Raw genomic sequence first — 278,796 nt, 5'->3', positions numbered from 1 at the left:
AAACTTCTCAGAGATTGGTCGGGCAACAACAATACCTGAAACAACAGCGTGCGTATTTGGTTGCAGAATTGTTGCTGGGAGTATACGAGAGTTTAGTAGCTGTTTGTTGCCCGGAAAGAAGCGAGTTTCTCAGTTTCAAGGTATCCCGATTTCCATAAATATGACGTATACAAGTCCGGTCTAATTTCGTTAATACCGACCGACCCGTAACAGACCTATACCACTGATACGCACCCTTCGCTTCTTCGTTTCGCGGCAGAGGATGACATAGAATATTCATGCTAGTTAAAAATTACTGGCTTTTCTTCAAGATTTTTCAGATTTATTCAACTTTGATCGCAATCTACGTATCAATAGTGAGTGGTATGCATTCCTTAAAGAAGCGTCTTTAGAATGTCACTAATTATAAAATAAACCTTTTTAGTTCCTCGAATAGGAGAATGAAAGTTTGCTGACACAGTTTCCTTACAGTACAAGATAAATACCCGAAAGTGCATTGTAGTCTGACCAATGACCGAGCTACACTACTGATCCGTTTCAGTCGGCGTATTCATTTGACGGCAAAGGGCGACGTCTCTATAAAATCCATTCTCGCCGCAGGAATCCGGTATCCCGGAAGACCGTGCGCGCCGAGAAAACACTCCTATGGCAAAGCGGTGAAAAATAACAAGCCCGATAACACCGTAGCAACGGCAGACGCGGCGGTGCGCGAGCAGAAAGCATTATTCAAGAATGCTTCGGCCTAAAGGGCGGCCAGGGCACCAAGGAAAACAGTGCACATTGAAAAGTTGAAAGCTCTCGGCGCGCACGAGACTCTCTCTTCCTCTCCCCAGCTCTCTCTCTCTCTCTCTCTCTCTCTCTCTCTCTCTCTCTCTCTCTCTCTCTCTCTCTCTCTTTCTCTCTCTCTCTGCGGGAGCATGTGTCCCCGTCGCAGCTTCCGGTGCTATCCGACGGGTTCACAACCCCCCGCGGCACACAACAAGCACGAATCGACGTTCGCGGCGTTTCCACGTAAACAGGAGACCTCTCGAAGTGGCTTTGAGGCCGCGCCCGGGGAGCGGTCGAGCGCGTATCTGCATAAAGGGGCGCGTACATAGGCGCATACCCGCCCGACCTCTAGAAGGTTTGAAATGTATCCGTGTATCCACGTTTGTGTACGTTTATACTGGGTGTGTCTGCTCGATTCTTCGCCCCGCGTCACTTTTCGATTGTGTTTTGTTCGCTGTGGTCGTCGAGAAGAATCTATTAGGTTCTCCCGAAAGTTCGATTCGTTTCCAATTACTGCACACAATGCAAATTCAACCGTATTCTTCGTATATCCTCGTGTTAATTAGCAACATTAACACCTTGACTACCACGTTGAGCGTATGTGGCTGACACAATTCTTCGTCTACCTTTACAAATTAATTTTGTTCACATTACAGTTACTTGAACCGAACTTTATTAGGATTTATACGATCCAGAAGAGTTCAAGAAGTAATGTCCTAACGGGTCATACAACATTTTGGATCGACGAGAAGCTTAACAGTACTATAATAAATCTTTAGGGAACTCTTAAAAAGATCCTATTCGAGTTTCTAAGGTTCAAGAAAAATTCTCTGGGGTATTTTTTTGCGGGATTTTGAGGGTAGTTTGAGCGACGAGCCACCCAGTATGCGCACGCACAGAATAGAACGTCGTCGGCTATGTATCACGAAGTTACGTGTCTCGGTTTTCGCGGAATCGAGTTTGTGTACATGTCAACGTAATAATACATTTTCGTGTACGGCAGCCACGACGTACGACGCTGGGGGCTGAATGGAAAAGGGGTGGTCGAGGGATGAAGAAGGGAGAGTGGAACCTAGTCGTACCGAAACAAGCAGAGAGAGAAAGAAAGAACGAAAGAAAGAAAGAGAGAAAGAAAGAAAGAAAGAGTGAACGAAAGAGAAGCGGAGGAGGACGAGACGCGCGGTCGAAGTGACTACTTGTAGCAGTCAAAGCGAGGTAAACTATCGGTTTGTATCAGCGCATGAACCGGCCCCCATAACTTTATTTTATCCTCCGGGGTTATATCTAGATTTATTGGGCGGACGTTGGACACGCTATTTCGGCGTTATTTATGGCCACGTCACGCCGCTGCGCGGCGCAGTAAAGTTGCAGCGTTGGACCGCGCCGAATCGCGCCGAATCGCGGTGAATCGCGTCGAATCGCGAGCCGCGCGCATAGACCAACCATCGCGAAAGGTTCGCCGATTTATCTGGCCTGGTTCGCTCGATTGCTGACTCGCGAGCCATCCCTTGCGTCCTCCTGCACCCTCCTCTCCTCACTTCCCCCAAAAAGCCCTCTCATCTCGCGATCATGGCCACACACCGGCGGAAATAAGCATCCACCCGCGCCGATAAACGTGGTCGATCGAGACGACCAGATTCCCATTCGTTTTTCGACCATCTACTGCTTTGTTCTCCATCGTCCTTCCGGCTCTCCCGTTTTCGTACATTCACTAGATATTTCTAGGTAATTCTTCTCATGGGAATATTGGGGGAAAGGTACTATTAACTTGGGAATTTTCATTTGTACGATTCAGACAAAGTCTATGACACAAATTTTTGCGTTTATGTATCAATTGCATAGAAAAATTAAAATTGATAAGAATATTCAAGGTACACAATGATTTTAGCACAGGCTATTGTCCATGAGTTATTAGGTAGATCAAGGAAACTCGCATTTCGTCAGAAAAGTCCACTTTGTAGAAGAAAAATTTATTGAACCATACCGGCCCATTATGTTGAACAACTTTTCCCTACCATATTTCAAGTAGTTTCATTGTTCCGCCCTTGAAAAAGTTCCCATTGTTTTTAGCGAAAAGCTTTCTTCACACCTCGAAGAAAAATGGGGGAAGTTTTCGATCAGACCGATACCTGCATTCGCTTGTTCAACGAGGAAATTCGATCATCGCCTGATGTTGCACAATGTTCGAGAAAATATTCTGACACATTCTCCAGCAGTTCTTGATTCTAAAATTCATTAAACCCCCTTTGTGAAACGCGAGAAAAATGTAACAAAGGAAATTCATAAATCCCTGGCTATACTGCTACACGTTATGAATTTAAACGACAACGTGCGTAGAGTTAATTGGACTCTCGTGGTCGTCAAATAGTGGCAGTGGTTGGTGCTCATTTATAAATATTAATATCTCCTTCCAGACAAAAGAATATGTTACGTGAACGACATAACACTCGAGGTTGATACATTAATTTGCACCATACAGACTCGCAGAAAAATTCACGTTTAATAATTGCTATACCCTGGTATAATACATTATGCTGTCCCAAAAATTTATTTCATTTTTGGGGAAGCAAATTTATCTTGTGCGGTCTAAGAGATATTAAACTTGCACATTGCGAAAGGAATTTTTGGAACAACCTGATATTTTGATAATCAGGATGACGGAATCTATAAATCTTTGAACAAAATGACCCTAAGGCTGTGGTGAGCTTACCTAATCTGTGGTGATGCGTAATTTAAACCAGCATAATCCGCAGCAAAGAAGTCAAGATCGAAATAATTATACCAGCCACTTGAATTCATGAATTTAAAAAGCTGGTGGGGTCCTAGAGGGTAAGAGCGCTATCAAGTGTACCGCTGCATATTCTTAATTAAGTGTAACGGTGTGGGACAGATCCGGGGCCCCGGGGTTAGATAAATTTTCCACGGAACGCGGATACCTCTAACCTCGCATTAACGTATCACCCGAGGATTAGCTGTGTCCTCTTAATTCGAGGGAGCAGCTTTAAGCTCGCCAGTTTGCGGTTAATAATAAACCTCCTGGCATTATGCCAACTGTTACGATACCGTGGGATGCACGCACCTCCGTCGTAAAGTGCGCCGTTACACGTTCACCCGGCGACTTTACGAGTTTCCGGGATGTTTGTTATTAAATACGACCGCGTAAACGACGGGAACCGAGCGGATCCTTACCTCGGTTGCTTTCTTTGCCGATCTGGGCCGATTTGTCTCTCAAATTGGGTCCTGCGACCACTGGTACGAAGGATTCAACCCCTAGAAATTTTTTGACGAGCCCTAGAACAATGGAGAAATTTATTTTGTTCATTAAGGAAATCCCCGTGGTAACATTGAACCAAAAATTTCATTAATGCTTGTAGAAATTATTTTACAAACATCACGCTGATGGGAACACTACTTTGAGATATTATTTTGACTTCCTGTGTGGTAAAATTAAATTACAAAAGAAAGTAAATGACTTTTTCGTTAAGAAACATTGAGATTGAAATTTTCCATCTATGTCTGGCCATAGCTTGACCATTTCTATTTGCAAAAATGTTTACCAGCACTCTCTACGTCTTTCGGTGTGGTTCACAGGAAGTCTATGGCATAGGGATGATAAGGTCAATGGGAAATAGCCGATACCGTATCGACGGATACATCAATTCCAAGTAGAAACGGTCTGCAGTGGTCAGACATGTCGGCCAGTTATAGAGCAAAGCATTCCTCCATCCTCTCTAACTTTGTTATCTGTTGCTAATCCATTTTGGGCCGATCTATTCCTATATACACAGTTAATTAGTCGATCCGCTTCTCTATACCATCCCCTATACGTCCAAAGTTACGGTTGATATTAATGCTCCTGATCCGTTGCCAAATCTGGTAACTTTGCGTTACTATTTAGATCCTGCGTAACTAGTTCAGCCGGCTCGCAAACTGATTTGTGGCTGTGCTCGAGAAACGATACAGTGACTCAGAGAAAATCTTCTTACATTCCTTATTAATCGCAGAATGTATAAAGTGCCTAATTCCACAAAGTTTTGCATTTCGTTTCGCAATTTTTAAAGAAATCCCTTCGTTGTTCTATGTCGTCATTTTTTAGTACTGAACTCTTCTTCGACTCTTTTGAATAATTTCTGTAGATTTTTCTGTATCGTTCCGTGATTTTTTAAAACATTCCTTTTTTATTTTTTTTTGCGATTTTTTGGAAAATTCTCCGTGATGATCTTTTTTTCCGCCGTTAAATTTCCAATGAAGTTGCACCGCTACGTTCGTTTACATTTCCTAAAGAAACGTGTGGATGCAAATTCCGTGGGGAGAACAAAGCGATAGACCGATGCAACGTGTGCATCGCCACCGCGAACGGTGATTAAGAGGAAGTCGCTCGCGCATCGGCTGGTACTTCGCAATCGTTCGATGTTGATTTTGGCAAACACCTAGAGACTGAATCAACGCCCTTTGTGGGCTCTATTCATGGAAAGCACGCGGGTCCTCTAATTATAATGCCGATCGATACACGCGATATTACGCGGCCGTCCTATTCACTGCGCGATGTATTAATTGCGTCGCGTCGCAAAAGTTTCGTTAATAATCCACCCCTCCGACGAGCTCCCACTGTAACCGTCCTCATAATTCACCGCACAATACATCTTTGTCTTCTCCCCGAAATAAATTTCATCGATCACAAAATGAAAACATTTGACACCCTTCTAACCATCAATAACGGAACAATACTGCCCGAATGTATCTGCGATGCATCGGTCCGTCAATCGGCTTTGAAAAAAGAGCAACAATTTATCCGAGCTTCGTTGGGTTCTATAAGATGCAGCGCTATGAAAAATATGGACTATTCACTTCATCTCGCAGAAGGTGGAAATCATTGTAAAAAAAAACTGGACTGTTTATCAACCTCCATTCGAATGGATAAAAATATTTTTCTGCCAAAAACTGAGGAAATAGATAGTAACAAAATTATTACCGGGAATTTACCTATGTATAGGAGAACGTCAAATCGTTGCAGTATGCTTTGGAGAATGTTTACAAGACTGTATATCAACCAGCGCTTCAACGGAAAAAAATATATTTATACAGGAAATTGACAGGATATTAAACATCCAAAAGAAATTGTTTACAGAAGTCTATGCAGATCCTGTTTATCCTAATTGTTGACCGTTCTGCGTAACGGTATTCCCTTCGTCGTAAGTGCACTTCCAAACAAACGCGGTCTCGGTATCCATTGAGTGTTCTTCTCTTGGGTCCTTTTTGATTTCCCTCCGATTGCATCGATCACCGGTTTGTTTATTCAGACCAAACACTCGTCGCGACCAGATATACTCCGGGCTCGTGGTTCGAACATCCGTGCTCTCCGTGTTCTCTCTCTCTCTCTCTCTCTCTCTCTCTCTCTCTCTCTCTCTCTCTCTCTCTCTCACTCACTCTCTCTTTCCGAATAATTCTCGGGCCCGGGCGTTCGTTAGTTACACCATCCCCTAACGACCTTCGTTTGTTCCGTTTCATTGGCGAAAGAGCAAGAGAAAGAGAGAGAGAGAGAGAGAGAGAGAGAGAGAGCGGGAAGAGTGCGGGGAGAGAAAGTTGACTAGAAACGGTAGACTGTTTCCGTGAAGTGACGGCCTAAGAGGTAGCCGACGGCGTTACGGCCGCCACTAATTATGCTGGCTGGCGTGGCCGCGCGCGCGTTCACCTGGCCAGATGAAGGGAAAAGTGGAGGACGAAGTAGGGCCGGGCAAAAATTTAATTACAACGACCTTGTTTAGTGCTCCGGGGAACTCGGTCGTCGGAAAGTGAAACGACCGACGTCGACGTCGCGCGGGTCTTGGAATTCTTCCGGTACGAATGCGACTAATTTTTTTGAAACTTTCCTTAACCTAGGAACAACCCCCGTGGCTCGTAGTGCGAAAATATTACCGCGGCTCCTTCATCGTTTCAATCGCACGTATTTTAAACGTAAACACACCTTCGTAGCTCTTTCAAGGGATAAGAATCATTTAGAATACTGTGCGGCTGATTTACACTACTTGGCTGATCGATGGCTGATTCGTACTACTTCTTTGATCAGAAGTAGATTTGTACTGCTAGTCCAACTAACGACGTATCGTATTCTGGTCTGGCCAAGTATTCTGTTCTACTTGCATCGGTAGTAGGTATCCTATTTCACTTGTCTGACCAGCAATCCTGTCATTCCACTGGTCTCGCGACTCACAAGGTCCTAACGTGCAATTTCTATGGTCCCTACTGGATATAAATCATTGCTAACAAATTAATTAATTAACGAGCTTAATGAAACGTATCATATAAAATGGAAGGACAACTTTTGAGAGAGTTTGTCCTAAAAAATGTTTAAGAAATTAATAGATAGTTTCTTTCGTATTCATCGAAACCGATGCTGATTCCATTGTCGAATAGAAAATTGTTTAGGAGCCGATATTTGCAAGCACTGTTTCGAACGAGGTTCGTTTGAGAAGTCCCTGGTTGAATTCGTTGTCCTCCGGGCGAGCAAAGTCGGTCGGCTGCTTAAAATTCTGTTACGAGCCTCGGGTAAAAAGGGTGGGAACTGGGTTGGCGTGCGAGAAAGTCGAATACAAAATAATGAACTTTCCGGCGCTATTAAAATTAAACAGGGGCTCGATTCTGAATAACCACGGGGCCCTGAAGTTACGAGAGGGGTTCAGGAACGCGTGAAGTTTTCCTCGGTGTTATTCCGGCTCGCGAGAGATCGGAGAATCTGGTAATTAAAAATAGCCGAGGAACAGAAGAGAAAGAGAGGCAAGGCGAGAGTGAGAGACGGGGGTGGAAAGGTGAAGAGAGAAGGGGTGATAGAAGGAGTGCAGAGCCACAAGAATTACTTTATCCTTGACGCGAGAACGGCGTTGTTTACGGAGAGCTCGGAACAATGAACAGCGTGGCTAACAAGGCGGGTAACTTGATAACTGCACCGGAGAAACCGCGTTGTTCCTCGTGACCCACAACTGTCGAATACATACAGACAAACCGTGCGTTTCACTGACGTCAGCGGACTCAAGAAATCATTTTTGCAACTCGCCAAGTGGATCGCTCTTCCGTTAGGTTTAACTTAAATCCTGTTGATTGCGAAGATTTCTCCGCAGGAAGTTGTCTCGCGAGAGGAGAAGTCTCGGAGAAGTTTTAATTCGCCCAGGATACTTGATTAGGCGAGTTAGCGCCTCCGTGATGTTGTCAGGTGTACAATTTCGTGCACTCGTTTGTTCGCTTGTCTTAGATTCGATGATAACTAAACGCAGATTTAATTTGTAGGTACGATAGATCTATAATTCAGTAGTAAAAATCAATGATTAGAGAAACCTGTCTCGATAAGTGTGTATACATGGAAACGTTTTCAATTAGCACTGTATCTTGCTTAGACTTGACTGTACAAGGAATATATTTTTCAGTAGTGGAGATCAATGATTAGGGAAACCTTTCAGCACAGATTGGTATTCTAACCGAGTCCCATTTCCCAGTGGCAGATACCAACGACAAAGAAAACATTCAATGTCGATACCGCGTCTGGTTTCCCAACAGCTTCGGTCGAAATCGATTTCCCAGTAGTAAGAGTCAATCATTGAGCTCATCGCTTTCAAATAAATGGAATCTACAAACGGTCCGGGGTTCGGTTTTGAAAAATACTGACACTTATCGACGTATTTCCAAGTAGAGGCGGGAACTGTCGCGGAAATACAGTCCCATGAAAGAAATTTCGATCATCCGTAGTCCTTTCTGATGGCCATCAACTGGGACAAGAACTGCGGACTCCCGGGACTCGCCACCGACAGATTGTTCAACCAGAAAGACCGAGTGGAACTCTGTCCGATAATTTGACGTTTTACGGCCACGCTCTCCCGAAGGAAGAGGAGCTCGTACTCCTCCCACCACCACCTTCTTTCCAGGAATTCCCGGTTACTCGAAATCGCTCGGCAGAAACGAATATGTAGCAAAGGATTCCTTCTCCACGTTTCCGGTATTCTTTCCCGTTCCCGCCGCGATCTATCCTCGAGTGGCCGGGTCACACGTAATCGACGTTATCGCGGTTTTATCGACGACGGAAATGATTCCCCGTACAAGCAAATATCCCGCTCGCTGTGTTTTATCGTCGCGGATACTTACGACCCTGTTCGAACGACGGGGGGAACATGATCGTCGTGAAAAATTGCAGGGTAGGCGCCGCTATCCGCAGAAACGAAGAGGATAGAGATTAGAATAGTAGACTGGGAATTATCGACTTGTTCCTACTCCATCTTCCACGTTAAATGCAACGGCCCTTCAAGGGGGAGGGAGGAACCGAGTAGTCCTGCAATCTTCCTTCTCGCAGGATTAACTTCGAATATCGAATCACGTTTCTTAAATATCTGAAAGAAATTGGTTGGAAATTGTGTCGCGCTGGGTTGCGAAGACTTTAAAACTTGTTTTTCAATAGTACAAGTCAATCATTAATAAGGCGGACATATTATTGGCATCCGACACTTAAAACCATAGACCATCTTTTTCTGTTACACGATTTCGAATAGTGCAGGTCAATCATATCTGCGACATGCCACAAAAAGCATCTGAAACGAACAAATACCTGCACAGTATCCATCAGAAACATTCTCCACGTAAATATTAAATTAATTCAAAAGTAAATATTAATTTAAGTCTTATGAATCATGAAGAAATAAGGATCTCACAGTTTAAGTGAAATTACCCATAGAATTGACGAAATAGAACGCGTATTTTTGATGCTACTTTTTATCAGAAATCTGAAAATATTTTTTTACTATCCCGATACCACAAACACGACGAAACGGTGGCTTTCCTTATGGTACGCTTGTTGACAGGATAGCGGAAAAACGTGTCGGTGTACACGAGAGAGCCGCCTATGAATCCCGTGCAAATCGGATCGCATAAACTGTCGCGTTCGCGAGTACTGTTTACGGGTCGTGCTGCGTGGAAACTCGGGAACGCGGCCCGAGTCCATTCGCGTTCAAAAGGACACGGCGGAACGGATGCGTTGTAGATGTTTCGTAACTAATTAAGGGCCACTCGTTACTTTGCGACGCGTTCCCCGTGTTCTCCGGAAATAACGGACGACAGGAACCATTCCCGATGAAAAATAAAATCGCGAGCTGCGCCGCGAAAAATGGGGACTACGAATATTAGAATCACTGTAACACAATTTCAAGTAGTACAAGTCAACCATACATGAGTCAGACCACTAAATGCATCTGAAACGAACAAATTAATGCATAGCATCGATCAGAAACTTTTTCTATATGAATATTAAATTAAGTAAGAACAGTATCGTCAATCTTTAGCTGTGTTAAAATAAAATTGTTTCCTATCTCACGGACGGAATGAAATCATAGGAAGAACTGATACAATATAAGTTTCTTTGGTGCTGCTGAAAATCAGAAATCTGAAAATTAAATTTTCAGAGCCCGAAGCAGTTGTCCATTAATCCGTCAGCTGTTCGACTGAAATACACCAGTTTTTCGCTGTCTATTCAGCGGAGAAGTCGAGCAAAGCGAGCGTTCGCCTCGATAATGCGAGGGTGAGGTTATTTCGCGAGCGGAAACGAGGCCGTGCGGCATCGCCGCCAAACAGGGTCGCGTCAACGACGCACCGTCAAAGTGTATGCCGCGGCGAAACCGTCGGAGAAGAGCGGGGATCCACGAATTTATCTTTTCTGTCGCAATGGAACGAGCACGGGCTCTCTCGCGACAACGTTTTCACGAAAACTCCGGGCGCCGATGGGGTCCGCGCTTGAAACCCGGCAATTAACACCGTTTTCGACGAAGCCGGGTTCGCAACCGGCTCAATGGAACCGGGAGGGGACGAGGCTGCGGCATTGAGCAACATTGAAGCACGACGGGGCTGACAGTCTCGCTCGTCGCTTAAGATACGCGTTAAATCGACGTGTACCAGCCTTCCGGCGTTCCTTCCCATCCCCTCGGCCTCTTTCAGGTGACTAACACTGGCCGGGCTGCATCGTTAGCAGCCGACACAGAAAACCCCGTCGAAAGACGCGGCCGGATCCCGCGAACAATCGCGTCGAAAATGCAATTGTTTTAACCCGGGAAATACGTCTTTCGCGTTGCGCTGACGTTGTACTGCTTAGCGTTGGTCTGCCCCCTGGTGACAAAAATTATAATGTTACACATACGAATGAAGTTGGTGTGTATTGCAGGAACAAAAGTTACGAAAATTAAACAATACCAAAAAATTCGAACTCGTTGGAATCAGTAGTGATTCATTGAGTGTAGACGTAGAACAGCCCGTTCCCGAGTGATCGATAGCTATTGGTTCCATCGAGCAAGCAAACAGTCGATCGAACATTATCAGCCAGTAGTATAAGTAAATATCATGTCGGGCTCCAATCACAACGTTCCAACGTTTACTGGTGTACTGAATATTTGAATGGATCGTGACTAGGGCGCACGTGAACCACCGTGGTGTAAATCAAGTCTTGAGCAAAACCGACACCACCAGGAACAAGTACATATCTCGGGCAAACTGGTCGACGAGCGCCAGTAGTATAAGTCATTAGTGGTCGGACGCAGCTCGCGATCACTGCCGGACCCTTAGATCGCGGATTTCGGATCGATAGCTGGAGTGTTTGGCTGATGGGTTTCGGATCTGGGTCGGTCTAACCGCGACTGACCTAATCCAAACCCCTTGGGGAACTCTATAAGATTAATCTCGAAGAACAAAAACCAAGCAATCTATTTCTAAACAATTTCTTTTTTAGAGAGATGGATTGAGGAAACTTCCTGAAACTTTTAGCAGGTGTTTTCTAATCTTGAATTAAATTGTTAGTTTGTATTACCGATTAAAAATAACTGATTCGAATTGCCTTATGAAAATGACAAGAACGACATGTCTCGCGTGTAATAATTTTTAAATAAAATTGAAATGCACCAGACTAATTTTGTATGCGGTCTGGTGCTGAACGCGTGTGTACGATTCGATTCATTTGAATGAGCTGCGTCGCGAGCCTTGCAAGGTGGCGCGGCGAAACATCGGTCCCGTCGACGCTTACAAAGGGTAGAACGTTGCCAGTGGGGTTGGAAAAAGCACGGTGTTACGAGGTGAAGTTTCCGGGTCGGAAGGAGCGCAAGCATCGAGTCGACTTTATCGAGTCTGTCGTAAGCAAATTTATAACGAGATTCCAGGTGGCCATTAACGAGCTCCAAAGTCGCCGGGGCGAATGCGGAATAATCGTGTTCCGCGGGACAACTTTCGTAACGAGAGGGACTATTTATAAACGATTCCCCGGCTCGCAACGATTCTTTTGAGCAACGACGAATTTCTGGCTATGTTTCGGTACACTTCAAACCGGTCGATCGGTGTAAGTTCTGTTTGCAACCGGCCGCATACGAGAGACTTTCCTTTCGCGTGACTTCTGCTCGCGAGCCTTTTGTTGACCCCGGCTCTGAGCAGGTCTGCATGCAATTAATTGCACTCGCGCAGCGAACGCTGTCCTCGGCCAGACAGATAATTGTGCCCTTTGATCAGCGTTTCTTATGTTTTAGATTAAATTCTGAATAAACTCCCCGGACACGAGGACCCCGCCTTTCATACTTGACATAGGGGACGGCGACAACACGAATCACCAGCAGGAAATTGTTTGCAAAATCACAGCGAAACACAAGAACATATGTATTTGTAATTTTTAAAAACGCACTTACAGTGCCAGCTTTCGCATTAAAAAACATATTGTTACGTTTTCAATGGCGTACCACAGCGAATCTAAATTATTCGCGATTTTTAAGAGCAGTATACTCTGCTCTGCATAATTAAAGGATCATTAAATTGTATATTAGCGACGCACTTTTCGCTTAAAATGCCATAAAACCGCGAAGAAATGTCGCGGATATACTTTGAAGTGATCATCGCAAAAGGAAGAGCTCCTGTAAGTGAATAAAGATTAACATAATCCTCCACCTAAATACTCTGCTACCAAAAATCACAGATAAGCTTTTGAAAGGTCCTCGTGAAGCAGAGACTTTTCTTTACAAGATCACGTTGAAATGGCACTGGACAAATTTTTCTAGAGGTGCCTCTTCATTAATTAGCCGCATTGTTATAATCCCCTAGCTAAATGACGTCAAGAGATTGGAGTCGTTTATACGAGACAGACCTGGGCAACAGGACAAGCAGAACATTGTGGAGACGAGAGGGATTTGTTTAAAATGTGCAAGGATAGTGGGGTAGAAGATGGCGGTATAATTGAAGACCGGAGCAATTAAACGAAAATGGCGAATCCGGCAATAAGTCCTGGCCGGTAGCAATCGCTTTACGATCCGGCATTGATGAACAGACGCGAGCACTCGACGAGATGACCGGATTGGCCGGTCGAGATAAATTGCCAGGGCATCGCTAAGGGAATTAAAGAGGAGCTAACGTCGGTCCCGAGGAGGAACGGACGCGGAAAAGACAAGGAGACGGATGTCCAGATGGGAACCAGCCTCAGGGAAAAATAAGCCCGGAACCCCCACGGGGAGGACACGCGAATTACAAAGGCACCCCCCACCCCTTAGTCCCATCTCCTTTCTATTCCTGTTCCCCGCCCCACCCCCAAGTGCCTTTCCGCCGTTTCGAGCACCGCTTCGTTGTTCTTCATAGATAAAGAAACGACGAAAGGAATTTTCTGCTGGTCGAACACGGCCGCGATTTACAAGGCCCGGGAAACAAAGGGCGGGAAGATCGAGTACGTGGATTGGGGACGATTCGAGATATCGAGGGACACGGATTTACCATGCTATTTCCCCGTTCCCGGACAAAAAATTTATAGGACCGATCCGTTCGCGTTTGAATGCCCGCTCGATATTTAACGTCGGGAACGGTCGAAATGAGGATTTCTCGTTTCGTGATTCTGCTGGTGTCCCTTTATTACGTTGATTCATTTATACACACGCGCTACAGCAACAGTTATTCTATTCAACTGTATTTATATCTATGCGAAGTAGTAATAGCCTGACATAGGTCAGACGACTGCCCTATCAGAACAAGATCGATCCAGATTGCAGCTGTAGCGGATTTGATGCACTTATGCCACAAATGACTAGGTCAAATACAAATCAGTAAAATCATCTAGACAATCAGAAATTTCTGTTTCATTATTTTCAACCGATGTTAAATGATTGAAACAGGGAACTAACGTCCAGGTAGCTCCTGTATCCTTGTAAGTTATACAGAAAATGTTTATCTTCCTCAAAAATCCGCAGTCTAGTGATAGCATTACTAACATTTCTATTGTTAATTCAATAAACCGTCGGAATCTGAGCATCGAGTGCTCAGACAGAGATCGCGGGGTAGTATAAAAGCTTGACTGATAGGGCTAGGTGAATGGGTGCTCGCGCGACGAATGATCACAGGCAGCCCGGGCGAGGAGAGGGTGTTTGCGTTACTGCGATGGCGACGACGACGACGATGGTGGTGGTTTTCTGGACAAAACCGGGACGAGGACGCACACGCGTTAACGAGCGTCGACGAGGATTCGAGCGGAGAGGAGAGGAGAGCGTGGCACGTCGCGAGACAGTCGTGTCTCGCACGCATCGAGGTTCGCTTTTCAACGCAGCGCCGATGATAGAAGGACGAGAGACCGGGGTCTCCCAGTTTGCATTCTACGGCCGACGTCGACGTCGGCGTCGGCGTCGGCGTCGACGGAGCAGCCTAGGCTCGCCTTTCTACGCGGAGGAGCAGAAAACAGAACGGTAGCTCATTAGCGGTAACAGGCAGCCGAGCAAGAGAGGAAGCTCGTTATCCATGGATACACAAACCCCTATCCTCCGCCCCTCCCTCTCCACCCTCCCCCTACAACGCAGAGCGGACCTCCTTCGTGGATACGTGTGGTATACACGGGCTGTCTGCATCGTTCCCCGGCTTCCTGTTAGTTCTCTTTCTCTTTCTCTCTCCTGTCTCTCTCCTCTCCCCTCCCCTTCATCCGCGGCCTCTTCATTCGCCCTCGCGATCTTTTCGACACGCCGCTACTCATAATCCCTCGATCCGTCGCACCACCATTTGATCCGCGAAATATTCTCCCTTGCCCTTCGACGCGCGCATCGCTGAAATCGCTGCGCGATTCTTCCGCTTGAACGGTTTCGGCTGCGGACGCGGTTCAACCCCTTGAACTGTGATTTCTTTTGTGGACGGAGTGAGCATAATTTCTTTGTCACTTTCGATAACCGGGAACCTACCAAGTACCGTGTTTACGTAGTCACGTTGATCTTTTCATTGGTGCTAATGGAATAGCTGCTCGTTTCGTTGACATTGAAACTACCGAGCCCGAAACGAGACTGAAGGAAAACTGAAAGTTCAACGCACTTCAATTGCAATTCAATGAGGATTTTAATACCCTGGGTCAAAGTGGACCCGGCCTCCGGCGTGGGAAGCTTAACTAGGGATGCTAAGAAGTCTACGAGCGTCAGTACAGGTCAGCTCCTCGGCCCCTAACGAAGTTAGGCGGGTCCCGTCTAGCAAGCTCGATGCAGCATGAACGTTTTCCACTGAAACCACTGCACCGGCCGGATCGGTTGCAGCCGTCCACCGACGTCGCGTGAAGCAACTCCAACCCGAGGAATGCTCGTTCCCAGTAATGCAATAACTGTGGCATCACAACGCCAGGATACCGCGAACGGCTGGCATTCAGATTGGTCGCCAACTCCGACCATCAAGCTTGGAAGCGTTTCGCGTCAATCGATGGCGATTCATTGGCAGAAAAACCGGGCATCAATTAGAAATACTTCGTTATCCACTTACCCATCGGCCGGTGTGTTCGAGGGAAAAAGGAGAACCGCGAGAACGTAATGGGAAACGCGAACCTGGTAACGAAGTGTCGGTTCTCCGAGGCTCAGAGTAGAATCGTGTTTCCTTTGTTAATTGCTTGTTTACTCTGGCTGGTGCAAGTATGCGAATCCTGTGGGATCGTTCCGCTGGACGGATACCTTTTTTGTGTATATTTTACTTCACTCGTCTGACTATACGCTGACCGCTACTACTTACATACTGTGCACACTGGCTTGCATTCCCTGCATTTACTTTGGAGATGCTTTTAAAAGAAGTTCTGCAAAAATAACGCGCTGCTGTGAGAACATGTGGAATATTTTTATTTCTTTCCACCATACCACGATTCCTCTAAAGCAAACAAAACAATTATTAAATATCTCTTAAACAACTCTTCATAGTAGACTGTATATAAGATTGTAGAAACGAGAAAACATTGAAAATCAAGTTCGAGGAAGAATAATACACTAGAACCAGCTGTGTGACTGCTTCCGTTTGTCCGGGAGAATTAAAATCGTTCGAAAGCGTCGAAATGTTTCGCAAAATTCGCGCTGCCGTGATTCTGAAATATTGAACGTGCCGGATAGAAAACTGTTCCACGGGAATTCGAGCGGTCCTGAAACTTTTCCTGTCTGAATAATCGCGAGCTCATTCCACTGGCAGGAAGAACGGTTCGGTTCGACGGTGGGAAGAGGGGACGAACGCGTTCATCGGCGGAGAGGCTCCAATTATTTATCGAGTGGACCGCGACCGATTTTAATGGCCCATTGCGGGACAAATCGAACGACCTGCACTTCGACCCACATTCTTTTTAACCTTGTTACCCCGACACCGGGACTAACTACGGTAAAAGCGAATTGGAGGGCCGAAAGTGCTCCCGAGGACTTCGTTAGGCTCCCAGGTATGCGGCACCGGTGAATAAAATTTAACGAAACCCTCCAATGTTAGAAAAGAAATTGGATTCCGTTTGCGTTTCGTTCTGATCCGTGTTAATGCCAACTCGAACTCGCTGCGGATTTTATTCATCCGTCAGAAAAAAGTGGATGAAATCGAACATGCGACACTTCTCGCTGCCCAAAATCAAGGATAGTAAGTACTGTCAACTTATTCAAATTGATAAACGAAGAAAAACATTTTTATTTAGTTTCTATTTCTTACAACTAATGCAAACAATTTTTATATTTCATAAAGGTCCGCAGTCCAATCTCGTGATGAATTTGGATCAGGAATTTTGGCTTAAACGCAATGTGTGACTAAGCTAACTGATGGTTAGGTGCGGATTTGAATAATCGAGCGGTCATCAACTTAATTTAAATGGCCATTCATCGCAGCATCGTCGAGTTTGCTCGAATGTAGTGTTCAACGATACGTGGCGTGTTCACGACGATTTCACGGTATTCAGTCGAAGGCCGAATCGTTTCACTCGCCGCTGAACCTCTTAACTCTGCCTCGCGACATTTCTTTATCGTCGGCACGCAGGATTTAACTCGGTCGAATCATGACCGGCGAAACAACTCGGGCGTGTGATCGTTGATGTAGAGGCTGGCTCGCTGCACGGAATACTTTGTTTCAATGCCCGGATGCGCACGGAGACGAAAATATAAATGGAGCCGCGATAAATTAATTTATCTGCGCCAAGTATGAAAGAAAATGAAACACCGAGAGACGAGAAATGAGACACCGGGAAAGACTGAGACTGTTTTAAAATACAGCTCGCTGCCGACGACTCTTAAATCATTTTTACTGTATTTAAAAAATTAATTCCGACAGCTAAGGGGACACAGAGAACTGCCAATTTTTATGCATTTATAATAAAAATGAGTAGATCACATTTAAAACAGTGTAAAGATTAAGTTTATTTAAGGATATACATACGTTATAAATTTTTTTAAATTTACAAATTTTGATTTTGCTCGAAGAATTCAGTCTAACAATAAATGCATAAAACCTAGTGATAAACTGTGACTCCGCAGTTTCGATAACAACAACTGAATTATGTACTTGATTTTGCAGGCTCCGTTTGGAGGGATCGTTCGGCAGTCAACGGGTTAATCTCTCTATTCGATTTTACCATAATATGGAACGTGAAATATCCATGTCACAGAGCATAATCAATGCGTTACGGTTCAACGCTGCGACCAACGTCTACAGGGGAAAGTGTTCCATCCGATCCATAAATAATTCTAAGAGCACCTGGTCCGAACACGTTAATTAAGAACCGGTAACCGATAGAATCGATTAATGCAGAAGTAACGGTCCAGGTGAAATATTTACGAAGCAGTATCGGAGATCTAATTCCCCAACGGGTTGGTGTTGATTTTTACCGCGGAAAGTTGGTACTCGCGTTAATCCTCGCGGGTCAAACCGTCTCGCACTGTCTTCGCCTTCGAACCGGAAGTTGTGCCGGACTTCCGTTGACCTTGCACAAGCGTAACACGTAAATGGTCGCCGTCCCGTTCTCACGGAGTTTACCTGCGAGCAGATTTTATATCAAGGTATTCGACGAATTAATTCCCTTCTCTCCCGGAATAAAGCGGCTCTCGTGACGGCCGCTGTCAAAGAGCGTCGCGTTGCAGCATTCGGGGTGGTGTCGGGTAATCTCGTTGACAAAAGAACACGATAGAAACACCAAGTCGATAATCACGATGCGAAATACAAACCGAATTCATTGGGGAAATTTCTAGTGTTTCAATTATTTCGAAAAGTTACTATTATTTTCGCAAATTCGACACTAACGGAAAGCCAGTCTGAAAATCGACAACATACAAGCTTCCAGCAATATTTTCTGGTTATTTCTGTTTGGAAACAGAGCTGGGCGTACAGACAGAGTCAGAGAGTATATCGGCAGTCCGAAAAAAAATAGATCCAGCTCAGTATTGCGATTTCGATTGTGTCGTATCGCGAAGGATCGACCCATAACTTTTTATTCGAAATTTTATTCGGCCGGCTTTTACGAGAAATATGCTGCTTTATTGAGAATCGTTTCTCCTCCGATAGAAACTGCGATCTGGACGATCTGTGTCCTTCCCTTCCGTCGACGATCGAGAGATCAGCGTGAAGTTTAACACGCGTTTAAAGCCGGTCCTCGATGTGCGAATCGTAAAGGGCACCGACCGCCGGAGCAACAACCGCGTTTATTATTGGCAAATAAATTCTCGGGGCCAGTGGAACCTCGGATAGTATCCGATGGTTAAGGGAATCGATTGAATTACGTTGGCTTGGACCACGATGGTCTCCACTTAACGGCCCCAGAGCTATCCTTCAGCGATCTTGCGCGTATTGACGTGCGGTTAATCAAAGCTGGCCAGTCGCCATTGTACCAGTAGACACCAGGATTACGTCGCGATTCGATAATTGCTGTCTTAGGTTATATCGCTACTAATTATCCTAATACCACGTTATATTGGCCCGGCGCTCGACGGGCCACTTCCGTCGGCGCATGACTAATAAGTCCGACAATTAACCGAGCCATGGCGACTAGGTTAACTGGATGACAGTGTCAGGGACTTGTTACGGGGTCCATGATTGTATCCACCGTGTCGAAGAATCAACGTAATTAATTCTCCTAGTTTCAATTTTTTGGGAAATATTTTTCAATTCCTGAAGATGAATTTTCCTGAATCATTTTCCTTTACGCTAACTTATTTTGTGGATCGTCGTTGGATACTCTAAATATGCTTAAACACAGTGAAATTTATCTTATAAATTGTGTAGGTTGATTTTTGTGCAGTCCTAGGGAAGATCGAACACGGCGTCTGATAATTGCATGACCTATACTACTTGCAAACTCTGTTTCTCGTCTGGTATTCTATATTCCGGTTTGGAAATGGTATTAAAGGCTTTCTAAATAATTAATTCTGAATACCTGCGTTCCTTTTTACCCACTCGCGTGCTCGTTTAATTCTCACAATATTTTTTAACGCAATCAAGTGCTTGTCTCATTAAAAATGATTCTATGCCTCAGAAAGGGCAGTATCAATGTTCACGTAGAATCGTCGATAATCTACTTAATGTTTTCTGTTCGATACACAAGTGAACTAATTACAAAAAATGTATAGAGACGTACCACATAAAAGCTAGAAACAGCACACGAAGGTACGAAAACGAGAGAGAAACGGAAAGCTATTTCGAAAAGGTAGGAAGAGATCGGAATTAGTTTCCACCGGTGGAATCCCAGCGATTTGTCGAAGGACTGAGCAGCTTTGTCGTGTGTATTTGTAGGGAGAGATGTAGCAGGACTGCAGGATCGACTGTTTCGACCGTGCAACGCCCTCGATGGCGATCAAAAACCGTCGAGGCGATGACTCGGACGCTTGTAAACCGAGTGCCGACGAATGGGAAAATATATGCGCCATTGACGGATCGATCGGTCGGGGTTGATCGTAATCTGTTTGCGAACGGTGTATATCGAATTACCGGTCCCCCGATCCGGTTACCGTTGCGCTTGTAATCGGCATAATGGTGAGTTTACGTCGATCAAGTATTGTTCGGGAGCATTGTTCGCCGTTGGTAACGTGATCCGGCAGATTCGCGCGGTCTTCGTTCCCCTGGTCTGATATTAACGTCGCCGTACGCAAACGGGAGAACTCGCCGATGATGTTCGACCCTGTTACGCCCAGATGATTCCCGTTGAATGCACCTACTAATTTCACGATCGATCGGAACAGCGAAATCATGTACACCGATCGTCCACGTGGTTATTCGATCAATGGAAATATTATTTCGACACTTGTGAGCTCTCGTGTAGCCTCTACAATCCGAATCATTTATATTAATGTTCCTATGCATAGTGGTTCACCAGATATTATCATTTCTAGTTTATATTGAATTTGTAGCGATACTGGAATTGTGACACCTAAATTATTGACTTTTGAAGGTAGGTTGATTGTCTCTCTCTCTCTCTCTATTGTAAATAATGTCAGAATGCAGCAACTGGAATAATAAAATAACCATATACTCCTGTTTGTATGTCCTCTACCCATTCACCTACGAAAGAACCTCTCCCGGAACCATTAAACTGTACGTGAGACATTTTTCATCGTTCAACAGTTAATAACAGTCTCGTAAATCGAAGTGGTAATGTCTGGTGAACCTGAAGACCATTTACCATTGATTTTTGTCAAGTTATATTTTTATGTGCCGAGCGAGAAGGTACGAAATGTTTCTAGCTCGAGAAAAGTTGAAGCCAAGGGGACACACAGCAACTATAAATCCGTTTGGACAGATCCGATTATTGGTACGCGAAACAGGCGATATTTGCGAGATGACGCGCCGACTCCTTCCCGAGGATTTATGAAGCAATACTAAGTCTGGCGCTGACCCAACCGGCCAACAAGTCCTCGACACGTCGAATAAACAAATGCGGAAGGAACGTGCGCCACCGGTGAATTCCGTTCCCCGCCGCGTCGAAACGAGTAATTTCCGCTGCGCCTGTCGTCCCTGGGATAATCTATGCGGGCTGCCTCGCGAGCTGCGGAGCCCTGCGCTATAAGCACCTTCCTCCATTCTTTTATACCCCCTTGGACTTGGTCTATGTGATCGGAAAGGTAAATAATAGTCGTCTTGTTGGCGTGCTGGTGCAGACGATGAATTCATCAGCCAAGAATTTCTTGGCGTTTGGTATCCCTTCTCTTGGAAGGGGCCCAAGTCCTTTAAAAGGATCTCACTGTTTCCATTTTCTTTTTCAGGACACGTCGTTTTTTTTTTTCTTCGAGGACTTTCCATTCTTCAGATACGTTGTTGAAGCGTGTTCACTTTTTGGAGAATCTTTGCTTGCAGCACCCTTCTCTTCACAGGGTGAACCCTATTCTTGAGGGGCCTATTCGGAACCCTTTCTTCTGGAAAGAACTCGCTCTATCATATCTTCAAGATTTAATCACTTTAGAACTTTAGATCTTTGTACTGACTGGCCTGTCAAGTTGTTTCAGGCTAAATTGCGAATATCCTAGACCATGTGATGGACCCCATAAACTCTTCTTAAAAAATGTCTACAAATCGTCTAAACTCCATACATACCACTGACAGAAGAACCACGCAATTCTCCCGCAAGAACCCCCACTGTTTCTTTATTCCAACTCCCAATTGGAGCCAGCAGAAGCGAACTTCCCGAGCGGAAACCGGAACACAGAGGAACTTCTCAGAGGAACACTCGTGTCCCACACACTCGGCCAGATAATTGCGGCAGAATAAAACGCAGCGAGAAACAGCCTTTAATCAGGGGTAAGTGGCGCGGTATTAGTGGCGGCTGTTTACCGGGGACCAAGTTCCGGCGTTAATTAGACTTGATTAAATTCGGGATCAGTGGATCTAATTTGTAAGAAAAATACGGCGCTCGGCCCTCTCTCGCCGGTGGGTTAATTAACTGACATAACGCAGCCGAGCGCCGAATTACACGCGTCCAACCCCGCGTGTCAGCTCGGGAAACGTTCACAGAAGGCTCGGGAAAGATTTCAATTTTTTAATTACCCACCCTTTAACTGGCTAGCTGGACGTGCGCCGTTGAAAGTCGCTCGAAACTGTTTCCCCGACGATTTTTTACCCATCAAGAAGGCCTTTGCGCTATGTTTTTCGCGAGGCTCGCGAATCGGAACAATACGGAAGGGTGCGTACGTTTTTAGGAGTGGCTCCATCTTTCGCAGAAATCGCTCGGCTTAATTTTATCGCAGCCCGGCCGCGAGGGAGGGAGTTTCGACCCTCTAAAAGGGCCGGGCTAAATTAAAAGAAAGGATCCGAATGAGACCGCGGCCGCAGAAAGTAATCACTTTATCTGCGCCCGCCACTCCGGCACGCTCGCTAATCTCAGAACCCCGCTTTAAGGGTGAATTGTCTGCTCGGACCAACCCCCATCCCCACAACCCCGGACACCTCATTTCCATACACGCTTTTCGACCGTTCCCAGACGTCTCGACCCTGCGACCCATGGACCCTGCAACGGGTGGCTGCATCTGATAAGACTACGGCCATTATTTGCTCCAATAATGAGCATTTCGTCAGGAGCAGCACTGAAATTCCAGTTCAAAGAGGACTGAGAATGACTGAAAAATCTGGACGTATTCGTGCCATTTAGATTAAGTCATTCAGATTCACCGTACTGTAACGTACTATTTGTTAACAAATATATTTACTGGCGCAATCGTTAACATGCTAATCCGCTGCACTGTAATATCGAGTCAGACACCAGGAGGTTTCAGGAGGTTTCCTTAAGCCATCATTCCAAAAGAAATTCTAAGAAATTACGCGTTACTTTTACTGGCTTGCGTGAGCGTCCCTCCTTAAAGGGCTCGTTCGCAAGCCTTCCAGAACGGCGGAAGTGTTTCCATGACTGGAGCGCCCGTGAAAAGAATGTAAAATTATCTGCACACCGGTGCTTTTTGAAATCGCGGCACAAAGGTGAAAAAAGCAAATGGCGAACGTTATGGAAAATGCTTTCTACTAGGATTCCGTTCCCTTGAAAATTTACTTTAGAGAATTATCTGCGAGTTACTCTGCACGCTTATGAAATACCATAAGTTTAAAAAAATTGTACTGAAGCTTTAGTTTCGTTTGATTGGGTTCCAGCGTGTTTGATTGCTTCTACTCTTATAAACAATATTTGGGCTCTCTCTCTCTCTCTCTCTCTCGCTGAAAAAGCGACTGTACGGGGGGATGAATTATTAGTTGGACCACGATCCGCCGGTAGTAGAATGAATCAGCTCGGACGAGGAAGTTTCGAATAAATTTTCGATCGGGCGCGCCTTCGCCTATTCATCGTGCGCTAAACTAGGCCCGGCGTGTCGCTATTACGTGTTCGGTGGTCCTCCCCACCACCCTAACATGTGCGTCGCCACTAACCCCCGGGATAATAATGTTAGAGGCACGCCGGGGATCACCGTTAAAATTTCAAGCATTATAACCGGTTTATCGATCGTTACCGTCGCGGCGCGGCTCGGCGCGGCGCGCGGCGTGCCGTTCGCGAAATTTACTGGAAATTTATCCTGTCGCGTATCGAAGTCACGTAATATTTGCTTAGAATACGCTTCCCCAAGTATCGACGCATTCGCCGAGCCAATCCGCCGTCCAATATTGCCCAATTAAACTTTCAGATCGTCGATTTTACCGGCATAAAAGCAAATTGCTCGGGGAAATATGACGGCGAGCTGCTCGAAAGTTTAAAGGGCGATCGCGATACCGGCAACGAATATTATTCGACAACAATACAAACCGAATGCCGTTTTGTATTTCGATGCCGTGAACAGTCGGCTGCGTTCGGCTACCATTTCCAATTATTAGCCCGCCGATTTTTCTGCGAATTTAACTCGCACGAGTTGCTTCTCGCGAATCGGAATCGAAGAACAATTTTGCGTCTTCCTATTAACACGTTGAGTGGCTATTCGTAATCCTAAAAGTTTTCCACAAAATCAGGAGAACTGAATTAATAAAACCAAAACTGGGAAGAAATAATTTATCATACTGGTTACTCCTTTAACCCTTCCACATCCTTCATATCCTCATCCAAATTAATCTACTCGACTATTCCACAATAAATACTGATTTGTTAAACTTGGTTAAAGAATAGTCTCACACATATATCACCGACGTGGCATTCAACGTGTTAATGGGTCAAATACAAAACTGAAACGACACTACACGAATTGAAGGAAACTATTGTGTTCGCCTTTCTCAGATGATCACAAGAGATTTCGGTTACCTACAATTGCTTCCTTCCTCTATAAGCACGATAAATATTGAAATTTCCTTACCACCGTTCAGCATTCTAAAAACTTCCTAACAAACCGAGGAAAATTCTCTCGCAGACAAATAAAACTTCGAAAGTTTCCCGGCATTTCAAGAATCAACCTCCACGGGACCAATAAAGAAGAATTTCTTAACGGACTCGCAAATGAAAATGACTAAAGAACTTTCCTCCCTTGAAAAGTGAAAATACACCACGGAACAAAGAACCGCCTAACGCGATCTGGTGAAACTGTCAACGTCACTTACAGAGACTTCCTTTCTGTTCAAAAAAAAAAGGGAAAAAAGGGAACAAAGGTCTGCTCATTTATCTCATGGCCCGTTGATCGTCGATTCCGTTCGTCCGGCGGCGAAACAAAACGGCCGCCCGTTCTCGCCCGACAAATCGACACACAAGGAATTCCAATTACTCTTTAAACGGGGCAGCGGCATCGTTCCATAAAATCCTAAATTGCTGATTCACGATGCTCCACGATCGGATCCCGTTTCGATAGCTGCTAGCCAAGCCGGGGGCCGGCTGACTTTACGAGCGCCCCGTACAAAGGATGGATCAATAGGTAACACGCAATCGCGACCGGAAGGAACGAACTAAGAATTACGGCGAAAGAGGGAGAGAGAGACCTGCAGCCGGTGTGTTATGAATGGGCCCGGGCCACCGACTTTCCGGAAACATAAAGAAATTTTTCCGATACTCGTAGGAACTGGCCGGTGCCGCCTTGAATCACGCCCCGGGGCTAATTCGTATGTGAAATTAGAGCCCCGCGCTGTTGCACCTCATTTTTCACCGAACTTCCTAATCCCTTCACCGAGAATTACCACCCACCCCTGTTCCACTGTTTCTTCTATTCCCTTTTTTATCTTCTATTGTGTCTGGGAACCTCGAGTACATCGGATTTATAGTTAAAATCGTTGGACGAATAAATACATTCTCATCGAGTTTCCGCTTCCGACGACTGACTTTGCAAATTAGTATTTCGCATAAAAATCCACAGTCTACTTATAAAAGAACAAACCTATTCCCTGGTGCAGTAATACTCTTCGCAAGAGATAAAAGTACAATTTAAAAATTGTTTCCGGCGAGACATACTTTCTCAGATCGATTTTCCCTTAAAAGGAATTCCACATTGCGGATGTGCCTTCTCAAGCAAATTCGCCACAACCTTCCAACCTTTTATTAAATCGAAAACGTGTAGAATAAAAAAATGATGTTTGCACTTACTTTCACAGTTAGTCAGAGTATTTCTTACGTTTTTTGTCAGTGCTTCATCAAGTTCGAAGGACGGGGGTTCGAGTGAAGTTCAGATTTCGAAACGAAGGGCCAAGAACGTAACGAAGCGGTTCCGACGACGAACGTCTGCCGGTGCCCGGTAATTAGGATTCTTCTAAAAAGCACCGCTTTCCCGTCGGCCCTCGCGACCGTTCCCACCGTGTCCCGATACTTCCCCGGCAATTATTAAATTACTTTTCAGCCGGGTATCTCGCGAGAGGTTAGCTCGAGGAGCACGCCGAAGACTCGGAGCCCGGCGTTAATTGGAGTTTTAAGTTGTTCGAGAACTATTGACAGTTGGCGACGTCATATCGCGACGACGAGGAGCCGAGCTGTTTACTGGGTCGCCTGGACGAGAATAGACGGTAATAATAGGCTCGGATTAATGTTGCTGTGATTAAACACGCCGGAACGCCGCGCCGCGAGGGACTCCGCGTAATTAAAACTCGAAACGCGCTAGACGCAAAGCTTTACGAGCCCGCTGGGATCGCGCTTTTATTTTTCTCGGGAATTCCTTTCTGCGTACGTCTCAAAACGTTGTTCAACCTTTCGCTGCGCTTCGTAAACAATGATTAGAATTTCAAAACAATTCTTGCCATTGTGCTTGTTTGAAGAAATATTTTAGTCGGAGGAAGAGATATTTCGGTTGTCCTAGAGTCTGCAAATCCCACAAAGTTCTTTTTATGTTTCGTGAAGAAGGAGTCATTACGATGCAGCCGTGCGACTGGTAAGTCTCTTAATGAAGCTGAAGACGATGGCAAATGAATTAACAATAAATTCGTTCCTTCAATCTCCATCTTAGAAGAGACAGAAATGTTTCCTAAGATACTAAACAAAATAATAGAAACATACAAATTAATACAATACTTTCTTAACAGATTTTCAAAGTGCAAGAGGATTGAAAAAAGCACTTGGTGTCATACGACTTAACTTTTTAGAATTTTTGCTTTTATAGAATTTTGGAGGTTGATAAACTGGCGCACAAAGTGTCAATACAACAAACGATGACTTTTTCTATCAAATACATTCCGAATTCTCTTGGGAACGAATTTACCCAGCATCTGCTAATCTTTGGAATGAAATGGACATTTTATGACTATCGTTTATATTGCTTGGTTCAATCCAAATGCTTTTGGTTCCCGCTTAAATTAGTTTCGTTCCCGGGCTTTAAGTATTTCACTCGATGGACGATACACATCGAGCCTCGTTGATAGATGGGTAAAGTGTGCTAAGACCGTGTTAACTCCGCGAGGAATTAAGCTATCCCGCAAGGAGAGAACGCGAGGAACCATTTATATGCGTTAAGACGTCTTAGCTTTCTTAGGGGAAGTTTTAACGACCGCGGACAGGGAGTTTCGCCAACCGTGGGGAGACCGTCGTGAAAGTTTTAATCTTAGCCAACCGCAGCCACGATTGAGCCTGCCGCCGTTTTCGCCCACGCACATCCGCACCCCTAACTCCTTGGAAAATCACGTGTCGACGACTGCGGAGTACCAATGAATTACCGTGCATTAGAAAGTGAGCTGTCGCCCCTGTTCGCACTCTCGCTATTTATTGGAACCACTGACGAGAGAAATTAAATTGTACTTCTTGTTAAATATTTAGATACGATCAGAAGCCTGTCGGAGAATCGCAGTGAACAGTGCAGAAAGTTTTCGATCCCCCGATGCGAATTCAACCTGTTCCATCGTGGTGATTCAGTGGCGCTGCTCTAATTCTCCTAATGAGTTTAGAGGGAGTCCGCGTAGATCAATCTCGCTTCATTACGCAGGATCTTGCCCCGTGCATCGGCAAACAGCGACGAGCCGGTGCGATCAAGCTCGCCTCTCGCGATTGTGTTAATTAATACGCGTGTAAACGGAAAAACGGCCCAGTGTTGGAGCATATCGTGCCACCCAGGAATGGAAGTGGGTTACATTATTCATCGATGTGGAATTATAGTGGTATTTGACGGGGGAACGAGCGGAAACAAGACCTACATACGTTGAATTCGGATAAATCTTTGTTTTAAATCTTTCTGCAAATCTTCGCGGGCTGTACTGTTTATTTATCCATCGGGAAAATTGTTAGAGTTCACAATATGTTGTAACAGATGATACGTAATAGTAAATGTTCATAGCTTGCGATAGAGAACTGTCAGTGGGACATCGGAGCTCTTATTATCCGAATTACTGTTTTAGTCAGACCATGCATTGACTTGTTCTACGGAACAACATATTTATTCGGAATTCTTCTCGCATTTATTTTTAATTGTCCGTGAGACAGTATTATTTTAATTCATGGTTTCAAGTCGTTCTTTTTCTCGCCCCTTGACAAACGGAACAATTTTTTAGAGCGGCTTTCACCGAAGACAAGCCCACAGAAGGATTTCGAACCCCCAGCAATGTTCAACCGGGAGAAATTTGTTTAACATTCATCGTCGAACGTGGACCGTGAAAGAGGCTCAACAACCTCAAAGGTCTTATTTCCAGCAGCTCGAAGAAAAATCCCCGACGGGAAAAAATGTGTTCCCGCGCACAGGATGCCGTTTGAAATAATCACGCTGAGTTGTAACTACAGTTCGCTCCCATTCACCGGGCCGAGGAAATTCGTTGCTCCGGCCGCTCTCGTTGCATAAATTCCTCTGCCTTCGCGTAAAGAATATTCTCTGCTTCTTGTCGGCGAAATCCGATCTGTCCGAAATTTTTTCTGGCAGCGAAAAGCGATCGAAAAACTCATCTGATCGTTTCGTGCCTTCAAATGCGATTGAAAAGGTGTCTTGCTCTATTGGAATATTTTTTAAACAAATTGAAACATTGATAGTATCATTAAAAAAATACATCGCTGTGTTTGGGAAAGTCTATGGAATAGTTCTACGTGGAGAATTGTTTCTGTAGATTTTATGATTCAAGCAGGAAAAATTCTTAAAGTCGAAAAGTTTGATGAAAGATGCGATCGAGATCAGGATAGGGAGAAATTACTTTCGGATTCGCGTTTCGGGTCAGAAACGAATAAGAATCGGTTTAAATGTTCTTTCCGATAAAATTCAGGTTATCCGGTGTTATTTTCGTTTCGACCGATCAGCAATTTTAGGTTTTCGTTCGAGCGGAACGAGCTCTCTGGAGCGAATATTCCGCGACAAAGAAGTTAGAGTAGTCGAGGATATCCAGCGTCCGTTCGGCGATTCCCGTTGCTTGTTAAAAAATTCCGTTTGCGAACACAGGCAGAGGCCATTTGCGTAGGGCAAGCGGCGGAGAACGCACGGGTGAAATCGAAATAATCTAGATTAATCAGGAAGTCACGGTGAATCGAAACAAGCGTCCGGTCCAGGCCACGTTTTAATATCGCCGATATAAAATGTACCCGGGGCTACGGGGGGGGGTATTAATACCAGGGACCGAGCCTCGACGTTTCATTAGCCGTGAAAGGATCATTTCCAAACAGGCCGGTGTATTTCATCTGGAAAAATATTCGACGCTTTAATCAAGGGTGATCGTTCGTTCCTCGATGGATTTCAACCCCTGTCCTCTTGTTGTTATTTTCCGATCGAGGAGAAAGATCCCGCGCGCGTGTATCTCTTTCCCTTAACGCAACAATCGATAATTAGCTATCTCTCTCTCACTCACTCTGTTCTCTCGCCCGGTATCTCTAATTGGCCTGCGCTGTTCCGACACGTCACACGTCAAGAACCATTAAAGAACGTTCGGGGGCCGAGGGTATCATGAAAATTTCTCCGGCAACGCGAAAAGTCGTTTAAAAACTAATCTCCCGTCCATTAAAAAGTTGTAACGACTCGTCCAACTTTCCTTCGCGCTGCCCATCCGCGCTTGCCGGCCAAAAAATATCTCTCCGCCCTCTTTCAACGTCAAACGTACGCGAAATTTTCACCCTTCATCCGTCGCCCTTCCCGGCCCCCGCTATCCCCCTGCGACGAAGATTCACGCTCATCCTTCGCGAGCGCACGAAAAACGAACGCGACGAGATATTTACGGGCAAAGCGGTTTTTAATACACTTTCGCCAGGAGAGGACGAGTCGTACGCTCGCGCTCCGCGAGCCCGGAAAGCTCTTGTTTCGGAAAACCCAACCCCGCGGGTTTACAAGCGTTCACCTGAAAAGTTTGCAAAGGCGGATTATTCCGGAATCTATTAGTTTTTTCGCGCGTCTGTTCTTTACTCTGCCTGTCAACGCGAGCGCGGAAAACGACGGTGCAACATTTATCGAACAACCAACGCCGCTACGAGATGGTCCGACCATCGGCAAACTCGTTTCACTTGCTTTTTGCGTTCGACTTTGCGTATTTGGCTTTCAGCTGATGTCCGGGTTCGATTGTAGGCTTTGGAGTTAATGGACAGCTATGTGGTGTCTGCTTCCACTCACTGGCTTCGTCTGACTGTGTAGTGACATGTGCTACTGATTTTTTTTGTTCCTTCATTGGTCGCTTCGTACACTCTCGTAGGATGTTTGTAAGTCTGATCAAATATCGAGCTTCTTCACTCGAGTTCTTTCTGGGTAATGTTCTTTGGAGTTCGTGGCTGACTATGGACGATTTATTTCTACTTGATAATATCGTCTGGCTATACATTGTCTTACACTAGTGAATTCTCTCCTCCTCTTTTCTCCAATGATTTACGATGTCTAAGTAAATTAAATTAGATATACATGCCTATCACTTGAACACTTTTCCTCGAGACTATCTGGCTCTCGTTTTTAGGCCTTGTCGGACTTAAGACGAGCTGTTTCTACTTGCTGACTTGACCCAACTCCGCAGACTGTCCTATTCGACTAATTTTTCTTACTCGCGCGGCTCCGTTAATTAATAGAAAGTCCGCGGGAACCGTATCTTCGCGAGAACGTTGAATTATGACGGGAATAAAGTTTCGTTTATGAAGATCCCAGGATTTATCTCGCGCGGACGAGTCGTAGCACTGGGTAAATAAACGAATACGCACTCCGTCGACGCCGTTCTTCCCACTCGCTAATAAAATTCTGCGGTCATTGTTCCCGGGCTCTCGAACCCGCCGGCTCTAACTGCTCCCGGCGATAGAACAAAACGCCGTCGGACGTATCCGGGTGGCATTGTTGCGTCCGGGCGACGCGTAATCTCGATTCGACTGCCATTAAGTCGAAAATGTCGCGGGATCCCGACGATGACAACTACAAGAACGACGACGACGACGACGGTAGGAAAGACGAGTCAATAAAGTAACGGGAGACAAAAGAGCGCGAATAACAAAAGAGTTGCCTGCAGGACAAATAAGTTCGGTTATAAAGCAGCTGCTCTCGCGGTATAAAAGACGACAGTTAAGGCGATGCCGATGGGCTTGTGTGCGTGTACACGACGACAGAGGTACACAGAGGCAAAAGTGGGTTGGAAAACAGAAGGGCAGAGAGAACGAGAGAGAGAGACAGAGAGAGAGAGAGGGAGTCCACGTGGTACAACGGAGCTATCGAAGTCGCGAAAAGCGAAGAGTTAAAACGGAACAAGGGAAAACACCATTGTGGAATATTACATTTCTACCCTTTGCCCGGCCGTTTGTCGCGGCAGCTTCGCCGGGGTTAGTCGTTGAACAAACTCATCTTCTGCAGAATGGGAATAAATGAAGCGGAACACCGGAGACCCGGAGACCCGCTGGAAACGTATAAATGTTTCACGAATTTTTTACAGCGACCCGGCTGCCGGACTTGAAGCGGGATAATCTTGGGATACTGTAATTCCTCTAATATCGAAAGCCGTGATAGTATTTGCACTACTAGAAAAGAATCTCCTTTCGCCTGATTCTTCATAAAAAGTTTTTCTTCGTAAAGCGTTGCACATAGTCAAGAAAAATAAGCAGGTCGTCCCTTGCTGCTTACAGTAAATTTTAATTGAATGCGACTGCTGAATTGACCATGATTCCCTCAACATATTCCCACGCGTCCGATAACAGGCATACCTTGATCACTAGATTGTGGATTTTAAAAGGGATTTAAATGTGTGATGTATTATTTTCAACGTATTGAAGTCGTCAAAGTGGGATAGGAATTTGTGCTAGCTTCCAATTTCGTGCAGTTAATGCAGACAATTTTGAGTTTGTATAAAGTTCCGCCGTCTACTGATCACTTAGAAGCTCGTTAAATGATTCTTTGATGTCCCGTTAGTGGTTCATTTCGACACGAGCGCAACCACAACAATCACAATAACGAATGATGATTGGGCAGAATGATCCGCAAATTTTGCACGGGAACAGCTTAGTTAATGGAACGAGTTAGTGTGCGAAGCTGTTACGATGGCGAGTAACGCTCTATCTGTAGATTGTAACGAGCGTCGTGAACATTTCTCTTATTATTTTCCCGGTATTGTGTCCATTGAGGAGCAAATGGCGGGGAGACGACGGCGAAATCCAAATAATTGCGCGTGCTAGGTCTAACGACACAGCAATTGCACCGATAATACAGTGGCCGGCAATCTCGCGGGCAAGTGGTCGCGAGCCCCGCTGCATGATTTATCGGTCAGGAAATTGACAATTAGCCGGGCCGGATCGATGCGGCCAGAGCTTTTGGCAAGAAGCGTGTGTTGGACGGTGACTGTAATTTAATACCGCGCCGAGTAGAACCAGATTGAGACTGACAACTGAGAAACACCGGGACAAATCGGAGTGTACCTCCGAATCTGTCTGTTGTCCGAATCAATTTGTTTTGCCCGCGAACAGGTCCGGCACTGAATAAAACAGGACACAAATGTACAATTAGCATGACATTAAATTAGAGCCACGGATAATAACGTACCAGTAAAAACGTTCATAAAAAATTCATCGAGCCAGTAGTACAGCTCCGTGATTGGGCCGACAAGTAGTACAGGTCTGTAATTGCACCGACAAGTGGCACAAGTTTACTGTAGATTGTCAAACAAGTAGTACAGACCATCTGGCCTGCATCTACAATGTATCAGGCGAGCAGTACAATTTTACAATTTATCAAACTAATAGTACAGGTCTACATGATTGTACATAGTACCTACAGGTTTAAATTTATTAAGCCAGACAAATGTGAATATGCTAAAAAGAAAACTAGATAGCACAGGGACTAGAATATGAATGAAAATTTTGACAAAATGTACACATATAAAGTAGTGTTGTTCGTCTGCAATGTTAATTAGATATGTCGAGCGTGCGTGGTTTGTTTCAGCCCGTTTTCTAAATTCTTTCGGCTGCAGCCTCGTTTAAAAACCATAACGCAGAATCCTCGTCAGCTGTCCCCACCTAACGATAATTCCGCTAACGATGGCGATCTCCGCGGGAAATAAGGAAACACCGGGGCCTCCCCTAATCGCAAGATTGAAGCCGGCCTAATGAACACTTCCGGTCCCGCTTGGCTGCGGAAAACTCGCCTCGGAAAAAGACGTTCCCCGTGGGCTCCGCGTGTGTCTTACCGCCTCGTGGCGATTACCGTCGTTATCCTCGCGCGCTCGGTTTACGGTCTCTCCGCGCGAACAATGCCATGCCCCGGCTTAAGTGCAGATGTATATCATGGTATCTCGGCCCCATTAGAACGATCCGCGCGTGTGCTTCGAATGTGCGTTAAATATTCCCCGCCCGCAACTGCTCCGAATTACTCCGGCGTTTTGCTATCGCGATGTAACAATAATAGTTCGCCGCCTAATCGCGTCTAATAGCTCGGCGAACAAACAAAGTAATTAGCCGAAACGGAGAATCCAAGCTGAGGGCAATTCTTGGACGAAAGAACCGAGATTTTCGTACCTTTTACGATGGTGGTCGACCTATTCCACTGCTGCCGCAAGATAACTGGCTATGCTCTATCGTATCGTAGCGTGATTATACTGGTTTGACCCGTGGTTGGGCTATACTCTTAGCCTGATCAGCGCTTGACCTATACTACTCGCTTGAGCACTGTATGGTTTGCACTACTTGCTTGAACATGGAGGAGTATATTTTTACGACGTATGCCTGGCTAATGGTTGATTTTGTATGTATCAAGATCCTAGCAGTAAGTATTTTAATGATTACACTCTTCTTTCAATAACAATGCCCAAATTGTATTATGAAAAATTGATCCAATTTATTCTCACGTTCGAAAGTCTGTCTTATTTAGTCTTACACAAAAGGATGTAGGATACTTTCGGTGTCTTTTGTCGAAAGGACACAAACAAAGCGGAGAGAGCTCGAATCTGTGTAACCGACGTTACATCTGTCGAAGGATCCGAGCTTACGAGCTGATCCCGGCGCTCGGTAAAGTGATTTTCGACTGTCTCGTCTGGAATAAAACACAACGGCGGGATCCAGGCTAGACGAGAAATCCCGAAGAAAAAGAAGAAGAGGAGGAGAAGGAGGTTGTCCATCATTCTCGTTATTACAGAAACGAACCTCGTAAAACTCGGTATTTCATCGGTGGCCCCGTAGAATTTTTAGTGCGTCCGGACGGAGCCTGGTTCGCCGAGAGGGAGAGCGAGAGATTGGACAGAAATTCGCAAAGTATGCGTCGGAGGACGAAACGGGAACGCGATGGACAAGGGGTCCTCGTGTCCGAGACAAAGGCCGAAAAAGGGGAGCGGGAAGACGGAACCGGGTTTTCGTAGATGCAGTAAGTGGCGACTCTATTATTCCACTTACATTCCATTACGAAGGAGTGCTCGAGAGCAGGGACGGTCTGGTCTCGCAGCTCCTCGTGCACGGACGCGGCCACCCTATTCCAAAGTTAAACTCCACCTCCCGCCATTACGAGTCGAGTAAAGCTGTTTATAGCGTTTAGCAGCAGATGCTACACTCGTAACAGCTTGCAAATGAAAACGATCCTGCCCTCCCCCGCCTCTCCTCTCTCGGCCGAGTGCGAGCCCCGAAACCCTAGCCCTCCCTCCCCGGCCACCCCGGAAACTGCGCGAAAGAGAACACCGAAAGAGCGCCACGCCTTTTCACCGAATCCAGAATAATTCCTTCTGTTTACCATAACCGGCTACGCCACCCTCGGACGGGGACCGGCTCTGCCTTACTTTCGAAGCCGAACCTTCGGCAATTAACTCGTTCCGTAGTGTTAGCCGGGTGATTATCTGCTGCCGTCTTCGCAACCCCGCGGGAGCTCGTTTACACGCTCCCCTGCGGCGACATCGTTGTAAAAGCGGCTCGAAGAACCTGAAAATTACTGGCCTTTTAAGTGGAGTTTCATTGCCCTCTCGTGCAGCCTAAAATCGAACGAGTCGTTGTTTCAATATTGATCTAATAATACAGCGAATGTACCACCCCATTAAAATTTTAACACTTCGGTCGTTTAGGTAAAGAGTTTTTGTTGCTTGTATTAGAGAAAAATTAGAAACTGGTTGCAACGCCCTCTTCTCATGGACTATAACCTTGTAAAAAGACTAGTGGACCGATTGTAGTAATTTTAGGTAGTTACAAACCCTTTTCGTTCTAGATCCCATCCTCTCCTCTTCTACCATTCTATGGATCCCCTCGTCTACCCTTCCTGACCCTTACCCTAAATCCTCTTCTCCTTTCTACCTTAGATCCTCTCCAAATTTCCCCTACCCTACGTTCCCTACTCTTCTGTCCTTTCTTAGTTTCTATTCTTCACTTCTTCCTCTCCCTTCTTTAGATCCTCGACCTCCCTGAATGTCAAAAAATCGATAAAATCGTAATCGCCAGTTCCCATAAAATTTGTTGACAATCGTAGACTGTATTCCCTAAGAATAACCGAGAAAATAGACAAACTAATTAATCTCCAAACACGCAACGACGACGAAGAGCCATAGAACAGTCTGTAAATGCAAATGTTATCAGAGACACAGTAGATTCCAAGTAGTGCAAATCCAGTGTAGTCGGGCCCGAATAATTAAACGCGCAACCGAATATTCTCTCTCTAGAAAATATTTCAAGTAAAAATACTCGACGCTAACTCGGTTCATAGTTCAAACAATCACAGTGTCTATCAAGTCCCAAGCAAAAAATGTCCCGCTTTAATTGCAATTAGTCTAATGAAAGAATGGTGGACGATTTTCGAGCAAGTTCCAGCAGGAACGTCGGCGCAACTATGAAGCGCTCGACTCCTCGCAATTATAAATAACCGCAACGCGAACCCTGTGTAGAAAAGAAACGTACGAGCTCGCGGCTGGACACGTGATGAACAAACGACGTCTATAAAAATAATTTATTGGCTCGCAGCGAGCGCGGTTTTCGCGGACAGTAATTCATCACGCAGGAGCTCGGCTTACATCTGCCTCGCGTATAGTTCGTTGGATCGCTGCGAGCTCGAACGCTGTCCTCGAACATTCGTTTCCCATGTAAAGAGTAGAACGTCATTGCAGGGAGACAGTATTTTCGAAGGGGCGTATAAATGCCTGGCCGTTAACCTGGCACCCGAAGCCGAGAGCACATTTTCCCCGGCAATGTGAAATGGCGCTCGTGAGAACCGAGCAGATGACGCGAACACACCATTTTGCAAGGGGAAAGTGATAACGTTTGCTTTTTGCTAACGCGACGGCCGGAACTGACACGGCCAAGTTCAGCCGCGCCGAATAACGTCATTAAACTCGCGATCAGTCGTGACGAATCGCATTTGTCGGCTCTCCTTGATTCCCACGGTAGAATCAATATTATCCTGTCTGACCAGCGGTCGGGCTATTCTACTGCTTATGCAGCGCCCGACGTTTGATTACGGGACGACCTAATTTGCTGACCTTCTCGAAACAACGCGCGTTCTACCTGTCTGACTAATAACGATGCTGTTCTACTTACACGATGAAGCTGAACAACGGAAATAAACCTTTCAGGAATATGTTCGCCAGGAGAATTTAATTGTTGCGGTTTCTTTGAACATTGACTGAGGCGTCACCGCTGTTTTCGAAATTAATATTTTTTAATGTTTTCGAAATAATATTAATATTTCAATGTATAGTTTTATGCCTCAAACATAAATTAATCTGTGATCACCCAGAAAAATTTACAAAAATGTTAAAGAGATTAAAAGAGGGTACCCGATTATTAACATAACTCATCAGTTCTAATATAGTTTGATTGACGCCATGGTTAAATTGGTACAATACTAAAATGTCGGTATGATCGAAAGACATGCAATTATACTTGTAAATTTCTTTTTCAAAATTAAAGAATCAGAATTAAAGAAAAAATTAAAGATTACGTGTCGAATTGAGATGGGAGAGGCTAATGAAAAAGCATTGTGTAGATACCGAACGAAATGGACACAGTAAAACGCGATGCATCACCAATATCAGGGTAAAAACCGTTCCGAACGCAGCTTAGCAAGAAACGGCAACGGCAACATGATTTCCAATATGAATGCGCGGGTCTATCGGGGCAAAAAACGAGGCGCTGTTCTGCGTTTATCGTCCTGCCAATACCATTCTTCCCTGGAGGTTGGTCGTAAATAAGGAGACTGTCTTCCGGGGAACGGGAGAATTCGACGGTTCGTCTCGCAAGCGTCCTCTCCTCGTGCGTGGCTGGGGAAAATTACGCGTTTAATTCCGCAAAGTGGTTCCGCAGACTATAAATAGCGCGAGGGAAGACCGAATCGAAACTCCGGTAAGATCTTTAACGAGTGTCGGCGCGAAGTTTCAACACGAAGTCACAGGAAGAAAAGATTAAAGCGATTAACCCCTTAACTTGTTAGAAATATAACGTCTCCGAAACTTTGTGAACTTCTCGAAGCTGTTCGTCATGTTTTTAAAAGTAAAATACGAAATATATCTGGTCCACAGTATCGTATCTACGATGACTTTAAGCGAATCGTTGATGGTAGCGAAAAGAACGGATCGTAGGGCAAGGGGTTAATCGAGATTGACACTGTCGTTTTCGCGAAGGTCGCGGAGAGGCGACAGGCGTCGAAAGGCGAGCCGCGAGAATTTCCCCGGGACAAGTGAAACAAATTTTTCGCAGGACAATCAAGGCGAAGGGGGTCCGCGAACGAGATCGGTTGTTGCAGGTCCGCAATTTCCAGCCGGGCGGAGAAAAAATGACAATGGCTCAATCACACCGAGACGAGCAGGAAAGAAGGAGAGAGGAGGAGGACGACAGAGAGAGAGAGAGAGAGAGAGAGAGTTATCGCGCCGTCCGCGCCCGGGCAGGAACAGGAAATTAACCGTGATTTAATACCGAGAATTTTCGGATCCGCGGCAACCCCCGGTGTAACTGCCGACCGAGCCAGCGCTTTCCCTATCAAATTCAACGTGTCGCCAGCGCTCGCCGAGTGAAACGCCGGCGTAGCTTGATTCTCCTGATGAGTTCAGACGCCGTAACGGTGGAATTAATTTCGCTTCATTTCGCGCCGCCTCGAAATTCGACGAGTGACGAGCCGAGAGAGGGACGGGAAAAAAACCCGAGAAATTCCGAGACAGGAGAACCGGGGACGACTCTCCGCCAATCAGTTATTCCGGGGCTTTTTCTTCCGATGCTTTTGTACGTGGAAACGACGCGGGAAATCGTTGGAACGTAATTTCTATCGATTCCAGCGAATTTTTCGTTCCTGGCGAGTGGTGCAGGTCCGTCATTCGTCAGGCAGCCACAATAAAGAGTCATTGGACAGTAGACTACGGTCCTTTATGTAAACTGAAAACTTTCTACCGGGATAAAAACAACCTAGAATGAAATCATCTTTAAATTCTTATAATATTTTGACTATTTAAAATTACAACTACTGCTTTTTGTCATGAGTGCCTAAAATCCGCAGTCTATTGATCAGACATACAAAATAAAGTGGTCAGGCAAGAAGTGTAGCTGTATAATACAAATAGGAGATTAATCAAATAAGTAGTATAGGTCTACAATTGGTCGGACAAGTAGCACAGGTGTACCGTAACTTGTCAAACAAATGGTGCGAGCCTGCTACAATTTATCCGACAAGTGGTACGGATGTACAATTTACCAGACACATAGTGCAGGTCTACAATTTACAAGACAGTAGTACAGATTTACAATTCGTCAGAAAAGTAGAACAGTTTCACAATTTAGTGGACATGTAATCCAGATTTACACTTTTTCAGACGAGTAGAATACGTTGGCCACAGTCCAGGAAAGTAGAACACGTCAACCATGAACCAGACTAGTATAATATATACCTGATCCATAAACCAAGTACAGTTCAATCACTGAGAAATTTTGTGAATCAGACTTGTGGTAAGAAGACTATTGATCAAAGAATTAGAATCAGTCCATCAACGTTCAGACAAAGGAAAGTAACATAGTTTTTTCCAGGTTGGACGTGTATATCGCTGACTATGGGAACAAACTTCTCCCAGAATTAACCTAGATAGGAACAGCCATGCAAGTAGTTGCTAAGCAGATAAGTGGATTAGAACTCTCACTGATTGGACACACAAAATGGTGTTTTTGCAAACGTCCATCTGGCTGGCGCCTGTAGATGATCGAATAAGTAAAACATGAGTCACCGCCGTCACGTAAATTGATTACCAACCATTTATGACACGATCAAACGTCAGAAGCAAAGGAAATGAATAAAACCTCGGAAACAGACACTAAATAAGACCGAACTGTCCGATCAAAAATACCGGTTCATTCTTCTGTTACGCATCGACTCGAAGGTTTGTTCGAATGTTCGCGAAAAATTCTTCTTTTGGAGAACGTCTTCGCCAAACGAATGATCCAACGTCACCGGTGCAGAGTTATTGTATTCGGCAGAGTAACCGTGAGTGCAGGAATTGATCCAGTCAGTTTGGCAAGTCGACCGGCATAGATCTCGAGCGGCAAAGTACCGAGCGACAGAGCACTTTCGTTACCGCCTATTTCTTATCGGCGAAGCATAAATCCATCGGGTAGAGGGGGCAGGAGGGTTAGGATAATAGAAGTCTGTTGGTCGCGTCACCATTTCCCGCAGACGCTCTAAACAGATTCGTATCCGCCGCTAAAAACGCAAACAGTCATCCCTCATCCGAAAAAGTATTCCGCGGGGCAGGCTTCTTGTTCGCAGTTCCGCTCGGAGTACACCGTTACAATCTTTGCCGTCGTATATTTTCACTGCGACGTCGTCGTCGGAGTCGTCGTCGTCGTCGTCGGAGTCGTCGTCGTCTGGAATCGATGATCCAGTTCCACGGTACAAGCCGGTTCGGCGCTTTCATTTAAATCTTATTTGCTTTTCTGATTCCCGAGTAGATGCCGAAATCCACCCTCCAACCCCGCGACCGTCGCCGGATTAACAAAGTCGAAGGATTAACGTCCGACCAGCTGCCGAACGATCATCTTTCTTTCATGCTGAACTTACCATGGTCAAACGATCGGTTTTTCGATGTACAATTATTGGAAACTTAAAAATACATGTGTGGAAACTGATGGAACACTTTTCCTTGTATTTTTGAAAGTTCATTGTAAAGGGGAGACTTTATTTTACATGATCACATCAAGACAAATGTGGGAAAAAATTTTTTGTAAAATTTGTAAAATTCCGAATAAAGGAAGGCGATCTCTTACGATACAGTTTTCTACTCTATTTTGTAATAAAGAGGAGACTTCGAAAAATTGAGTTCATGGATGTGAAAGCAGAAGATTCGCCCTTTAAAATAACCGCAGGTAGAATATCTTACTACTTTTTGACTCGAAGTTAGGCGAGTTCAAAGATCGACAATTTTGTCGATCATAATTTCCGGGTTCATTTATTTTGTGGGGCAGCGTATTTTTATTTTTCGTTTGAAATACTCTTTTACCATTTTGCTGGATGCGGCCCATCGATACCCTCGTTTCCACGACTGTATCGATTCTGTCCTAAGGATGAGCCGCCTTCAGCGGAATTCCCAATGAGCCTCGCGAACGCCTCACGGGATTTAGCTATGCGACTAAGTAGTTGCTTAAGAAAACAGCCTTCCTCCCCCGTTCCTGGATCCTTCCACGACTGAGAAGAATGTAATCGGGAGCGCTACACGACTCGTGGATTAACGGCGGAAAGAAGTATCGAGGCTCGATACTAAAATCGCGAGATTAACCCTGCAATGGTGCTCCAGGCTGTAGCAGAATCCAGACAAATTTTTCTCTGCACCGACTTCCAGTATTCTACGGCGAAACAATTGCAAATACTAAATCCTTCCATACTCTTCTGGGCAATTAAACTCCGTAGACTTAAACTGTATCGGTAGAACTACCGTGGAAAATTTTTGGCAAGCGTTTTTGCCCTGTTCATGCTACGTTGAAAATAAATTTTGTTAGCACTCAATCTTTCACTCTTGTTCGAATAGAAAATATCTAAATTATTCGAGGCACGACTTAAATCGGGAAAATTGCCATTCATGTAACTGCACGAGTGAAGAAAGAAACGGCTCAACTAACGCGACGACCTAATACATGTGAAGGCACTCGAACGGCAATCGGTTTTTCGTATACGAGAGGTTAATAGAGGTCTTAAACACCTCCGTTTACGGATTGATAGCCCATTACAGTTCTCGAACGACGTCCAATACTTTTTTTACGAGGGTATCGACATATCGGAACGTCGGCCGTCTTGGATCGTAGCTCTCTCTCTCTTATTTTTGTATCGTCGTAAAATCGTCGAACGAACCGGGCGCAAGGTTTTATGCGTTACCGACGTTGTACGTATTCAATGATCACCGTGCAATCTCGGCGGAACACGTGGATCGCCGAGCGGAACAGCTTGAACCGTTGGAGGAGCAAGTTTCCCTCTTCCTCGCTCTCGTCGTGCGAGCCGAAGCGAGGCGGAGCGAGGCAGCGCGAGGCAGAGCGGAGCGGAAATTTTATGCGGGTTCGTTCGCGAGGCGCAGCGTGCTTCATGACTTAAATCGCGTGCAACCCCGCCGAGACAACGAAAGCAGGCGCGTTTGTAAACAGAAGTTCGTACGCCGGAACATCGGCGTAGCGCAGAACCCGAGACCCAGCGAGAGACAGAGAGAGAGAGAGAGAGAGAGAGAGAGAGAGAGAGAGAGAGAGAGAGAGAAGGGAGAGCTTCGAGGGCCGGGAAATTTATTTCCGAGCAACCGCGTCGTTTCCCATCCCCCGACCTTGTTCCCAAGCAGAAAGCATTCGTTAGAATACGGCAGGGTCCCTGAATAGAGCGCCACATTCAGAAACTATTGAATTAACATTAGGAAAATGTTTCTCGAAACCGAAAGGGAGACAACAACGAAGCAAGAAGCGATCAGTGGAGGCGGTTTGCCTTTGGTCAGACGGCGAAACAGTCCTTGTTATTTGTCAGAACGTTGGAATAGGTTGGCCTTTGATATTGGTTTTTAAACAGATAAGTGAATTTTCGGTGGATGAGTGGTGTAGGTCAGTATACGGTCAAACAATGATAAAATATATTTTAGGAACACTTGAATCTGTAGATTTTTAATCAGTTTAGTGAGAACAGATGGTTCTTGTGGTATTGGTTTCCCAAAAACTAGTGGTGCGACTCAATATATGATCAAATAGCTTTAAAGCTTATTTAAGTCGTATCGTGATAAGTAGAGTAGATTTTACTTGATACGGCCAGGTCTCAGAATGAAGCTCCACATTCCCAAAAGTATTGAATTAAGATAAGGAAAATATTTCTCGAAACCGAGAGAGGCAGCCGTGCAAGCTGCGATCAGTAGATTCGGTCTGTTTTGGTCAGACGCTGAAATTGTCCGTGTCCTTTGCCAGGAGATTGAAGTAGGACGGTTTTTGAGATTGGTTTCCGGTTGGACAAGTGGAGATGATTTTACTTGTGGAACAAATGGTGTAGGTCAGTATGTAGTCGGACAGGTTTGAAAAATGTTTGACTGAAACCAGTGAGAATAGATTATTCTAGGTACGAGATATACAGGGTAAATAAGTTCTTTACATTTACCATAGTTATGAATCATCGACTTTCGGCACGCCCACAATGGACGCATTGGATCATTCTGTAGAACAGTGCGTGCGTGTGAGTGAAACGAAGATAAAGTTTAACGTCAGAAGTAGAATTTCATCTGTCTCGTATGGAAGAAATAAAATACGACTCGTTTCTGGTCAGACGAAATAAAAGTAAAAGATAGACGTCTCCATCATCGTATATATCCAAGCCACAGGGCGCTCCCCTAATGGTATAAAAACGAAGGGAGGCGCGCGTTTCGCTTGAATGGAGGCAAACATCAATTCGCGCTGACAGTGACGGGACGAGGCGAGTCATAGTCGATGTCGGGAATAGAATTGTCTGCCTGGTTAGAAGCTTACATCATCCCCCTTGCACCCTCTGCTCTGCCCTTCGTTCGACTTTAACACAGAATGGGTAAAACATCTCTAAAATACCATTCATCGGGGTTAATACAAATCGTTGCAATTTGAGCATACGCAATTTAAAGTAATGGAAAGATTAAAAGAATCTAAGATTATTAACGTAGTAGTTTTAGCTTTTTGAAATTATTAAAAGAAGAAATATATTTCTACTTGCTCCCTATTTCCCATAGTTAATGTAGACTATTTTTGTTGTGTATAAAAATCTGCAGTCTACTAATAATAAGCTGAGGAATTTTGTTAATCATAATTGTGAGATTCGGTCAATGTTCTCTCCTGAAACTTTAGCCATACACACTACCCCTCGCACGAACATTAGCTAGCAACAGACTTCTTCCATGACTTTTTCCCTGCCTCATCGCGTCTTGGATATTCCGTTGATCGAAACAGGCGTGGCTCCCTTTTTTGGTCGTTTATGCTCTTTCAGAACTTGGTATTGCTTCACGCTCCGTATAACGATTCTCATCTCGTTCCTTGGATCCCAAATGATAGCTTGTCTCGAGTTTTGCCCTCCCCTGGGCTGGGGATAGAAATTGACACAGACAAAACTCTGCAGACGCTATCAGTGACAAATTTCTGAAACGTTGCGAGAACGGGAACCGACCAAACATTTATCAAATTCACCGGATCATAGACTAACTACACTACTTAGGTTAAAAAATAACTATGGGACAATAATTGAATTCTAATTAATATACGTCCAACAGCAAGAACGAACTACTCTAACTTGTCTCACAAAAAATTAAATAAAAATCCACCCCGTCCAAGTGGTACAAACCGACCACAATCCATCCAAGTAGTTCAAGTCAACGATTTGTCGAACATATCGAAATACTGCTGTACGTAATTAATCCTAAGAACTCCACCTTTCTCAAGCATTATAACAAACGTTGCTAAGGGTCATGAGGAAGGGCTGGGCACCTCATCCCCAACGAAATAATCCGCTTCGGAGATTCAGCGTCGAAGTCAGCCGCCGCCTAGCGATTTCTCGCCCTTCATGGCAGCCGGGAATATAAATTCCTGACGGTTGCCAGTCCCAACGGCGGTCTAGTCGTCCGTAGAAAATTCGAAGGCAAGCCACTGTTGGCTTCGTCACTCGGTCGTTCGAACGCGATTTTAAAAGCGGCGCTGTCGGGGCACGCGGGCTTCGAGCGCCGACGGTTCTCGCGCGCCCGTGATTTCTGCGGGGAAATCATGAATATATTCAAGAGGCGCAAAATTTTCTAGCGAAAACTGGAGGGGACGCGAGGAAGGAGAGGGGAATGGGGAAGGGGGCACGGAGCCCGGGGGCGGCAGCCCGCCGCGGTAAACAATTTACGTTCGCCCGCTCGGAAACGCTCGTTTAATGTCGTCACCAGCCTAGCTCTCTCTCTCTCTCTCGCCCTCTCTCTGTCTCTCCGCCCCCGAGAACTGAATCTTTAAACTTCATTCCGGCTGTTTGTCGCCCGGTGATTTGTCGACTTTTTGCAACGGCGCGGCGACCGGCCGTTCATTTGCGAACGACAACACTAAAATATTCAGATTAATTAAAATTACTATTCTGATCGCTGGCCGACGGCCGATCGTATTGGTTTTGACGGATCAATAATTCCCGGATCGCGACACACGAGAAATTCAGGATCGTATTTTTTTTCCCGACGAAATACCGCCGCGCCGATTCTGGGCCGAGCGTTCTATTGATCCGTACGTTATACGTTGATGTATTATCATTTTTAATGGGTGAAGTACTAGCTCGAATGCGATGGAACCTACTCGATATTTTAGTCCAATGTGTTTTCCTAGCGTGTAAGAGGTAGAATTTTTTCAATTTTCGCCGAAAATGCCTTCGGTAAGTCTAGGACGTCTGAATCGAATAAATCTAAACCTATCTGACTACATACATTGACCTAGATCACTGAATAGACCAGATCAACACTATTTTAGAAAACAAATAGCTGAGACGAAGGGATATAAGATTAACGATGTTCGCGCCGAATAAAACAATGTATGGACCACACAATTAATTCCGAATAAATACAGACTGCGTCAAATTGAGATGAGAGAGGGTTAAAAGCGACGTTCGTCGAGGAGTAGTTCATCGCGCTTGCGAGAATGTTTGCACAGCTCGACAGTATCTAGCGCGACATAATAATCATCGGCTTGGTGTGTAGAGCGTCATACTCGCGGCAGGCAAAGAAACCACCTGGAACAATATTCCCAAGGAGGCTCGTGTACGCGTGTTCGACTAACCCGGCATTAATCACCGAGTAGTTCGCGGAGAAACCGCATTAATTACACACAATACGCAGCTACGCGGGAATTTGCATGGGACGTGCTAGCCCTCTAATTAATAGTATGTAAATTCCGGTCTCTTCGCGCGTGCCTTCCACCAGTCCCGCGATTCCTGAGCGTTCTCGTCGTTCGAAGCGATTAATCGGCTCCTCTCCGCTTCGTTCTGCTTCGCGCTGCTCCGCTCTGCTCCGCTTCGAAAATAAGCGTCGAAACCGAGCGGAAACCCTCGCGGATCCGCGGGCCCTTTGTGGCGGCCGCGCGCCACGCGATCCGCCGTCGCGACGTTAATTAATCGGCCGTGTGAAATGTTAATTAAAACGGAAATTAGTGTCGCGAGCGAGCGTGTGCCAGCGCACGCGCGCTCGCGTTCTTGCGGTGCTCCACCGATGCGAGCGCGTTCCCACCGAATTTATGCCATCCTGCGAAGCACACCGCTGAAAGCGTATTACAGCGTGCAGTTGCGCGGCATTTTACCGTTAAACATAACACCGACTGCCGGGGCGTGCTCCTTCAACCCTGTGATCGCCAATATTTTCGCAACGATGAGAAACACTGCCTCGTTCACCGTAAAATCATTTTTATTTCGCCAACATATACAATAAAAATCGATAGTACTAGTTTCGCACAAAATTTACTTAACCAGGTATTTTCTCTTCGAATTAAGAACGTCGAGTGTTCGACCGTTGCTTTCGATCAACTCTTTTCACAATCCTTTTACAGTAGGATTGATTATGGCTGACTTGTATCACTTGAGTGACTTGTGGTTTGTCTGGTTGGGCTAGATTTTAATTCAAAACACGTCAGAGTTGATTGTTTTGAATATCGACTGTATAGGATTAATCAGAATTCAATTTTTGCCCTGAACGTATTTAGACACCAGTGGTGCAGGTCACTATATAGTCAAGCGATATTATGAATTGCTGGGGCAAGTATTGGAGACGTGGAATTTTACGTGAGATATGTAAGAGTAGAGCGTTCTTCACATTGGATCTACAGGATTGATTAGAACTCGAACATTATCCTGTAGGTATGTAATGAACAAGTGGTGTAACTCAATGTACAATCAGACAAGTCTAAAAAATATTTCAGCGATTCTGTCGAAGGTGTGCATTTTTACTGAGACAAATGGAGATTGTTAGTGCTATTGAATGTATAGAATTATCCAGAATTCAGTCATTGCACTATTACGGAACAAGTGGTATAGGTCTATATAAGGTCAGACAAATTTGAAGAATGTCATGAAAAATGAAAGAAAAAGAAATAAAATCAAATAAAATGAAATGAAATAAAACACAAGATTCGAACCCGATTACTTGACCGACGCGACGGCTCTATGTGTACCGTTAACAAAAAGCATGTTCCCGTCGAAGAGCTGCGGACGTTTCATCGATTTCTGTAGAACAGTGGAGCACATCTCGTCAGACGATGGCTGGCGCAGATATCGTCGAAGTCGCGACAGAAATTAGCTGGCTTCTTGTTATTTCGGTGGTGGATGCGTCGGGAGCCGTGCGGCAGTCGAAATGCAAGGGGGTTGCTTTGCGACGGGGAATCGAGTTTCGCCGGAATTGCGTGTCGACAATCCGTAATACCGTCGACGACGTCGACGTATCCTTGTCGGCTTCCAGAGCGCCGGGTACACTCGACGTCTGACGTCGTCGTCCACGAGCGGGACACGCCGCGGCGTTCCTCTACTACTACTCGACCCCGGCAAGTTTTCACCCTTTAGAAAGCGCGACGGAGGTGAAAACAGCCGTATTGACGTGCGCTTTCGAATTTGCTCGCGCGATAATGGCTCGCGCGATAATGGCTCGCGCGCTGAGACGAGATCTCCAGTGGCGTGGCGGCCACCCTCTTTTCCATTACGCGGGCGCGTTCTTGAACGGCATTGTCGCGGCCAGCCGGCTACCCTCTTCTAGATAAATGAGTTTTGAGACAATAGGTTCGACGTTTAAGCCTGACAATGCGAGCCGCGACTCGCACCCCTCCCGAACCAAGATTTACCTATTCGGAATTCGTTCGAGTTACGCTTTTTCGTAATCGCAACTTCGAAGGGAATTTTTGGATGTCTATATACGACTTGAACATGATGTATAAGGTATTAAGAACCATTTGCCTGGTTCTCGTGTACAAATGAAACTCCTGAACAGGGCTCGGATAGCAACGAATTGCCCCAATCAGCGAGTTCTCTGTAACGGTTTCACGATTTCACCGTTCGAAGCTTTTCTTTGCCAGGCAACTTCCTAAATTGGGAATAGTTTCGACGTTGTTCCACTACGACCAGGATATCGCGCTTTTAAAGCCGAGGCGCTGAGTAATTTGTCGATTAATTAACCCGCGTGCCTTTCTTTCCGACGTAGTCATCCAACTTGCGTCCAACCTCGAACTATACAACCAACCCTAACCGAGAAGCACATTCAAGCACACAACTTTGCCTATACCAAAATTTCGATGAAATTTCTAACGTCTAGAACAGTTACACAAGCAACTGTCGCGATCGTTCCAACAGAAAAAACGTTAAAAATCTAATTCTCCTAATGTACAAAGCCATTTTTCTTGCGATCCTCGGGAGTCGTTCAATTCGTCGTATTCTTGCTATAATATCAGCATAAACTATCTAAATTTAAGAAAATTATTCGTCTCTACGTTCGCAAAATGCAACATGACTACATACAACTGTAACAGGTGCTACAACAAAATAAATAAACAAATGCAACTTGGAAAAATGTGTTCTCTAAGATCAAGGATGCACCTATCCATCCCACAAAATTGACTTCCCATATCATCGATAATTTTTTAGGAAAAAATACCTATATATCACGTTCGCGTCTTCGCGCGAGATTTCAGCGAATACTCGTCACTTCTTTCTCGCGATTTTTTTTTTTAATATATCCTCGAAATATTCTCGGGCCCCTATTACACAGGCGAAGATTAAAACCAGCGATGATTCATTCGGCGAAACGAGGAGGGGAAAGTTCAGGGGCTCATTACGATTCAACGCCTACCGTTCTCTCCGCGCGCGCGTTAAGTCGCCCGAACGATCCATAAACTCTTCCGGGCCAAGATACTCCGGCGTACACTTGCCGGTTCCTTAATTAACTGGTAACGGATATTGCGACGAAACCACCCCCTCTGAAGCTGGTCGCCTCTTCTTTCCACCGATATCGTCGAATTAACAGCTGCCACTTGCGCGTCGTAGAATTTCTGACGACCCCGATCCCTGCCAACAAGCGTGGAACTAGTTTTTCGACTGCTGATTTTTCAACTTTAGTAGCGCCCAGCCAATTTTGAAGTGCTGTGACGTCGGCGAGGTTTTTAGGTTACTTACGCAGCCATTTTCTACGTCAACGAATTGTCAAGACAATTCATGAAAATTGATATGTGACTTGAGATCTGCAACCTATTCGTTTCGCCTTTGTTATTCTTTCACTCTTCAATTTCTTTCTTTGGATTTTTATTTCTTGCTTGATTGAAAATATTCCGAAATGTCAAAAAATTACAAATTCGTAAGTGATTCGTTTTATCCCTTGATGAGCATATACTCGTCATTCACATCCACGAGGTTTATTGATTAATACTTCGTTAATAAGCAAGAGACAATCTCGGCGATCTAGAACGTCGACTACAGGACCCTCATTAAACCTTGTCCTTCCTCGTTCATAGAGAACGTTCGGCAGCGTCGACGCCGGTGGTTTTCTGCAGCGTATTCTCCGCGGATAATATCCGTCGAAGAATCCGAAAAACGCGCCGCTAGAACGTCTCGCGGGCTCCGTCGGGAACGGGAGGCACGCGCCCAGCAACGAGGGAACAAAAAGGCCAATAAAAACTTCGGAGAATGTTTAATGACGCGCGGCCGGGAGACCCAGGCATTCGTTTAATTTGTTCGGAAGTTCGGCTAAGTGTTTAATTAGTTAACTTCACATACTGCGAACTGCAACCCCCTCTCTCTCTCTCTCTTTCTGCTCTCCAACCCTTCGCCGTCGCCCACCGACCAGGTACGCAAACACTTAGTAGGTAAATTACAGGGCCCAGCCATTCCATAACTTTCCAGCATCCGCGGAAGCAAGTGTGTACTGCATAGCAATATCACCGTCTACCGACGAACCTCCTAATAATACCGGGGAAGCTCCGACCCCGTAGACACTTCGAGTTTCCACGGCGAACTTTCGCGTTTGTGCTCTCGCCTGTTTTTAACACCCTCGCGACGACAGTTCGAACCGAATGTTCCGCGAAAATCCACTTTTTCAACCTCTAAATCTACACTGAACTAATCGAGCAAAACGATCCAGAAAGAAATTATTCCGGGCATCCCGGCCATAGAATAAACACGTTTGCAAACACTTCATTTTTTACGTCTGCTCAGGCAGAACCGCGCTTTAAACCAATGTTCGCTTCCAGCATCATTTGTCAGTTAGATCGAGCGTGAACGGGGGGGTTGGGCGAAAATCGACGCTGACCCACCCCTCTCTGCAACCCATCCCCTGCGACGCCTTTCATCCCAGGATAAAGAGAAAAACAAGACAAAGGAATCGCTTGAATAATAATTTGACGGCACAGCGAGCCCGGAGAAAGAGCGAGAGGCTGGAAAAATTAATCTCCGTTGAATTTTCGGCAGTGTCGACGAGACGGAGGGGGCTGGGGGTTGAAACAGGAGCGGAACACGGGTGGAGAGGGGGCGAGTGACATCGTTTATGAAGGATAGAGTCACATTGTAGGGTCGGGGGTTCCATAGAAACGCTCGGCGAACGAGCGGAGCTGTTGACACGCCGGCCTATTATGGCCTGGCAGCTTTTATCCGACGAAAGAGGGCATTTAGGGGGTGAAATTGTAAATTCAATTTCCTGGGAAGATCTACCCCTTTCCCACCCGAGGCTCGGCCTCTTCGTTTTCCATTAGCAACCCCTAGGCTTTTGTGCCACCCACGAGGCCGGCACTTCAAAAAGAAATTTGTCGATTTTTGTCGGCGGACACCGGCCTGCTGCGTCATTTATTAAACGCATTTAAATAATCGTAAATAAATGGCATCCTTCTGCTATACGACAGTCACCCCTCAGCTCGTTCGTTCGCGAAACCCTCGCTCTATGGTTGGATAGATCGAGTTAGACATATTTTAACAACATTGAATAAATTCGAGCACGTTCAATTTAATTTCTTGGACATTAAAAGTTACGATACAAGGACGTACAATCGCTAAATCAATAGAATAATCGTCCTAGAAAATTCGCAATTTTTTATTCCGAAATTCCATACATTTTTAATCTCGACGCCCTTCGTTTCAGCTATCTGTTTTCTAAAACAATGTTCATCCGGTCCATTCAGTGGTCTAGATCACAATATAGTCGGACAGATCTAGAGTGCTTGTATTAAATCGTTAAAAAATACCATTCCATTTCATTAATCGTAAATCTCAGGACACAAGCTTTTGACAAGTGTCCACTAATCTGCAAGCTCAGATGACCTACGCCCTGACGTTCTAAGCTCTGGCGATTCAAGCTCTTACACAGAATCTCAACTAAATCTGCCATCTTCGAAGCTAAACTGGATATTCTGCGAGGTATACTGTATCATATGAAAACATATCTCTAGCTATCTCTATTATGGCATAATAGACACATATTTGTTTACAGTACCGCGGGGAATTTGTACAGGAGCCTGTTCCAAATTTTGCTACAGTTAAACGACCGTTAACTTCCATAATTCACTAGTTTACACTAACCAGGTTGTTGAGCACAGTGCATATCCTGATTTAATCAATTCTAAACAAAAGAATGGTAACATCTAAACACGACAGGTTAATTGTAACTCACCGCGATGGTATGTACGTATACAATTCACAACCACATTTGCAGAGAGAGAAAGAGAGAGAGAGAGTGGATCCATTTCTGGACGTTGTGTCACGCGTGGACCGCAAGAATCCGAAGAATTCTTCATTTCGGGAGAGGTATGAAGGTCGGTGGTGATTGTGGAACCACGGGTCAGCGCGTTCGATTCGAATGAAATGTTAATTAAAAGAGGAATCAACGTTGGCCGGTTCAGTCTCCCGCGTTCTCGTCGCATCGGAGCTGATGCACGCGGTCCGCGAGCGGATTTATGAGGCGGTAGAACCGCCGGCAATTTCGTCGGGGTCATTTTTAACAATCAAACTCGGTGCTCGGATCTCGCTAGAAGCCAGGATAATGCGAGCGATGTGTTCTCTCGCGTGCGAACACTCTCCCTCTCTCCCTCTCTCTCTCTGTCTCTCGCGAGCTGCTCTGTGGAACGATTGAAATGATCCGCCAGTACTGCTATGGCTATGGCGGACTCGATATCGCGTGACCGGCGAAAACATCGAATATTTTATTCGAAATCAGCAACGCGATATTTCCGGGCCCGTTCACCGACACCGAATTCGCATGATGCACACTTATCAGCGGGCGGACACGCGCGCGTAACAAGCGCTCGCGTATAATCCGCTGCCGTGTAACGCGATGCTTCGCAGAGAAAGAGAGAGAAAGAGAGACAGAAGACCCGGAAATTGTTAAAATTAGAGCGTTGTTTTAATAACCGGCCTGGATCACTGAATCCTACTGCGATTCGCGGGGGTAATGATTAGACTGCCGATTTTGATGCGAAATAAAAATTTGATCCCATTTAGACGCCTGTTGATTAATTATTTTTCGACTGAATTCAATCGAAATTCATCGCCAGGAGTTGATTAGCCAGGTGTTACCTTTAAATTACTGGATCAATCCAATCCAAATGTTGATAAATTAAGAAGTTCGAAAGTGGTGTATCGATAGTCTTCGATTCGTTCGAACTTGCTGTTTGGAATTACAGCTACCCCTCTTCCTCGTAAATGCATAACCTAATTACTTTCTCTAATTCCAGAAATGAATTTTTTTACTTAAACAATGGCGAACCCAACTGTGGATGACAGAAGATTAAGTTCTATTTCGACCCATAAGCATAAAATTGGCTTTGTTCTTGTTTAAAGTGGTTCGTTCCTGATAATCTCGTATGGTTAATCGTTTATCGTTTTCTAGAGGACCGCGTTAAAATCTCTCGGGGTATCGTGACCCATATATGCACGGGGGCGGGGGGCACGATGAAAAGTAAACGGACGAAAGCGCGGATGAGCCGTGTCGAGAGGGCGCACTGACGCAGAAGAACGACCGGCGAAGTATGTTAAGTGATGCTCTCGACAGGTGTGGATAACGGCCGGCGAGGCCTCGCGCATTCAGAACCGTAACCGCGAAACTACAATTGATGCGCGACTCTCGGGCGCAAGTTCTGCGGGATGGCTGAGAGAAAGAGAGAAAGAGAGAAAGGGAGAACGGGGGTTGCCGAGTGTGCGAGTTGAACGGACGGAGATAGAGACAGTGAAAAAGCGAGAGAGAGTGTGAGAGTTACAGAATACGAGAGTTGAAGAGATAGAGATAGAGATAGGAAGAGACTGCGGGGGTGGCTGAGTGCGGGGGTTGAGGAGATAGAGATAGAAGTACTGTGTAGGTTACAGAATTTAGAGTTGAAGAGATAGAAATAGAAAGGCTGCGGGGGTTGCAGGATAAGGGGGTTGAAGAGATAGAGATAGAAAGAAACTATGGGGGTTGAAAAGATAGAGATAGAAAGAGACTACGGGGGTTGCTGAGTGCGAGGGTTGAAGAGATAGGGGTAGAAGGGCTGCGGCGGTTCCAGAATACGAGTGTTGAAGAGGTAGAGATAGAAAGAGACTACGGGGGTTGCTGAGTGCGGGGGTTGAAGAGATAGAGATAGAAAGAGACTACGGGGGTTAGTGAGTGCGGCGGTTGAAGAGATAGAGATAGAAATACTGTGGAGGTTACAGAATAAGGGGGTTGAAGAGATAGAGATAGAAATACTGCGGGGGTTACAGAATGTGGGGGTTGAAAATTTAGGGATAGAGAAAGTGCGACAGAGAGACTGTGGGGTTTACAGAAAGCGGGAATTGAAGAAATAGAGATAAAGAGAGAAATAGAGAAAGAGAATGAGAGAAACTCGCCCCGTGCCTATTGCGGACGCTCTCTTCCCACGGCACGTAAATAAAGTCTGTTTCCGCCCTCGCGTAAATATGTATACGTTCGAGAAAGGGGTATCAGCGGCGAATTCAACGAAAGATACGGAAACCCGAACCATAGCGGTGGGTTAACAATCATTTCGATTCGAAATTTGTCTATTTTCGCGATTTTCCTAACGGAAGGTCTGTGGACAGACCGTTGTGTTTTATTTCGGATTTCACGTACGCGTATAGATTTAACGTATATTTATCGAAGAATGTTCTAAATATTTGACGTTACTATTAGCCACCCATAAAAAATGGATGAAATAATGCACATATAAATATTGTATTGTGCAATACGTATCCTGTATAATTCCAACAAAGCGAAGAGCACGCTGTCTACCGTTTCGCGTTACACTTATATAAAATGTGGAACGTTCTATCGCTGATAAAGGAGCAATGGGAAAGCTAAATGGCTTCTTCGATAGAAACCCACGTCAGACACTGTACAATTGTCGGCACGATTGTGGCTTCCTTAACGCGTTACGCGCGTGTTCAATTCCCTCGCGATATCTGACCACGTTTCCTCGAATGCGCCCTTAATTTTCAACCGTACCCCACAAATGATGTATGCTCGATAATGTCGATGTACGTTCCCACACTGACACGAACGCGGGAACGTGCGCGGACTGACTACGTGGCGCGAAGGTTCGCATTAACCTTTGAATATTTACGAATCTTCTTTGTCTCGGAATTCCTACCTGTATTCAGAGTGGGGATTTACGTGGCCCCGCGCGAACGACCCCTCTCCCAAATAATAATACAGCAGCGCAGTTGTCCTTTGACCGTCAACTGACATGTTTCGTGTCTCGTTCCGTAGTGGCAGTGGAAGTGAAATTGTTATTGGAATGTTCCGAGTTCTTGTTCAACAGAGACGTGTTGTGTTCATTTCTAACGTCAATATTTATTTCTTTTTAATATTAACCCTTAACCTGCCAAGGGGGATCACGGAGCCGTAAAAACATTTACAATCTAAAGATTACATCGAAATATCTATTTCGATACAGTTGAACCTCTTATCAACATTTTGAGTATTTTTTGACGTTATCGGTAACTATAATATTGCAAACTGTTAAGAGGCTGAAATCTGTAGAGGAAATAAAATATTCAACAGCTGAACTCGAAGCGAGGGGGTTGAAATCCATTCTCCGCGACAGTCTACACACTTTTAAATTTTGAAAAGTAACCAGAAGATTTAGTAAGCAATAAAGAATATTCCTGACCCCATCCCCAAGTATCAAATTAGAACGCTACCCTTTCCGCACAAAAAACCGCAGCATCGAGTTCCAAAAAGGAAAAAGAATAAAGACAAAGTCGAGGAACAGGCACCAGAGGAAACACGGTCGAGACAAAACATCGCGACGGTAAAAGAATACGAAATATTCGATTATGAAACTTTCATGGGGCGGACGTGACACACGGTGTACGTCCGGGACGTCCCCTTTAAACGCTGATACGTCAGTCGGGCGGTTTCCGGCGTGACGCGTGCTGCCCCCGGAACTACGGCTGGCCCCGGGAGGGTGTTTTAATTAACCTCTGAGCAAATATTTATTTGTTTACCGAGGTTAGAAGCCAGAACGTCGGGTAACACGACAAGTTACAAAAGTTACATGGGGAGTGGTGGAGGTGGAAATCCTGTCGTCAGAGAGAACCGTGGGGTGGAAAGACGAAAAAGAAAAATACAGAATAAAGGGTGGAGGGGAAAAAAAAACAATGCGGTCGCGATAATCCTTCCGACGTTCAATTATCTCGGACGACAGTTTAATTAATCGACATTCAGCAACGCGTGCCGGCGAGTTAGCCAGAGTTTATGAGTCCGTCGAAAGGAGGACGCAGGGGATGGGGGTGTGTCTGGTTAAGCGACCGAGAGCAAGGGCTCTGCGCTCAACTATCGGCAAATCGCTCGTTGACTTAACCCCTTTGACCAGTAAACCGATTACTCGACAAAACACCGAGTATTTAACTTGGCCCGCCGGCCCCGACAATTAGACTGGAAACGTATCAAATTTGTGCCCGGTTAATTGAATCGTACCAACGACGCATTACCGCGCTGCTCTCATGTGGGTGAGAATGTATTTCACACTGACCAATCTTTTGAACATTATTCAGACGTGTTTAGCACATCTTTCAGCACAGAGGATTGCCTAATATAATTATAAAATTACAAAGATTATAATTTTCCGAAGGCGTTAGAAACTACGATTTTTGGATAATGTTCTCTATCGTTGACCCGAGTTAGGTCCGTGTTTCATTTTGACGGCTCTAGTAGTTTCCTTGCATGAAATTGCAAAAGAACAGCCACTTTTTCCGGATTTAAGGAAGGGAGGTCCCCTTGGAGAAACGGCGATAATAATAATTCTTGGAGAAGTGTTTATACACTTGTGGTACGTGCAAATTTATGAAACGCAAGGAAACAAGAATGCCCGCAAGAGTAACTAATGTATCTATTTCATTTTTCATCCACGGGGGATCTAGTCGATGATCTAGTTGATAATAATCTCACCATTCGATATTAAGAGGCGAACGGTTAAATGGAAAGATTGGCGATCAATCGCATTGGCAGTAAAATGTATTAAGAAACTTAGAAAGTGATTAATCGAGCAGGTCTACACATGACTCATTCAAGGAAATAACATTGACTAATTCGCCGTAAATGCCAGTTACTCTATTGATGGCTTCCAAATGAATTACAAATTCAACGCAATAGAACGGTGAATGGAAGCGAGGGAGTATCATTAGTCTGTTATCGAACGGTGCTTTTCATTCGCGGAATAAAAGATGCCAATCAAAGTCTCGCATCGAGGAGTACGAGAGAGCGAGTGGTATAAGACGTCGCCGGTCAGACACAGCGCGGATCGAACACGGTGAACGATTGTCCCGAAGGATATTTTAAGTAGAGGCGGCAAGCAATTGGTCGGACAGCCGTGGATACAAACAGCCGGCAGCCCGGTCTCTTTCTCTCTCACACTCTCTCTAACTCACTCACTCACTCATTCACTGACTCGGTTATTCACTCACTCACTAACTCATTCACTGACTCGGTTACTCACTCACTCACTCACTCACCATTTCTTTCATTTCACTGATTCACTTTCTCTGCCTCTTTCCTGCTCTCTCAAACACTCGCTCACTTAGTCTCTCTTTATCTTGCTCTCTCACCCTCTCACTCTCTCTCTCTTTCTCTCTTTCTCTCTCTCTCTCTCTCTCTCTCTCTCTCTCTCTCTCTGCCCGCTCTCTCGTTCTCTCTCGAAAGCAATACCATTAGATCCGGGTAATTTCGCGACCGGACGACGACGGCGGAACGTTTAACGACGTAGCTAACAGTTGTTCGATAGTCTCCTGGACGGAATCAATTTTTTATTTTTAAGTACGTCCTTCCCGGATGGGGCTGTGTCTTCCAGTCAGGATAAATGGATCCGACGACATGAAAAATCTACGGGCACAGAATGGAACGAGCCTGGCGGGGAAATAGGGCGCACAGAAGAGAACGAGAGGGAGGAAGAAAGACAGAGAGAGGAGCACAGAGAGAAACATGCTTAGGTAACGCAAATATTTGGTCCTGTTACTTCGGTAATCCCGGGGGTCGGACGGATCGGTATCGATCGGTCCTCGAGCAACGTTTTAAAACCTGCCCTGTCCCGTCGCGGTTGTTTCGCCCGGGGGGCGGACGAGCCCGCGGCGAAAATTTGCACTTCAATTGCATACCGTCTTTTATTCATCGGCTACCCGGGCCTGCCGCCCGCGAACTCGAAAAAGAATTATTCCGCTCGGAGAATTTTTTAAAATCATTGCTTCACCGTAGAAAAGTCACCCATTATGCGGACTTGCTGATGAAAGTGAATGGATTCTACGGGAAAATTAATTGCAGTGGAATTTTTATGTGCTCGATCGATTCGGTAGACTCCCTGCTTTGAAATGATATTAGGATCACGAGGCTGTGATCACTGTTATCCGAGATATAGCATGTTTATGCGAAAATGGTGTCTGTGCCATTTCGGAGCGACCATTCTTTGAAAAATTTTTCAAAAAACGATCATCTACTATTATAATAATTCCTACACCTAATTACAGCTTTAAAAATGTGTTATTGAAAACAGTAAGCATTGTTTGTCATCGGTAGAAAATAATACAACGCGATCAAGCGCGATTAATTCATTATGGGGAAGTCACGGGGATTTCGCAGAAACCCCGAGGACCCCTTAATCCACCGAATCTCCAATCCTGAATCGAAAACTGCAGATTTCAGTTTCGTCGGACAAAAAATCCGCGCTTTTCCCAACCGGACCTGCGCACGCCGCGATTTTTGCGCGTGGCCCAGCTGCGTCCTGTCAAGGTGGATCATGTCGGATAATATTGGATTATCCTAAACGGCTATATTGCGCGGCCTGAAATCCTTGCCAAGGCAACCTTCAACGGTCCGGCTGAAATAGTTCGAAGTGTGTGCTGCCCACCGTTTCAACCCCCGACCGCGCTTGCCAACGGTTTAAATACTGTGTGCTGGGGAAACCAGAGGAAAAAACAGTATGGAGGATAACAAAGGCGGATAAACTTGCGATCTATCAAAACTCTCGTGTCATTGGTTAGGAACAGAAGGAAATTGTTTTGGAAAAGATTGCGTCGGGATTGGACACGATCCTTTCATGTTCTTCGTGGACTCTTTGTGATCAGACACGATTCTTTTGATGTTTTTGATGTTCTTTTGCGGACGCTTTGTGGTTGGACACGATTCCTTTATTGTTCCTCTGTTCTTTATGGTTAGACATGATTCTCTTGTTGTTTCTGTGTTCTCTATAAATTGTTGTTGATTGGACACGTTTCCTTTGTGGTCTTTACAGATTTTTCATAAAGTTACATATGATTATCTTGTAGTAGCTTTATAAATTGTCGTGAGACACGATTCTTTTGTAGTGTCAGACTTCATTGATAAATTGTTTATGATTTTCAAGGACTCTCCATCGTGTCAATGTGTTCTAATAAAATTCTAGATCGTAAACTAAGATGTCGTTGAACTCTTTAGAAGTCGGGATTTCTCTGAGGATGTGTAACGTTGGCGGATGGTGTAGGAATCTTTTGACAATTTTTCTCATCGGGCCAATTGAATTTGCGATTTTTCGATTTTTTTGGTTGTTAAACTCTCGCGCTACAGACCGGGGTTGAAATGTGTTCCACTGTAAAAGCATCCACGATTCCCGGTTGCGGGAAGTTCCATGCATTTCCCCGTTGTAATGCGAAAACGATTTCGGCCGCGTGCGCGCCGCCGAGTTCCTCGCGTTCCAGCTCATTCCGTTCGGGCTCGTGTCGGCATGCGACAGAAGGGTCCCTCGTCTTTTTAACTCTCGCCAGAAGCACAATATTAACTTTCCCCCGGGGGGGGGGACACGGATGACGCTCCCGAGTGAACGACCATTGCGACGGTACAATGATTTTCAAACTACCCCATCCTGGAACGAGAACCTTTTGTTATGCTGCAAACCTCTGGCAAGAAAAATAAAATCACCCCTTTAAAATTACCACCCAATTTTTAAACTGCTCGAAATAGTTGCTAATCTTCACAAATAATCCGGAATTTTGCCAAATTTTACAACCCCCCAGGTGAAAGAGAAAATCCTCGGTTGTGAATGATCTTCCTTGTTTTCTAAGTTGCTTCTGGTACACGTTCCTTCAAGTTCACGTCAAGAACACAGTCTCATTCTGCCTGAAACGGTGTCCTTCTAACACCTCTGAAGCACAGTAACGCCCGTCCGAATAAACCAGTATAACGCGTACAGGATTTCGGTTCGTTAAAAATGGCTCGCGGAATAAATCGCGAGGACAGGGCGTAAAGCAGCTTTAAAGAGGCGGGACGTCGCGTTCCGTTGAAACTTGCAATAAAATAGAGGCTCTGGCCGGCCTTATATAATCCCGGGGGGGGGGCGGTAATATAAAACACAGGGAAGATATCAACGGTCTAAAGAGTTGATCAAACAGAAAAATCGAGCGCGCGCGCGAGTTTTGCAGTTTTCCGTGGGTGGGGGTAGCAAAGGGGGAGCAGAGCGTCCTCGATCGCGTTAACAGTAGTTTATCGGGGGAGGGAAAAAGTATTCACTGATTTCAGTGAACTGCGGACTTCAAGTCGTGAATCACATTCCGCGTCTGGGCCCGACGTACGCGCGACGTTTCCACATTTTATGACGATCGATCGCGTGCCGGAGGGAGAGAGCTCGGGCGAAACTCCGCGTCCGAGCCCCTAGCCGAGGTCTTATTTCATCCCCGAGGATGCAGTTAACTTTTAACGGTCGGTTAATGCGACGTCGCATCCCGCAGAAGGTCGACGAGCGTGCCGCGATCACGCTGCCAACGACGATCGACCGTTCACGCACGCGGGAACGGGTCCTCGATATCCTTGACGCCTCGATCCATCAACCAGGATGAGGCGTTCCTTCCAGAACGGACCAATTAGAACTGCTTACTATGCTTCGGTAAGCGATAAGCCTCCTGCCGAGTCTGTTGACATTAGTTTGTTAGATCTCTCTAACTTAGATTTTTAATTTATTTTTTGAAGCATATTTTTATGTGCACGATTGTTCGGAATTTTTTTAAAGAAATGTGTTGGGTATTGAAATTTCGAATTCGGGGGATTTATTAAGTGACATTGGAAGGGTGCACTCGATTTTTTTGGGCGACGATGATCATTTTTTAAGGACAGTAACGTCAGCTCGAAATTGAAACGAGAAGCATAAGAGAAAAATGAGAAAATTCGAAGACCTGTATTTTGTAAACAAATTTGGTGCCGATGAAATTATGAAAGCTAGTAACAGTCCCAGAATTTCTCTCTCGATTTCGTGCATCCCGCGGATCCCGCGGATCCCATTCCCATAAAAACATCGATCTAATTCACTCGCTGTCCCTCCCATGGGAATCGCAAAACGCGTGCCTCGCAATTAGCAGTTTAATCCCTGGTAAGACGAGGGGCGCGGGCGCGAGCGAGCGAGCAAGCGAGCAAGCGCGTTCCGCATGAATAAATCCGCCGGCGAATTACGCGGTGCTGCTGACACACCTAACAATTCCCATTGTGCCGGACGCCCTCCAATAATCATAAAGAACAGCATTACGTCGGCGGGAATCGTGCAACTACATTCTCTCTCTGTGAAAGTAGCGAAATATCGTTTCGCCCCTATTTTTAGTTAGCGTAAATCGCGCGAGCTCGAATTTCAGAGGATTTCTGCAATGATCGATCCATCCTGAGTTCCTGAGCACATACAGAGGGAATATGCAGAGAAGCGAGGTAAAGGGAACGGGGGGACACGAGGTCAAAGCTAGGGGTAAAAGTTTTATTCGGCCCTTTGACACCTGCGAATCCCTATTTTCGCGAATCTCCGCACCGCTCCGCTCCGCTCTGCTCTGCTCTGCTCTGCTCGCGAACGCAGGCGCTCTTTAACGCGGTTATTGTTTCCCCGGCCGCATTTTCGCCCGGCAATTAATTTCCTTCGCGGGTCGGCCACCGTTAGCTTTGAGAACTGAAATTAACCGGCGGACAAAAGGGCGCGCATAATTAGAGTACTAGTTTCACTCGCGTGCTCGTCCCGGCAGAATGGAGAGCCGCCCTTCTCCCGCGGTGCTCTAACCGTGCTCCATATAGAACCGCCATATTTTCGACGGTTTTTAAACTTGACACCGTTCGCGAGCGTTTCTCACCAGGAATCGACGGAGCCGTTTATCGTCCGGGCATTTATTAAAACCGGCAAAACGTTTGCTCGAAGTGTTGCGATTTCCCGACAGGCTCGTTCGCTGTTGGTCCTGCTTTTTATGCTGAGAGTCCGCGTAATTTCCGGTTGGACGTAATCGACAAAATACGCGCGGCTCGGCCAAATAACCGGAAAAATCGCCGCTTGTTCGGCTCTGCCGGACTTGTTATTTTTTTTTTTTTTCGACAAATTTTAAGAGTACCCATCAAATCACCGGGGAAAAACGGTTCAGGGGAATTTAGTGGACAGCAAATATTTGTGTGTCGAGTTGAATCGTGCAGGAATATGTTGCAGTAGGATTTTTAGCTGTATATTGTATGGTTGTCTGTAATAAACTTTTGGAACGTCGAACCTTTAATGGGAAAAAATAAAATAAGATTTCGCTGCGGACAGGAGACACTGGTTACCCACGGAGGGTTAAACTGTGAATCAAATTTTAAGGAGAAGTATAAAACTGGAGGGTTACATTACCACCCCTCCCATTGTTTATTGCACTGCGTTCTCCGTTGGCGGGAGACCGTAACGAGGAGAAATTATCTCGAGCAATGATCCGGCGCATCGATAACGCGGCGTTTAGAGCCGTTCCCTCGTTATTTTTACATTCCGATGGGTACCATCTGACGCCAGAATTGATACCGGCCTCTGTTCTCCATAACGAACTCACTAAGAAACTCCGTGGCGATTCCCTCTTCCACGGTTCGCCGGCAGTCGAACTTTTTATCGACGCCGAGCAGAATAGAAAGGTAACCATCCTCCCCCCTGCCCCCCCCCCCCCCGATGCGTACTTTTTCTTATGATTAATTAACGCTTATCTATCGTCGCGCCGGGAATTCTGGATGAAACGGAAGGAATAACAGATTTCTGATTAAAGCCGCCGAGGAAAACGCTTTTTCGCGCTGCATTCTCCGAGTCTTTTGCGGTCCGTTGACGGAAAAGAACGTCCGAGGTGACTACCGAAGAATTCAATTTGACGTTCATTTGTTGATGGTACTGTTGGCGAAGCGATTCTCAATTATAAATTGTTATAATTTCATAAAAATAAATCGTAGGATCAGAATCCTTGACTCATTTTACAGCTTAAAGCATCTACTTTCACGGTCCATCGTTCATTTTGCTCTATCATGATCTTGCATAACATAACAGGTAGGAAACTAGGGACACGATTTCTATCGAAAATGTCTACACATTCTGTACAAATTCAAACGCCTTTGGAACCATTGGAAAATTTTTCTCGAGACTGAGTCTACCACGGATTCGAAGATTGAAGCTTTCTCTTTCCAACGAGACCTCAAAACTTGATGTACGATTTTTTTTAGCTGTTCTATGGATCAAAATCGGAGATCAGGTATGCTTCGATTCAACGGTGAATAAACCGAGAAGAAAACACGGTACAGCAATTTTTAGGGTGTCGTTGGAAAGAGGAGACTTCAATCTTCAAATCCGTACAAGATTCATTCCCAAAGGAAATTTTCTGACGTTTTTACGGACGTTTCATTTCCACAAGCATGTGCCGCATTTTTCTAGATCAAGTCATCCATAAGATCTTCTGCGGAGCGACAGCTTGTGTCCAGATTTAAGGACGATACGAGGGTTAAACAAATAATCCTGAATGAACGGAAACCTGGTGCGAGAGCTTCCCATAGAACGGATTCGAAGAACTGGAATTTTCGCGAAGAGATCGTCGGCGTAAATATCGCGCGACGAGGCAGGAATTTCGATGAACCGCGGGGCGCGAGGACTTTGGGTCGGCAAGCGCGCCCTTTGGCAGGGAGCGCGAGCGGGGTATCGTGCCAATTATCCCGTAGGAAGAGGGAAGAGGTTGGCATAGAGGGTGTACGAGAGGGTGCACACCCCCTTCGTCACGAGACACGCGTGGCGCGACGGAAATTTCTGGCACGCGGTTTACCTTTCGAAGATTAGCCAGCTTTCGGGGTGGCTCGGGCCCTCGGTGAACCGGCGTACGACTGCGAGCCCGCAATTGCGCCATAGGCTGCTGATGAAATAGGGCGTCGGGAGTGGATGTGGGTGACAACTGTGCTGTTCGCGGTTTGATGAAGCATCACCGTTCATCCGCGCTCGTTACTCCGCTTCTATTACCGTTACCCTTGCCGCGTCACCGTTTACACGATACACTCCAACATTTACATAATGTTACAAAGCGTTCCGTCTGCGACGCGTAAAACGCGAATTCTCTGTCCACTCGCTTTGATAACGATCGACGTCTTCCTCCACTCTCGATCCCTTACATCGATTCATTTTCACTCGATCGCAGTTTTATCAACGCCACCCTCAACACTGTTCTTCGATCGAGAACAACATAAAATTGCATGAGAAGAGATACAGAGGACCTAATCTACGAGTGGCTAAAAGTATCCTGAATTCTTCGGCTCTCGTTTATTTACCGAGTCCTAAATTGGCTCGGTCGAGAATTGCTCGGGCATTCCGAAGGACCGCCGCCATCTTGGTACCAGAACGGAGATCGTAGACAAGAACACCGGAGATAAAAGATCGCGTAGAACTCGCGGAGCAATGACGCGACGTTATGGAGCGGGAAAGGAGGCTCGGAAAAAATTTGATGGAGCAAAAAGATAGAAAACCGGGAGAGAGAAAGAGAGAGAGAAAGGGAGAGAAAGAGAGAATGGCGCACCGACCACGACGAGGGGGTTTCGCCGCGGCTGAAGTGGCATTAAGTTGACACACAAAGAGGGACGAGCTTAACGTCTGATAAAGCTGACGAGCAAACACGCTTTTTGTCCTCGCGTGCACGCCCCGGTATAATATGTTAATGTGTCGTGAAATATGTCGGCTGTAATAAACGGCAGCGTGCGCCGTGTTGGGCGCAATTGTCGTCGGAAGACGACGGTGAACCTTAAAAATAGAGGAGACGCTCGGGTTCCTCGACGTCTGTGGACGTCGGCCACGATGACGAAGAGATGGGACGGCGAGAATAACGCTTCCGAACAAGCCCGACAAATTTCAAGACGCGTTCCGTTGCGCAACGATTCCGTTCTTGCTTTCATTTATTCGTGGATAATTTTGGAAGACCAGTGTCTGGATCGCGGGTAGGATCTAGGATGTTATTACTGATTTCTATGAGTGTATTTTTTTTTTAACTTAGGTGTATATATGCTTAGGTAGATGCGCGGTTTATTAGTGTTGAATATTGATTATATAATGGATAAAATAAGGTGAAAGGAATATATTGCACATGTATTTACATTTATAATATATAAGTAATTAGATTTACAATAATATGTAAGGACCGTTTTTTGTATTGGGTAGATAGAGCTCAGGCTCTCCAACGCCATCTTTGTACGATATATATAAAGGGAAGAATAAACCATAAACCATAACTTAGGTGTACGGGACCCGTCAAAATGACGGGTTCAAATATTTTACATTTACGATCATTGAGATTGTGAAGATCCATCTACGTAGAATTACTCAAGAAATTTATTTATTTAGGTATATATTATTTTAAGAAATGGCTAAAAACTTGGATAAACACACTCTTTTTATTTGCATAAAGTAATGTAAAATACTCACTTCTAGCGCTCCGTGAACCTAGTGTTAATAGATCCTTTACAGTAATAGCGATTAACTGTAACAAAATAATTTCATTTTTTCAAAGTATCGGTGCTGTAACCAACAGTGTTTGGCGTGTTTGACAGTGTTTGAAGGAACGAGAGGCCATCGTCTCGAAACTGTCGACGATAAAAACAACATCGACTGTTTCGTCTACGCTATAACGCCCGTTGAAACACAGTCGGGGCATATCATTATCCTTCATCAATGGAGCAGCACGCGTTCACCGGAACGGAATAGGGCCACATTAAGCTCTAGCACCGTTCTCTATACGGTTGCGCTGGTCTGTTTCGGAATCAATGTGCGAAACCTACAGATATAGTGTAACCTAGGCCTGGGAAACATGCACCGTTGCATACTGCAATTGAATTTGAGCACCTCTACTTTCGCGAGTTGATTAGCTGCGCCGAACATTCCTCTTGGCACCCTATAACGATATAATAGCGTACGTCGGGTCGAAATTGACTCGAAATTAACTCCGAATTAGCCCCGAATTAACCCCGACTCGGTCTACTAGTTAAGCTACTGTCAAGTTAGTCGGTAGACCATGATCGAATCATTTTCAGGTTTAATTGTGAGCAGAACATCTAACTATGACGGGCTAGTTGCGAGTTAGGGCTTGATCGAATCCTGGTTCAGTCACTGAACTTCTTTTTCGATTGCAATTTTTATAAAACAACCTATAAAATTCTTCGTTCGAGTAGCGTAATGAAATTCTAGCAATCGTTTCACAGCCATTCGCTCGATGCGATCCTCGGCCCGATCGAAGATAACATCGATTGCCCGGGTCTCACCGCGTGGAGGTCGGCTGTCTCGAGACCCAACTTGAATTAAGTCTAGACCTAAATCAAACCATATTAGCCTGCAAATAAATCAAGAATGATATTCGAGTTCGACTTGAATGTAGATGAAGCAAGGATCGGGTTTAGATAAACATTTTATCTTTAATCGGCAGAAAAAGGAGGCAAAGTGATCAGTGTACTTGAACCTAACATTAGCCTAGAGCAAGGGAACGTCAGATCACGATAAATCCTGGCTCCCAAGGATCCAGTTTCGAGATCGTCGCGAGCAGCTACGAAGGGCCACGGAAGAATATTAAAAGCTGCACGTTCCCCCCGAACAACAGAAGCGATGTAAGCCGTTGTTTCGAGCATAACCGCGGGAATATTCAACGTTATCCTAGCCGTGCTCATGGGCCCCGGGGTATAAACTGCTTTCATTATTTTTAAACTGACGCCTCGCGGCCGTTTCTGCCGGCTTCATCAGGCTCCGGGGGGCAGGAACGCGTCGCCGACTAAGCTGATACTGACACCGTGGCGTCAATGTTAGACCGAGACTCGTAAATAATGAAGCTTTCGCTGGGCGAGCGCTTCGCTCGCGGAGGCCAACGATTTCTCATACTTAAACGGATATTTATGGGGTCCTTTAGAGCATTACAAACGCCCGGAGGACGCGCTGAAAAAGAGCAGCAAGCGCGAAGATAACTCGAAATTATGGAACGTTAGTCTGCCCGGGAAAAATTATTTTCCGCGAGTGTACACGGAAAATGTCTCGCGAGCGGGCAACGAGAACGAAATCGCAAATGAATCTACCGTGCGATCGTTCAGTGCTTAACGTCGAGTTCAAACTCGTCGAGGAACCATAACTACGCTCCTCTACAATTGTGCTGGAGGTCCAAAAGACTGTACTTACAGAAAGGTAGCGTTAGAAGATGAATCTGAAACAACAACACACTAATTCATGTCTTCATCGATGAAACAATCGTTGAATCGTATCCATTGCCGGCTATACAATTTAACGTCAGGCTAGAAATTAATTTAGCAAGACGACTGAAGGGTTAACGGAATGTAGGGCGAGCGGTTGAGACAGTCTCCAAGGGTCTCGGGGCAAGATTGGCCTCTTCAGGACGCGTTTTACGCCCAAAGAATATTCTCTCTCTCTCTTTCTCTCTCTCTCTGTCTTTGTTGCAGCGTCTCCAACTACCGACGATGAATCGCGTCCCCGCCTTTATTTGAAACGCCTCTTTCCGAGCGTCGAATTGGTCACCTTCAACGGGTGGAATCGTTCCATTAACCCATCCCACTGTATCCCGGATGCTGCCGTCCAATTTCATCGGTTTTTTTCTCCCGTTATCTGGGCCCAGGAATTTGTCCTGCCTCCCCCCCCCCCCCCCCCCGTTGTTTCCGTTCGCGAGGCTCGCGAATAAAACGGGCGCGCGTGAATCGCGCCCGTTTGAAATACGGCCGCGACAAGACGCGAAGAAATTCCGGCCCCGCGGTAAATCAGACGTCTCTTGTTTACGACAATGAGCCATAAAGCCGTTTCTCGTTTCTTTTTTTCCTCTCTGCAACCACGTGGCCGCATATTTGTCGTTCAAGAAACGGGACTGTCTGTCCGACCGTCGGCGACGACGGCGGCGGCTTCGCGAATAACTCCGTCGATTCGACGTTCAGACGTAAAACACCGCCAATAAAACCGTCGAGCATCGAGCACGGCCTTCGAAAGGGGGGGGGGGGGCAGGAATGGTCACGGCGATAGTCGTCGGCTTTAGTACGCAAACTTCATCATTGACAATGCTTTTTATTGCGACGCGGAACGGGTTGCCGCGAGCCAGGCGTCTTTCGCCATTTCAAGTATCTGGCAGGCTTTGTTTTCGGGCGAAAGGAAGACTCTCGGCGGCTTGGTAACGAAAATAAAGAGGAAAATTTGCGACGAAACTGGTCCGAGTGCTTGCGTCTCCGTAAGAACGCTGTTTGGGATGACAGAGATCTGTGCAGGCAATTTAGCGATTGCGGATTTTATGCGTTTTTAACCGAAACGGGTGAAGCTTGAAAGAGTAAAATGATTAAAACGAAAACACTGCGATTTGAGTTGTGTACGAATTAGTCGCGTTCTAGTACATTATTCTCGGCAGATTAGAATAATTTATGGAAGAAGTAAATGTGTTTATCCGGCTCCCGCTTCCTGCGATGGATGAAGACAATTTTTCTTTTGCATCAAGATCCGCAGTGTAGTGGTTACGCGTTATTATGCATGGACAATTGAAAAAGACAACCTTCCGCATAGATACGACAGATTCTGTTGGATGTCCTAACAGTTATGGACGTGACCCAGGTTGTTTTCGCGATAAATTGGATTCCATGGACGCCGGAGGTGCTCGAAAAACGTGGCCAACCATACCGTCGACTACCATAATGGCGGGCAGCACGCGTTATTCCGAATGCGGCCCTTGGAACGCGCGATTCCCGTGCGGATTCTTGTTTCTTGTTGGCCCACGGCGTCCATTAGTTTGCCGGCGGGCGCTACTTTCGACTGTTTTGCGCGTCGGTGGCGCATAGTTTCGCGGCCGCGTTTATGCAAATATCCGTGTTTCGGACCTGAAAATAAAGTCCGGTTAGCGGTTGGCGGTAGAAATTCGCGGTGCCGGATAGATCGAGAGGAATCGCGCCATTTCCACGAGAGTCGGGACGCCATTTTGCGGGATCGAAAGTATCACGATTCCGTCCCCGCCTCCTTCGCGGATTTATTGTTATGGTAACGCAAGCTGGAAGCCGCTTGGCATCAGGCTTCCGGGCCGGGCTTCCGATTTCCGTAACAAACTGCGAATTCTTTCCCGCGAGTTGTCCCGGGAATTTACCGTTGCCCCCGGGGGCCCCGATGGCTCGCAAATTCATCCTGATTTAGACGCGTTTTACCGAATGAAGGCTCCCGTCGCATTACTCTTCCGTCGCAGAACTGATTCTCCCGTGCAACCCACCCAAGACACCGGAAACCATTGCCTCGATTTTGTCAAAAATTAAATTGTTACGTCTCCTCGCACTCGCAGATTTTTCCTCGAACAGTATATTTTTTACGGAATTAATTGTTCTATTTAAGCCCCGCAAGGCGAATGCTTTTGACGATTTTGTGTTAGCTAGGACCAGATCCATTCGAATCCTTTCGCATCAACTTTTGTTACATACAGAGTGATTCTAGAAGACTATACACATCCAGAAGAAAGATACCATCACAGTTAACTAAAGCTTTAAAAGCGTTCAACGTCCGGACCATTACTTCCTGGACAGGCAACACAGGGACCCTAGCATTCAGCAACGCACCGAATCGCTCTACTAATTAACGTCGGAGTATACACACATGTACGTATTATAGTAATGTATTTCCGAAAAGACTCCGGCCCGTTTGAAGCGTAAATTTAAAAGGGTTTTTCATTTGACCGGTCGAATCGAGCTGAAAAATTCGCTGGCTGGGCCAAAGGAGATGGACCGGGGTCACGCGCGGGACCCAACAACCTTTTATCCGCGAGGGTGGGGGGGGGCGCGGTGGTTGGGTTCTTAAATCAGGCTATCCCGATTTCTGGAAAACTGGATGCTACCTAAATTACTACCACCCCCTGCCGCGTCGGTTAATCTCGGGCCACTTCGTATGCGGGACGAGTGTACGGCCCCTTCTCCGCGCCACTGGCCAGCTACCCAATTAGCGTTGTCTGCAGAAAAAAGTTACAAGCGAGCCCCTTTTTTCTGCAGTTCGCCTTGCAAATTTTCGCGGTAGAAATGGCCGGGAATAAGCCCCGCACCGAGATAAAGGGCCGACCCCGTGTTTGTCAACGGTCGAGTTGTTTCCGTGATAATCATCGGAGAAACTGCTGAAGTCGAGCATCACGACTCCGAAACGTTTCAGAACGTGTATCGAACCGTTCGACGTCCAGCGTAACGGTGACACATTATTCATAAAATAGTTATGCTCTTTCGTTCGCAATGATTTTTCTCGTGAAACTTTCGCCAACATATTCGTGACACTTTTCCGATTAAAATGACACCGAACACGACACCATTTGGACCGTATTTACTCGTATAATCAACGATATAGTGTAACCTCCATTAACCGAACTGATCGGTGAAACTTGAGTGTTTGGATTATAGACCTACAGTACTGGAATCGTGTTGTATACGAATCGATTTAAATCGTCTGAACATTCGGGAAATGAAGAATTCGCGTGTATCATCGGTTCGGATAATCGAGGTTCTATTAAATCGTCAATTAAACAAACAAATGTGAAGGAAATTGCATCGTGTTTGGACTCGTTTTAATCGGAAAAATGTCTGGAATATGCTGATAAAAGTCTGCGTATTGAATCACGAAACGACATGAATACGTGATTCAACGTGAACGAACTTACAGGACTTATTTGATACTTTCTCGGCTGACTGCGATGAAATTCACGCTCGCATAAGAATATGCCCTGAAAGTAGAAGGTCTAACGACTGCGACGTCGTCGAACGTCGTCGGAAAGGATCGCGGACTTGTCGATTAAAAATGGGGAGGGATCGAGGAGGCTTGGCACGAGAAAAGTCTCGGTGAGACAGTTCTCCAGCCGGTCGAAGACACCGAAGTGGCTGTTTCTTTGCAGTAACTTTCGAACGATAGGTATTGTGTGCGAGAGAGGAGCACTGGCAAGGAGAGACCGGTATAAGAGGGGTTGTTGCGCGACTTCATTCGTCTCGCATACGTAAGTTTGCCCCGGTGATTTATAGCGAGCATTGCTGCCCCGCTGGAGAAGATAAGACTCCGAGGCGAGCATCGAACGAAGAAAGGAGGGACCGTCTGAGGGAGCGTGTAGCCAACGGGTACCGGATTACCCGGTTTATTTACCCGGGATGTTTGTTGCGAGAAACTTGAAACCTGTTTGACGATCGACGGGAACTTTTCAATTCGCCGATGTAGGACACACCTAGAGAGCCGGGAGCGTGGCTTCCACCGAGATCGGCTGGCCTCGAAAAATTGCCTAGCAACCCCAACGATGAGCACGGTGACCTGCGATTGCACCGGTGACACGGTAATGGACCAAAAGTTAAAACCTTTCGACCCACTTTGGAAATGAAGTTTTCGTTCTGTGACTTGTCTTGATCGTTTGGACGTGGGGCTGTCCTACTGGACACTCCAGGCACTGTAGTCGGGATCCATGGACATTTTAAGGGATAGTGGATTTATTGGATCTTTTATAGAAATTTTGTAATGAAGGGAAGGGGAAGAAAAGGAAATTTATAAAGCTCTTTTATAAGACTGTCGCGTAGGGCTGTCTCATAGACCTGTCTCATAGGGCTGTCGCGAGGACTGTCTCATAAGGCTGTCTCATGGGGCTGTCACGTAGGACTGTCTTATAGGGCTTTCTTATAGGCCTCTCTCATAGGGCTGTCACGTAGGACTGTCTTATAGGGTTTTCTTATAGGGCTATCTTATAGGTCTGTCGCGTAAGACTATCCTATAGGGTTGTCTCGTAGGGTGCATTGCGGAATGACTTGTTTTAATTCAGCAGGACTTATCTAATTTCTCAAATGAAGTGAAACAGTTAAAGAGTATGATTCTGGTAGAACTGCAATGAAGAGAATTATGTTTTCAGAATCTTGGCCAGTAGTGACAAGAAGTTTCATTTGAATTTGAACGCCTCTGTGACACAGAACACGCAATTTCATCCGATACGTTTAATTAGCTGGCAACTTGGCAGAGTTACCCCGGGATCGGTTAATCACGACTGTTCAACCCGGTTTGAAAATCAATTAATTCGCAGCGCGGCAATTATGGAGGGTGAATGCTGGCGATTAGCGAGTTCGAAGAGTCGGGGTTCGTTCGCCGGTGACTTCTTTAACTCGATAAAAAGCTGTTGGAGTTTGTTGTCGGCGAACAAGGTTAGCTGCGGAGACAAAAGAGGCGAAAGCGGTTAATCTCCGAGAAGATACAGCGAAACACGAGTTTTACACCATTGAATCGACACTTCGAGCAGTCCGTCCCTCCCCTCCTCTCAAAAAATTGTACTTTTCCGGAACAAAAATAGACGGGGAAAGAGAGAGAGAGAGGTAAAAGGAAAAAATGTAATAAAATTAAAAGGTGGGGAGAAATAGAAAGATTTTGGGAAACTGGAGGAACGGAGAATATCGTTTTCAGAGAGAGAGAGAGAGAGGGAGAGAGAGAGAGAAAGGACAGTCGTCGCTTCTAAATATTAGGAGACGAAACTTGTAAACGATACTCCGACAGCGTCGTAATTCTCTCGACGGGCAGCAAAACCCCTGGCGCCGTCGGTGCGAAATTACATTAACCCTGTTACTCCGTGCTACCCCTGTATTACGTCCCGGCGTGCCTTGACCAGGCGGCCATGAAAAAATTAAATTAGACCCGCCTTAAAGAACGGATTCCCCGTAGAATCGCCCGACTCCCATGATCTTCCTGGCGGACAAACGGGAAACAAAGGCAACCCGACGATTATTATATGAACTTTCCTCCGCTTGCGGCTCGAGGAAGACGCACGCGTAACACCTGCGCGTTACAACTTAAATTGTACGTTTACGTTAGACACAATCCTCAATGCTTTTTAAATGCTTATAAGTCGTTCTTGTGACAAAGTGTTCGACCAGAGATATATAGACGGCTTGAGTGCATTGGTGTCCTCGTTCAATCATCTTAATAAGTCGAAGATAATTGTAGAAAGTACAAAAATGACAGAAAATGGGACTGCGGGTTTTCTGCATTTATGACAAAACTGAATAAGTGTAAATGAATAGCTGCTCTATTATTTTCAGTCTATTACACATATTCGAAGAGAAGGTAACTTTCTATTTCACTCCAGCTCGTGGTAATTCCGGTAGAAAATTTTTGCATAAAGATCCGCGGTCTAATGGCGACTCTTCATGGACGCACATGACCATTGCTTTACATTGATTGCAGCATTGAAGCGTGCATCAAGCGCCATTTCGACGCGTCGCGTATAGCAGGCCTCAGACGATCAAAAATTGTGAAAATTGTCAAAATGCAATTGGCAACTGAAATGCGAATAGCGATCAACCCGAAAGTCGCAACGGTACCCTAATTCGTTACTAAAATCGTGCAGTGAGGAAGCAGCATCTACAAACACTCAGCGAGAGGAAGTGAATTTCCACATCGGTGGGAAGATATAAAGTTTCTCCGAAACGGTTCCACGCACGAGACAGCGGAACGGATCAGAGGAGGGGTTGCAAGGGGATGAGGTAGAGAGGGAGACATACAGGCATGGAGAGAGGAAGGCAGAATCTCAGAGAGAGGATGGCAGAAATAGAGGGAGAGAAAATGAGAATCACGGAGAGAGAGAGAGTGAGAAGAGAGAGAGAGGAAGGGTCAAGAGAAGTCCGGAGCGCGGGAGGAAGGGCGCAGGGACGGTGGATGCGTCTGTGAAATTCAACCAAGCTGTTCCGTTGGTAATAATGGACGAGAGGCAAGCGTTGAAATGCAAATTAGAGAGCGGGTCGCGGACAGCTTGATACATGTGCGGGGATTGTGGTTTCGCGCGGCGCGGCGCGGCCCGCCGCCTATATTCGCGGAATAAAGGAGTTTGTTTTGGAGTTTTGCGCGGCACGGGGCCATTATATAACGTCACGCAACGCCCGTTACCGTCACACGTCCCGTGCCCCGGTCGACCCGCGCCCCCTTTTCCGGCTCGCAGTCTCACCTGAGCCGCGCGTGGCCGCGAACCGCGCGCCCCACAGACCGGCGTCATCCTCTTTCGTTGCCCCGCGGCTTTTCTGGAAATGACCGTTGATCGCGGGCTCCGCAAACCATCCTTTATATCCACCCACGCTCTCCCCAGAGCTGACAAAATGCGCGCAATTTCCACGGGACGCTTGATAACGCGACGGTATCGCGGAAATGAAACGCGCGTTTCTCTGGCGAGTTGTCTCGCGATTCGTCGAAGCCCCCTGTTCAAGATCCTTAGCGCATTACTTACCGCTGATTATTTCCTAGTTTAATAGACTATCTTTAATAGATCCTCCAATTTCAATCGTGAACCAACAAGCGATAAGATAATATATAATAATTTCGTTTAGGAAAATCCTTTTACTGGATTCCGGTAGGTAATGCGTTAATCGTGACCCGTTATATTAATTATTATTTACTGTTAACTCCAGCTGCTAGATTTTTATCTAACATAAAAATCCGCATCCTACACGCTGTCGCACAACTCTTCACAAATACAGGTAACCCTCCTATAACACGGTAGATAGGCTCCTAAGAAAATGCCGTGTTGTATGAGACCCAGAGCCAGTACAAAAAGGGGGATTACGTACAGGTAGCGAAACCGTGTTGTTAGATGCCGTGGTTGTAGGAGGGTTACCTGTACTATAAAAAGAAACCGGATATACTATCTCTTCCTCATCTCCATCCTAAGAAAGAAATCGTCATTCCATCTTGCACAGAATCGTTCACGAATACACACCTTCACACAAAGATCCCTCTCCATTCGTTGCTTCCTAGACACAGGGTACATTCAACGTAAGATCTCCATGCCGGTTTATCAATGGCCCGAACAGCAATTCGCGGAGCACGATCAGTTAAAAATCCTGCCGGTCTGTTTCAAAAGACCGTAACGGTCCCGCGATCTTATCCGTGGAGAAGCACACTTTCAATTTCCGCGAAAAGGAAGCCAACCCCTCCCCCCCCCCAGCCCGCACCGATAAAGAAAAAAGAAAAATAAAACGAGAAAAAGTCCGGTTTTCGGAGATAGCAGAAAATGGTGGTACGGGACACAAACGCCGACAACGTCGAACGGTAACGAGCTAAGGAGAGAAAAAAAAGCTTGCCGGATCCGCATCAGCAGCAGTCGTGTCCGGGACCCGGGTCTTTTTCACCTGGCCGTTCGTTATCAATCACAAAAGGTCCCATAGAAACCGTGGGGAAGAGAAAAAGAGAGAGAGAGAGAGAGAGAGAGAGAGGGTGAGCAAGTCCGGCGGAACCGAATGAATGCGTTAGCCTCTATCGCGGCGGAATCTCGCGGGTAGCGTCCCCATTCAGCCCGGGCTGCCATATAAACCACCCCATCACCGATATCCAAAGTTTCGATGCGGCAACCGGGCACATCGGATCATTTTCCTCGACGCGTACGCATCGTGCCGATGTTCTATCACCGGTCTTCATCCCCCTCGACCCTCTCTTCCACGCCATCTAGGTGCAATATCAGGTGGCCGAGGAGGGTGGGAGCACAGGGTGCCGTGGGAAAACGTTTGCCTCTTGCGCGTTTACACCTAGGCTGTTCATTTAATGCATGCACGCCGGCGGGAGCTCGAATATATCCCGCTAATGGTCCGCATCGTGGACACTGCTCCCATTGTGCTCCCTTTTCCACCCCCTCTACTTCACCCTCTGTTTCCCTGTCTTTCTCTCTTCCGCCCCCGTCGATCTTTCGTTCTCGCTTACACACCCTCCCTCTCTCCATCTTCCTCTATTTCACCCCCTGTCTCTTTCTGTCCTTCTCCCTTTTACCCTCTGTATCTCTATTTTCCTCCCTTTCATCCCCCGTCCCTCTATCTTCGTCTCTTCTCCCGCGTTCTTTTCTTGGATAGCTACCCCGCTGGAAGCAACCGCCAAGACAACCCTGAATACACCCTTTGACGACTGTTGCCCTTCCGACGACAAAAGCCAACACCCCCAGCCTCCCTGTAGGCGACACAGGCTTGCGGACCCGTCTTATGTCTGGTTGACCCCCCTCGGATGAACCTCCGGCCACAGATATATGAGAGATGAGAACGAGGGTGGAGCTCGAGGATTGCGTTTCAGAAGATCGTGGGGATGAGCCATGTCTTTTCTTTGATTACGATGCTGGGGAGGTTGAGGCTTTTGTTGGTGGGACAACTGTTTGGACGGTTCGAGAAAGCTGTCCAAAAATAGTGGTGTAAATGGTTCTATCTATACTGCGCACCTTTATGCAAAAAGACGCGGGAGCTACGTGGAAAGCTGTGTGAAAGTTGCTAAAACTGTGTGTAATACCGGCTCGTGTCTCACACATGTAATCGAGATACTAGAACTTGTAAGAATTCTAATACCTTATGAAGGGGATAGGGGCTCGTAAACGTAGCTATTTCGCACGCAACCCATAAACGCCCCGGTATAAAATCTTTCCGCGTGATCCTCGATGTCTCCATTCCGGGGGCCAGGTATCGAAGTCGATCTTTTTATCGGCGTCGGTGTGAAATAAACGCGATAGAGGGTGGTTGCGAGGGGATAGGTGCGCGTAACGAGCTTCCCTCGATGCTTCGCCGAATGCAAATCGCCGTCGGGGGAAGCTCGTTTTATCGGTCGTCGTGGCGCGCAGCGCGCCCCTAAAAATTGCATTAACCGTTCCCCTTCTGCGCCCTCGGCGCCCTCGCTTGCACCCTTGCGCACCCCGTCGGGCACGCGTTCCGGCTACAAGGGCGCCGACTAATCTGATTAGAATCCGATCTCCCGGCGACGGACGACGAAATCAGTAGGCGGCTCGTGTCACCTCCATCCACAGGTGGCCAATTAATTTACAAGCGCACACACTTTACGTGACATCGATTGATATCCTCGGCATGAAGTCAAGCCGCACCCAGTTACACCCCCGCGCACCGCTTTCGCTCTTGTCTGGCCTGCTACGACGATAGGCCCTCCAACCCTTTGCCCGGTGTACCTACAAGGGTACAAGCCGCCCAGATCGACGGGGCTGATGAGTGTTCTCGGGCGGACTTACCGGCCTATCGGTCCCTCGTGTTCGACTAATTACTAATCCATCCCCAATCACTTCGCACACCTTTCGTTCAAATGGTTGTACGAATTTTTCGGGTTTCTTCGTGTTCAACAAACTTTTAGAGGCCTTCTGCGTTCAATGAATTCTCTATAGCCTCTCGCTGAAATGCTTGTGCTAATGCTGCTACATTTATGCAAAACGATAATCAATTTTCCGACACGCTGCATCAGGCTTCGCTCCTTAAGGGGGCCGGCAGGGTTTGAAATCCATATACGTATGCATGGGTCAAAACCTTTTCAAACTATCGCTTCAATATTGCAATGAGCAGTTTAGAAGTGGTCAATTGTGTTTCCTAAAAGTCCAATTTATGTCTGTATAGAGCCCAAATTGCGAATTTCTACCTCATCGTGGAGTAATTTGTAATATTCGGCAGAAAATTCGAATTCTGAAGCAAGTGAGACGTCACGAGATGGCTGCCGCTGAGAGATTCTCTTATTTTCGAGAGATTTAGTGTTCGTATCGAAAAAAAGGCTGTATACAGACGTAGCAAAGACATGTACAAACACGGTGGTATGCATTTTTAATTAATTACTTACTTATTTAAGACGTAAAATGTCTAGAAAAAAGGCATAGCGTAACATAGCGTGACAGTCAAGGCCAAATGCCTGCCGGCCCCCGTCAGTCGAGTATCTCGGATTGAAGAAGTTGATTTTAGAGCTACGATGCAAGTGGGTTCGGTGTAATGAAAAGATGAGAAGGGAAATTCCAAGGGAATTTCTAGGGAAGTTTTACGCGGAGAACCGTTCGGAATAGGATCGAATTAGACTTCGAGGGTTAATAAAGCAGAGACCGAACGACATTTGCGAGTTCCTTGGTTCACGGCTGCGCGCTCGGCTCGATACGCTTCTTTTCATTCGAGCGGAGGCCTCGTCGGGATTATTGTGTTGTCCGGCTTCGGGGACGCAATTTCGGTCGAATTCTCGGCGACCTCGCAGGGCCAACGATCACGTAACTCGACCGAGAGATAATCCCGAAAAAGCGGAAACGGCCTCGGTTGTTCGGAAGTTCGAGATCGCGGTCCGGTTTCGGTGGAAAAGAGAAAGACAGGAGGGTACAGTATTGTCCGTAACGAAGCGACGGCAGAGAGTTCTGGGAAATCGTTGCCGGAACCCCTTGTCTCTGGATATCGGCCCCACCGAAATCGATTTCACGCCCACGATGCCGCGCAACAAGTGTTCAACGGTTCGGCAAAAAAAGAATCCCGCGTAGGAGCTTGTAAAACGTCCTCGCCACCCTAGACGGCCCTGCTTGTCCGACTAGACGGTCGTTAGACGATATTTCTACTTGATCCTGCAACGACAGGACTCGAAGCACACTCGCCGCGAAGGTCCCGCGCGAAAGTCCACTGAATCGCTCGTTTCGGTTCAACTGAAACAAAATTCCGCTTCGCTGTTCAGTCAATTTAATCGCCAGAAACATATCAATTAAATGAGTTTCACGTTGGGTCGAAAGAGACCCGGTGGATCTAACCGTTGGCGGAAACATAAGAACACAATATACTGTAACGTAAGTTTCTTCTAAAACTTGTTCGCGATAGAAATGACTATTGTTGTTGAAAATAAAGAAAACGTAGCCACTTTGATCCCACGATCTCCTATCCAACGAAACAATCCTTATTCCCAACGTCGATCTTCGCCCCGCATGAATTTCTACGAAACGTTCTAAAACTTTGTAGGCGGTACAGCAAGGAATTTATTCGGTGGCCGGGGTGCAACTATGGCATAGTGTATGCAGGACGAGCGAACACGTCGCCTGGTGTGTGCACGGCCGGGGGGTACGTGGCCGCGCGCGTCTCAACAGGAGCATACCGGGGACAATAATCGTCCCGGCGAGGACGGGCAAACATCGTGCATGTATGCGCCGCATCACAATGCAGAGGCCGCAAGCATCACCAGCACCAGACCGATGCAGACAGAACAGGCAGCAGACAGGCAACAGAGTAGCAGCGGGGCAGTAGTAGGAAGAGAGTAGGACGCGACGGCCACGTTTCTCGCGCCAGCAGGAAAATCGTCACGGTGGACCGACAGCGAGCTACGATCCGTCAAAGCAAATCTCCCCTGCGGCCCGTGGGGGATCTAAATAGTTAAGCCAGTCGGCTGCCGGCCCGAATCAGAACCGGATCCCCCGCTCGATTGGATCAAAGTTCGAAACCCGCGCGGCCATCCCCATTCGATAACCGGTAAACGAAGGGGGTGGAGCAGCGAATAGGTTATGGGACGGGGTGGGGTTCGAGGTGATTTCAGGGATGGTTTCAGGGATGAAGGGGACCGCTCGCAGAGATTATGCCCAGCGCCCCGGGATCGAATGGCTCCGGGTAAATAGATCGCCGACGGACAATCGCGGGCCGAGCGTAAACGGCTGTTGTATCCTCTGCGCTGTTGATTCTGGACGACTTTAATCCCCGGGAACCGTACAAAGTTCGCCGATTGTGTTTGACCGGCGAGTTAAAAGTGCTCGCCACCCGAAAGACCTCTTATGATTGCACAACTTCGGGTTCGTTGAGATTTTCCACGGTGATGGCGCGGGAATGCTTCAACGCGAGAGATGTGCGCGATATTTGTGGAAAATTTATACCCGGTACTGCAAGGTCCCTCGAGGGACCCAGGAGCGTAATCGCTAGACTGCGGATTTGTATGGAAAATAAAAATTGTCTGCATTCACTGCAAGATACGGGGAAGCTGCATAGACATTTATTTCTTCTTTCAAGAATTTTAATGGGTCGAAAATAGTACAACAGTGTTTTTAAATTCTTCGGATGCTTCTCTGTTTCCGTTCGCACTACTCATGTTCAGCATGAATGCATAAAATCCGCAGTCGTATACTTTCTTTGTGACACTTTCGTTAAAATATTCCTGACATTTTTCTGATCAAAATGAGCCCGCATGCGATACTATTCGGATCACATATACGTCATTGAACACGGATCGCGTGTATTAAGCAAGCAAATACGACGCAAATTATGTCGAGTTTGGTGTCATTTTGATCAGAAAAACGTCACGGATATGATGGTGTAAAAGCTTTCTAAAGAGTACAGGAGTTGGTCCGCAAAAATGAATCCTGCCGCCACCTGAAATGTCGAACAGCTTCTTAAGAATGTCGCAAAGTTTTGTCCCGCCTAGTGACCGAAATGCGACCGTATTTCCCGGCTCATTCTTCCCGCGATTTACCGGAAATATACACGGCAGAACAGTTCCGTGATAATAATCCTCGGCTCGTAGACGGTCGTTTAGTTGCGTTAGGGGAAAGTTTACGCGACTCGGGGTCTGGAAGTGGATACGGCAAGTTACCCTGGGAAAGAAACCACGGCCCGGTGAACCGTCCAATGATGGAAACCAGTGGGGAAAGTTTTCCTGGACACTTATATATCCCCGGCGAGATAACAAATGCCAAGCGGAGACTCTCGACTCGGTCTTTCTCGCTTCGGCCTGCGTAGCGTCGCGGTGATGTCCCCGCTACCCTCTCCGTAGCGTCTCTTGCTTTTTCCGATACCGTTCTTCTGACCGATGCTGACCCACAGCACGCCTTCTACCCCAACTTCGATACGGATATTCCCGGAGCTAGAGCCGCATAAATCAGAAAACGTCCGCCGCGTACTTTCTGCCGGCGGATCTGATAAATCGGTTAGAAGTTGAAAATGGTACCAGCGACGGCTCCGAAGGATGGCTGCGAAACCGACGACGACGGCACTCGTTACGCCGTCGCGAAATGGTAAATTTTTCATCGGGAAGTGATAAATTTTTTGACCCCTCTAACCCCCGGAAAGAAGAGGGAAGAGGCTCTTCGCCTTCGCATCTATCGTTTTAACACGTTAGCGACCGACAATTTACTTTACAGGACGTCCTAACAATTGCATACTCAAATGAAGATCTACTTTCAATTTATTCTTTTATTTCTCGTTGACAAATAGCAAAAGGCCTGTGCTGTCTTGGATAATCATAAACTGATTTAGATTCGAAGTATAAACATTTTTGTATCGAATGTAAGTGAATTTGGTGCTTAGTCAGTTTTAAAAAATTAGATCGCATAGCTTAAAGGAACACAGAAGAATTTAGACAAATTGGTGTTGCTGAAGGACACCTTTATTCTTTAATTATTGCCTATGCGATAGGCTTCGTCACAGGCGAAAGATTAGAACAATTCGATTGGTGTGTTTACGTAAGTTGAAATTTGCTGGAGCGCGGTATTCGATAATGAATCGCCGAAGAAACAAACAGAGTAACGAGGATTACAGGATCGAGCGATTTAATTGATTCAAAACACGACGGGGTGCGGGGCACGCGCGTGAGGATCTATTGGCCGTTGGCATAATCTGCATGGAGCAACCATTCCCGACGCGGATTTCAACGTGTTGCCATTCAATTTCGAGTCCGCCTACAGGTCCTGCTTACATGAAGACTAATTTGAAAATCACCGTCGTCGTCTTAGGCTAACGCCGCTATAGCTCGTCCGTTATTGCTAACGACGACAATACACCGTCGCGGTCCTAAGCCAGGATTACGGACACCGTTTCCGCGACACAATATCAATCATGTTCAGTTAGTTAAAGTTCCTTCACGGTCGCCCCGGAGGCGTTGCGCAGAAACGAGGAGAACCGTCCCCGAGCTAAGTGAAATTAATATTCCGCGCGACGAGACCGACGACAGTTCTTGTCGACTGCGATTCCTATCAAATATAATTTATACGCGCGTCGACCCTGTTTAATAAGAGGTGACACGATACAGGAACTGTGGCAGTGTTGTGCACGTGTCTGCAGATAGACAGGGGGGACGCACATGTGACGCCATGCTGGAAACTGTAAATCCTTCACTTTTCGACCAGACGAAGAACGTCCTATGGAACACGTCGATATTGTAACGCGGTGGGATGGAAATGTGCTCCACGTTCGTCACAGTGCCTTACAAAAAAAACATGCCGGAGGCTCGAAACCAAAGATTTATGGACCCCGAGATACAAAGAGAACGAAGTAAGCTGGAGATTCAAGGAGGCAGAAAGGACTCAAAAGTTCGGTGAATCGGGGTCTCAAGGATTCTAAGATTTCTGGCTTCGAGGATTCTGAGATTCGAGGACCCGAAGCTCTAAAGATTTCTAGCTTAAAAGATCCGAAGATTCGGAGACTCAAAGGTCCAAAACTTCAGAGATTTAGGACTTTAGGGTCCTAAAGTTTTCCGTCCTAGTTCCGTCCCTTTAAAATGATTAAGAAAAGAAAAAAATGTCTGTGTAGCTCGTGCGTCTTTACAACTAATACAGAAATTTATTTCGCATAAAAAAATCCGCAGTCCAATTCAAAAAGTGCAACAAGCTCAGAGGTTAAATGCAGCCGAGTAATCCTCCTTCCTCGAGAGCCCAACGCGGAAGTTGTTGGGTTACTGGTTCTTACAACGCGATCAATTTCCGGTCGAAAGTACCAGGGGTTGGCTGAAGATCGATACGCCGTGTGCACACAACAGCAAGATATTTTAGGCAACAAAAGCAATTCGGACAATTCCCCGTGGCAAATGAGGCGGTCCCTGATTAACACACATTGGCTCAATTACACGGGTTATCCGAGGGAACACGAAATTGCCTGCTATTAACGGAGGCGCGAGGGTGGATAGAGAGGAGAGAACGTATCGAGCGAATAACGCGAGGATACACGGAAAACCGTTGACCGCAATCACTTTCTCGTAGAGAATAAAAGAGTATCCCCCAATTAACGCCATTTATTCGCGCAATTCTGCCGCGCGCGGAAATGTTCGAATTTAAATGACTACAGTAGAGTGCATTCTAAAATATCGCTGCTCGATACCAATTCAACGTTTCAATATCCCATGGGCGGTTCTTATAGAATTTTATACGCTGAATTCGAATTCGAAAATCGTTTTTTTTTTCATTACCCTCAGATTTTAAAAAATTTAATTTTTAACTTTAATTTCTCCTGCTCTAACCGTAAAAGATGAATTATTCGTGCACAGAATTATTCTGTAGACTCTCCCCAATACGGCGATATATTTTTTCATATCGTTATGAACATTTGAACTTGTTTAGACGATGTTTAAGCGGACCTTTCTCCTCCGGAGACTATCAAAGAAAGGTGGAACACGAATTTGAAATTTGTATAGCCGTGCGTGAATTGTGAATGCACTTGATATTGGAAAGGACAGTATGATGCAAAAAAGTGTAGTGTACAAGTAAGAGCAACGCGAGAAACTTGGAATTAGCTTATTAATTCGCCGCAAAACTACTTGCTACTTTGCCGCGGCGAAGTATCCGCTGCAACTGCAAATTACGATGAGGATAGTAATCATCTTTTACATCGTCGCCGTAAATATGAACGCAAGTACCATTTCTCGCGTCTCTTCATCCTCATCTCGCAGATATTTACGCTCCTTTTTTCGCTGAAACTTAATCAACCATAAATTCGCGAAACACCCGCCGAAATATAATACGGGAGCGCAAAACTCGAGGAAACCAATAGTGACGGGGCGTGGTTTTCCCAGCCGTTTAAAATAACGAACATTTGTTTCGTTCATCGACTAAAAAATTTGTTCTCGACTCTAATTGTCTGGAAATGTTTTTAAATAACCCGATAAAAATCTATTAATTACATAGTAACTTTAAAAAGAAACTGCTAGCGCCATCCGTGGAAGTTTGCAGAATCCGAAGCAGAATACGATGCTTTGATGGTAATGATGATTTCCAGTACCGACTGAAGCTTGAACAGTTGCCTAATATATCAACTGAAAATGGTCAGTTACCTCTCTTGTCAACTGACAGTGTTTTAACTACCTAGCTTGCCAACTGAAACATTCTTTATCGGTATAAACAGAAAACTTACTTACCAGTTGGTTATAAAACATTTCAAATAGTTCATTCAATGAAACACAACTTGAATGAGAATTTGAATATTTTTCATTCATGATTTGCAACTATTTAATGTCACACAATAAAGCGGCGCCACGTAGAACCCAAAATTCAGGAGGTCTGATCGTCTGCAGCCATAAGGGTGTAATTAATTGGATGTAGGTCCTCTGTGGCTTCTTGTAAACTGGACACTAACATTAACAATATTATTAGGTTTTTGTAATATATCATGAAATTAAAACTATTTATTATGTTCTTTTACTTACTTGATACAACTTAGGATCTTTGTCAGGTATATTGTAAAGAGCATAGATATGAATTACAGGCATTAATACAAACAGTACTTTGTTTGCCGATTCGCAAAGCCTGTTGTTCCTCTTGTCCCAGCCTGCTCCTTCTAAGAATAATCCATACACGTACACTCCTTCCTGATAATACAAAGATATTAGTTAAAAATTAAACTATTTTTTATATATAATATATTGCTAAATTAACGTACTGGAGGAGGAACTTTAATTTCGTCGACTGTGTATTTCAGAACTTCGTTGTGAAGTGTAACATTGTCCAGAGCCCATCCCTTGTGAGCTCTGGTTACTTCTTGCCTCATAGCAGTTAAAAATCCTGAAAGATTAAGATATTAGTGTCACGCAAAAGAAATTGATAATATTTATTTCTATGTATATATTATAAATAAATAACGTGCCTTGAGGATTAAAGAACCCAGTCATCCAAAATTTAGCTGGTCTACCAGTGTACAACCAGGTTGAAAACTGCTTATTTCTATCCAGCAATTCCGTGAACCAAAATCCAAGGGATGAAGACTCCCATGATCTTGCCTTCCACATCTTCGGTATCCTAGCATCGTATATACTATCGAGAGCATCCCTCAATTCCTAAATAAATTCACATACATTAATTGTGCTGTAATGCAAATCAAATTGGAGTGGAGATGTAAATAAAATTACTTCGCTCATTATAATGACACCCTCTATAGCAAGAAGAAGGTCCTTGAGAATAACGTTGACTAGTTTAATGACTACTTGTATCCTGTCGATTTCCTGCTTCAGGAAAATACTCATTGGTGCTGTTGTGCCCAGTACCTGTAACCTGCGGAATTTTGCATTTTATTGAAGAAAATCATTTATTGTATCGAAATATTTTTGGTACTCACTTTTGTTTCACTTCGAAGGGGTCGTACATGGGAGGCACTTTTTTTAACATATCTTTTGCTTGTCTCGTTACAAGTACTTCCCTAGATTCTCCACCGCCTGCTCCTGCTTCTTTTGGCTGCACAGACATGATTGTGTCTAATACTGTTTGCGTAGTATTACTCTGATACCTGAAATTAAACGTTGCATACTGTTGACAGTTAAGACATGATATAATCAAAATTTCTGGGAATATAATTACGTGATGTCTGCGTTACGATGTAAGCCATAGACTTGAGGAGGATCCACAGTAGGCATTTCATCTATCACTTTCAAGTAATCTGTAACTTGTTTATGTACAAGCACAGGATACCCCTTAAAAAATACAAAATCTTCTGTAAAAAGAGCCTCCGAAAACCAAAGTTTAGCGAACGTATTCAACAGTCTTTTATCATAATCGTCAGTCACGCGTCCGCCATATTGGACTTCGCCTATCATGTACCTAAGAATCAAATTATTGTATTTATTAAAAAATACATTAAATCTAGTAAAAAGTTATTCGATTAAAAAAAACATTAGTTATCCATGTACCGAACGGTAGACCAGCTAATCCCTTGCTTCACATCAATGTCATTTAGATGATTGTTAATGAACATGCAAGACGCCAGCCAGTCAGCCATGTTGAATTCGTATGGGATGTTCCATCCAAGGGGACCAAACTTTCGTCGTTCTTGAACAACAGTATGCAGAAACGATACTGTATAAATAATTGGTATGTATTGTGCAGCGTCACACTGATCTAGCATTTCTTGATTCATTCCGCTGTATGTGGCAAGCAAACCAGCTCTCACTCCTATAATAAATTAATTCAAAATTGTTCAGAAAAATGTGAAAGGGAATTCAGATTACTTATACGACAGTCTAATAAAATATTAGGTCAGTGCAAAAGTTCGTGCCCAATTTCATATAAAAATATAACAAGGAATCGGGCAAAAACTTTTGCACTGACCTAATATAAAAATGTGGAATTGCACGTGTATACCTTGCGGGGGTTCATAGGTATATTTTATAGACATTTGCAGAAGAGAGATAGGGAAATCTTTATGAGGTTCAGTGGTGATCCATATACGGAAATCAGGATGGGGTGCTTCCATCTCCAAGAGGAAGCTGACTAATTCTACCATATACTCTAATCCCAGATGACAGTTCTGGCACAAGGCCCAGAAACCCTTTGAATCAATTATACATTATTACAATTCCAGTATACACTTTATAATCTAATTTCATTTGAACACACTTCAGTCTTTGCGCTCTGAAGCAATCTCCTAGCATGAACTTCTTGTCCCTGTCCCATAGAAATGCTTTTGCAAATAACTTCCTTTCTTCTCGAAAGTTGTTGGATGCTCGTTGTAGGATCAGACCCCATACTTAAGAAGCATATCATTGGAGTGTTTGGCCTTGATTCACCATGCATCGCATCCAACAGAGTGATCACAGGTTCTGCATATCTTTCGCCTAACGCACTCGCTATATACTTTCTTGACTGGGACAGTGTTCTGTCCATGCACCATGCCCTAAATTTTAATCAATTGTATTAGGTTGCACTTACCTAATATTTGGGGGGAGTTTACAGAATCATTCGTGTAGTTGTTATATTTAATTGCCAACCTTATTAACAACAAACGTCGGAAGCTGTCCAAACTGTTGTATCCATTAGGTACAACTTCCTCCTCGGGAGCTTCTTTATCGAACCACTGTTTCCACTGTTTCTCGGAATTTGTCACTTGAGAAATAATGTACTGGTACTGTCTTAACGATGATATGGCAACTAAATTGAGCCAAGTAACATCAGATATCCATTTACAGGGCTTCGGTTGAACAGTGTTCAAGTCCAGAGCCGCGCCTCCTTTAATGAAGTACTGGAACTCATCGTGGCTGATGGCCTCGCGTTGAAGATCAATCTTCAAAGTCATCAACAAACTGAACATGTATTTGTGGATCTCGTAAAGTCCACGTGCTTTGTACCTAAATATTTCATAGGTGAGATACTCGATGATGAAGTGTATTCTTCGTTGATTGACTGGGCTCTTTTCAGATCTGAAAGAATTAATCATCTTTGGGTTTTATAACCGAAAAGAATGTGTGTATCATGCATACCTCTCCATGGAAATGTCGAAACGCTCCAAAAATTGAACAAGCGAGGTCTGGTACATGCAGTTTACCAGAGCCATATCGCAGATTAAGAAATAAAGGACACTGCCTCGAGTCGCAACTGGCCTAAATTCTTCACGAGCTGTGTCGATTCTTAATTCTGTATCTTTCGCGATGCTCAGCTTCTCGGTTATCTCAGCTGCAGTTTGTTTCGTAGTGTTCAGTACAGACATTAGTTCTACGTCTTCTATCAAAGGACCCTGTACACCAACAAATTAGGATATGTATTAATAAAGCAGTATGGCTTTGCAGGATTAAATTATGTACCTCTACGGTAGTTAATTTATGTAACAGATTCGCTTCTAATTCTTTGATTTTCCTATTGTTTGCAGACACATCTGCAATTAACTGTGTCTTCTCTGTCTCAAGTTCATGCCTTTCTGTTAAAATAACTCTTCCCAAAAGCTGGTCTTCTAAACCTAATAATTTAATAATAAATTAGAGGTGCGGATACAGTTGATATAATTAGAACTAGCTTAATTACCTTTTATGGTAACGGTAAAATCAATTATTGCGGTGCGAGCAAACACTTCTGGAGTATAAGATGGATTGGGCAATTTTGTGGTGATATATAGTCTGAAATCTGGATGGATATCTACTTCTTTATCGCCTAGCTTGACCTGTAAAATTATTTAAAAATGAAGATATAATTAATTGATTGCTTGTACAATATAAAGACATTCACCTTCAACGAAGTTCCGATTTTGATAAAATTTTTCTCCAACAAATTATCCAGAACAGGATCCAGTTCTTCTCCCACGTCCTCGATCAGCAAAGGCCGACCAAGAGAAACACAATCCTCCAAATGATTTCGGAAGTACTTGTGCATGAGCAGCGTCGGCTGTAAATTGAACTGCTCTTCTTTTTTTTTTATCCATGCTTTCCCTTGTAACTGAGGATCAATTAAAAGCGGGTATCTGGCTGCCTTGGTGACTATAATACCATTTTGAATGGACAGATCGTCCGTCGGTAGTCCTTGCAAACTCCACTCTCCAATCTAATAAATATAAATATAACAATTTATTGGAAGAAGTTACAAATTTCATTTCAACATCTTACTCACGGTAGCAGTGTCGGTCAACGAGGCCGAAATATTGATCACAACAGAAATCGGGATTTTTCTGCCTTGGACAAAATCGAACCATTTACGCTGCAAAAGATTCCTGAATTCCTGATTAAATGGTCCACAGTAGGACAAAAACCCTATTAAAATTAACACATCTCCGACAAGACGGTCTGTTTCTGATTTAAAAGTAGCTAATTGTTCCGTCCATCTGATCCTCTCTCCAGAGAGTCCGTCGATCATCGCTGTTGCCGTGTCTGTCTTCGCCTGGCAGGCTTCAGCTAGATCGACTATTCCCTAACATAACATTTCATTCTCGTTTAATTACAGTACCAGTAGAACTAACGTCATAACACGTTTCGGAAATTACTTGACGCTCTGCCATGACGGCGTCGAACTCCTTTTGCACCACTTTCAAATCCTCGTCTTTGGCTCTGAGGAGACTCTCGGCTGCATTCAAGTTCGCGTTCGCTTTCTGATACTTGCTCTCTTGCACTGCCAAATTTGCCTGTGAATCAGAGTACGCTAAGTACGATGTATAACCCAGCGAAAAATGTTATTAGGTCATCTGATGAGTAATGTTAGTTTATGCATTTTTCAATGAGAATGTACGTAACGTTTATTTTTAATTGTCGAAGCAGTGACCATCATTTTATGACCTTTTCCCCATCTTTCAACTAACTTTGTTATGCCATTCTCGAAAAATACATTAAATTTCTCGTTGTTTTAATCAGAATGGAACCAACTTTCAGTGGAAGAACGTCTTTATTTATCTCGTAGAACGTGACCATAGAAATGGTCCATTGAATGAGACCAGCAACGTTGCCGCAAGCTTGCTTAGCAGCCTCGTAGGTGTACAAATGGTACGACAGATAAGGTTGCATCAAATCAACAGTCTCCGCGTTAATGTTGTCCTTTGGGAAGTTTTGCAGGTTAAAGAGGAACCTGGTGTCAGCCATCATCTGTAAGAACAGTGCTATTCATTTCTGATAAGTAGGTGAGTAATAAGTTGCTGCTTATAATAAACTTTATAATAAACCTTCAGTGCTTCGGCCCAGGATGGTGTCAAAAACTGTCGTTCAAAATCAGGTTTAACCGGGTCCAATCGCCTTCCGAAGAGTATCAGTACACAATCCATGATAAGCGTGATGAGATATGGTGGTTTACCTAGCTTGCGGACTGTGGCAATGTCAGCGGCTTTGATAGTCTAACAGCAGGATTGAAATAAATTATAATAATTAATTCGCAATCGTTATATTCGGTCGGTGAAGTGTAACTTGTAAAGCAGCTTCAGCAGCCAACAGAGCTGGCTCCGCAACTTTCAGTTTCTTTTCTGCCACCCCTTTCTCCTTCGCTATCACTTTCAAAAGGGCTTCTGCCTCGTCTTTGGAAACTTGCACTTGAGCTTTGACTGTCTCTGCCTCTCGTTTCTTTTGGTTAACAGTGACCAAGATCTAAAAAACAAGGTAATCAATGCATCTCTGATCTTTGAACAATAATGAACTCTCTGACAGGGTGAATACTAACAGCCTCCACTTGCACGTTCATCGCAGCAATCTCCTGCTGATTCTTCTCTAATACTTTTCGCAATTCATCGACCTGACCTGCGGCATCCACTAATTTGTTCAAACCATTGCTCATGCGAAAAGCTAGAGTATTGATATTATCCAAACGTTGCTTGTAAAGAGTCTTGTAACCGCTCAAGAAAGTTAAAAATGATTTTGGAGTGACGTATACTTGTCTCCTGAACCTATTAAAAAGAAGAAGTAATATGCAAATCCTACTCTCAAGAAGTATGCAAGTCTTGCTACCAAAAACTAAGAGTATGCAAATCTTACCTATCAAAGTAGTCAACGCAAACATTGTTAACATCATCCTGAATGTCTCCCATCACTTCTATCAAGCTTTGCTTCACCTCTGGCGTGCAAATTACTTTGAACTTCTGCAAGAAGTGATCGCTTACCTCGTATAAGGCATCTCGAGGCCACCTCCAGAACCAGTTGATAGTGCAACCGGAAATGAGACCAGGGAACTTCAGTGACCGGGATCTAAATTTCTCACCGACCTAAGGTAAAATTAAATATTACATCATCAAGTAATTTGATGAAGCAGTAGGATTGTTTACCGGTGAGAAACACAAAGCTACGTGCAGATTGTTTCTAGCACGCGAGATGAAGAAATCATAAAGATTGTCCGGCGTGGGTGGACGTCTCGGTTCCTCGGCTTTCATTATAGGCGTGACTGTTGACAGAATATCATCAAGCTCATCGGCTGGAAAAAGATTCGCGACTTCTCCTACACTGAGAATATTATTAATGTATTCTAAAAATCCTTCTTCTTTTATCTCGTTGTCAGTGAAGATGAAAGTGTGCCCCTTGCTGCCTGTACCGGAAGTACGATAGAGCAGCCGGAGATCCTCCATTAAAGTCCCAACATTATAACTCCTATAAATCGTTACAATAAATAAAAAAACATGCACTACATTCATGATTAATAGACTACGGATTTTATACATTTAAATTTAGAAAAAAAAAACAATTTAAGTTTAGAATAAGACATTTTAAGGATGTCGATTATTTTTAGCTTTATCAAATTTTTAAGGAAAAGAAGAAATGTACTCGGCTCCTGTGACTTACAATTGTCGGAGAAAATGTTTATTTTGCATAAAAATCCGCAGTCTAGTAATTAATTTAGCATCATCACCTAGTCAGCGTTATTTGGAAGAAGCTGAAGCCCGCAATGAAAGATGCCAGTCGTGTCAAGCTTTGTTTTCCTGAACCTCCGACTCCCACCAACATAGCGTTGCTCCTGGGAACTCCCAGAATCCTTGATATGCGGATCAAATGCACCAGAGCGTCTTGGAAGAATACTAAATCAAGATATATGCCTCGAATATATTCATTAAATTGCTCCATGTTCTGTAGGACTTTCGCTATCACAGCTTCATAACTGAGAGACAAAATACTCAATGTATTATGATTCTAAATTAAAATATGCTTAACAACTGAGCAACTTCTTCCCTGTCTGACCTTGGCATCTCTTCATATATCTTCGGCGCCTCGAATACAAAGTCCTCTGGCTCATCTCCAGTGGGTTCAGGAGGTTCACGTAAGAAGTTCACAAAGTATGTTTCTTTTGAGACGTAGTACTTGAAATCAGAACCTAACATTTTCTCAGCAGTGCGTCTGATGGTACTCTCGAACCACTTGGTGTCGTCCTCAGTAGTAAATCTAACAAAAGCAAGTCCTCAGTACATATTAATTATTTGATCATTTTTTTTTATTAAAGATTGCAAACCTGTCCGCGATGACGCGAAGGCACTCGTGTTGCCAGAGCTTCAGCAGAACAGTTACGGACTTGCATTCGTCCCTCTCTATCCTGAGTATTCCTTGCCAAATCCGGGACAAGTCCCTCAGATTGAAAATATAATGAAACTTTGCTGGTGTTGGCAACATCTTCAGCTTCGTTTGCTGCCAGAGGACTCTGGTCAGAGGTATTAACTTAGGCAGGAATTGAACTATAGCATCGTCGAACCTGGTATCGCAAAAGTAGCCTTGACCGATGGTTCCTGCGAGCAGCATATGTACATGCTTACTAGACACCCATTCGATTATGAATCTAACATATGTAAAGTTGATCCTACTAAATATAGTATCCATGGATTTGTTCGATGGCAGAGTGCAATTGAAAATGTTGAACTGCCTCTTCAGCCTCGGCGGAATGTCATTTCTACCTCCGCCTGGATGAATCATTGCAGCAAGCAGCTGAATGTCCTGTATGAAGGAGAAGTCACCTGGCTTATCCAGGGAATAGAAGCCTTTATACTCCATCAGTTGACGAACAATCTCATTGGTAATCTGATCGCCCCATTCGTTTATCGTTGGCATATTTATATCGTCGATAAATATGGACATTTGTCGACCTCCGGGTGGCCCGTAGGTTGTACCAACTCTTTTTTCCACGTAGCTTTCGAATATGGCCTGCAATTTGATCTCACAGTTTATTAGTAGCTCGTGATCATCATTAGACTACGGATTTTACGCATATATGACAAAAATGAGTAGGTGCAATTTAAGACAGTAAAAACGCTAGAAAAATTTAAAAATAATATTATTTTCAGCCTATTAAACATATTAAGAAAGAAAATAAATTTCCATTTCACTCCAGTTTGTTGCCACTTAGATAAAAAGATGTTATTTTGCATAAAGATCCGCTGTCTACTAATTATCATTTAGAAACATGTGAGGACAATTACCTGAACCATGTTAGGCGTCGACGCCGATGAGAAACTGAAAGACTTATGGAGATGTCTTTCAGGATCGTATTGATTCATGTAGCTTTTGATCATTACAGTCTTTGCGGTACCCTGTTCTCCTACAAAAAGAAAATTCTAATTTTTATCTCCTTAAAAAATTTAAAGATCATTATCTGAAGTCTTCTACCTATCAGCAATACTGCCTTCCTTTGCTTTGCAATAGTATCAATCAAGAACATCGTTCTCGTATTATCTATATTGGGAACTAAAATCGAATAATATGGTAAAACTTCGTCAGGAGGGTAAATGAACTCTGGTACCATCTCAGACCAATGCAGCCAGTCTCCATGGTTGGACACCAAGTACTCAAATATGGTTTCATCTTCCTAATAGAAGTAGACTGCAATAAATATTTTTCTTCTACTATTGAACACATTAACACGTTCGCTGCCACCTTTTATTTCACCACCATCCTCCATAGTTACAATATTCTGTTAAATGCAATCTACCCTCTTGTAAAATATGAAAAATGATATTGTCACAAAGAATCTGTAAATTTTTCGATTCGCGCTTCGAATTATAATTTTGAATAATGATATGCACGAGGTTAATTTGATTTTATCTACGTAGTGTACAAAATCATGATCGTCACATATGACGCTGTAAGCGAACGTGTTAATTATTCACCTGGATACGTGGCCAATTGCATTTCGATTCATGACTAAGCAGGAAATCCTGCAAAGCACTGCGCTCTCCGAGCTCCAACACAGCTCCTAGACTCCACATCACGGAAAACAGGAATATCTTCTCAATATGATGTGCTGATAATATATCTGCATAGTATATGATACATTCAATAATATGTGATCTATAAGCCCCAAAGTAAAAAGAACGTCACCTTGTCCAAGTAAACCTTCCAACAAATCAATGCACTGTCTTATGTAAATGGCTTCCAAGAGCTTCATCTTCACTGGAAGCTTTGTCTGAACAAAAGTGTGAGCATCGTTGTATATTTTAGTGAACAAATTACGCAGTATTGATGCTTCTGTGGACGATCGTTTCCTGAACCATCCCTGAACACAAAGAAATTAATTTAATTAATATTAATTGCTATGGTATCGGTAGACTGCGGATTTGATGCATTCACAACAAAGTTGAATACAGTTTTAACCAGAGGAAGGATTAAAACAATTAAAGGGTGAGGACATATGTTACTTTTAATCTACTAAAATAGTTAAAGAAAGATAGAAATTTCAAAGTGGTTTCTTATAATAGATGCAGACAATTTTTATTTTGCATAAAAATCCGCAGTTATCAGTAACTACTCGGTGTCTGTGAAGAAACCTCTAGGATAGGACGCCATTTTAGTACAGAAGCGCTCATGAACACCATCCCCATTCTTGATACCGTTGCTGGAGATGCATTGTCGACATTATCTGGTTCAAAAACCAGCTTCGAATTTGGTACCATTATTATACGATCGCCATTAGCTAGAGTCAAAGTTTTATTATCATCTAAAACAGAATTCAGATTCTCAATCCAAACTGCATCCACAGGACCGTCCAAAACGATCCATAAATTATCTGTCTTCTTTATTTGCGTTGATCTCCTCCATAGGATAGAGAAGATTCCATCTGTCCAATCATTTGTTGCAACATCCAGTTTTCCAAACATTTGGGAAGCAGTGATAGCCTGCAACGAAATTCCAGTTGGAATGCACAACAGTTAGATGCACTAAAAAAATGTTGAAGACCGGGATAGATTACTTTTGGATTCATTCTGACTTCTTTGTGTGGCATGCCCATCTCTGTTAGGGCCCTCATTAGCACCCACATGCATTGAGTCTTCCCAGCACCAGTCGGCCCAAGAACCATAAGACCATGACGCACGAGAGAGGTTTCATACAACTAAAAATATATACAGTCAGTCACAATTGATGGCACACATTTTAAATCAGAATTTCTTTTTTATAATTTATCAGAAATCGGTAATACAAATTTATACAAAAATCGTACTTGAACTACTTTTAAATTCCACTCGGGATGATTCATGATACCAAACGCGTCAGTTGCATTTGCTATAGCCTTCTGCAAGTCCTTGTACGTTTGAACCCTAAGTTTAATTCCTGGGAACATGTCCTCGATAAGAGACATGAACAACGGTTCGTCCTCGTCCACCAGTTTTGATAAATTCATATCTCTGCAAGTTTACAATAATATTTTGAATATTTCTTCCTTGGGAAGAAAACTTCCTTTACCTTAGCACTCTCATAAGAGTAGTTTCTTCCGAGTCGGTAGGATTAGCTCGCTTTTGTGCACCAAGAGTCCTCAAACAGGATAATATATTTCTTAAACCGAAGTCATAGTGCACCTGCTTGCTGAGTTGTTCCTCGCACAATTTATACAACGTGAAAAACTTTCGTGATAACATAACGTTTTCTTTGAAACCGCAGGCTGCCAGTTTTACACGCATGATGATCTAAATAAGAAGTTTAAAAAATGAAGAGTGACAATGAAATAATTAAGTAAATTCTATGATTCCAGATTTTATGCATTTATGATAAAATTGTGAATGTGCAACTTAAAGCGGTAGACAGTTCACAAAAATTTATAATGGATGCAAACAATTTTTATTTTGCATTCACGATTAATTTTACTTGTCTATCGGGAACCATCATAGCCACGCTTCGGAACTGTATTTTCAGATTCTCTGGCAACTCCTGACGACCCGCGTAGCCAGGATTCATCGTGATGAACAGACCAAATTCATAATTTATTTTGTATGTCTCGCCATCGCTGAAGATTGTATATTTTTTCAATTCAAGAATACTCAGGATCTAGTAAATCTGTGTACCTAAATACGAAAGATGTTTTCCTTTCCTTTCGCGCAGTGAGCACGATGGCTATTTGCTGAGCAGCCACGGATAGAACGGGCAAGTCAATGCGATTAAATTCGTCAAAGCATCCCCATGAACCCGACATAGCTAAACCCTTGAATATTCTACCGAGACCACGGAAATCCATCTGGTCGGAGCAATTGAACACGACAACGTACTTTCCAAGTGCTTTTCCCATGTCTTTTGTGGTCTCTGTTTTTCCTGTGCCGGCGGGACCAGCGGGTGCACCGCCGAAATTCATGCCTAGAAATACAATCACAGAAATCTGTCAACGCGTTGACTGCCGAGCAATCATCCCCCAAAAATTCCACAAAATTAAAGTAATCAAAATTGTAGAGTTAAAGCTCATCACTGGGATTACTTTGAATGGGGTTCAGTTAAAATAACTGTATTATGATCAAAATTAATTTTTAAAGATACACGAATAATTGTGTCGCCCATATTTGACCGACGTGGCAACATATGAAAACAATAATTATAATTGTCTTACCCACAGCTTGGGCTAACGTTATGTAACATCTGTCTGTAAGTGGTGTAATAGCAAGGCGATCGTTGCAGCCCAGGAACTCATTCTGATACATGAAATCAATATCAGTAATTTTTATCGGTATATCTTCGGTCTCAGCGTTGTAATAAAATCTTATCTGCTTCAGCCATTCGAAATCTTGCGAATTGCGAACTCTGGACCGGCATAGTTCATCGAATATGTCTCTAAAAAATTAAGAACATTATGTCCTGCATCGTTACTCGACTGCAGATCTTAATGCAAATATAAATGTTTAGGACCTTTGATGCACGTGTATAGTGATTAAAGCCTCATATTTGGCTCTCGCATATTTGGACAGATCTTTCACGGTTACTTCGATAAGAAGGTTCAGTAGATCAAGAAACCATTGATTCGTCTTCTTCATCACTGCTCTGTCTCGTTTCGCTGTGTTCAAAGCTATTTCAGAATCGCGAGTCCACAGAACTTGCATGCCCACCAATCCCACCTACGCCGTAACAATTTTATATACATTTCCATACAGAAGAAAGGAAAAATGTATAATTACTTGTAAGACAGAATTGTCTATCAGATTTATCAGATCAAATTCTTCGCTGTTCATAGTTTGTAGTCCTTGGGAGATCACGTAGCCCACAGACTGTTGATGAACTATCAACAAAGTGTTCAACCAAGTCTCAACTCCTCCTGTGCAAATGACTTCCTTCTCTAATTCTATACGCTCATTTTCACGGGAATGTATAGCCACAATTTTCTCGTATTCCTTTTCATGAAATGTTAACTGTAAAAAGAAGAAATCTGAACTGTAAAAAGAAGGTCTCTCATGAGAACACTGAGGATACACTGAGGATCACCTTTCCTATGTTGTCGAAGAAACCATCGAGGTATTTCTGTATAGTGTGGCAATCAGCTGCCTGCCCTAATATCTCTAGCAATGTAGGATCAGATATGAAGCAAAACCTTGGGAATATACTTCGTTTCGTCTCCAAGTATCTATGGAAATTTAACATTAAATTTGATTGTCACTAGCTAAACTTCAACGCTATTCAACGCTCTATCAATTTTGTTACCCGCTGAGAGACTTCTGACAAGATTCCAGCTGTTCCAACAGATGAGGTAAAAATTGGCCCATTGTTTCATCTCCGGTACATGTTTCCACAGCGTTCTGTTTCTCGCGAGCCCTGTACATGATCTTGACCCAAGCTTTATCAATGTTCTAAAATAATTAAACGTAAATATAGAGCAACGTAAACATGTAGAACATAATCGCAACTATCAAGTTCCATTGCTTTCTTACATTAAAACGTTTTGCTTCAGCTGGAAGTTGTTTAGATATATCACCGCCAATGAACACAGCCTCCAAATAAGCCCATAAGTTCTGCACAGTTAACCACTTTGCTAATATCTCAGAGGTATTGCTTAGTTTGTATTGCCATAGTTGTATATCTTTTTTAAACGGTGCATTGTACCTTAGAAAAATATTCAGAAGCAGTAAATAATCAGCGAATAATCCTGAATTGATGATTAATGATTAGTATATTTGATACCGATTAGCCAAGAGCGAACTGATCACCATCATACTGTCTTCCAACTGAGATATTATCTCAGCTGTCTCTAAGCCTTTTAGAAGCAGTTCTCCTCTCTGCTTGAATGTAGAGAATTGCAAATCCACAGTGGCCCATTCGGCGACAATTTGCTTTAACTTGCTGTCTATGTCCTGCTCCTTTCCAGCACTGATGCATATATCCTGCCAAGAAACGAAAGTTTAATTCTCATAGTGCAGAACTAGCATGTGTTCTGCTCGAATCGTACCTCAACATCGTCCTTGTATTTTAACAAGGGTGCCTGCATCACGTTTGCCAGTGTAAAGTTCTCAGACTCGACGTCGAAATGATATTTACACAACTTGGACATCCTGGCCCAGTGTCTTTCCTGCATCGCCTTATTCGCCATCAGCTCTAACAGAGGACAAGTCTCGTTGAAGTCGTCAATCTTCTTCTTCAAGTCAATGTAAGCTGGCCAGTCCCTCATGGCAATTGGCAGCCTTCGACATCTGAAGACAAACGCAAAATTTATTATTTTTAATATAAAAGAAGCAGAGATTTTCATTACTTATTTTGGAAGTCGGCTAATTCCGTGACTATGGCCTCAATATCAATCTCCGACCAAGGGATCTCGTAGTAACTATCAATAGTCCGATTGACTTGTAAGTAAAGGGAATACAATTTCTGTAACAAGTTTATTTCTCTTTTGCGTTGATGAAGAGCTGGATACTCCGTCAGTTCCAAACCAAATAAGCTTTCACCGCTGCTGTAAGTTAAGTACTTTTCCCACAGTTCGTCGAAACGTCCTTGAAATAGGAGAAGCCTAGAAGAATTATTATTAATAGACAACGGATTTTATGCATTTATAACCAAAATGAGCAGATGTAATTTAAAACAATAAAAACAGTAGAAGAATTTAAAAATACTGTTATATTAATTTCAACCTATTAAACTTATTATAATAATATCAATGAACATTAGCCATTAATTAATGATTAATTTATTTGTACCGATCACTGGCTTCTTTAGCTGGTAAGCCCTCTACCATCGGACCATTCACCTCAAAATCGTGATCAAAGATTAAAACATCCTCCTTAAAAGCTGCAACACCATCAGTCAGTTCTTTTTTCAGTGGCTCCTGCATCTCGCATATTTTTGCTTGCACTTGCTTCGCCTTAAATAAATCGATACTCCATTGAAGACATTATAAAAATAAGTTAGAATTTAATGGAATGTAATCTTTACCATGTTTAACATATTGGTAAAATTGTATCGAAGACTGTCGACAATGTCTTGTTCCTCTTTCGAAACAGGGATTTCGAATTTTCCCATCAATGTATACGTTTCTTCTATCAATATCAACTCCATATCCAAGGATATAAAATCATCTCGTATCTCGCTCAAGCATTTCATAGCAACTCTGACGTCTTCCAAATCCTTTATCTCTCTCGTTAAAGTTTTATTCTTCTCATTAATGTACTCTGTGATTTTTCGAAGCTTCTCTTTGTACAGAGTGGACAACGTTTGTCCTAAAACTGCCTTCCATGTACGAGCTTCGACTAGCAGTGCTAATTTCAATTTATCTGAAAATATTGTGTCGATTAGAAAACTTGTTCATCAACGGAACATGCCATTTTAATACCCATTCTAATTTCTATAGGTCCAACAACATGTACACCCGGCAGATTCTCTATTTCTCTGACTAAATCATCATACTCTACAAACTTCTCTTTGATCTCTTGAGTAATGGGCTCAGAATCAACAAAATACTGAATGATTTTGTTCCTATCTTCTGACCATATGTAAGAATACTTTAAATACATCTAAAAGATATTGAGCTCATTAAAATATGCAGAACACTGGTTTAAGAAAAGAAGAAATTAAGAATATAAACGTGCATTCCCAAGTTGTACAATATCGTCTTTATAGGCAGAAATTGCACCCTGCAAGCTCATCACACTGCGCACTATCTCCTTGTGATCGGATATTATTTGATAATAGTTCTTCATTGATGTTTTAGGACTTTCTTCGCGAATAGAAAATTTTTTAATAATTTACGGTTTCTATTGCTGCTGAAAAATACTAACTTGTGCCACTGTCGCTACCACCAGACATTCTTATCTCCATATAACGATGGCCCCACATAAAAATGTGCTTATGAGTTTCTAGTATACTGATAATTAGCTTCCCGAAGTATTGTTGTAAATCTTCTATCGGCGGCACTATTATGATATTTGGAATTTGCAGCACGAATGTAGTGATCATTGTGGGGGTCACTTGCTGCTCCTGATTGTTATCTCTAACTAGAGGACTGTGGTAATCGAAATGAAGAAATTGAAGATTATTTTTAAGGGGTGTCACTTATGTAACCACGCGATTTTTAATCCTAATTTTATAATTTGGGGAGGGGGGGGGGGGGGAATAAATTTATTATACATATCTCGAAGTATTCCCTCGACAAATTCTAATATCTGGGTTCAAAATCGGGTGGCTACATTAGGTGCTACCTCTTAATCAGTGCATTCAAATTCAAAAAATTAGGAAAACCTTATATCGGCGACCTGTTTCTTTAATAAATCCAGAGAGTTTTTTGTACACTTTACTAAAGCTTCCACGAGTTTATTATTAAAGAATGCAAACAGTTCCATGCAATCGTTATGCACTTTATTTATCTGAACTTTATGGGTCCTTTCAATGGGAGCAAAACCTACAATCATAGAAAAATGCGTATTATAAGAAGACTATGGAAACAACAAGGCCAATATACCAGGTTCATATTTCTCTTTCGTTAATTTCGTTTGCGAAACGTGTTTGTTCACTTTATCCAAATCCATCCAATTATACTTGATGTCTCCAACAGACTCGTCGATTATGAAATCCATGAATTTGTTGATGATCGTTACCACAGCTTTTTCCGCTGACAACGACTTTATTTCGAGTTCGTCGCCCACCACATTTACATGGGCCACATTGTCATCCAAAAGTTCATGAGGCTTTTTAGGGTAATTGTCTAGCTTGCATAAGACAGCTTCCGAAATAGATTCGAACACTTCGTCAACTCTCGCTTCCTTCATATCTGTTATCTCTTTAACAAAAATGTGCATTTTAGTGAGAGCCTCTTGTATCTGATCGCATACTTCGTTGATGTTCAACGACGTCCATGTTATCACTGATAAGCAGGGTTGAAAGGCGATTTCAAGATCAGCGAGAACAATTTTTATCAAATTCAGAAACAATACCGGTATTCTCCGCCTGCAATTTATAATAGGATCTATAGTCTTTTTACAGTATTTTTCCCATTAATTATTTACCTCAAAGCATCGTTCTCGTCTACCAATTTCTTCACACTCTCGTAAGATGAGAAAATTCTGTTTTTACAAAATGTAATTATTTGTATAAAATCTGGCACATCTAGATCGAATCTGGCCATGTGTTCAGATTCGCGTATCACTTCTATAATGTACGAATCAAAGTTTAAGTGATACTTGTTGGTCGTCAGGTGTCGTATGAGTAATGGTGAAGCTAATGCCAATCGAACCTTCAAGTTAAAACGATTAATGAAGCGAATAATTAATTAATGTTCAAATAATCATTAATATTTCTGCGAGTACAATAATTATACTAGACGTACAATTTCCGAGGAATCATACCATGCTCTATGGTATATTAATTCGTAGTGTATGAAGACGCTGATTAGAGCATTATAAATTTTAATAGTCCTTTGCATGTAGTCGTGGTTGAGCACTCTTATGCATAGTTTATATATTTCCATGGGGCTTTCAATGCGTCTATAGAGTTGCCTGATCCACATAATGCGACCAGAAATGGGTGGAACATTTCTGGGTATCGGTGGATCCGATCTATCTTCATTGTATCGATCTCGCACATCTTCAATTTCTTTTTGAAACAGTGTTGTGAGCTCTAGGTACTTCCTATCGATTCTCAGATGTTTGAACTTCAATTTCTGAAACCTATAAACAATAAATTATCGATCTATTCTTTATAATAAGTCTGATCGCGCACTGATCTAATATTATATAATTTAATATAAAACAATCACCTTGCCACTAGTCTCAACGCCTCAGTTATAGTCGGAGCCTCAGAAACGCACTTGTAAAAGAAATTTCGTAGCTCTGTTTCTGTCTGTGCAACATTTTTCTTGAACGTATCATAGTCACCGTCGAAATACGGTTTTCTATGATCCAGAGGATCATAATTCTGAGACGAGATATCCTGGAAGAAGCTTGTAAATTTATTTGCAAACACATCTATTCCTTGTATAGCTGAACTATGAAGAATTGAATAAGTTAATGTTGTCTGAAGAACATCCATAATCTGCAATACAAGTTATATTTATATTTATTATCTTTAACATCTCTTCTCGTCTGTTACAATATATAGTTGCTAACTTTTATTATTCTGTTTTTGAAGGTATTGAACTTTCCGAAAACGTACATCTCAGATACTTCGAACGGCTTTTCGTCGGCGGATTCCCTTACTTGCTTACACATTAAAATGTAGTACTCATAATACTGTTCACACAATTTTTTACAGTCCTGTAACCAAATAATTATGTAACAAAAATTGTCATATAAATAGTGCACATATACTGTTGAAGATTGGTACCATTATTTTAGGTATCATAACGCATTTAGCTTCATTCCAAACTGTTACTTTGCCATCGTCAGTGAGATAAGCTTTGCATGCTAAGATCATTTGATTTGTCATCTGAAAATTCAATAAATCTATCAAATTGTTCAAACTGGAGCTGAAGACTACAATTTACAGTACTTTTACAAAAACTGCCGTGACCATTCGCCTTGTATTGAAGAATCGCGAAGTAGCATATATCATTCTTATAGCATACATGAGCGGCGGTAAGTATTCTCCGATTTTTGTTGGATCAAACCTGTACAAGGGCTGAGTGAATTTTTCCAATGCATATAAATATTTTACATTGTCTTGCGCGAGAATCTGTATGGTTTTAACGTGATCCTCTAGGATATTCCATTTCTAAATATAAATGCAAAATATATATTCTCTTGTACGCATTCTTACGTAATAAATTAATGAAGAATACAATACTTATGTTTAAGTCTACCTTTATATGTTTCGATTTTACTCGCGTTAAAAACTGTATGTGTTTCTGAGTAACGGGAGACTTAATGTGTTCAATTATCGATGAAAATCGGACCAGAAGCCGTCTCCAATAAAACAGTTCTACGTTTGGCCCCATTTCTTCAGTCTCCCTACGCAATTGTTGACTTTCTACAACAGCCTGAGAGCATCAATTAACTTAGCAATTAACGCATTCATCGGTAACGACATAATTGAATGAGTGTCTAGTAAAAGGGCGGATGTTGCATTTTGGAAAACAAGAAATCGTGAATTTCAATTTCAGAAAATTTGTAACACATGCCTTTCTTCCGGATATTCATTTAATTATTAATTTTACCCTTTCAATACTCTTCATCCATTTCCTGACAACGTTTTCTACTGCGTGGATAGCTGATAGATTAGTAGCATTCTTTTCTATATCATCTGGCATTGATAAATACAGATCATATACATGTTGATCAATATCGAACTTCACTGTACTCTCCAAGTCTATCTTGGTCACTTGATATAAAACAGATAATTTAATTATACAGAATTGAAGAGAGTAATATCAAGCTTTGAGTTTGAAAAACCTACTGCTCAGGAATTCACAGAAGTCTCTGAAATCGCAGATGAAGTTGTTCTTCACTTTTTCACCAGCCTCATTCTTTGACAATTCACCCCATACTGTGTTAGCAGCGATTGCTGGCAAATTTAATCGTAGAATTAACTCAGATATAGCTGCCAGTGCACTCTGGGATACAGGATCGACTTCTGCATAGGCATAGAATGTGTCCTAATAAAATATTTCAAATTTAGTAAAGATTAAACTATGTCCACACTGAAGCAACATCAAGCAACTTTATATCGCCCTTTATTGTCTTCTTTTTTTACCGAATAAAAGAGGCGACAAAAAATTAAGAGAGGTGAGTTCAAAATTACAGAGAAACATACTTCATTCAACTGTTTAGTCTCAAACTCAACATCTGCCTTCAATCTATAGACTATTACGCATTTCCCAGAAAGCTCTTCGGTGGAACCATCGGTCACACAACAGCGTATCATTCTCTTAATCTCTTCATACTGTGGAATCCACCTCCCAGACTCTATTGCAACATATTTTATTAATTAAATAAGTATAGAACATTGATAAAACCAGTCTAACTGCAATAATATCATTTATAATACCGTATGTGGGTGGTTCCATTGACTGGAAATGTATAAGTATCGCACGTTTGCCATCCTTAGCAAGGAAGCTATCGAAAACAGCAATGTATTCATCTTTATCAATAATCCCTTCTTCCAAAACATCCGGATCAACATTCAAAATGAAGGCTACGACTTCCACGAGCTGACGATGCGTTGCTTTCAGCAACCCCTGTCTAGCTTGTCGTTGTTCCTTAAATTTTGCCTATAAAAACGCAGAAACAGAATGTAAATTAAACAAAGAACATAATTTATAAAGGAAAGATTAATAAGTCGTGTACACGGTTCACATACAAGACGATCTTTCAGCGATTCTGTGGGCACAGATTCTAAAGCAACTCTTCTTTTCAATAATTCTTCAATCCGGCGATCGATCGCAGGTTTCGTGTAATCTCGAGCTGCAAAATATGCAGTTATGTGTGCCATTATGCTAAAACATGACTGACAAAAAAATCACATTCGCATTCTATTCAAAGTGAACATCAATAGACGCGCGAAAGTGTAAAGGGAAGAACGCGAACAAGTCTTATAGGGTGGGTCGAGAATTGTACGCATTTGCTATGATTATGAAATACTAATTCATACATATATTGTTTTATTTATGATTGAATAAATCTTACAGGTTTTGAGACGATGCAATAGCACGTGGTGCATCCAAGCACGTGTTCCCGCGATTTGAAATTTCATTCATAAATTTATCAGCGCGCCGCGCATGCGAAGTGAAGGGGTCTTGCACATGCAGCTGAAGTGCACGTCAAATTGCGAAGGTTAAGACAGACAGCACAAAATAACATTACATACATACATTTACAACAAGCAAAACCATAATCGAAAGAAAAGTTTCTACTAAATCAATCAAAGTGATACCGATCCTTTTCTTTGATTTCATGTCCCGTTGTGAAGCATACAAAAATCGCATTTTTTAAATATGTTTTTACAGCCCGTCTCAATACGTAATTGCCGCTCGATGCCTCGTTTAAGGTTAATATATGTTTTTTAAATCTTTTCTAGCCGATTGTATGAGACTACGTTATTATAACTATAAGGATAATAAATATTATTGACCCTACACGAAAATAGAACCGAAATAAAATAGATTTGTGAAGTGCCCGACGATTCTGTTTATCCCTATTTCACTTTCCTTTTAACAATATTGAACGTATTTATTTACAAAATTAATAAACCAAAGAATTATTTCTTATTTTTATACGTATTATGATTTAAATACTTCCCGTATTTAGTTCCTGATTTTTTTTATTGCAATTTTTTCCTATTTCATGAAAGTCAGTTGTGCCAGATTCAGTAGCAATGTTTAAACAATTTGATCATTTTCAGATAAAGGTGAGCATTTTTTATTTTATATTTACATTCACCATTTTTGCAACAAATACGTTTGGAACATGTACTCTATGAATCAAAACTGATAATTAAATTGTCAAGAAAGTTTTGAACAGTTACGCACATTTATTAAACCCGTAAGAGCATGTGGAATGCATTGAATTACCAGACATCATGTTCAAATTGGAATCATACATAACACCTGTGATTCTTAGTTACGTGGAAAAGTATGTGAAGAATTTTAAACCAGAACAATCTCAGGTATGTCCTTCTATAGCTGTTGCATTTAATTAAACAAAAAAGATATTCAATAATTAGTTTTCCAGTAAATATTATGGTTTCTGCATCTCAGGTTTCTTTATGGGGCGGTGATGCATCATTTCAAAATCTTGATTTACGACTAGAAGTTCTGGAAGAGCAACTTAATCTTCCTTTTGTCTTCGTTAGTGGCCATATACATGAACTACTCATTCATGTTCCTTGGGTAAAAATTACTTCAGAACCAATTGTTATTACAATAAATACAATAGGTAAGCAAAACAATGTGAGGTGAAATTATGGTGTCAGTAAACATGTAAAAATCTCTTCCTTTCTTGCAGAGTGTATCTTAAAATTAAAAGATGATACTAAAGTGGAAACCAGCCCTGCGGGACTACAGAAAAGAGAAGAAATACCACAGTAAGGAAGACAATTGTTCTTCAATCATAATTATACTGCCAATTTTTATGCAAAATATAAATGGTCTGTGTCAATTGTAAGAAACAGACATTAAACAAAAATGTACTTTTTGTTTTAATAATTTTAATAAGTTGAAAATAATATAATAGTGCTCTTAAATTCTAATATAACTCACAGTTTTGATGTAAATGCATAAAATCCGCAGTACAATTATAATTCTGTGCAATAGCGCAATTTAAATATTAATCTCTTCACAGAGAAGAAGCCCCGCCTGGGTACATGAGAAGTATAGTAACAAAAGTTGTAAATAATATAACAATAAATTGTAATAATTTAATTCTAAAGTACGTTGAAGAAGATATTGTCCTTAGCGTAAATGTTCGATTTTTAAGTATGCAGACTGTTGATAATAAATGGGAACCAGCATTTACTGGTAAGCATTTTATATATCATTAACTGATTACATATGTTGTAATCATACTTGCTTTCAGATGTTAATGGGTATGAAGTTATGCTTAGGAAAGTCATTACAATCCAAGACCTAACATTATGCTTAGACAAAATGGACGCTTCTGGAAAGATAGAAATATATCAGGTACTTTTATTCTTCGGTAGTCTGAGCTCCAAACTTTTTATTAAAGAGCATACGATTTCTTGATTCAGGATCCGGTTCTATATCGATGTTCTGTTATAATACGCTTGATCATAAACTATCATAGCAACACCGCAAGAAGAGCGTCGGTCACACGTCTGGACCTTCATTGTCAGAAAATGGAGTTTAGTATAACAGAACAGCAAGTACCAATGCTTTTGAGGCTAGCTGCACTGATAATGGTACTGCAGACAAAACAGTTCCCGATAAATAAAGAGAAGTCTTTAATTTCTGCTGAAGAGAGAGAAAACAACATACAAGGTCTCGTGTCCTTTCACAAAATATAGTTTACATAATTTATAATTAGTAGAATTTAAGAATGTCAATATATTGTTTTCAGCTTACTAAGATCATTAAAGAAAGAAAGGAACTTTCTGACTACTGTTTCTTGCAACAGAGGCAGACAATTTTCATTTTGTATAAAAATCTGCAGTCTAGTAATTATAATCACGCTTATTGTTACTGAATGTTGTAGATGACATTATCGATCATGTAAGCGGAGCTGCTAATGACACCACAGGCTGGGGTGGATGGGCTTGGAACATGGTATCATCTGTGCTACCAATTGACTGGGACAATGACTGGTCCATGGAACAGCAAATGGCTTACTCTGGACACACTATTCATCTTGGTGTATACATACAGGATGCCACCTTGACTTTTAAAGTACAGGCTTCATACATACTCAAGGATAATTTAAATATTGACAATTATAAAACCATGTAACGAAAAATTAATTTTTTTAGACGGTAGAAAATATTAAGGAACATTTATTTTATAAGTCACGGAAGCTCAGGTATAAATCATTCCTGACCCTAAGATTGAACGGTGTGGTGGTAGACACGTTACTTCAAGGAATTGCTATGACCACCTTTCAAATTGGAATGGGTTGTATACGTATATACCCCAGGGGAACCTGTAAATGTGGATTTATGGAAGTAGTTGACGGAGCTCAAGTAATATTCTCTAAAATTCGTTTACTACTTTATTTATTGAATACTGTGTCTAACTTAAAAATTCTCTGTAGCCACCCCTGTATTTGGTAGCAGGGAAGTTTTATACTGATTACTTGAAAGATTCATTGTTTGATGATGATTCTATAGAGAATAAAGGAAAGAAGAGAGACTACAAACAAGGGATTTACTATCATCTGAATACTGTTTCAGGTAGTCATAGTTTAATGTACTATTTCATTATTGGGTTTATTGTGAATAGACTGCGAATTTTATGCAATTATATAAGATCCGCAATCTAATTAAAAATAATGATTTCAATGAACTTTTAGAGGAAAGATTAATAGAACGGTGTCCAGCATTCGCTATGGATTATGTGCACTGCATTGAGCTACCAGACGACATTACCCCTGAGAAACTGGCAGAATTTGGGTCTAATTTTGAATATAGGTAGCTTTGAGTAATTTCAAAACTTTTCAGAAGAAGAAAAAGCACAAAAATTAAATGTATACATTTTTATAGTAACTTTCACGAGCACAGAGTTATGAGATACATCATAGGCGATTTAACTATCCGATTATGTTCCGGCGTTTTCCATCGGATTGAAACGATAAAGCAAGCTGCCGCAAATTATGATTACAACCCTTATCTCGTTTCGAAGCCAGGTATTTTTATACTTGTTATTCATATGCAAATATAATATTCTCGCACTAATAGTATATTATTATTGATAGATCCATTGGTGGACGAGCTTCCACCAGTTACCCTAGAAGAGTATGAATCTTTACGAGAGAACGTCTCCATGGTTGAAACAAAGGTAATGATAACGAAGGCGTCTCTTCAATTGCAATTGGCCGATCATTCGATAACCGGATTACCACGGCAAAGAAAAATAGTTGAAAATAGAGTATGTATCAGATCATATATAGGCTGTGGATTTTATGCATTCATAAAAAAAAATTAATACGTAAAATTTAAAATAGCAGAGAGATAAAAAGTGATCAGTGAGAGAAATAAAATTCTATTTAACTCTCGTGTCTTGCAATCGATGCACAACATTTTTATTTTGCATAAAGATCCGCGGTCTAATTATGTATTATACACGTGTACAATTAATTCACTCGTTATTGACGCTTTTATTCTTTTGTTAGACGACACCGTTAACGCCTGCTCTTACAGACGACCCTTTCGTGAGCGTCGAATGCGATGAAGTAATATTAACTATGCTGCAACCGTTGTATCCATTTAGGCTTGCTGCGTGTGCATCGAAACAGACTGACGTCTCCACGGAAATGTTCGATCAGTGCCATAAAGTTATTACGCTTCAGGTAATACAAGAAAGAAGAATATCATACGTGTACAAAGTATTATGGATTTCTGCTTAATTAGGTGAACGGAGCAAGAAGTCAACTTTACTTAATGAAGAGTTGCCATACGTCGATAATAATGCCTTATTCAGTCGAATGTAAAGTGAAGCAATTATTATACCCTCAGTATTGGAGAAACATTGATCTGATACATGAAACATATTCGGTGCACATAGACAGTATTACAGTTACTGGAACGAAAGCAAAATTAATGATTGCTATATCTATATTAAATTCTATTTACGATCCAACTGATACAACAAATCCTATCGTCTGTTCTTCGTTGTTCAACGATGCTTGCCAAGAAATAGGTATATACAATAATAATGCTGAATAGACTGCAGATCTTTATGCAAAATGAAAATTGTCCAAATCAATTGTAGGAAACAAACGCTCAATGAAAATGCGTTTTCTCTTTTAATAATTTTAATAGTCGATTTTAACATAGAAAATAATGTGACAACATCATACAATTCTTCGAATGTCTTTTACAGTTTTATATTGGACATAAATGCATGAAATCCGCAGTCTAGTCATAAATCAAATTTAATAGATTAATGATTTATTTCAGATCCAGTCTACCTGGAGTTGTTAATGGAAAATGTGAACTGCAAACAATATTCATCCCTGGTCACAGTCTCCAATGAAATAAGTATTAGTTCAATGAAAATGTTTGCTCTCAATGAATCTCAGCAGGCCTTCATTTTCTCGGGTCCAGAAAGCAATGTTCATGGGTTAGTACATATAAATCATAAATAGACTGCGGATTTTATAAAATTTTTATTTTGCATAAAGATCCGCAATCTAATCATGAAGTATATGACGAAACTATTCACTATGTGGTAAATAATAATTTTAGCGAAGCAGAAAGTAAATTGCTGTTAACGGCTGTGATTCAGTTCCCAAAGGATGTCGATAAACAAACACATCCACCGCTTCTATCGGTTCAAATGGCAGACATCAGAGCCTCTCTTGATCCATTGTTATTTAAATGGCTAGAGTATCGTGTAACGTATTATAATTTAGGTACCTTGTGCACCACAAAGGCTGAAACGCAACAGCATTTCGAAGGTGCATCCTCTGACACGGGCACCAAGAAAAAGACATTCCCGAGTTTGCACGAGAGCGTGCACAGTTCTTCCGATAAGGAGAAGAGAAAGTCAGTCGTTACGACTGAGAAATCAAAGACTGTACAGAATGATGGTACTAAGAGGAAGCACGATTCCAAAGCTGATAGCGAGAGACAGGTATCTTCTTCATATGTTCATACAATCTTGGATATATTAACACTTTCGCTATCATTAAAATTTGGATGGACACATTCTCGTTATTTTTATAAAGTAATCTAAAAGAGTCACTTTTAGTAATAAACGATTTTAACATTGACTGTAAACAGCGAAGCAGATGATGGTAGCGAATGTATTAAAACATTTTTTTAGTAGCTTCGGTATGGAGTTATTAATTATAAAGAAGTAATGTATGGTAGAACTTACAGAATTTGGGAATATTGGCCAGATTATCAGAACTGTATCCATGGTGGTGTGGACTTGTGCTAAGTGGGTGTGTTGGACATATTGTTATATACATACCATCCAGTACAATGAATGGTATTGGTGCATTTGGTAGGTTGATACGTTGAATTAACAATATATTTATTTTTAACACCATACAATATACTTAAAAATGTTTCAGGCATCGAAGAGGCAAAAGATAGAGCACTGAATGCCGACCATAACTTACAAATGTTGATAGTAAAATTACCCACTCTTATTGTTCACTCTTCTAACATAAGCATCGAGATGCTGACACCACATCTTCAAGAGTTACCGGTTAAACTACCAAAATCTATGTGGACAAACAGTAAGTTACCAAGGAGCAGATGATACTTACTGTAGTATTAAATACTTATACTACATACTTACGATACTTACTGTAATATTAAAATTAATATTATTCACATCATAATGTCTTCCAGAATTGGAAAGTTTCCCATGGACGTTGAGTCTCGTCGAATTCCATTGCTACATGTTGCAACAACACACGCAAAAGAATTTCATTAAAAAGGTATCGTTGAATGCTACAGTTGCTCTCACAACGAAATTTACAACAGTTTCAGCTGGAGGAAGTGCATTGTCTTCTTTAGGCATCTGTGTTCACATAGACAATTCCCCTATCATTATTTCAGTCTCCGAGGAACAGGTATTGCAGTAAAAATATTTTTGTAACGTGTAAGCAATGTTCACTGAACAATTGGATAATTGTATAATTTTTTGCCATAGATAATTTTCATGAACAAAATCATTTCGAGTATTTTGTGCGTACTACGAGTATCAGGTGCCACTGACAAAAGCGTTGTACCTAGCACTCTGATGAATACTGAAACACAAGTGGTTCTTCCTATCATTCCACAAACTCCCTCAACACCAACGCAATTGCTATACCCTGAAGACGCTTCGACGAATTCGACTGTTTCTACATCAAAGGACGATATCACGCAAGGTGCATTAAGATATGTTTATAATTAATGATTGAAACGAATGGATCAAATGAAAAATAGTAAAGACATTTAAAGAATTTCAAAACACCTTTGCAATATTTTCAACTCCTTAAAATTATTAAAAAGGGAACTAACTATAGCTTGCAATTAATCCAAACAATTTTTATTTTGCATAAAAATCTGAGGTCTGCATACAACTGTGTTAACACTATATGAAATTTATTATTCCCAGAATCGGATGAACTGGTTTTAACTGCATGGATTCAGTGGACTATAACAAAGATTGCATTCAAGCTGTACGTGACAGAGACAGAAAGTACATCTTCGTTGAAATTGGTCCTCGAATTGGAAGACATTATCACCTCCTTAGATCTGCAACCAGTTTACTTGAAATTAAAGAGCAAAATTACTACCGCTACTATATTTCATTACACCAGGTATAGAACTACATACATTAGTGAATGATTTCAATACTAGTCTAGAAGAAGGTTGCATTTTATGAAATGTACAGGAATATATAAAAATAATTCGTTGCTCAATGCAATAAGAGAGAATCGGTTAGTGTAGTAAATGAAGTTTTCACTTTGTAAGGTGGAAGGAGGGCGCATGCTACACTAATCGAGTCTTTCAGAGCTACAGTGAACTGTGAATTTAAGTTTTCTCATAAATTTCACGTAATGTAACATGCTAGTCATTCGTTTATTTATGAAATTACACTTTGAGAGACAGTAGAAATATTTTGTTTAGAGCCCCGAATTCTCCAACTTGGGACATCGGTGAGTATGTAGGTGCAATACTCTGTGGCAGAGAAGACAGTTTAGAAAAAGGCGACGACTCCGGATTTTTGAGTTTCACTCTGACCAGAGCAAAGTCTGGGAACGTCCACACCCGATGGGGCACCAACAAACGCTATAGAACTCAGAAGGTACTTGAATTAGTTCCCATAAGAGATGCACTGCTCTTCAAATGACTAATTACAATTTTAGAAAGATATAACGGAGGATCCGTTATCCTCGAATGTATATATCTCCGAAGTAGTTATAAAAATGCAAATGGTGGACATCATTTTGCCACTTACTACAGTTAGCAAGTATATACAGCTGTTGAAACCGTTCACCTCCGTATATCAAACCATTGAGAAAGATTATGCCGAAACCTTCGAGCAAACCGCAACAACAGGCTTGAGTATTATTAATCTTGACAACGAATTTTTGCCATTGATATACTTGGACTTCAAGGGGCTTAGGCTGATGCTTCCAGCCTCGAACATAATTAAACTGAAGCCGCAGCATGATTTGTTAATGCTCCAGGTAGTAATGTCTTGCAATTTGTATAGTTTTTAGATAATATACACTTAAAGAAATAAATTTGTTGAATAATTCCTCATGGATATATCTTTGCAATCTTAAAGATTACATTTTTTTTAATTTTTACAGTTAGATGGAATTCGCATCACCCCACACGCAGAGAATCCGATTTGCAGAACGCCTTTGCGAATGGACATATATCAACTTGCGGCTCAGGCGAATATTTTAAGTATACCCGGCTCGATTGTAGAGGATCGGCAATACCAGATTAATATAAAGGGCATCTGTGCTCATACAACCACCTGGAAAAATTATCAAATGAGTATAAACAAGAAAATGTCTCAGTCATATCTTTACACGATGAACGAAAATCCTGCGTTAGAGTGGAACAAACTGGGACATGGAAGCAGCTTAGAGCAACAATTTTCAACACTACCCTTAGTATCAAAGTTCGATTTGTGCTTGATTATTGCACCGCCGGTATTCTTCAAGCCGGATGTACTAGTTTGTGGCAGTGCAGTTGAAGTTAATTGTATCACGGACATCGAAGTGACCATAAATTTAGACCAAATTCAGCTGATTTCCATACTAAATAATGAATTAAATAATTTATTAATGGGAAACTTTAAACTACATAGAACAGAGACTGTGACTAATAACATGTCTCAGAAAATTTCAACTGTGGGAGGCATTAAACAAATTACTTGGACAAAACAGTCCTCGGACGATGTGGACGTTGATTTTACTAAAGACAGTGGAATAGACTTCGAAACTTCGAGCGTAAATTCAACGATTGTTGGTAAACCACCGCTCCCAGGGACTCCTATACTATTACCATTTGAATTTTTGGTAAATTGTGGTAAAATAACACTTGTGCTTTATGATATTCAAAAAGCCAGTTCAGAGTATCAGGTCGACATAAATGAAATCGAAGAAGACGACGGTGAAAGTCAGAAGCGACCACTGTTCTACGTTATGGTCAACCAGCCGAATATTTATTTTTCACGGCAACACCCATCGGAGAAAATACAGATATCCTGTTTCGACATGACTATGGCGTTAGGAGAAAAGGAGTATGAATTAAATTCAATACCGACAGAGAAAGATTTCATGATGTTCATGATCGAAACGAAAAATGGCGATTTGCATCCTGATACGGGCATTCCGCCATCTTTTGTGACAATGAAGTATGAGAAAACAATAGGAAAAAATCCACAGTTTTCTGTAGACATGGGTAGACCAACAAAAATTTATTTCTCTTTGTCGAGGCTGAATCAGATACATGTTATGCAAAATAAGATACTACCGTATTTTGTAAATCAGTATGAAACAGCATCGACAGATCAGTTCGACGATATAAAAATGATATCACCAATGAAACCAAGGAAATTAAATTGGCCTGATTTGAGCGTGAGCACCAAGCAGGTTGTACTGTCCTTGAAAACAGATTCCGGCGCTGAGATAATAATCAGTTTAGCTTCATTGTCTGGGAGCATCACGTCTCTCCTTCGGCCTGATAGAATATACTCGAACACGTCCATAGATTCATTCATTGTATCAGCAATTCTTAACAAGAATATCAAAGTACTGTTGAATCCATGGTGTTGCAACGTCACCGTCTGTTTGCTCTGGGAGTCATGGCAGAACGCTGACTCCATTCCCCAAATACAAGTACAAGCGGACAGTGACAGTCTTTACTTAGATTTCGGGCCGGAACAGATAAAAATTATAAAGAATGTTATAGAAGATTGTCTGTTGTTGTTGAACGAACTAACAAAGACTTCTTCAGAGGGCACGAGTAGCGATAAACAAATTGTACTCTCTACTGAACAGCATTATAAGGATGATCTCAAAGCAGGCGCATTCCAGTTTGTCAATGGCAATGCTGACGAACTCCCATTCTCGTACCAAGTGAGTTTATCGACTCAAATATATTTATGTTGGCATGAACGTGGAGTCTAACGTATTGTTAATCGCAGGTTGTATTTTTCGCCTATCCCCAACAATCAATGGCTTGGAGATACCCGCAGCCTAGAACGCTGACTAGAATCCACGTGTCGCCAGTCCCATTTGAAGTTAGTACAACATATTAGTTATAATAACACTGTCCAACACCAATTTATCGAACCTTACTATTTTATATTAAAAATAATTTGTCTTTTTAGACTCTGGATTCCGATAGCGGTTATATCGACAAAGTACCCTGCGTTCTCGAATATTGGAGCGACTGTCACATGTCCTACCAACGCTACGTTGACTTCTACCTATCAGAGACAGACTCGTACCGTTTAGAACTGCCAGAGAAGGCTCCTGCCCGAGCAGTGGCGTGCATATGGCGAGTAGTACTACTGTCAAGCAACAACAAACTACTATCCAAAACAATAATCTCTGCGCGCGTCCTTGCTGCCTGTTTACGCATCGATTCCTACTTCAATTCCTCCATTATACCTAACATACAAGCCGCTTTGAACATCGGCGCTGTACACGTATCAATGTACAATCATGTGAACTCAAATATGTACAGTAATTTGCAGCCACCATTGAAAAATTACACCCTGAAAGGCACCGTACCTGAAACCCAATGTTTCATGACGTTAGAGCACAAGGAAGCCATATTGGTGCTCAACAGGTGGATAGATGGCTCAACGTTGATCGATGTCAGCGGTACATTCAGCGTGCACATTTTAGACTACACTCATTTGACTATGCAAGAGATGTTGGATCCTTTAGAAGCCAGATTCCAATTATCATTGTCGGATAAAACAGATATATCGTTAACGTGCAGTCCATTCTCGCTAAAGCTGGGACCGACGATAGCTCACACGCTCGCAGTCTCCGCGCATTTGTGGTTCGCGTTCCTGGAAGAAGAGAACCGGAACATGATCCTGTTCACTCGTTACGTGGTAGCGAACGACACTAATGTCCCTATCCTCTTCGGTCAAAGCGGAACCGGGGACAACACTCTACTCGAAAGCAGACAGTGTATTTTCTACTCGTGGAAGAACTTCGGCAACAAGACGCTAAGGATAGCGATAGAGGAAAATATCTGGCTGTGGAGCAAACCGTTCTCCGTAGCCACCGACGGTGTCCAAGCGATTGAGTTCAACAATTCCTTAACCAAAGCAGCTACTTTCATCAGCGTCACGTCTCTCTCTGCTACTCAGAAATTAGTCACCTTCTCTGGTCAATTGGTAATCTCTAATCAATTGGTCGATAACTTCGAGATGAAATTGGTCAAGTACGAAGCCGACATTGGTTCGAAAGTGACTGTATTAAAGGACGTACACCCTGTTCCTGGTAAAAGCAGTCCACCGTCGGTCATTCTCGACGGAAATAAGAAAATGGCTATACGATTACGCTTCACCACCATGCCGAACTTGTCCTGGACAGGGGACATTCCTCTCCAGCCAAATGCTAAATGGGGCCAGCCCTGGCTAGTCAAAGTACCCTTACAGGAACGCGGACAGTTCCTAAGTATCTGGGTACGAGTGGTCACTCAGGTGATCCAAGAGAAAACCAAAATTCTAGCCGTGCTCAGTCCACTGTACATGATCAAATCGCATTTACCAGTCCCGGTCAGGGTGCAAATGGACACGCCTTCGTTAAAGATCTCGCTGAGCACCATGGTGAACGGCCGTGGCGAGCGGCAGCAATTATACTGCCCTGGGACCTTCGAGCATTTCCATCAACTAACATTCCAACTAGAATCTGGTGTATCCACCTCCAATCCCTATGTCCCACTGTCTTATAGCTCCGTCGACCAACGGAAATTCTTCCGAAGGCCGGATTTTGAAGATATAGACGGTATTATAAAAGATCTAGATAGCAGAAGGGAAGAAGAAGAATGGCCCTTCCAAGGAGACATGACAGAAGAATGGCTGTCCGCTGAACAGCCTCAGACACACGTACAGGTCAAATACCAGGATGCAGGTCTGGTTTCCAGTACTTTGTTGCTGGAGCTGCAACCGTGGTGTTTCATGCTAAATTCCATGGGATGTCACCTATCTCTTGTATCGGAGGATACAGAGCTGTGTCAGATACCTCATTATGGTATTGTGACTCCTCCTAAGCTGGAGGGTACGTTTCATTTATGCGTTGGAGTCGGTGACACGTTTTACACATCCCAAGCTCTCCAACTGGCTCGGCCCGATTGGAGTCAGAGCTTCTATATGCCAAGAATCGGGGGATTGATCCCGGTCGATGGGAATATCAAAACGTGCGTGGACTGTTGCTCTAGCGTATCCATCATGAGCATCAACTCGAGCATGCACGAGGACATGCGGCTGATTCGCGTAACAAGTAGTCATGTCATCAGTAACTTAACTTCTCAAGAGTTGTGCATTGCCACGTTGGCAGTGCACGAAGAGGAGACAGGTCTGGAGTTGCCTAACGATCTCACTTTGTACAGTCTCAATATCTCGCCTACTGAGGATCAGAAACAGGGTATACCTATTACACAATGGTACACGTTGTACATGGAGGACATTATGGAGCCCCTGGTGCTTTATATATCGTTGAGCTTGGGGCACAAGTGGTCTTGTCCAGTGAGAGTCGACCAAGGCATGAGTCGCAAATGCGTTGCCATTCCGAATGGCTCTGCGACTATGCCAGTAGTCATCTCGACTCAGGAAGACAAGGGCACGACGTACATAATGATTCACGTTGATTACCATCCTCAGCTGTTGATCGAAAACACCTGTGCTTTTAAAATACTACTGGGTCAATCGAATGAATCTGGCGAAGCTACACTGTCAGACACTGCTCACTTTACGTGGACCTGCGAAGTGGACAGTGGCGCATCGTGTCACTATTCTACCCCATCGGTCAGTAATAGATTGCCTGATGCACCGGTCTCAACTGCATCCAACGTACTATTGTTCTCTGCTGTGACAAACCATGGTGATCAAACAGCACAGAACAAGGAACTACGGTGGTCGAGAGGTATAAATCTATCATCGATATCAAGTGTACTGGTAGATCAGTATGTGAGATTACCATTTTATGGAGACGTGAAGCTGATAATGCAAAACCGTTGTTACACTACGTACATTAGTATTGTACCAATCTCGCAGGAGGAGGTGTCTGCGAGGGATATTAGAAGTCGTCTTCTGCGCAAAGAAGCTGATATCAAAGAGGTTGAAACGCTGCATACCAAGTACACTGATACGACAGAGGATGATAAATTAATAAACGTGCAGAGCTCCGATAGCTCCACGTCGGTGACAACGTTCTTCTCTGCTCAGGATGAAACTTTGAACACGGAAGCTGCGCCGCAAATAAATTTTCAACACTCGATTACAAGTTTGAATAATAGTAAAAACAGCGACGATGCGAAGGTCGCTGAAGAGAGTGCGTCAAAAGAAGGATCTGCCACTATCTGTCTCCGCGGAATTACTATCATCATCATGCACGACATGAATGAAAATGCGCAGAGGATCGAAGTCGCTAGTTTGTCCATGACTGATATTATAGTCACTGTTGCCGCAAGATCCAGAATGGTCAATCTGAGTGCTTTCATTGGCGACTTGCAATTAGATAATCAACTGTTCGATCAAGGAGGTTTCGATTTTCCTGTGGTATTAATTAGTCAAAGTCCTCTTGTTACGAAAGGGGTAGGGTATTACACGCAGAATTGCTTGATGAATAAAATAGAACAAATCAGGGAGAATTCTCTGATAACTATCGATTACGTCATGGAGAATCAGGGACATATTGCAGGTTGGTAATAATTAGCGGATTTTTTGCATTTATGATAAGAATGAGTAGCTGCAATTTGAAGCAGTAGAAAGATTAAAAGAATTGAAGAGTATACATTAATTTTGACTACCTAGTATTATTAAACAAACAAAGAAATTCCTAAGTGGCTCCTGTTTCTTGCAACAGATACAATTTTTATTATACATAAAGATCTGTAGTTTAGTAATTCTGTAACTTAGTCTTTTATGTTTTCGAAATTGTACTAATTTATATTCATTGATTCCAGCGCTAAAGGAGCTTTATTTGAAGATTGCACCCATTAGTGCCTACATCGAAGACACATACATAACACAGTTATTGAATTATGCATCTTCAATGGTCCCTCCTAGATTTTTCGTACCGGATGATGCAAAGAAGATGAGGCCACTGGTTGCAACTACTGGAGTATGCATGTCCGATTACATAATCGTAGATGCAAAAATACTAAGCGATCCTTTGAGGCTGCATAATTTTAAAATTGAGCCTCTGTCAATCCTGCTGAGTGTCCACACTTCTGTGCGATTATATGTAGCTCTGGATCATTCTCCCTTGTACTTTGGTATTTTTGAGAAGAAAAATGTTTTGACCACACCGTACAGACTCGGCAATGCACTTACGATGCATTACTTGTCTGGAGCTATATTTGGAGCAGGTGCAGACATTACTTGCTTTCTGCTTGCATTATCAATACGATACTTATTCGATTAAAATCATTAAAATTTCAGGATGGATGGTTGGATCTTTGGAAATACTTGGTTCACCTGGAAGCTTAGCGCAAGCTCTCGGTTCGGGGCTCAGAGACTTTATATCTCTTCCGTTCCAAGGCTTGCTACAAGGGCCATGGGGTTTCATTGTGGGAATCACGCATGGTTCAGCAAGCTTGATGAGACACGTCACCGCGGGTAATTTCTTTAATTCATACTAAGACATTTTCTTAGCATTTTATTGACACTAGGTTCGAATGCATTTCAATATTTTTAATTTACAATTATTGAGATTGTAAAGATGCATCCATGAGAAATTATTTAACAAATTTATTTTTTTGGATTACATATTATAAATGCCTACAAATATTGATAAACACATTCTCGCCATTTTTAGTGCTCCATAAACCTAGTTTTAATAATGTTAAAGAATTGAAAATAATGCAAAGGTGTTTTTAAATTCTTCAATTGTCCTTACTGTTTTGCATTTGAAAATTCGGACAGGTACCCTGAATTCTGTGACGAAGCTGGCATCCAGCGTAGCACGAAATCTAGATCGTCTAACCCTAGATGAAGAGCATCTGCAAAGGCAAGAAGAATCTAGAAGGATGAGGCCTCAAGGCATGGCTCAAGGGCTCTACCAAGGCTTAACTGGATTAGGCATGAGTGTCCTAGGTACGTCATCAAATAGGCTGCAGAGCTGTGTGAATTCGAGCTGTGTGCTTCGAATATTTTTACTATTTTGTGTTTTACTTACTCATTTTTGCGAAAATCATTTTATCGAACCAACAACTTTCATTTCAATTTCAATTATTTAGCCGCGGTTGCTGGTCTCGCTCATCATCCTCTGCAACAAGTTCTGTCGGGTGAAATAACAACTAAAAGTCTCGTGACTGGTGTTGGTCTGGGACTCGTTGGAGTAGTCACAAAACCTCTGAGTGGAGCTGCAGAGTTAGTTGCTCTGACAGGGCAGGGGCTACTTCAGGGTGCAGGCTGGAATTCTTTGCCCTCTGTAAATAGTCGATAATTTATACTGTTCTTAAGCATTGTTGGCAAGATGGGATAATACTAGATTTTCCTTCACAGCCTCGACAACGACCAGTGGTTCAATATACAACAGGAAATAATAATACATCCATTAGGTATGCTTGGTGGTTGCTACCTCTGCTGGAGCACAATCATGGCAACATTCTACACGTTACCAATGCGGACCATGTGATCCAACAAGGCAGCAATCGTGCTGTGACCTTGGTTCTGACAAGGCATGCACTGTTACTGGTTAACGCAATCGAAGACACTGTGGAAAGGATACTTTTGTTGAAAGAGTTAACCAGTGCTGATCATCATCTTGATTCTACTATAAGCTTATACTGTGTTCCCGAAACGACACAGAACAATAGGCCTGTGTCACCTACTCCATACGAGGTATGATATACAAGGTTGTAAGCTTACTATACCATTGTCAAATGTTATTATTATTAATAAAATATTTTACAGATGGATCAAGAAATGAGAGCACGCGTAGCAGAATACGTGAGAACCAGCAGCACTGGTTTGGCCAGTGTTTCAACAAACAGTGACGGTCAGTCCGACATTTTTGAGAATGTTACCCCTAATTCTGACCGTACTTTGACCTTTTACGTTTCTCCTGATTCGCGCAATTATTTATTATCATTGTTCAACATCGCCAAACGCCAAAGTCAGGGCAGCGGATTCAGAGTATTATGAAGGATAGATAGATCGTACTATATTATTTTTATCAGACCACGAACAGAGTGGATAAATAATATTTTTGAAAAATGGAAAGTGATAAGTCAGTATTACGCTTCAGGATTAAAAATTCTTTGCTAACTGCAATACGTGTAAAACACGTATCAAGATTACACGAGATCCATATGTACATATCCGCCACAAGATTTGTGATTTTATTTTCGGAGAATATCCTGATATGTAGCAATTCATGGGATTAACGACAATATACGCAATTCGGGACTCTTTCGTATAGAGGAAATGTTTTTGCAATATTTATAGAAAAATGATTGTAAAGTAAAAAAATTCCCCATGCCTTTCATTGACTAAGCTACGATAATAATATAATGTACATATCCTCTAGCAATCAGATTGTCTTTATATAAATCGAAACGCGACGAATATGATTCTGTAATTCGATTTCAAGCAATTTTGTGCATATTTTTCATATATGTGATTATAAATATTTGCAACATGCGATTTGTTGGTAACAGGGAAATTCTTGTGACTTGAAAATATAATGTAACATTATCCGATTGTTATGTGTTATTTACACCACGACTGAAAGTAGACGAGTAGAGTGCAATGAAGTGTAAAAAAATTTTATACATTTATTAAAAATTATTACATTTTATTTACAATAATCGGCGTAACAGATCTATGGAAAATATAAGGACGTGATCGATGCGAGAAACTACTGTTCTTGTTTCTTGCGTTTGCGCGAGTTGTTTATTCGAAAATGCGGTTTATTTCACTATTCTTATAAGCTGCGCCGCATAGTGTACATCGATTGTCTTGGATGGATAACAATAATTTCCTGCAGAGAACATGTTTGCATGGAAGATTATAAAAAGTTCTATTAGTGCAGCAGGTACAATTGAACTTGGAACTTGCATTATTTTTCTCCGACCTATTGCCAAAGTGTGGTGCCACTGAATCAACATCGTAGCTTGCACTGTTAGTGGCATTATTCTTTAGCTCAGGAGGTTCGATAGTCTTTCTTTTCTTCGGTGGCTTAGGAAAAGTGATAGCAGTTCTTTTGTGAGGCATTATAACGACTGGCAGTTTATGGCAGAACTTCTTGTTCGCTTGCGTGTCTGTTGAAGAACACTGCAACTTCGGCTTAGGATCGTTTGAACATTTATTGAACACATCCTCTCCTAATAAATAGTTTGGAATTTCGGCTGTTTTAGTCTCTGGTGCATTTGAGGATACTGCACGACCTAAAACTCTTGGCAATCTCTTAATCTCCTCTGCATTACTATTCTCAAGCAGAAATCTATCTATTCTTATCTTCAGTGCAGTTGCTATTACAGGTTTACGATCTTCGCTAAAGGGTATGCCTGTGAAGGGATCAGTCAGTCTTCTTCCCCATAATGCCTCTGTTTCCTCGTGCTTTTGCAAGGTACTTTGATCAATTATTTTTCCACTGGGCAACAGGATAGGCTGTGTCATGATTTCCCATGTGATTGCGTCTAAGAAAGCTTCTGGCACTTCTAAGGATGATTCTAATACTTCCTTCAAACTACAATATGTTTACAAAACAAATAATTTTATTTTAGAGGACTATAAGTAAAATACCTGTTTCTTTTGCATATAGTCCGTTGATGATATTTACCTGCTACTTGGAATAGTAATTTTAGATTGATCTACAGATTCTAGCGCACTAAACTGCTCTTTGCACTGTTCCTTTTCTGTAGACTCATGCAATTCAGTTTTATACCACAAAGTAGAGATACTGGCTGCAGTATCCTTCCCGCATCGTGACGCAACGCTTCCCCACACCTCGATCTTCCCTAATGCAGGTACAGAGTTGTCTGTCTTGCATATGCATATCCTTAAATTGTTTACATATGTTGCCAAATGTCCCAGAGACGGTTTTATGTACCGTTTCAGAAAATTTGCAGGGACTGGGAGCGTTTCATGATTAATATTAAAAGGATAGAGTACCAGTCCAGCGTTCGAGCTGTTTAAATATCCACTGGCCAGTGGAGTGTACGGTATGCTGTGATCACTGCTTGTTTTAGCGTATATTTGAAAGCCCGACGACTTTTGCGAGCCGACGAACGGCCAAATAACAATGTAACTGACGGATACATTACAAAGAAAAGTGATGTCAATGTTAACAGGAGGTTTGATACTTGCGTACGCTAGGAAACCTTTATCGGAGTCATTTATCAAGTTCGAAACTTCATATCCTTCCGTGCTGACAGTGCTGCACTCGATTTCTGGCCTCAATCGTGGGTCGCAGAAATTAAAAAGCATTTCTTCGCTGTGAAGAGACGAGCAACAACATTCTCAGATGGAAGGTTGTAATTTCGAATTGGTTTTTGTTATCAATGTAGGTCCGAATCAGCTGTCAGATCAGGTTAGATCCCGTTGAGGTTAGGTCTACTGTTCTTTAAATTTGCATTCAGCGCCATTCTTGGCAGAGGCAAAATGCTGAAACTGGTAATAAAATATTACCGACAGTTATCGACCTATGGTAATGTTGATTTAATAATTTGCAGAGATTATTTTTATAGTAATAAATTAATTAATAAATGGAAAATATGTTAAGTATTACTATTCTCTGGTGTCACTTTTAATGTAAATGAATTTACTTAGTTTTCTGTAATAGGACTTTAACGATTTCAGCATAGGACTTTAACGATGGCAAAATTGATCTAGCGTTAAAACAATAATAATAGAAAAGCTCTTATACATATTCGTTTTGAGCCGTAAAAAATGAATTTCTGGCATCTGCGAACAATAGATTCGCGTTATCTATAGAGCCAGTCTGATAGGCGCCAATGGAAATTAAAAATCTATATATCAAACCGTCCGGGGGTGACGGTTCTCCATGACGTCATCGGTCGGGACAACATCCCCCGTTCCAAGGATGCAAGTTCGTCCCGAGATATCATTTATTGTTTAACAGCTTCGCGAAGTAGTTCAGTTTCGCGGCAGTAGTCACGGCGATTTAGAATAATATTGGCATCAAATAAAATGGGGTTCGCGCTATAACCGTTCCGAGTCGGTGGAGTGAAATCGATTGAAAGATATAAAGCACACACATATCTCATGGAAACGCAACAAGCGTCGATGCACGAGGCACGCATCGATTTCACCGGGAAAACATGAGTGGCAGAAATAACAGACAGAGCGACGCGAGCCCCGTGGCTAATAACGAGTTTCAAGTGCAATGCGAATATTTTACTGGAACGGGTGAGTGACAAAATTATCGTCGTTTCGTTTCGTGAACAACTTTTCTCGGGCTCGAAACGCGAACACGCAACCGCGTTCGCGAGAACCGCACGAAAACTGTTTCTCTCTTCCGATAATCATACTCCCGCTAACGAAATTATATTTTCTTTTCGACTCCAGAGTAAGTAAACGATTCTTTCACGTTTTTTCGTTCTTTTGCATTAGTTTTTCCCGTGCTGTTTGTAGTGGGTAAACGGTGATATATTTCTGTATATACAGGGTGTTCGACGACAGGTGGGAGAAAATTTAAGGGGTGGTTCTCCAAGACGATATAAGACGATAATGAAGAATAAAAAAATTGCGATTTCGGCTTCATTTTTTAGTTATTATCAATTAAAAATCCGCCTAACAGGACCAACAGAGGTGTACGTTGCTTACATCATAAAGGCACACGATAGTCACGTATCAAAGGAGGTCTATTCGGCTAGAAAATGCGTGTGGAATGACCCAATCGGACGGTTTACACGCCGAATTCTTGCCAGGTGACTTCTTGCGTGGAACACGGAGTATTAGTCACTTGATACGTGACTGTCGCGCGCCTCTATGACGTATGCAACGTACACCTCTGTTGGCCGGGTTGCCGCATTTTAGGCGGACTTTTAATTGTTAATAACTAAAAAATCAAGCCGAAATTAAAATTTTTTTATTCTTCATTTTCGTCTTATATTCTCATGGAGAACCACCCCTTAAATTTTCTCCCACCTGTAGTCGAACACCCTGTATACATATTCAAGTTCATATAACACCTGAAGCTCGCCACCTGTTAACCATTCTGTAATATAATTTCCTACATGATGGTCATAGCATTTATTCATCCAGACCCGACAGAAACGATCGCGAATCTCGATTCATAGTTACCGTGCTTTGTATAATAAAACCATGCTAAATTAGTAGCTTTGAAAGTATAAGTATGTAATACTAGGCCATGTCCTTTTCCATTGTCTGACCAATTCGTGCGTATACTACTTACGCATATTATCGTTGTTACGATTTCGACATGAAATACACGAAAATTTCAGCAAACTTTTTTTCAAGTATTTTCGTTACCACATTAGTTACACAATCCCTATCCTATTACCATATACAATTAGAAATTACGTGCCATTCAATATAAATGGTATTATCATTGCAAAGATGTACGTCGGAAAGCAAAGGACATGGCACACCTGTAGATACGAAATGCCGGACTAGTGGAAGTTGAAGAGTAGAGAATAATAAGCAGAGAGCTGTAGTGCAGAAGATAGAGAAAAGAATCGATTTGGTACGTAGTGACAGAACCTCCTGTGGGAGCAAGTAAGGATAATGAGTCACGCTCAGCAGCATGTACTTGCCAGTGCAATAGTTCTTGCTCTGATAGTGGTTTTCTGCATCCATGTCTTCCTGTTTCCCATGTACACATCCAACCCACCAGCTCGTCACATTAAGATTTCCACGTACGAACAAGCTCTTTGTCGTACTACATTAAAGAATATCAGAATACCACCGGAGTGGAGAAATCCATGTCCAAAGTATGGAATAGTTTCTGTGGTCCAAGGTGGCAGGCTTGGCAATCAAATTTGGGAGTATGCCTCGGTATGGGCAACTGCTAGACGGACTGGACTCGAACCGTTCATGCCACGCTGCATACTGAAGACTCTGGAGGAATACTTTGAAAATCTCAGCATTCCTCCACTCAGTTACATTGGAAGATGCAGTCTAGATGTTGGGCAGGTCGTTAATTCTCTTGCACAATGGAACAGCACAGAGCAGAACATTATAATACCAAGGTAAATCACTGAAGTCTATTTGCAATACAGTAGTGAACCTCGTTCGTTGCACTTTCTTCGCTCAAGGTGGGGAATGTAGCTTATTGTTACATGTACACATTGATTGCGGCTTAATGCAATATTGGTAAAGTTATAGGTGGGAAATCTTATGTTATTGGTTAGACATTGTTCATTTTGGTTCATTGCTAAAAACTCGGACGTTGTCTGAAATTCTGGTCCCGTTTTCGTGCAACGAGCGAGTACTTACTGTAATCAATTGTTTCACATTTTAACGCTTTTAATGCAATTGTAGACACGCAGCTTACTGGTCTCTCATTCTGGTGTGGTTGGATGATGTACGAAGAGAGTTTACATTTAAGCTGAATTTGAGAATGTACGCAGACAGGGTACTGAAAGAGATAGCCGAGGAATACAAGATGCTCGAACCGACGTTTGTGAGCGTACACGTAAGAAGGACAGATTACATAAATTATCTGTGGCATAAATTAAAAATTAGACCCGCTCCCGTTAGCTATTACTTCGCGGCAATGGATTACTTTGCTGACAAGTATAGTAACGTAGTTTTCGTAGTGACTAGCGATAGCATAGATTGGTGCAAGAAGAATTTGCATAGTAAACGACATAGAATCAAATTCGTGTCCGAACTGGACGCGAGAGGTCCCGGCAAAGACCTGGCAGTTTTATCAGCATGCAATCACAGTATTATAGATTACGGTACGTACGGTTCTTTTGGCGCAATTTTGGCTGCCGGCGAAACCGTAGTGTACAATGTAACAACATACTTTTCTACCCTGATTGCCGAAGTTTTGCCAAACTGGAAGATAATGAGTTGAACAAAAATCAAAAGTATACTTTCCACGGATCTCATGTTAGAAATAACGCGTGTACAAACACTTTGTTAAGAATACTTTTTATACGGAGTATTAACTGTTCGTTTTGTTCAACGTTATAATATAACGGAGAACAGTTTCTCTGTTGTTCACATCAAAATTTTAAATGCTCAAAAACGAGATTTTCTAGACAATATGTTACTTGTTTATAATTTCTGCATTTAACATTTCAAATTCGTGAGTAGTAGCATTTGTTTTCAATAGTAATACATATATGCAAGGCAGCATGCAATTATTTATACTGAACATTAAAATTTAAAGGATTTTTAATTCAATAGAATTGTTGTTATGTTTGCTGTAAGAATTTAAAACTCTGTTTTCATAATTCCTAATGAAGCAACCAAATGAAAGTGTATCGTTATATTTCAAAAAGTTTTTATCAAAATGATATACAGGGTGTTCGCGATAACTTGTATCAGCGTTTTTTTCGTTAATGATAAACATTAGAATGCTTACCTTTCACGAAAAATTGCTAGTACAAATTATCGCGAACACCATGTATATATACATATATGTATCTATGATGCTGATATAAATTGCTTAGAGGTAATGTGCATAGTTTTTCACTTCATTATGGCACTATTAGGTAAATATTATAGAACTGTGCACCCTTAATGGTAGTAATGAAACTTACATATTTTAAAGAATTTGTAAAAAATCTAACATAGAAGAGGGATACAACGGAACAATGGACCACTAATGTCTAAAATTAAAACAGATACTTATTTTTTTTACTACTGAGATTATTCATACTCTCGCGGCCCTGAACAATTAAATAGACTCGATATTCTTTTGACATGATGTACCAATCAACTGAGCCTAATCGAAAAATCTACAGAGCAAAAAAAAATGAAGCTAAGCAAGCTTTAAAGTGGTCGAAAATTAGGTGCAGTGATTTTTTAATATATTTATATTATTTTTTTCGGAATCAGAAGCTTTTGGCTAGTGTAGAGTTGTTTCGTGATATGATGTAACAATCGGAGATGAGGAGAAGGCATAGTTAAATGTACTTGCATTATGCGTTAAGTCTATCATACAAAGACAAACTTGCAGATATAGATAAAAAGAAAAGTATTGATGATCTATGACTCTTATAATGTACAATGATTTCAACTGTGATTCTATTTCTTATTGTGCCAAAATTCATAATATACATACACATATATAAAGAAATATAAGTATATACATGTATATCTATATGGATATATAAAATATAAGTTCATATGTGTGTACAAAATAACATATGCGTTCGCTGGTGCACATTTGTACATGTACACACATATACAATGGAGTTATATCTATACAAGGTATTATATAATGTTTACAAATGTGTAAAAACAAAAAAATGATAAATTATTTCTTCACTTGACAATTAAATATTTCTGAAACGGACAAAAAAATCAATAGATCGAAGGACGAGGTATTTTACATAAGCCGAGTATATAAGTGTTTGAAATTTATTAACCACGTGACCTGATATATTCGATTTATAATATTTTATAAATTAGTCTAGTCGATGTGTCTATGTCTATATATGTTAATATATATATATATATATATATATATATATATATCTATATCTATACAAATATATAGATAAATATATGTATACTTACATAAAGCGTCTTCAATGTATTCAATGCCTGTTAGTTGTTGATTAGGGAGAAAAGAAGAAGATATGGTTGAAAAAGTTGATACAAGGAATTGTATCACAATATAGAATTTATAAAAGTGTTAAAACAGGCATAATTTCAAATGTTTACAACTTTCAGGCACTGATATGATCTGCTCTGTACATTCTCTGTGATAACTTTACGTAATTTATAAAAAACAAAAGTAAGATGAATGTGTTGAAACGTATTTGTTTTGCAAAATAAAAATAGTATACTTCGAAAATCATTTATACTCTCTTTTCATCGATGTTCTTTTCTGCCTCGTAAGCTTCACTAACTAATGATGATGATCGTTCTAATGATCAGTTCCGAAGAGATATTGCAAAATAAATTATAGCTAATTTATTGGCATAGACTAGCGGTTCACGGTAACAAGTCCAGCAGGGCCAAGACCTAATTTCGAACTTACAGATTTTATTTTTAAAGGCTGAAAACCAAGCTCGCTTTTTGGGATGCCATACTCTTGTAACTTCGCTTCGTAGGTTTTCAATAAATCATCGTGCGCCTTACAGACTTTTGCTAATTCATACTGAAGATCTTGTATTGCAGTGTTCTTTCTAGTCAGCATGTTCTGTAAAAGAGAAACTGCGTCGTGCTACCGCCAAAATGATGGCAATCAATTAATATACAGACCTCTAATTTCTTATTAGCATGGATAACAGTCTCCGGGTCTAATTGAGCGGCAGCAAGCACCTCGCTGATCTGTGCTTCTCGTTGTTCTAACAAGTCAGATAATTTTTCAAGTTTCTTTTCCAAAAGTACGTTCTTCAGGCCTGTCTTCTGCTGAAGTTCAAGTATAGACGAAACAAATCTCGAGTGTAACTCGTCTCTTTCGGACTGGCACTGATAAATAAAACATACTCATAAAACAAAGTAAAAGCAATTTTGATCAAATTAAAAATAATGTTATACCTTCTCGAATCGTAACTCCAATATTTCGTTTTCCCATTTCAGATTTTCGAAATCTTTCTGAATAATTGCCAGCCTCTTCTTGGTAGACTGAAGCAAATGGAATTAAAATATAATATACAATTAGGTCGTGCAAATAGAAAGTTATTAAAACACTAACAATTAATGCTTGTCTATCTTTCTCATAGTTTTGGAGTTGATGAGTGAATTGTGCTACAGACTCTTCAAGCGTTTTCAAGTCGGCAGAATATTTCTTGTTTTCTGTGGTCAATTCCCGTACTTGTTTCTTCATCCGCTCTTCGTTATTTCTCATTACTTCCATTTGATCCTGTAGCGTTAATAATAAAGTAATATTGGTAGCTCTATATTTTGTGTTAATCATACCTTCATGCTTTTAATTAAGGACAAATTGTTTAGGTTAATGTCGTTGAAGTAAGTTTTCATTTCTGAGAATGCTGTCTCGTGATTTTTTATTAAATTATTGATTTGTATGTTCTTCCGCTCTTCTACTTCGGTTATTTCCATACGATGTTTCAGAGTAAGGGACTCATACTGATTCGCTAACTTCTGCTCATACTTTTGCTCTATTTCCGCAGCTTCGATTTCAAATTGTTTCGTTATCTTATCTATTTCCTCTGCATTTTGCTAAACAATAAAGATCAGTTGCTGTAAGTCCATTGAATAACGCGAGAAAATTCTTCCAATCTCCCTCTACCTCTTTGTCATACCAATTTTAATGCACGTATCTCGTTCAAATGTGCTGAATCTTGCTCTCTTATCGTCTTCTTCAGATCCTTTTTGTCTTTGTACAATTCATTCTCTTGGGCTATGTGATCGTCTTGGGCTAATTTTAATGCAACCATGTGTTCAGCTTTGGTTTCAGATAGATTTGTTTGATGTTCATACATCAAGTGTTTCACTTTCTGCTTGTACAATTTAAGTTCCGTCTCGTGCTTCTCAGTTACTTCTTCCTTCTCACGTTCTTTATTTCTTCGCAGACAATATCAGTTAAACATGAGATCAAATATTCAAGTTAAAGGAGACATACCGGATGGCTGCTCGAGCCTCTTCCAATTGATGTCTTGTGATTTCCCAAAAAGTCCTAAGCTTATCCCTTTCGAGCTGGAAATAATTTCTTTCTTCCCTCTCTCGTTCCAATTCTTCAAGTATTTTGTGAGCATACACCTCCAGCTGTTCTCTATTCATTTTTGATGTATCTGCTCCATCAACATTGTCCGGTGCCTTTGCCTTCTTTGGTCCCTGAAAGATGTTCGCAGAAAAATGAGAAATCATGCAACTCAGGAATAAATATAATTACTACTTTGTCTGTTTGTCTCTTATAATAAAAAGATTACGAAACTAATATATTTATATTTTATTTATTACGATTATTGAGATTGTGAAGATGCATCCATGAGGAATTATTCAACAAATTCATTTCTTTAAGTACATATTATTAAAAAATGGCTAAAAATTTGGAGATACGTTCTCGTTATTTTTAGTGTAGTGTTAAGAACTTACCATTTTGGATAAAAAATTTCTATGAGAAAAAAAGGCAATCAGAAAACGCGATATAAATCACAGATTTAGGATGAATGTATAAATAATGTTCTAATGAAATAAATTGTAGACAAGCACAAACATGTTAGCTTTCAAAAAACATTTATAGTGGCATTGACAGTTACAAATGGGATGAGAACGTCACTGCTTGACTTCCAAGCATGAATGACCATCTGTTGTGACTCAATAGTTGCTAGGCAACTGAAACTCAAAGGATATGTAAAACACGCTAAATGATAACACTCTGTTTTTCATTATCTGCATAGTTTTATTGAAAATCATGTCTGTACAAAATGCGATGAGGAATTAAACGATGCATGCAGATCTAATGATTTGTACAATTAAAAAAATACTTTTAGTTTTAACGATGTCAAGCCGTTTTAACATTTCATGCCAAATGTTGAATTATTTATTAATATAAGACAGTTACATTTGTTCTTGTTTCGTAAAAAGAAACACAGTAACAAATCTAGTTTTGTTATATTTTTAAATTCATACAAATATTAGCTATAACGTCGAACATATCATAAAATACGTATATAAAAAACATTTTTTTTTGCTTTTTATAGTGCTATAGTACAAATATTCGTGTGACATTTCTTCGTTCTAAATAATAATTTAATAAAGTAAATAATAATTTACCGTGTTGTAAATTAATCTATAAAAAATGCCTAACAATATATTATGCGTCTACATCTTGAGGCACCAGATGCATAATATGTTAAGAGTTCTGTAATAATAAATATCTCGTAGAGTACCCCTTACAGTATCTTTTGAGACGGCAAAGAATGCATAGAAATAACTTCTAAATGTGGCCACCGACCATTACATACGTACTTTCTATTATTTGTAACAATTGCTATAACATAACGTTGATCTTGCTATTTCACAAACTTAAGTTTAAAAAAAGGTATTAATATAACAATAATTATAATAGTAACGGATAGTTAAGTAGATAGTTTTCAAATTATTGCTTGTCCTGTGCAATTGTAAATGATAAAAAAATTTATAAAAATGACGAATCACGAAGAATCGAAGAATGTATTTATAAAAAATGTTTGGAAAGTAAAGTATGAGGTAGACCCATGTTACTCGTACAAAGAATGTTCTGCTGAGTTTTATGCGTTCGACTTTTTGGTCCATTATATAATTTCTTATGTAAACTCGTGCAAAGTTTGTGCCCACATTAGGTCTCTTTACAAATGATCATATAATACGTTTCGAAACAATAACTTATCATACTGTGCTTACTCGTTAAAATTGTAATAAATATAATGATAATACAATCCTGACCTCAGGCCTCCGCCATTGTTAAAATTTCATGTAACATTATTAACTGCATATACAACATATACGATAATTCCTGAGAAATTAAATAATATATATAATATATAATCAAAATAAATAATCGTATTAAATAATTGGACAACTGCCTTCTTTAAAAAAGCTTCACTTGAACTGGAGTATCAAATGGAATGCTATATATTATGCAATTTTTCTATAACTTTAACTTGTGTCGCCATTGAATTGGAGCAAACATCCTACTGCACCAAAATAGCCCTGTAATCGGAAGTAAAGGGTAAAAATGTAACATCATGTTTTGTAATACAGAATCTTTTTACGATTAAAGGGGTCTCTGGTTTTTCATCTTCCACAAATCGATTTCAGCACATACCTTGTATCGCCCGAACTAAAATTTTTAAATCCGACAATTTTTTCTTATTTTTTTTTATCGTGTAAAGGCCGAAAAATATAAAAAAATCGGTAAATTGACTTCGCAAAATGCTGTTATTCTGTAAATAATCAATATTTTTGATTTTTTTGTTTCGGATCAATACAACGATGGGAATCATGACGACCGTCGACCCATGTTTACCAAATCGTCTCTATAGAAAAATATATAACTCGAAAACCAGAATACCTCCTTAAAGGAATTTCAATGTAGTTTACCTCGTGCTCTAAGAACAAAGCTTTCATTGTTCCTTTAGACCAATAATCCATAGCATAGGCCAGAAGTTTCATCGATATATGATTTACCCTGAGGAAGTTACCCACGAATACTACCTGAAATTTCCAAGCGGAACGATTACCATGATATCGAAACGGTTCTCTGCAAAATTATAATTATTTTTTACCCATCTTACCCTTTCGATTTTCTCATTCACGGCGCACATACGCGCAATGGAGCCAATATTGTTCGTAATGGTGACAAGCGTAGCATGCGCAAGATCTTCCTTGCTGACTGTATTGCGACGTTCTTTAGAATTCATCTGACCAAAACTGTACACATGATCAAAACATGCAAGTAAATGTCTTAAATAAAAAATTAATTACACAAGTGAAAAACGAAGTCCAGCATACTGTGCTATTAATAACTGTACCTGCTCGCGACAAGATCTCCGGTGAGACCAAACTTTCCGTAATCTCCGCCATAAATGTCTTTAACCAACTTATCCACTCTGGTGTTATCACCTCCTGTTGCTAGTTCGATAGCCTCTTCGAAAGTGTTGCATCCAGTTAATAAACAACACAATCCCAAGAATGTACCACCGCCTAGACTAAATATGAAGTAAATTAATTAATATAAAAGTATCTCATAGTTATCTACAAATATTGTCAAAGAAATAACATACCTTGTACCAGAAATTCTCTTATAACTATCTGGTCCATAAACTGCTAATATGCTTACTCCCGACCCTATATTTACAAGCTGCAAAAAGATATTTATTAATATTATTATTAATATTATTAGAATATATTTTGAGAAACATACCACGAACGGATAGGGTTCAGAAAAGTCAAAAGGAACTTTCTGACATTTATCATCATCCGTAGGATGAGACCAGTAGTAACATTCACGTGGATTCGTTGTCTCTATGTAAAGCATGCCACGTATTAAACTATCTAATTCATCAAATTTCGCTAAATTCATATTTACTTCCTGTAAAGAAAACATTTATTGGTGTATTTCTATGTTTAGAATGTTGCAACGTAGAAAAAGGAAGGACTCTTACTTGCTTAAAATTTTTTTCAAATTTATATGCACCCCCACCAGTGGCACAAACTGTTGTTACTAGACTAGCCATACCCTTAGACCTTGCTAGTGCTAAAAAGTTTCCCATTTCACTCGTTGGGAATCTAATGAAATGCAGTGTGCCATGTCTTCCTCTTATATAAACGTTGTCCATCTGTAATAAATCACATGAGGAATATTAAATTAATTCTGTGCATGTCGTTATTTATATAACGAAATAAATCGCGAAGGTGTTAAACCATTTGCTCGTTCAAGAAATATACCTGCAAATGTATATCTCTGTGGCCAGTTTTCCCATATGCAGAATTCTTAACTAGATACCGCCTTATACTCTTCAAAACTTCCACCTCTGCGTCGGCTTCATCCCTCGTAATATCTTTTGGCTCGAAGTATACTAATTTGCATAATGTACCTCCTATGTCCATACCAAACCATGGCATTGCTGAAAAAAAGAATGGGAAAGTATTACATCCTTATAAATACAAGTGTACTGCATTGAAGTTATCAAAAAATATCAAAAGACATTCTGATGCTTTGTCAAATAAAATGCAACTCTTACAAACACTTTAAAACATTGAAAACACAAAAACTGTGCAGATGGCAAGGGAGTGCAAGCAACAAACGCATTGTATACAATTGGGGCGTTAACACATTCGAGACCAAGCACATGGTCCTATGTCATTTCAAAATAAATAACATTTAAATAACAGATGGCCACGTGAAGTGTCTACAGTCTATTTCTAAGACAATCATTTGACCAATAGCGACAATGCGTGCGATGGCAGGATATTGCATAATCGCTATTGGCTAAAGAATCGTCTTAGAATTATAATGTATCTTTGCCTAATCAATGTCTGATGTGCGGACGGTACTCATTTATGGATTCTTAGCAATTATTGGTTGCGAATGTGTTACTATTAAAATATATGTACATATGAACATAGTAGAATAAAATAAAAGTGGCTAATCTAAGCACACATACAGTTGAATAACTCACAAGGTGCCGAGTGGTTATTGGACTCTTTGGCTGTGGTCTCAGAATCAGCAAAGCCGTTGGATGCCATAACTGTCGAAGTTATAGGATTCTTATAACTTTGAGGACTCATTATCAAACTTCAAATTATTTACAAACACTTCCAATGCGCTGACCAACTTGTTGACTAAAAGATAAAGAAAACACAAAAATTATTAATGCCTTGAACTAGACATGCATTACACTAAGATTACATAACATTCATATTTCAAAAAAGTTTCTTCACTGTGTGCATAATTGTATTCAGAGTTACAGCAAACTCCAAAGGTTGCTATTTAATTATGCATACCATGTTCGGAAAACACGAATGCATTATACTTTATCGAGGATTCTCATATAAACGACGACACTTCCTATGAACATGAATCCATAATAGTTTCGATTAAACAAAATATTATTTATATTATTAACAAATCGAGATCGGTCAAGTACGAATGCAAAAAGTAGTTCATACCGTTCGTAGCAAGACCAAGAACATCGACAGTGTATCGGAGTTATATCATATTATTTACATTGCATTTTAATATGCTAATAGTGTAATTTACAAGTACAATAGTGTGTCACGCGTTCCTCCGTAAAGTAGTGCAACTCGCGTTCTCTATCATACCAAAAACATGGGCCACTTATCATGATTAATACGAAAAATAGTTAGTTGAGAAAGATACACGATAGCGTAAAATTTCTATTTAAAATCGTACGAATGCGTGACACCGCGTCCATGTCATTAAAATCCACGGTTCACAATGCTCATCGTTGTGTGTATACGTTCGCGTGCGACCCGTGGGAAATGCAATCGCATGTCTTACGAATAAAATGACAGCTGTGCGTGAACGATAGGAGATCGATGAGCGTCACGTTACCGTCATTATAAGTAGAGTAAGTCCCAGAAAACATTGATCGGTGTTACAGAATTCACGAGCTTTCGAATCGTTAATATTACTGGCAGCAGGGCAACGCCATCGGTGCTTCACGACGAGCTTGAACGAGAAGCGCGTACAAGTGTGCGCGAGTACACGCGCGTAACTGTGCGTTCACTTGTAAATGTCGTGGAATCACGCTATTCTCGACGACCCTTTTTCTTCGAATTTTCGTCAACGAAAAGAGGGAAAAAACTGACGAGTTGATTGATATCAACACACACACACAAACAGAGAGAGAATAGTACGTGTCTAGTCGTTTACTATTGGCTGATACAAAGACACGAGAGAGGACAAAATACAAGCGCCACTCTTTCCAAGCTAGCCAACGATAGAGAAACGAAGCGATCGATAATGTAATAACTGTACCTTGTACGGTATATGTATATACGGCGCACACCATAATAGAAATACGTAGTAAGGTCTCTTACCTGAAAGTGTCATGCTAAACGCACACCGGTATACTTGCATGAATCAACCATTATCGAAATTACATGTAAAACGATCGTCCCACGATTACAATGCAGTTTATATTTTTTCTTGATGATGCACCGACTCGAAACCGAGCTCACGACACCCGACGGTTCCGTGAAATTTCGCGTCAGCTTTAAGAAACTTGGAAAATTTGTATCACAGTCACTTGGTTATCTAAGTTCGCAATGTCGAGCGATAACGACCGCTGAATACTATATCTCGTGAATGCGCTTTATGAAGATCGGCCGATGCGATATACTCCATCCCTTCCCATTCTTATATTTGCCTTTTAAATAACCGGAGTCATGTCGCCTAGCCAAAGGCTACTTTATGAAAACGTTGATTTACGTTAATTTCCCTTCCTTTTTTTTTACCCACGCGTAGGTAATATAAGATCGCTGACGTCATGGACTCACATTACCAAAATTGTCGGTGAAAATATTTTGTACGAACACGCAGAAAGATCACACCATATACATACCATAGTAGTGAGTCAACGCGAGACCCATGATACTATCATATAAGAAATTTAAAACGATACTTCCTTTAACAACACTTTAATTAAGTCGAACTATTCTTGTTGCGTCGGACCGCATTTTGCAATCACTGAACCACATGCGTCAACCGATTTAATATGTAAATACGATCAGAACTATTTTTAATTTAGGTTGATTCGCGGAATACGATGGTCGAAATGGTCCTCGAGTCTAGACGAGTTTTATCGCAGCGAAAGAAATTATATTTATGGAATAAATAAATAAATAGCATTGTGTTAAACTCTTTTATTGAGATTCACTACTATTGCTTCTCTTTTATATTCGTCGATGCTTAATTGCATTGAGCACGAGCCATCATAGATATCTTCTGCGCTTTTTGTACTATGTCTGGACAATGTTTGCGTCGTACCAATTTACAATCTTGAAAGAAACCTTCGTTCCTGGGAAATCCGTGGGATCCGTCCGAATATGTGACCAGTCCTTCATCCAGAAAATTTACCATGAACTGTTATTCGTATGTCATTTATTATAGAATAAATATTCGTAACATTATACCTAGGCCCCATACGCGACCTCCTCGGAATTCGCCTTCGAATTTCATTCCATCCGATCTCCAAAACACCCCATGGCCATGAAACCAGCCTTGCATAAATTCACCTTCGTATCTGGCGCATAAACAAAATAAAAAAAAAACGTTTAAATGTTGACAACCGTACAAATGAAACGAGCAATCGAACGTTAGAGATTTACTTTGCCCCATCCGGGAAGATGATGACTCCTAAACCGGAGCACAGTCCATTTTGAAAACCACCATCGTAACGCGTTCCATCGGTAAGGAGCAGAGAACCAGCTCCGTGCTTCAAGCCTTTTCCATTCCAATCTCCGATATACTTTGTACCATCTTCATATTTGTGAGCACCATTTTTTACCACACCTGCAAGGAAATCCCAAAAATGTGCACATTTCGAAAACAGTCCGCAACGCACTCTCTCCACAGTTTTTTTCCCCCAAAATTCAAAAGAAATAAACTGAAAATAGGAATTACTAAAAAATTAACTCTTACCATCACCCATGCTTCTGGCATACTAAAAGAATTAAAGAGTAGCTTTCAGGTTTCAATCCTATTATAGAAATCAATTCTTTATTCAATTATGTACATTATGTACAAATATAGCATAGAACAGAACATAATCAATCGAAACTTCTGGTACCGGCGCGATTCGGAAATCAAAGAAGCACAGACAATCAACGTTTCGTTTATATATGTTTCCAAAAAAATATACATATTTGTAAATCGTACAACATTTTATTTGCAATGCAGCTTCACTTAGGTTAAACAGATCACTGGTCTTGAATTCCTCCAGGGGCACCGACCAAAAACCACCGCGTTCTAGCTTTCACCGCAGCTTTTCGGACTAAGCGTTTCCGGTCGTCGAGGGAAATCGCCAATTTTTCTAGCACGTCTTGCTTGTATATATTCAGTAAAACAATAGGATAATTGCTATAGTTCGTTAGACATTCTAGAATCGCTATTCTAACTCTCTGAAATGTACATTTGCATTAAAAGTATGAACTAGTGCACAAAGAGATACCAGTTAGCACTAGGTTTAGGGGACGCATTCTGATATTTTTAATTTACGACTATTGAGACTGAAAAGATGCGTCCATGAGGAATTATTCAACAAATTTATTTCTTTAAAAATATGTCTAAAAATTTTGTTAGACACATTCTTGTTATTTTTATAAAATAATAAAAAATAGTCGCTTTCAGTGGTCCATAAACCTAGCGTGAATATCATAATGTATTACCATTGTTTTGTAAGAGATCAGCTTCAAAAATTTTGGAATGAAACATTGTGCCTTGTCGGAGAAAATAACATGCCTGGTCTCCAATAGAACTTTCAACGTTATCAATGTCGAGAAAATTAATCGTTCATTGTCAAGAGATAAGGACTCTATTAAAAGTGGTACCAGCTGAAAAATAATCCATGTTACTAAATTAGAACAACTAGTTACGTAAACGTGCGATAAATACCTTTGTTAAATGCATAAATAGAAGTTCCACGGGTGCTTCCTCTAGTAAATGCACTAATGCAGTCAGGTATCTCTGTCTCGATGAGTCCTCGAATTCGTGATTCTTTTTAATCAAATGTTCAAATACTCTTTGCTTGTAAAAGATTTTGATGGTACAAAAATTTTCTTGCACCAAAGTATCCTCCTGCTTACTCGTTAAATCTTTATATTCCTGGGCTAATCGTTGACCTACTTGATCATGTTTAAAAAGATCTGTAAGCTAAATGGACAGTATTAAAGAAGGATCAAGTATTGGCCCGGAAAGAGTATTAGCAACTGATATATACCTCGTTTAAAAATATATCAACATCGCAGGAACCTCTTGTGATTATGGCTTTTGTCAGCCATAATTGTAAAAATGCTGCCGCTTGCTTTACATCGATACAAGCATTCGACTCTAAGACTTTCTTGTAGTATAGCAACACGCTTCGGAAGTTTTCATTATCATCGTTCATTTTGTTTACCATAACAGCTATGAATTTACACGTTGTAAGTCTTACATTAGAATGAGCACTTCTCAGAGCTAGATTACACAAATTTTCGAACAAATCTGAGGTCAGCGCTAAATTAACGTTCGGCTTTAGTGGAATGAATATATTCATTATTAACATTGCGTTGGTCTCTGAAATGCTCGTACTTAAAGCTGCAGCATATCTGTCGACAATGCTTTGCTGTTCATCGACCGTGAGATTTCTTACAGTCAATCGAGAAATATTTAAAATCAGATCTAATCGTTGATCCTCGGGACTGATTTCAATAGCGGATAATTTTTCAATAATGCTGCATTCGTTATGAAGGTAATGTTGAATATCATAATCAATATTTTTCGTAGCAACTAGCCTGTGAAGACACGTTAAAGCTGTAAAGCTTATTTCAGAATTCACTGTGTTTGTTTGAGACACAATGTGCGGAAGTACTTCAACACCCAATTTGTACGTTTTAGCTACTGCCGCTAATACTTCCAGTTTACGGACTTGTACTTGTATGGTTTCTTCACCTGAAACGTATAAAATATTTGACTTAGGTATCCTAAAATAAAAGATCGTGAAGACATATTTATAAGATGTGGCTCAATTTACCAATTTCCAACTTAAACTTCTCCTTTATCAAAACTGATATTTCTTGGGGATATAAAGAGGCAAAAGCTAAAACGGATGCGTGGCAAATCATTCTCATTTGATTGCAAGACGTTTCGATCAGGCTGCAAATTTTTTCGTAAAGAGAACTTCTATGTATTTCGTTTAAATACAATTTCTGCATTGTTAGACCAACTAGTAGCCTCGACTGCAGCTCTACGTGCTCTGTTGATAACTCACTTAGATATAATTGCGGTATATCCGTCCATGATAACTCCGGAACACCTGTAAATAAATCGTCTATACATCGCATACGTCGACACATAATTCTATGAGTACATACTTTTGATATCGAATCCATGTTTAGAACTGATTTTAATAAAACTGTTCAGTGTTTCAATTAAAATTACTTTATCGGTCGCCGTAGTCTTGACAGAGTATTGGCCGAGACACAATGGTACTATTACTTTTAATACATGTGCGCATGATTCTTTGTTAACTTCTGCAACGCATTCTAATACTTTAACAGCTGGTCTAAACATGCTAAGTTGAACATCGTACAAAGAAGACTTTGTATCTGTAATTATATTGTCAATAAAACCTTTGCAAAGCTTGGTATCGCTTGATATTACCGCGATTGTAGACATAACCGTTTTCAAGCTTGCATTTTTCAGGTCTGAGTCTCCACCAGGCATAATCTCTTTTCTCAAGGCAGACCACAATTCAGTCAGATGTGGTGTAATTCCTTTTACACCAAACGTTTGCATGCCTTTGCATAACAGATTCAAAGAATCTAGCTTGGCAACTTTAAGATTCGAAAATAATTTATCGAGTATAAGTGGTATACAAAATTCTGCGAATTCTGGTGCAGCGCAGAGACAAGGGGCCAATTTCTCTGCCAGATCCTCGCGTGTTATTCCTACCCCTTCTGATCCGGACTGAAAAATGTCAAGCCAAATTATAATTCGCGTTCAGAAACGATTGCGGAAATAAAGTCTGTATTGGTTGGTCTAATTACAGGATTGAAGTCAACTGGAAAGTAACATGCAATGACTTCGAACATTTCCTCAGCCAAGTGACCTAATGAAAATTCTTGTATAAACTGTGGAAGTATGCTAAACAGTAGCATAAGATTTCTTGGATCTCTTTCCCCATCAATAGAGCTAATGACTCCAAAGACAAAGTCTGGTCCCATAGCTTTCAGGTCTTCTATTCTGTTTTGTAGTAGTATTGTGAATATTAAATATATGTTACGGCGATCAGACAGCAACTGAGACTGACATTGAACATGTTCGAAAAGAACTCTGAATAAACGTTCGGGTGAATCCTGAGGTAGGTGTTTCATTTGGACCTGAAACAACAGTTTGAAGTTTTCCTATTCGTTTACATAAAATTAGTAAACATATTAAAACACTTACAATTGCTAATATTCCTCTCAATGCCGATGGTATTATGCTATGATGGTCTTTAAGCCTGTCACAGTAAAATGTTGTCACAAAGCTTAGTTCACTTTCGCTCAAGTAATCTTTGGGCAAGTGAGACAAGATAGAAGAGAGGGCATCGATGCCCTTCTCCCGTGTACCAGCATCTTTGTCAGTGACAAATGGTCCAAGCTCTTCCACAACTGCATAAAGTTTCGCATGTCCAGACTGTATTTCTAAATAAATGAAAAACAATCACAGTACAATTTAAAGCCACATTCAGTTACTTAAAAATCTACAGTCCGATTCTGAATCATTCCTTCCCACTTCAAATTTCCATAAAATTAATTTACAAATCTTACACATAAACAAATTATTTTTCCTGAGTGTGTGCGCGCGCGTGTGTGAGATCAGTTTCTACTTGCCTCAAACACCAAGGTCAATCATCTAAATACGTATACGATCCAAATGATCAATTATGGTAATTAATACACACCTGAGGCGATCTCTTGGCATGTCGTGCTCAGTGTCTCATATTTCTCGAAAGCAGTAAGAAATCTGTCCCTAGAAACAGTGCTTGCGAGCGAAGCCATCACAAACCATGCCTCCTTGCTGTGTTACTTAACCTCAGCGCAACAATAAAATCAGTCTCGGTTCGGTCGGATTATGATAAGATCCCTGGTTCGATGAGTTTCTAAATCGAATTCGAGATAAGAGCGGCTGGATGCAGCTGTCACGTCACGTGCAACGGCGTGTCATCGAGTTTTTTTCGGCTGTCGAGAACACTCTCGGCGGGTGCAGTTTGTTTTATTTAACTTATAACATCTATTTGTGCGCGTGCGAGCCAGAGGGTTTTTAGGTTAGGTCGCCCAATGACACGATTAGAGCGCCTCTAATGGTACCGATTTGTAGTGCGGTGGATAAGATGGACGAAAATGGCATGCGAGGTGTTGTTAAATTTCAGTGAAATGTTTGGTCACTCCAGCCGCCTAGGATGGGAGGCTGCATAGGTTTAACGAGGGCAAGGAACTCCTCCGTTGACGACACCACAGGGAACTCGTCGAGAGTCAACTCAGGTGAATATCTGGCCAGTATTCGTCACGCAAAAACACGGATCAACATCGGGCTAACCTTGAAGATACTCGAGCTTCTTCCCCTTACCTTCGTACCCAGCGTTTATTGCGTGTTATGACTCGATATTTTGCATATTATTTTGTTGCATCGCATTCGCGAGCTGTTTAATTATCACCGTGCACAACATTGTGCTGTTTCGTTGCCGATGTCGAGTTCAAAGTTTCGTAGGTAATGCCCACGGTTATCGTATCTATTTTTCCTCGGCAAATATTTACACTTTACGGTTGTTTATCGCTGAATTCGGTGCAGCGAAACTAATTTATTACATCGCACAATTTCGTAATTAACACGTTCGCGCGTGATTAACGCCGCTTATGATTTCGAAAAGTCTATGCCTGGTACTGCAAGGATCTGCTACTTGAAAGTGTTTATTTATTTCGAAATAACGCAAAATTAAGTCAGCGGCGGTTAGATGAAGAATTTGAAATGACAGGATCATATCACCAGTAAAAGATTCTTTTGTTTGCATAGGAAATTCAAGAAAGAATCATCCCCTATGTCATGAAGTGATCAGGTGGAGGTCAGATGTACCATTGACGGAAGGACAGCTCAGAAGCAAAAGGGATGAATTTTGGGACACTGCGCCTGCGTTTGATGGTCGTAAAGAAATATGGGATGCGTTGAGAGCCGGGGCAACCGCGGCAGAAGCTCAAGACTATCAATTAGCACAGGCTATATTAGATGGAGCTAATATTTCTGTGCCGAATGGCTTTTTAACAGAATGTTACGACGAATTAGGAACCAGGTATCAAGTCCCTATTTACTGCTTATCTTATCCTATAAATATCGTGAAAGAGGACAGTGGAAGAGACTCTCCTGCCGATTGTTCAGGTAATAGAATAAAAGGATCTGATAATTGTATATCATTGCTATACAACAGATATTTATTTGTAATGTTATTTTATAGAACCTGTCGATAGCGGAGTCGAACAAACATTAAAGCTCAGGTTGTCGACCACATCTGGTGAAGTAAAATTGCCTGTTTATAGCAAAGATACTGTTGCTATCGCTAAAAAGAAATTGCAGGTATGCGTCAACTTTTAAAAGCATTATATACAATTTGTTAGTTCGAAAACAGAGTGCACAAATTTCTCTATTCGTTGATTATTGTGTTCACAGAGCCAGGAAGGTTTAGAACCATCTCGTCAAAGGTGGTTCTTTGGCGGCAAATTATTAGGGGATAAAATGCATATAGAAGAAGCGAAGATACAACCGGGTTATGTAATACAAGTAATCGTGAATCCTGAAAAGTTGGATGACAGTCCCGTGAAAACAAGCTGAACTACTGTATACGTAAGATACAAGTCACATTGAACCAACCTTTCTAATAAGCACTATCTTACACACGTTCAAGAAGTAGGAACACATTTTTTTTAATTTTATAATGTATCATTACTAAGAATAGAGCAGCAATTCTTAAAGTGATTTTTTACAATAAAATGCACTTAACTCTCGTAATATACGTAAATGTTCTAAGGATTAAATATTATTTCGTTTAAATTATAGGTTGTGATTATTTAATTTTTTTTTTAATTTATACTAGATCGAGGAAAAAAGCAATTGAAAGCGTTAATCGTAAAATCGGTGAACCGCTGGAAAATTCTGATTAAAATTTCTAATCGGTTTCCTGTTTAATACATCTAGCAAACGAAGTGAGAACAAATTCTTTTGGAAATGCCATCTGAATTCACAGCAGGAAAGGTGATCATACTCAAATTCTGATATTGTCATACTTATTTGTTACTACCAACGAAGGTACTGGTGCTGTAACACTTGAGAAAAACTAAGTATATATGTAGAAAGTTATTCTGTGCTGCTTATTGAACCATGTTGCATAATGATATAATGTAAAAAATAAGTCATACACTTAAAGAAAAATTATAATAATACTAATAACAGTAAGAGAATTACATAAATATTGAATATAAAGAAGACATCAATGGACAATAGAGAGAGAAAAGGAACAAGATATATGCTACTTGTTGCAATGCATTTCATCTTATCTTTTCTGGAATTCGACACCCAATTTCTTTTATTTTTTCAATTGGAATGAAATAATCGCAATTTCTATTGAGATCAAATTGAGTAGAAGCAATTGCTAATATCTTGTGTTATTTTTGCATCATAGTATAGGGCATAAAAAATCGATTAACACTTTGTTTTTAACATGCAACACTTCTTTCAATTTTTGTAAATGGATTTTGAATATTTATAAGCCGTAAGTTTCAATTATTTAATAGGAGCAAATATTTGGCCTAACAATGGCCTGAAAATCTACGATTCCTTCCTGTAAGTACTAATAGGATATTGTATAAGGTTTTCAAAGTTAAAGAGTAATGCACAGAGAAGAAAACATAAGACTAATATTGAAAAACGCATGTGGTGCAGAATGTATAATTTGTACACGATTTTATCAGCGCAATCGTTTCGACGTTTCTATGTTATTTGTGCTTATAAGGAAATGTTTAACACAAGAACGGTACTGCAACTTCGATTTTTAAATAGCACTTAATTCATTACTTCTGCCCCATATGTTGCACAACAAAAGAAAAAACTTGTCTAAAGGCATAACTATACAAAAGTGACATATTATGCGTGTGAATTTATTGACTGTACTAACACAACGGTGATATAGTTTATTTCTTATATGCATTGATCATATATAATTATATATAGTATTGCGTGTGGGTGTATGTATGATAAAAGCAGACATATATACATATATGTATACAGATATACATAATCATGATATATATATATATCAGTTCCACTATTTTCAATTTGAGTGTCGAAAAACAAGTATATTTAATCTTATAAATAACTTATTTATAAATTGGGTAATCACGTCCAAGATAATAATACAAATGCCTGGAGGAAATTGTTAAAAATATTAACGCGAAAGTGTACAAAAACCTATTCACACGAAAAAATTGATTATGATAAACTTCTTTGGATATATGTAACACGAATAATGGTGCAAATAAAAGAAGCACATCTCTTTTGTCTAGAAATTTAGGAAACCCACGTAAATATACAATTCTTCTCTCTGCTAGATCACAGTGTTCACGAATGTTCTTTATATACGAAGAAATAGACTTTTTTTCTATTTGCATTAGCAATATGCAATTAAACTGTACCTTCATTCAATGAGACATGTGATCTTCTGGTAAAGCAATGACACTTTTTTGAAGTATTAATTTATACTTATCTTATGTTCGGAATGGTAATTTCGCATTTATTGTGAGACATGTGTTACCAGAATGTAATTAAGACATAAGATTCTCAATGGGGAAAACAAATTCTATCAGACTGATATTAGTTTCATTATGTAGTATTTGGGTTACTTGCAATATATATAAAAGAGACTGCATTAAGTTCTTTTCGATTGATGTTCAAACACCGTGCAAAAATGTTTTGCATATAGTTAAATTACAGTATGTGTATTTTCGCACATGTTCGTGTAAAGGTTTTATCGTAAATGTTGTGTTTCTTTTTTAAGGCTTGTAATTCCTATTTGTACGAGCGGTAAAAAAACATTTTTCTTTAATACTCATATCCGTGTAATATTGAATAAAAAAAAATATATAAAATGTGATGTGGCACTATTGCCATGCAAGGAAATGAGAGTGACTGTAAATAAAAAAAAAGCATTACAATAATGAAAGTGCAATTCAAAAACGCCTAATAAATATTGCTGCTGCTTTATATTAATGTTGCTATGTTGGACCAATGCATATAAGGCGTTTTAAACAAAAGAAAAAAAAATCAAAGAATGACTGATTGGAGATTAGGTAGAACAACTGCCAATAAAATAACGTTGAATTCACTGTGTTGCTGATCAGAAGTAATTAGGGGATATATTACGAAGAAAGAAAAAAAAAAACTTTTTAAATGCTGAAACGAAATATTACTGTAATTAGATAGCAATTATCAATTAAGCAGGGTTTACACATTTTTTAAACTATTCGAATATTACTATTGAACTGTGTAATATTACTTACCAAAGCTGGTTTTTGAAATTAGGTATCAGTACAAACATTGTTTAGTATTTGATACTTACCCAAGCACAATGAAAAAAAAAGGAAATGATATTAGTAGTCAGTTCATTCTGATTTACAGTCTAGAGATAAAATTCAGTCGGGTCCGTAAGATGTAACCTTGTAATAACAAATAACGAAGAAGAAAAAACGAGTGAAAATGTTACAGATATGACACAATTTGTTTACTACGTTAGGATAGGTATTTATTTGTTCTTTATAAACATGGAATTAAATTTACTTACCAAATGATATAAAAATTACTTAAACTTTGATATTCCGATTGTAGGTATATTACTTACACACGTGTAAATTTATTTCTATGAATATTGATTATTATAACTTAATGCATTGTCAAATAAAGCATAATGTTGTGAAATCGTTATGAAATTACCTATCTCGTTTCCTGTCTCGTGGCGGACCATCGTGTATCACAAATCTTCGTAACAAACTAGTTATTTACAGTCTCATTTAACAACATACTTTAAGTACTTCAATTCATGACACAACCAAATCATCGTGCTTAGTACAAGCAGGCTACCAGACTGATGAGATGCGGCCAATGTTACTGGCACATGGTACAACAATGTTGTTATCCCTAGTAATACTTGTAAATAACCAGCGCATAGGACAGCAACAACTGCCTTCTTTGCATTGCCAGGAAGTTTATATTTTCGAGATGCAATTCCAATATAAGTTATCAGAGACAACGTGGCGATACCCTGTAGAAACATAGATTTTAATACCGATTTCGTGTGTACATTTAAACTAGACATACTGTACGTATGAAGCATACCAAAATTCTGTGATCGAATTGTACAGCGGTTGGGTTCTCGGTAAAGTTTTTCCACTTAGGCGAAATTGAGAGTATGTCGTCCGGTATCCATTTATCTGCCATTTTCGGGAATGTATTATAAACAAGACCTGCGTCCATTCCTGCTACAAAAGCTCCGGATAAAGCAGTAAGAAAGACTAATCCTTTCGTGGAGTGCACCACCATTCTGAATCTTTTAAGTTTTTGTTTGACATCGGTCATGTTAACGTTCAAAGCGTTCAGATCTAATTTCTCAGCGGGACTTAGACAGCTTAAAGCATTGTACAGGAATCCTGTGTATATTACAAATGCCATTCCCAAATGAGCAGCCAAACGGTACTGCGAAACTCGAGGAACATCCGATTGTTCCTTAAAACGGTCCTCCAAACCAGATTTCACCATATACCAGCCCATAAGTCCTTGTAAACCAATCAACGATCCTAGGACAGCTACTCTGATTTTCATTGCTGGTGTCAGCATACGTTTCGCCCAGAAATAAGTTGCTGGAACTATGAATACACCGCCTATCAAACGTCCCCACATTCTGTGCAAGTATTCCATCCACCAAATGCGTTTAAATTCTTCCAATGTCATGTCGTGATTAGTTCTAAAATAGAAATATAGATGCACAGTATAGTTTTATAATGCTTGAGTTAACATATGTTAATAAGCTTTACATTTTATATTCAGGAAACTGTTTGTAACGTTCAAATTCAGCATGCCATTGACTTTCTGTAGTAGGCATTTTTTCACCTAGCAATTTCCAAGTGACCATAGATAAACCAGATTCTGTGAGTCTTGTTACACCTCCTATGTACCATAGGACGAAGAAATAAATTATTATACGGTTTTCAATTATGTTTTATTCATTTTCATGTCTGAGGTAATTTAAGTGTTTAGTATAGAACCTCAAGATGTATACTCAAATTTATAGAAGTTTGTTTTCTGCCTTAAAATCTATTTCCCGTAAGTTTTGTCCACAACAACTTTTACAACAGTGCGTATACAATAGTAATAGAATAAATAGACAATTGTACCTAAGACTACGGCAATAAAGACCATGCCACTACAAGTTAACATCCATTTTCCTACAATTTTATCTGGTTTTGAGGCTGGTTTCGAGGCAAAACTTACAGCTATAACATTCCTCTGGTTAAGTATGTTCTAGAAACAATATTACAAAAGTAAGTCTTGATTTCATTTATACTGGAATGTTATTTGAAACCTAGGCTGCGAATACACTAGCAAATAGTTTGCAACATTTTTTGCAAGAGCAATTTGCAGAACTATATGCACTTATTTGCAAATATTGTTTACACATTTTTTTATTCTCTGAGAGCAAAAGGTGTTGTAAGTTACTTGCTAGTGTATTGACACCTTCAGTATGTATACCTTTTGCAAATAAGTAGTTTGTCTTTTTATTAATAAAGTCGCCCTCTTCGCAATTGTGGGTTTCAGAGTGCATGTATACAAACTCTGTCGAAGCGGAAGAAACCCCAATGCATTGTTTTTTCCAATTTTTAAGGCACAATGTTTTGTTAAACTGAGCATGCTAAAAACAATGAGTAACAACTTACAGTAATTATATGTTAGATTAGAAACATATAACTGCATATATACTTACATTGCAATATTATATCGCTTATCTTCCTATTATCTCTGTTCAACAATAAAACGTAAACAATTGGTATTTACTTCGCATGTTTTTTTAAAACCAGAGACCTAAACATAGACAGTATCGCAAAATAAATGAGCAGCAAAAATTATTGCAAAAGTTAAGTAACAAATTCCATCATTCTCAAATCGGTGCATTAAGTAGCGGCAATTTACGATGCATATGATTTTTATTTATATACGTCATATTTCATCTATTTATCGTGTCTCATGCACATTCCGATTAAACAAGAATATTATTTCATTACTTCAAAGGTAAATTTCAATGAACTATGAATGCGAGTTACTGATAATTGCAATTTGTTGCGATATACTTACTAGCTTTTTTAACTAAATGTTTGCAAACAGAGTCATGCACTTCTGAATAACCTTAATCAGAATTGTCCTGAAACGTGTCAATAAACAGGTTGGAGTATCAGTGTACATACAGTGTTCGATTTTTATCTTTGATAAAGGAAAGAATTGAATTCATCGATGTTTGTCTGGAGTATTCGATAAGATAATATTCTTTTAACGAAGCGATTAATGGCACAATCGTGGGCACTTTGAAGAAAGAAGTTGACGTTCGCTGTAGACAATTATAAATAGTCATTTTTGAGCGCGCTATCAGCCCATATTTTATATTCTGTTATATGGGAATAACGAACGGCGTAGAAAAAGGTAAATATTGGAGGAACAATAGCTGATATAATTCGAAAGTATTAAATTAGATGCAGTAGAGCTTCCCATATTTGTATTAATACATAGACAGATAAAGGCCCTATCTCCTTGGCTGCTAGATTGCAAAAGTTTTCAAAACAGCTGTTTGGATATTCGGATAATGGAAATGCGAATACGCGAGACCCCTGTAGTTTAATTCCCTTTCATTACAAATTATTATAGAAGAAAATTTATGGTCACAGTGACATCAACATGGCACAAAGGAACGGTGCAATGAAACTAGCTAAGCTTCGCGAGTTAATGGAAGCTGTTCCAATTGGTGGAATTAAAGGGAAAGGTATCCAGGCTCTGATTATAAATTCAAGCGATGCTCATCAGTCTGAATACTTGAGGGAGAGAGACAAAAGAGTAAGATTCATCAGTGGTTTTACTGGTTCTTTCGGTGTTTCGATTGTTACACCAGACAAAGCTCTGTTATGGACAGATGGAAGGTACTATACGCAAGCATTGGCAGAATTTGACCCTCCAGAAATGTGGACTCTTATGAGGGAAGGATTGTTAGATACTCCGACTAGAGCTGCATGGTTGGTTTCTAACTTACCACCTAAATCTACTGTTGGTGCAGATTCTAATCTAATGAGTTACACAGAATGGGCCATCTTGCATACCAGTTTAACCGCTGCTGGTCACTGTCTGATGCCACTCGAAGAGAATTTAATTGATAAAGTATGGGGCAACGAGCAGCCTGACTCCAAAGGTAATACTATTCTACCGCAGCCTCTGCAATTTTCAGGGCGTACTGTAGCGGAAAAAGTCAGACTGTGCAGAGAAGAAATGGATAAGAACAAGGCGAAAGTACTTGTGATCACAGCTTTGGACGAAGTGGCATATATTCTGAATTTTCGAGGGTCTGATATACCTTACAATCCCGTTTTCTTTGCTTACGTGATTCTCACGTTAAACGATCTACATTTGTTCGTTGATAAAAGCAAAGTTAGTGAGGAAGCTCAACAACAGTTAATAGACGAAGGGGTGAACGTGGTTTATCATCCGTACGATGATGTACACGCATTTCTAAAGGAAACCGCAGTTGCGAGCAACGAAAAAATATGGATAAACAATGGCTCGAGTTATGCCATACACGCTGCTTGCGGGGAAATAAAACAACACAATGCTATTACGCCGATAAGCATTATGAAGGCTATAAAGAACGATGTCGAGATACAAGGAATGAAAGCCGCGCATATACGTGACGCTGTTGCGCTTGTAAAATACTTTGCTTGGTTGGAAGATCAAGTTAAGAACAAGAAAGCAACGATCACGGAAATATCTGGGGCCACGCAGCTGGAGAAATTCAGGACGTAAGTTTCAAATCGGTACCCCTATCACAAGGGTAGTTATAGGGTGAACATGATTTTAATGAATTATGCTCTATTTCTTCTGCGTGAATTTTAATAGCACGTTTTATTTAAAAGGGAGCAGGAGCATTTCATCGGGCTCAGTTTCCCAACGATTTCCTCTGTTGGGCCTCACGGAGCAATAATCCATTATCAACCAGCACCGGAAACGGATGTGCCAATTACAGACAAAGAATTGTATCTTTGTGACTCTGGTGCACAATACCAAGACGGCACCACGGACGTCACAAGAACATTACACTTTGGCGATGTTACCGCTTTCGAACGTGAATGTTTCACGAGGGTGTTCAAGGGACAGTGCCATCTCTCGACGACCATTTTTCCCATGAAGTTACAAGGAAATTATCTCGATACGCTTGCTCGTGAGAACTTGTGGAGTGTCGGGTACATAGATCTGCCTTCCTCATAAAATGGAAAATATTCTTTATTCATACATTAAATGTATAATTACAGACTTAATTATCTTCATGGTACTGGTCACGGAGTAGGTTCGTATCTAAATGTTCACGAAGGGCCTATTTCCATCTCATGGCGACCGAATCCTGACGACCCAGGCGTACAACCTGGCATGTTTCTTTCAAATGGTACAAAGTATAGAAGTATTATTCGCGTTCGTTGCACAGGGTGTTTGGCATTAGTTGGGGAACAATTTTAGAGTTAAAATAAGATTATTAATAATTTAAAAACAAAGCCGAATCGTTCCTATCTGTCGCCGAACATCCTGCATAACGTATATTATTAATATTATTACGATTCGTAACGTTATTAGAACCAGGATACTACGAGGACGAAGAGTTTGGCATTAGACTCGAAAATATCGAATTAGTGGTAAATGCAAATACTCCGTACAATCACAAGAATCGTGACTTTCTTACTTTCGAGACTGTTACACTGGTGCCTATACAGACCAAGTTGCTCGATATTTCCTTATTAACAGACGACGAGGTACCGGTTTTACTTCTCTTTTACATTCTCCTTGTTTCGGTAATATCATTTGTAATTCATTTTAGATCAAGTACTTGAACAACTACCATGCAAAATGTTTGAATACTTTGGAACCTCTATTGCAAGGACCAGAGAATGCTCAAGCGCTTGCATGGCTACAAAGAGAGACTCAGCCAATTTCGAAATAACGATTAGCTGTTTGCTGAGAAACAAATTCCATAATAAACTGCTTTTATAATTAATTATTCCCGACTTTATTGTGTATACCTAAGTTCACCAAAGTAACCAGGGTGGCTGATGCACTTTATCCAGAGAAGTATAAGTTAAGTTTACCGGGATATTGATTAAGGCAAATGGTTGATTCAAACGTTTTAGTGTTTGCCGAATCATTTTGCCATTCTTACCAAGCAAAAATCCAGCAGGAATGTTTACTGTTTTTGAGGGTGGTATGGTGATATCGCGTGTCATTTCTATATAATAATAGTCCACCCATAGTGGATTCGTCGTTGATTCTTCTATAGTAGGTAAATAATCTGCTATGATCACAGCTTTAGCACCAGCTTCCTCAACCATCATACTCTTAACGAAAAAAGTACAGTTGCCCCTTTCGACCAGGGCAACTCTACCTTTTAATTCTTTGGCATTCTTCGCTAGCTGGCAACCTTGAGGAGGCTCGGCCGGAACCAGAGGAATCTTCTCCTCCAAGAAGCTTGCATTCTGAAAATTTGTTGCGCACAGTGAATATGTAAGATTCATTTCCAGGAAGGTTAACATATTGACTGCCATTGTGGTCATAGCTGACCGGCGCAACCGAGCTCGATAAAAATGCATAACATTCGCGAACAATATATAATTTTGTAAATGCGATTAATACTAGAATAGCGGTTTAAAATAATAAGTGTACATGCGAATATGTCAATATTTTTATTTTTGGTAATATGATAAACTCAAATATAATTCTAACACGAACAATTTCGCGAAAACTATATAACAAAACACGCTCGGTAGTCAACTTATGTTTATTTAGGTATGCACTTACGAAAGGAACTCCAAAATCCTTGGCAGGCCTCAATTTGTACGTGTACTCCAGTTCCGGCGGGTGTATAATTTCGAAGAATACATCCGTCACGTAACTCGTGTCTAGAAAGGACCCTCTCGAATTCAATTTAAACAATTGTCCTAACCAATTTTCGATGACAAACAGTAAATTTAATAATGCAGATGTCGGTAACCTAACATCCTCACATCCGTACTAACCTTCTCCAATTCCACTCGCTATTTTAAAGCCGAGCAATGTTAGAACGTAGAAATAACCGAAAAAACTTATGCTCTGCATTTGCATGACAATGTTCACATCGTTACTAACGACATTACCGTGAAGAGCTTAAGAAACTTAACCTCATTGACATAACCGCTGGTTTGCGCTTGTGTACACTATCTCATGGACGTGATAACGTACACGACGCAACACGGAATAATCGAAATGTTTCTTGTAATGGTCGCATAAGCATTTTGCAATTAAATCTACACGTAATTTGCAAAATGTATATTCGCATAGATTATTGTGTGAAGATAATTGTACACTTTCGGCAATTTGTAAATTATCCCGTAAATATATGTATGTATTTAGGAGTCTTTAACGAAAGATCTCGCACGTAAATAAGAGAAATTTTTATTAACAATTAAAGGCTACAACAAAAAAAGGTTATGGGCAAGTCACTTATCTTCTATTTGTATATAAGCTACATTGTAATGTTACACTCTTATATTAAATAATAGCATAATTTATAAAATCAACTATGCGTAATTGTTACAGTCCACCGATAGTGTGATACAAATAATTACAATGATTCCAGAAGATGTACTATTAACATTATTTTCCAAGAAGTATCTTCCTTGTTGCGCCAAAGTTTTGCCCAGCTTGAGTCGCGCCCTTATTGGTACCAGCCTGGAGTCCAATGAGCCCTTCACCGGCCCTTAATTGTTCCTCCGTGAAATGTCGTTTGTTTTCTTCAGCTGGTTTAGGTCCTAGCCAGGGTCCACGCCATTCTGGGTGTCTGTAGGTCTACAGAGAAATTTCATTAATTTATTCTTATTAAAAGGAAAATGACTTATTATTAGCAGAAACATATTAATTACTGTGCGGCCGATGGCGAAGATCGTATTAGTCACTTGCGCTATATTCTTCCTTTCCATTAGGTCAACCGCTTGGAAAAGGTCTACATCGGGTACTCCGTATTTAACGCAAGCCTTTTGGAACCTGAAATAATAGAAATAGTTTTGTCATCGATCAGTTTCTTGAAAAATGCCATCCTTGGCTTATATTGTGTCCATTAGATGCTACAGGCTACCATCGACAGATGTCAGTCTGACATTGTCAGGTGTCGCAATTATTTATTATTCAATCGAGTAATGAATAAATGTGGCTGAAATAACGGTAGACATTTATTCGCGAGTAACGAATAATTTTTCGTCGATGAAACTCGTTTGTTATCCTCGAATGAGTCTGTAATTTTCATTCGTTATTCGAAAGAGAATTTGCCCGTAATCTTGGCCGAAGCTCTTCGACATTTTGTCGATGACACACATAGCCCGATGCGCCAAACGTGAGGCAGGCCAGTGTTAACGAGCTCTCCGGGTACCAGACACGCAGCCATTCAAGGAGGATGCAAACATGTACGCGTGCAACCTCCATGATGTTACTGTTTTCCGCGTGAAAAGGGAGTAACGCGGAGTGGCCGCGCTGCGCATCGTTCGCCCCACTATTCAAGAAAGCGCTCTTAAACATTGAAAACGCGCCAATTGGTGGCATGCGCAGGCGACACCGTGGTTAAACGAACAAGCCATGTGTCGCGGGGACACCTTCTATGCCTTTTCGATTCGAATCCAGCTGCATTGACGTCCTAATTACGACGATGGATCATTATGAAAAACTGTTCAACGAAGTCCGATACTGCAGGTCCATTCAGTAGTTTTTCAACATACCGCAAGTATGCAGAGTATTGTCTGAGAGCTATACCTGGAATGAGACGCGTGATTCTTGAAAGTAGGAAAGGTACGACATAGACGATTTTCTGGACAGCAATAGCTAGAGCGAAAAATTTGAATAATTTCCGACGATCACTGAAAAATTAAAGAGGTACTGGATTTAATTAGACTACCCGAAGCAGTTAACATAATTTTATTCTAAGAATGAGATGCTGTGAATGAATATAGCGCGTTTTCCTGCTTTCTGCGGGGGATATAAGTTAGTCATTTATAATGTTCAGCAGTTGTAATAGTTCAGGGTCTAAACGAATTTGAATGACAGCGTTGTTGGATGACTTAGGATTCAGCTACTGCGAAAGTGACACACAGGCCCGTCGTATCTGTTCGAAGTTCACTGCGACGGTCCCGACCTCAGACTTTATTGGTACTTATTCAGCAGGCTCCCAGAGAACCAGAAGAGGTACGTATACGCCGCCAGTCGCTATTGTCGCGGTTCTCGAGCGTCCAAATATGGCGGAATCGTTGGCCTCGAACGGATAAATTCGAGGTCAATAGTCGCAGATCGTTTGATCTCTCGATTCCAGCGAGAGTCGGTGACCAATGGTCTCGACGTCGATAGGGCGCGAGTCGAGAGTCGTTTCGAAGCAAAACACTGTCGATTGCGGAAAGTCGACTGTGTAGTAGGGAATCATGATATTCAAGGAGGTTCAACAGTTTCGAAATCGATGGCATAGCTATAGCCACACGCGAGGAACCTTAGACCATATACATAAACCTATAAACACCGCACAAATCTTTCTCCTTGAAGAAAAGATAAAGAAATACGAGACGTTACAGGATCTTGCAATTAACGTAGATAACTTTAGAAATCACAGGTACTTACTGATTAAGGTTATCCATCATCTTGTAATCACCGCCGGAGGTGTTAATCTTGGTGATAAGGCCCGGCTGCAGTTTGTTCATGAGCTTGCAAAAGAGGACGCCATCTCTCAAGGCGTCTTCGTAACTCACGCCTGAAACGGTCGTATGAAAAGAATTATTTAGTATACTCAAGTATACTGGAGATGGATGTTTAAAGAGTTACATTAAAGGGTTTTTCTCTTTATTAACACGTTGAGTGCTGCGTCGGTCACCTATTCTTTGATCGAGCCTAAATTGATTTTTATTGTGAAGTATTCGTACAAAATGAATTTTAGTTACAGTACGCAGAAGGTACAATGAACGCGCACCGTTTTGATCAATTTTAACTTTTCAGTTTCGCTTTCTACTACGATATCGTCGGCATTTCTGTAACTCGCCGGTTTTTAAATAGTTCTCATTTCCCGCGTCAAGAGACGTCCCTCGTCTGTGGGACGTGTGGAATGTAAGATATCATATTTTCGTCCGGAGGCAGAGAATCGTTAAAAACAAAACAAGAGCGACAGAACAATGAAAAGAATGCCGGGAACCACAGTGCCACCAGGATAGCAGAAAAAACAAACAACTCCTCTCCCCCGCAAGTGACGACATGCGCAGTCAGTGTCAGCCATCGATTTTCATTGTCGGTTGCGCGATTATCGGCTCTCGAACGAACGAACGAACGACAGACTCGTTTCTCTTCTTCTTTTTACAGTTGCGTTCTTTTTTTTCGCAGACCCTCCTCCCAGCCTCCCTTTTGCCAGAGAGTCGACACGGGTCGGGATTTACCCGCGAAATAATAACACAGGCTGCGTGCACCAGCACTCGTTCATGGCGCCCCATTATTCCAAGAGGCGCGCCAAGGGGCATGGCATTTTTTGCCGTTCGAACGAAGGATCAGGAAAGACCGCCTCTCCGTCTTTTCCCGTCGCCCCGGCTCTTTTTGCTCGTGATCGTCGGGGCAGCTTCGATCACCGCCATCATTGTCTTTTCCGTCGTCGTGGCTCGCGCTGCGAAGCGCTCCCGTCGCCATTCGAAAGACACGCTGCATCTCGAAGTGCCAGGAGAACAGCATCCCCAAGGAGTTCGCACGGCTTGTCAACTTGTCAGCCCTGTGTATCGTTATTGCCAACCGTTCACCTACCCCCTCCCCTCCCCGTCGAATGCCAGCGGCCTAGACAACGTCACGTTTCGATGTATCGAACTTATCGACGCGGCACGCTACCTGGCGACCGGCTTTATAAATTGTATCGATGCACCACCAGCCGCCAGAAGAAGCGCTGCGGTCGCTCCGGGCGCAACAGGCGGCCGCAATGCATAGAAACCGATTAGCACGCTGTCATCACTTACTTTGGCAATAGTCTATACTTTTCTAACATTCTATTAAATGCAATGCATTCTTCTATAAGATTATTGCTACATTACAGTGGAGAAGCTCTACGGACAGCATACCGAGAATTTTAAATGACGAAGAACACTGCATTCGTTTTCTTTATGCAAATGTACAACTGTGGAGGTCCAGTATCCGTAATGCTGGCAGCAAACTTGGTTCACTGCCGTGGTGTTAAAAGTTGAAAGTCATAAAGTATTATTAATATATGAAGCATGGGAATTATTTTGTACATTATTTTGTGCAGTAGTCTCTATACTTAGATATGAACTTTCAGGAAGGGAAACAGGGACTGTGGAAATGGTTTAGGATTTAGCAATTAAGAATTTTCAATGAACATTCGGACTTGAACGATTCACTCTTTTGAAACTCGTCAGTGAAACAGTTTTGCAGATGGCACGATGGAGGGATCCATAGTTCGGACGCTATATTCTAGTTAAGCGATAGTCAGCGATGGTAATATATGCAGTATCTATGAATATGAAAGTTGCGGAGTTACTAAGAAAACATACCGAGCCTCGAGTATTCCTCGAATTGCGCTCTCCGCGTGGCATGCATAAATTATAAAATAACGCGCACCATACGCGCATGGATCTATGAAAATTTATGGCTACGAATATCACGCGAGCTCGCATTCAATGGCAATCTCGCGTTTCGAAAACTAGTAACCAATTCTCATAGACTCTCATGCGCTGAACACGAATCCAAATATCATTTTTCACCACCCTCAATTTTTGAGGAATTTTTTGAATGAAAAATGAAATTGTCAACTTTAAGAATTTATTCTGCTCGAGCCGTGCGAGCTGCAGAAGTGATACTTAAGTAGCAAGATCCTGTAGACTCTCTCAAATACGACGGTGTATTTTTTCGAACATTATTAACAGTGAAATGCCTTAATTTTTGGCTACAACAACGATGACGCGAGTTGTTCAAAAGACTACTACCCTGATCCTGCAAGGACGACATGTCACGTGGTTTCGCGATGGACGGAGCGCCACCGAATGCCTACCCGAAAATCTGTTCGCCTAGTACAAAACTGGTCGTGTGCTTGAATTCTCGATTGACGAGCCTTCGACAGCTGATCAGTTTCAGATACGCCGGCCAGTTCCGTTCAATTAGCTGCGAATCGACTACCGTTGCTCCTACAGTCGTCCACAAACATTGGTCAATTCTCACCTTGCACCAGCAGAGAAAAGTGGCACAGCTGTTGCACGCAATTGACCACAAACATTTAAATTAGCAAGGTAGAAAATACTTAAGGTAGGCATTTTCGGGAAAAACCTCTAATTAATAAGAAAATGCTCATTCATATTTTATTTTTCAGAAATCCTGGCTAGAAGTTCAAGAAAGGATCAATTGTTGATCCTAGAGGAATTAAAACAGGTGGTATACATTGTTTCAAGAGTTAGACTTCTAAATTTCTTACTGCATAAGAAGAAAGCAATATTCAGTTATTATACCTTACCTTTCAGTGATCTTGGCATAGAATTCAACAACGAACCAATCATTACTAAGGTGATATGGACTACATTATGACAAAAATGGCTGCTTGCAATTTGAAATAGTGAAGAGTTTAAAAGTTCTTAAGTATATCGATGCATTGCTTGCAACTTATTGAAACCATTAAGGAGAGAAATTTTCTATTTGGTTTCTGCATACCGCAATTGCCAAGAACAATTTTTATTTTCTGCAAAAATCCGCAGTTTAAAAATTATTTATAAGTTCATGACTAAGTTTTTTACTGTTCTAGGATTTTAAGAAATCTAACAAAAATTCTGGAATGCGTATTTAAGTCCTTATTCGAATATATAATCATCAACGTCAAATGTTTAAAGCATTAGGGAGAAAACATTAATATTGGAAAAGAAGAAATGCAAGAGTGAAATTTCGCTCCGGACATAAACGACCCAAGTTGCACACAGAAGCTATTCGAGTTGGAATGAAGTGGAAAACAACCTCTTGAAATGCATCAGCTCCTCAGTCATATGGAATGAAGACTCAACAAATACCGTTGCCAATGAATACGCTATCAATACGACAATCGAGAACGATAGAAGAAGGAGAAGAAAATTGTGCGCAGTTTGAAACATCCACGTCAGGCGCGTGTCACTCGAGTCAAACGTTCTGAGCAGACCTTCCGCTTTTCCACGTTATCCAGGCAACAGCCGAGAGCAATTGGCATCAGCATCCCGATGGAACGCGGGCAACCGGTGTAAACAACCGAGAGAATGACATGCTGATACGTTCCTGGTAGCGTCGAATCGCGGTGAGATGTCGTAAACGCGAGAGGATGACAGAAAATCGATAGAAACGCCTTGCAGACACTGTCCACGATGTCCTGCGAGATTCTTCTCAGGTTTCTTTCGTCCTAGCCCGCGAGCTGGCTCGCGGGATGCTGGCCTGATATTTTTCAGACGCCGCGTGTCTTATCGCGTGTCTATGTTCGCGTCGATATACGCGCGGCGAAAAAATATCGGACCGCAACAATACCTATCGGCGGATTGGCGATATTTCTGCCGGTGATACGATCCTGTTACGGTGACACGTCACGGTCGTCATGTCCGGGCGATTTGACGTGAAATCGATAAAACGCCGCGGGGCACGCTTGTACCCCTCTTTCGCATACAAATTCAGTTGGCCTTCGCGATTTATGTCTCAACTAATGAACCTTCTCTTGCCCAATACTTCTTTTCATGGAAATTAGCGAGCATTAGCCATCTGATATTGTGAAGTAATAATTTACAATTCTTACATAGCTGATTGTAAGAATAATTAATTTATTATAGTCGCTTCCAACGGTTTATTACACTGCGGCTTTTATGCATTTGTGAAAAAATGTAGTGAAATACGAAATTGTGAACACATTAGCATAATTTAAGAGTATCAACATGTCATTTTCGGCTTACTAAAATTATTGAACGGAGAAAGGGCAACAACATAATTAATTCATTCCATGCTAAGCCGTATTTTTAATTGGTAAATGGAAATCAATTTTGCTTTCCAGTGCTAGGAACATTGTAAGCATCCGCAATGTAATGTATGTAGTTTTCGCTGTTCGTGAGAGACCCTAACACAAGCATTCTGGTTTAGATGTGTGCGCTTGCCCCAGAGCTGGTATCGATTTAACGTCAGTTTCATGTCATAAAGACGTCAAACGCACGGTTTTCACCAGGACAACATCCCCGGGCTGAATTTACGACCAGAAGCGAGCAACAGGTCCCGCGGGAACGGGAGCATGTGCGCGCAGAATCCGCTTTTCCTCCGTTTTTCCAGTAGCCACTGTTAGCCCACGATTTTCCACGCAGGTTCGCACTTCCAGAGCGATATACAGATGAATTCATATATAATGGTTATCCTGCTGTTTCGCGTAATGTTATGTACATATTCACGTAATAATTATGGCAATCTGTAGAAGTAATAGTTGCGATGACAAAGAAGATTCAGCCAACATATTCACAGCTACAAAAAACGACAATTTGTTTTACAAAATCGTGAATTTGATTTGCAAAAAAGTGAATAGAAATTGCAAAAGGGTTAATTTAGAGTGCAAAAAGGTGAATATGATGTACGGAAGGATTAATTTCGAGTACAAAACCTGTACCTACAAATGTTTCAGCAAATTTTGGAATAAAAGTGGGAAAACACGTCGGACTGCGAGGGGTTAAGGGGAGGGAACCGAACCTGACCAGGGCAAGCTCCAAATGCCCCGACACAATAATGATCGTCACGCTATGAAAGAACGAACGGCCGCTAGAGGAAGCTAAATAGTAACATTTCTGTCCAGTAGGGGAGCTAGGAACGTTTTCCAAAGTTCAGTATCGAGCAACACACTGTATTGGTAAAACAGAGGAAGAGAGAATGTACGGACGTACGACAACGTGGATGGCGCTGTCGTAGCTTCGTTCGAATAGCCGTGCCGCGGCACACTCACACACCGCCTGATCAGCGTGTACGTGTGCCGACGGCGATCGCAAGGGTCAGGGATGCCTGGAAATATTTCCCAATAATGCAGTCACGGGACTTGTCAATGGTGAAAAGAGCTAGATGAAAGTTCTATCTAGGGTGGAAAGGTCCTCAGAAGTCGTACTTTTGCATCATCGAGAAATGGTTAGCAATATTCGGCAGCACGTCGTTTCTCAGGGAGGCTATGGGAACTGACATGGCGGCACACTCACACACCGCCTGGTCGGCGTGTACGTGTGCCGACGGCGATCGCAAGGGTCCGGGATGCCTGGAAATATTTCCCAATAATGCAGCGACGGGACTTTTCCATAGTGAAAAGAGCTAGATAAAGGTTCAATCTAGGGTGAAAAGGTCCTCAGAAGTCCTACTTTTGCGTCATCGAGAAATGATTAGCTATATTCGGCAGCATGTTGTCCGCCAGAGAGGCCTGTAGGAGCATGAGCGGCGCGTCAACGTGGATGGCGCTGTCGTAGCTTCGTTCGAATAGCCGTGCGGCGGCACACTCACACACCGCCTGATCAGCGTGTACGTGTGCCGACGGCGATCGCAAGGGTCAGGGATGCCTGGAAATATTTCCCAATAATGCAGTCACGGGACTTGTCAATGGTGAAAAGAGCTAGATGAAAGTTCTATCTAGGGTGGAAAGGTCCTCAGAAGTCGTACTTTTGCATCATCGAGAAACGGTTAGCAATATTCGGCAGCACGTCGTTTCTCAGGGAGGCTATGGAAACTGACATGGCGGCACACTCACACACCGCCTGGTCGGCGTGTACGTGTGCCGACGGCGATCGCAAGGGTCAGGGATGCCTGGAAATATTTCCCAATAATGCAGTCACGGGACTTGTCAATGGTGAAAAGAGCTAGATGAAAGTTCTATCTAGGGTGGAAAGGTCCTCAGAAGTCGTACTTTTGCATCATCGAGAAACGGTTAGCAATATTCGGCAGCACGTCGTTTCTCAGGGAGGCTATGGAAACTGACATGGCGGCACACTCACACACCGCCTGGTCGGCGTGTACGTGTGCCGACGGCGATCGCAAGGGTCAGGGATGCCTGGAAATATTTCCCAATAATGCAGTCACGGGACTTGTCAATGGTGAAAAGAGCTAGATGAAAGTTCTATCTAGGGTGGAAAGGTCCTCAGAAGTCGTACTTTTGCATCATCGAGAAATGGTTAGCAATATTCGGCAGCACGTCGTTTCTCAGGGAGGCTATGGGAACTGACATGGCGGCACACTCACACACCGCCTGGTCGGCGTGTACGTGTGCCTACGAGGGCTGGAAGGGTCTGGAATTCCGCAACCCATTTCTCTATAATACAGGGATGTGAATTTTCAGTAATGATTCGCACTAGATAAAAGGATCAACCTAACATGCTGAATCCCTCGAAAATCCGTAAAAATTATTGTTTGCGAAATGTAACAAATGGTTTGACAAACTATATTTAAATAAATGATTCTTTTCTAGTTTTTATCTCTAGATACAAGTGAACGCATTCTAAATATTTTCAGTAAAAATTTGCTTTCTATAACTCCGTGCCGTGACATTGACACTGGAGGGTGTCATAAATTAGCCCTCCCACGACACTGTCCCGCCGAAGACGAAAGAACTTTCCTGTAACCTCGGTGCAAAACACAGTCATTCTCTAAAGTCTGAAACATCACCGCTTCGCACGAATGTACGATTGCCTAGTAAATATGATCCAAATTATATCATGTTTGGTGTCAATTTTATCAGGAAAATGACGCGAATGTGTTGAGAGAAGTTTCATGAATATATTATGAAAAACAAAAGAATTGGGACATTGCATTAGTATTGTCTCACCGATATACCTGACCCCGCATAATGTTACACTCTTCGGCGGTCTAGCTTCTGGCCCCTTTGAAAGGTAGACACTTGGGGGCGTCATAAATTACCCGTTCTCCGATAGTGTCCTGCCGAAGACGAAAGAGCTGGCATGCAGCCTCGGTGCGAAACACAGTCATTCTCTGAAATCTGAAACATCGTCGCTTCGAACAAATGTACGAATGCGTAGTAAATATGATACAAATTATACCATGTTTGGTGTCATTTTTATCAGAAACATTCCACAAATGTGTTGAGAGAGGTTTCATGAAAAAATAATGGAAAACAAAAAAGATTATGACATTCCATCGGGATTGTCTTACCGATATACCTGACCTTGCACAATGTTACACCCTTCGGCGGTCTAGCTTCTGGGTCTTTCGACAGGTACACGCTTGAGGGTGTCAGAAACTAGCCCTCCCAATATAACCCCAGATAAAAGAGCTAAGGGGCACAGAATGCCTGTGGGATTAGGACAAATTTCACCGATACGTAATGTTACGATAAAAATTACAATCTCATTAAAGACAGTCCAAATGATGCTTCATGTTTTTAATCTATTTATTAATACATGCTTTTATTTTTTTATGCTTTTATGTTTTTAATCAGAACAATATTGTTAATACGAATGACTTCTAGAGCTTATCTAGAGCATTTGGACCGTCTTTAATGAGATTGTAATTTTAACTTTCAAATTTTAATACAAATTTTTTTATCTTTCATTCGTTATTCGAAATTTTTATTTCGATAACTATTTTGCCCAACTCTGCGTATTGATAATATCATTAAAATATACTTACGAAGTTACATACGCCTAGAAGGTATGACAAGAAGGTAAAGTATGACAATTTTTTGAGGAGTGCGGTAACTTCGTGAGGATATTTTAATGATATTATCGATACGTATGCAACTTCATTCGAAACAAATTCGTCGGAATTCCAGAAATATTTAATTTAATTTAATTTAATTTAATTTAATTTAATTTAATACAAAATTTAATGCAAATAAAGATTATGCACATGTTTGCTAAATATACCTACTGTAATTATAAAAAAAACCAAGTATATTAAAAGTTACGTTATAAGTTATGAATGAAGTACCGTTATTACCATTATGTATTTCATAAAAACGCAGAAACTCTCGGACCCCGCGTACCGTCAGGCCGGCCAGACAATGCATACAGAAATCCATATAAAATGCGGAACATTGCAAGCGTAGTCGGCCTGGCCGTTCGGTGTGCCGGTCGTTGGGTGTAACATGGGTCAGGTACATCGGTGAGACAATACTAATGCAATGTCATCATTTTTTTGTTTTTCCTTATTTTTTCCTGAAACCTCTCTCAACACATTCGTGGAATGTTTCTGATAAAAATGATACCAAACATGGTATAATTTGTATCATATTTACTACGCATTCGTACATTTGTTCGGAGCGACGATGTTTCAGATTTCAGAGAATGACTGTGTTTCGCACCGAGGCTGCATGCCAGCTCTTTCGTCTTTGGCTGGACACTATCGGAGAAGGGCCAATTTATGACGCGCCCAAGTGTCTACCCTTCGAAGGGGCTAGAAGCTAGACCGCCGAAGAGTGTAACATTATGCGGGGTCAGGTATATCGGTGAAACAATACTAATGCAATGTCCCAATTCTTTTGTTTTTCATAATATATTCATGAAACTTCTCTCAACACATTCGTGTAATTTTTCTGATAAAATTGACACCAAACATGATATAATTTGGATCATATTTACTAGGCAATCGTACATTCGTGCGAAGCGGCAATGTTTCAGACTTTAGAGAATGACTGTGTTTTGCACTGAGGTTACAGGAAAGTTCTTTCGTCTTCGGCGGGACAGTGTCGTGGGAGGGCTAATTTATGACACCCTCCAGTGTCAATGTTATGGAGCGGGCCATCGACGCAAGATACTAATTCGCAACAGGTTGCTTTCAAACCATTAGAGATATTGAAATCAAATTTTTACAGAAAATATTTAGAATATATTCATTTTTATCTGGAGATAAAAACTAGAAAAAATCAATTGATAAATATAGTTTGCCCAACTATTTGTTACATTTCGCGAACAATAATTTTTAGGGATTTTTGAGGGATTCAGCATGTCAGGTTGATCTTTTTATCTAGTGCCATTACTGAAAATTCACATCCTTGTATTATCCAACCTTCCAAGATGCTAATTGGCTAAAGCGCTTTTCACTATGAAAAAGTCCCGTCTCTGCATTATTGGGAAATGGTTAGTGGCATCCTAGACCCTTGCGATCGCCGTCGGCACACGTACACGCCGACCAGGCGGTGTGTGAGTGTGCCGCCATGTCAGTTCCCATAGCCTCCCTGAGAAACGACGTGCTGCCGAATATTGCTAACCATTTCTCGATGATGCAAAAGTACGACTTCTGAGGACCTTTCCACCCTAGATAGAACTTTCATCTAGCTCTTTTCACCATTGACAAGTCCCGTGACTGCATTATTGGGAAATATTTCCAGGCATCCCTGACCCTTGCGATCGCCGTCGGCACACGTACACGCCGACCAGGCGGTGTGTGAGTGTGCCGCCATGTCAGTTTCCATAGCCTCCCTGAGAAACGACGTGCTGCCGAATATTGCTAACCGTTTCTCGATGATGCAAAAGTACGACTTCTGAGGACCTTTCCACCCTAGATAGAACTTTCATCTAGCTCTTTTCACCATTGACAAGTCCCGTGACTGCATTATTGGGAAATATTTCCAGGCATCCCTGACCCTTGCGATCGCCGTCGGCACACGTACACGCTGATCAGGCGGTGTGTGAGTGTGCCGCCGCACGGCTATTCGAACGAAGCTACGACAGCGCCATCCACGTTGACGCGCCGCTCATGCTCCTACAGGCCTCTCTGGCGGACAACATGCTGCCGAATATAGCTAATCATTTCTCGATGACGCAAAAGTAGGACTTCTGAGGACCTTTTCACCCTAGATTGAACCTTTATCTAGCTCTTTTCACTATGGAAAAGTCCCGTCGCTGCATTATTGGGAAATATTTCCAGGCATCCCGGACCCTTGCGATCGCCGTCGGCACACGTACACGCCGACCAGGCGGTGTGTGAGTGTGCCGCCATGTCAGTTTCCATAGCCTCCCTGAGAAACGACGTGCTGCCGAATATTGCTAACCGTTTCTCGATGATGCAAAAGTACGACTTCTGAGGACCTTTCCACCCTAGATAGAACTTTCATCTAGCTCTTTTCACCATTGACAAGTCCCGTGACTGCATTATTGGGAAATATTTCCAGGCATCCCTGACCCTTGCTATCGCCGACGGCACACGTACACGCTGATCAGGCGGTGTGTGAGTGTGCCACGGCACGGCTATTCGAACGAAGCTACGACAGCGCCATCCATGTTGACGCGCCGCTCATGCTCCTACAGGCCTCTCTGGCGGACAACATGCTGCCGAATATAGCTAATCATTTCTCGATGACGCAAAAGTAGGACTTCTGAGGACCTTTCCACCCTAGATTGAACCTTTATCTAGCTCTTTTCACTATGGAAAAGTCCCGTCTCTGCATTATTGGGAAATATTTCCAGGCATCCCGGACCCTTGCGATCGCCGTCGCACACGTACACGCGCATGCTCTTATAGGCCTCTGTTTTACCGATACAGTGACTACTGACGATGAGACAGATCGGGAACATAGTACAGCGCTCGTAGCGAAAAATGTCGGAACTATATTTTGATGAAATACTCAATGATCTAATTTTTCTGGGTGCCCGCTTTCATTTGTTTGATACGTAAGCATACAACGTGATCGGCGTGGCATTGAGTTCCTATATGTTCCCGCTAGGGTGGAAAGGTCCAACGAACTCCATACGAGCTCTGAATCTCTCGATATTTACGATAATGTCACTCGATTAAGCAGTATGCTGCTGAATATTGCAAATTACGGCTAAAAAACGCAAAAGTACGACTTCTGAGGACCTTTTCACCCTAGATTGAACTTTTATCTAGCGATTTTGACTACAGAACAGTACTATTTTTGCATTGTTAACAAATGAGAGCGGGCCTCCCGTACCCTTGCAAAACTCGGGTACGTGTGCGGAACTAGGGAGGGGATGCACTCACACAATCTTGAGCCGTGCCCACCGCCTTAATATGCACAATTAACAGAGATATGCATTTTGTCCAGCCTTCTGCGATTCTAACCCACGGTGGAACGTTAGGGGTAACTACCCACGAATCAATAGGAGCAAAACACGCCCCTCAAGCACACCCCCGAGCATATAGCTCCGAGGGACCACCTGTTGCGCTTGCTCGTAAATCTACCCCGGGGCTGTAATCCTGGTAGGCTTGTCTCAGAATGACGTCATTGACGACCCTTTGACAGACAACTGACACCCGTTGACGTATCGCCGCGGTCTTCTCCTCGGCTCGTGTCATCGAAACAGGCCTTTACCCCGCAGAAAGAGTTCTTACGTCCTCGGAGAGGCTGGGGGGTGGCTCTCACCAACACTAGATTGCCAGTCTCTCGTCGGTGTGCAGCCCATAAATTCATCTACTGCCCTTCGTTGCTACCCTAGTAGTTACTCGCAGTTCGAGCTTTCGTGACGTCACGGAACGCCTCGTGACGAGTTGTTCGACATATCGACAGCTGTCTACACGTCTAACCCTTCCGCCAACGTGGTGAAAAGAAAGCTCGAGGAGGACCTGGTCTTCCCCGGGTCATCGCGAGCTCCGTCGACGTTGACGTCGACGTGGCGGGAAAGCTATAAATCCCTCAAACGTCTGCTGGTACCCTGGTGCCAGCAAGCTACTTGTGCCACCGTGACGAACGGATGACTGACACTTACCTCCCCCGAAATCACCCAGTGAGCTTTAAGGGGCCTTCTCAACGAGCAGCGACCCCCCAGGTCTTCGGTTTCCGGTACAGTCGAATCAGGCGAGTTTGACAGGGGAACACATGCAAACCGTGCCAGCTGAATCGATGGAACTTATGTGGAGTACACAGGAAAATATTGTATACATATTTTTATTTGTAGACCAATGTCCACATTGGAGGGGTGATAATAGTTCTCTAAAATAGGGGTTGGAACATATTTTTTGAGATATCTAGAGAACCAGAAGGTATAGGAGAGTACAATTTTTTTTTAAATTGAAGCCTGACCCTTCTTGCATTGTGTATTTTTGTCTAGGCCTTGTTTAATTATAACAAGACAACGAATTTTATATATTTATAGCAAATATGAATTGATGAAATGGAAAACCGTAAAAGTTCAAACAGACAACAGCAAGTGGAATATATTGCAGACAATTTTCCTTTTGCATAGAAATTCGTCGTCTAGTTATTAAATACAGAAATGAATTCCTATCCGGCTCCATTTTGTAGCAATTAATGCAGACAATGCTTATTTTGTATAAAGATCAACGTATCAGACTGTTTGCAGATAAATTGTTGATTTCTTATCTTATATTGGTTTCTTGCAATTAGTGTTACCATTACCAGTCTTATCATCGATGTTATTGCTTTCAGATAAGGCACAGATAACGTCCTCATCAAAAGTCGCGATTTGTTTGTATCTAACGAGGACAATTCTTTGTGACAACCGCTTAAGCAACGATTTTCCCCGCGGGGAGAAAGTTGAGAAGGGTGAGCGTGAAAGAGGGACGAAGAAATGACACAATGCGATGTTTGTGACTTGACTATCCAGGGCCTTGTATGCGGCCCTGATACGTTGGCGTCCTTACGACGTAACATGATGAACAGATGACGCTAAATCAATACACGTCGTCGGCCGACAAGCGACTGCTAAACGTCGTTTAACGAGCCTTTGGACTTGGGAGCTTTTATATAATCGGTGACGAACGGATAATAACTCTTCACAAGTAAACCCGATACTCACTCGACTAATTAAAACAATTTAACCTATCTAAAAATCGTGATCTTTTGCGCATTTATTTAATTTTTATGCAAATGCTATTTTTCACAGAGAAGCTGAGACACTCTGTACATTTAAGCGATCAAAAATGTTATATCAATATTTGAATATTTTTTTCCAGATAATTGTTAAAAATGCAAGAGCCTCCCCTTCCACTGAAAAAATATGTAGGATGATGCTCTTTCAAGAGGATCGTGTTCAGCATGCCTCGCGAGCTTCCAGGAACAGGCTAACATCTACAACCGAAAGACTCGGGAACCCTGGAATACGTCGAATTCCAATCGCGTTATTAGAACGTGCCACCGCTGCGGGGGTGGAGCAGTGTGGGTGACCGTGGAGACGATCGAACGCCGCCATTCCAAGTTCAATTTTAAACGAGTCAATAACATCAAAAGCTTCGTATACCCGGCTAGCATCGCAGCGTGGAGCTGTCCACTAAGTAAGACTAGGTGGAGCTAAAACTCGAGTCTCGTCTGTGTGGTAAATAACGTTATCTATCGATAAGGTGACGTAAATAGGCGCGTCATCGTAAGGAACATGCTGATAGAAATGCAGTTAAGTTAGGCTTTTAAACAATCTTAATCTGGCAGACCCTACGTTCTCCAATTTAATCATTATAACATTTTTTCTGGATTTCTGTGTTCGAAATAATCTCCAAAAATTCTTGAAACTCCATGTTTCTAGAACGTGGACGCAATGGATCGTTACTAGACTGCGGGTTTTATGCATTTATTACGAAAATGAGAAGATGCAGTTTAAAAGAGCAATAAAATTAAAACATTTATAAGAATATCGATGAACTGTTTCTAGTTTTTCAAAGACTAGGCCCCTGTTTCCTGCAATTGCGGTAGAAAATTTGTATTTGACATAAAGATCCGCAGTCTAATCATCACTAATGCAAGCATTACATCAATAGCTACCTTATTAGGTGGAACGGTAAGCTCATGACAGGTGCGCCTTGAATCGGTTAATACCAGGCTCGCACTTCGTCAAAGAAGTTTCATCTAACCCTCCTCCTCCGATTCACATGGAGGGTGGAAAGTGCAGGTCGATTAGCGAAAAGGGCAACAGAGGAAGATGGCATCCTTTGGCCACCTTCGTTGCACCCTCCGCTTGATTAGGGAGTTAGCATACCACGGGAGCGGCATTCGCGGTGTTGCGCGTTTTCTCCCCAACGATCCTTGCTAAAATTTTTCGCGCTTTTACAGAATACTACCCTCATCCAATTCCTCTCTCACCTTCCACGAGATAGTGAATTATTAGGAAGGTCTTGAAGAAATTCTAAAAAAGAGTAAGAACTGCTTCTTGTCCGTGTTTCAGCAAAACGGTGGAGCCTTAGTCGCTCAACACGACGATTGCGACGACGCCTGGCGTATTTCTTGAACCAGGGGTGCACGTTCGACATAGGGGTTGTTGCCCGCTTCCTGGTCAATAGGGTGACTCGAATGACGTAACAAAGCGCGCGTTTTATCAGGAGAACAAGGGTCGACGGAGGGTAGAACTACCCCTAGGAATTCTAGCGATCTTGGCTGGAGCCAACCCCCACCAGGTTACCCTTACGTGAAACGTCGGCATTCAACCCTCGTATTCTCCCCAACTAAGAATTCATCTATTCTCTATCCTGGTCACTGCAAAAATTGTGTACCAATTTGTTTAACGGTAGACGTACCGAACACCAAAACCGACTTCAGCTCCTGGCAAAAAGTATTCGAACATATTTAAAAATCACAGTTTGCTAATAGTATAAAGATTTAAATTCATTGTTGTTAATGAAGTCCCGTACTTTAATTAACAGGAGAAGGGATGAACGAACGAGAAACATCGAGTCGATGATACAGGGTTCAATGTTCCACGAGTATCCTCCAGTAAGTCGACACGTGGGGACGCTGTGGAAACTGACCTAGCCAACAAGCTTAACCTTTGCGACGTCACGCGGCCTGACATTCGTACCCGGGAATTATAGGGTTCCAGAGGGCATCCAGAGTGTTGCGCGGGTCCTGCACGGGGGTGGTGATATTGACACGCTTTTCGAACCGCACCACCTCCGCAGAACAGGAGCCCATGCATCCGAGAGCGTGCATCGAGGGAGTAGTGTCATCGGCAAAGTTCAATCAACCATGCGCGCGCCGCGATCCTCCTGGCTGCATTATGCATTTTCGCGGCTCGAGGCAGTGAGATTGCATGCCTTTGGAGGTCGGAGCACTGTAAACTTGTTCCGTGAATGGGACAAGTAGATTCACCGATCGTAAAAGCAGTGGAGCACCACGAAAACCCTGATGTTGAGATCTGCAGCGATGCAGGGATGCACTATGCAATTTTCTGGATCCCAGTGGTGACTGCAGTGTTCAACATGCATTTTGAATAGTGTTATCTCGCAGGTTTTGATGCAGTGAACACACGGCGCTGATAGTCGCTTCTTTGCCACTCTCAGTTTTTGAGAAATATTTAAGGTACATTCGCATTTTGAACTTTAAGAATTTTTTCTGCTTTAACCATAAGAGAGCTGTATCGATGATTCTTACATAGAATGATTCTGTAAACTCTATCGAATATAGTGGTATATTTTTTATAACATCATGAACTTTTAAACAACGTTTACAGGAAGCAATACACACCTTCAACGCACGAAGAGGGCCAGAATCCGAATCAAAACTGATCCCCCTTTGTGGTCACTGCCCCTTAGATAAGGCAACCAGTAACAGCTGAGTAAGATATAAGAAAACTAAATGGAAATATTTCTAGGACTTCACCTGGTGGAAATCTCTCTCCAATCACCGTCTCGATCCACTGCTGGGCTTCAGCCTCCTGGCTAGCTTCTCGTTTGCCAGCAACCTAGAAGCAGAAGATTAAAGGGACTATTTTAATACTTTTTAAATGTTGATGCTTCAGTGTACATTTTGGATACGTCGCTCTGGTGATTAATGGCTGTTAGTAGTATCTTTTAAGATGGATGGGGTGGTCTATTTAGATATGATGATGCCTGAAAATAAATTCTGTTTTTAGGTCCGGATGGTCTCCTTCGCAGCACGTGCCGAATATTCGTTGTCGTTTATTTTGGACGCTGGAGGAGCCGGTTTGATTATGTTCCTATACTAAGACTCCTTGATTCGCTTGAAACCGAAGACGACTTTTACCAGGTACGTACAGTTAGAATATTTATATTATTGTTATTCATTTGTGGACTTGGAAAGCTGCTTTCAATAGTTGTTAACAGATAGCGCGCGATACTCTCGATAGATCAATTATTTATTAATTTTAAATGAAAACCGAAAAGGAACCATAGGAATATAGGAATTTACAATGATGATTAAAATTTTTATATAAGAGAAACTGTTTAAGTTAGTGTGAGAATTTATATTTAAGAATTATTTATATTCTCATTTTCATTGGGTCTTGACAATTTTGTTTGGTATTCGATGATCAGTTTCCGTAGAAACTTCCAAAAATTGCCGTAGCCGATGGTATTTCACATCGTCATGGCGGGGTATTGGTAAAAGTTTTCAACTAGCAATAATCGCACCTCGGTAGAACCTCATTGGTTACGATATCGCCACTGCGCAAAGCTGATGAGCATCTTTTTCCCCGTCCTACTAATAACAAGCGCCAACATATTTCAGCTGCGAGAAATCCATCAACCTCGACGACATCTAGCGGTAGGTCCACGAACTAACCCGTCGAACAGGACTATATGTACTTCTGTCTCTGAATTACTGGTTTGTACAATTTCAACCGTTACAATACAATGCATTTTAATTGACTCTCTTGATCCACGTGAAATTACTTAACAATATAAATGTAAACGACTTTATAAACAACATTTTACAGTATTCCATCAGCAGTCGAAACATTTATTCTAGAATTCTAGACAACTTTTCTTTCAAAGGCGGCGAATTTTCTGGGGGTAACGCAAGGCAACTGCAACCGGTGTATTTGCAATTGAACGCAAGTAAAGATCGGTTAAGTATTTGCTGGAAATGCACTGTGATAGGAGAACAGGATGCAAAGAAGTGGCAGTTGAGTCTATATCACCTTGCAATGAAGTCTTGCTGCACTTTACTCCATTTTTTCTGCCTTGCTCGATGGCTCGATAGAGCCAATGCTTTTTCTACCTGTTGCTTTCAATTTTACCTACCAAACAGTTCAACAATTGCACTAGGAATCTAATTACACTGTCCATTATGCATCTACAGCAATTGTTCCCAAACTGAGGGTTGTAAAACCCTTGGAGGTGGGATAAAACGAACAATTCTTTTTGGTAGCATTGATATTCTTTCTTGCACACTTTAATAAATAATAAATCATATTATTCGTTGTTTCAGACTTAATCAATCCAGGCTAAAAGTGAATCTGGAGCAAATTAATTAAAACTTCTAGTCGACTACAGATTTTATGCCTGTATGACAAAAACAAGTAGCTGCAATTTGAAACAATAGAATTAAAAGAGCATCGATGCAACAGATGCAGAAGATTGTTATTTTGCATAAAGATCCGCAGTTTATCAATGACCATTGGATTAAAACGCGAACCGAGTCTATTTCAGTGAACTATTCGGTCAATATTATTGTTTAATGCTTCCGGTATTGCAGTTAGTTGTACCAGGGGGTCCAAGCTGCACCGATACCAATGGAACAATACTGATCCGTGTCTCGGGAGCCTGACATTTCTAATTGAATGGAATCAACCCCCAAGAAAACGTCCAGATGATTGTTGCAAATGGATGATTCCATAGCATCGATGACGCCACCGATCGATTTCTGGTTACATAACTAGAAACGTTCGACCACGCTGACGCGAGCGAAGGATCGTTCCAGACGATTTCGTTGGGTTGCGATAAACTTGGAAGCAGTGTCGATTGACGAAATCTAAACTCGGCGGTGGCCTCACCCTTCGAAGTGGCCAAAATCCAGAAACTACGACGCCTCGCTTATCGGCGTTTTCATCTGGCCGTGGTCCACGGACCGGTTAACTACCGTCCATTCGCGCAAAACACCCACTTGTTCGAAGTTTTCCGCTCGGTGGGAAACGTCAGCAATCATAATAACGAGAAATTGTCATCCTGAGTGATGCAGCCGCCCTTAAATAGTCTGTTCAGACCGGCGGACTATTCTAGAGCCTGCCACCCGCGCCATTGTCTTTTCTTCGTAAAAATCGCTATAAATGGGAAAGCAATGCTGCCGTCAGCAATTCTTTGTCATCGCATTAGTCCCTTCACTTCTTCATCTTTTGGTGTTCTTTATGAAATGGGTTCAACGATGAGGAGTACCAAAAGATGAAAAAGTAAAGAACAGAGCTTATGGGATCGCCTTTCGTCGTGGTCAAAAAGCTACGGAAACAGCTCGCGAGATTTGTGACGTGTATGAAGTAGATGCTACAGCTCAAATAGAGCAGATGTCGAAAATGAATTGTTTTGCCTCCTGCAATTCCCACTTGAAAAGCCCAAAAATTGATTAAAATGAAATAATTCGAAAAATTGAAGCAGATATGTTTGTAGAGCAAGAAAAAGACTTGCAAATGCAAAAATTGGATGAACGAGAGCATTACGTTTTGTTCTTTTCGTGATGTGAAGAGGTCATATGTAGAGGAGTGTTCGATGACGAGGAGGATGAAGGAAGCAAATCGTGACAGATGTAACGGGTGGCCTCTTGTCTTGTAAATAGGGCTACAGTGTCAAGATCTGCGGGGGCGAGGGTGTGGGAATACCCAATGGGCACCCGTCCAAAAATCACTCGTTCCTGAATGTCGGCGAAAAGGATTCGGCGGAGGGGAGACCGGCATATAGCATCGCGACGCACGGCGTCCGACTTAGTCTCTTGTCGGCGTCATCGTTCAAAAGTCGCTGTCCCTTTCGGAAAAGCAAGCCGAGTAGTTAGAGCCTCGTTGGTGTGCGGTGGTCGAACAGTTAATCGGGCGGACCAGTCGGAGGATCAAAAAGGATAAACAAAATGCCGGTACGTGGCGAGCGAAACGGCCAAAACTCCCCCCGACACACAGACACGACGAACACGGTGTTCGTTTTTCGGCATGGAGAACGGTGGTCGCGATAAATTACCGATAACCACGGGCCGGTTAACGAGCAACCGCTAACAGCAGCTGGTACATTAATAATCGGCTCGATCGCGAATGCTAATGTCGAGAAACCGCGGTTATTCGTAGAATCCTAATTACGGTAGACCTTGGGCTATTTCGTTCTGGCGGTATTCCCAAGATATTGAATTAATCTTTACGCGAGGGAAACGTAGAAAGTGCCGACAGCTAAAAAACGAGGGGAACGCTCGTCGGTGCCGCACGCACCGTCAGCTGCACGCGTTTTCGGCGATTTAACCCTTTGCGGTCCAACGCGTTTTCTCTCTTTTGCTAATTTTGTCACAAAATTATATTAAGAACAAATTTTCTATTTAGAACAAATAGGAAACCACTACAGTTTTACTTATTAATTCTGACGTTATTGATGAATGTGATGGGAGTCGATAAAATAAGGAATTATTGGGCAATAGTCAATGTCGAGTCTGGCTCGACGTATGACCGCAAAGGGTGAAGGTTTAACTGACCGCACAGGTGAATCCTGACGACCTTTTCTCTCCGGGGACGAATTTTTAAATCTCGATCATGTAATGATACTTTATCGCAATTGCATCTCTCTAAAACATCCGTAAAATTTTTCCAAAATACTCTTTAACACTAAACCTATCACCTCCAGTCAAAATGACCGGTTCCTAATTACCTAAGTAATTACCTGTCGATTGCAAAAATTCTGGAGTCGCCAATCTAATGCAGTTCTGGCAAACTTTTCAAGCTCCCAATTAATTTCGAGTAGTAAAAGAAAGAGGTCCAAAATGGCAGCGATTTTACGACCTAATACAACGAAAAGGAATTGGCTCTAAGGGCGTTGTTTTTCGTTTCTCCTTGACGCAAATGGGTTAACTATTCGTCGAACGAGCCGCAAACGTCACAGGAGACGTTTCGAGCCAATTTGTTACGAACGTTTATAGTTGTGCGGTCAGATTGTTGACACGACGGAAATCCCGTGACGTCGATATGTTGCAGCGATGGAGTTTGACGCGATTTGACCTCCCCCGTCTTGTCCGGGGTATTTATACCCTAAGATAAATACCCTTACGTAATACCTATGTTCGACGATGCTCTCGAACGAGTATCCTGATTCAAAAATCGCCGTTCGATAATAACAAGCCGCGGGAGTTCCATTTTCTCCGTGGGCGCGGTCACGAACGTTTCGATATTCGCTTCTTTAACGCTGAAACTGTTACACTATAATTCATATTTAAGAGGCAGGAAAAGTAATTGATACGTGCTATCACATGGAAATGAGAATATTTATTCAATTTTTTTATTGTAATGCTAGATCGTCCGGAAAGTTGTTTTCGTTTTCAATTAATACAATTCACGATGTGAAATCTGAATGGTCTTTTAAGCAAAGAAATAGTGCGGTAAATGATGTACGGGCTTACAAATTAATAAAACATGAACGTATCATAAATTCTGACTAAAACAGAGTCACGGGAAAGTAATAGAACATGTATATAAGGGTGAGGAACATAATAACGAACACGACGGTGATATAATAAAGCAGGAAGACTATGTAGGCGGAAAACGTGTGGATCATACTCCGCGGCATGGCTTCCGAGTTTCATTTATCCCTTCGGCGGCTGTCTCGTCATCGACGAAACAAATTGGTACTCGAGCTGCGCTCGGCGCGCAACGGCCGCCGAAAGGATATCCGGCTGGTTTAAAATATCATAAGCGCCTCTTCTTCGCCGCGGTCCCGATCATCTTAATTTTAAAGTCGATGGGAAAAGTGGCACGTGGATGAAGGAACGTCCTCGGGGTTTGCACATCGAAAAACCCGCTGCTCCTCTTGAGAACCGAGCTTAAAATACACCTCGAGAGAGAGTTCGACGAGGAACACGTTGCTCCCGACGCTTCGACACTTCGCAGACGGGCTCTGGAGATCTGACGATCCACCAGATCAATCTCTAGATCATTGGAAAACGAAGATTGTTTCGTATCTCTTTCGTCCCAGCAGACATTCATTCGATCAGAAGAATGTTCTTATTGAGCGTGAATGCTGTCGCGGAGTCTCGGAGATTCCCTCGTAATAAATATTATCAATGGATTTCTCTGCAAAATTGTCTCCGTAAACTGTACAAAGCAAGAGCCAAATAGAAGTAGAATTCTCTCTTTAATGATTGTAATCGGGTGAAACCAACGGTATTTTTCTATTCTTTTAATCCGTTCGCTGCGTTAACTTACACTTGCTCGTTTTCGTTATAAATGCATGAAGTCCACAGTCTAAGGATAAAAAGGTCAGAAAAGCTGTCTCGAAAGTTAAATCGCGAGGAGGTCGGTCAAGACCATACGCGGGATCTATTTCGCGAAGTATCGAGGCTGATTCCCGCTATAAATACTGATCTATCGGGCATGCAGGGTTTGCCAGATTCAATTTGTGTCGTCGGCTGGCATCCTCGTAAATCAACGGGAAATGAGTAGAATAAATTGCTTACATTAACACGGGGAGCAGAGACACGAGTCTCGGTATCCTCGAGCTCGAAGAGAATCCTCGTCGGAGCAACTTAGGGGTTTTTCTGGGTAGATAATCGTCCGATTAAAGGCGCGACGTACGATCTCGTCGGGTCTCTCGATTAGATGTCGAAGCTATTAGTCGTGACGTTGGCGATTTGAATGAGAAACGGCGACGCGGAGGCATTGTCAGGCTGCCAAACAGTGTAATTCGGCACGATTTGAACAGAAATCGGGAAATTACATGGCGCAGGGTTCACACGGCACGGAAACAGGTGGCTCGGAAACTGAACGTAGTCGTTCTTGCCAGATTTTAAATAAAAGCCGAGCGGATCGGCCGCCGACGTATACATATTTTATTTTCGATGCCGCGTTTCACGCCCGGTAACGTAACACCGTCGCGATCTATTTCCGTTCCGTCGACGTTTTTAAATCGTCGACGGTCTGGACACCATCCCCTAACGCTGCTGATTCCGGTGTAACCGGATCTAGCTGAGGAAACACCCTGACTCAATATTTCTCATGCAAACGTTGAACGAAAAATGGACAAAAAGTATTTTCCGATTCTCGAGAAATTGCCAAAGAATAAATAGATAAAAATAATAACGAATTTGGACTCATTCTAAAGCTCTAAAACTCTATTTTCGCCGACCATCGTTCGTATTTTTCCAAAATATTTCTGCACGATACAGCAGGTGAAAAATCGAGGACACGCTTTTGGTCGAAAACGCTACAAATTGAATCGTTTGTGGAAGCTTATATTTCATCTCTGACACACAATCGTGTTCGAAGAACATTCGCAGATCCTGTTTATTTCGTATCTCCGCAAGAAACTAAAGATTCCCTGCGTTTTCAGGCCCGCAACAAGGAACAGGAGGCCGAGGTGCTGGCCTGGATCGAGGCCGTTCTCGGCGAGAAGCTTCCTCCAGGAAACTACGAGGACATCCTCAAGGACGGCGTCATCCTGTGCAAACTCGCCAACAAACTGGCTCCCGGATCGGTGAAGAAGATCCAGGAAAAGGGAACCAACTTCCAGTTGATGGAAAATGTTCAAAGGTAGGCAACGATTGTGCTAATTGATGAAGTTCGGTTACTAGATGAATGGTCCATGGAAAGAGTGGGAATTCGGATGATAATATAAGATCTGTCTGATCAGATTCCAAGCAGCCATCAAGAACTACGGAGTTCCACAGGAGGAGATCTTCCAGACGGCTGATCTATTCGAGAGACGCAACATCCCACAAGTTACGCTGTGTCTTTACGCCCTGGGTAGGATTGTAAGTATCCTAGGTCTACCTTGACAATATACTGAAATGCTAACCTCTTAGTTAGCTAGTTAACACTTCACCTACCGAGAGCTTAATGGTAGCAGACCTGGGCAACTTTGATTTGAGATGGAAATAATATTTCAGAAGTGCCCAGGTGTCTGAGCGGCAGAAATCATTTCCTGAATTTCGAGGATTTTTCTTTACTCTTTATTTTGGGCAATTAATCAAAGACGATCTGAAAATCGTTTAGAGGTCTGAGGATGAGGACGCATCCTTCACCAGAACGTCCTCAATCTTCGCTCTTGATCAAAAATTACAATCCCATCGCTCTGATTCAAGTTTTCAAATATTCACCGACGTTTAATTCTCTTCCCACAGACGCAGAAACATCCCGAATACAACGGACCTCGTCTAGGACCCAAGATGGCCGACGAGAACAAGCGAACGTTCACCGAAGATCAGCTGCGAGCAAGCGAGGGCCAACTGAATTTGCAAATGGGCTACAACAAAGGCGCCAGCCAGTCTGGCCACGGTGGATTCGGCAACACCAGACACATGTAAACAATTCCTCCGACTCGGCAACTCGTTGCCGAAGATCGCCATAGGCATATTATACTACTCGCTACCTATCTCCAAACGCTACGAGACATTGGAACGGAAGAGCGTCGTGTACGCAAACAACGAGCGGTGCTAAAAATTTGCCCATCTGTTGGAGAGTAGATATAACATTATAACACGTCGTTGTAAATTTATTTTCTCATTCTCTACACGAGCAATTGCGAGATCCCGACGGGAAGGTCGACCGAGTCGCGCGATGAACGATCAACACACATTTTACACTTCACAATCGCATTTCACATTTTATACATTACAATTGCTACTCTTTGTACTCTACACATTGAACAGACAACATGTACAACACATTTTACACAAATACAGAACGAGTACACGTACAGAGACACGATTGCACACAGTTGATCGAGGACTCGATATCGACGAGTCTCCTAGTTATGCGTGAAAGTTATTGAAGTATAATAATTCGGGACCTCCCGAGCGCATAACAGAGCGAAACTTCGAACTGGTCTGGCATTTCGCGGCACGCATAATTATTGAAGGCGACGGTCAACACGACGCCAAGTGCCAACAATGCATTTGTCATTTGCTGTCGCGGATTTCGCAGTTGCTTCGATGTTCTGTTGATTCGAACCGAACGGTTGCACTTTTCTAAGGTTTCTAATTGTCCCCAATATGCAACAATCCCATTCACTATCGAACAAATGTATCGAATAAAGAGGCAGCGCTGTTATTTTGTATTAACCGTGTGCGTCCTTTGTCCGTCGGAAACCTTTGACCTATGTTTCTGTTAAAACGAGTTTCTGCGCAATGTTGCGTGAAACAAGTATGAAGGAAAACAGGCGGAGATGCCAAGTTCCTGAGACATTAATACACGCTTCTTTTCGCGGTTAATGTGGCATTAATGCGTCCGTTGCAGAAATACCGAGTGCATTAGGCTGCGTGACTTGCGAAAATTACGATTGCACGCTGCTCTAAACGAAGAGGACACGGTTCTTTCGATCGTCATTCGGAAATTAGAATGTTCTCTATTAACTCTTTGCACTCGGAGCTACCTTGGATCAGTTGCCAGTGACACTAACTTATTCAGTTATTCACTGTCCACGGAACTCATTACTTAAATGGTATTTGGGTACCATGAGTGCATAGTCGAACTGTCTCCTTTAGCTGTATAAATTTCTAACAGCTTAAATTAAGGAAGAAAGATACAATCGACGTAATCCGATGACAGCGGATTATTACGCGAAATAAAAATGGTTCTGCATTAATTGCAAGCTACGACAGAAGCCGGTACAAAATAGTATATGAAATAATTTTCCAATTTCAGTAATTTTAAACTGTCTGATCATCTGTATCTACTCGGTGCGTCTAATACCAATGAAAATTCAGAACTGAGCCCAGCATAATGGAAAATAATCTGTTAATTCTGGCAATGGAATTAGGTAGAGATTCCCAGTACGAAGCGGTTCCAGAGCCGTTCCAAAACCCCGTTCAAGCTCGTTTGCGTTTCCGTTTTGGATCCCGGAGACCTCGGTCTCACCCTCAACTCGGCCGAGCTAATTTCGTCGCCATCAGCCTCGAAAATACCATCGGCTTGTTTGTAAATAAACGTTGCCGCGAGACCCGTTGCCGTCATCGCGACACAAATTTTTCAGCTTACACGATTTCTTTGCTGGAACGCGGCGAGGATCACGCAACACGCTCGCGAAATTTCGATTCAAACTTTTGCTTAGCTTGGCACGAAACGGAAGCCGTCCGGATATTTTTGGATTACGCTCGGTGTACCGTTGATGATCGTAACTGGACTCTCGCCGTGTCATCGTACACAGAAAAAAGAAGAAATCATTAAGCTTAATAGTAAATCTACCGAATATTAAAAAAGACTCACAGTGAGTCGACTTATAAAAATGGGAACACTGAATTTATTTAGATTTTATTGTAGGAAAACTTTATTTTTTCAACAGACATCGACACTGTTCAATTTTCAGCTATTCGCGTTTGTCATAAATGCATAAAATCTAGTGATCAGCAATGGTAACTTTTATTTTTTCAGAATACTGAATCGGAATAACTGTGATGAAAGAATTCATTCACACCGGTGAACACCGATCACCGATGGTCCTATGCGCTAAGCACCAATGATCCAAGAAAAGTTGGTTCGACCATTGCAAATCGCCCCCGACCCACGTGTAAATCAAATTTAGTTTAGCGAATGCATCGAATGACTCACGGCGTGTATAAGCTCTCCAGAATTAGAAGCACTTTAATGAAAACTCGTGAAAGTATCGCGGCGATACGCGCGGTGAATCAGGAGTTTGAAATAGATGGCTTTTCGGCGTGTCAAGGGGACGAGATTTTCCCTTCCATCGGATCTCCGTGAAGTTGTGGACAAGGTTCGAGAATATTCAAAATCTTACTTCTAGAGCACCTTGAAGAAAGCCGGCGCAACGCAGTTTGGAACGCGGAGCGAGAAACGCAAGTGGAAAGTCATGCTACATTAATTTTTCTTGTGAATTATCAGTGTTACAATAAACTGTGGGAACTGCGTTGGTATCTGGTCCTAGCAATACCGCAAATTTTGCAAAAGTTAACCGACCCTATCTATTTTTGTTAAAGTCTGTTTACACTGAAGACGCTGAATAAATTCTATCTTTCCAGTTTTCGTGTGATTCATTAAATTACTTTGATTTTGCTGAACGTTCTGGGCTTGTAATTTAGCAGTCAATTGTATTAATTCATACAGTCTCATCATGGCAATTTCTTCCTTGACTCTTTAGTGGCACCCATAGTTGAGTACAGACAACTTTCCACAAGACAACTAGCAATTTGAGTACACGAAAATTAAATAATAATTGCTGGAAATAGAAGGTGAAATTCTGAAGGACCTAGAACGCAATTTATGGGTCGTGCGTATTGGTGGACCAAAAATTAGCAAGGAAATGATAGAAACAAGTGAATATTCACACGGTTCCATTTTTCACAAAGGACGCTGAGAAAGGTGAACAGACACGGCTTACCTGCCAAAGCGGACGTCCAGGCATGACGAATGCGTCGGTGACTTCTTTGACAATTAGCGGAACGGGTGAAAGAGAGGAAGCCGGCAGAGCTTAACGCACTCAAGCACAAAAAGTGTGAGCTTTCGAGCCTCGTGCTGCGTATATATGCGTGACAGGTACGCGGCCGTGTTGGTGAGCGTGGGGGCGCTTCTATATATGGACCAGTTACTCACCACCACCCTCGTTCACACACGCGACCACCTCCGCCGTTTCTTTTCGGAGGGGATTCTCGAAAGGAGCCACGTGAACGACGTGTTTCCACCAACTTTGACGCGTTGGTTGTGTTGAACATTTTCCAATTTATTTTAAAAACTAATAGTCAGAAGCCAAATCCAACTACATCCCGAGATAGAGCGCACTTTTTTCGCCTAAAACTGGTAAAAGAAAGTTACAACATAAATATCATTTTCAATTAATAAAATTGCGTACTTCTGGAAGAGACGAGGTATCCGTCATTATTCCGCAGTATCGCAATAGTACTTACTAACAAATAATTACTAATGTATTAAACTCCATGTTAACTACATCTCAATATATTGAACTATTATACAATTTTCACTATTTCCTATCGTCGTTCTCTAAGGAAGTCTCTCTTGCATGAATAGAATGTCCTTGCAGAAAAGTCACAACTTGCAAAGTCTCTTTGCTGTACGTATTTATCATGAACGATGGAGGACTACGTATAACGACCTTGAAAGCGGTGATACTCCAACGGGTAGCGTGGCCGAGCGGTCTAAGGCGCTGGTTTAAGGCACCAGTCTCTTCGGAGGCGTGGGTTCGAATCCCACCGCTGCCATTAATTTTTGCTTCCGTTTGCAATAGCATAGGTGCACGCGGATGCGTTCTCGGATTATACTTCTCGCGGCCTTCGCGGCCCGCGACGTGTAATTAGCGGAAGAAGTCGGTGGTAGCGACTCCTTTGAAGGTCCAATGGGTTGCGTCGGCACGCGGCGCCGTGGTTCACACCTATTAGGAACGCACGTTGCTGCAGGAGCTTCATTACATTGCATCTTGAACCAGAGACACCTCTCGATGATTCGGTGAACCCTGTAACGCGGTCGATAGGTTTTTTGTATACGAACATTATTTATATGCAAAGTTAGAATTTTATCCATTTTGAAAGAGGAGCCTGACGTAGCGGATCGAAAAGATTGATCTTATGTCGTATAAGTGTGAATATTATAATCCTCCGAAAACATTCCCCTACGATTATTTAATGAAATTTGAAAAAATAAGACATCTTTTTCATTTTTGCTACCAAGCTCTAACAGCTCTTTTTGCCCGAAACAAATGCTTTTAGTTATGTCAATGGAATAGCAAACTGTCTCCAAATTTTCAAACAAATCGATCCGATCCATTGATTACAAATTCCCAAAATTTCGTTCATTTTCATTGGTTTTAGGCTCCCCCCTTAGATAAAATATAAAATATTTTGATAACGATTGTCTCCAGCAATACGTGAAGGACGACTCGTAATCGCTGACGCTTGTGTCTACCAAATAGTACTACGGCTTCGAATACCATGCTCTTGCCAACGGATAGAATCCTGTTGCTATTGTTATCACCGGGGGCTAGCCATTCTTGACCGTTCTGGTAAACGGTCGATTATTGAACAGCCATCCGATTATGCAGGGGAAGCAGCGACGCAACGGTGTATAATAATAAACAGCAGAGCAGCCATCCCGAAAAAGCACCGGTGAAAGTATGCTTCTCGGAGATCTGTTAGCCTGATCCGTGTTTCATTCTGAAGATGCCACCACGAGCCACACCCTGTTGGTACACATGCGATTTTTCAAATACGTATAGATACGTTGTCGCGACGTACGTGATCTTTGAACAAAAGACGTCAAGTAAAATTCAAACATCGTGATCTCCACATTTTTAAAAATATATTGAACCATCTACCGATATCGTTGTTTATTTGCTATGCCTCTCGATGATTTTTCCAGCCGAAATCATTTGGTCTTAGGTCCTCGGACTACTTCGGTCCTAGAAAATTAGCTGTCAGCAAGCGTCGTTCAAGCGGACTCCGTGGCGCAACGGTAGCGCGTCTGACTCCAGATCAGAAGGTTGCGTGTTCAAATCACGTCGGGGTCATGTCGATCTTTCATTTTGCAACTACCATGTTTTAAATATTATTTACCTGACAATAATCTTTTCTACCGCCTTCACTAGCCTCGCAATAATTTTACAGCGCCAAAGCGATCTGTTCTCCTTGCTGAAATCGTGAAATACTTCATAGGCATTCTACTCGAATCATGAAAGTGTTTCGACCAACGTGGCGAACGATGCCGTTCGACGTCGCGCGCGCATGTGTGCGAGAGAAAGATGGCGGGGACTGTAATGAACGCGTTTAGAACGCGTTTTCCTTTGCACTGAAGTGCGGAGCGTGCTCACATCCCGCACACAAGACGCGAAATACTAGGATAACATGAACGAAGCACCTTTCTCCTCTCTCGTACTGTTGAGCGACATTCGCGCGGGTTGTCTCATTTAGCCCCTCCTTCGATTAGGCTAACACGTTCATCGTGGAGGTCGACCAACGTGGCTGCCGCATGCGCGTTTGTTTAAGGTACTTGTTGCGCCATCTAGAACTGAAAGTCGAGACTAATCGGCTAGTAGGCTTGGTCGTTTTGCCGTAGATGGCAGCACAATTTGTTTTATAATTTTCATCGAATTACCGACCGAGCCGATTCTATAAGTTCGCAACAGAATGATTACATATCTTGTATTGCGCGCAATTTATAAGAATAACACAATGCAAGCTTTACAAGATATTCATTGTTGCATATTGTCATGGCTAAACAAGATTGCGCGTCCACACGGCTACGTATATTTCGTATCTGACTTATCTTCCTCGGCTCGACTTTAAGCATCGTCATGCTTCCCTGCTACCATGCACCAACTGATTGAGCCTAAATGATTCTGATTGCTAATCATTAAACCTTCAAACATCTTCCCGTACACGTTACACACATATAATTAAGTCATGCTTCGACTAGACGTACAATCCGGAAAATTCGAAGATATACACGTATCACTGTGCTGTGTACCAAGATTCCAACCAATTTTCACGAAATTTTCGGTGCCAAAAATGTCGCAAATCATGATGGCGATGACGACCACCATATTTTCGAAAGAATCTATCAGATAGACGTTGGGTACAATTTCATAAGATAAAAGCAACGAATATCGTTTAAAATACATCGGGCTATCTTAAATTCACATGTCTTGGCATGCGATAGAATATTCATTGAATAATCATCGAGCTTACCGTCACACGCACCTACACAGGAAAGTTACTCGTGTGGCTACATACACATGGTCGCTGCGAACTTCGGTTCTCTGCTCGTCATCGTCGTTTATCTTTCGCCTTTCGTACGGCGAACGAGAGGAGTATGCTAATTTACGCGCAGCCTCCAGTAATCTGTAGTTAACGGGTAGAATGGACATAATCAACAATTTAACCGACTCGGTGGTAGGAGCGCATGAACGCGTAGACGTCGTCGAACGTCCGACAAGTCGCTGTGTACATGGATGTCGTACCTCTTCGGTGCACGTGGTGGCCGCGGATCGGAAAGACACAATTTTGAGGAAGAGCCGCGCGGGCCTTAAGCACCTCTATGACGTACAATACTTTATTGGCCCCCAACGACCTCTTTCCATTGCTTATCGGTTCATTGACTCCGGGCAACGGCTGAAATTTCGGCAGGGCCACGTGTCCTGCACGTCCCCAATAGCAGCAGGCATCTTCCCGCTTCTGTTACGCGCTCGATAATCCATTGTTACCGTGATTCGAGCCCCACCTGCACGGATCGAAGCATCATCACAGTACAGTGACACCGTTTTTCCCCAAAATCGGAATTAATAACGTGTCTCCTGCGCATGTATGCAGCCGACACGTCTCGTAAATTGTTTATCGTATTCGTTATCGTGTCTCTGCCCGCCGTGCAACGCAACACGTCCACCTCCGGCGTCGCTTATATTCGTGGATGGATCAAACCTTATTACGCTTTCCCCTAAAATTAACGCGGGGTTCGAAGGTGGGGGATTCCACCTTCAAGCTTGTATTATGTCAGCCACGTCACGTGGCCCCCACGTGTATACACACACGCACGCAGCCGTGGCGGTTTGTGCACGCCAGCGCTTCTACCGGTGGCGTCATGAAATTACTATTGGCCGCATGCGTTCCTGTTGAAAAAATTCCTCACGGGCGAAAGTCAAGGTATGACGGAACGGCGCAACAGCTGAACGTTATACTAACTTTGGCAACGTGATCTCCTGGTGCTAGGAGGGGCTTTGTGAGACAACCCGCGCGAAACTCTTTTCAACGTAGGGAGAAGGACAAGCTCCTGCGTGATCATGCTCCTCGGATAAATCGGTGCTTGCATGCGGGATGTGAGCACGCACCGCGTGCCTGTTTGTAGACACACTGCAACAATATAGATGATTAATGATGATATACAGTTGTAGCGTGCTCGCATATAGACGTTCCACTGCCTCTACGGGAAATGTACCGTTTCTTCTATGATGTCTATCCCGACATAAATGTTTTTTTTTTTATATATCGTTTATTTTAAAGTGATTAACAGCTAGGTCATTAGCGACCACATCGATTACAGTTGAATATAAAAGAGAAGGTAACAGTTAATATTTACATTGTGATGGGGTGCAGCAAAAAACAAATTTATAACAATTCGCATATATCAATCGATTTAAAAAACAAAAGGGCGTTTCCAATATTGTTCTCGTTTACATTTGTCATGAGGTCATTTTCGATGGAGAATCTGGATCGTTGGGAAGAGAATTTAGGACATTCAAGTAGGACATGTTGGATGTTGTTGGACACGGCGCAAGTTGTACATTCCGGTAGGTTTTGTTCAGTTATCAGGAATTCGTTGTAGATAGGGAAATGGTGAATAAATAATATCAGGTTTTGTTCCATCTGAAGAAGGGAGTATGTAGTACGTGCGTTTACGCGTATACATGCGTGGGAACTGTAGGTCTGCTGTATTATAGTCAATTATAGTGTATAAGCAGAAACCTATCGTTTGAATATTCGGAAGTTGTATGAGTAAGGTATAATCATCGTCCTAATCATCGTCTTTATTGTGGGCTTTCTTTTACTTGAAACGAGCATTTCTTTGGAAATTATTGATTCAAGACCAAGCAAAAAAGGAAGTATTCTGTTTTCAAAGGATCGATGTAACGAAGGCTCCGTGGCGCAACGGTAGCGCGTCTGACTCCAGATCAGAAGGTTGCGTGTTCAAATCACGTCGGGGTCAATTAATTTTTTTTTCCCATTACATTTTTAATCATTTACTAACTTTTGCTTCTGATCTATGCTTTCCATATACTTCCAGCCAGCATTTTTATAGCTCGACATTTAATTCTAAAACTACTAGACGGATCAAATTCGAATTAACCCATTTCAGATCTTTCGTTTTACAGTTCAAAAATCATGTATATCTATTTTAGGGTATGGACCTCTATTCCCGCTTAGAAAGTAGATCAAGGAAACATGTTCTTGTTTTCAAGAGCTTCTTTTTCGTGGGAACATCTGCAAGACATCAGGAAGAGAGAAAGTTGACAAGGGACGTTGCAGCTCGGCTACCCTCGCTTTAATTGGTTCTTAGTTCGAATAATAATGGAACTATTCCTGTAGTTTATCGTAAAGGGCACTATACGTGCCAGATGTTGCTTATTTGCTTACAATAATTTGGAGTTAGTTTGAATTTTGAAATTTAGAGAACGTTTATCACGGCAGTCGTGGCCGAGTGGTTAAGGCGTCTGACTAGAAATCAGATTCCCTCTGGGAGCGTAGGTTCGAGTCCTACCGACTGCGAAAAATGAGGTTTAATTTTTTTTTTTTAAAACAGTTTCTCAGATAGATACGAACATTATACTCTAACTGTTTCTAATGGTGAACGATGTTTTTATTGTTTTTATCAGTGAAACGATTGTTCTATCTATAGTAAATCTCTTTTGGGCATAAAGGTTATTGTGGCCATAATGTAACAAATATTTTCTTCATTTTATTTGTATGTATTATGAAGGTGTAAAATAATCGTAATATCGATTATTACTTGTTAAATTAGTGTACGTTTGAGACTGTTCTACGTATTAATCGTTGTTGGTGCTCAACGGCGCCGTGGCTTAGTTGGTTAAAGCGCCTGTCTAGTAAACAGGAGATCGGGGGTTCGAATCCCCCCGGGGCCTAGTGGGATTACTTTTTTTTATTTTTAACAAAAAAATTTCCTTGCGCAACACAATATCACGCTAAACGTTACATATTAATTTCATATTTTATTATCAGTTTAATAAAACAAATAACTTCAATAAAGTATTCACAGTATTTATTCAATCAGTATCCTTATGCTTACATATAGTAATTGGTAGTATAAAAATGATACATATAAGCGCACATAAAGTTAATGCAAATAAATAAACGTGTTATATAAAAACTGTACAACGTGTTAAAGGCGACTGATAAATTCTTGATGTTTAAAAGTCGAATTTATAACCATTTCCGGAAACTTTGACGCGTGCCACAGAAGGTGCAGAGGAATAAGCGATACCCAATAAACTCTGTGGCTGTTGTTCCTGTTTCTGGAGTTGTTGTTGCTCCTCCTGCTGTAATTCTGCTTGCTCGTGGACCTACGGACGATTACTATTAAACAGAAATTGCTTTTAAATTTTCTACAAATTATTGCAAATAAATGTTTTACAACCGATTCTTTACCTGTTGCGTTTGAACAGCTTGTGCTTGTGCTTGCGATTGCGCTTGAGCTTGTCTCAGGGCAAGAAGCTGGGCCAATTGTGCCTGGTACAAAGCAGCTGCAGAGTATCCTTGCACTTGAGGTTGCTGAACTTGTTGCAGCTGTTGGTAATAAGCTAATGCTGCAGGATCTGCAGCAGCTTGGTAAGGATATGGAGCAGGTGCAGGTGCAGCAGACACGTATGCGGGTGCAACTGGTGCAGCTGCATAGCCGTTTGCAATTGGACCAACTGGGAACACTCCTGCGACATGATACACGATTACTTTTTTGCACTGACCTAATACTATCACTTTGTAAATTGATTACAAACCTAGGCCAGGGTTTCTGTAAGCAAGAGCATTGGCAACATTAGGCAGCACTCTCTGTGCTAAGTAAGGATTCCCAACACTGGAACTAAACGACTGGTGAGAGCTGGGTCCACTGAATGCAAAGGCGGTCTGTGTTAAACCTGGCCTAACGAAACTGAAAGACGCGTGTTGATCAGAAGTACCCAATACATTTGTGGGCTTCACACCTTGAATAGGTGCCTCAGCAAATGCAGCAGAGAGCACCATGCAACCGAGTACTACGTATTTCTGAAAGGTATAGATCTGTTAGCAACTAGAACAAATATATTAGATCAGTGCAAAAGTGCCCGATTTCGTATTAAAATACAAGGAATCAGGCACGAACTTTTGTGCTGACCTATTTAGTACATTGCTTGCAAAGTTCTAAGAAGAAGACGTACTATTCATTGAAGTTGAAAAATTTTCGCAGGGTACTCACCAGCATGTTGTTAATTTATAAGAACTTTAGCACTGTCTCACAGGAACGAACGATGGTATTATCAACGGAACATCAACTATTCTGTCGCTAAGCCACCCCGTGGGGAGTTATATATTGCGGAAGCGGCCGGGTTCATACGTGAGTAGAATCACATCGACATATTTTCAGAGGTACAATCACACTTTCTCCAAGATGCCAAGATGGGACAGTTCATGAATCGTAATCGCACGATATCAAGCCTTTGTCTTTACAAATCTTTATAATGCAACTTAATGGTACATAATTGCACGATTATTTACAAACGATGATACAAACTGTTGAAAATTCATCGCGACTCGCTGTATCTTTCTGAAAATGCTGTTACATCGTCGTACATAACAGTATTCTCTGTAGAATTAATATATACAAGAATCGCAATGCTGCGATTAATATACATATATAAAAGGCAGTAATAGATCTCTATGTGACTCATCTAAGATCGTGACGCAGCTGAAGAAAGTTACTTTCGGCCAGCCAAGAGCGGTGATGATACGCCGACAGGTTATTAATGGTAATCAGATAGTCATTCGTAGAATGTTAAATAGCTTATTTACTGGCAGTGATATACAACTTATTTATGTCTCGCACACGTTCAAGAAGCCATACTTCGTAAAGTAAAACATCCATAAATTTCTCCCTGCTAATCGTATAAACGTTATATATGATCACATGGTAGATTTAAACATTTGTCTTGTCGTAGTAAAGTCGCAGCATTTTTATTACTATACGTATTACAAATTTGAAAAGTTAGTACAAATGGTTCCTTCTGGACAGTCGATGTTGTGCGTACCTCGGTGCAAGGTACTTTATCGAAAAATATTCGTTGAATATTCCAGTGGCAGCAGAATCGATAGACCAATTGCAAAGATTGACGTAAGTTTGTGCGAAATGACATAGAATGTTCCCTCCCGCGGTGACTTTTCACATGCTAGAGAAGTATGACTGATAAAACATGCCCATGGCGGTAGTCGCGAATAATGTGAAGCAACTCCACCATGTCGCTAGACCGAATAAACCTCCGTACACTTCTGTTGTAAATATCTGTAAAACAACAAATCACATGTAAGCGTACTCTTTGCGGTATCGTCTTTATAATTATACCTGTTTCAAAGAACTCAGCGCGAGTTGAAAATCTTGCGCGGTTTGCACAACAGATCTTTCAGGATCGTCATTGTTTCCTCTCAGTATCGATCTCGGTGGTTCATCCGCTGGACACTCTTCTAAAGCTGGCTCTCGGAAGATACCTTCCCACGTGTAACCACCTGACGAAAATACGCAAACACATTAGCATGCGAAAAATAAAATTTGCAAGCAATTCTTCGAAATGATCTTACCTAACGATTTGTACATGAACGTAAAAAATAAACATATAATTAATGGAACAATAAACTGCAACGCAACAACACATAAATAATAAAATACTGCTGCAATCTGAAACAAATTTTAGAGACGATTGTTAACGTAATCGACGACTATGTTTACGTTCGATTGTCATAAGTGTTTCTTTTGTGAGCACCTTTTTCTGTAAATCGACGTTCTTTATTCTACCAGCTTCTTTCTTTTGATTCTCCAATCGTTGCACAGCTAAGTTTAGATATGATTGCAGATACATCGGCATAAGTATTAGCTTTAATAACACAGCAACGACGATCGCGATCAGCCTCATACTCTCGAAAGCCGAGGATGTCATTCTGAAAGAATTTATTTTTAAAAATACATCCCTACGAACGTGTTATTGAAGTGTTCAATTTGTTTACACTTACAGTGGCCCGTTCATGCCAGAGAATATTCGTACTGTAAGGTAATCCCTACTTATAGGCTTGATCCATAAGCTTATCAACAGAAGTGGAGAAGCATAACTAATATTCGATAGCAATAACAATAGCTTCCTGTCTTTGTTGTATCTGAAACATATTATTTTGTTAAACATTTGATCTAGTGGGAATATTTTTCAGATTACTACAGTGTGGATACCTTAATGAATCCCAATGCATTTTCGATGCTCTCAATCCAGGGAAAGTAAATAAAGAACCAAGCAAACCACACCACAAGGCAAGAAAGAATTTGATAACAATTTTTGATGCAGGTCCTCTACAAAGGAAATTACCATAGTACATATATACATAGAGGCGAAATAACCCTGGAAGCTCCGGTTAAGGTTCTACAGACTTACGTAGACGAAAGACCTTGATTATCTAAGAACAAAGATGCACTGTGATTAAAGCTTGAGTAGGCTTTGTCCAATCCAATTTCGAGATTGTTCTCGTCGACTATAAGAATCATCATAGCTAGGAGAAGATAAGCAAATCCAGTGACGATACACGTAGACCTTTCACCTATGCTCTCCTCTCCTTTAAAATATTCTATCCACAGGGAAAGCAGGACTTTGCTAAGTACTAATTAAGGAAGTCAATCTCAATACATAAGATTAATTCTCAAGAGGAAGTACGTCCAAACACGAGTTGCTAGAGAAAAGGATACAATGCAAAACCCAGAACCAATGAGCACCAAAGCATACTTAGATTTATTTCGTCTCTGATCGGATAGAAATAATTATAGACCTGTTTGATACAAAGCATTATAAGGATCTGAAGAAAAGAGCTTGAACTTTTCATTTTACTTTTCCTTTGTACCAACCTCTGTAAGAGCATACACTGCAGCAGCATAAACAGAAAAATCCAACAACCATTGATACTCTGTATAATATTTTAAATGCACTACATCTAAGGTAGTTATCTTCACGCTCTCTAATGTAATATCCAGATTTCTAGGAACTTGAAATACGTCGGCAACCTTTCCATTCTCTGTATGCTTGCCTTTCTTGGGTTTCTCTTTGGGTACGCCCACGAGACTCCTTAGCTGTTGGTCAGTTGGATACAAGTACCGTGTCAACCTATTAAACAATTAAAAAATCATCTATTAACTTTGTATCGTGCTTAATCAATGTTGTTGCTAATCAGCTAAATATACCCTGTAGAACATAATATCCATCTTGCCAAGGAGAAATGTGGAGTCAATTTTTGGATGACACTGACCATAATAAGAGTGATCACCAATTGAGCTCCTAAAAAAGCCTGAAATATTGAATATATTGTTACTAATACTTGAATCTAGACAGGTGTGTGCAGAGAGATTACCATGATTGAATTTGTTGCAGGACTGAGAAAAAGAAAACCAAAGTGGATCCACCGATCTCACGAAACCATAAGTCCCATCACGGGAATCGTAATTCCACGATAAATCGCCGACTAATGCTGAGATGCACAGCGAATAATTATCTCGGATAGAACGCCGGTAACGCGTGTTCAACCATTTTAAATGGCACACGTTCGAATAGCTGGTTTTATAAATAGTTGTAACCCCGCGAAACCGAAAACATCGTAATCCTTTGCATGGGATATGAGGTTATTTCCAGTTATTCCTATTCTATCTATAGTAAGAGAAAATTAGCCTCTTTGTGGTGAAGCCTCGCCAAGTCGCTGACAGATGGCTAAGAAGACTACTCGCGATATTCGCCTTTCCGGCGATTTTCGATTTTTGTATTTTCAAATTCCTCTACACTTTCTCTTTTTTACAAAGTGACTCGCCTAATTGATAAATTTAATTATTTCCCACGCATCATCTTTTTAGCCTGGAACAGAACCTGTAACATCTTTTCGGCTGGATCAGAACCTACTCACCGACGAGATTTCTACTGCCCTCTAGGATAGATTTTGGCTGGAGTAAGAAACAGAAGGCCAACGACGGTATCTCGTCGGTGCAGAAGGCCACTAAGGAAATTCTCATCGGTGAGAAGGTGAAACATCACGGAACCATATCGATTATCAAATGTTACAGATATTTTTATAAGGACAAAAAATTCGTAAAAATATTTTAAGTAAGAAATTATTAAAGCATAATTTTAGGAAAATCAATTTCTACTTCTTTCATATGAGATACCTTAATTTGTAATTTAAAAATGTTTCGTGAACAAGCATTATTTCCATACACTTTTTTAATAGATAATTGTTCCAAGGATCGATCTGTGGGAACAGAAATATGTTGAAAACCAGAGTAGCGTTTATTTAACGTACTATTCCGAATGATATAATTCCGATGATAATTACTTGTGTAATGAACGATTAAAGTTTCGGACGCAAAGAAGGACAGCATATGAAAAGAAAGAGACGCGGAGAGTCCTTCTCGCCTCAAGTTCGACTGTTTGGTTTTCGCCGCGTTGCACAGTGCGGACAAATAGAAAAAGACATTTCAAAAACATGCCCAAAAAATACCCAAAACATTCGCAAGACACCGCGAAACATGCGCAAATTGTGCTCAATACATGCCCAAAACAGGCCAATGACATGTGAGGAACATGCGTAAAACACGCGCATAACATGAACAAAAACAACCGCAAAATATGCTTATAGTATGTGAAAAACATGCGTAAAACACCCGCCAAACATGGCCAAAACACCCGCATAACATTTCCAAAACATGATGAGTCACTTGCCCATAGTTGGGCCCGGCGGGCAGCCCGGCTGGCAGCCCGGGGAGGAGCCCCGCGGGCAGCCCGGGAGGCACCCCAGCGGGCAGCCCGATAATATTATTATCGATTATATGCGATAATAGGTTCTTTTTAGCAGTGATTTTTGTTAGAAAAGATTGCAACAATACTCTGCTATTTTAAGTTCCACTTTCTCATTTTTATCATAGATGCATGAAATCCGCAGTCTGGTAATTAGCAATACCCGCAGGTACGCATAATCGGAAACGAATTGGTTGCGTAGGAAATGCTGGTCTCACGATTACGGGTGAATTAGAAACTCGGTGGAGCCGAGAATGATGCAACATTTAATGGTCCTCCGATGTATAACCGAGATCGGTGAACCCGCTCCCGTGGTTTTTTGACCGATAAACACCCAATTGATAAAAAGCGAGTTCACTTGAGCAACTCGTACTCGTTCAAAAATGTACGACATCGGATTGATCGAAGTTCACGAGCACGCATTGAACTCGGCTCCATCGCTACCCGACAAACGACATTGTGTCCATTAATACTGAACAACAAATGGCATTAATTATTAATCCTACGCGCGGGCTTACAGGATCTGATGCGATCTCGCGTCGCGGGATTTCCATTCAATTGATTACGTAACAAGTAATTATAAACGGACGATCCCCGATTGAATCTGCGTGTCTGTGAAATGCGATTATAAAGGTGACGAGAACAAAACTCAATTCGAGACTCTAACAGAACCATTTTCATTCGATTAAGATCAGATCACCGAGACAATTCGCGTCGCTGTAGTCAATGAAGATAAATGGTACATAAAGTTGATAGAACGATAGTCACCTCTAGTTTCTAACACCTTCTAATAGCTTTCCCGTTCCTTTTTTGCGAAAGCGTTCGTCTCTGTCTTTGAAAAGGCGTTAAAGAATGTAAAACTACCGTCACATTATTTTCAGCTGATTAAAATTATTTAAAAAAAAAAAGAATAAATCCAACTCCTACATCTTGAACATTAAAATGCACTGTCTAGTGGATTGAATCCTTATTCCGAAGGACAGAATTGAGTCAGGCCCTAGCGATTGCAGCGGTTTCGGTGGCTGTTGCGCGAGCGTCCTCCAGGATAATGGCTCGGTTCGAAAGCGATCTCCGTGGATCCGGGCACGAAGATCGATCGAACCGACCGTGGCGCCCGCGCGTGAATCTTTCTCTTCGAGGAAAAACGCGCGAACCGTTTATTTGGAAGAACGCGGGAGCCAAGCGGAGGAAGAGTCGATATAAAAACAACAGACTCATCGGTTCACTCGATCAAATGCCGACAAGCGTTCGCCGAGCGTGGACAACGTGAACGATCTCTACTGGCATCCGCGAATGTACGTGTAATCGTCATCGTGCTTCTCGATCTTCTAACACCTGACACAGAAAGAAGAAAAAACCAGCTCGAGATCAATAATCATACATCTTCACGCGTAAGGTGAGTACCGTGCAGAACGTTGAGGGACTTTATTTCGTTCGGCATAATAACGAAATGACAAATTATTGAATAGGGTAAGGGACCTAATTACTGCGGCGGTACCAATTACGCGCACACGATTCCGGAAGCTTCGCGGGGAAAGGTATCACGTTAGAATTCGAGACGCTTACAACTGCATAATTGAAGAGAAACAGTTCCGGAAACTTGGGAAAAGAATATCGTCGCAGGATCAACGCCGAAGCTTTGTGTAACGCCGAGGCGATAACAAAGATCAACGGCGTGTGTCGTTTTACCAAATAGAGAAGCCACCGTGAAGTCAACTTTCGCGAGTCGGTAGAACCGTGTGACTTCTCGCGCACGTCCGCGATCTATTCGTCGCGAGTCATTCATAATTCCGTTCGCGGCGCGTCATTAACGCAGAAATATCGAACGGGCGTCCTCGGAAATAATGTGTATCGTATAACGTTGCAGCCGGGAATTATATAATTGTCGATGATACATTAATCACGGACGCGAGAAAGACGAGGGTTAGCGATGATGCTGAATTTAAGACGAGCGTGAAGATCAGCGATCTTCGTCGCGAAGATTTCGTCGAGCAGCCACGGTCTTCACGATTTATTGAATTTAATGGTATTCACGGTTCCGACCAGTCGAAAGTCGACGCCTCGTGTTTTTGTCGCGAGATTAACGCGTGACTAAGCCCTGGACAAAAGATCGGTCCATATAAGATCAACCTACATGGAGGCTGCTAAACAGATTTCCTGGTAGACTCATTCGCTTTGTCCCCTGGCACTTGCCATGATAGTACCGAAACAGCTGAATTTTATCTGAATATCCGATAGAACGGTTGATTTCGTGTTTAAATGTTTAAAGAATCGGTGACTTTCCATCATCTGGGGTTGCTAATTATTTCATAAGTGGAAGAGTAATGAACGTCAATGACTCATATTATGAAGATCACTCAAGGTCGCGCAAGTTCGACTGCAACGAAGAATTGTTTAAATATACTCTTCGACCAGTTTGGTGATTTGCATGTGAATATTAAGTGGTTGCCGCTGGCGCAAGTGTTCAAGATAGCCATCTTAAATGACTTCGTCTTCGTAGACGTTTTCGCGCATCAACTTCGCATCTGCTTTGCAAGAATGCAGATCTGGACAAAGATTGCATTTCATGAAACTATGTTCCACGAGTGACGGTAACGATTGTTTGCTATTTCTTTCCAGATATCCGACATCAAAAGCAACGATGGCGTCGATCTTGCTCGCTTCGGTTCTCCTCCTCTCATTCAGCTGTCTCTCCCACGCGGAGGGTCGACCGGATTATATTCACTGTCAGAATAATTTGGAATGCGGGGCCGGACACTGTTGCACCATAGGTATGACGATTGACGCCATCGAAAAGAAATCTTGTGCTGCGAACAGTTTAGTAGAAGTGTGATGCATGATACAGACAACTAAAAGAGATGACTAGACCCATCACGCTCACAAAAAGCTAATACCCATACCCATTTTAAAAAAAAACGTTGAGGCACCACAGTACAGGTGCCCACCGAAAAAATTGGTTCAGCACTAAAGGATTAACCTCTTTGCAGTATTTCATTAAAATTACATACTAAACGATTAACCCGTTTGTAGCGTTTAGTTAAAGTTACATACTAAAGGATTAGCCCCCTTGCAGCCCCTCCCCTGTATCTAATTGATCAAATGACCGATTCCAGGACCGATCAGGTACAGCACCCCCCAATGCAGACCTATGCAAGCTGCGGGAGAAACGTGCAGACCAAGCAGCGCTTCCACTATCAACATGACAGCGTCGTACCCTGACGGTACTCAAGTGCTATTGACCGACGTTCATTACATCCTTTGTCCCTGCGCCGATGGATTGTTCTGCGATAAAGGAACCTGCAGCGAGTCAGCCGGGAAACACGACTCAAATGTGCTAACCAATGAAAACCGCAGTAAAGAGGATTGATTAATGCATAGGGAGCATTGTGCATTGTGAAGAGGAATCGATTGCCACGAACAGCCAAAAAACAGGGAATTTCACTAAAAATTATACAAACAAGGTGATCTAAATGTAACATGATCTGGGAACCAAAGCGTTAAGTATTTTTAAGCTAGAAGTAACAGAGAGGAGCTGTCGCGTTAACTTATATTAAACATAGCGAAGTGGACGGAGGATAATCGTTAGTTTAAGAATGTTATGCTTATCTTGATGCAATGTACTTATAGTGTTTAAGACCATTGAATAAAATTAATACTTTGCAGTAAAAAATGTGCTATTATTTGTTCACCTTGCAATGCCATCGTTTAACAGATAATAGCAATTAATAAATGTTGTGTTTTTTGACGCTAAAATGTTATCGTGCTGCCATCTAGCGTTAGAAGCGCTAATCTAATCGGCTACATGTTTGCCCCTTCTTCCGTAGATGACGCTAAGAGTCGTTTCGATTATTTTATCCACCGCATACATAAAGATTAAATAATGATTAGAAACGTAACAAATGAACAATCTTCGATGCAAGCTAATCAGTTTATTAACAATTCGGAGATTTTCGATGTAGTTCGATTAAAAAAATCTGTATGCTATTTTTCATGAATATGCAACATTTGAGAAACAATTTCATTATCTTCATGCGCGTGTACAATGATCCTGTGTTATTGCGCAGAATTTCAGCCATTTCGGCGCTACCGTTCCTAATCGAGTCGTTCAAAAATTCTTTGGCATTTCTTTGAATGAACAGCCTAGCGTTGTTCGATTAATTGTGTCTTTACGGAATGGACAGTCAAGTATGCGGGGACGGTAGATTATTAGATCTGATCGATGATGCTTGGCAAGATGAATGTTTGCCCATCGACGATATTGTAGTACCACCAGCAGAATTACCTGATCCGGAGAGCGACAATGGTGATTCTCATATGACACTGAAGGAATTAGAACAAAAGTGGAATAATCTAGCTTTGGGCGCGCTCAGCGAAAATCATTTGCATTCTCCGACACCGTCTCACAATTAATTAGGTGGGTATTTATTTGAACACTTTACATAACCAATGCGTCTACCACTAATTTACTAATGTTTACGTTTTTCCTTTTTTTTTTCTTTAAGAGGGATTTATAATGGAATTTCCAAACGTAGGGGACAGATGTTCGTTCAAGGAGTGCAAGCAATTGAATTTTTTGCCGTTCGTATGCAGCCATTGTCACGATGTTTTCTGCGAGGAACACTATCAAACAGATTCTCACAAATGCGCCAGTTTCCGTGACAATGTTACGGAGACCAAAACTAAATCTTTAAGTTACATTTGTTCAGATGAATCATGCAAGGATACTTCACCCATCGAGATGCATTGCATCAGATGCAAGAAACATTTTTGTTTGAAGCACAGATACCATGGGTGTCTTGAACTCTCGAACGAAGAGAAGACGACAAAACTAAAGAAATGGCAAATACCAAAGAAACAATTCGCGGAAGCAAAGGCAATAGTGGATCAAGAAATCACTGATAACTTAAAGAAATCTAAGAACATCGCAATGGCTAATAAAGTATGTCACTGCGTTTGAACGATTTGCAAAATGGAATTTTTATATGTACAATAAATTTACATTAAACATGTTTTTTATAGGTACGACTTATGCGCATAAAGGGTTCTGCTGTTGGTCCTAAGAATGTACCAATGAACGAACGTTGTTACTTTCTTGTGTATCCATCAACTAAAATGGTTAATAAACATTTAGGACCTTCGAGGGGTATTTATGTGAACATGACCTGGACAATAGGGAAAGCCATAGATTCAATGGCTAGCATACTTAAAATGTTCAACAATAATAACGTAGCGGGTGCATCTAGATTACAATTATATCATCATGCGACCGGTGCACTGGTATCTAAAGAAATGGATACACTGTTAACAAAGTTGTTAGAGAACTCTGAACTTGTCGATGGGCAAAGTGTTATTTTAGAATATTCGGATAGCGCGTGTATAGATACGTCTTTATACAAATAAATTGATTTACAGTAAATAATAACACCAGCTTGTTGTTCCCTTCATTTTTACATGAATCACCTTGTCAATTTATTGAACATTTCTCTTTCCGTTTTTTCATATATATGTATATATGTATAATTGAACACTGGTAATGGCAAGAACACAATATTAGAATAATACTTGTTTATTACAAACTAGATGGATTCATATATCAGTTTTACATTTATTCTCGATAAAAAGTCACGCAGATGTACTCCATATGCACTCAATAAACGAATCGTTTACACCAGATTATTGTCAGGTTTTTGTTTCAAATAAAAATGTTAGACAATATTCTGACTTTGGCACTGGACGTTTCCTCATCTATACGTTAGAGTTACGCTAATATAATATAATAGAACAAAACTATATTGATTTGTAAATGACTATGTGCTTACTGATATCGAGGAATCAGAGTCCTCCAGACCCATAAGAATCGTTTAGCTAGGAGATCCAGAAAAAAGTCGACAGGCCTTATCGCCTGTGGTGGTTACGGCACATGAACGATGGTGATCAATGTACGAATTTCAGTCACCAATGACCTCATTCCGACTTCCTCTTAAAATCTCGCGATATTTTTATAATATGCTCATATAAAGATGAAAAAGATGAATACATAGCAAAAGAGATTCGAAGTTAATTTTCTCGAACGATGTGCGTGTTTTATCTGTGTACTTATTCACTGTATTCTATTGTGTCTGATAATTACTTTTTATCTAAAAAACAAAGCGAAAAACTCTCGCTTCAAATGAGACTGATATACATGCTAAAGTATCTTTGGAAATAAAAGTAGTATAAAAAGGTTTTAATCTCTTACTGATCATGTCTACTTTTGTAAATTACATAATGTCATCATAAGTCTTTTATAGATCAATTATTTAAACGCTTAAATTGTTCAGTACTTATAATATGTATGGATACGTTATTCTGACGATACGTTTGAAAATCTGATGCAAAAATTACTATCGTATGAAATTCAATATTGTATAAGGATATTTTTTCCGAAAATCATACATGAATAATTATTGCACATTAATATTAAATCAATTACCTTGGCATTCACTCGCTGCAATATCTTTGATTAATCTTACATATCAACTAAAAAACTTCTATCCAAATGCAAGTGGTTTCTGTAAATGCAAATTCATGTGCAACCGAAGACTCGGACTTGGATCACATTTTTTTTAATGAATTAACGTGACCAGTTTGTTGCCATATAAATAAAATTTTGTCAAAAAAAAAAGAAAAGAATATAAATATATGTATATGGCTAGAGTATTCAACGATTTAATAAGAACGATGAAAGAAAAAAGAACAAAAACTTGTTTGCTATAACAAAGAAAGTCTGTAAGTAAAGGCGGCTAGCCTTTGTTTAAATATATATGAAAATAATTTTTGAAATACAGAACAAGCCTGATCAAGAACAGAATGCATAGTATGTATACAAAGATCGCGAAAAGAACGAGTAATGTCATTCGAACGTTTACGTGCGTTTCAACATCTTGGCCTCTTGTACGGCCACTGGCCACCTGCCAGCTGGGAGGGCAATGAATCTGGTAGCGGTAGGTGGCCTGAAGTCAAGCTCAGGAATGCCAGCGAGATTTTTGTAATTCAATTTGACCTTCTAGCGTTTTGGCAAGATAAATCACGAACAGCTGACTAAGGGCTATGCCCAAAGCGATACCAGCTATCGTATACAAATTTCGCTCTGCCCAACTTCTTACAATTTCAATGCATCCACTGGTCCACACCTTTTTGCCTGCTTCAGAGACTGGGAACATCTGAACTTTGTACCCACACATTATATTCACGAGACCACTCTGAAAATTTCAAAGACATCTTAATCCTCTGCATCTTCATTATTAGACTACGGATTTTATGCATTTATGACAAAAACTAGTAGGCGAAACATAAAATCAATGTATCATCATTATCAATGAATGTAGAAAACTTTATTTTGCATAAAAATTCGCCTTTTTTGTCTATTTATGATCTATGATTGCAATTTGAAGGTACGAATAATAGAAATGAGCATACCGATATGTCTGTAGCGTTGATACAACAAGAGAACGGCACACCACATCGTTCCACACTAGGACTGGAGCAATTAAAGTATTCGTTTTTTCCCCAGTCCAAGTATCCTTCTTGGCTCAAACCACAACAACGAAACTAAACATACAAATGTTCATATAATAGATGTTATTGATCCTCACAATGTATAATTGTAAAAGATCTTGTCTCTCCTTACTTCTTGTTGGCCAAAGTCAATAAAGTTCTGTAGATCAGGGTCTTCTCTATACGTCTGTATAATCTTATCTGTGAACGATTCTTCTAACAACGATTGCAACGTATGTGGAAAGACAAAACCAACAATTGCTACACCCATTTCAAGGAGAAAGAACACCAGCAGACACAGCGAATACTGCAATAAGATAAAAATGTATTAACTGTCTATAAAAGCACATACTCAACATGTTTGTAATACTACTAACAAATTTCAGAAGACATGTATTTTCACGTAGTGCTCCAACACATCCAGCGAAACTAACAACAAAGACTACTCCTCCTGCAATGACCATTACAAGAGAAATATTCAGGACCACATCGTACACGTTCTCCACTCTAACAGATCCAGTGGCTTGCCATTTGTCCACAAATGCGTACAAGCCTACTCCGATTAACAATCCTCCAAATAACTGTATAACAGATTATTGTATATGAGATTATATTACCCTGTAGTTAACCCTCTCTCCAAGTTTTGAAGTACTACGTCCTTCCATAAGTTTAATTCTATGCACTCGAAGCTGTTTTACCTCCAGAATTTAGACATTTTATCTGATATAAAATATTTTTGTTACATATGACCTTTTCTATTTTATCCTTATGAAATAATGTATATTTTAGCAATTTATTAAACACAAAAACATTTAGTAATGTAGAAATTGTTTTTAATCGCAAAGGGTTAAAGAATGAGATCAGACAATGCAAAATTTTCTTGAAAATGGATGTAAAAAATTTATTAGTGACGGAGAGAAGCTATTGGAAACAATGGTTAATACATCAATGATTAAAATTAAGTGTAAATACTACTGTTTTACACTTGTTGCCAAAATATGGCCCAACTTATGGGACGACCTAATAATCTGGAGAGATGATTGCAAAGATGCTGCTTAGAACAATTAAAGGAAATTGATTGAGGTATCAAAGATGTGAGAAACTGACTTACCCAGAAAACAAAATTGAGCATAAATATCATATACTTTACGCACGAGCTAACATATGTAAAGTTATTTGTTCGCCTTCGGTTATTCATCATTGTAAAGTAAAAACAGTTTTAGAAGGTATTGGATGGTATGTACAATGTACAACACACTCGCGCTTTCAGCTATATATATATATATATGTATATATATATGTACATGTACAATTTACATCAACCGTATCGATAATCCAACGATTTCACATACTGGATACATATTAACGAAGTTTTCACTCGGTTCCAGATTAATTACATTTGACTATCGATGAATTGAACCAAAACTATAATGCACCATTCTTTGACAGCTTACTTGGGATCCGCCATTACAGTTCCTGTTTCTTATATTCCCTGCTTCTCGATTTGAAATCAGCTGTCCACGCGTTCCATGTTCCATTGGAAGGGAACAGTGCGTACTGCGTATCTAAGTACATCTATCATGATTCATATACAAAGGATCAGCAACGAATAAATTCATGATAATTTATCTACAACCTCCGATGTTTGTGCGTGTATATTAAAGAAAGGATCAAATTGTTGCTCGAAAAAATGACATCGGTACAGGACAGTAAGTTTCCGAATTATTTACTTTTATATCTAATTTAGAGGTTAAGAAAACTATTTAACTTTAATACACGTCTCTTACACGTTTAAACGATCACATATTATAGCAGCATCATGCCACGAACGTTTCCCGTTGCTAACGAAGATTAAGTATGGTCATTATTTCCATTTTTGTGTATAATAAAACAGAATAAGCCAACGCCGTTTTTTAACCTATACAATGTAAACAACAAGCTGATGATTCAAACTGTTACTACCCTGGTAGAAATTGTTACATCAAAATTATTCACAAAATCGCTATGTTTTTTTCCTTATTTATGCTGACTATTACAATATTTGTTTGTAGGATTAAAACTGAAACGGACCTATGACAATTGGAGTACCCGAGAGCAGCTATGTTTAGCATCTAGCGTGATGAAATCTGGTGATCAAAATTGGATGAGCGTGTCACGGTCTCTGAAGGCGATCGTTGAGAAAGAGACATTAAGGCCGCCCGATTGGTTTTCACAAAAATCTTGCGCCAGTCAATATGCCTACTTATTGGAAAATGCGGATGCTCCGAAAAGAAAGAAGAGGGAGAGCGGAGAAACAACTGGCGAATCCATAGTTAGAAAGCTGACGCAGGAGAGGATAGCAGAATTGGGGCAAAGATTGGCTGACCAAAGGGAAGAGTATCAAAAACTTAAAGCTGAAATGAATATGTTGAAGACTGGAGCTATTTCGGAAGATAAATTACAAAAGATGTGGCTCAGCATCGAGCAGGAAGAACGAGAACAAGAACAAAAAGCCAGGGCGCATTCGGCATGGCTAGCCAAACGACAACAAAAGCAGGAATTGAATTCGCCACAAGGAACGTCCTCTATCAGTCAACGTAGATCCACAGACACTTCATTAGAACTTCAAGAAACGACAGAAACAACTGACGAGGACGAGAAGAAGGGTAAAGGTGGAAGATCGCCTTTATTAACAAGTTTATTGAAATCGCCGAGTCCCACCACGCAAATTCAAACATCGACTACAACGGCGCAAGCAAGCTCTCCTACGATTACGAGTCTACTTGGCTCCAGCCCTAAGGTCCCAAGCTCCCAATTGGCGCAGAGTGTTTCCCCACAACTGCATCAACTAGTTTCCACAACAATTACAAACGCACCACCAGAAAGACCATCGGTTGGTGCACCAACTCTGTCTATGTTACTTGAAATGCCTACAAACGCACAACGAGGTCCTCTACCAAATTTACAGTCAACCTCGACCATCTTACCGCAACAAAACGTGCCTACCGAAGTTCATACTCTACAGACGCAACCTGTTCATCAAGTAACGATTCAAAATGAGACACCAGTTCCCGTTCAATCGCTTGCAATTAATCCACCGAATATTCCGGTCACGGAGAGTATGGTACAGATAATAGACAATATAGACGATGTGATACGTAAAGATATCATGGCGGACGTAATAGACAAAGATGAAATTAACGAGATTATTGGAGATATAGAGGAATTAATAAAGGAAGAAATAACTGGGAGCCCGCAGACTCTAGACACAACTACTACAACAGTTAATACTCTCACTGTACCCCAAATTCAAGAAGTCCCAGTAGTTACGGAACGACCAGAGCCTCGAGATGTGGACGAAGTTGTGTCGCTCTCTAATTCACCGGAGAGTGAGATGGCTATCGAAGAAATTGATTCCAGCACGTCGAACATAGCTGAAATCATAGGTACAGTTGCTATTGAACCGCAAGAGCCTAAAGTTATTGTTACTGAAATATCCGAGACTGTATCCAGTACGTCCGAACAACCAAAATCCGAAGAATCTACAAGTCACGAAAGGGTGGCAGTACCTGATGAACTTGTTCCCGAGTTGGAGGCAAACGACGGTGAAAGTAGCAAAGATGCACCGCTGGAAGAGAAACAAATAGCCGAGGAATTGGATGCTATGGATTCTGCATCAAACGTGGATGCTGAGGATACTGACTCCAAAATACCTATGAAAGAGCTAGATGATATGGTAGAAGATGAGATAGAGGAGGAGGAGGAAACGGAGGTTGTTGTATCAGAGACTAAAGAATCACCTAGCGATAAACTACAGAGAGAGTCTTCTGAAGAGCTAGATAATAAGGGGAGTATGGAATTAGATCAACTAGAAATGCATCTTGCTAAAATTACAGGTGAACAGCAAGATGTTCCATCGGCAGAAGTGGTTAGCGTTTCGTCTGAGGTAACAAATGATCTTCCCAGCACTGAGGACACTGAAAAGTCCCAGGATATTAGTCTGATTTTAGAAGACGATGAAAGTGAGCATAGCACGGAAGATAAGAAGAAAATAACGGAGGAGCAGATCATAGAGAATACAATCGAAAGCGCAGAGTCGGTCGAGTCGTTTAAAGAGGATCCTCTGATTGTAATTAAAGAAAAAACTATCATCGAAGTGAGCGAACAGTCGCCAGACAAATCTCAAGAAGAACACATGGAAGAAACTCTAGAGATTTATACGGATGAATTCAAGAAGGAAGACACAAAGGATTCTTCGGAAGATACGACCAGCTCTCTTTTACAAGACATCGAAATTAAGGAAGAGGAAATAGAAGAAACGGCCATCGTGGAAGATTCTAGCCAACTGGTGTCTCCGGAAGAAGTCGAAATATCGAAGCAAGAATTCGCGGAGCCTATTAAATCCGAAAACGATGTTCCTATTATTAAAAAAGAAGAAACATTCGAGGAATCTAAAATGGAGGAAGAGTCTAAAATTCGGTTAGAGAGTGTTACTATGTTGGAAATAAAGAAGGAAGATATAAAAGAAGAAAAAGAAGACAAGAAGATCATAGACAGCGAGCAGAATGTAAAAAAGGAAACAGAATCGATAGCGAGCGCCGGTGAGGATACTGTTGAATTAGACGAAGAAGAATCGTCGTTGAGCAAATTAAGCGGAGGGCGTGCTATGAAAACTTACTCCAAGAAACAGAATGCATCTATCGACAGTGAACCAGAGAACGAAGGTACCGGGGAAGGTGCGGATTATAGAGCGTGGAAGAAGGCAGTTATGTTAGTTTATAGTCGTCTTGCCACGCATAAGTATGCATCTGTATTTCTGAGACCCATTACGGAAGATCAAGCACCAGGCTATCATTCAGTAATCTTTAGACCAATGGACTTATCAACGATTAAAAAGAATATAGACAACGGCACGATTAGGTCTACAATACACTTCCAACGCGACGTCATGCTAATGTTTCAAAATGCAATTATGTACAATAAACACGATACTTTTGTTTATAAAATGGCAGTTTCGATGCAGGAGGAATGCCTACAGCATATGCAGGTATATAAACCTAGCTAAATGCGGTGCATGTTAAATGTGATTATTGTTATTAATAATGAATATTATTTGATTCTCCTTCTAGATATTGATGCAAGTTACGGGAGAGGGGACACTCAGAAGAGAAACAAGAACTGCAGCAAGCAGTAGCAGCGAGGCTAGCGAAAGTAGTATAAAAAGGAAAAGAAGTCACATTACACCGAGCCCGCATGACACGGATAGCCCACGTTCGAAAAAACGTAGAAAATCAGAGAACGATTAGGGTTTCTTGCTCGTGTAGGTGTGTGTGGTTAACATTGAAGTTCCAAGGAACTGTTCGGAGGAAACGAAATGCAAGACGGGTCTGTCTTGCTGGCAGTAAAGGAAAATGTTGGACGCGAAAGACGCTTTAATGTGTATAAAAAGAAACAATGACTTCGATTCTATTCCATTACTTTCTCATAACAGTGAAGAATAAAAGACTATATTCTACATTGATCGTATAAAACTGATTTCATTTGTTTTTATGACATACTGTTGTGGTATTGTAAATGTACAGTGAATTTAATATCTCCATTTATAATTGATTGCTTAACAAAAATGAGACCTCACTGAAATATATGTTTTTGCTTCGACAAAAATGTAATAAAAACATTTTGAACAACAAAATATCTGTGCCTATTCTATACACGAATGAAAATTTGAAAAGCAGTGGGAACTGCACTGACACAACAAAAAAAAACCTACTATTCCAAATGGCTCTCAACAGCATTTAAATTATTTTGGAGCCCCAATTCATTTACAAATTTACAAGTTTAACAGAAACATAAGCAACTAATTTACAAGAACAACGTGTTACGATTATATTTTCGAAAATCTAAATAAGAAGAGCGATGGGTTATTACGCTAGTGGTGACGTTCGCAAAATGGTGCATAGCTCCGAAGATGACGAAGGTTATGACCACCAGTCATTTTATTCTGCAGTGTCTTTTGGTACATTGATTCGACCAGACATTAGAAATAGCTCGTGTTTTCAACACGGGAAACGTGTAGGAATAGTAAGTTGTTTTAGTGATATACTCATGTACGCAATATTATCTTTCATTTAAACGATCATATACCTATGCAAGTCTTCAGAGTTAATGCTACCGGCATCGGACGATAGCGATAAATCATTTTGGGCCGAGAATGAATTAAGCAGCTCGGAATCGAAACAACAACTATTTAAAAGACAGAAACGTCGTCGCAGTTTGTCTTATCGTAATCGCCTTGCCAAACACCGACGTAAGTCTGTATTCTTTCAGTCATCCAGTTCTAGCTTAGACTCGGGTCCTGGTCAAATATCTCCAAAAGGTACCTTGCCATTAAACTTTTCTGAATGTAGATTACGAAGAGTCTAATTAGATACGTTATCTTCATAATTATTGCAGTTGCCAGGCAGAAAAAATATAATCATTGTACAGGTCGATTCGATGCGGGAAAATTGCAACCTGGATGTAACGTTGCGAAAAGAAAATTTACACGTAATAAAGTAATTTTTTTTGCATTCTACAACAAAATTTCCAAGATTAAAGAAAATTTTTGTGTACATGTTTGAATCGATTTGGGCGCTTTTCATCGCGAATTCGGCCCTGTTACATGCACAATTTACATTCATTTTCTTATCGGCGGTTGCTATAAACAGAAGTGACATTGCTTAACCAACGTGTCTCTCTTTTACGCAGAGTAAGAACAATTAAATAAGAATATTTCTGAAATCATTCAGAAAATCGGAGACAATTATGAGCTACTTTAAAATCAACGAACGGGGGAAGAACCAGTACGAGAATCTTGGCGAAGTTCGTATTCGTAAGTAACTGTTCCAATTAATGGTAAATCGTCACACTCTTAACTTATTTGAAGTAAATTATGTTACGACGTACAAATTCGCAGTTAGAACTGTGCAAGGCATGTGTCGCGTGTTTTCTTTTTTTATATTAAATTTATTTTACCGGTGTGCGAGATTACCGCCATATTGCGCGACGTAGTGCGCATGCTTGAAAATTCAAATTCAACTTTGAATACAAATACTGATACATTTCTTTCTTTCTGAATTTCAGATACCTCGCTATGCCCTGTTTTGAGTTTATTTATACTGGGATTTTGTATAATATTTTTAATATTGTCGGCATGGAATTTTAACAATGCGATCAACGAAACGAACAACATCCACGTGTGTTACTTGAATTTGAAACGTTCACCACAATATGTCGTGTCAGACAAATTTTTATCTTTTGGACTCGATACATCTTTACTGCGTGATATGGAAAATCTTCCAATTAAAAATGAAAAGTTTATTAACTTAGCCCGGCATCTTGCACCCGCTTACGTTCGCGTAGGCGGCACATCCTCAGACTGTCTATTCTTCAATCAGGTTTTCCATATTTATAATTAAAAAAATATCAATACAGTTTATACATTAATTTTTGCAATTCACGCATATCTCTGAATTACAGACAATGCAGATAATTAATGCAACAAGGATCAGTCCGGTGGATGGTGATAATATAAGTAACTTTACAATTACCGACGTAGATTTCGAAAATTTATACAGTTTCGCAACGAAATCGAATCTACGCATGATTTTCGATTTAAATGTACTAATTAGAGATGAAAACGATAAGTGGAGTGATATAAATGCCAGGAATATAATCTCATTTGCCAAGGAGAATGGTATGAAGTTGGATTGGCAATTAGGAAATGGTAAAATTAAGCTAAAATATCACAACCAATAATAATCGTATTTACCCGTGTCTTCTAATTACATTCGAAATGTAATTGCAGAACCAAATTCATTTTATCATGTGTTTAATAGAAGAGTGAGTGCGACGCAACTCGCAAATGATTATTATCAATTAAGACTGTTGCTAAATCAACAAGGATACAATGCAAGCATCCTTGTTGGTCCAGAAGTGAACCATATAGGGGATGTTAAACGTACGGGAGAAAATTATGCTGAAACGTTTCTAAAGAACGATAAAGACAGCGTGAACTATGTTACCTGGCACCAGTATTATCTGAATGGGAGAGAAGCTCAGGTCGCGGATTTTATTAATGTTTCTACATTTAATTATTTACCAGAACAAATTAGATCTATGCAGGAGGCCATTGCATTATCGGGGAAGGATATTCTGATGTGGTTATGTATGTGATTACATAAATTTCGTATAACATATTATCTATCGGCAATTATTTCGTAATTTCTGTAAGTCTATGAACGTGTCAATTACAGCAGAAACCAGTACGGCGTATGGCGGAGGCGCGCCGGAATTGTCGGATAGATTTGTGGCCGGATTTCTGTGGCTCGATAAATTAGGGTACAGCGCTAGCACGGGCGTAAACGTTGTCACCAGACAGTCGCTATTCGGTGGTAATTATGCTATGGTGGGACCAGATTTGATACCGAATCCAGACTGGTGGGTTAGCGTTGTTTATAAACAGTTTGTGTCGGAGAGAGTTTTGAAGATATCATCGCCGAACGATTTGAGCGGCATACGGCTCTATGCACACTGTACCCCTGAGAAAGCATTAATCAACAGAGTCTCGGCATTCACAATATACGGAGTCAATATATACGAAATTCCTACTAAAATAATCATTCATGGGATCCTTCCCATACTTCGCAAGGGTGCTAAAATCTTCTTTTACGCGCTTACATCTGATCATCTTCAATCGAGGTATACGAACACGATTGATTACAAGGGTACAAAATGCATTACAATATTCTGTACAAGTTTCTTTTCAGATTTATAAAGATGAATGGTAAAACATTGAAATTGCAACCCGATGGGAGTTTACCATCGTTCTGGCCTTTGATACTAGAACCTACAGAAATGATTATTTTGCCACCCTACTCCATGGTGTTCCTGGTAATACACGGAGTGGAGATTCCGGCATGTAAAACCTAGGTATTGCGCTAGAGATCAATAGAATCATACACAGTTTTGTATAATACATTTTTTTATATTATAAGTTTATAATACGGTCTCGTAAAACATTTTTACAATTTCATGGTAAGAACGAGAAAGATTTACGAAATCAATAAAATTGCTAAAGAACTATATGCATGTATGTATTATTATATTATATGAATTTGTACGTATCTATAAATATATATATATGTATATACATATATGTGTGTACTAACTCTTATCTTCAACATGTAACACCCTATAAATATAATACACAAACGGCATCCCTGTGAACGTATTCGTAAACTTCAACTTCTTTCGATCAACTATTAATATATCAAAAGACTGTCGTTTTTTGTTTAAACGAAAGATGCAATGATGTAATTATCTATCGATACACGATATTGCATCTTTTCTGTTTGATATAAAACAATTCACTAGAAATTATAAACTGACTTGAAAATATTACAAGATATCGCACGCATCAAATATACAAATACTGAAAAAATACATAATGTTAGGTAATTGGAATGGTTAGATATCTTTCTGTAGCGAAATGTTATTAGATCGAACGAAAAAATAGAAATTATATCTGAACAGACTTGAAAAGAAATCAATATTTTCAGAATGTATTTACCAATGGCTTTCACCGATATAATTATATATATATATGTATATGTATGTACGACACATGAGTATGGAACTAACGGTATAACAATTAATTGGGTGGTTACTATTTATGTTATATATTTACAGAAGAACGTTCATTTCACTAGCTTTAATTTAACACATCATTCTAAAGTTGAGACTATGATCATTTTCCCTTTGGGATCATCGAATCTGTCCATAATACGAATATCCATAAGCATGGTAATACCCCAGATCATAATGAAACTTAATATAGTGGCAACAAATAGTCCAGTCCAAATTGGAATTGTAACAAAACCAACGCAATCATACGTGCTGTCAAATTTTGGCTCTCTAGACGAATCTTTGTTATTAAACAGTTCTACTTGGAAATCCTTAACAGTTAAGAAATAACTATCATTTTCCTTGAAGACAATATTTTGCGAACAATGGTACGAAAATTTTGATGGAAAGACAATATTTGTGTTCGGTGTTAAGCTATGATTTAAACTATTGCTACCGTTTTTCATCAGATACGCGTAATTGACTGTTCTGAGATAGTAGTAGCCGGATGCATTTTCAAATTTAAAGGAGAGTGTATGTTTAACTATCTCAGAATCTGCTGCGAACTGTAGATTTAATATTAGCTCATCATCGTGCACTTCTTCTTTGCCCGTATACGACAGTGGAAGCTCGATAACATTTTCCATCTCTGGAATCTATAACACAAACGTATTATACAATTATACCTAACCAGTTTTAGGAAAATGATATTTCTGCAGTTACCTTCAACTGCAGAGGTTCGCTGGCATACAAAAGCGTTTGTTCTGTCTTCACGGTGAAAGGACTGGTGGCATTGCTGTTAGCTTCTCTTTTGACGCGGTTGGATTGTCCATAATAACACACCATTCCTGTAAGAATAGCTGTGAGATTAGGACTAGTTTCCTTCAGTGTATCATATATCTCCTGTACAAAGTCTAAACTGCTGATTGGCGTGTACATCAATTGCACTTTGGATGTAGCATTTGAATACTTTCCGTAGATTGTACTAAAAGAAGGCAAATCTTCGATAACGTTAACTGCAGATTCGACTGCGGGGAAATAATAATACGAGTCGCCAGTGACAATCCAGTGAAGAAGCTAAAAGAAAAAGCATTATTTTTCGGAAGTTCGAGTAAAGAATTTTTGGGAGCTTTCGCCCGTGCACTAACCTGTTTGTGCTTGGTTAAATCCTCGACACACAGATTATGTGTCACGAAGAATACCACAGGAGGCAAGCCCTCCAGTTTCTCGTGTAGGAAAGACTCGAATTCTGTGCGAGTCGTTATCATGAACGGATTTATCGAATGTCTTTCTGAATCGGAGCCCGCACCACCCCATATTAGTACAGGCACCGCGTTGTTCGCGTACAACGGTGAAATCTGAGCAGTGATAGTTAACACGAAAATTAGATTCAAAACACTACGGTATCGTGTCATGGTGCTTCCGATGAAACAATTTTGGGCGAGTCAAACGAGTGCTGATCAGCCCAGTCAGGCCGTGTCACCAAAACGAGTCTCGACTCCCACTCTACCTTACCACTTCTACGACGCCATTTTCCCATGGTTTCGCCACGGCCCGATCACATGACACATTTCGTCTCTGTCGTGCATCTGACACAATGTCACGTGACTAACCCGATAACGACAGAGAGAGGGTAACTCGATTCCCCTCAATTTCCCCGATCTGCCGGCACTGGATCAACCTACAATCGAGCAGAAGGCAGCGGAGCACCTGACTAGATCTGGAATCATATGACAGACGTCACATGACGAGTTTGTTTCCGGTTTTCAAATAAAGTTCCCTCGTGAACCTAAACCGAGTCACCATTTCAAATTAAACGAAGTGATTTTACAAGGAAATCTTTGTTTCTTAAATATTCCTGTTTCTCTGACTGCTCGTGTACCGCAAAGCAACCATGGACAGCCATAAAAGCGAGAAGAAGAGAGAAACTGTTATGTACTCGGTTCGTACGCATCACAGCTTCGAATCGTGTATGATGTTTTCATTGAATAAAATTTTAGCAACTCCAACCTTGGAGCACGGTAGGCGCTTTGCCGTGCATGGAACAAATAGCTGGTCCACCTGTTCCTGTCCGAGTTGGTGAATTTTATAAAATCCCGAAACCTCACCCATGGCGGCCTACCATGGGATACGAAATGGTAGAAGCCGCCTCCCTGTAAGCAGTTCCGGTAGCCATGTAACATCCTCGTTTAAAATCGGCTTTTTAAAAGAGAGAATTTTAATGACGATTTAGACCCGCGCAACCGATGACGAACATCCTGACCGAAACCTGTTACATGCCGAACGGAATGGCCACCGAACCATTGCGATTTCCAAACCTGGTGACCGGTTTTGATCGAAATCCTGCGCATGCAGCTCGAGCTGCACTCTTCACTAGATACGGGCCATACGAATGGGTCCAGAACCAAATAAATCTGTACAATGAATCAAACAGCAATCGAAAATATTCGGAGAACTTACGCCAGGACACTGTTCGAATGATGCGGTAAAATCATTGCAGATCTGCACTAGCTATGAGGTCCAAGACTACTATTAGGTTCTTCGGAAAGTAATTTCCTTCACGTACTTCAATTAATTTCATTAAAATATAAAATATAATCAATATAAAAAGCAATTTAGTTCTTCAAAATACAATCGAATATCAAATTGACTCTAGAAATATTAATAAATCGGCTTTCATTTTCCCTTGAAAAAAAAACGGAATTACTTTCCAAACAATCTAATATAACAAACATTTTGCAACGAAGTTTGAACGTTTTTAAAGACCTGTTCTAGTTAAGGGTGATATTTTATATTTTTATAATTCGGTCGTCCTAGAGAGGCCGATGAAAAAGTGCAAAATGGTCAAACGGAAACGGGTCGAAAATTGGGAGAAAGAATCACGGACACTACGTTCTGGAGAAACGAAGTGGCTGCGGAACTAGAACGATTAATAATTGCAAACACAAAGATGCAAGAATGTCGGCGAAACTTGCAGATGGCTATACAGAACTTGGAAGGGCAGTTGCACATTGCGCAAGAATGTTTATACTACCGCGAGGCCAGAACAGGTTTCGAACTTCGAGATTTAAGACTTCTTTATATTGTTATTTCTCTCATTTTGTTGTACACTACGAAATGCAAACAGGCTCTGACTTGGTACATGATCAGGCTGAACATGCTCTTCTGAAAGAAGTAGAAGTGGTCCGAAATTGTCAGAACAAGTTAGAGAACTTTACAGATAAGTGTGTCAGTCAAGTACGTTTAAGTTGACAAGTTTATGTAAAAGTATGGATATCGTGCTCTACAGAAAATGTATATATTTAGCTTACAAATAGTAGAGCGGTACAGAATCAATTAGAGATTGACATAAGGAACAAAGAGACTGCATTGGGCATTGATATCACTTGTCATCAGATGAACAATTTTAGCCGCGGTTTGCAATACTACAGCGGCATTGAAAAATATGATAATAGGTAACAGCATAATTTTCCACAATTAATGCAGCACATTTTTAGTTTACACAAAGATCCGCTGTCTATTCATTATTTATAGTTAAATTAAATTTTTTATTCAGCGTCACGCAAGCTGAATCGTGGGCTGAAGCGTCCAATAACGTAGTGAAAAAGTCACAAGCAGAAAGAGGAAAATCTAGTCAGCTGATAAGCGACATTGAAACTGCTATAAACGCGGTTGGCAATGAAATGTGGGAAGCATGGGGCTTCACGAATAATGCGCTAGACAGAAGAGCTGCAGAGATGCTTGAAGCAAAAGAAAAATTACAGATACATTTGTACAAAGTAATTGAAGCCTATCGCTAGATGCTTATAATTAGGCAGCGGATTTTATGCATTTACTACTTGGCTCCTGCTTCTTGTAATTGATATCGACAATTTTTATTTTACATAAAGATCCGCAGTCTACTTGTAATGCTACATATAAAATGCTACATTTATTGGTACAGATCCAACAAGAGATATTTGAGATCGAAAAGAATTTGCAAATAATGCAGAAAGCCATTGCAGATAAAAGCTCAGCCCTGAAAGTTGCGCATACCCGTCTCGAAAGCAGAACGCATCGGCCCGAGGCAGAGTTATGCAAAGACTATGCTCAGCTCAGGTAAAGAACAATTCTGTAGTGCATGTTCTTGCAACATTAATCTTATGGTTTGGATTCGCAGAATGATCAAGGAAGTTGAAACCATAAATGCAATGATAAACGAAATGAATTTGAAGCTGCAGAGATTCGAAGCACAACATCAACAACTATTACGCACTAGATCCAATCTTGAGACAGATCTGAAATCAAAAGTTGATTCGCTGTTCATCGACAGAGAAAAGTGCATGGGCATGAGAAGAACCTATCCAATTTCATCGGTCATTAAATTTTAAGTTATCCTTCTAATTGTATGAATAGAACTAAAAGTCTCCTATTACTGTCTTTATTTTTTCTAATAATGTACATCGAACACAACTATTTCGTATAAAATTAGCATTTTTATATAAAAATATAATAAAAATAGTTTTGCTTCTTTTAGTACGTATCTTTCGTAAATATCAATGAAAAATTTACTGATACCCAAAAACCATTAGTACGTAAGATTAATTTTATTATCGTAATAACTAGAAATTCATAATAATCTAATGCTGATTGTATAGTAATATCACATGGACCATGTATATAAAACTTTTTGTACGCGCAGTAGAATGAATAACTGAAGTTTACCTGTACAACACGATGACTGTGTAAAAATATTTACCAAGAGACTTATCTACAGAGCTTGTCATTTTTTTAATTTACATACTCTAGTGTGCAGCGAAAACAACACAGTTGTCTTAAACTTATATCTTACTTAACGTTTTGAAACCACTATATACAAGGTTTTACAACAATTTCTCATATAAAAGAATATTACATTACAGACGTTATTTTTTCGGTAACCTTTTGTTTTTAATTTACATTTCGGGTCCATTTGAAAGCTGCTATCGTTTCGTAGATTCTCGTGACAGCGGAGTCTCTGTCGTATTCATCCTTCAGATAGAATATTTTGATGTTCTCTTGTGGGTGGCACTCCAGAATGTTCCATTTTTCGAATAATTTCAACGAATTTTTTATCGGATCAACGCATAAGCTTTCCCCTGTTTTATGAACAAATTGATCCCGCGTTACTACTCTCTTTTTGTCATTTACTTGTCAGATTTCAATGTTGTTACTCACCATAATTGACTATACCCCGGTCTAAATTCGTTTTTATTTCGGCTAAAACCTCCTGGACTAAATCTCGTTCAGTAAGTGATCGTCCTACTAATTTCTTAAGCGTAAAAGCACTGAACGTATAGGTATCGACTAACGGTCGCAGCATCGTATGAAAAAATTCCATGCGCTTCGCGTGTTCTGGTACTAAACTTAGCTGCAACAAAATTCAAGCGGAAATGAAACTCATCATTGCAAAATATTCTCAGCGATGCGAAACGGATTCTCACTTTATACTCAATTTTCTTAAACCTATTCTTGTTCGCGTATTCTTCGTCCGAACTATCATCGAACTTCTCCGCGTACCTCCTGCTCCACGCCTCATCTTCTAAATAGTTTTGCTGGAACATAATTTGCGCTGTCAATAGCTAGTCAATAAACAATTGAATGGCTGACTGATAAAAGGGTATGCTACACTTCTTGTAATTTACAAGAAGACTTAACTGTAAAAAGTGAAAATTTCATTTACTACACAAGCGGGTTCTCTCATTGCTGTATTGAGCAACGCATTATTTTTAAGTTTTTCTGTAAATTTCATAAAATGCAACACACGCCCTTTTTCTAGACACCTATCCAATTATGTCAGCGGATAATACCTCTTGTAACATAATGATGTCGGTATACGAGAGATTCTCTATAGCTTCTACAACGACGCGTTCCAAGTCCTGGCACGGTTTGCAAAATATAAACTCGTATTTAAGAATATCACATAATTTAAGTGATCTCTGTATCAGCAGATCTTGAGATACTGTGATATTGTTTTGAGCTATTGCTACCGGATCGTTGATCTGTGACTGCAATTCAGCGTACAAAGCTGACACTACTATACTATCCATAACGTAACAGTTAAGCATCGTATTGCTGTAGTAAGACAGTTCGATCACGTTTGGTAGGATCGCGACAGGACGGATTGCGGTAACGAAGCCCGATTTGATTAATTCGCCATCGACCACCTCAGTGATTTCTTGTCTTTGCTGCTGCACCAATCCTGGTCCCAGAATATCCATCTAAAATTTATTAATCATTATAATCCATCAAAATTGATCAACCTAAGATTATGTCGTATTATTTCGTTTCAACAGAACGCTATTAAAAAATCATTTCCACTCACAGCATGATTGATAATATCAAGGCTCTCTCCACAGAACGCTATGTCTTTCTTCCGAGTCTCCAAGTCTTGTCTGATCGAGTCAAACGCTTCGACTAATTTGTCCAAAGTGCAGCCGTCACGGAATTTGTTTAACAGCAAAAACGCAACGACGTTGGTGGACATGACGGGCGTCGAGGCAGAGCAATCTAGAGAATATTTTATTGTATTCAACAGTGTTCCAATGCAACCGTAACGAATCAATTGTTTCGTTCTTCTCGTACCATATACAACGTGCCGCGCGATACTCTCTACCAATTGTCGATGCTCCTCCACGATAACGTCTGTGCCATAGAGCGACGAACTGGACATCGTATATTTCAGAGTCTTCTCGGCGGGTGGTGTTTTATTAACGGTTAACTTATTCTGCTGTGCTTGAAACGACTTCAACATTTCCTATTGATACATATTTTCAACTTTATAATATTGTAGCTGGTGTCGAGGTGAATTCAACGATCTACTATACTATTGAAATAGTGCTAAACTAATTTTGGCCACACAAAAGAAACGGGTTTCCGGCCCACTGTTGAACAGTGTCGCTAACCGGCAGCTTACCCTAAGAGAGAATGGCTGACAGAAATCAACTTTGACGATCCCGTAGTTGCCCTTCAGAGTCTCCCATATGGCTCTAATCGTAGACATAAAGGTTTCCATTTTCTTTGGTTGACCTAGCTGTTCTCTAACGAAATTTCCATCAACGAGACGTTCGTAGTTCATTGTAACAGGTATTAGCAGAGCGTCTTCCACAGTCCCATCCATGTACGCGTCGATGATTACGCTTAGAATGCCACCCTTTGGCATACATGGTTTGCCAGTTCTTGTCCGGCCACCTTCTATGAAGAACTCAATGTTATGGCCCGCTCTCAAGTTCTCCATGATGTACGTGTGAAGAGTGGCGCGGTACAGAACATCTTTGCGGCCCACCGCGGGATCGATCCTACGTTTTATAAAAAACGCGCCTAGGCCTCGCAGTAACCACCTGTTCGACAGAACGATTAGTGTTAAACCGGATGTTTAGCAGAGTATTAAAAGTATCTGGTGAATGTTGCCAGTTATTTGCATTTGAAATGAGTCACAACTCTTGTTGTAACCTCATAAAATACGGAATATCTCTGCCACGTACCCAAACAGCGGGATTTTTAGATTATCACCGGCCGCGATCAACGGATTCCTAACGTTGTTCACTAACAGAGTGAAGCTGATCATAATGTAATCTAAGTGGCTGCGGTGCAACGGGAGGAACACCAAAGGAAGGCCGGTCTCGTTCGCCTTCTGAAGCATCTCGATTTGCGAAGGTAATACCACCGCGGACTGTATAAAACACGGCAGCAATTTGTACAAGACCCAAGCGGTGATTTTAAGTAAAAGGTTGCTGATTCTGCTCTCCATATCGAGCAGAATCGTTTTCGCCCTCTCCTTCGCTTTGGCCAGAGCCATGCTCTCGCTGCAATCCTCATTGTTCACAGTTTCCGAAGCGGTCATTTTGATCGCTTCCTCGAGTCTCTCGTCGTTCAGGACCTGAACATAAATATCCTCTACAGTGTCTACAATCCCGGTATTTAAAATACAAAAGTCTAAAGGCTCGTTTTATGTACCAGTTGCGTGACTTTCGAGTAATCGTACTCTTTACGGCTGTAAACGTGCGAGATGCAGTTGAACACTTTCGAGAATATCGTGGGACCTGGATTGACTACTAGTATGTTCAAGCCAAAGGGCATGAGCTGTTTGGTGATACTGTTCACCAACGAATCCTGTAACAACATGAACACGAAATTAATTAACGCATTCTCTTATTTTCCCATTTTTCTTCAACACTAGGTTTACGGGACTCGATCTAATACGTTATTTTTATAATGTAAAATAGTCGGTTTTAGTGTTCCGTACACCTAGTGCTAAATAAAGTACTCCGCGAAGATGTTTCAACATTCTCCGGTCAACTTACGTTTTCGAGGTATCCCCGTACAATGATGATACGCAACCATCGTGAAAAAATTCCACGTGGTTCGTCATACATTTTTCTACCCTTCTCTTATTTTCTAAAATAATTTCCTATCACCGCATGCTCGCGTTGTTTACCGTTATTAATGTAACCGAGAATCCGTTGGGACGCATGGCGGAGTCAGTCTGAATCAGATTTCTCGAATTGAATAATTTGATAGAGTAATTGATCGACCCTCTCTATTGCCGGTACATTGCCATCAACAGCCGTGATTATACATCCGATAAAGGTACATTGCACTTAACGGTATACTTCACGCCGTCTATTTATCACCTCACTGACGAAAAAATGATCACCGTTTCGTCGTACACCGTACGTTATTACACTCGAATACCGCGCAACGAAACACGCGACAAGATTATGCAATAAAACAGTTTGTGCATGTGTGCGGTGCAATTACGCGCGGCTACAATTGCCGTAGTTATCAAAGGAATTGACAGAATCCGATGCAGCGGTTACGTAATTAAATGCGCGTCGAAAGATGGCGGTGTTAATTAGGTAACGAGAGATTTGCTTGTTGCGCGGTGTTTGAAATTCAAACTAAACCAAACAACGTGCACCATTGAGTAATTCGTTTGCAGGATACGTCGATGTTCATTGATCGAATCAGAGCACACGAGCCGCACTATTATGTTTCAGTGCGTTTAGAATATATCGTCGATTCTACTCGCTAATTTCGGCAACTATTTTCTAGATCAATCAATCACGATATCAACACAGTTGTAATATTCTTTGGAACATTCATAAAATATCAATTAAGGTAATTGCCGAGATCGAACGGATTATTCGGAACAGACGAAACAAAATCTAAGCTCGAGACATTGGCGCACGTGTAGAACCACAATATTCCGAATTTTGCGCGTGCGATAGACGCAAGAGGCTCGGCTAAATATATTTTTAGTGTTGCAGGAATGTGAACACGCGACGTCGACGTTGTCAAACTATCTGCGTCGAATCTATCCGCTATTAACGACAATACTCCCTTTTCAAATAATATCGCAACCGTTATCACAATGTTACATAATGTTAATACGATCGGTAGACAGCCATTCGAAAATTCGGAACCACAATCTAAATAAATCTTTGGCAATATCTTTGGTGGGGATGATCGTACGGTACAGAACAATGGATCTATAATAATTTCCCAGCGACACGTGGAACAGCATTCTTTAATCTACCTAAATTCATTCTACACGTTGACTGCCAACTCGCACGACCAATTACATTTTGCGTCTTTACGTAGTTGTAAATAATGTATTAACATCCTTAAATCGCTTTAAATTTCATGTACCTATTTTTTCCATAAATGCATAAAATCCGCGTTGAATTCGTTACACTACCTAATATTTAATAGAACATAGAGATTTCTATTAGTCTATTAGTCTATGAATCGATCACCGTGACGGATCGCGAATGACTCCGGCATAGCATACGGAGGGTTAAAGATAGCGAGAATCATCCTCGAATTCATGTTTCGCGGAGCTTCAGCAATCGGTATCCTATTTTTACACGAAACTCACTCGAGAAGACGGAGTGCAACTACGACAGCAGTAGCGCAAGAACGATGGTTTCTCTTTCACCAGAGGAATCAACGGCTCGGTCTCCTTGATCTTGAACAATGAGTTCTCTCGAACTTTTCTCGACTGTTCTCTGTCCTGTATCTTCCGCCTGTGCATCTGCAAGCCTGTCCGGCGAAGATCTGAAATGCAACGATCCTCTTAAAACTGAGATCATCCGATAGTAATTACACCGTCCAACTAATTTGTTTGTCCAACACACTTTCTTTCGCGTTTCAGTGACCGGTAGACCGTCCTCGTAGCTTCTGGCATTCAGAAAAATGATGAAGAACATCATCATTCATGAAGAATATCGAACAGTTAACATTTTAATTTAGACATATTTTTCTGACTTAGCAACAGAAGCCACAATGACGACTTTTGCAAAGAATGGTTTGAATAGGTTCAAACAATGTTTACAGAGTTCAAGATATTTTTGTGGTAACAATTACTGTGTGGTGGTTATCGAAACACAAAGTTAGGGGTGGATAGCGTTTAGAACTCACCCCCGGCAGAGTAACGATTGGTGGTCGGCTCCGACTTCCTCTTCACTTCCGTTCTGCTCTCCCATTTCGCGTAGACCTCCTGCAGACGCGTTGATAGTATGTCCACCATGGTGTTCGCTCTGCGATTATAAACGAAAACGTTTATTTCTTATTAACGCGTGAGTCCTGACGAATCCCAGTTTTATTTCATTTTTTATCTGTAGACTGCGGAGTTTCATAAACATTTAACTTTTCTCAATAATTGTAATAAACCAAAAATGATACAACGGTGTACACATGAATTCTTTAAATGCTTCTACTGTTTTGCATTTAATAATTGATATTTTTCTCGCATTCCGTGTTTCGGGTTTCAGAGTCTCCAGACACCTTCAAAGTATTAAACTTCGGAACTAGCGGTTCTTAGGAAATCTTTTTTTTTTTTCGAAGAACTTTCAACGAATTCTGAATGATCTTGTCCGCAGGATAACTCGACAGGGAAAATGATAGGAACGAAATGAATTTGATCCCGGCCGACTCGCAATCACCGACGATCCCCCATCATGATACTCAACGGACAATCACGGATATAATTCGAGAATTTCACGGGCGATGCACCCGAACGCGATCGAGCTTCATTCACGCTCGATCTCCGATGCATTTAACGAGTCGATACGGCCGAGTGCAATTCTGAGTGGAGCGGATGCAGTTTTTCTTTTTCCGAACCTGTCTTCTCGGGTCGAACGCACGACAGGATGCGTTCGAGTTCAACGGTAAGTCCGTGCGACGAAGAAGCTGTTGCGTGGGCCTCGATGAATCATCAGGCCCATTGACATAATCTTCAGAGTTCAAAAAACTTTTTCGAAACCGTTCTTTATATTGTTCCTACGAAATATTTCCCTTACTTCGGTTCCCATAAAATGTATCAGACATTCGGATTGGCACGGAGTAAGGGACCCAATTACTGTGCCTATATTAATTATACTCATTTCCAAATCGATACAGTTTGCGGATCGTGGTACGAAAACGTCTGAGCTTAGCGTAGCGATAAGGGTTTTCAAAGACCGCGTCCGTGGAGCCGATACCGAAATTCATGTCGCGCATTGTAAAAAGGGGAAAGATCACGATCTATCGATCGATACCAGCGATCTGGCCGTGAAAAGCAAAGGTCGGCCAAGAGATTAAGAGATTCAATTGGGGCGTGAAACCACCGCGCCGCGCCAAGCTCAATAAAGACGGATCGGTCGCGTTCTAAAATCAACGATGAGTGAATTCCTCGTCCGATAACCGATCATTCGTCAACGGTTAGGATTGTTTTGCAAAAATACAACAACCTGATCTCTGTACACCTATCAATTTCTCACACGTCTGTTTGCCACCGAGATTATTATCGAATCTAAACTTTCTCCCGAGCGGCTGATTGCAAGCGTGCTCGAGCAAGATGACTTCTTAATCATGCTAACTACGTTCGTAATGACGAGTGAAGCTGTTCATGAGCTTTCTATGCCTAATGGGCGCTGCCAACTGCAGTCGTCGCCAGGAATTATTGAGGAATGCTGCCTTCAGTAATAACCGATCGTTTCAGTCACCGCACTCTATAAAACGAAGAAAAATTAATAAAAAAAAAATAAAGACTTCCGCGAAAGTCTCCTCTGTTGCAGAGATCGTTGAGGATCTACAAATTGTACAAAGACGAGGGAGCTAGGTTGCACGAAAATTTTCTGCATTTATCGTAAAATACAGGAGCCACTATTAGTTTTAATTGTCTTTCAATCTTTACACAGTCTCAAATTGCAGCTATTTTTGTCATAAATGCATAAAATCCGCAGTCTATACGTAGTTCTCCACGGTTTCCAGTGGGACTGTACGAAGTGACTCTTCGTTAAGCTCGCACGGCTCTTAGGATGACGAAGTAATTCGCATTGTTCCGTGGAATAGGCTCGGACGGGAAAAAGAAAAGGGGTGCGCGAGAATAGTGTGCAGCGTCTTGAAATGCGTGCACCGGGTCCAAAGATAAGGTGCGACGAGTGCAAGGTTAATTCAAGGGCTCTTTTCAACATCCTCTGCAAGTCAAATCCGTTCTCCAAGGCCGATTCGAGCGGCCGTTGCTGTAGGTCGTGGAAATGAATTCTTTATCTCGAATCGATAAGAGCATCTACTTGCCACTTGAAAATTACTCTCCTTAACCAATTGTACTATGATGTCGAGTCAGACTCGCGAAGAATCTGCTAAATATGCGCGTTGTTGATCCCCTTTAAATCGAAACGAAATTCTATTGTATTTTAGTCAATATTTAGCCATTCTATACGTGACTATATAACAAATATAAATATTCTTCTTTTCTTAGTAAATTCTAAACGGCAAGGAAGTTCTAATCGTTGTAAAATAAATCGTAGTGCAACGGTTTCAGATATACTGTAAGATGAGAACTTCGTTATGAAAGTAACTAACAATTGTTATTAATAGACTGCAGGTTTTGTGTATTGGCAGGAAAAGCGAGTAGGTGCAGTTTAAAGAGAAATTTCTGATTGGCTCCTGTTCAGTGTTATCAGTGGAGAAAATGTTTAGTTTGCGTAAAAAATCCGCAGTTATTAATAATGGCTTCTACGAATGAAATAGTCGAGACTCGTGCGAAACGTATAAAACTGAACGTGTTGATTGACTCTATCCTAGACAAAACAACACACACAGCATTTCGGCACACTTACGAGATAGAACAAAACAGCCAATTTGGCCTACATAAGTGGATCTATTGTATTACTGGTCTCGCCAATTGAACTTCGATATTCCCACGAGTTACGTCCGGTGGTTGTCGCGGTCAATTTGTAAACAGGAAGAAAAGTATCATCATCGAGCATAGCGAATCGCGAGCCTACTGAACCGTGGCAGCGTTTCCGTGTTTGTACTATCATTCCTCGTTTGACTCGATGCGTTTTCAGCTGCGTCCTTGAGAACAACGTTGCGCCGGAATCGAGACGTTCGATATGTCGTGAAATATGTATTGTAAGTGGCGGGTTCTGTGTCGCGATCGAGCAGATAGTTGGCAAGGAAAGGGACACCCCGACGCCATACGATCTGCAGCCGATCTATGTGCACGCGAACGTATCGAGTATCGGTTACATAAACGAGTATTAAATGTTAGCGGCCCGTCCCGATAGGCAGAAGCGTGTAATCGCCAAGTTTCTATCGCCGGACGAAAAATACAACCGGTATCGTTCGAGGGGGATCGACAAACAAGCGCCTAGGTAGCTCTGTCCTCTGGAAACGAGCTACCGCCACCGAAAATATCGAGCTGATCGGCACTCGATCGGAACTCGAATGGCTATTTGTATCGTTAACCCTTTGCACGCGAAGCTACAATCCAACGGATCCAATTTAAATAAAATTGACGTCTGAATGACCGATTTCTGTCGGCTACCTTCAGCCACCGTCGTCGAAAGGCAAGCACGTGCTAAGAGACCGCCAAGATTAATCGGCAAAGTCCAAACCGATAAGAGTGTATCGCGTGCCGGGCTGCTGCTCCGGAGCCATCAAACGATTGCAAACGATCGTGAGCAGTGACCGTGTCCACCTCGAGTGGGAATCACACGATAATCATGATTAATAACCGTGGACACCGGTCCTCAGCAAACCGGACCCACTTTTTCCACGATCGTGTCCTCACGATGATCGACACCTACTTCGCGATCTAATAACTGCCCAGTGAATTTTAACTTTTCTCTCTGCGCTCCGGTAGGCCGGTAGACTCTGGCAGTGCCGAATCTCCTAGAAATGGGATTATTTTAGACATCATTTGTCCAGATATGTAAAGGAATTTTTGCGTTAATGTATCGAATGAAGCAAAGGCTATAGCCGGATAAAATGGTCAAAAGTGAAAAAAAAGGACTTTCGACGATTTCGACTATCGCTAGCACCAGGAATTACTGTTCACCGTCGGCAATTTGCGCTTTCTCTGCGGCGAAGAGGTGGAAAAACACTAATCGAAGTTTAATTTTCCACTGCGTCGTTGCTCTATCACAATCATAAAGAGAAGACCTGTGCGATCATCCATTTACGGAAGCTGTAATCGTACGGTGGTACATTAACCCTCGAAGAATGAGGCTTGATTATCGGTTGCTTTCTTTACGGCCACTGTTTTGGAATGTTACGAATGTATAATAACTTGTAATTTATGTATACGGCATTGACATTGTTGGACAGATAGAGCTCACTTAGCTGAAGTGATACGATAAGTAGACTGCGAATATTTATGCAAAATAAAATTCTTCTGCATCGATTGCTGGTAATAGAAACCGAATAGAATGTGATCAATTTTGAATCTGTTTTTTGAAGGGTTAATTTATCAGCCGTGAAGAATTGACCCTCGTCCTCGAAACTAGCGACAGACTTTTGCTCGCTTTTCTCGCAGCACCATCTACATACATTAGATGCATGTCCCCTAATCTTACAATGCTTTCACAAGAATCCTGCACGAGTTTCTGCGTCGTGATAACCTGACCTCACGACTCGGGCGATCATGTGTTGCGAACTACGCACACGCGAAAGAAGAAAAAAACGAAGTTCAGCAATATCGTACGATGTGCCCGTGGTATTTCTATCGAAATGCAAGCTTCCATGATCAATAATGTCTTTGACCTTTGTCAACCCGGTACTCGCTATCGGCGCGACTCAAAAATAAAATTGCGACAGCCGATCCGATCGAAGCATCATCGACTCCGTTCCCAATCGAACGATTACACTGTAACTTTCCTTGAAACGGAATACTTCCGCTTGGAACAAAAGCCGCGTTGTATGCTCCCACGAAAAATGCAATGAACAGCGATAAGAATAATTACAATGATAAAATGTATCTAATTGTGTGCAAAGTGGTCTAGAGACTCGTTTCCTATCCGTATTTAGTTAGTTTACCAGCAACTCGGAAGAATTTATTCGGTCACTGTTTACGGAAATCACGACTAGACTGTGGATCTTTATGCGAAATAAACCCTCGTTAATTAAACCTGATTTATTTTCTTTTTCAATGTTTTCTTTTAATGTTTTTATTGTTATGTTAAGATGTTGTAAAGATGTTGGATCTCGTATATGCCATAATTGGCACCAACCTTGTCACGCATTTTCGAAGGGACTGAACTTTCCCTTGTAGAAGCCAATGGAGTGCAAAGAGTGAATATTTAGTTGCAAACGAATTTTACAAAGGAACACGCGTGTACGGAGGACCGCAATACCGAGTAACCACATTACGGCACGGTAAAAATAAGAGAAAAACCAGATAAACAAATTCTTTTGCTCCCACACTTGCTCCAATCTATACCACCGGAAATGCCTACGATACGATATGCTATAATGGCGGCATTGAACTGTTGTAACTTGCTACGACTCGGCAATCAGTCGAATCCCTTGACATGAATATATAAATATTACAGATTAATTTCGCTCGATCGAGAAATCTTGGAGAAACACGTCTTAATCCGACGAGGGCGCGTATTACAGGTGTTAGGCGAATCGGACTCGAACGGCACCGGTTATTTTAGCATGCAGATCCAACGGCCGGCGCAAAGAAGAAGCAAGACGGTTAACCCCCTAACCGGGAGCGCATGCAAATTGCGATTAGTGGTACAAAGCGTTGTGCAACATTGTTGGCACACATCTGTTTCTACGAGAAACGTAATCGCGAGTGGGGGATATAAACCGTTACACTAAATCTCGTGCGTGTAATGACCCTTGACGATCGCGTTTCAATCAGCTGAGAGACTCTCTCTCTCTCACTCTCTCTTTCTTGCGACCGAAATTCCGCGGTGTGTGCGAAAGAAGAAAAAGAGTTCGAATGATCGTTAATAGCCCGTTAGCATGCGGACCCGGGCCCGGATGTCGGGCGGTCTACGTTACCTGAAGTTGAAGAAGTAGTAGAGGATCCCGAGGAACAGGAAAATCTCCACGAGACCGTCCATCGCCGTGGATCGCGCGATGCGCCGCTCGCCGAGTAGAAAAAAAGCAAATGCGAGTTTGAAAATGCGAACGGCTGGCTTCAAGGCGGGCGGGCCGGCGCGGTGGAACGAGCGATTATGCTCGTTTAGTCCGTGAAACAGCGTCGAGTGCTCAACTGCTCGTGCTCATGATGATTTCGATCGGCGGACGACCCCGTTCGTTCGTTTTTCTCTCTTTTCAATTTCTTTATCTCGAACCAGCACGATCGCCGCCGGTGACAATCGCGCAAACTTTGATCCTCAAGGCCTCGCTGCTCCTCCGGGGGACCACCTGGATGCGATCCATAGATCCCCAGAGAGAGAGCACACGTTGTTATCGTCGGACGAGCGGCTGGCGCGCGAGGGCGCCCGCTCGCGCGAGCAACTCTCGACGACTTTCGTCGTGGAGAACCTTCGAAACAACAGAGTACACGCGATTCGAACACTTTCTATCCGCGATGCGTTCGATGTCCGGTGATACAGTAGTGCACGCTATCAGTGTCCGTCGCTATCCCCCGAATTTAGAAAAAAAAAGTGGAACCTCGGATCGAGCTTCGAGCGGGCCGATCGATAAGTGTCTCATGATCACGCGCATCCCCTCCCTCCCTTCGTTCGGGGAACGGCTAATCTGGTTTTTCGTTTTAATCTACCTTTTTTCGCATCTTCTTTAAGTATAAGTGTTGTAGAATGTGTGTGCGAAGGCATTTGTTCGAATCCGGAAAGTGTACTTCACATACCGGTGAATGTGGACGTAAAATCCCAATGCAAAGTGATCAATAGTTTTTCTAAAAAAAAAAAAAAAAGAATTCCTAAATAATCGTAGAAAAATGGCTTCGAGAACCAGTCCGCATTCGGTCCCGACTGCGAATACTTGTGCACTACTGTAATCAGAGGATTTCAGACTTTCTCGGCCCGGTATCGCACAGTTCTCGCTGTCAAGGCTTTCGGATGTAAACTGTGTCTCAGTGGAATTATTTGGATTGCAACGAGCTTCGTCAGGGGCTCGAAGACACGCTAGGACGCTAACTCCGCTAGGACACGTCTTGCGGCCGAAAGCTTGAACAGCGAGAACTGTATCCGGCAATAATATTCGCCGGGGACAGTTCACTGACTCGTTACCGTGACGCGCAGGTAGCATCCGCGAACCCGGGCTCATGCAACCGGAACCCCATTGTGCCGACGCGACGATAGAGGAACGGTTCGCTCGCAACAGGCCTAACACTGACAATAAACTGGCGGCTTCTTATAGACTTTGTTGCCTATCCTTGTCAACCTCAGTTTCCGAGAAATTATTCCTTTTACACTCCGTTGTCGCTGTTGCGGAGGCTTAGTCTCCTGCTTAATTATTCTCGACCTCCTGATTCTTATTCTGCTTTAACAGTTGGTGTTGCTGATGAATAGCTTGCGGATTTCTATGCAAAACAAAAATTGTTCGTATCAATTGCAAACTGCAGGGGCTGCATGGACCAATTGAGTTTTTAACGAAAAGTCAACCTTTTAACTTTAAGAATTGTGTCTGCGTTAACTATAAAAGCTGCATGAATGATTCTTGCATAGAATGGTTTTGTGAACCCCTCACAGGGCTTCATTGAAAACACAATAAGCTACTGTGAAGGGATAAACAGGTCCAATACAATTTAGCCTACTCTAACACTGTCCCTAAAGACCCCTAAGTTGACGTGACGTAAAGTACGATAGAAGAAGAAGAGGATTCTGTACCTCTCAGATACAACAGCATACTTGTTGATGACATCGTCATCACTTGCCCGCTTTCAATTACGAATCCATTACCACGGGCACGTAAGAAGCGCACTTTTTAAGTATGCAACCCGACCTTGTTACTATACCCGTAACACGCAACCTCCATTAAAAGGAATCACGCGAAAATACAGCGCCGAACGATATGAATTTTGTCATTTTTCGCGATAACTTTCCGTTCTCCAATTATCCGGCACCGTCAAATTTCCCATTTCTCCTGGTCCCGCTGAAACGTTTCGAAAGATGTTGTCAAACGCCAATTGATATCTCGCAACACCGAATTCGACACCTGATTTACTCTTTCCGTCGGAAGTTCCGGTGAACTTCAACTTCCGGCCGCGAGTTACCGGCACGCAGCTCCCGTCGATTACGCGTTCGAATGTAAATAAACAGCGAGCAATAAACGGGCCGCCGCTGATACTCGTTGTACGCAACGCAACACCATTCATTCGAAATTCCGGTGGGAGATCAGTGAACTGTCGTCGAATATTGTTGCACGTAATATGTATCAACACTAAACCTACCAAGCACAAAACGTATAAAAGTGAAACGTCTTGTAGAAGGGAAAATATAAAGAGGTCAATTCAGTAATTTCCTATGAAAACGTTTGTATAATTTCGATAATTGTGTAATAGAAAACCGGTCATTTTGACCGTGGTAGGTGTAGTATTAATGTACGTTCCAGGAATTATTGAAAATGATCGCGGTAGATGGGAAGAAATACCTTATGCTCGGCAACGTTGAGATTGCGTTGAACCGCGAAAATCGAAAGCGAACCACGGGGAGGAGAGTCACACTTTTCAGGGAGGGGAGATTAACCAACGAAAATCCGTTCGTTGTCCCGTGTGACGACGAAAAGGTGTAACACGGAAAAGGAATGATCGCGCAAACCGAACGGCCAGTTTCGATTTCGTTCGGCAACCGATGTGATCACCGCAAAGGTCGAGTCATAACTGCACCCAAAGCACCAAGGAGAACACGTGGTATACGGGGGAAAATAACATTCCCCGCGGTGCACGTCGACGACTGATCGGCAACGACACTTTTCTCTTTTCCATCGAGCACACTACCCCGTCCATCAGTGTCATTTAAGGGACGATAAGATTACGGATTCGGGAACGATCTCGGGGACCGGTATTGCGCTCCTCGGTTGCGAAACAACGCGGAACGTGGACAATGCCATTCGAGATAAACTGATGATGGCGTTACTCTCGATTGTCCAATCGCGTCTCACGAAAAATAGTTTATTGGTTAAATCGCGGAAAAATAGCATCCAGATTACGTCCCCACTTCCATCTTGCTAGGTGCGCGATTGGTTTACACTAACCGAGCAACTATCAGCAAACGAATTGAATGTTTTATTTTTACACTATAGTAGATTAGTTTATCGTGAATTTACAAATAAATGAATCGATAAGACGGCAAAGATTTTTTCGTTACTCGCTTACATAAATAAGTGGAATAATGTTACTCGGCTAGAATCGTATGTTAGACCGCTGTGCTGTGTCTGCATTTTCTGTAGCCTCGAGTCGGCTCGAATTAAAAACAGCTTTAAAAAGATTAAAAATTCCACTGGTCACGCACTGATCGATCGCCGGGTAGACCGCTGCATACGAAATACATTTCGTTCGGAACACTCAATATTTAAAATTTCACATTTTCACGGGAATATTGGTAGAGGGGAACGATCGGGACGAGAGATTCCCTGTTTAACGGGTTTGTGCATTCGCACGATTCACTCTACACGAACAGCATTCTCGAGCCACAGAATCGGTGTGACCCGATGTCCAGTTAGTTCCATGCAACCCGTAAATTAATCCTATTGAAAGCCATTAACGTTTCATGCGGTTCTTTATTGTGCGTCAATTTACAGGACCGCATTAAGATTCTCTGGCTGTACGCGTGGAAGGATTCATTGGTAGTCGGAGAACTCGCGAAACAAACAACGATTTCGTGTGGGACTACGCTTTCTTCTTTACGCGTTGCTTTCACAATCAAAACGGTGAACGTAGCGAATTGCACTGTACACATTTTTCACGGTGGTTCGAGCCCCTATACCTCGACTCGAACAACGACAACCTTACCGTAGAATTTAACACGATTAGCGATTACGGTTTAAATATTTGATCATCGATCGCATTAACGATTGCATTTTTCGATCAACTGATGTATGTACTCTCACAATCGACTGTCGATTGGATAATTAGTAATAAAATTGGTTATTTCATCATCTATTTCTTTACAATCAATGACTATACGCGATATAATGGTAAACTTAGTTTCATACAAATTTAGAAGAAATTATATTGTTGCTGACAGGAAGTTCACAATCTACGATAGAAGACATCAATTTACGACAGTCAACATTAACATGCTATAATAATTATAGCGGAAAATTTTTTTAAATAATTGCACAAGAAATTTTTTACTACGTCAACAAAAAAAAATGTTACAAATTATGACATATTGTGCAGGAAATATTATGCAATTATTAAGTTCGAAAATAATTGCGGTAACGCTTACGTTTTCTGTCATAAATAAGAGTTAGATTATAGCGTGCAAATTTAATTTGGTTTATCTTTCCTATCAGATTGACAAGCGTGCAAAACATAACCTACCTCCAAAAAATATACTTTACAGATTTATACGCAAATTGTAACTTACCTTTTGATGATATTTCAAGATAGTTCTTCTATTCACATGGACCGACTATTTAACATTTATTTAATTGTGAAACACTATGAAATATACTTCACAGTGTAAGACATACAATCCTGCATACTGTAACACTGTTGTATGCGTTCAACATACTATTGCAAATTTCGAACAGAGATTGTAGCTGTTGAATTCGGAATGAACAGTTGTCAATGAAATAATATCGTGTATGATAGGATTATTGTTACGAATAATTAAGAGTTTATAATAACTGTAGTGTATTATAATTAATAATATTCTGCGATAATTTATCATCAGGGACATTGAGCATGTAGTGTTTACGGCCGTACACGGCCGTCTAAACATGGCGCGCGAGTATGCGAAAACACGTGCTGATAGAATGAATACATACCTGTAGCGCGACAATAAATAATAATTACTATTTTAACTCGTTGGTAGTCTAATTACTGTGACAAACAAAAGTGTATTCAAAGTTGCGTAAATCTGCGAAAAAATGGCGGTAAGTAATGCTACATTAATCAATTAAAAAAGACAATAATTACACTTAACCTAATCGTCGAAAGAATACGTTAATGCAATTTGTCATTTCGTATAATTGGTTTGTTCTTATTTTTAACGAAACAGAAGAAACTTAAAATTAGCGCGATCAAAAGAAGTAATCAGAAAAGAACCAAACTTATGAAGCAAGGGAAACTTCGAACAAGGCGACACAAATCTAAAAAACAAGTTCAAAAAGTAGTGCAACCACAACCAGAATCAGTGGAAGAAGAAGAGAGTGACCATGGAGAAGATCTTTTGACGATGGTCGAAGAAGATGACTTACAATTTCTGGAGAAAGCTATCTCTAATAAATCCTATAATTTATTGAAGCACATACATCTAGATCAGTACGTTGAATATATTTTTTTGCTCCGTTTAGCGTGATATTTTAATGGATAAGTGTTTATAAATCATGTGGAATTTAGAGCAGATAATAAGCAAGATAGGAAAAGAAAAAGTAAGGAATCACTGGAAGAAGTATACGAGAATAACGTTTCCAAGATAGCGGACGAAGAAGGCAACAAGAAAGTTCGTATGTTGCTTCCCACAAAATCTCAAAATGGGATTATAGAGAAAAGGGTAATAGAAGTCAACAACGAAGATAACAAAGACGATGAAAATGAGTCTGAAGAGCAGGATGCGGAAGATGAGAACATGGAAGTGGAAGCAGATGTAAGTGTAATAACTAGATGAGAAACAGGAGCTGAATAATAGAAGAGTCCTTATGTATTTATGAATTAATCTGTATTTCAGAATAAAGCTGAAAACGAAGATGAAAATATGAAGCCTGTGTCTATGGTAGAACTCTTAGCATGTTCTAGGGAAGCACGAACAGCTAAACGTTTAAAAATTGGTATACTTGCTAGCAGTCTTCTTGAAACACCAGAGGCTAAGTCTGATAATTTCAAAGCGTTGCTAGATTTTATGGAAGAATCAGATCCAGAAGTATACATTACTGTTAGAAAATTGGCGACAGTGTCTTTGTTAGAAGTTTTTAAAGACCTGCTGCCATCTTATCATATTCTGCAAGTCCAACAAGAAGGTGTAAAATGTATGTAGCTATGGTAACATTATTATTTACATTGTAATAACACGTTGCAACATATACAATAAACGTCTTTTACTTCTTTAGTGAAGAAGGACACATTAGCGTTACAAAATTACGAAACCACTCTGTTGAGTAATTATAAACGGTATTTGCAAAAATTGGAGAAGATGTCTGGTATATTAAAACGAAAGAAAGGAGATACACGGCCGTTGGAAGGACAGGAAATTGAGTTAGGAAAGATTGGAATAACGTGTATGTGCGATCTTTTAACGACTCATCCTTACTTTAATTACTCCGTTAATATCGCTAATTTTTTGATACCGTTCCTTGACAATAAACACGAATTTGTAAGACAAGAAGTGGCCAAATGTTACTCGCAAATATTCAAGGAAGATAAACGAGCTGAATTGTCTCTTACAGTAAGAAACTCGAGTTACAGCTACTATAAGACGAAATCGAAAAATATTACTTATACTGTTACATCTTTCAGATAGTACGTAGGCTGAATCAATATATAAAAGCGAAAGCTCACTCTGTTCACTCTGAAGTTTTGTCCGTACTCTTATCTCTTCGTATAAAAGACGTGAATTTGGATAAAGAGAAAGAAGAGGAAAGTAAACAGAAGAAGCTTATGTCTCACAAACAAAGAATTCTTGCCTTGAGTAAACGAGAACGAAAGAAGAATAAAAAGCTAGAACAAGTAGAGAAGGAATTGCTCGAGACTAAAGCAGAAGAGAATAAACAGACTAAGCAGAAGTTGCTTACCGAGATTACCAGCATAGTATTCACCATATACTTCAGAATTTTGAAACAAACGCCGAATAGTAAAATTTTGTCTATTTGTTTGGAAGGCCTTGCAAAGTATAGTAACATTTATCTACATTAAATTATATATATCACATTATACGATATTTTACTGTATGTAATAATTACAGGTTCGCGCATTGCATAAATTTGGACTTCTATCAGGATTTAGTAACTGTCATAAATAAATTAATGGAAGAAACAAATTTGAGCTTAAAAGATCAATTGTATTGTATTCAATGCGTACTCACGATATTATCAGGTCAAGGGTCAGCATTAAATCTCGATCCTTATAGGTACGTGTCTCTGAGAAAACTAATGTTTTTAAGGAAGAAAGTTGAACATACAGTGTTATTTTACAGGTTTTATGTACATCTATATAAAAATTTAATAAATATCCATTGTGGTAAGACTCAGTCTGAGTCGGCGATTCTTATAAAAATTTTAGTACAAGCTTTAATTCAAAGAAGGAAAAGGATCGCTCAGAATCGTTTAATAGCGTTCCTCAAGAGAATGGCTATTGTATCGTTACAATCTCAGCATAACACAGCACTCAGCATCCTCGGGATAATAAAACAAAGTATGCAACTTGGAAAAACAGCGAACATTTTGCTAGACACAGACTGTAGTACCGGAGACGGCTTTTATCAACCGGAATTAGAAGAGCCTGAATGTTGTAATGCACACTGTACCGCATTATGGGAGCTTGCAGCTTTGCAAGTACGTACCCATAGAGTTTTTCAATAACAATAGGTATCGTTGATGTTCTACCGATTAATTATACTTTTATCATGTTGTCTGTACAGCGACATTACCATAGCGCTGTCCAGAAAATTGCGAAAAATATAGCTTGGGGTGTGCCAACAACTGGAGAAGGTAGTTTACCCCCTGAAATTGCAAAATTGTAAGTTTCATTCACAAAGAACGTTTCATGCGCGTCAGATGGCATTTTTCGACGTAAAATGTAAATTATATTTAACTTGTTATCGAGCTCCAGAGGAACTATATTTATATTTAATTTGTTATAGAACTCCTGAGGAACTGTATAGCGAGTACGATCCTGCTGGTGTTGCATTCAAACCAGCCGTACCAGTTCCCAAAAAGACAACTACAAAGAGGACAATAACAACACACCATTTCGTTAACAGCAAATTCGGAGATTACGTTAACGGAAAATTCAGATATTACGTTAACAGCATAAACAACAACGAATTATTTGCAGACGGATATGTGGATTTTTATAATGCATATCGCAGTTAACATTATGTAATACGAACTACAAAGAATGAAACGAGCAGTTTCATCTTTGTAAATAATTATGTACGATCCTCGTCGTCTTATACGTAGCTGTATAAAATAAGTAGCATTCCGGAGTAAATAAATCAAAACAACAGAATTTTATTGTACTAGAAGATTTGACAATGAAACAAATGTACAACAATAATCGTGATTCGCATGCTTATGAACTGTTGTTATGTATTTACAATGCATGTACAGTTCTTATCACAACCGATAGAATTCGCGATTAAATGGAAATAATTTAAGATAATTGATTTCTAAAACTTCAGCAACTTATTACGATAAGTTCAGAATAAATAACTTGTTTTAACTAGAAATAATAAAATGTTTGTTTCAGGATGTCAGCTTACAGCTATTTGTTCCAACTTTTTTCTAAAGTAGAAAAAAAAAACAAATTGTCCTCAAATCATCATGAAATGTATACAATAAGAAAATGTGAGATTTAAAAACATAATGAAATATTTGTTCGTAAAGATAAATCTGAAATAGTTTAAAAGATTGCTGACTAATAATTGTATACCTACAAAATGCATTCTATACAGTATCTGTGACAATCCATAGTACTGCTCTATGTTCCTATTCTTTGTACAAAGTAGCATTGCATTTTTATTACATTCATACTATAAAATAAGGAACAATATATCATTAATTACTATTAAAGCTGTTTAACCGATAACATTCACATAATTATGCTGGTCGTACAGACACATTCTCTTACTTGGAATTAGATAATCTACATTTGGAAATCGATTCCATCATCGAGCTTGGAATTCTCTGAATAAGTCTCTTCGTCTGATCTCGTTTCACACGGAATTTGTTTTACATTGTCATGTTTTGTTGGCGACGTTAAATCGATCTTCTGTACAGGTATATATTTACGTTCTATAATATTCATTTTTATAGCGTCTTCTATCTCTAACGTTTCGTCTATATACTTCTCTTCGTTTCTTATCAGTTTCTTGGATGTGATTTGTGCGGTTTTGTCGAGGCTCAAAAGTTTAGATGCATTAATTTTGTCAATGGTTTTTGTAACGATGACTTGTTCGTTTTTATCGTTTTGATGAGAAGGCTGTGAATTTCTTTTAGCAAGTATTATTTTAGTGTACTTGATGGTAGGTTGGTTTGTACGAGTTTGCATTGGAATTGTAGTTTTAGTTTTCGATATAGTAGGATTTTGAGGTCTTGTCTGGAGTATTACATGATTTAAATTTTGCATGGCTACGTTAGGGCATATGATAGTTTGAGCGGAGGGTGTGATAAATTTGTTAGTTGTCTGTTGCTTGTCTTGCTTGTTACTTATGAGAACAACTTTAGTGTTGCTATTCAATTTTGATGTATTTTTCTCGTGAACGTCTATAGGTACGGTTACTTGCGACAAAGATGGATTCTTTTCGATGGAATTCAAATTATCGTCATCTTTTGCGAATATAATCGGTATGTCCAATATGTTTCCTAAATCATCGTCAATATCGTTTGCAAGGCAACTCTTTTGTATGGTCTGTGGTTTCGCTTTGTGAATCCTTTGCAGACTGGACGTGTTCACTGTGATTTTTGGCATTGTTTTTGTAGATCGTTGGGTGGCTTTTAACTTGTTAGACAACGGTAAGATAGTGCCTGAGCTATGACTATTTAATGGTACTATCATCGGCGAACAAGTAGGTTTAGCATTAAGAGAACTTTCAACCATGATTATATTCCCACATGATGTATTATGAGAGTTATCGTTGTTGTTACAGGTTGTTACTTGTCGAGGTAATTGCGACATCTTGAACGTATCCAATGAATGAGCAGAACTGAGTATCACATGCGAAGAGTTACTGGTCGTTGCCATGTCGTCCATCACTATAAAATATATAGGTAATGTATCAACAAGTTTTTTTAGATATAGATCAGCAAGCGTTTCACTGATTTAATATGAACACCATTCAAGGATATATATATGTTCAGAAATTATGGAAAACTCTCATTCTTACTGTACTGTAAACCATGCAAGAAACTATCAACATAACAATAAAAATTTGATAATGGCTTGATTAATGTTTATACGAACAGTATCATCATACAGGTACTATTGTATTTTTTGGGTCGAATGTGTATACTGTATAGAACACTTGAATGGAAAAATATTACCGTATGAATTCAGTGAAAATTTGTATAAATCGTTAATGCAAATAGGATCGGGGTCAGGAAACAAATAAATTCAAATTACATGAAAAAATATTTATTTAATACAAAATAAAAGGTAGCGCTAATATATGTACAAGACATTACTTTAAATATTTTTGAATATATAAACTTATATTAATTGTAAAATAATATAAATACATGCTATATTTTATAACAAATATATGTATATATACACGTAATCCCCTTGTTATCTTTATGCAGCAAGAATAATTTACAAGAATTGTTTTATTCTATATGTACAAAATCAAAAAAGATTATTAAATGCACTAATAACAATTCGAAATATAATACGACTAGAAATAAATATGGTCAGTTAAAGTTATTGTACTAATGCAATCATTCTACAGAAACACATTTCGAATAAAAACGTGAAAACTACTAAAAACAGGTAAAAGTTTGAACCACAATCTATGAACATAATAGCAACATAAAGAATTGAAACAACTTTTCCGAGACTCCTGTGTCAATGGTGTTCATGCATAATGTGTTTTGTTTTCCCATAAATTAGGAGTCGTTTCAATTTGATAAAACAAATTGTAGATACAAACACAAACTTATCATTATTTTAATAAAGTAAAAGACTATTCGAGAGGTAAAGTGTAAATAGTAATATATCGAGAAAAAGCTCTAGTCTATACATGGCATATTCTTGTGTACAAAGGGTATTTCTACAAAAGAAACATATTCCAAAAGCTTTTGTAACTATATTGGACAGATGACATGGAAGCCTCCTCTCAGTGCTCTCATCTCTTAAAACGTAATATTTTAATACTGAAAATGGTCAGTACATTTTTGTTGTTCATACTGTTTTTGTTTTTTCAATGTTGTAGACACTTAGAAGCAAATATGAAAATTTATTTATTTTACCCTTTTTACGTGTATTATATACGGATGTACGAAATACATTTCAAAGATACATATTACAATTGCGTAACTTTTGATACATATGTACAAGATTGATCAAATTTAGGAAAAAATACTTCTGTTAAGAAAAGAAAAAAATAATCGATCGTTTCGTTTTAGTGGACAAACTTTTTACAATACTTTCGTTGTGCGAATGTACCCTTAAAAGTAATAATTAAATTCGATATTTCATTGGGAAGTGAGAGAAGTTCGTATTACGACGTTGGCAAATTATTTAGTATTTGATTAGATAATAATATTCTACCTTTTGATATTGTGGACGAGGTTGGTGCTACATTATTTGCTGCAGAATTGTTTGGGGTCAGTAAAATGCTAGACGCTGGTATGCGCGTGGACGATGAACCTGTCGCAAGTGTGAGAGAACTTTTGCCGTTTTGTAGCATGTTTGGTAAATTCCCGTTCGACGTACCAACTCCAGATTTACTATGTATTACTATGTACAGGAAAAATCGAGCATTCAATGAATGTAGTATATGACTGTATGATAAAAACAAAGTACAGTAAACCCTCCTATAACGCGGAGAAAAAATTGCGGTTTGATTTGTATCAAATTTCATTTAATTTGATTCGATTTGTACTAATTCTGAGTTTCCTGTTACGCGGTTACAATATAACACTGTACAAATTAATCGCGTTATAGGTAAGTTGACTGTACAACTGTTGCATAATATTTACCTGCTGTAGTCGGTGTAGTCACCCTAATTTGGTTTCCAGAACTCGTCAACACGTTCACCAATTTCGCGTCTCCGTTTTTATCGGGCATGTTGAGATGCCTGTAGTTATTGGATATTACTTTCGAAAACCCTTTACCCGACGATACTATCGCTTTCATTTTTGAAACGTTCTGCAACTGAACGTTCGCCGAAACGATTTTAGGCACTTTAGTCGAGGAGATCGAAGATTTCGCGGTACTTTTAACCATTGGAGACATGGTTTGGCCAGTTGACGCCGGTGCCAAACGTATTGGGCCAATCGGTGCTAAACTCGCCAAGGAACCAATGTTCAACGTGATACCACCATTGTCTGTCGTCGAATTTTGCTGTAATAAAAATGTTCGTTATTGCATTCACTTCTTCGAAGGACGTACACGTTTTAATATACAAAGTGTCTCGTTGAACTCTGCCATTGCGGTTACCCTCGAGTAACCTTGAATGACCTCCATAATGGTTCATTGTATTCGTCTTGAAACGCTCTGTCAAAATTTAAATAAAAAACCATATCATTCCATTTCAAAAAACATTACTGTACATAAGCTCTCAGAAAATATGACCTTGAGATGACTTATGTCCCCCTCCAAATACGATAACTTTCTCCCGAAACATTTTTTTGTATCTGTATAAATAACAGTTATTAAGGATGGCAGAGTTAAATGAGACACCCTCGTATGCAATTGTTTCGTTATTTACCTGACCAGTGAGTCTAGACGTTATTAAATGCTCTACGAAGTGTGCCTTTTGATTACTAACTACACGAGGTTTGCGTTTCACGGTGTGACCTGCGTGCGCTGCACTCGACGTTGCTAAATTCGACTGTGCATTGAATGTCCCCACTTTCGAAACTGCAGGCGATGATGTATTTTGTCCAACAGACACCGTCGAAGAGATAGGTGTGTTTGGTCGAGACTTTTTCACTGTTGGAGAATTCGGTTCGCTTTCGACGGAACTGCTCGTCGAGTTTCTCCGTTTCCGCGGTTCTTTCCTGTTGTTTTTACTTTCGAAACTCGACAGCAAGGTAGATCTTAACGGCAACGGTTGCGGTTGTAGGAGAATGCTGCCTACGAAATCCCCGATTTCGTCCAGGATACATCGGTCCACCATGCTTTGTGTAATACCCTCCGATATCTTCTTCGCGGTAGATATCCTCAAGTGATCGTCCGCGGTCCCGACCACCACCAAGCTTGTCTCGACCAACATCTTTTCCCGTAGATCTTCTAGATCATCAGATCTCACGAGCGTAGCATTTTGCCCGATTACGAACATCACTGGACAACGAATATCCATCAACGTATCATCCGGCGTACCTCTTTTCCCTTCGACCGTAGAGAAAGGAAATCCAAGGCAAATAACTGCAGTCACGTGTTCCATTTGTGCTACCTAGAAATATTCGAATGTAACACGAACAGTCTTATTGTATAGCATAATATGAGATATACAATAGATTCCCTCTTATCCAGTCTCGCTTCAATCGGTCAACGCAATCGTTGTCGATTATTCTAATGGACTTCGACATAAGACAATCAACAATATACTTATATATTTTTGATTCACTGTATATATGAATCGGATTACTGGGCAAAGGTCTGATCTCATACAGGCCGGTTAAGAGGAAGTCTACTGTAGACAGTATTACAATAAAGTGTAGATACTACCTGGCATGCAAGAGCAGCGCCAGCATTGAAACCAACCAATATGATCGGTCGGCCAGGACAGTCGCTTCTGATATCCTGTATTTTCGTCCTAGTGGCTTGAACTAATTGATCGACGCAAACCATCATAGTCATTCTATTGGCTGCTAAACCTAAATGTGTATGTACAGTAACAACCATTCCTAAAGCTCCTAATTGCGATATCCACTTATGTTGCCTTGAGGACATGGTGGAACCAACACCGGTGGGTGTTATTATTAAAATTGGATTTCCTGGTAATTTTTTCTGCAATAATAAGGTTAACAATTACATTAGTGAACATATTATGTACAAGTACGTATTGCAACGATCTAGGAAAATTTCATTACAAGTCTGTTGCTGTTTAAGCTCGGAGCAATCGGATCCCACGATCTTTTCAGAAGCGATCCAAGGGTTTCCCACGTTATAGAGCCTGTTTTCGCATTAATGTTCGGTTGCACAGCAATCATCTTGTCGATAAGTTGAGGAATTTTCAGTCTTAAGGTTTGCAGTATGTCGAGGTAAATCCCAAGGTATTCTTGAGGAAGATGATCGAACAGTAGGCTATGCAACCATTGAGCAAGTCTCCAATCCCAGCCCGCGGAAGCTAATGTTTCTCGAAATCTTCTTGCAGCTGTATCGATCGATGTCCGGCGAAATACTGGTTCTATGACGCTGGTTGATTTGGCTAGTCTCGCGAGCCTTTCCGAGTTAAATATTTTAAGGACTTTAGTAAATATTCGATTCTGAACAGGGGTCCACAAGATTTTATCGAGTCGTTCTTCCCAATCTTCGTTCTCGTCTGGTCGTGCGAAATTCGCCAAACCTTGAAGCTCGTCCATTTGATTCCTAGATCTTGTTAGGTCAACCGGTGGCACCAATAATTCATTACAATCTTCTTCCACATCGATTTCCTCATCCTGACCAAGTTTCTCCCTGAAACATTAAAATTTATATTATAGTCTTTTGCTTAGCAAACTCATTAATATTCTTTACATTCAGTTTCTTACGTCGATGAACTTTTTTTGGGAAAAAATAGTCTTTTCAGGGGTTTCACGTATATGTTTTCTGGTCTCCAATTCCATGGTCTAGCGTAACAATGATCCCTTGTTATCATATCGACTTCAAGCTCATAGCAGCCAGCAAGCTGGTGTAAATAAGTTGTTAATCTGTTTGGATTATCATCGAATGTATCACTCATAGGGCTTGGTACCCTTGAGCCACTAATCGATGTGGAAGGTATTGCTGACATTGGAGTCAACATTGTTATTGTAAATTTCTAATACAAAATATATCCATAAGTATAATTAACGTTTATTTGATAATACTGGATCCGTTTAAACCATTTAATCCATGACATTCGTCAGATTTTTTAAATGTACATTCCTAGAAATAATTAGTGTCTTATATAATTAACGTATATTACAACAGTATTTACATTCGCTACCTCGATAATAGATAATACGCTTCGAAAAATCGAAACAAACAAAGTGCGTAAATTTGAACTATTTGGAATGTAATGTATATGGACGCATGCATAAATAATATTTTTCATTACGTAAATTGCGTTAAACGTACGAAACATCGTGGTATATTTCTCCCGTAAAACTAACCTTTAATGTACATCAGTATCAGAGCTGTTTGCTGTAGCATCAGAATTCAGTAGAAGTTGAGGCACTATGGATCGAATTAGCTGTCGTCCAATAATGCACGAGTCTATTAGGTTAGGCTGTACATTTATCATTCAGCATGTAATATTCGATAATGTCGAAAATATTCTATCGATTGGACGACTCCTGCATATAATAAAGTCACTCGAAATTAGCTTTTCTAATGGTAGAAATTGAGACATGTATAAGAAACATCGTGGATCCAAATAGACTCAGGCGCTGGAGTACGTGTTGCGTGGGTCAAGTAAGGCATATTTATAATTCCATCAAACGAGAATGAACAAACTGAACGAAAACATAAATAATTATACGGATGCGGATAATTACAATTTAAGTGAATTTAAGTAGCGTACAACGGTCAGAACAACAGATGTTCACTAATACCTATGACGAATCTAATTGACCAATCGTGGACTATTTATAAGGAAATCAAGCCAAATTTTAATGTTGCTTGAAAATTAATTACAAGAATATATAAATTAATTTGTATTATTGACAATCGATTACATTAATCTTTTTTTCCGTTTAATTATATTTGCTTCGAGAAATCTAAAGATTCGATTTCAACATGGCAGATGTCACAATAAAGGTTAATTCTCAATCACCGTAACATTTTGCAGCAAGTGGCAGCAACGAATACATACATCGACAACATCAAACCAAATATTTGCGTCAAAATTGAAATTTTATTGTAAGAAAGATGTAACATATTCAGTATTGTTTTTTCAATAGTATATTTAAATGTATTTTTATGTATTTTGTGTATGCCGTGACTAATAATTAGTGTCACAACATATTTTAAAAGATTCCAATATAAATGATTGGTTAACACTCGTTTTCATACATAGAAGAATAGTGTTAGATCGTTAACGTAGGTAGGTAAATAATAAAATGTGGATATTTATGCAAATTTACGTCTTGTACGGTACGCATACGTACATTTACATATAGGATTTTTTTCGTATTGCATAGGCTTTCCATACAAATTGATGCGGTAAACATTAAGTCTTCAAAGTATATAAAATCTTGTCTTCATTATTTTTAATAAACTTTTACAAGACATAAATGTGTAAAAATCCACGATCTAGTAACTAAAAAGCATTTATTCATACACCTTTTAATTTGTTCCATCATGATTTGAAACATATGTTTGTAGGTATTTTTTATAATGGATGGACCCTTGTTAACCAGCGCTATACAAATACACAATAATGTGTATGCTTGTACACGTGTACAGTGAATTTAGATCTATGTGATTTCATACATATTTATTTCTGTACACTACACAAGTGAAATGATAACTATACTATGATCGCTTTCGCTTGTCCAAAGACATAATGGCTGCTTCACGTAGTACAGATTTCTTGACAGGATTTTGGTTCGATATATTATTAAGGATCATTTTAGCAGGAGTATTCATGTAATATTTCTTTTAAAATTTACTTCTCGACGCTATCGTTATTATTATTTTTATGCACACTTATTATTCTTTGTACAAACAGAGAGTTGGAGAAAGCAGAACCATTTACAAGAAAAATTCATGAGGACGAGTTATGGTTATATAAAAATCCAAGAACCGATTCCTATGTTCCAACTACAGCATTATGGGTAATGTACCATAATGTTGCACCACATTTTTATGAGTATATCAAATGGTAAAAGCATTATTCATTTCTATTTTTGCAGCCTTTAGTATTCCTTATGCCAGCCGCAGTGATTTTAACTACTTTCATAATTTGTAAGAACAAAACCGACTTCTACCAAGCATTATTGTCAGTGACTTTAGCGTTGGGCTTCAATGGTGTTGTAACAGATATTATAAAGATTATAGTTGGTACGAGTTGGTTTTTCAAACATGTCTGAACAATGTTTATAAATAGCGAAGAGGACACGCGATTAACAAAACAATTTTGTAGGCCGTCCTAGACCAGATTTCTTTTGGAGATGTTTTCCGGATGGGAAAATGAATCCAGATTTCAAATGTAATGGAAATCCAGTTATTGTAAGAGATGGAAAGAAGTCGTTTCCAAGTGGACATTCCTCGTGTATGTATCACTATAGAAAACCACGTTGATTCTATAGTGACCATTATTTATTTTTCAGTCGCATTCGCAAGCTTTGGTTTTATTGCTTTATACGTAGCTGGCAAGCTGCATACATTTAGCCTAGTAGGCAAAGGACAATCATGGAAATTATGTGCATTTATTTTTCCCATTTGTATTGCACTTGGAATAGCGCTGAGCAGAACATGCGATTACCACCATCATTGGCAAGGTAAACATAATTTTCCACAGCATCCAAGAAATATTCTAATACTTGATATTTTAGATGTGGCTGCAGGCTCGGTGATAGGATACTCTTTAACATACATGTGTTATAGACACTATTATCCACCTCTAGACTCACAAGTGTGCCATAAACCCTACGCTGTGCTTACCCTCCAACCGGAAATCGCAAAGACCAGAAACGATCAGATCAAATGGATCTAATGTATTATTTGGAAAAAAGAGATTCTGATGTAATAGGACCGTATTCATTTAGTACAGTGGCTCGCATAATGGATCAAACCTGTCGTGTTTGACCGAGTATTTGAGTACATTGTATCTTCTTCTTCTGTCATATTCTTAATTTATGCCTGTGTTATGTATATTTAAGAAAATACCAAATAATAACGATACTTAAGTTTCCAAGGAATGTACATTAAATATATATTTTTACATAAAACTAATTATTTTATCATGCAAAACAGTCTATTTTATTATCATTTCGTCTTTATTATATCGCTCATTCACCGCAACAAAGAGTCATAAATGTGATTATAATACTTTCTTTCTTTTCTTTATCATGAATAATGTGTTGTTTGAACTTTTAGATTAATTAAGGGGTGATAAACAGGGGTAAAAGATCAATTGCAACATTGAATAAAAGTATATAAAATCAAATTCGTTTTTCCTAAAATAAAAGATTTGTTAGTAACGCTATATTCCCGCAACAAATACGCAATTAATGAACGTATATCGGGGGAAATGACGGGGAAAAAGTAAAATAGAAGCGAACGTACTCGAAGAGCGAGGTTCAGCGGTGCGGTTATTAAATCAATCACTTTTATCGAATAACAGTTTCTCTCGGACGGTGTAATTTTTAAATCGTTTGAAATGGCGCGGTTCAAAGTGCGCAGAAACCGTACAGTAATCGTATCGCGCGGCCGACGGCCATTTTGAAGGTGTCGCGTATGACGCGCCACCACATTAGTTTCAGTCAAAGAGGAGCCAGCGGTCGAGTTGATGGTGTTAGCGCTTCTCGTTAAACTTTTTAACTTGGCGGTTGATCGTATGTGTCTTTGTGCATCGTGGAATTCGGTCGAATATCTTCCACATTAGTCAAAGAGGGATCAACATCGAGTTTCGTGGATCGGTTGCGAACGGGACGGGTGTAACACGGTCGTGCACCTTTTTCCGCGGAAATTAACAGTTGTATCAGGTTTCTCAGCTACCGTGAAGTGACATAGTTATTTACGAGCTGTTGTGTTGGTGAAATGTTGTCTCAACTTCCTGTACATGGCGAAGACTCGTGAGCGTCGTCGACCGTGTTGAATAGTCAAACGCCAGTGTTCGAAAGGTGTTTCGTCCCTTTCTGAAAAACCATTAATCGTATCGACCTGTTTCACGCAACCCAGATCGACGAGATCGTGCCAGTTGCGCGTGCAAATGATCAACATGGAAACGGATAAGATTATCGGCGACACAAACACAAATCTTCAGGTATGCAACATATACAGTGGAGCTGTATGCTTATTTAAATGTAATATCGTTCGAACCATTGATTTACCAAATTAGTTATCTGATCAGCCACCCGATTCTTCTCGGAATTATTGCCAGGTAATGTTCCAGTTTCGCGAACGTCCCAGGTATCTTATCCCTCCGTCGACAGGTTCGGTAAATGTATTAGTATTTTTGACCCGCCATTCTACCGCCATCTTATGTCTCCTTATGACAGAGAAATTCGCTAACATTTCACGATCAGTCGTTAATTTTTCTAGATAAAAAGCTTCATTGGTCGCGTCCGATTCTCGGCCAAATAAAATCAACGGCATGAATTAACATTGCGCGCAAAAGGTTGCAGGTCTCTGTCGCACGCTATTGTCACCCACGACGATGGCTGTGATCGTTCGACGGAACTTCTTTTTATCAGAAGTATATTTACCTGTATCTATCGGTGACAGTTATCGTATCGTCGTTCGGAAATTTGTTATCGCACGCCTATTTCGGTGTATCCCGTAACGAAAACAGAATCATCTTGTGGTTTCACGGTAATCGTTACGACAAGTGTCCACTCTTTAATCCGGATCAAGGAAAATACGTATTGTAAACGGAAATCGTACGCGATTTATGTGCTCTGTCATCGAGCATATTTTTCTTTTATAGTGAAATTTTGTACACACCGTTAATAATTTTGCGTCATCAACCGAATAATGTTTACACGGTGTCTTCGGTGTATGTGCGTCCTTCTATGCTTTTTTTTATATCTTGTATGTTTATAAAGGCATATAGTGTATATTTATTCGCAAGCTAAAATTCGAATCGATACGCTGACACATCTGATCGAATTATGTATTTGTCAATGTTACACGGCCGATCAATTTTCCGTAAAATCTAGCGCAGCCGGTAATCTCCGATTGGAAATCACATTTGCTCGATAACGTTCAATTGGTAATCACTTAATTCGATCAGGTAATAATCGTCTTTGTTACTGAAACAAAGAAGAGAGACGGATGACTCGAATACACGTCTAATCTCAATTCGTGGGGAACTCCGAGAACAGCTTGCTACATAATCAATGTTTAGCTGCCGCTTCTCCCTTTCTGCTGTTTTTTCCACTTTTACGATCTCGCACTCATTTTTAATGCTTCGTTCACGCCAATAATAAATGATCGGTGATGATCCGCAATAGTATTTTACTTTCGTTCGATTCGAAACGAATTTCTTATATTGGGATAAAAAATCAAGAGCAAACTGAATTGAAAAATTCATGAGAGCAAATTAAAGAGGCGTGAATCGATTAATTCCATGATAGCTTAATTTCTTAATAGGATACGTACACTGAATAATACCTAATATTCTGTTTCATCGCGTGTCGTTACAACGATATTGATTCGTACACACGATTGGGTATAAGCCAAAAATGTTTAATTATGCGTACAAACATTTGGATCTCTCTTCTCCCTCCATCGATCGCATCCGAACCAAATTCTCGATTTTCGATTGCAATAAATTTATATTACACTATTGTAAAAAAAAAAGTAACATAATTGTGCAAAATCGAATGGGTCAAGGCGGACCCAGGCTTTGCTCATAGATGATGAATAAGCAAGCAAATTATTTCTCGAGGCGAGCCCGAGCGAACAAGTGTTGAGAGAACTCGTGTCCGAGATCGTCGAAGAAAGAGGAATAAGCTACAGTTGTGTTGCATCAGAAGGTCTTGTGAATTTGAGTGTAGCGTTTCCGACGATCCACCATTTACCATCTGTAGCGAAACAAAGGTTACGAGTGTATCACAATGCGTAGCCCCTCCGGAACAACAATTATTTCTCGTTTAGTAGAATATTAATCCTGTTTTCGGCCAGCTGATAAAAACGTCTGTCCACGATCCGCCAATGTAAACGAACTCTGCGCATTGTGTCGTTGGACGAAACATGACTTGACGAAATAAAAAGAAGAAGAAGAAAAGAAATACGCGTAGCCCTCATATTTAGTGCCAGTGACTCATCATTCCGGTTATATTACTTACTGCCGAGAGCCGCCAGACGCGCTTTTAATTTTTCGTTTTTAACTGCGGTCCGATTCGTGGCAAAAACCGAAGAAGCCACACGCTCTTCGAGACCCCGAAAGAACCGACTATGAATTCGCAATGGTCATTGGGAACCGGATAAAATTCGTGTACACACGCGTGTATTCTTCAAACTCGTTCTTGTTTTTTTCTCTCGGCCGCTTTTTCAGCCGTGTATTTAGAAAGACAGGAAGAGAGATACGAGCGACCAAGGACTACGAGAAATTTCGAAACCTTTTCCGGTTGCAAATATCGCTACAGGTTATAATGGCTGCTCTATGCTTTTTTTCGCGCCACGAGTCATGACTTCCGCTGGTCCTACTTTACCGACACGGACAGTTTTATTTATTTTCTTTCAGTTTCAAGAAAAGGATTATCTACTGTTCGTGGCCGCGACGAGGGTACGAGAGGAGACTCTACCTTCTCAGAATTTGATTCATTGTTGCTTCGACCGACAGCAAAATTATTTGTACTTAATAACCAATCAGATCAGCGTTCCTTCCGATTGTTTGTAAATCGTCTACAAAATATTACACTTTATATCTTTTTATCTGCCATTAGTTCCAACCATTAGTTCACGCGTTTAGACGTGTACTAGTAAATATTTAAACTTAATTGTTAACTCGTCGTTTACAATTTCCTAGCAGAAAAAGAAGATTTATGTTTTCCTATATTTTCATTAACCGTTGATTATCGATGGTAGAGAGACAGAATTTTATTTTAATAATTTTGATTAGACGGTTACTGCTAGAGGGTAGCAAACATTAGGAATACTGTTGGTGTAGCCGGATGAACTTTCTGAATTGACAGGGACTGCCGCGTTTTCGTTCGAATCGAAGGTTTTATTTCGAGCGTTACCCAATTCGAATTTTAAGCAACTCAAACTCGTCTCGAGTACTCGGGACAGCCCGAGAAAATAGAACACGTAACGACGCGAAGACAAAGAAATACGAGAAGCATAGATTCGACACAAGTTCGCGATCCCGTTATGCCGGGAGCACCGCGGAGAAACATTTTCAGGTGATCGAGGAGGTACTCCTTGGCCGCCAGGACTCTTCAATGTTGCTATGCCACCTTTTACAGTCGAGCGATCACGATATCTCGGAACGAAGGAGCGTTTTCTTGCGCGATGTACTCTTCCCCTCGTGGAAAGTGTTGCAATCGGAATTGTCGATCGTTGCGGCATTTGTTCTGCGCTGCACTTCGAAAACGGAAACCGACACGGTCAATCCTCTCCAAAATATTCGCGCTTCCCCTATTAATTCCAAAAAAAAAAAAATTAAAACCGCGAGGGTTTCGAGATATCTAAAGATTTTTCTGAATTCAAAAATGTACCGATAAGTTTTAAAAATTTATTGGAAAGTCTATAGTCGAGAATGATAAGACAACAAACTTTTTTTATCACAAGAAACCTGTTTTACCAACCAAGTTACGGAATGTCGTCGCAGGGGTCGTTAACTTGAGGATCTAATTGTTAGAAGATAGTAGAGCATCTTTCACAAGCAAATGTTTTTTTCTGCTGAGAATTCTTTTCACCCCGATCGCATAAAAAACGCAAATTCTTACGTGATACACCCTGTATTATTGAATCACAGAAATGTTCTATGAGAAGGTATTTTATCTAGAATCTAGAGTGTACGATAACAAACGTACCTTTTCTGCCTTGTAATTTAGAATATTGCATTATATATCGAAACGATATCTTGAGCGAAGGGGGAAAGACCTTGCTATCGAGAAATCGTTGAGCGTTAAGCCACAAATTCGCAGTTTTCTTTAAACTTAGCGATTTAATTAAGTCTAGCAGCGACGGTGTTACCGGATAACGAATTAATCGCGGTAACACCGTCAATGATCGCGTCGAGACAGTTTTGATGGTCTCGTTTGGCTCGATAGAAATGTTCAACCTTAATTGCGGAATGCTTAACAAGATATGCGTCTATTATAAGGGTTTTCGTTTCCAGAGGTGGCGAGCGTGACAAGTAGGTCAGACACGAAATATTGGATTATAGCGGGCAGGCCACGGTCCTCCGGTACATTTCCCTCTCGTACAAATTAATTAGACGTGCCGCCGTGGAAGGAAAAAAGAACTGTATGTTTAAAAATGTCCGGGAGACGTTTCTGTTACTCGAACCTGTTAACCTGGCTGTGATTCTTTTTTCCCACCGTAAACTGCTCACGAGGGCGTGTAATCCAAGGCGAACAGAACTAATAACTGTAACGCATAAATAAAATGTAGGTTACACTAAATATAGACATTGCGCCGTGATAAAAAGGCAGGAGTTATTAATATTATTAGTCGAATAAAATGGAAAAATCGAAAATACACGAAACACGAGGTTGTGTTTAGCGGATGAATTGGGGTTTCTGTAATCTGGTTCTGCTTACGATGTCGGTAAATACAGGGATCTCTCGTTCCTTTGCGTTCGTCGATAGCGTGTTCGTTCGCAGATAAATCGTATCTGCGCACAATAGAAAACATTCGAAATCAAAGAAACGAATCGCGTGTTTAAACATCTATTTCTGCAAGCATGCTCGATGTTCTGCACATGCGAGTGAGCGTGGTATATCTGAGGTCAAGAATCCGGTACCTCGCTCTACCTCAAGATACGTTTGTCGCGTGGTAGGCTTGCGATCGCGGATTTTTTGTACGATGCTACACTTGTTTTAAAGATGTATGGAAAACAAATTATTTAAATATACGTTGAACCATTTTATACGAGTATTTTTATCCACGTCCCTGGTAGCACGTGATTTTTGTACAATAAGTGGAACCGTTCATTTTGTCGAAACTTGAAGACCTATAGGGTAAGGTACCAAATTACCGGGGGGAGGGTGCCAACTACTGTGACTATATTAATTATACTTATTTTTAAAGCATATTAAAAAAGAGATTTTAAAGTTTTTTCATTAAAATATGTTATATATCTCTTTTTTAATATTCATTATGCTTTAACAATAAGTATAATTAATTTACACACTAATTGGCAGCCCCACGGTAATTGGATCTCTTACACTATGTACAAATTCGAGAAAAAATTTTCGTTATTTATTGAAACTTGTTATCATAATTTTCGCAATGTTTTTTTTTCAGTATCCAATAACAATACTCTACGACCCCACTCGCAAGAAAGAATTGCCAACGGGGGTATCTCCACAATATGGCCAGGAAAAAGAAATTTGCATGAAGTTGTTCGAGAGATGGAGCGAAGCGGAACAAATCAACTTCGTCGAACAATTGCTAGCCCGAATGACTCACTATCAGCATGGACACATCAATGTCTATCTAAAGCCAATGTTGCAGAGAGATTTCGTATCTCTATTACCAAGTAAATGCTTACAATATTGTGTAGAACATCATAGTAAATACTTCGATCACGATTCTAATGCACAGTGGTAATTTTTTTCCTGTTTCTAGAAAAAGGATTGGACCACGTGGCTGAAAGTATTCTTTCTTACCTGGACGCGGACTCGTTAATTGCGACGGAATTAGTATGTAAAGAATGGCACAGAGTGATTAGCGAGGGAATGCTTTGGAAGAAATTGATCGAGCGGAAAGTGCGGACCGATTCAATTTGGAGAGGACTCGCAGAGAGGAGGGGATGGTTTGTTGATGCCTTTTGTACTTTCTATATTACGAGCTCCGTCGATGCATAGATTTTCATGAAAGAAGACGCTGCAGGTTTTGCACTCCAAATTAATCCTTTTGTAGATGATATTCATCTTTTTGCACTCGAAATTAGTCTGCGGAAGGGTGAACTTGGAATGCGAAACCTATATAAATTTCTGAGATTCACTGTACACTACAGAGGTATATTGGTTTGGTTTTACTTTCAGGATTCAATACTTATTCAAACCAAGACCAGGACAAAGTCACCCAAATCACAGTTTCTATAGATCTCTTTATCCTAAAATAGTTAAAGACATTGATAGTATAGATAATAATTGGAGAATGGGGAGATTCAATCTTCAAAGAATAAACTGTAGAAGTGAGAATTCGAAAGGCGTTTACTGTTTGCAATACGACGACCAGAAGATCGTCTCTGGTCTTCGAGACAATACCATTAAAATTTGGGACAGAAACACCCTGCAATGTATTAAAGTCTTAACAGGGCATACCGGTTCTGTTCTGTGTCTACAGTATGACGACAAAGCAATAATATCTGGTTCCTCTGATAGCACTGTAAGAGTTTGGGATGCTAATACCGGTGAAATGCTTAATACGTTGATACACCACTGCGAAGCGGTTCTACATCTCAGATTTAACAATGGAATGATGGTCACCTGTTCGAAGGTGAGCCACGATTTCTTCTGTAAACCTGCATAACAGCTAGCTACCCTCCGATTTCGATGATTTTTGGATACGTTATGAATCTTAATATTTTGAACGAATTTTTCCTGAGCATGTTTCCGGGATATTTGCGAAAGACTGGCGGTACAGTGAATTATGTCTATACTTGTGCATCTCTGGCACAAAGATTTACGTTCCGTAAACCGAGTGTTAAACGTTTCCCCGTTTGCATTACGGAATTGTCCATTTTGGAAACATGAACGATGTGCCTTGTTTTCAGGATCGTTCAATAGCTGTATGGGACATGACATCGCAAACGGAAATCGCATTAAGAAGAGTGCTCGTCGGACACAGGGCAGCAGTTAATGTTGTTGATTTCGATGAAAAATATATCGTGTCTGCTAGTGGTGATAGGACTATCAAAGTATGGAGTACGTCCACATGCGAATTTGTGCGAACATTGAATGGGCATAGGCGTGGTATAGCGTGTTTGCAGTATAGGGACTGCTTAGTAGTTAGTGGTAGCAGTGATAACACAATCAGATTATGGGATATTGAATGTGGTGCGTGCTTACGTGTTCTAGAAGGACACGAAGAATTGGTCAGATGTATTAGATTCGATAGTAAACACATTGTTAGCGGTGCCTACGACGGGTGAGTGAAAAGTATAGTTATTATGCCGGTTCTCGTATGTAACATGCGAACATATACCAACGTTTGATCATTTTCTGTTGCAGCAAGATTAAAGTCTGGGACTTAGTGGCAGCCTTAGACCCGCGTGCTCTAGCCAACTCGCTCTGTTTACGTACATTAGTGGTAAGATATTCTGCATATTTTACTTGACTAACAACTACACTGCACATTATGAAAATTTAGAAGCATCGATTTATTATTTTCAATTTTCTTAAATCATTCAAGAAAATTAAAGGAAGAAAGAACTTTTTACTTGGCTCTTATTTTTCGCAATTGCAGCAGAAACCTTTCATTTTGCATAAGGATCCAAAGTCTACTAATAACTAGACTGCAGATCTCTTTATGCGAAATAAAAATTGTCTACTTGAATTGCAGGACACAGGAGAGCCACTTTGGAAATTTTTTCTCTAACAATTTAAAAAAATTACATATCAATATCCTTTGATCCTTTTGATCTCTCTACTTTTTAAAATTTCTTCTAGTCGTTTTTATCACAAATGCATAAAATCCGCAGTCTACTAATAACGGGAGAAATTCATTTTAATCTTTGCCTCGTGTTCTTTGGACCATAGGAGCACACAGGACGTGTATTCCGCCTTCAGTTCGACGAGTTCCAAATAGTTTCGTCATCGCACGATGATACAATATTAATTTGGGATTTCCTCAATTTTACTCCATCAAATGGAAGTATATCACACGGGCCATCAATAAATGCATCTGGCAATTCAACTCATACAGACACCAGATCTCCATCTCGTGAGTATTAAAAAAAAAGACTTTCCAATATGCGCTTTCGATATATATTCGCTAAACATTTTGTGTATGCTGTTTTGCAGCATTTGAGTGATGCAAGTAACACGAAGATTCCTTCATTGTGATATAACTGTAAGTATAACATGTAGAAACTTATTTATTGTCTTAGGATGATAAGATTTATATAAATTTTTTTTGTAAAAATATTGCTGTATAAATCACGTTTTATAAATAACCATTACCTTGTTGTATTAATAGCCGGCCTTTCTTAAATTCGGTTCGTCGTAGAAAGCGTACGTGATTATTAATTAAGTTAATGGTGTACACTTTATTTCAGACAAGTGGTTAGTGAGTGAGTTTCAATGTGTTCACGATAGTGCACGCAAAGAATGAAGAATCAGTGTCCACTGTGAACAGCGGCTAAACAGAAACAGAATCTCAAAAGGACATGGTCATTGACTTTTGTTTATTATTTGCTGTGAAAAGCAAACATAATCCTCTAAAAAAAAAAAAAAAAAAAAAAAAAAAAAATAGGAGACACACGGAGTGACACGTAAAACTATGAATTAATTTATACGCGCTTGACGCACTGCGTTTAGTAATGAACATTATGACGAAACCACGTAAATACATCCCATGGATGTAAATGATTGTCTGCTTTGGCCATATCTGGAATTCTTCTACGCTCTATGATATGATAGAAGTTGACCATTTTCCTACTATGAAAGAAAAAAAAAGACTTACGATACGTAAAAACACAAAATGAAAACGTTTTTAGGGAGGCTGGATATACTTAATAAGATGTTAGCTGTATTATAGTAAATTAATAATTTTCTTGTGTAATTAATTTATGGTAAGAAAATTGTAAAATGTCGTTTGATTGGAGTACTTATTCTGTGTGAATGTGAAACAAAAAAAAATAAGGTATTAATATGTGGAAGGATTATGATAACCATCACGTTTCATTATTTCCGAGAGAAAAAAAAACTAGCTAATGTAAATCATTATACCCATGTTTAGCATTATAAATGTACAGCCGTTAATCGAACATGTAGCAATTTCCATAGACATTAATTTTACGAGATTCATATTATATACTGAAAAGTACACGAAAAGTTAACTGTCTGTATACAGCTATTGGTACAATACCATTTGCATTTAAAATATAAATTTTCATTATACCAAGATGTAAATAATAATTCATATAAAAGCACTATAGTGACTCTAAAGTAATCTTAGCTATTGTAAAGGAATTTATTATGTTCTGACTGATGATCTCTGATAGATCATATTTTGCAGCGTTTAAGATTTTTTGTTAGTCACATTTTTTTTGCACTTAAATTATAAGAACGTTTCGAATAATTCAATCTACGTTTGTATCGACAGTCGACATTAAAAGACAACGTAATTTGCTGATACATTAAAAAAAGCAAAAGAAACATGTCGTCGATTCGCCAAATTTATTTAAATATTCTGACTTCCAAAAAAAATGAAAGAAAAAATATATATATACGACAAATCTCGAACGAGTACTATAACTACGAAATTCCTGGTTTTGATTTCGATAAGTGTTTTTTGAATTTTTATACAGCGTAGATTTTACATTAGGATAAATCTACGTGAGAAGTGCTGAAGCAGAGAAAAGAAATTAGATGATTATTGATAAAACGTGTGAAGCCACTTAATTTTTACGTTAAACGTGTAAGGAGTAATGTTAAGTAGCACTTGTACAATATTCTAAGTATTATAAAAATGTTTACATTAAAAAAAAAACAACAGAAGAATTCTAGAAAATTGTGAATCGTATGTAGTCAAATTGGGTACAAAGAATTGTGATTTTTAAATTAAAACGATGGCATGAACAATTTTCTATAACTTTAAGGTATGTATATGTGGAACTCAGATGCAAACTATACTTTTGTAGTATGCAGCATGTTCTGAATTCATGAAATACTTTAATGAAGAGAATAGCTTATTAATAGTAGTAAAAGATATTAACATACTCCTTATAAGTACATATTCTGTTATATTACAGCTATCTATGAATGCGTATGTATACATAGGTATTATGGACGTAACATCACATATTGCTGTTCCCTACATTCTGCACAGGAATGTAGAAAAACAAAAGATTGGGGTCTTAAATGATTTGAGCCAATAAACACATTACTATACAAAATCGGAAGAGATTCCTTATGTAAAAGTCTATAACTGAGGAAGGTTACTGATATTTCTTTTGAAACTTTGCGACGAATGATGTGTCTTGAGTGTAACTCGAGCTTTACATTTATCAGAAGTAATAGTACGAGAAGAATACCTTTAAGATAACATTGTGATGATTACTGTTAATAACAACAGAAAGTTTCATGTACGAAATTGACTACATAAAAATTGAATGAAGGCTGTGGAAAAGGTATATTTGAAATACAATACCTATGCAAGAAGAGGAAGAATTTTAATAGACCAACTTATTCATCATTGTCCCTTCAATTTAAGGCTTTTGAAAATTATAGGTGCAATTGTAAGTTGTTTTAAATATACGAAGTAAATCAACGCTCAAAGTGTTCGCCAAATTATCAAAAGACAAAGGAAGTTTTTCATTTATTCGGTCTGTGTATAAACGAAATTGCTATTACAATATTAATACCGTATTAATCTTAAACGAGAAAAGCCATTACATATCGATAACAATGAAGGATTACATTGCAAGTCTAGACAACATAAAAAAAAAACATTTTTAAAAACATTTTTAAAAACATTTTTAGTTCATATATCATACCCATTTAAGTATCTTTGTTTAGAACGAGTATTGCACGGTACAGTTCCTGATAAATTTTTAAAATGATTACGATTTGCATTATTCTAGATTCAAATAAACTGTACATACATGTATGTATATAAAGGAACTATGTGAGATTATTGGTGGCGCTACTTTTAACTCGTGTATATACAAAATTACGAAATCTTACTAATATACGTTTCATATGCTTCGAATAACTATAACGTGTAATTTTTTTCTGATAAGGAATAATGCATTTTCTCATGAAAATTTTCTCATCGATAATTTAACAAAAAGTTCTTTTAAACATGTTGCTATTTTAATTAAACATTTTAAAGGCCCCAATCTGAATGTTTCAATCGCATTTTGCTATTTATTTATTATGTATTATCATGAACAATGGTATAATTTACAAAAAGACAGATGCATATTCACTAAGAAAGTACTATTCATGACAATCACCTTTATCCAGATCCATTATTTTTTCCCGTTATATATTATCATTTATTTGGAGAACGCACGCATCAAGTAATGAGAATAATGCAGTTCTATTTTAACCTTATATCCATTCAAGAACAGATAATACAAAATATTCATTGATCTAAACTCAAAGTTCAAGAAAATTCAAGAACAAACAATATTGTAAAGAGAAAATTGATTTCTAATTTAAATTATTAATTCATAAGTTATATATATACATACTCTTCCATATTTACAACATTCGACAAAATAGAACTGCCAATTAACAATTATTATTTTTACAGTAATTTACATACATGAATAAATTATATCAAGAGAATACAACAAATCTTATTCTTCATTTCTTTTTAAAAGAATCAACGCAATGTTCTTGGTTAGACAAAATTTTTATTCTAATATTAAATCGTTCAGGTATTTTAATAGAAATTTAGAAATATCTTCTTCGTTATAAAATATTTTAATTATTGTAATTTGATTTATTTTCACAACTATAGATTGCAAACATTCACGCGCTATAGTAGTGTATCTTTGTATTTATTGAAATAATTTTGATGCACGTAATTTACTAAAAGTATACATCAAAATGGATTTCAATACAATTTTTATCAGTTAACGACTAATATTTCTGATCAGTGATTGACGATAAAAAATTAATATTTACAGTATCTATACATAATTGACTCATTTCATCAGTTGATTAGATCGATTAGTTCTTCCGGGCTGTAGACATAAATTGATCGATCAAATGAAAAATTTGAATCGATTAATGCCTAATCTTTGGCTGTAATGTTGTATATGGCTGTCATCGAAATTGTCAATCGTATATATAGTGGGGACGCAGGTTGTCTTGCAGCATCGATAGATAAGCGAGGTGCAGCGAGGTGCGATTACTGTTTTTCGTGTTTTCTCTTTTTGTTATTAAAGGTGGCGTTGTCGATGCTCCCGACGTAGAAAACGTCGCTTCTACATAACATGTTGTGGCAGTCGCGATTAAAGCATGTGATCCTGCCTTCACTGTAGATAATATACGAAGCTGCGAAAATGGCGGACGAACAGGTGAGTTGCCGATCAAAATAATGTGCGAACCTTGAAACGAGACGGTGTTATATTACGACGAAGTGATTTGAAAAACGGTGTGGTAAATCGGCCGGCGGCAAATCTGTCGTGAGTTGTGCGGTATCGATGTGTTACCAAAACGTTTCGCAAACGTGAAACTTCCGAGCGCTCTCCAATGCTATTGCACTGTTTGTTGCCGGACCACAGTGATTATTATTCGGTCCTGCTGTCAATGAAAATGCAGTCACGAACTAAACGATCCCTCGGCCAACTGATTCATTGACGCTCTGTTTCGTTCTACGAGATCCTGTTGCCGTTGTGCAAAAGTTTAACCTTGTTTTCGTGAATATAGTAGTTTGTGTAGATACAGTTCCGAAGTTTCAAACAGATAATTAATGGGTGGAAATATTTAGTTCGTGGAAGTTACGTTTGACCATTATATTCGAGAAAAGTATCGTTTTCTTCGTGGCGAGCTCAAATCGACGCTACCCCTGTGAATTATCCGAAAAAATACGGCATAACCTATGTGTTACTCCGATTTTGCAACATAAACTAAGATTGTTTTCCCTGCAACTTCAGTACGCTAGATAGTTGTTTATCTAACGTTCGTTGTTAGTATTTCGAGTCGCTACGTTTCGCTTTCATTCAAAATCATCGAATGCGTCGCACGGGAATGGATTCTTGAGATATTTTCAAATCGAATTTCCCCGACCGTTTGAAAGACAGTTGTTCTACGTCTGTTATTTACAAAATAGAAACCGCGTAACCTCAAAGTATTGCGCTGGAAAAAGTCAAAGAAACAATTCGTTGTTCGTCACTGACTTATCGGTGGAAAACGCGGAACAGTGAAATAAAGAAATCACACAAACAAATAAATCGTTGAAATCACAAAAATCGAGTGTATTTCGAAAATGTAGGGACCGAGAGTATTTGTGATGTTTATCTTTCGTTTATGTTATTGTGATCGTCGTAAACGTTACTACGTATCTAGGATCTAATTTTTTCAAAGTTACATTCGGACGCACTTTTTGCTTTCTTTACACGTGCAATTTTACATTTACATTATTTCATAAGATCAAAACATATTATAACTAAATGGTATTATTTTAAAATTATGTTTACTTATTGTAATTGTGAAGGCTAATTAAAAGAAAGTATCTAGATACAATTGTGTTTCATATTCCTTAGATAAACAATACGTTTTGTTATTATATACTCTTTGTTCACGACTATGATAAAAATTGATAAGGGATTGAAATAATATTGAGAAGTGAAGCAATGGTTTCGAAAGCTTATAGACTTGAACCTAAGTGAAAATATTGAGGTATACGTTTGAAACATTAAGAATGGATGACATACAGGAAGTACGGCAGCTGGAGTTGCTCTGCAAGCAGTTGTATGAATCCCAAGATTCAACTCACCGCGCAGAGGCAGAGAAAGCACTTGTCGCATTCCAAAATGCACCGGACACACTCACAAAATGCCAGCTGCTGCTCGCAAGAGGGGACTCTGCGTACGCGCAATTGTTGGCAGCCACAACTTTGACAAAGCTGGTCTCACGTTCAGGTGGACTCAGTTTACAACAAAGGCTTGACATAAGTAAGATTGTGAATGACATCGATGAATGAAGAAGATGCAAATACACCTGCTAATACACCTAAATTTTTTTCAGGGAATTATGTGCTGAACTATTTAGCAACACAACCCAAATTACCAAACTTTGTGATACAAGCTTTGGTCACATTATTCGCCAGGATAACAAAGCTTGGCTGGCCTGATTCCGACAAAGACGAATTTGTCTTTAGAAATGTGGTCAGCGATGTGACAAAATTTCTTCAGGTTCGACAGTTCGTTTTCTTTTTGAAGTTAAACCGATTTCTTATGATTTTGCAATGTTTTCATTCTGTACAGGGTTCGGTAGAACATTATATGATAGGGGTCCAGTTACTTTCCCAATTGACCTTCGAGATGAATCAAGTAACAGACGTGGACGCGAGTAGGTCTCTCACAAAGCATAGAAAAATTGCTAGCAGCTTCAGAGACACACAACTATTTGAGATATTTAAGTTATCATGTACTTTGTTAAGTACTGCACGTGAGAACTGTAAAAATTTAGACTTTAATGATGAGGCACAGGTACGTTTATCGTACCCCTCTATGTTTATCTTTTTGAGTACCTCACTAATGGTAGTAAATCTATATTTTTCTAATTTTGCAGAATGGTCTGATCAGACAACTTTTAAAACTGGCACAGAACTGTCTAACATTTGACTTTATCGGAACGTCGGCAGACGAGAGTTCAGAGGACTACTGTGCAATTCAGATTCCACATTATTGGAAACCTATATTTTTGAATTCTACTTATTCGTTAAAACTTTTCTTCGACCTATATCATAGTTTACCTACCTCATTGTCATCGCTAGCCCTCTCATGTTTGGTCCAGATCGCATCTGTCAGAAGAAGTTTATTTTCTAATCTCGAAAGGACACAGTTTTTAACACACTTGGTAAATGGTGTGACCAATATAATACAAAATCCACGAGGTCTAAGCGATCCCGCGAACTACCATGAATTTTGTAGATTAATCTTAAGGCTAAAGAGCAATTTTCAACTGGGAGAACTGATTTTATTAGAACATTATCCGGAGGATATACAATTAATCGCTAAGTTCACAGTCCAAAGCCTGCAAATGTGGCAGTTCTCTCCGAACAGTTTGCATTACCTTTTAACTCTCTGGCAAAAGATGGTGGCGTCTTTACCTTACGTTAAATCTGGAGATCGACATCTTTTAGATGTGTACACACCGGAAGTTGTGAACGCATACATTACTTCACGATTTGACTCAGTTGCTGTAGTTGTTAGGGAACGTTTGGAGGATCCACTCGACGATTTAGGGGTGGTACATCAACAGTTGGAGCAGATATCGGTGATTGGGAGGTGTGAATATCAGAAAACGTATACCTTGTTAGTACAACTGTTCGATCAAGCTGCACGAGCATACCAAGAATTATTGACTCAAACATCATCACCAAGCCAGCAAATGGATATCACTATAAGGGAGGGCCAACTGACATGGCTTGTATACATTATAGGTAAACTATTATTTTCAAAATTATTTTTTCACGGTTTCAAGCTTATTTTGGACTCAAGTTCAAGTCGGCCTTAACAACAAATATTTGTGCAACGAGTGAAACAAATACATATAATAATGTAACGTTTACTCATTCAGGTGGTGTCATTGGTGGGAAAGTAACATTTAATAATAACGAAGAGTATGACGCAGTGGATAGCGAACTGGTCTGCAGAGTACTTCAATTAATGAATTTGACCGATTCGCGACTTGCGCAAGGTGGCTGTGAAAAATTGGAGCTAGCGATGTTGAGCTTCTTCGAGCAGTTTCGTAAAATATATGTAGGCGAGCAAGTTCAAAAGAATCCTAAAGTTTACAGAAGACTTTCGGATGTTCTGGGAGTGAACGATGAATCTATGACGCTCGGTATTCTCATTCGAAAAATGTAAGTGGAACTCGACCGGTCATTAGACCTGCTGCAGTAGGTTTAGGGTCAAAGAAATGTTTTTGATTCATTTATTGGTATTCCATTTGCAGTATAACAAATTTGAAGTACTGGGGCCGTAGCGAGCAGATCATCTCGAAAACGTTAAAGTTGTTGAACGATCTATCCGTGGGTTTTAGCTGCGTTCGAAAACTTGTAAAATTAGAGGAAGTACAATTTATGCTCAACAATCACACAGTACGTATTAGATGTCTATGCGCAGTGTTGCTACCTGAAAAGCGTGTAAGGGGAGAGAACATTAATCACGTTTCCTTTAACAAATAGGGAGAGCACTTTCCATTTCTGGGAAACAATGTTCCTGTATCGGAAATGCGTTGTAGATCAATGTTTTACACATCCTTGGGTAGATTGTTAATGGTAGATTTAGGAGAAGATGAGGAAAGGTTTCACACTTTCATGCTACCCTTAACAGGTGCGCCGATTATTTCATACACAGGATGTCCCGCATACCGTGAACGGTATGCGTCCGAAAAGTGGGTGAAAAAGGGTCCGCGAGCTTTAGTATATAAAAGAAGTAGTCGCTGAATTTTCAAACTCGAAAACGAAGTGACAAATGAAAAAATTGTATTCTTTCTCTTCGACTAACTTTTGCGCGTAGAATTACTTCCCAATCGATTATCCACGGTATGCGGGACACCCTGTATAAAATGCGATGTGTTTATAAATTAACTTGATCTCTGCGTTTGTGTTGTACTTGTAACTAGGTGCATTGGAAAGTTTGGGACAATTGATGGGTGCCGCGGATCCTTCACTTTTTGCAGCAGAGGAAGCGAAAAAGGCTTTGATCGGTTTAGCGAGAGATTTAAGAGGCTTAGCTTATGCATTTAACACGAAAACATCGTACATGATGCTTTGGGATTGGATGTATCCTTTTTCTTTGATAAAACGTAACTCGTAAAATATTTGGTCAGTGCAAAATTTCGTGCCCGATTTCGTATTAAAGTACAAGGAATCGGGCACGAACTTTTGCACTGACCTAATACATATCTAACAACCAAATATCTTCGATATATATATATCTATATATATTTATCTTAATTTACACGTAGATATCCAAATTACACACCAATTTTATTACATGCTGTAGAATTATGGCATTACGAACCACAAGTCACAACACCCGTCCTAAAATTGTTTGCTGAATTAGCACAAAATAGAAGTCAACGATTACAGTTCGACGCATCTTCTCCAAATGGAATCTTATTATTTCGCGAAGCTAGTAAAGTGATATGTAGTTACGGTAATCGTATATTGAATGTTGACGTTCCAAAGGAACAAATATACCCCTTAAAACTGAAGGGGATAAGTATATGCTTCAGTATGCTGAAAGCAGCTTTGTGCGGGAATTATGTGAATTTCGGAGCGTTCAGATTGTATGGCGACGAGGCGTTGGATAATGCGCTTAACACATTTATCAAACTACTTCTTAGTATACCACAGAGTGATTTACTGGTATGCATTTCATTCAAAGAAATTCTGCGAGTGGTAGTGGTGTGCGAGAGCCCAAAAATGCTGGGTATTCAATGATCGAGACGGATCGGGAAAGCATCGAGTCGAGACTAGTCGGGTTTTAAAAAATTCCGGGATCCTCGAATATTCTTGGGAATCCCGAAATTTTCGAAACCCCGTCCCGATCCCAAATAAAATTCTGGACCAGTCCCGACGTGACCCGACCTTTTCGGGTTCTCGCATACCTCCAGCGAATGGAAGCTCGAAATTTAATGTAATCGTATTGTATTTCACAGCATTATCCAAAGTTGTCAGCAACGTACTATCTGTTACTTGAGTACTTGGCACAGGATCATATGGTATTTCTCTCCACCTTGGAACCCAGAGTTTTTTTGTACATTCTATCAAGCATCAGCGAAGGCCTTACAGCACTAGGTGCGCAAATTGACTATTATACAGGTCTGTGTGGCTGATTCTACCGTCTAATCAATCTCTTATCCTCTATACCCCGTGTTAAAACGTTCCGAAACCAGTTTCAAATGAAAATTGAATCTGTATGATTTTACAGGTAATAAGAGGATTGGAGTTTGTATAATCTAGACTCTATTTGCCACGACTGTAATGTATCGCTTCCTTTTCATTTTGAATTTTTGTGATTTTGATACTGTATCGTATTGAAAACACACGTTTTGTTTTACAAAAGTTCACTAGCATAAGGGTCTAGCACACATAGTCAGCCGCACAGCTGGCATCATATCATTAACGAATGTTTTGTAGACATTAGTGTTTGAATAATTAATCTATTCATTGTTTGCTTCATTATTAGATTTCTATATCCAGTATCATAGAAATTATTGTAGTAACAGCGACAATATCTTATTGCAGATACAATGATTTCTACTGGCAGCTGCTCGACACTCGATCACATTGTGACATATTTATTCAAACATCTTTATCCAAAAGGTATCATATATTTGGTAGTTACGTTGTGCATAAATTCATGCGTGCAACACGTGTCTTTTTTTCACAGGAAACTATGCCAGGAGGAAAAATGCTGTAGTCCCTGGTGGCGGAGATTTGTTTCTACAAGTTCTGAAACAACATCCTGAAATCCTTCAACAAATATTAAGTACAGTTTTAAATGTAATAATGTTTGAGGATTGTAGGAATCAATGGAGTATGTCACGTCCCCTTTTGGTACTGATTCTCTTAAATGAGGAGGTGAGCATAAATCGCTAGCCGTTAACTTTATAGTGAAATCGTCTAGCAATCGAATTGATAAAAAATGTTTACTGTTTTAGTATTTTAATCAGTTACGAGAAAATATTATTAGAAGTCAGCCGGTCGATAAGCAGGCAACAATGGCGCAGTGGTTTGAAAATTTAATGGAGGGAATCGAAAGGAATCTACTTACAAGAAATAGAGACAGGTAAGAATGATTAAAGATAGTGGTAATGGTGTTCGTATACGCGAAAGATCGATCCCCTTAACACTAGGTTTACGGAACGCATTCTAATATTTTTAATTTACGATTATTGTAAAGATGCATCCATGAGGAATTAATCAAGAAATTTATTTCTTTGGGTACATATTATAAAGAAATGACTATAAATTTGGATAGACACATTCTCGTTCTGTTTATAAAGTAGTGTAAAATAGTCATTTTTAGTGCTCCGTAAACCCAGTGTTAATGTGTAAGTAAGAGTGAGGAGGATGTTTAAATCTATACATGTATATTTCTTTATTCTAGGTTTACACAAAATTTGTCGTTGCTTATAAAAGATATAAATGATACCATGAAAGGACCTTACTCGTCTGCGTATGTTACCAATGATAATATGATGACATTGCAGTGATACCGCTCTCTTGCTACTAGATTCTCCTAGGTTCTTGCCTGCCAAAATGCTTGAATGTGTGTGCGAGTGAAATTATAAATTATGGTGGATTTAAAATTATGGTTTAGATGAGTATAAAGATAACAAATTAAATACCGTTGTTTTATAAAACCACTATTGTTTGGCTTCCTATTCTCTTGTGAGTTTACATTGTTTTTTTTTTTTCATTTTTTCGCACCCCAAAACCGTTTCTGAGCCGTTTAGACGAAACTCATGCTTCATTTCTTTAAACATATTTTCATATAGTTTTTTACTTTTGAAATTAACTTTAAAACGCTCTCGATCCTAGAATAATATTTTAATAATATTTGCCAACAAACAAAAATGAATTGTCTTTATTACCTTTGTACTCCTACTGCTTTAATGTAACATTATAATGAAATATTGATATTTGTGCACACATATTATCTATAAACATTTTGCAGGCAAAATTCACTGGGCTGTCATTCACAGATAGATTTGTACATCTATCAGCATGAATTTATTTTTGACTTCCAGTGTTAAATTTCAAATCTAACGTACATTGTTCATTGCATTAAAAATTTACAGTTTAGAATAGGAAGCCAATTGTATGGATTGCAATCATATATCTTGTTCCATATTAATTTTACATGCAGCCGACTTCCATTTATTTAAATATATTTGTTATTTAAATATTTTTTTACTGCAAGATATGGGTCACTGTTTTAAGAACAACAGTGATATTCAAAAGTAATGAATCAGCATCGAAAAGATATGAAAAATCTATCATTGATATCATTTAATAGTGCATTCTTTAGTGTTGATACATTCAACATCTTTAAACTGATAATGCAAAATTTCGCTTTCAAATCTATTTCGTTACTATTACAATCACCATGAAATTCTACTTGTCATTAATAATATTTTATGAAAACAAAGTTGGTATTAAACATATGTTGCAGAAAGTTGTTAAAAGTCTTCTAACTGTTAACATGTACATTCTGGTATCACCTTACGTGATGCACTTTTCTGTAAGCATTTTTAGCATTAAAATCTTTTGCACACCTGTAAAATATGAACTGTCAAATATTTTTAATAAATTAGTTTTCTGTATTAAGATTACGTATCATGTATATTGTTAGTGAAAAAAAAATTGATGAATTTCAATAATAAACATTTTCATTACATAAAAACAAAGAATCATTTTATCAGTGAACGTAAAAGTCATGCTAAACGTAATTTCATGTTACCTACTCTTATCTAATTCCTTTTCGTCTGTGTTGTTTATTTAATCTTTCTCTTTTTTATATATGCATGTTAACAGTAGAAGACTAGCAATATTTTTATTAACATTACATTTTATCCTGTAAACGAAAGTATTTGAAAATTTATTGTGAGTTTTGAAATTTCAAAACAGTCTTTAAAATATTTCTCGAACGAAAAAGCTATAATAAATTCATTTTTTTACAGCCTTTTGTACTGCTGACTATATTATTTAATGATCGGGGAAAATCGTCGAGAAAATATTCAGTATGATTAGTTCCTTGAACACACTTATCCTTAGCATAAACATAATTCTTATCAAATCTTCTTGAAACATCATTGCGCCGATTGTGAAACTGAGATGTTACATTACAGTTTGTTCTGTTCCCTTTTAATGCTATTTTAGCAGTGATAAAGATATGTGTGAGAAGTGCGTGCAAGAAACTCATGCGAGAGATCTGTATAATGTTAATCCTTATACAGTTATTAATTTAGTAGAAGTTACATTGAATAATTACAAGATATCTTCTTTTAGGTTGCATCAAATCATTTATATATTTTTTACTGTAAGATAGTAGAAAGCAGCTGTTACGAAGCGGCTAACATTTTTTTTTATAACAAACTTTTAGACATTTTACGTTTAATAAATACTTGTACAAAATGTTAGAAAACTATTTTTATTAAACCGTGTGTGTGTCTCAGTTAAATACCTACTGTAAACAAATGCATTGTATATACATTTAATATAGTAAAAATGTTACATTTCATATTGTACACGATGTTCAAAAATATCTAGCGCAGAATTAGACTAATTAACGATGACACCATATCCACCAACGAGATATATTAATTTTCATTTTGCATATGTTTTTCCATTCAGTCGAATTATGCGCTAGGTTTTTAAAATAATTAGTATATATATATAAAACATGATTAAAGCTTTTATATAATCTTAATGTCATTTGTTGTGTAACATACAAATATGAACAAAATTACCTACATTTTTTAATATCTCTGGAATGAGCAGAAAGTTATATAAAATATATGTGTATATTACAGTTTCTTACGTTTGGTTATTTATATTACTTTAACAATATATAGAAGAGTAGGATAAACAGGAACGGTAGAATTCATTCGTTTAGCATAACATTGTTATATAACATCAACGATTGTTATATGACATTTCGTATAGAAACACACTTAACTTAATAAAGTTTCACCATCTTCAGATGTGAACATTATATACACTTTTTTGCTTAATTCGGGACCTACTTTTCGTGATGTTGTGAGAGGCCCGACCGCTCTTCTTATCTGTAAAACATCAGACGTATACTTGTGAAATTTAAATCCAAATATCCTAATAAAATACTTAATTTTTATAAGTTTTAAACGTATTTATATAATTTTCTCCATGCCTGATGACTTTAAATGTAACATACATGCAGCAATCCATATCAATATTCTCACATATTTTAGAACAGAATAACTTCTTTAACACTAGGTTTACGGAGCATTTAAAGTTTTTACATAAGAAATAAGTTTCTTGAATAATTTCTCATGGATGCATCGTTACAACTCAATAATCGTAAATTAAAATTCATTCATCATTTTGACGCGTCCTGTAAACCTAGCGTTAAAATTGGACCAAAATACTTAAATTTTTATCTGAAAAAGATAAAGTTGTTTGGTCCAATTGGAGAAAAATTATTCTGTTTTATGCGTCCGAATATTAATTAGTGCATTAAAAGACAGCTGAAACTTATATCTTACTGGAATATCCTTCAGCAGGTTCATTCCTTCTGTTTGCGTGCAATTATTGTAGGCCTGAAATCAAACAGAATATAGCAAAATTATACTCATTAACTCACGCTTAAACGCGTAATGCTTACTTCCATCAAATCTGCGGGACACCGATATACGGAGCATATTGCTTCCGCGATTTCGAGACTACTCAAATTAAATTGACAAAGTTGTTGTTGCCATAATCTCTTCAGACCATTCCCATCTTTATCCACACGCACGGAATTTCTATTATCTCCCATTACGTACCAATCAAATTTGCTCGTTAAACTTTCATTCTTCTCTGCCTTAAATGGAATCTCTGCTATAGCTTTGGTACATTGGTATACCATTAATGACAACTCCTCAGATGTATTTATCAATCTACTGCTACACTTGGTAATCACTTGAATCTCATTCAGACAAGATTCAAGCTGTTGTTTTGAAATTTCTGGATAATTATTGAACTCGCAGCTGTTTTTACTTTTAGTTTTCTGTGTTTTTTCTCCATTTTTACCTGAGTTCTTTGATTTTTTTCTATATGCAAAATAATCTCCTATACCGTAGATAACTAACATCATATTGTAATTTGGTAGAGTGGCTTTGATACTGGATATAGTTGTACAAAAGCTGCCATCTGCTACTTTTCTTACCCCCTCATCCCAGTTCCATATAATCAATATTTGTTTAACATTTTCCGTATCTGTTACTGTACGTATTTCATTCGCTTCATTGACATAACTATTTTCAATACTTCTTTTCCATGTAATGCTGTTTGGAATTAATTCTTCCCTAATACTGTACCTCACGCTAGCATCCAATAATGTAGTTATAATTTCATTTTTACAGCTGAACTGCTCAATACCTTCGTCTAAAACAACTTCCATAAATTTCATGCATTCCCCTGGTTTAATATTTTTGGAATTTTTCGATGCGATCGCTTTCAGTGCCCTATCTCTAGCTAATTGTTCCTGCCTTTTCAATCTTTCCTCTGTTAGTTGACTCTTAGGTTTCTTTTTGTTAGCTTTGTTAACTTGTGTTGCTTTTATTCCTCTGTCTTCTCCAATGATCTCTAGAGCAGGTTCAGGCGAATCAGATGTCCTACGAGAGGATGCTTGAACATTTCGTCGTTTTGACTGGATGTTCGCTGTACCTGCAGACAATGTTGGCGAGCAGAATCTATTTGATTTGAAGGGACTAACGTTAGGCACATCATTCTTATAGGAATTATCATCTGCTTCAGACAGTTCTACATCTGCATCATGGTAAAAATGTACTTCAGGAAATTGGAAGTCGTCCTCGCCGATATTCGCGACTTTATCATTCGGAATAGAAGTAATAGATATGTCCGAATCACTGAGCACGACGACTTCTCCCATTTTATTAAAATAATTTAGCAACCAAAATTTACATTAACAGATAATGGTGTCATGTATGATAAAGAATTAAAGAGAACAGATTTTTAAAGATACTTTAGCCACAAGTGATCGTATTCATCTGACCAGACTTTTAAAAAGAAAATAGTTCTTCCTGTTATCTTCTTATTCCATGCATTTCGATTCTCTGTAAAGAAAACATTCTCATTTGAATCAAAAGCATCCATCTTTGAAATTTTAATGCATAGAGAATAGAATTTATAGAGTCAAATCCATATATCGCATACACAATGAATGTAGTAATAAAATATTCCAAGTAATATATATTTCAATCATTAGCTGTGCACAAGCATAAGCATATATAAAACGAAATATTAAAATGTTCAAAATAATTCATTTAAAACTTTAAAGAAATCTACTTGAGGGCGCAGATAAGCATTTTTATCCTGGTGATAAAGGAGCGAAAAAGCGAGCAGAAAATAGAATTTTCCAAAACTGTTTCTTCATAGATTGCGAATATTTCTCCCAGTATAACATCTCTATTAATATCAGTGTTGCATAAACATTATGATCAGTGTAACAAAGTCGAAGAAATTCGATGAAATTAGGGGATAGAAATTCAAAAAATTCAATTACACAGTGATATGTAAGATAGCCACGTCCACATCGTGGCGTTGCTGTTCGCGTCTTAGGTTCTCCGCAAGCACAGATGGTAATGCTGTTTTCCACAGCGCTATACAGAAGCGAATGCAGGCTCAATAACTATTGTTTTCAACGGTGCATCCGATACACTGTATCGTATACCGTGCCGGAATCGTCCAGAATCGTCCGCGAGCATCGCTGGCTGTAACATTCGTGCTCCGAGTTTCGGGCGTAGACCGGTTTCGATTGGCTATCGTTAACTTTTCAACTGTGGCGGAAATCATGACGTCATGAATGAAGTGTCGATGACTAACGGATGATACATCAGAATGATACGGGATTGTGTACACGCTAAAGTGCTTGGTTTTTAATGTGACTGATTCCGTGGGCAAGCATTCTAGAGATAGCTTCTAGAAATAGTACTTGGGTTTTCGTCGCGAATCTATAGGTTCGAAGCCATGGTCTTGTGAAGGTAAGAATCTGTTGTTTCCTCCTGCCGATAGGTTTCCTCGTATGCAAGTGTCAAAGTCAAAACTCGAGAAACCCAACGGAGCATTCCCCGAAACTTCATGTCCCCTAAACGCATGCACCACGGACGATATCGGGATCACGCCTTTTTAGTGAGTTTCGCGAGTGAACGATAAATACTGTTAATTCTATAAAGAATAAATCATCGTAGTGTTATTAGAGGGCTGTGGCTGTTTATGCAAGCGCGGAAACCAATTGAACAAAAATGGGTTCGCCGCACCGAGGCTTTTATCAGAGTTGAAACTAGATAAGAGCCTTGTCTATCTCCATTGCAGGGTTAAGCTTCATCTTTTGGGACCCAAAATTTTGCACTTTTTTCACACGGTCCTGTAGATTTTAACGAGAAAACTCCAAAAATGTAAGTTTTAAAGTGCGGAGTTCACTCGTTCAAAAGTTATACGCCTGTAAACTTGAGTGATTTCAAGCGTTTTTGACAGGTAAGGGCGCCGCCATATTGGTATGTACTCAGCGTCGCGCATCGTCTAATTAGCAGAGCCACTAGGTGGCACCTCAGGTACGCCTGTCATGTCGATAACATAGATTTGCAAGCGTAGTCGGGCCGGCTCTCTCCACCCCTTCACGAACCTAACCTTAACCTTTCGGCGACTCCGCTCATTGGACAATGTCGGAATATATACAAATATGGCGGCGCAGTAGTTACGAAATTCTGATCTGTATTCTATGTCTTGGCAAAAAAACCATTAACGGAATAATGTACATGAAAAATACGTTGGAAAAATAAATTTAATTGTCTGTACTACATTGAAAGGCACAGTTAATTTCACAACCATTGAAAGCATGTACATATTCTGTAGATTCATTCTGCTTTCAGAGTTAACTCGTATAATGCAACAAAGATGTCAGATCATTTTGGTCCAATCACTCTAAAATGGGATCCCAAGAATTTGGAAATTCGTACAATGTCTGTAGAGAAGACATTGGAGCCCTTGGTTTTACAAGTTACCACGCTTGTGAACACAAAGGGTCCCAGCAAGAAGAAAAAAGGAAAGTCAAAGAGAGCTAGTGCTCTCGTAGGAACTGTGGAAAAGGCGACTAGTAATTTCATCGAGAAAGGTGAACAAATCGCTTATGAGAACCCGGATATCACTGCTGAGATGTTAAGTGCTGTCGAAGAAGTCAAGAAGACTGGTGCAGCAATGAGCATTGCTGCTAGGTATTATTTCCATTATTTTTCTTCATTCCTATAGCATATACACATTTGTACGTATATATTCATATTGTTGCAAACCTGAACAGGGAATTCTCCGAAGATCCTTGCTCCTCGTTGAAGAGAGGCAACATGGTCCGTGCTGCAAGAAACCTTTTATCTGCAGTGACCCGTCTACTTATTCTAGCGGATATGGTAGACGTGCACTTGTTGCTGAAATCATTACACGTGGTGGAGGATGATTTACAGAAGCTGAAGAATGCGTCCTCGCAAGGAGAACTGTTAGAGAACATCAAACAATTTGGAAGAAATGCATCAGAGCTAATGAACCAAGCAGCCAAGCGTCAGCAAGAGCTGAAAGATCCTCAGTTGAGAGATGACTTAGCTGCAGCCAGAGCTGTGCTTAAGAAGCACTCCACTATGCTTCTCACTGCCTCTAAAGTTTACGTTCGACATCCCGAACTAGCCGCGGCGAAAGCGAATCGCGATTACGTTCTGAAGCAAGTATGCGAAGCTGTGAATACCATCAACGATGTCGCACAAGGAAAGACTCCTCTTGATAGTCAACATCCTTACGAAGGACCCGGCGAACTAGCTGCCGCGTTAGACGACTTTGACGAGAGAATGGTCATGTCTCCGCTAGCGTACAACGAAGTACGTACGAGACCCAGTCTCGAGGAAAGACTGGAGAGCATTATCAGCGGTGCTGCACTGATGGCAGACTCCTCGTGTACCAGAGATGAACGTAGAGAACGCATCGTTGCTGAATGTAACGCGGTTAGGCAAGCCTTGCAAGATTTGCTCAGTGAATATATGAATAATGTAAGTATTCCGGGAATTCTTTTAATAATTCATACAAGAATGGAATGATTGTTAGAGGTTTTTCGAGAACCCGAAAATATCGGGACTGGCAATGAAGACATTATTCGGGACAATTAATTCTGTCGAGAATTTTTTTCGGGATTGGAACTAGTTCTCGAATATTTGAGAATTCCGAAATTTTTGAGAGGCCGTCCCGATCCCGTGTAATTTCTTCATTACCCGATCCAACATTTTCGGTTTCTGGCACAGCTCTACTCGACCATATGTATACAAGCTATTCACACATAGAACAGACTGGTTGTTTATTTTAATTTCTCTATGATTTTTCTTGATTTGTCATTCGTGAGATACATTCTTGTATACTCTAGATTTCGCAGTTGTATTTACAAACTTGCTTAAAATGATTTATCTGTATTTTAATATGTTCATTCTACTCATTTGTTCTTTATTTTGATGACTGCAGTTACAGCTCGCTCGGGGTGGGAAACGGGTAAATATGAAAACCTTGTGTTCTGGCACTCTCCTTGCATACAATCTATAAATCAAGCAAAAAACATTAATTGCTGAACACTGTACTAGCTCTCACATACAATAATGCTCCTACTCTCCTGCAATGTCTTACAAAAAGCACTAATTTAATCGTTCCTAACAGTGAAGTGCCTATAAATTTTTAAAATGAACCGTTATTTGCACAACTGTAAATATTACATACTTCCACGATATATAATATAGTTTCCAGTTGATAGAAATGAAGAAGTATAATAGAGTAGACACATAGTGCATATTGCAGATGTAACTTGAGACTTATTGAATTTAGACAGACTGTAGCTAGCCATTGCAATTGAAGTAAACATGTAGTTCGAACTGATTTCAAGTCAATCATAAATTCCAAACACATTTATTTACTTGTTACTATAACGATATTATTTTATTATGTGAGACTTTGCATCAACTATACGATTTCACGCATTCTTTTTTAAATTTGCTTGTGTACATAGCTTCTTTCCTAATGATTTGATACTAAACGAATTGAGAAGTATTTTTGATTAAACATACTAAATAATGTAATCTCTGATAATGTGCACTCTAATAATCAACTAGTAAAACAATAGCATAGATTTTATTTGAATGCCCGCATTGCGCTAATCTCCGTGCATTGTTCATTATAATTCAAATATAATTTAACAGATGGGCGTCAAGGAGCAATCCGAAGGCTTGGAGAGGGCAATTGACCACATGTGCAGGAAAACACGGGATCTTCGTAGACAATTAAGAAAGGCCGTAGTAGACCACGTATCGGACAGCTTTTTGGAAACAAGCGTGCCCTTGCTGGTTCTGATCGAAGCTGCGAGGAATGGTCGTGACAAAGAAGTGGAGGAATACGCGCTTGTTTTCACAGAACATGCGAATAAATTAGTAGAGGTAAACGTTTTACTCAGCAATCAATATTCTTGCGTATTTCTAAATATTACACATTATGTGAATCTGCATAATCAACTTCTGATGTAATTGATTAACTTTTCATTCATGCAATCAGGTCGCCAATCTGGTGTGCAGTATGTCCGGCAACGAGGACGGCGTAAAGATGGTACGCTATGCCGCAGCACAAATTGGTAACTTGTGCCCTCAAGTAATTAACGCGGCCAGGGTATTGGCGGCTCGTAACAGGTCGAAAGTAGCTCAGGACAACATGGAAGTATTCCGGCAGGCGTGGGAGAATCAAGTGAGAGTATTAACGGAAGCGGTCGATGATATTACCACCATCGATGATTTCTTGGCCGTGTCCGAGAATCATATCCTAGAGGACGTGAACAAATGCGTGCTGGCATTGCAAGAAGGCGATGCTGACACCTTAGATAGAACTGCGGGCGCGATCCGCGGCCGATCGGCCAGGGTCTGTAACGTTGTCCAGGCCGAGATGGACAACTACGAGCCCTGTATCTATACCAAACGAGTTTTAGAAGCTGTGAAAGTTCTGAGGGAACAAGTAATGCCGAAATTCGCGCAGCGAGTAGAAGTCGCGGTAGATGCTTTGGGTAGTAATCCTGCTAAAGAGGTGGATGAGAATGACTTTATAGACGCTTCAAGATTAGTTTACGACGGAGTCCGTGAAATTAGACGTGCTGTATTGATGAATAGAGTAAGTACACCTCGTAAATTTTTCTATCAGTGCATAAAGTCCGCGGTCTATTTAATTCCTAAATTCATTGAAATCGGAGGATAGGTAGCTGATCAGCAGTTTCACTCGCCCGTGTAACCCTAGCCTTAATTTTTCTTTCAGGCGGACGAAGATTTGGATCCCGAGGACGTCGAGCTCGACGAACACTATACATTAGAAACCCGTAGTAAATCGAGCGCTCAAACCGGCGAGCACGGCGTCGACGAGTATCCAGAAATCAGTGGCATAACAACTGCGCGCGAAGCCATGCGCAAGATGCCGGAGGAAGATAAGCAGAAGATCTTGCAACAGGTGGAGTTCTTTAAGAGCGAGAAGTTGAAGTTCGATAAAGAGGTTGCCAAATGGGACGATGCTGGCAACGATATCATCGTCCTGGCGAAGCACATGTGCATGATCATGATGGAGATGACGGACTTCACCAGAGGTCGTGGACCTCTGAAGACTACCATGGACGTGATCAACGCGGCCAAAAAGATTTCCGAAGCCGGAACGAAATTAGATAAATTAACTAGGCAAATTGCGGATCAATGCCCGGAGAGTTCTACCAAGAAGGACCTCCTGGCGTATCTGCAGCGTATAGCATTGTATTGTCATCAAATGAATATAACTAGTAAAGTTAAAGCGGATGTACAAAACATTAGCGGGGAATTGATCGTGTCTGGACTGGATAGCGCGACTTCTCTCATCCAGGCAGCAAAGAACTTGATGAACGCGGTGGTTCTTACTGTTAAGGCTTCGTATGTTGCATCAACAAAGTATCCTCGACAATCTACAGTAACTGTGAGTATCGTTGATATATCTGTTGTGGGCGGGCAAAAGAGTCTAACGCAAATTTTGGTAATAAAAATGTAAATCTTAAATACTTTTTCGCTCGTCCACTGGAGATATTACAATTAGTAGCATTGTATTATTATACACGGTAGATTTTCGCCATACAACTAACATTAATACTCAAACTTGTTTCCTAACTAACAATTGGATTGCACAGTATGTGAGTATTTATGTAGCTATGCAGGGCATCGATCGTTTGCATTTTCCATTAATCGTTGATTGATTTTCTGTTTGTTTAGTCACCGATCGTTGTGTGGAAAATGAAAGCGCCGGAGAAGAAACCGCTGGTACGACCCGAGAGACCAGAAGAAGTTAGAGCCAAAGTACGTAAGGGTTCGCAGAAAAAAGTGCAAAATCCGATACATGCACTCTCAGAATTTCAGAGCCCTACGGAAAGCGTTTGAACGCTCATGTGTAAGTAGTTTAATAAAAATAAAATCTATAGGCAGCATCACCTTTGGGGAGCGATTCGAGCAAGATGTTTTATTTTCTACTGAATACAACGTTCAAAGACTTAATATCTGCGTTTATTAACGATTTCTTGTGTATCGTGAAACACAGACACTCTTTCTGCTGAAACAGAAGAAGAAAAACAGGTGTGGCGTTAAGCTGAGACCGAGCATCTCTGGGTGTAATGCGAACAGCGGGTCCCCGGAGATGCAACATCTTGGGTCAGAAGGCGAGAGAAGGGGCTTGGGAGAGTCCCGGGGGAGGAGGTTTTCTGGATATTGCCGGACCTTCTGACCGGTCGAGTCCCACACTACCCGGCCGACTATCATCGTTAGGCCGGGTGTGCGTAACTGCATTCCTCCTCCCCTTAACATAAAAAAAGACACTCTTTCTGCAAAACGATATCTCGTAGAAAGTTAAGAGACGGAATTAATTGTTACTAACATATTTTAAATATCATCAGTGTACAATCATATTATAGCATATTGACATAGTTTTAATACCTGGTAGTAAAGGAACAATTGAGAGAGATTTTAAATGATAATATATAAAGAAGAATTCATTTCACGTTTGAAATTGTGATAGAAATGGAAAATATACCGAACAGAAATATATTATGAAACTATTTGAAAATAAAATATCTTGCGTAAAGTGAATGTTAATATTCTTTGTAATTATTGATTGATAAACGTTTAGAAAAGCAAGACCATGTCAATTTTCAGATGGAACTTAATTAGATCTCAAAAAATGAATCTCTTTTTGTAGAATATATATGAAATTTAGATTGGAATTATCATACATACAGACTAATAAGTGTCAACTATATTTCATAGGATATAAGAGTGTTTTATGATTTGATGATACACCGTTTGATAATATTCATATTGATTAGAACCCGTTGTAATCTCTACGAAGTACATATGGATATTTAAGTAAATTATACCTTACTTAAATGAGACGTTTACAATGTTTTACTACTCTCAAATATCGATAATAATTACGAATATATTTTTTTGTAAGTGAAGACTTCAATCCAAAATTAGACTCTAATATATTAATTAATAATCGACAATATCAATTAAGTATCGAAGGGATGCCAATTTTTTCATTATCATGTGTACAATTGATATACAAATATAAATTTTTTATTATATACATCAATTTTTATTGGATTTTTACTAAATAATATTGAACGATGAGTGATGTATGTATATTTAAGTATGTGTGCACGATCGGAATACGCGAACGGAAATGTTGCAAACAAATTTGATTTTTCTGACTTTATTATACATATCCAAGAGACGAACACCTCTTAGCGACAGGGTGACTATCTTTTGGAGAATTTAAATGTCTTTAAACGAAAGGTTACTGCTTCAAGTAATTTTAACAATAATTATAGGCCTTGAACGTTTATCAATATGTTACACTAATGTCGGTTTCTTATTGTAATGTATTCTTTGACAATAATACTGCTGCATACTTTGTTATGCTTTTATACAAAAGTCAGCTAAGGTACAGGTCTTAACATCTTCCAGACTAAAATTACATTAACAATTCCTAACGGATTCATTTACAAGTCTAATTGGATCCATTTGTACGCAAAAAGAACGTTATTTTTTAACATGTTTTAAACTATACAGCTTTAGCTATATCAACTCGTGTTGCATATACTTTGTTCGACATATTCTGTTCAGTTGAAAAGTACGAGAAATTATTTAAATGCAAAATTATGACGTTATCGAATATTGTGCTTTCGTGGAAGGAATAATTTTTCAATTGCAAGGGAAAAGTAGCTTCTACCGAGTAGCTTCATCGAGAAGACTTACAGAAAAGCAATAAGAAGTGAAACAGTATTGCATTGGAATAGAGAGACTGTAGAACAAAGTATTTAACAATTATATATAAGTAAATATGAGTACACATTTTCGAGAAAATCTTGTTTACGATGATTTTGTAAAACACATAGCCAATAAGAATATTGTAAAAAAACTGATACCAATTTCATACTTTTAATAATCTTGTAGTCGTGCATAATCATTAATTTACTAACAATTTTATTTTTCTTTTTAAACTATTGGCTTTACGTTGGACGTGTATGTGTTTCCCGAAAACATTGATCGATCGAAATTAATTGCACCGATGTGTTTTGCAGTAAAATTTGCATCTCTATGAAAATATATACATACAAGGTGTTAAAAAAAACCGTTCAACATTTATATGGTACATAGGACACACTGTACTGAGTAAAAAACCCTTAGTAAACATTGGTCGAAAGGTCAATCAGTTCTGGAAGCCAGTAAGTTAATCTTGATGCTAACATACAAAAATGTTTATAGCTCAAAAATGATTGACTTTTTGACCTAAGGCTCTTTTACTCAGTACATTGTTTCCAATGTACCATATAAATATTGAATGGTTTTTTTAACCCTGTATATGTTATACATGCAACAAATATTTAACAGTAACATATATAATTACACACAACATTATAACGTGTATCATTTTATTTATATTAATGTAGCTGTTATAGTAGGTGTTGCCTATCGGAGTATGTCAAAGCGTTTGCAGAAAGTGTGAAATTTTTCAATTTTGCAGGTTGTTTCACCGCGAGATATCTATTGGTATCAATTTTTTACTTTTGTAAGACAAACACTAAT

General features: G+C 40.6%; 32 protein-coding genes, 1 long non-coding RNA gene and 6 other non-coding genes across 63 annotated transcripts; 22 read left to right on the top strand and 17 right to left on the bottom strand.

Moving 5' to 3' along the window:
- Positions 1-81,965: 81,965 nt before the first annotated feature.
- On the bottom strand, positions 81,966-102,804 carry Kl-3 (dynein heavy chain 8, axonemal kl-3). The gene is made up of 65 exons (XM_076794370.1): positions 102,665-102,804; positions 102,431-102,582; positions 102,074-102,272; positions 101,835-101,998; positions 101,481-101,657; positions 101,171-101,392; positions 101,006-101,107; positions 100,789-100,935; positions 100,440-100,714; positions 100,011-100,350; positions 99,691-99,917; positions 99,147-99,631; positions 98,927-99,086; positions 98,485-98,690; positions 98,278-98,405; positions 98,022-98,202; positions 97,625-97,962; positions 97,390-97,553; positions 96,948-97,202; positions 96,648-96,888; positions 96,383-96,582; positions 96,133-96,304; positions 95,906-96,051; positions 95,690-95,828; positions 95,386-95,616; positions 95,120-95,325; positions 94,824-95,044; positions 94,291-94,576; positions 94,094-94,232; positions 93,695-93,915; positions 93,453-93,636; positions 93,204-93,344; positions 92,782-93,129; positions 92,336-92,510; positions 92,125-92,270; positions 91,625-91,823; positions 91,438-91,556; positions 90,826-91,162; positions 90,480-90,750; positions 90,212-90,412; positions 89,886-90,131; positions 89,308-89,626; positions 89,021-89,247; positions 88,710-88,932; positions 88,460-88,636; positions 88,222-88,389; positions 87,929-88,144; positions 87,553-87,690; positions 87,183-87,479; positions 86,805-87,116; positions 86,604-86,739; positions 86,387-86,538; positions 86,066-86,319; positions 85,577-86,005; positions 85,206-85,482; positions 84,951-85,137; positions 84,500-84,761; positions 84,171-84,410; positions 83,932-84,099; positions 83,726-83,867; positions 83,464-83,653; positions 83,260-83,381; positions 83,027-83,188; positions 82,739-82,951; positions 81,966-82,300 (listed from the first exon to the last, which is right to left on the bottom strand). The coding sequence occupies exons 1-64, from the start codon at positions 102,681-102,683 to the stop codon at positions 82,826-82,828; spliced, it is 13,434 nt and encodes a 4,477-aa protein (XP_076650485.1). The 5' UTR covers positions 102,684-102,804; the 3' UTR covers positions 81,966-82,300; positions 82,739-82,825.
- A 637-nt stretch (positions 102,805-103,441) lies between these two features.
- Vps13b (vacuolar protein sorting 13B) lies at positions 103,442-119,653 on the top strand. Of its 2 annotated transcripts, none has more exons than XM_076794223.1 (33): positions 103,442-103,663; positions 104,018-104,281; positions 104,373-104,550; positions 104,620-104,698; positions 104,956-105,131; positions 105,190-105,293; positions 105,362-105,611; positions 105,826-106,016; positions 106,097-106,306; positions 106,378-106,516; positions 106,636-106,753; positions 106,826-106,968; positions 107,038-107,210; positions 107,455-107,631; positions 107,693-107,981; positions 108,242-108,404; positions 108,530-108,917; positions 109,166-109,292; positions 109,363-109,530; positions 109,646-109,869; positions 109,950-110,169; positions 110,400-110,604; positions 110,915-111,092; positions 111,154-111,477; positions 111,604-113,385; positions 113,454-113,549; positions 113,640-117,192; positions 117,458-117,862; positions 117,936-118,112; positions 118,419-118,589; positions 118,733-118,926; positions 119,001-119,339; positions 119,412-119,653. In XM_076794223.1, exons 2-33 carry the CDS (start codon positions 104,195-104,197, stop codon positions 119,640-119,642), a joined length of 11,259 nt encoding a protein of 3,752 aa, XP_076650338.1. In that variant the 5' UTR covers positions 103,442-103,663; positions 104,018-104,194; the 3' UTR covers positions 119,643-119,653. The 2 variants fall into 2 exon arrangements, with proteins under 2 accessions (XP_076650338.1, XP_076650337.1); XM_076794222.1 differs by having other exon boundaries at positions 109,157-109,292.
- Positions 119,654-120,390: 737 nt separating this feature from the next.
- LOC143357688 (RING finger protein 37) lies at positions 120,391-122,057 on the bottom strand. The gene is made up of 2 exons (XM_076794227.1): positions 121,282-122,057; positions 120,391-121,188 (listed from the first exon to the last, which is right to left on the bottom strand). The coding sequence occupies exons 1-2, from the start codon at positions 121,926-121,928 to the stop codon at positions 120,393-120,395; spliced, it is 1,443 nt and encodes a 480-aa protein (XP_076650342.1). The 5' UTR covers positions 121,929-122,057; the 3' UTR covers positions 120,391-120,392.
- Positions 122,058-122,553: 496 nt separating this feature from the next.
- On the top strand, positions 122,554-127,144 carry LOC143357692 (galactoside alpha-(1,2)-fucosyltransferase 1). Of its 2 annotated transcripts, none has more exons than XM_076794235.1 (3): positions 122,554-122,870; positions 124,044-124,675; positions 124,968-127,144. In XM_076794235.1, the coding sequence occupies exons 2-3, from the start codon at positions 124,212-124,214 to the stop codon at positions 125,506-125,508; spliced, it is 1,005 nt and encodes a 334-aa protein (XP_076650350.1). In that variant the 5' UTR covers positions 122,554-122,870; positions 124,044-124,211; the 3' UTR covers positions 125,509-127,144. The 2 variants fall into 2 exon arrangements, with proteins under 2 accessions (XP_076650350.1, XP_076650351.1); XM_076794236.1 differs by having other exon boundaries at positions 122,554-123,030.
- Positions 127,145-127,271: 127 nt separating this feature from the next.
- Gas8 (Growth arrest specific protein 8) lies at positions 127,272-129,890 on the bottom strand. Its single transcript, XM_076794229.1, has 8 exons — positions 129,669-129,890; positions 129,196-129,407; positions 128,876-129,137; positions 128,532-128,792; positions 128,308-128,475; positions 128,151-128,237; positions 127,872-128,081; positions 127,272-127,809 (listed from the first exon to the last, which is right to left on the bottom strand). Exons 1-8 carry the CDS (start codon positions 129,669-129,671, stop codon positions 127,594-127,596), a joined length of 1,419 nt encoding a protein of 472 aa, XP_076650344.1. The 5' UTR covers positions 129,672-129,890; the 3' UTR covers positions 127,272-127,593.
- A 203-nt stretch (positions 129,891-130,093) lies between these two features.
- On the bottom strand, positions 130,094-135,786 carry Fbl (pantothenate kinase 3 fbl). Of its 4 annotated transcripts, none has more exons than XM_076794232.1 (10): positions 135,123-135,786; positions 133,724-133,901; positions 133,005-133,183; positions 132,722-132,895; positions 132,481-132,648; positions 132,341-132,417; positions 132,089-132,265; positions 131,852-132,020; positions 131,658-131,771; positions 130,094-131,267 (listed from the first exon to the last, which is right to left on the bottom strand). In XM_076794232.1, the coding sequence occupies exons 2-10, from the start codon at positions 133,845-133,847 to the stop codon at positions 131,214-131,216; spliced, it is 1,236 nt and encodes a 411-aa protein (XP_076650347.1). In that variant the 5' UTR covers positions 133,848-133,901; positions 135,123-135,786; the 3' UTR covers positions 130,094-131,213. The 4 variants fall into 4 exon arrangements, with proteins under 4 accessions (XP_076650347.1, XP_076650348.1, XP_076650346.1 ...); XM_076794233.1 differs by lacking the exon at positions 135,123-135,786 and adding an exon at positions 134,635-135,067 and having other exon boundaries at positions 133,739-133,901; XM_076794231.1 differs by lacking the exon at positions 135,123-135,786 and adding an exon at positions 134,635-135,066.
- A 146-nt stretch (positions 135,787-135,932) lies between these two features.
- On the bottom strand, positions 135,933-136,885 carry Rtp (MORN repeat-containing protein retinophilin). Its single transcript, XM_076794243.1, has 4 exons — positions 136,726-136,885; positions 136,413-136,596; positions 136,218-136,327; positions 135,933-136,142 (listed from the first exon to the last, which is right to left on the bottom strand). Exons 1-4 carry the CDS (start codon positions 136,733-136,735, stop codon positions 135,994-135,996), a joined length of 453 nt encoding a protein of 150 aa, XP_076650358.1. The 5' UTR covers positions 136,736-136,885; the 3' UTR covers positions 135,933-135,993.
- A 17-nt stretch (positions 136,886-136,902) lies between these two features.
- On the bottom strand, positions 136,903-140,867 carry Mms19 (MMS19 nucleotide excision repair protein). 2 transcript variants are annotated; one of them, XM_076794224.1, is made up of 9 exons: positions 140,729-140,867; positions 140,230-140,468; positions 139,830-140,162; positions 139,155-139,749; positions 138,815-139,111; positions 138,023-138,732; positions 137,698-137,955; positions 137,472-137,636; positions 136,903-137,204 (listed from the first exon to the last, which is right to left on the bottom strand). In XM_076794224.1, exons 1-9 carry the CDS (start codon positions 140,823-140,825, stop codon positions 137,004-137,006), a joined length of 2,895 nt encoding a protein of 964 aa, XP_076650339.1. In that variant the 5' UTR covers positions 140,826-140,867; the 3' UTR covers positions 136,903-137,003. The 2 variants fall into 2 exon arrangements, with proteins under 2 accessions (XP_076650339.1, XP_076650340.1); XM_076794225.1 differs by having other exon boundaries at positions 138,815-139,096.
- A 301-nt stretch (positions 140,868-141,168) lies between these two features.
- On the top strand, positions 141,169-143,172 carry LOC143357693 (ubiquitin domain-containing protein 1). Its single transcript, XM_076794238.1, has 5 exons — positions 141,169-141,308; positions 141,838-142,197; positions 142,274-142,392; positions 142,486-142,659; positions 142,910-143,172. The coding sequence occupies exons 1-4, from the start codon at positions 141,227-141,229 to the stop codon at positions 142,645-142,647; spliced, it is 723 nt and encodes a 240-aa protein (XP_076650353.1). The 5' UTR covers positions 141,169-141,226; the 3' UTR covers positions 142,648-142,659; positions 142,910-143,172.
- Positions 143,173-145,402: 2,230 nt separating this feature from the next.
- On the bottom strand, positions 145,403-148,316 carry LOC143357690 (heme A synthase COX15). The gene is made up of 7 exons (XM_076794230.1): positions 148,210-148,316; positions 147,842-147,939; positions 147,610-147,769; positions 147,255-147,381; positions 146,895-147,027; positions 146,200-146,824; positions 145,403-146,125 (listed from the first exon to the last, which is right to left on the bottom strand). Exons 3-7 carry the CDS (start codon positions 147,766-147,768, stop codon positions 145,871-145,873), a joined length of 1,299 nt encoding a protein of 432 aa, XP_076650345.1. The 5' UTR covers position 147,769; positions 147,842-147,939; positions 148,210-148,316; the 3' UTR covers positions 145,403-145,870.
- A 93-nt stretch (positions 148,317-148,409) lies between these two features.
- On the top strand, positions 148,410-151,156 carry LOC143357687 (xaa-Pro aminopeptidase ApepP). The gene is made up of 6 exons (XM_076794226.1): positions 148,410-148,551; positions 148,794-149,912; positions 150,027-150,353; positions 150,423-150,553; positions 150,739-150,914; positions 150,980-151,156. Exons 2-6 carry the CDS (start codon positions 148,804-148,806, stop codon positions 151,100-151,102), a joined length of 1,866 nt encoding a protein of 621 aa, XP_076650341.1. The 5' UTR covers positions 148,410-148,551; positions 148,794-148,803; the 3' UTR covers positions 151,103-151,156.
- A 31-nt stretch (positions 151,157-151,187) lies between these two features.
- Positions 151,188-152,430, bottom strand: LOC143357694 (PRADC1-like protein). Of its 2 annotated transcripts, none has more exons than XM_076794239.1 (3): positions 152,172-152,430; positions 151,954-152,093; positions 151,188-151,631 (listed from the first exon to the last, which is right to left on the bottom strand). In XM_076794239.1, the coding sequence occupies exons 1-3, from the start codon at positions 152,254-152,256 to the stop codon at positions 151,188-151,190; spliced, it is 669 nt and encodes a 222-aa protein (XP_076650354.1). In that variant the 5' UTR covers positions 152,257-152,430. The 2 variants fall into 2 exon arrangements, with proteins under 2 accessions (XP_076650354.1, XP_076650355.1); XM_076794240.1 differs by having other exon boundaries at positions 151,954-152,054; positions 152,172-152,429.
- Positions 152,431-152,570: 140 nt separating this feature from the next.
- Positions 152,571-181,480, bottom strand: LOC143357695 (muscle-specific protein 20). The gene is made up of 5 exons (XM_076794241.1): positions 181,312-181,480; positions 170,669-170,750; positions 154,786-154,915; positions 153,054-153,174; positions 152,571-152,979 (listed from the first exon to the last, which is right to left on the bottom strand). The coding sequence occupies exons 1-5, from the start codon at positions 181,333-181,335 to the stop codon at positions 152,788-152,790; spliced, it is 549 nt and encodes a 182-aa protein (XP_076650356.1). The 5' UTR covers positions 181,336-181,480; the 3' UTR covers positions 152,571-152,787.
- On the top strand, positions 154,967-157,723 carry LOC143358139 (uncharacterized). Its single transcript, XM_076795056.1, has 4 exons — positions 154,967-154,972; positions 155,099-155,114; positions 155,271-155,416; positions 155,536-157,723. Exons 1-4 carry the CDS (start codon positions 154,967-154,969, stop codon positions 156,118-156,120), a joined length of 753 nt encoding a protein of 250 aa, XP_076651171.1. The 3' UTR covers positions 156,121-157,723.
- Positions 171,343-171,483, bottom strand: LOC143358477 (U4 spliceosomal RNA). Its single transcript, XR_013082958.1, has one exon. It is a non-coding gene; the product is annotated as a U4 spliceosomal RNA (small nuclear RNA).
- LOC143357696 (myophilin) lies at positions 173,707-179,038 on the top strand. Its single transcript, XM_076794242.1, has 4 exons — positions 173,707-173,866; positions 177,310-177,509; positions 177,610-177,730; positions 178,100-179,038. The coding sequence occupies exons 1-4, from the start codon at positions 173,861-173,863 to the stop codon at positions 178,280-178,282; spliced, it is 510 nt and encodes a 169-aa protein (XP_076650357.1). The 5' UTR covers positions 173,707-173,860; the 3' UTR covers positions 178,283-179,038.
- A 584-nt stretch (positions 181,481-182,064) lies between the features above and the next one.
- Positions 182,065-182,146, top strand: Trnal-aag (transfer RNA leucine (anticodon AAG)). Its single transcript has one exon. It is a non-coding gene; the product is annotated as a tRNA-Leu (tRNA).
- A 1,229-nt stretch (positions 182,147-183,375) lies between these two features.
- On the top strand, positions 183,376-183,447 carry Trnaw-cca (transfer RNA tryptophan (anticodon CCA)). Its single transcript has one exon. It is a non-coding gene; the product is annotated as a tRNA-Trp (tRNA).
- Positions 183,448-186,563: 3,116 nt separating this feature from the next.
- Trnaw-cca (transfer RNA tryptophan (anticodon CCA)) lies at positions 186,564-186,635 on the top strand. The gene has a single exon. It is a non-coding gene; the product is annotated as a tRNA-Trp (tRNA).
- A 478-nt stretch (positions 186,636-187,113) lies between these two features.
- Trnas-aga (transfer RNA serine (anticodon AGA)) lies at positions 187,114-187,195 on the top strand. Its single transcript has one exon. It is a non-coding gene; the product is annotated as a tRNA-Ser (tRNA).
- Positions 187,196-187,495: 300 nt separating this feature from the next.
- Trnat-agu (transfer RNA threonine (anticodon AGU)) lies at positions 187,496-187,569 on the top strand. The gene has a single exon. It is a non-coding gene; the product is annotated as a tRNA-Thr (tRNA).
- Positions 187,570-187,707: 138 nt separating this feature from the next.
- On the bottom strand, positions 187,708-189,338 carry LOC143357845 (uncharacterized). Its single transcript, XM_076794479.1, has 4 exons — positions 188,895-189,338; positions 188,440-188,704; positions 188,093-188,370; positions 187,708-188,007 (listed from the first exon to the last, which is right to left on the bottom strand). Exons 1-4 carry the CDS (start codon positions 188,898-188,900, stop codon positions 187,855-187,857), a joined length of 702 nt encoding a protein of 233 aa, XP_076650594.1. The 5' UTR covers positions 188,901-189,338; the 3' UTR covers positions 187,708-187,854.
- A 295-nt stretch (positions 189,339-189,633) lies between these two features.
- On the bottom strand, positions 189,634-192,534 carry Emei (transmembrane protein 161-like emei). Of its 2 annotated transcripts, none has more exons than XM_076794478.1 (11): positions 192,071-192,534; positions 191,904-191,997; positions 191,571-191,826; positions 191,415-191,494; positions 191,107-191,322; positions 190,908-191,024; positions 190,697-190,837; positions 190,450-190,624; positions 190,268-190,364; positions 190,035-190,195; positions 189,634-189,974 (listed from the first exon to the last, which is right to left on the bottom strand). In XM_076794478.1, the coding sequence occupies exons 2-11, from the start codon at positions 191,969-191,971 to the stop codon at positions 189,855-189,857; spliced, it is 1,431 nt and encodes a 476-aa protein (XP_076650593.1). In that variant the 5' UTR covers positions 191,972-191,997; positions 192,071-192,534; the 3' UTR covers positions 189,634-189,854. The 2 variants fall into 2 exon arrangements, with proteins under 2 accessions (XP_076650593.1, XP_076650592.1); XM_076794477.1 differs by having other exon boundaries at positions 191,904-192,007; positions 192,071-192,533.
- Positions 192,535-193,189: 655 nt separating this feature from the next.
- On the top strand, positions 193,190-197,170 carry LOC143358176 (uncharacterized). The gene is made up of 6 exons (XM_076795127.1): positions 193,190-193,278; positions 193,736-193,814; positions 194,479-194,583; positions 194,640-194,896; positions 196,120-196,271; positions 196,614-197,170. Exons 1-6 carry the CDS (start codon positions 193,190-193,192, stop codon positions 196,865-196,867), a joined length of 936 nt encoding a protein of 311 aa, XP_076651242.1. The 3' UTR covers positions 196,868-197,170.
- A 603-nt stretch (positions 197,171-197,773) lies between these two features.
- LOC143357760 (AN1-type zinc finger protein 1) lies at positions 197,774-199,657 on the top strand. The gene is made up of 3 exons (XM_076794352.1): positions 197,774-197,914; positions 198,003-198,439; positions 198,520-199,657. Exons 2-3 carry the CDS (start codon positions 198,014-198,016, stop codon positions 198,898-198,900), a joined length of 807 nt encoding a protein of 268 aa, XP_076650467.1. The 5' UTR covers positions 197,774-197,914; positions 198,003-198,013; the 3' UTR covers positions 198,901-199,657.
- Positions 199,658-200,267: 610 nt separating this feature from the next.
- LOC143357759 (tetraspanin-33) lies at positions 200,268-202,517 on the bottom strand. The gene is made up of 5 exons (XM_076794351.1): positions 202,148-202,517; positions 201,414-201,617; positions 201,170-201,343; positions 200,959-201,090; positions 200,268-200,741 (listed from the first exon to the last, which is right to left on the bottom strand). The coding sequence occupies exons 1-5, from the start codon at positions 202,235-202,237 to the stop codon at positions 200,505-200,507; spliced, it is 837 nt and encodes a 278-aa protein (XP_076650466.1). The 5' UTR covers positions 202,238-202,517; the 3' UTR covers positions 200,268-200,504.
- Positions 202,518-202,581: 64 nt separating this feature from the next.
- Brd8 (Bromodomain containing 8) lies at positions 202,582-206,798 on the top strand. The gene is made up of 3 exons (XM_076794331.1): positions 202,582-202,745; positions 203,088-206,062; positions 206,145-206,798. Exons 1-3 carry the CDS (start codon positions 202,727-202,729, stop codon positions 206,319-206,321), a joined length of 3,171 nt encoding a protein of 1,056 aa, XP_076650446.1. The 5' UTR covers positions 202,582-202,726; the 3' UTR covers positions 206,322-206,798.
- Positions 206,799-206,962: 164 nt separating this feature from the next.
- Positions 206,963-210,138, top strand: LOC143357755 (heparanase). 4 transcript variants are annotated; one of them, XM_076794342.1, is made up of 7 exons: positions 206,963-207,096; positions 207,763-207,886; positions 208,138-208,451; positions 208,534-208,780; positions 208,862-209,221; positions 209,310-209,754; positions 209,823-210,138. In XM_076794342.1, exons 2-7 carry the CDS (start codon positions 207,820-207,822, stop codon positions 209,983-209,985), a joined length of 1,596 nt encoding a protein of 531 aa, XP_076650457.1. In that variant the 5' UTR covers positions 206,963-207,096; positions 207,763-207,819; the 3' UTR covers positions 209,986-210,138. The 4 variants fall into 4 exon arrangements, with proteins under 4 accessions (XP_076650457.1, XP_076650455.1, XP_076650458.1 ...); XM_076794340.1 differs by lacking the exon at positions 206,963-207,096 and adding an exon at positions 207,183-207,322; XM_076794343.1 differs by lacking the exon at positions 206,963-207,096 and adding an exon at positions 207,293-207,391.
- A 568-nt stretch (positions 210,139-210,706) lies between these two features.
- LOC143357757 (uncharacterized) lies at positions 210,707-212,251 on the bottom strand. The gene is made up of 3 exons (XM_076794345.1): positions 211,827-212,251; positions 211,402-211,755; positions 210,707-211,334 (listed from the first exon to the last, which is right to left on the bottom strand). The coding sequence occupies exons 1-3, from the start codon at positions 212,091-212,093 to the stop codon at positions 210,780-210,782; spliced, it is 1,176 nt and encodes a 391-aa protein (XP_076650460.1). The 5' UTR covers positions 212,094-212,251; the 3' UTR covers positions 210,707-210,779.
- A 321-nt stretch (positions 212,252-212,572) lies between these two features.
- LOC143358175 (tektin-3) lies at positions 212,573-215,279 on the top strand. The gene is made up of 9 exons (XM_076795125.1): positions 212,573-212,620; positions 212,679-212,833; positions 212,912-213,163; positions 213,496-213,728; positions 213,806-213,915; positions 213,985-214,133; positions 214,235-214,457; positions 214,622-214,776; positions 214,838-215,279. The coding sequence occupies exons 1-9, from the start codon at positions 212,573-212,575 to the stop codon at positions 215,046-215,048; spliced, it is 1,536 nt and encodes a 511-aa protein (XP_076651240.1). The 3' UTR covers positions 215,049-215,279.
- Mino (glycerol-3-phosphate acyltransferase mino) lies at positions 215,083-231,620 on the bottom strand. Of its 6 annotated transcripts, none has more exons than XM_076794333.1 (13): positions 229,540-229,800; positions 226,981-227,842; positions 221,119-221,237; positions 220,577-220,755; positions 218,653-218,808; positions 218,181-218,575; positions 217,613-218,036; positions 217,282-217,453; positions 217,022-217,206; positions 216,507-216,917; positions 216,141-216,251; positions 215,875-216,067; positions 215,083-215,795 (listed from the first exon to the last, which is right to left on the bottom strand). In XM_076794333.1, the coding sequence occupies exons 2-13, from the start codon at positions 227,040-227,042 to the stop codon at positions 215,608-215,610; spliced, it is 2,595 nt and encodes an 864-aa protein (XP_076650448.1). In that variant the 5' UTR covers positions 227,043-227,842; positions 229,540-229,800; the 3' UTR covers positions 215,083-215,607. The 6 variants fall into 6 exon arrangements, with proteins under 6 accessions (XP_076650448.1, XP_076650447.1, XP_076650449.1 ...); XM_076794332.1 differs by having other exon boundaries at positions 226,981-227,469; XM_076794334.1 differs by having other exon boundaries at positions 226,981-227,349.
- A 162-nt stretch (positions 231,621-231,782) lies between these two features.
- Positions 231,783-235,143, top strand: Noc3 (Nucleolar complex protein 3). The gene is made up of 10 exons (XM_076794339.1): positions 231,783-231,990; positions 232,116-232,378; positions 232,457-232,703; positions 232,785-233,082; positions 233,164-233,498; positions 233,570-233,940; positions 234,015-234,179; positions 234,246-234,603; positions 234,690-234,787; positions 234,912-235,143. Exons 1-10 carry the CDS (start codon positions 231,985-231,987, stop codon positions 235,141-235,143), a joined length of 2,373 nt encoding a protein of 790 aa, XP_076650454.1. The 5' UTR covers positions 231,783-231,984.
- A 772-nt stretch (positions 235,144-235,915) lies between these two features.
- Rcd1 (Reduction in Cnn dots 1) lies at positions 235,916-242,366 on the bottom strand. Its single transcript, XM_076794330.1, has 8 exons — positions 242,290-242,366; positions 241,687-242,062; positions 241,027-241,612; positions 240,662-240,943; positions 239,700-240,386; positions 238,969-239,332; positions 238,538-238,726; positions 235,916-237,024 (listed from the first exon to the last, which is right to left on the bottom strand). Exons 2-8 carry the CDS (start codon positions 241,938-241,940, stop codon positions 235,916-235,918), a joined length of 3,471 nt encoding a protein of 1,156 aa, XP_076650445.1. The 5' UTR covers positions 241,941-242,062; positions 242,290-242,366.
- On the top strand, positions 236,714-238,473 carry LOC143357761 (uncharacterized). Of its 2 annotated transcripts, XR_013082877.1 has the most exons (3): positions 236,714-236,837; positions 236,919-237,039; positions 237,113-238,473. It is a non-coding gene; the product is annotated as an uncharacterized LOC143357761 (long non-coding RNA). The 2 variants fall into 2 exon arrangements; XR_013082876.1 differs by having other exon boundaries at positions 236,919-238,473.
- On the top strand, positions 242,341-245,092 carry LOC143357758 (phospholipid phosphatase 5). 4 transcript variants are annotated; one of them, XM_076794346.1, is made up of 8 exons: positions 242,341-242,399; positions 242,967-243,037; positions 243,679-243,766; positions 243,849-243,954; positions 244,033-244,180; positions 244,263-244,391; positions 244,450-244,620; positions 244,675-245,092. In XM_076794346.1, the coding sequence occupies exons 1-8, from the start codon at positions 242,356-242,358 to the stop codon at positions 244,833-244,835; spliced, it is 918 nt and encodes a 305-aa protein (XP_076650461.1). In that variant the 5' UTR covers positions 242,341-242,355; the 3' UTR covers positions 244,836-245,092. The 4 variants fall into 4 exon arrangements, with proteins under 4 accessions (XP_076650461.1, XP_076650465.1, XP_076650464.1 ...); XM_076794349.1 differs by lacking the exon at positions 242,341-242,399 and adding an exon at positions 243,131-243,221 and having other exon boundaries at positions 242,597-243,037; positions 243,503-243,766; XM_076794350.1 differs by lacking the exons at positions 242,341-242,399; positions 242,967-243,037 and adding an exon at positions 242,467-242,590 and having other exon boundaries at positions 243,503-243,766.
- A 521-nt stretch (positions 245,093-245,613) lies between these two features.
- Positions 245,614-255,684, top strand: Slmb (beta-transducin repeat containing E3 ubiquitin protein ligase slmb). Its single transcript, XM_076794344.1, has 9 exons — positions 245,614-246,107; positions 251,264-251,498; positions 251,588-251,774; positions 252,007-252,463; positions 252,741-253,114; positions 253,198-253,276; positions 253,726-253,909; positions 253,990-254,038; positions 254,244-255,684. The coding sequence occupies exons 1-8, from the start codon at positions 246,054-246,056 to the stop codon at positions 253,998-254,000; spliced, it is 1,581 nt and encodes a 526-aa protein (XP_076650459.1). The 5' UTR covers positions 245,614-246,053; the 3' UTR covers positions 254,001-254,038; positions 254,244-255,684.
- Positions 255,685-257,997: 2,313 nt separating this feature from the next.
- On the top strand, positions 257,998-266,066 carry Ranbp16 (Ran-binding protein 16). 3 transcript variants are annotated; one of them, XM_076794845.1, is made up of 15 exons: positions 258,002-258,221; positions 259,583-259,820; positions 259,894-260,060; positions 260,133-260,357; positions 260,440-261,313; positions 261,451-261,736; positions 261,829-261,973; positions 262,061-262,208; positions 262,501-262,660; positions 262,846-263,248; positions 263,542-263,704; positions 264,131-264,208; positions 264,276-264,466; positions 264,547-264,674; positions 264,996-266,066. In XM_076794845.1, the coding sequence occupies exons 1-15, from the start codon at positions 258,207-258,209 to the stop codon at positions 265,099-265,101; spliced, it is 3,327 nt and encodes a 1,108-aa protein (XP_076650960.1). In that variant the 5' UTR covers positions 258,002-258,206; the 3' UTR covers positions 265,102-266,066. The 3 variants fall into 3 exon arrangements, with proteins under 3 accessions (XP_076650962.1, XP_076650960.1, XP_076650961.1); XM_076794846.1 differs by having other exon boundaries at positions 258,004-258,221; positions 263,542-263,680; XM_076794847.1 differs by lacking the exons at positions 264,131-264,208; positions 264,276-264,466; positions 264,547-264,674; positions 264,996-266,066 and adding an exon at positions 263,814-264,088 and having other exon boundaries at positions 257,998-258,221.
- On the bottom strand, positions 265,291-269,537 carry Mms4 (Methyl methanesulfonate sensitivity 4). Its single transcript, XM_076794851.1, has 3 exons — positions 268,254-269,537; positions 268,135-268,188; positions 265,291-267,675 (listed from the first exon to the last, which is right to left on the bottom strand). The coding sequence occupies exons 1-3, from the start codon at positions 269,520-269,522 to the stop codon at positions 267,565-267,567; spliced, it is 1,434 nt and encodes a 477-aa protein (XP_076650966.1). The 5' UTR covers positions 269,523-269,537; the 3' UTR covers positions 265,291-267,564.
- A 949-nt stretch (positions 269,538-270,486) lies between these two features.
- Alpha-cat (catenin alpha) lies at positions 270,487-277,071 on the top strand. 3 transcript variants are annotated; one of them, XM_076794849.1, is made up of 9 exons: positions 270,487-270,633; positions 271,522-271,863; positions 271,947-272,679; positions 273,143-273,169; positions 273,868-274,101; positions 274,217-274,819; positions 274,961-275,638; positions 275,929-276,103; positions 276,251-277,071. In XM_076794849.1, the coding sequence occupies exons 2-8, from the start codon at positions 271,547-271,549 to the stop codon at positions 276,091-276,093; spliced, it is 2,757 nt and encodes a 918-aa protein (XP_076650964.1). In that variant the 5' UTR covers positions 270,487-270,633; positions 271,522-271,546; the 3' UTR covers positions 276,094-276,103; positions 276,251-277,071. The 3 variants fall into 3 exon arrangements, with proteins under 3 accessions (XP_076650964.1, XP_076650963.1, XP_076650965.1); XM_076794848.1 differs by having other exon boundaries at positions 275,929-277,071; XM_076794850.1 differs by lacking the exon at positions 273,143-273,169 and having other exon boundaries at positions 270,488-270,633; positions 275,929-277,071.
- The last annotated feature ends 1,725 nt before the right edge of the window (positions 277,072-278,796 follow it).

This window comes from Halictus rubicundus, chromosome 10 (genome assembly GCF_050948215.1).
Source record: "Halictus rubicundus isolate RS-2024b chromosome 10, iyHalRubi1_principal, whole genome shotgun sequence".
NCBI classification, from domain to species: domain Eukaryota; kingdom Metazoa; phylum Arthropoda; class Insecta; order Hymenoptera; family Halictidae; genus Halictus; species Halictus rubicundus.
Note: the sequence above shows the minus strand (reverse complement) of the source record. Positions and strands in the feature narration are given on the sequence as shown.

Excerpts from the sequence above, each read along its gene's own strand:
- Kl-3 (XM_076794370.1), bottom strand. Across the intron at positions 102,273-102,430 it reads AGACTAAACAGTTGAATGAA|GACACATTCTATGCCTATGC; the intron begins GTATGTTTCTCT and ends ATATTTTATTAG. Across the intron at positions 97,554-97,624 it reads TTACCAATATGTTAAACATG|GCGAAGCAAGTGCAAGCAAA; the intron begins GTAAAGATTACA and ends GATTTATTTAAG.
- Vps13b (XM_076794222.1), top strand. The coding sequence starts at position 104,195 with ATGTTCAAATTGGAATCATACATAACACCTGTGATTCTTAGTTACGTG. Across the intron at positions 106,307-106,377 it reads AAGTAGTTGACGGAGCTCAA|CCACCCCTGTATTTGGTAGC; the intron begins GTAATATTCTCT and ends AATTCTCTGTAG. Across the intron at positions 106,969-107,037 it reads TTATCTCGTTTCGAAGCCAG|ATCCATTGGTGGACGAGCTT; the intron begins GTATTTTTATAC and ends TATTATTGATAG.
- LOC143357688 (XM_076794227.1), bottom strand. The coding sequence starts at position 121,928 with ATGCTTTTTAATTTCTGCGACCCACGATTGAGGCCAGAAATCGAGTGC. Across the intron at positions 121,189-121,281 it reads ATTACTATTCCAAGTAGCAG|TTTGAAGGAAGTATTAGAAT; the intron begins GTAAATATCATC and ends AACATATTGTAG.
- LOC143357692 (XM_076794235.1), top strand. The coding sequence starts at position 124,212 with ATGAGTCACGCTCAGCAGCATGTACTTGCCAGTGCAATAGTTCTTGCT. Across the intron at positions 124,676-124,967 it reads CAGAACATTATAATACCAAG|ACACGCAGCTTACTGGTCTC; the intron begins GTAAATCACTGA and ends ATGCAATTGTAG.
- Gas8 (XM_076794229.1), bottom strand. Across the intron at positions 128,793-128,875 it reads AGATACGTGCATTAAAATTG|CAAAATGCAGAGGAAATAGA; the intron begins GTATGACAAAGA and ends TTTATTGTTTAG. Across the intron at positions 128,082-128,150 it reads TGGAGTTACGATTCGAGAAG|TGCCAGTCCGAAAGAGACGA; the intron begins GTATAACATTAT and ends TTTATTTATCAG.
- Fbl (XM_076794232.1), bottom strand. The coding sequence starts at position 133,847 with ATGAGTCCTCAAAGTTATAAGAATCCTATAACTTCGACAGTTATGGCA. Across the intron at positions 132,649-132,721 it reads TTGAAAAAAATTTTAAGCAA|GAAGTAAATATGAATTTAGC; the intron begins GTAAGAGTCCTT and ends TTTTCTTTACAG. Across the intron at positions 132,266-132,340 it reads AAGAGAATTTCTGGTACAAG|TCTAGGCGGTGGTACATTCT; the intron begins GTATGTTATTTC and ends CTTCATATTTAG.
- Rtp (XM_076794243.1), bottom strand. Across the intron at positions 136,328-136,412 it reads ATCTTCCCGGATGGGGCAAA|ATACGAAGGTGAATTTATGC; the intron begins GTAAATCTCTAA and ends TTTATGCGCCAG. Across the intron at positions 136,143-136,217 it reads AGGTCGCGTATGGGGCCTAG|GACTGGTCACATATTCGGAC; the intron begins GTATAATGTTAC and ends TTCTGGATGAAG.
- Mms19 (XM_076794224.1), bottom strand. The coding sequence starts at position 140,825 with ATGGCTTCGCTCGCAAGCACTGTTTCTAGGGACAGATTTCTTACTGCT. Across the intron at positions 137,956-138,022 it reads TTGATATATTTTTAAACGAG|CTTACAGATCTTTTTAAACA; the intron begins GTATATATCAGT and ends CTGTCCATTTAG. Across the intron at positions 137,205-137,471 it reads TGATCTCTTACAAAACAATG|AGAGTTAGAATAGCGATTCT; the intron begins GTAATACATTAT and ends TGTACATTTCAG.
- LOC143357693 (XM_076794238.1), top strand. The coding sequence starts at position 141,227 with ATGGGAGGCTGCATAGGTTTAACGAGGGCAAGGAACTCCTCCGTTGAC. Across the intron at positions 142,198-142,273 it reads CTCTCCTGCCGATTGTTCAG|AACCTGTCGATAGCGGAGTC; the intron begins GTAATAGAATAA and ends GTTATTTTATAG. Across the intron at positions 142,393-142,485 it reads TCGCTAAAAAGAAATTGCAG|AGCCAGGAAGGTTTAGAACC; the intron begins GTATGCGTCAAC and ends TTGTGTTCACAG.
- LOC143357690 (XM_076794230.1), bottom strand. The coding sequence starts at position 147,768 with ATGCTCAGTTTAACAAAACATTGTGCCTTAAAAATTGGAAAAAACAAT. Across the intron at positions 147,028-147,254 it reads CTTTATTGCCGTAGTCTTAG|GAGGTGTAACAAGACTCACA; the intron begins GTACAATTGTCT and ends TATGGTACATAG. Across the intron at positions 146,825-146,894 it reads CAGTTTCCTGAATATAAAAT|AACTAATCACGACATGACAT; the intron begins GTAAAGCTTATT and ends TTTCTATTTTAG.
- LOC143357687 (XM_076794226.1), top strand. The coding sequence starts at position 148,804 with ATGGCACAAAGGAACGGTGCAATGAAACTAGCTAAGCTTCGCGAGTTA. Across the intron at positions 149,913-150,026 it reads CAGCTGGAGAAATTCAGGAC|GGAGCAGGAGCATTTCATCG; the intron begins GTAAGTTTCAAA and ends TTTATTTAAAAG. Across the intron at positions 150,354-150,422 it reads GAGAACTTGTGGAGTGTCGG|ACTTAATTATCTTCATGGTA; the intron begins GTACATAGATCT and ends GTATAATTACAG.
- LOC143357694 (XM_076794239.1), bottom strand. The coding sequence starts at position 152,256 with ATGCAAATGCAGAGCATAAGTTTTTTCGGTTATTTCTACGTTCTAACA. Across the intron at positions 152,094-152,171 it reads AGCGAGTGGAATTGGAGAAG|GACAATTGTTTAAATTGAAT; the intron begins GTTAGTACGGAT and ends AAAATTGGTTAG. Across the intron at positions 151,632-151,953 it reads AGGATTTTGGAGTTCCTTTC|AATGCAAGCTTCTTGGAGGA; the intron begins GTAAGTGCATAC and ends ACAAATTTTCAG.
- LOC143358139 (XM_076795056.1), top strand. Across the intron at positions 155,417-155,535 it reads CGCAAGTGACGACATGCGCA|ACCCTCCTCCCAGCCTCCCT; the intron begins GTCAGTGTCAGC and ends TTTTTTTCGCAG.
- LOC143357696 (XM_076794242.1), top strand. Across the intron at positions 177,510-177,609 it reads TTGATGGAAAATGTTCAAAG|ATTCCAAGCAGCCATCAAGA; the intron begins GTAGGCAACGAT and ends CTGTCTGATCAG. Across the intron at positions 177,731-178,099 it reads TTTACGCCCTGGGTAGGATT|ACGCAGAAACATCCCGAATA; the intron begins GTAAGTATCCTA and ends CTCTTCCCACAG.
- LOC143357695 (XM_076794241.1), bottom strand. The coding sequence starts at position 181,335 with ATGCCTGGACGTCCGCTTTGGCAG. Across the intron at positions 154,916-170,668 it reads TGGAGAGAGATTTCCACCAG|GCGTGAGTTACGAAGACGCC; the intron begins GTGAAGTCCTAG and ends CGACCGTTTCAG. Across the intron at positions 152,980-153,053 it reads TCTTCGCCATCGGCCGCACA|ACCTACAGACACCCAGAATG; the intron begins GTAATTAATATG and ends ATTTCTCTGTAG.
- LOC143357845 (XM_076794479.1), bottom strand. Across the intron at positions 188,371-188,439 it reads TTACAGAAACCCTGGCCTAG|GAGTGTTCCCAGTTGGTCCA; the intron begins GTTTGTAATCAA and ends ATCATGTCGCAG. Across the intron at positions 188,008-188,092 it reads AAGCTGTTCAAACGCAACAG|GTCCACGAGCAAGCAGAATT; the intron begins GTAAAGAATCGG and ends AATCGTCCGTAG.
- Emei (XM_076794477.1), bottom strand. Across the intron at positions 191,827-191,903 it reads TGGATATTATGTTCTACAGG|GTTGACACGGTACTTGTATC; the intron begins GTATATTTAGCT and ends ATTGTTTAATAG. Across the intron at positions 190,838-190,907 it reads ATGCATTGGGATTCATTAAG|ATACAACAAAGACAGGAAGC; the intron begins GTATCCACACTG and ends AATATGTTTCAG.
- LOC143358176 (XM_076795127.1), top strand. The coding sequence starts at position 193,190 with ATGCCCAAAAAATACCCAAAACATTCGCAAGACACCGCGAAACATGCG. Across the intron at positions 194,584-194,639 it reads AGCGATCTCCGTGGATCCGG|GAAAAACGCGCGAACCGTTT; the intron begins GCACGAAGATCG and ends TTTCTCTTCGAG. Across the intron at positions 194,897-196,119 it reads CATACATCTTCACGCGTAAG|ATATCCGACATCAAAAGCAA; the intron begins GTGAGTACCGTG and ends ATTTCTTTCCAG.
- LOC143357760 (XM_076794352.1), top strand. The coding sequence starts at position 198,014 with ATGGAATTTCCAAACGTAGGGGACAGATGTTCGTTCAAGGAGTGCAAG. Across the intron at positions 198,440-198,519 it reads ACATCGCAATGGCTAATAAA|GTACGACTTATGCGCATAAA; the intron begins GTATGTCACTGC and ends TGTTTTTTATAG.
- LOC143357759 (XM_076794351.1), bottom strand. The coding sequence starts at position 202,237 with ATGATGAATAACCGAAGGCGAACAAATAACTTTACATATGTTAGCTCG. Across the intron at positions 201,618-202,147 it reads TGCTCAATTTTGTTTTCTGG|TTATTTGGAGGATTGTTAAT; the intron begins GTAAGTCAGTTT and ends TCTGTTATACAG. Across the intron at positions 200,742-200,958 it reads TCAACGCTACAGACATATCG|AGTGGTCTCGTGAATATAAT; the intron begins GTATGCTCATTT and ends TGAAATTTTCAG.
- Brd8 (XM_076794331.1), top strand. Across the intron at positions 206,063-206,144 it reads AATGCCTACAGCATATGCAG|ATATTGATGCAAGTTACGGG; the intron begins GTATATAAACCT and ends TTCTCCTTCTAG.
- LOC143357755 (XM_076794342.1), top strand. The coding sequence starts at position 207,820 with ATGAGCTACTTTAAAATCAACGAACGGGGGAAGAACCAGTACGAGAAT. Across the intron at positions 208,452-208,533 it reads ACTGTCTATTCTTCAATCAG|ACAATGCAGATAATTAATGC; the intron begins GTTTTCCATATT and ends TCTGAATTACAG. Across the intron at positions 208,781-208,861 it reads GGATTGGCAATTAGGAAATG|AACCAAATTCATTTTATCAT; the intron begins GTAAAATTAAGC and ends ATGTAATTGCAG.
- LOC143357757 (XM_076794345.1), bottom strand. The coding sequence starts at position 212,093 with ATGACACGATACCGTAGTGTTTTGAATCTAATTTTCGTGTTAACTATC. Across the intron at positions 211,756-211,826 it reads ATTTAACCAAGCACAAACAG|CTTCTTCACTGGATTGTCAC; the intron begins GTTAGTGCACGG and ends TTTTTCTTTTAG. Across the intron at positions 211,335-211,401 it reads GCGAACCTCTGCAGTTGAAG|ATTCCAGAGATGGAAAATGT; the intron begins GTAACTGCAGAA and ends TTTGTGTTATAG.
- LOC143358175 (XM_076795125.1), top strand. The coding sequence starts at position 212,573 with ATGGACAGCCATAAAAGCGAGAAGAAGAGAGAAACTGTTATGTACTCG. Across the intron at positions 212,834-212,911 it reads ATGGTAGAAGCCGCCTCCCT|ACCCGCGCAACCGATGACGA; the intron begins GTAAGCAGTTCC and ends ATGACGATTTAG. Across the intron at positions 214,777-214,837 it reads AAAGACTATGCTCAGCTCAG|AATGATCAAGGAAGTTGAAA; the intron begins GTAAAGAACAAT and ends TTGGATTCGCAG.
- Mino (XM_076794333.1), bottom strand. The coding sequence starts at position 227,042 with ATGGACGGTCTCGTGGAGATTTTCCTGTTCCTCGGGATCCTCTACTAC. Across the intron at positions 220,756-221,118 it reads CAATCGTTACTCTGCCGGGG|ATCTTCGCCGGACAGGCTTG; the intron begins GTGAGTTCTAAA and ends GTTGCATTTCAG. Across the intron at positions 216,918-217,021 it reads TTGATATTATCAATCATGCT|ATGGATATTCTGGGACCAGG; the intron begins GTGAGTGGAAAT and ends AATAAATTTTAG.
- Noc3 (XM_076794339.1), top strand. Across the intron at positions 233,083-233,163 it reads CCAACAAGAAGGTGTAAAAT|TGAAGAAGGACACATTAGCG; the intron begins GTATGTAGCTAT and ends TTACTTCTTTAG. Across the intron at positions 233,941-234,014 it reads TGTTTGGAAGGCCTTGCAAA|GTTCGCGCATTGCATAAATT; the intron begins GTATAGTAACAT and ends TAATAATTACAG.
- Rcd1 (XM_076794330.1), bottom strand. The coding sequence starts at position 241,940 with ATGTTGACTCCAATGTCAGCAATACCTTCCACATCGATTAGTGGCTCA. Across the intron at positions 241,613-241,686 it reads CCCAAAAAAAGTTCATCGAC|GGAGAAACTTGGTCAGGATG; the intron begins GTAAGAAACTGA and ends TTAATGTTTCAG. Across the intron at positions 239,333-239,699 it reads CGTCTAGACTCACTGGTCAG|CAAAATTCGACGACAGACAA; the intron begins GTAAATAACGAA and ends TTTTTATTACAG.
- LOC143357758 (XM_076794346.1), top strand. The coding sequence starts at position 242,356 with ATGGATCGAATTAGCTGTCGTCCAATAATGCACGAGTCTATTAG. Across the intron at positions 243,038-243,678 it reads GTCAAAATTGAAATTTTATT|ACATAATGGCTGCTTCACGT; the intron begins GTAAGAAAGATG and ends GCTTGTCCAAAG. Across the intron at positions 244,621-244,674 it reads TTACCACCATCATTGGCAAG|ATGTGGCTGCAGGCTCGGTG; the intron begins GTAAACATAATT and ends TTGATATTTTAG.
- Slmb (XM_076794344.1), top strand. The coding sequence starts at position 246,054 with ATGATCAACATGGAAACGGATAAGATTATCGGCGACACAAACACAAAT. Across the intron at positions 246,108-251,263 it reads ACACAAACACAAATCTTCAG|TATCCAATAACAATACTCTA; the intron begins GTATGCAACATA and ends TTTTTTTTTCAG. Across the intron at positions 253,277-253,725 it reads TCTGTTTACGTACATTAGTG|GAGCACACAGGACGTGTATT; the intron begins GTAAGATATTCT and ends TTTGGACCATAG.
- Ranbp16 (XM_076794845.1), top strand. Across the intron at positions 261,314-261,450 it reads ATGGCTTGTATACATTATAG|GTGGTGTCATTGGTGGGAAA; the intron begins GTAAACTATTAT and ends TTACTCATTCAG. Across the intron at positions 264,467-264,546 it reads TGATTCTCTTAAATGAGGAG|TATTTTAATCAGTTACGAGA; the intron begins GTGAGCATAAAT and ends TTACTGTTTTAG.
- Mms4 (XM_076794851.1), bottom strand. The coding sequence starts at position 269,522 with ATGGGAGAAGTCGTCGTGCTCAGTGATTCGGACATATCTATTACTTCT. Across the intron at positions 268,189-268,253 it reads GTCCCGCAGATTTGATGGAA|GCCTACAATAATTGCACGCA; the intron begins GTAAGCATTACG and ends GTTTGATTTCAG. Across the intron at positions 267,676-268,134 it reads ACCTGCTGAAGGATATTCCA|ATAAGAAGAGCGGTCGGGCC; the intron begins GTAAGATATAAG and ends GATGTTTTACAG.
- Alpha-cat (XM_076794849.1), top strand. The coding sequence starts at position 271,547 with ATGTCAGATCATTTTGGTCCAATCACTCTAAAATGGGATCCCAAGAAT. Across the intron at positions 274,102-274,216 it reads ATGCGAATAAATTAGTAGAG|GTCGCCAATCTGGTGTGCAG; the intron begins GTAAACGTTTTA and ends TCATGCAATCAG. Across the intron at positions 275,639-275,928 it reads CTCGACAATCTACAGTAACT|TCACCGATCGTTGTGTGGAA; the intron begins GTGAGTATCGTT and ends CTGTTTGTTTAG.